This window comes from Staurois parvus, unplaced genomic scaffold (genome assembly GCF_062004578.1).
Source record: "Staurois parvus isolate SC_StPar_1 unplaced genomic scaffold, SC_StPar_1.0 ptg000300l, whole genome shotgun sequence".
Lineage (NCBI taxonomy): Eukaryota > Metazoa > Chordata > Amphibia > Anura > Ranidae > Staurois > Staurois parvus.
The window spans coordinates 1707830-1970009 of NW_028318096.1; the positions used below are offsets into that span (position 1 = coordinate 1707830).

General features: G+C 41.4%; 2 protein-coding genes across 3 annotated transcripts; both read right to left on the minus strand.

Annotated features, from left to right (window-relative positions):
* Positions 1-5602: 5602 nt before the first annotated feature.
* Positions 5603-115813, minus strand: LOC149457861 (L-selectin-like). Its single transcript, XM_089683080.1, has 10 exons — positions 115512-115813; positions 93474-93555; positions 83424-83810; positions 76553-76660; positions 70713-70898; positions 65176-65361; positions 62987-63172; positions 28947-29075; positions 21395-21410; positions 5603-5863 (listed from the first exon to the last, which is right to left on the minus strand). The coding sequence occupies exons 1-10, from the start codon at positions 115515-115517 to the stop codon at positions 5848-5850; spliced, it is 1302 nt and encodes a 433-aa protein (XP_089539206.1). The 5' UTR covers positions 115518-115813; the 3' UTR covers positions 5603-5847.
* Positions 115814-116374: 561 nt separating this feature from the next.
* On the minus strand, positions 116375-130195 carry LOC149457862 (E-selectin-like). 2 transcript variants are annotated; one of them, XM_089683082.1, is made up of 15 exons: positions 130122-130195; positions 128155-128223; positions 127333-127731; positions 126394-126501; positions 126095-126280; positions 125767-125952; positions 124927-125112; positions 124383-124568; positions 123778-123954; positions 122693-122869; positions 120992-121177; positions 120758-120874; positions 120439-120460; positions 120270-120342; positions 116375-118731 (listed from the first exon to the last, which is right to left on the minus strand). In XM_089683082.1, exons 2-14 carry the CDS (start codon positions 128189-128191, stop codon positions 120276-120278), a joined length of 2034 nt encoding a protein of 677 aa, XP_089539208.1. In that variant the 5' UTR covers positions 128192-128223; positions 130122-130195; the 3' UTR covers positions 116375-118731; positions 120270-120275. The 2 variants fall into 2 exon arrangements, with proteins under 2 accessions (XP_089539208.1, XP_089539207.1); XM_089683081.1 differs by having other exon boundaries at positions 120758-120877.
* Positions 130196-262180: the final 131985 nt, after the last annotated feature.

The following is a 262180-nucleotide window of genomic DNA, read 5'->3' on the forward strand; positions in this document are numbered from 1 at the left end:
ATCCAATGTTTGCACAAAGTAAATCCTGTGTTGTGCCTTAATGTTCATGGTCTATTCTGGTGTTCTACCACTGTAAGCATGTCATAGAATATTTCTGGAGTTTTTCCTTAGCTGTAGCATTTCTTTAATTCCTGCATTTTGTCACAAAGTTTGTTGCATATTCCATTGCTCCGGTACCCTAACTATGCTACTTATTTACCATCCAGTCACTATACACTATTTGTGGCCATTGTCTCTAAGACAATAATATAATTATATAATTATAATATAGTATAATACTTTCTTTTATTGCAAAATAAATCCTCCCTTATCTATTTCTATTTGCAGCCTATTCAAGTACTCAAGTACTTTCCTGACATGTACATTTCTAACAAACAAACCTTAAGTCTTTTCTATGAATATTTTGAGAATAATTGGGAATACAGGGATGGGAGGGGATTTGGGAAAAGTGGGGCTGTAATTCTGAAGTTTTTGGATACTTTGTTTTGACATTTTATCAAACTTTTAAGGAAATGCACTGTGAAATGGTACTGTGAAAAAAAAAGCTCATAAACCAGACTATTAAACTCTTTTGACACTGGCCAAGTTGTACAATTTTTTTAAGGGAACCTTCCTATAGCTTTTAGCTCTGCTGTGGTTGCTACTTCCACTGGTCAATTTAGGCCTAAATTTAAAAAAAATCAGGATTTGCAGCCAAAAACATCTAAAACCTTTATTTTCAGGATGATATGAATTAGGGGTGCTGCTGCTGTATTTAAAGGAGAAGTACAGGCAAAGCTCTTTTAGCTGTTCTCCTGTGGATCACAGGAGTGCAGTTCGTCCTGCACTCCTGTAACCTGTTTTCAGCTGACAGTGGGCTGAAGCCTGCTGTCAGCTGACTTCACTCAGCTGGTCCAGGCTGGGGAAAGATCCTGACTTTAAAGTAAGGATCCAACCCAGAGTTAGTGTAGCACCCGACTCGGGCTCTCAGCAAGCCAATGAGAGCCTGAGCCAGCTGCTCCCTCCCCATCAACAGCCCAGCGCTCCAGTAAGCAGGGGGGCAAAGCAGACAGCGGTGACTGATAGTCACCGCTCTCTGTTCAGAGTGGCGATGAGAACTCAGTGGTCAGCTGTCATGTGATCACTGAGTTGACATACTTAATGCCGGTGGGGGACAGATGCAGCACTGGACTGATGCTGCATCCACCTAGGTAAGAATAATTAGGGGAAAAAAGCCAATACTTGTCTTTTAAGTCAATCTCAATGTAGAAGTTTAAAAATCAATTATAAATTACACATCCAAAATACTGTATCTGATGCCAGAATATCGTGTTGCTGACGCAGTCTGTGAAAATGGTACTGTCCTATAACACCATATATAACTTAAAGATATCTCTCAAGCATGTCATTTAAGGTGGAACTGAAGTCCTGCTGTAACAAACAGCAATCAGGAAGGCTTTTATTGCAGAAGAGACATGCCAGGGGAGAGGGACCATTGCAAGGTGAGTATTAATCCATTTAGTTTTATTTTAAAGAATTAGTGTTTATTTTATGTTGCCTTTAAAACCATTTGAAAAGGACTCAATTCCCCCTGTATGGTATTAAAAAAAAACGTTTTTTGCTTTGTCAACTGTCCCCCTATGGCAGTGCCCATTCTCTTATGCCCTTATTTGGCAATAGTTTGCCTGATAGCCTAAATAATAACCTTAATTTACCAGCAGGATTCACCACCTATAGACTTCCATTTTATTTACCATAAAGTTCAGGTTCCCACAACTTTGAACCAGGTTTACCAGAGTGCCTTTGAAATCACACCCAGACAGTTTCACCTATCACTACAGGAAGGTATGAAGGTTGGTTACATTTTTCACAACAGAGGATCAGGGATGTTTTACAAAAAACATCAGGGGTGAACTTGGCTTCATTCTTCACATGACTGGACCATTAATATTCCTGGCTATGTTCTCTGGCTATGTTCTCTCCTTCCCTATCGCCTTCCCTCCCCACATTCAGGCGCTCCCTCAAAACCCATCTCTTCAGGGAAGCCTACCCCACCCTCACCTAACGGCCATCCTCCCTCATTCCTCCCACCACTTCATCCCCCTCAGCCACTTCATTCCCCTCAGCCACTTCCTATTGTTCCACTACCCCCTCCCTCCTAGATTGTAAGCTTGAAAGAGTAGGGCCCTCTTACCCCTCGTACGCTGTCTGTTTTTGTTGTACTGTGCCATGTATTGTCCCCCCTATTGTACAGCGCTGAGCAAACCCTTTGGCGCTATATAAACTCGATGTAATAATAATAATAATAATAATGTTCTCTTTCAGAGAGACAGGGTAAATAGGAAAGGTGGTGGTGTCTGTCCCTATGTGAGAAGTGATCTCAAAACGAGTGTGAAAGAGGATCTAGTTGATAGAGAGTGTGATAAGGCTGAAGAATTATGGGTGGAACTGCACATGGGGGTGTGTACTACGAAGGTAATCATTGGAGTTTGTTATAGGCCTCCCATGAGGAGTTGGAGACTCAGCTCCTTGCACAGATCGAAAGAGCTACAAGGGCTGGGAGTGATAATAATGGGGGATTTTAATTATCCGGAAATTGACTGGAGTAATGGTACTGCAGGAACAGTTAAAGGGCTAACATTTTTAAACCTACTACAGGACAATTTTATGGTACAGTTCATAGAGGCCCCTGCTAGGAATGATGCTCTTGGCGATCTGGTAATCTCAAACCATGCAGAGCTTATTACGAATGTCCATATAAAAGAACATCTGGGTAGCAGTGACCATATCATGATTTAATTTATTGTTAGCTGTAAAAAGCAAGCACATATGGGAAAAATAAAATGCTCAATTTTAAGACATCGAATTTTCCAAGGCTGAGAGATGCTCTCCAAGACTTAGACTGGGAGGGAATATTGGTATCAATGAACACAGCACAGAAATGGGAGTTCTTCAAAAAGACTGTTTGTGAACACACTGCAAAATATATTCCCATGGGCAACAAGTTTAAAAGGCTAAAAATCAAGCCTATGTGGTTTACTGTCAAAGTTAAAAAAGCTATAGATAATAAGAAAAGAGCTTTTATTAGATATAAAAATGAAGGAACGCTATCATCATTTAAACATTACAAAGAATATAACAGAATATACAAAAAGGAAATAAAGGCCGCAAAAATTGAAAATGAACGACAGATTGCAAAAGAGAGCAGGAGAAACCCCAAAAAATTCTTCAGATATATTAATAGTAAAAAGGTCCTGTCCGAGCATGTAGGCCCTTTACTAAATAATCTAGAGTGGGTGACTGGGGACAAAGAGAAGGCACATTTTTAAATACCTTCTTCCGCTCTGTGTACACAAAGGGGCATGGGGGAGCTCTTGTCCATAATGGGCATGGAATTGACACAGCTCCAGATGATCCACATTGGCTCACAATTGATATGATCCAAAAATATTTAGACTGAATAAAGGTGAATAAAGCATCTGGACCGGATGGCATATACCCACGGGTCCCTAAAGAATTGAGCTCTGTCATTTCAAAGCCATTGTTTCTAAATTTTAGGGACTCTTTAATGACTGGCACAGTACCACTAGATTGGCGTAAGGCCAATGTAGTGCCAATATTTAAAAAGAGGGCACAATCTTTACCAAGTAATTATAGACTTGATAGTTTAAGTTCTATAGTTGGGAAGATACTGGAGAGTTTAATAAAAGACCACATAGATGAGTTCTTGCTGAAAAAAAATATTTTAAGCAACAGACAGCATGGATTCATGAAAGACAGAAGTTGTCAAAGAAATCTGATTTCTTTTTATGAGGAGGTGAGCAAAATCTTGGACAGAGGGGAAGCAGTAGACGTGGTATACTTGGATTTTGCAAAAGCGTTTGACACAGTTCCCCACACATGGCTACTGTGTAAGGTAAAGCTTGGAAAAATCTGTATGTAAATGGATAGAAAACTGGCTAAAAGATCGTATTCAAAGAGTAGTGGTTAATGATTCATACTCTGAATGGTCTAGGGTTGTCAGTGGTGTACCCCAAAGTTCAATGTTGGGACCCTTACTTTTTAATATATTTATAAACAATATAGGGTCTGGGTTTAAAAATCCCATTTCAGTCTTTGCAGATGACACCAAGCTGTGCAGTGGAATAATGTCCTTACAGGATGTCTTCAATTTACAAGCTGACCTCAATGCACTGTTTAATTGGGCAACTATGTGGCAAATGAGGTTTAATGTTGATAAATGTAAGGTGATGCACTTGGGGGCTAAGAATATGCATCCATCATACATACTAGGGGGGGTACAATTGGGGAATAAATGGTGGAGAAGGATCTGGGGGTTCTGGTAGATCACAAGCTTAATAATGGCATGCAATGCCAAGCTGCGGTTTCTAAAGCGAGCAAAATCCTCTCTTGTATTAAGAGGTATAGACTCCAGAGAGAGAGAGAGATATCATATTACCCCTGTACAAATCATTAGTAATAACACATCTGGAATATGCTGTTCAGTTTTGGGCACCAATTCACAAAAAGAACATTGGGGAACTTGAGAAAGTACAGAGAAAGGCAACAAAACTGATAAGAGGCATGGAGCAGCTTAGCTATCAGGAAAGATTAGAGGAACTGAATTTATTCTCTCTTGAGAAGAGGAGATTAAGGGGTGATAGTATCAACATGTATAAACACATCTGTGGTTCATATAGTGAACTCGATGTAGAGCTATTAACCCTGAGGTCATGACAGAGGACAACGGGGCACTCTTTACATCTGGTAGAAAAGAAATTTAATCTCCAAACATGGAAAGGTTTCTTCACAGTGAAAGCTGTGAAAATGTGGAATAGACTACCTCAAGAGTTGGTTCTGGCCAGCTCAGTGGATTGCTTTATAAAAAGCTTGGATTCTTTCTTGGATACACAGAATGTAACTGGATACTAACACTTATAAGTAAAGTTGATCCAGGGAATATCCGATTTGCTCTCAGGGGATCGGGAAGGAATTTTTGTCTCCTGCAGGAGCAAATTGGATCATGCTTTGCTGGTTTTTTTTGCCTTCCTCTGGATCAACTGTGGGTATAGGATTATAACTTTTCTTAATGGTAGAACTGGATGGACTTTTGTCTTTTTTCAGCCAGACTAACTATGTATGTAACTATGAACTAGAAGCAAAGTATATATGTGAGATACAGTATTTAGGAGTGTACTATAATGTTACTATAGCTATCACACTAAATACAAAAATGTGCCAAAGGGGAGCCAAATAGGATTGGACAGCCCCCAGCCTAGCTCAATTTTCAGTAAGTAATTACAGTATACCCTAACCATTTAAGACTGTTACTAATTTAAGCAACTTCCCAAGAAATTTTTGCCAAAAAACACAGGAAGTCTTTTGCTTCATCCAAGTTTCTGAGTTGTAAAAATGTTTATTTTATTTTCGAGCATTTTAGTTCACTTTGTATAAATGAGAAACTCACTTAATTTGATTCAGTTAATAATAATTGCCAATTCACAATGGATAAAATGCCCATTTTCATTAAATGGCTAATTTTAACAATCCCATACACTATAAAGATTAATCTAGTTCCCACTGTTACTCAAAAAATAATAGTAGTACAACTGTTGTACACACGTTTCACTTTTGTAATAGTTTATTAAGGAAACAGTTCAATAAATGTTGATATTAATATTGAGGAGATGCAGAATGTTCAAAACAAAATAGAACTGAACTAAGATTTTATCCAACCAGCATGACTGCAGATGTAAATGTTCAATTTTTATATATATCCAATACATGTTTTGGGTAAAAGCTCTTGCAAATAATGTGTGAATTAGACAAAAGGTTTTTGACTGCTGAGGGTGTTTCACCATCATGATATCAATAGGCATTTTTCCTGTAAGAAAACAGTGAATAAAATAAATTATAATAAAATAAATTAATAACAATTAAAATATAGTTTTGTAATCATCAGAAATTAGTTGTAGACAATAGTTCAAGTAGAACATTGTAGATTTGGCATCTATCAAAACCTAATGTGCTTTTGTATTTTAAAAAAATCATGTATAATCTGATCAACAACTCTGTATCTTATCTGAGTTTTCAATGTAATGAAATCCATATCCCATGCTACACATTCATATGGTTCACTATTTGATAAGTTAGCATTCTTATGCTTTAGCTCTTTCTTGAAGATATTGCTCCTAATGATGCTCCTTTTAATCATGACTAACTTTTCTCATTACACTATATCTACCTAGATATTACACCTCTCTTCAAACATCTCCACTTGAGGGGATTTGGGGGTTGGCAGGGGGGGTGAAGAGGGGAGGGGGATACAGTAAAAAAGACAGAAAGGCCTGCTAATCCCACACCCAGTGGCCTGGATAAATGTAGACAATGCTATCTTTAAGAAGAATACCCCCTTATACTCATAGTAGGACTTTAGAACTGGTCTACCCTACTAACTCTTTTTCTCTGCTGCTCCTGCTTCCCCCATATTCCCCTTCTCTCCTGTCCCAACTCACCTCCTTCCCTCCTACCTCACCTCCCCCCCCCAAACCCTTGTCCCCCTCACCCTACCTTCCTAAAGGCCACAACTATTAAAACCTCATTGTGTACAATTCTCTTACACCTTCTCCACACCTAATGCCTGCTTTCCTTTTCTACTACACCATTTCCTAACCACTTTTTCTCAATTACTAAGAGGAAGAAATAAGAAACAAGAATGTTATCTTTATCTCTCATACTTTTCCTTCATTATACTCCCTAGTATACTGTGTCTATTTAATGATGAAAGATCAGATTATATCACCTTTAAGATATTCTTCTTATATCTACATGCACATGTTCTGAACTGTTTGTGTATTACCTGCTTTGGATCTGACCAATTAAGCCCGAAGTACTACTCGTCTGCCATACCCTGTACGGAGAGGATTCTTCCCCTTGGGGGCAATATAGCGGAGTATATCTCCCCCCACCCCTGAACTAGGACTAACGTCTACCTGTGATGTGGACTTACTTGGCCAGTGCCTCATCTCCATCCTACACTTTACACCATTTTTTATAATGAATAATAACTTCCTATTGTTGAAATGTTCCGTGGTTAGAGGAGGGTTTTTATACAATATTCTATTGCTTAGTATTTTGAAGAATACTACCCATGAGCTAAAGTTTGCTTAATACAATTTATTTTAGATTATACTCTAGAAACATACATGCAAAAAGGCCTCTAACAGGTAGGTAACACAATATTCCTAAACATTTCTGTTTGAAAAAATTGTTGGAATACCTTCCCTATTGTCAGGAATGGACTTGCCAATAATGGTGGGACTCACCTGCCTTGTGGGCTGCAGTACCAGGGCTGGCCAGCGGGTGCTCTCAGCAATCAGAGACTCACCCCTGCAGTCAGCCAAACACCTGAAGCTGATTGCAGGGGTTGTATTTAAGGAATGGCTAGACTCACAGTCAGGGCCTTGATGTGTGTTTTTCCATGGGCCCCTGTATCTTGTATCCTGTGTTCCTGTTCCTGTTTCTGCCTGACTTGTTGCCGACCCTGCCTGATCCTGATCTCTGCTGACTTCTCCTGTTTGATCCCTGGCTTGTGACCCTGACCATTCTCTGCCTGTCCCTCTGCACCGCGCTGCCCGTGAGTTACTGAACCCAGCTTGTGACCCCGACCACTCTCCCGCCTGTTCCTGGTACTCCGTTTGCCCGTTTGCTACTGACCCGGCCTGCCTGACGACTCTTGCATTGTATGTATTGTTATCTGTAGGTGGTTTGGTTTGGTTTGTTTGCACTGTGTTTATGTTTAGTTTAGCACTGCGTTTTGTATTGTTAGTCTTAATAAATCATATTGTTTATACCATATCTGAAGCCTGCGTTTCCCTGCGTCAGTCCACACACCTCTGGCCCTGACACCTATACCTCCTATTAAGCATACCCCAAGGGCAATACTATCTCTACTCCACCCTTATTATTATTATTATTATGGGCGGAACACACTATGAGACTAGCTCTATGACTATTACATTAATACTACCATTTACAAGAGACATGAGTGAGACAAGGGAAGAAATTGTCATGACTTTAAACGCTCAAATCCTCAGCCAGAACCAAGCCCACTGCATTTGCTCTACCAAATTTCCCACGCTCATTCACAATTAACATATACCCCTCTTCTTATGTGTTAACCACCTGCACCCTAGCCAACCTTAGGACCAGAAATATGTTGACATGACTTGACATTTACAAAACCCTTTGGTTTTTTTCTTTACAGTTGTAGCACCATCTTTGGATGACCACCTCCCACCACAGCAGAGTTTACAAATTCAAGTTAACCTCTCCAACATGCACCTATTCTAATTCAAAGAGTGGGCTAGCTGGCCTAACCCAGCTGTTTGATAATCTAGCCTCATATGTACATTAAAAAGTTAAAAAGAGACATACTCTTTCTACAGGAAACTCACTTTAGAACAGACAGCATCCTTAAATTATCTAACAGAGACTTCCCCACAGTATATCATGCCACCAACACACTGGCGAAAATAAAAGGAGTTGCCATTGTCATATCCAAACGTATACCACTAGAAATCACAGAATTAGTATCAGAAAAAGAAAGTCAATATGTATTCGTCAAAGGCACTATCTGAGGGAGATGAATTATCTTAGTTAATATATACAGCCCTAATTTGGCTCAAGTAAGCTTTTTTCGTAACGTTGCTACACTCTTAGCATCATTTCAATCCGGTATCTTTATCCTCGGCGAAAACTTCAATATAGCACTGCACCCACTTAAGGATACCTCCTCCGGTACCTCATCTTTGCCATATCGTGCTCTCTGGCAGATCAAACTTCAATTACAGGAGTTGCTACTGCATGATTCCTGGTGCATTCTCCATCCCAGAGATAGTTACACTTTCTTCTTCCCTTCACACAACGGCTACTCAAGAATTGACTATATGTATATGAATCACACAAAAAGACCTCCAGCTCCTAGAAACAGCTACCATTGAGCCAATATTCATATCGGATCATCACCCTATTACTATGATCCTAAAATTCCCATAACAACTCTCTATACTAAAACATGGAGACTGGACATTACTTTACTGACTGAACCCGTGAATGCGAACACCATCTGCACACATATACAGACTTACTTTGAGAGCAACAATACACCTGATACTAGCCCTCTTGTTCAATGGGAGGCCCACAAATGCATTTTATGGGGTCTCTTCTAGCTATGGCAGCAACACATAAATGAACCTCACAAAAATCCATCAAGGCCCTTTTACACAAAATACAGACTTCAGCAAAAAACCCACAAACTGACATGGGCACAACAAACTATACCAGACCTGATACACACTTGCTTTCTTCTGGCTGAAGAACTAGAATGCAAAATTTCACGTAAATACACATTATATCAGAAGCTCTTCTACCAGCTTAGCAATAAAAGCGAGAACATTTTAGCAGGAGCACTACAAACCAGAAAAGCGAAAGCCACGATCTCCACTACACTTATCTCCCTATTCATATCTCCTCAAAAAGAGATGCATATTCTAATCACAAGGGCTTTTTTTTCAGCGGGAATGTGGGGAAACACGGTTCCGGCACCTCCAGCACTGAATATTTGTAATGAAAAGGGATGCTGAGGTGTGCTGGAGGGTATATTTTCACTGGTGAGAGTCTCTTTTTGCATGATGGTCTATTGTTGCTGGGAGGGGGGTCCGTTGTTGTTGGGAGGGATCTCCTTTTGAGGGAGGAGTCTATTGTTGCTGGCTGTTGGGAGATCTGTTTTTGCTGCTGGGGGTATATGATTGCTGGGTTGGAATTTTGTTCTGGGGGGTCCATTGTTGCAGGGGAGGGTCTATTGTTGTGTGGGGGATCTATTGTTGCTGGCTGCTGGAAGTCTACTGCAGTTTACTGTTTTTCTTGTTATCATTAACACATTACATACAAATTACTTAGCACCAGAATATTATACTTGGCTCTGTATTCTCTAAAAGGGGCGGTATTGGGAGGTGGCTGGGGTGGAACCAAGGGACGGTGCTTGGGTGGGTAGGGTGCGGAGACAAGGGGTGACTAAAAAGGTGGCGAGTTCATTCACCTATTCTCTGAGGAAAAAGACCTGCTAATCACCACAACTTAACCACATAAACCATAAGCCCCTACAAAACAAGACAAAAAGATTGTATCAGCACTCTTACCCTGTTACCATTTATCCCCCCCCCAATAAAAATCTAGATCCTCCTATACCTAGAAATATCAGCCCTACCCTTTTGTGAATTGATACTGCAGGCCACGTACAAGTCTTACAAGACAAACCTTTACGACACTTATATCAACCCTGTCACATAGGGAAACAATACATAGTTAAAATCTGACGCAACTTTATGCTCGAAATTGCAACTTACCACTATGTACACACGTTTACATTTCCACCATCAATTACATCTTACTATATATGATGTTATGTTACCATATAGACAGTTGCTCTGGAAATATTTAGTGATTTCTCCACTCCACTAATATGTTTGGCACTTAAGAGCCCGCAGATGTATTTTGTTATGCAACAAAATACCAGTGGATATCTGGTGGTAGATAATGCACTCTTCCTAAATTTGGTATACCCCGCCCCTGAGATTTGTATCTCCCATTTATTTCCTTTGTTCAATAAACTTTGGATTGCCTTTCCTCCAGCAAATAATGAGGACGCCCTTTACTGCAATCAGCAGGCCTTAACACTGTTGCAATTCATAGTTTGGGGACAGCTAGGTTAGTGTATGGACAAATAGGGGTAGACAAATAAACTTAGTTTTATTTAGGGTCTGTGTAAAAGGAAAGTGGAAAACATGATAGAACAAGGAAAAGAAAGCCAGAGAATTGGGTAAGGTTTTGAGTAAAAAGGATATAAAGCCAAAAAATGGCCAATGTTCCAATAAATTTATAACAAACATTGCACAGACATACCATCAAGGAACATAAAGAAGATTAATTTTGCACACCTGTGGGACACCATTTCGCACAACCAGACCACACTATGGAAAACCTCAATATTTTAGTTCTTAAAGGAAATTTCAAATCTATTCAGGAAAGGAAAACGTTTGAACTAAGAATGATAATTCTATTTGACACAAGAGATAACGGCCTTTATTTGGGCATGGGATTCCTCACTCATTATTCAACAATTTTATGACCCCCTCTGTGAGTGTTGTTCCCCCCTCCCCCCAGTCTTTGCTTTTGCTGTATCTTATCTCTAGTCTAATCCTAGTCTTTTAACTATTGCTGTGTACATCTGTTTGTGTGTGTTTCTTTCGGGGTATTTTTTTTTGTTTTTTCCTCCCCCTTTTAACATCTCTCTTAACATTCTGCTAAAACTTTGTCGTAGTACTGCCTGGACCTTGAAGAAGGGGACATACCCCGAAAGCTTGTCCTCAAAATTGTATGTTAGTGCAATTAAAAAAAGTATCATGTCAGTACTCAATTGTTTCTGTAACTAACAAAGAAAATGTGTAAATGGATGAAACAATATATTTAATACAAAAGATTCCCAGAAGTCAATTCAGTTAGTCAGCAAGAAAAACATACAGTAATTAAACTGCTTCTACTATTTAGATTAAATAAAGGAAGACATAAAGTGGTCAGTGGAATTGGAGAGAAGGCAGCTTGGTGTGTACTTGTGTATGAGATCAGAAATATATGTGGAAGATGCCTAAGGTTGAAAGCATCTGAAGAGATTTTCAGACAGAGGTAGCAAATAAGGAGTGTAAAGGTAAGATTCTTGCACATGGAGTGCCAGATAGGTGGATGTTGTACATAGGTACATAGGTGAAAAAGACACAAGTCCATCTAGTTCAACCAAAAGAAAAATAATAAAATTGAAAACCTTCATATTTACAATCCCATACCTACAGTTGATCCAGAGGAAGGCAAAACAACCTTAATAAAGCATAGTTCAATTTGCTCCAGTGAGGGAAAAATATTTCCTAGAACAACAGTCTCTGTCGTCATTATCTATAAATGTTAATATTTCGGGGCAGGAGCCCCCCCCTGAAACAAATTATCCCCCCATGTTGAGGGCATGTGGCCTGGTGTGGTTCAGGAGGGGGATGCTCACTCATCCCCCCCACTTTCCTGACTTGCCAGGCTGCATGTTCAGATAAGGGTCTGGTATGGATTTTTTTTAAAAATGGTGTGGAGATTTCCCTCAAAATCCATACCAGACCCAAAGGGCTTGGTATGGATGGGGGGACCCCACGCCTTTTTTTGCTAAATTTGTAATTGCCGGTAATTCTTTTTACATTCCACTGTTAGTGGGGAAACCCACTGACAGCTGAAACATTACCGCATGTTTTCCCTACTAAAATACCACATGATTTAATAAAATAACTCATGCAATATTTTAGTGAATGCCAACTTTTTTCAGAAAAATGCTGTGCGGTATCTTACCGCATACTTGGATGCGGTAAGATACCACTTAGTGAATTGTCCCCTGGGTTCGAAGTTCGCGGTCGAACTTTTGGCAGGTTAGAATGTCTGACCACAAACTGAACAGGGGGGTGTTCGACCCATCACTACTTACCAGAGCGCACCGTAAATTTGTCATACAGTCAAATAACTAGATGCTGCATAGACCACATATTGCAGACAGTGTTTAAACTGAATCATCTGTTCAGGGAGGCCTAGGTTTCCATTGATCACTACCCTACAGTGCACATTCTTTCACAAATCAAATACTCAAATATCCTAGCAATAGTGAATGCGATCAATTACAATAAATAAGAAAAACATATCTGTAGCAAACTTGGTCATCAGAGATGGATGCAGAGTCCCCCTTTTTATTAAAAGTAATCCTTTATCCTCCTTCCCCCTCCCTTGGTGAGAGGCACAGTGACAGATGTGTATGTGTTAAAAGTCACTGGCAGGTAGAGCAGAAGGGGGCCCAGAGCTACAAAGCCCCCCCCCCCCACAGAAACAGAGCCTCTCAGAGACTCTCTGTCCAAAGAACCTGTGCAACTTCACACCTCGGGGAAAGATAGCAGAGCCTTCTCAAGAGTTCAAGGCATTCCCCAGAAGCACAAACCAGATAACATTTTTAAAAGATCCAGTTTTCCCCTATGTTTCATATCTTGGAATATGAGAGACATACATAAAAACCAGACTTATCATCGGATGGGCGGTGAGCCGGCGAATCATTTAGTAGGTCACTCCACTAGTTTCGCACGCTCAGGGAAGCCAAAACATAGAACTCGTACACTGTGTAACGTACAATTTCATAATTCATCTCTAAATGATCCTTAGAATTATGTGCCGAATAAAATACCCGCAGAAAGTTTGTCGCTTGTGCAGCTGGAAAGTTATAGGCCAGAATATGAATTATGAAAGATGCTGGTTCTGATTTTGGGTTCCGCCTGCCAATTCCTCCCTAAACAGAGATTGGCCAGTTACTCAGAGCCACCCCCCTGCTGGGGGACTTTAAAACACAGACTAGCAGGCCTAGAAGGGTAAGTTGAAGACATCTCCTATCTTTCCATCGTAACATAGGGAGATCAAAGACCCTTTCGCTCTGCAACTTGGATCTGCTTACATCAAAGGCTTAAATGGCAAGCAACTTAACCCTTTAACTTCTCCCTGTTATCTCTTTGCTGTGCTGTGCTGTTTTCTATGCATATATATATATATATATATATATATCTTAGTTACATCTTTTTATGTAAATATTTTATTGCACCTGTTTGACTCTTTTAGTAATAAATCTTTCTTTCTGAAGTGTTAAACTGTTTCTAAAGCGCTTAATTGCAATTTACGAATTCCTGCCTTTTGAAGAGACGCTACTGTGTTTGTTTAATCCTCTGCCCAATCGGCCTGCGGTGACTGTATTGGACAGGCGAAGTTTCAACCATTACAGTGTATATTGGATAAAGATAGTTTCCCGTTTCTCTGTACAAAAGGGGTGGTGGCAGTGAAGGGTTAGTTGCGTAATTAACCCGACCCAGTAACAAGCGCATTCAGGCTGCCGGTGGGTCGATTGCATTCCATTAGCTGGACAATCGTTGTGCAGGGCGCAGTTGAGTGTGGCATTGTTACGCACGACACATCTCGGTCTGGATCGGCCAGTCCTTCGGTCACGAGTTTGGTGAGAAGGTCTGGGGTCTGACGCCACGATCGTGACGTATTGGTGGTTGCGGTAGTGAGATTGTCGCATGTTGGTGGCGGTGATCTTGCGATCGTGACATATTGGCTGGCAGCGTACGTGGAATAATTGCATTAAGAGCTTCAGTGCAGTGTTAAAAATTGGCTCTGCACTGAAGGATTGTAACCTTTGTGGAAACAGTCCTTAGAAACAAGCGGTGCATATTTTTTATATAGATATATATGTATATATATATATATAGAGAGAGAGAGAGAGAGAGACATATAGCAACAGCTCCTTCCTTTTCCTACTTTCCTATTCTATCTTTGCTTGCAATTATGCCTGGTGTAGCAGAATACGAGAAAATGAGCAAAGGTGACTTGAAGGCAGAATGTACCTCACGAGGATTGGACGTCGGACGCAAAAATCGTGAAGATTTGATTAGTGATCTAGTGCAGTATGATATCCGAGCAGATCAGAACTCGGGGGAACTTGAACCTGAAGGGGTTCCCGCTACCCACATTTCCAGTGACTCAGAGACGGCCTCACAGGATGGGCATACAGAGACTGACACTGGAAGATCACCAAATGTTATCGTCACACCCCCGCCTGAGTGGGCCAGCACCGGAGTGCCTGTAACCAGCAGAGACTCTTCTCAGATGCAGGAAGCCCTGAAACACCTCATGGAGACAGATCTTGAGGCATACCTGCGGTTCCTTGAACGCCAGGCTGACCGAGAAACTGCGGAACGCCAAGCAGCGGCTGACAGAGAAACTGCGGAACGCCAAGCAGCAGCTGACAGAGAAAATGCGGAACGCCAGGCTGAGAGAGAGGCGGTGCAGAGGGAAGCTGATCGTCGGCACGAGCTGGAGATGGCAAGGCTCCAGCAGCGACCGATTCAGAACCTCGGGATCCTAGATCACAGGGATGCCACTCTTTCCGTGGGCGCAGCCAAGTTTCCAGTGATGGAAAAGGAGAGTGACATTGACATGTACTTATTGTCATTTGAAAAAACGTGCCGTCAGTACCATGTGCCCCAAACACAATGGGCTCGTTACCTGACCCCAGGGCTATGAGGCAAGGCCCTGGATGCGTTTGTTGAATTGCCAGAGGGGCAAGACGATGATTACGAAGTTTTAAAAGATGCCATCATCCGGAAGTATCAGATGACCCCAGAAGTGTACCGCAAGCGGTTCAGGTCCATGCAGAAGGGACCTGGGGACTCTTACACGGATGTGGCAAGTTGCTTACGCACCACATTCCGACAGTGGACTAAGGGACTGAAAGCTGATTCCTATGAATCTTTGGAGGATCTCATGATACGAGATCAACTCTTACACATTTGCCCGGCAGACATCAGACAGTTTGTCTTGGAGAGGGAGCCAGCATCTACTAAAGCTGCAGCAGACCTGGCAGATACCTTTGTCCATACACGGGTGTCTGACCCTCGCAAGGCTCCTCCGAACGTCTGGAAAGGTGGAAAATCGCCCCTAGCAACCTCTCCTACTTTGGTGAGTCAAGCTTCTCCTCTGTCCACACCTGCAGCGCTTGGAGCCAAGCCATCCCTGCCTGACACCCGCAGATGTTTCACCTGTGGGAACGCCGGACATCTCAGGACGCAGTTTCCTGAGCAGAAGCAGACGACATCATCTGGCCAGCAACTCTTCTTCTATGCTGTTGGTTCGCAGGAAGATGCGGGTAACCCCCGCCAACTTGCAGCAAGTTACCGTGGACAACCGGTCCGTAACTGGTTTCCAGGACACCGGGGCAGAAGTCACCTTGATCCGGCCAGAGCCGATTGAGCCAAGGAACCTCATCCCAGGAAAGTTCCTTACCCTCACAGGAGTTGGGGGGCCCCCTTCACGCATACCCTGTGCAAAGGTATTCCTAGACTAGGGTGCGGGAAGGGGGATGAGGAAGGTGGGGGTCTTGGATGAAATTCCCACACCTGTTTTGTTGGGTGCTGACCTAGGCACTCTTGTCTCTTATTATGCCCCTGCCGAGAATACCCTGAAGGGCCCCCTGGAACTCTCTGGACATGCCAAGGTACTGTGGGCAGATATTGGGGTAATGTCTGGGCCACCTGTGGATGGACAGAGGGAGGGGGCTAGGAATGGAGTGGGGCTACAGGGTTCTCCATTAGCTGGAGAACGAGAAGAAATCCCCTTGCCTGGGGAGGTATCGAACTCATGTGTCATTGATATTATGAACGTGAATGTTGATAATGGCTGTAATGACAATGGGGATGATATTAATAATGTCAGCAACATTGATGGTAATGTCAGTAATGTCATTGATAATGTCAGTATTGTTGATGGTATGGTTGGTAATGCTAACAATGATTATGATATTCATGATGAGACAAATTATGTATTTTCATTGTTGGGGGTCACCCACAGTGCTGTGACGGGGCAGAGGTACAGTCTCTGGGGGCTGAGCAAGGGGATGGTCTGGATACTCCTGTTCCTTGCCCAGGCCCAAAAGATTGTGCCTTGATAAGTGCCCAACCGTTGGCCTTGCATTGGACTAGGCAGCCGACTGGGACTTGTAGCACTGAAAAGGGGTTCCCAACAGAGCTTCAGAGGTCAGCTAGCTGCGAGTTGCCCTGCTAAGAAAGGCACACCACAGCCGGCTGGGACTTTTAGTTCCACACTTCAGGCAGCCCTGAAAAGTGATTCCCAAAGGAGCTTCAGAGGTAAGCTAGCTGTGACTTGTAGTCCCATGAGTAAGGCAGCTCTGGAAAGCCATTCATATGGGGATTTCAGCCTGGGGCTAGGTGTGAACTCCCCTACTGGAAAGAGTCAACACAGGCCTGACAGGACTAATGGCCTATTCACTGGGGGCTGGGTGCCTGGAAGCCTGTTATTTGATCTCATGTGTCATGGTGTGTTAACAGGCAGACACACAGATGTCATAGGCAGAGACAGCACGCTTGGATTGGGGGTGCAAGGGGCCTTCTTGGGGTGGATTCTTGGATTACAGAGAGAGGGCTGCAGTCCTCAGATCCAATCACCCTTCCCTGCCCCTCAGGTTCCGAAGCTGCTGGCAATGCCTCAGATAGATGATGTCCGGATTCAGGAGGTGCAGGCTGAATGGGGCACAGAGACCAAGGGAATGGCACAGTCAGGAATCCAGGGGTCAGCTAGAGTCTGGGCATTCCCGGTAGTCGTGGTCCTCAAGCAGGATACGATGACCAGGCTTTCTGAGGACCTTGGAAAACTGAACGTCAGCCCTGTGGTTGTGGCCTACCCCCTGCCCAGGAGCCATGAGGTCATGGAGCATCCGGAGGGTGCCCGCTGTTTTACCATCATGGACCTGAGCAAGGGGTATGGGCCACCTTCTCTAACCCAGCAGGCTCAGGACGAGCCAGCCTTCGCTACCCCATGTGGCTTGCCTGAATCCACGGGAAAGCTATTTGGGGTTGAGAATGCACCGACAGCCTCTCCAGCGGTCAGGAATGGCCCGCAATGCGGAGTGAAACTGGGTGCAGTTGCCCACTTTAGGGGCCTTGCGGTGTTCAGCCCCATCTGGGAAGAGCAACTTGGGCCCCTGTCACTAGTCAGGAACCAACTGCCCGCGCATAGCTTGACAGTCAAGCAAGGTAACTGTCAGAGGGGCAGGTCAGTGGTTCAGTTTTAGAACACACCGGTAGGAAGAGACCCCCAGAGGTCTGGGCATGGGGAGACTGAGGCAGTTGTGGCCTGGTCCGCTCCCCAGGCCAAAAAACAGGTTACGTCAGTCATGGGTGCCGCTGGCCATGGTAGGACACCTGGGTGCAACTATCATGGCTCAGCTGGACCTGTGACTGACCTAGCAGACAGGACCCTGAAGGACCTGGTGTTCTGGATGCCAGCAGGTAATGAGGACTGTCCATTTTGGATGAAGGTACCTGTGGACCCCACTGCGAGGCGAGTTCCAGAATTCGCCTGTCCGGTTCCGGTGCACACAGGTGCTACTACCTTCAGGCCAGATGTAGTCCTAGGCCCGAGGAAGAAGGTGGGAGAGGGAAATTGCCTTCTTTACCTCGACAAGAAGCTACATATTAATATGTTAGCAGGTGACACCCCTCAGCCGAAGTGCTCTGTGAACAGGTGGGCAGCCCGGCAGTGGCCCACCCGTGACCCCCCACTTGGTCGGCATAGCAGTGTTCCTGGGGGGAACAGATTCCTGTTCAGACGGACCTTGGTTCTCCCGTAGTGCAGCGGTACCAGGTCGATCCACGGTGAACCTCGGTCAGAGGTCGGTTGCGTCAGGAGGGAAATTGTAGTTCCCTCCCTTGCAACTGCATGAGGGGGAGGTGTAGCAAGCTTGGTCATCAGAGATGGACGCAGAGTCCGCCTTTTTATTAAAAGTAATCCTTTATCCTTTATCCTCCTTCCCCCTCCCTTGGTGAGGCACAGTGACAGATGTGTATGTGTTAAAAGTCACTGGCAGGTAGAGCAACAGGGGGCCCAGAGCTACAATGCACCCCCCACAGAGACAGAGCCTCTCAGAGACTCTCTGTCCAAAGAACCTGTGTAACTTCACACCTTGGGGAAAGATAACAGAGCCTTCTCAAGAGTTCAAGGCATTCCCCAGAAACACAAACCAGATAACATTTTTAAAAGATCCAGTTTTCCCCTATGTTTCATATCTTGGAATATGAGAGACATACATAAAACCAGACTTATCATCGGATGGGCGGTGAGCCGGCGAATCATTTAGTAGGTCACGCCACTAGTTTTGCACGTTCAGGGAAGCCAAAACATAGAACTCGTACACCGTGTAACGTACAATTTCATAATTAATCTCTAAATGAATATAACTTCTTCAGGACCTGGCATCATCTAGCAAAAAGAGTCCAATATACCAAGAGTACCTTCCACAAATACAGGGAACTACTTCTAGCACACTTCTAGCCCATCAGAAGTACCTCACACTTCATGAGGACAGCATCTGCCTTCCCCAGCTCCAGAATGCAATCAAGATTTACTAAAATATCCAAATATTTAATTCAATAACATTTAAACAGAAATAAGGGCAGGTGGTGGAGGAAATTACAAAGGGGGTGGGAGAAAGATATAAAAAAGAAGAGTATTTGGTAAAATATATAAAAGGGAATCAAAGAAAAAGCAAATTCCTGTAAATTACAGTTAAGCATATAGGGAATTTTAAAGTATGTGGTCCATCAACATTTGTGCTCAAATCATTCTTTTACAGGTTTCTACCAAAGGTCATCAATAGAAGATGAAAACGCCTAGGAAAACCAGTAGAGAAGCTGGATCATTAAGAGGCATGGGGATAAGTCAGCAGGCAGGAGGCTCAACATTTTGTTTCTAAATATTATTGTGAAGTGTGCTTTGGTTTTTATGCAAATGAATGCCTCACCATTATCACCTTAAACATGTAGATGTAAAAAGAGAATAATATTGATACTCAATATAGAGTCCACATCAGCTATTTATTGCTGTCTGTGTCTTTGTTTTAGATTTCTCCTAACTTCCTCTCCTAGTAACATAATTTCCCCAAGACAAGATCTAAGGAGCACTCCCTCCACTGAGATTGCAGGCAGTAGTTAAAGTGTTACTAAACCCACAACAGTGAAATCAGTCTGTATATGCAGTAACGCATGCTTGATATACTTGCTGTGGAACCTAAGGAGTTAATCATCTGCATTGTGTAAAAAGGCTGTTTGATCCTGACTTCTCTGATCCTCCCCTTCTTCCAGTGTCCCCCTCTTATCTCCTGATAAGGCATATCATGTGGAGACACTCTGCACATGCTCAATTAGGTGTCTTTTGCTAGAGAGGTTTTTTTTTTCTTGGGAGAGTGCATGTGATCAGCAGAGGGACAATCAGCACTGTCCAGACAGAGGTCAGGGGTTCTGCATCCTCCTAGAGCAGAACGAAAACTCCTGTAAGCTTTAACCAGTGCTCTGCAGGACACCGATAGAAGTCACAAGACTGCTCTAACTGCTGTTTATATTTACTAAATTAATTACATTTCCAGATAGAGTGAAAGCAGGGTCCTGGGTTTAGCAACACTTTAAAACCAAAAAGCGGTTTAACCTTTCACCATTCTATCTACATTATAAAGCTAACTTATCTGTGATGAAGTATGTTCCACGTAATGCAAGCTGCAGAATCCTGTAGAAATCTTCTGTGCAGTGATGACAGAGCCTCTACTATACATTGAATTTCTGGCAGGTGTTAATGCATTCGGGTCCCTGGACCGAACTCAATACTAGAAGCTTCCACCCCCTCCTCCCCTCTCACTCATCAAGAAAAGACAATCTGCATGTAAGACAATCTGTGAATGGGAGACTGAATCTTTCCATTCAGCAGACTCTCCCACATTCAGAGATCATGTTACATGCAGTTCAATTCATGCTCAGGCTTTTGCTAACAGACAGAAAGGGAGGAGGGGGCGGGTCCTCATCAGGAACTTCTTCTATTAAGTTCAGTCCAGAGACCCAAAGCTATTGAGTCCCTCAGCATCAGAAGTTCAGCACCAGGAAGAGGACCTGCCATCACTGCACAGAAGATTTCTAGAGGATCTAGCAGCCTGCACAATGTGAGACATCCATCATTACAGGTAAGTTAGGTCACTAAAGCTGTAGGGAAAGTTGTTTTTAATTAAACATAAGCTTTAAAATATATACAGTAACTATAATAAAACATGTGTGTGCATAACTGGGTTCATTTTACTATTTGCTTGGGGTTTTTTTCCCCATTGTTAGCGGGTAGCCTTAAAGTGTAAACCCACACCACTAAAATCAGTCTGTATATGCAGAAAATCATGCTTGCTATGCTCACTGTGGAACCTAAGGGATTAATCCGCCGCATTACATCTGCTGATAGAACAAAGCCTTGGTTGCAAGCTGCATATGCTCAGTTTGGTGTGTATTGCTAGAGAGGTTTTTTTTTTTCTTAGGAGAGTGCATGTGATCAGCACAGGGTCAATCAGCGCTGTCCAGTCAGGGGATATGCAGCTTCATAGGACAATCAGGGGAGAAAGAAAACTCCTCCTACAAGCTTTATCAGTGCTCTGTTGGACACTGATAGAAGTCACAGCACTGCTCTAACTGCTGATAAAAGGTATTTAGCAGTTTATATTTACTGAAATATTTGCATTTCCATGTTCTGTGTACTGTGGGAGACCAGATATAGTGAATGCAGGGTCCTGGGTTTAGTAACACTTTAATACAATTTTAGATGTGTAGTAGACAATTGGTAAACAAGCAAACACATAAACAATAAATAAACATTTCATCAAACTACTCAAACATCAAATATAAAGTACTTAACTTACTTCATTTCCTTTTGTGCTGGCAAAAAGAGAAAATAGAAATTTTAAAATGAAATACTATCAAAAATACAACGTTTTTATTATTGAATATTATGACACTAGAGGTATCTAAAACGTGTGCTTTAAATTTTCTTTTTAAATCACAACATCATAGACTCGACATGTAAAGGGAAAAATTAACTTTTGAGACAGCTAGATATTTTTAACAGCCTTTTCTTTTGCTCCTTAATGACATGAAAGTTCAGCATGGATGTCATACAGTATGCCTGTAATGGCTCGGTGTGGTCATCTCCTTGACATTACTGAATCGGTTAGGGCATAACTTAGTAGCACATAATACTTCTGTACCCTGAAGTCCATCAAAATACCACATATTTCTAAACCAGTGTACCACTATTTCCATACTGAATGTATAAAGCCTAAATTCTACTAGAAAACAGAATAAACGTGCAAACTACAAGAATCTAAAAGATTCTCTGCAGAAGTCATATTTGTCCAAGAAGCAAATTTTACTACAACAGGTCATATTAGGCTTGCAGGATGACATTAACAGGCAATTAGTGAGAAAGTAATCCATAATAAATCAAACAATATATACTGTAAATAGAACTAACTGAAAGGCATTTTACATTGCTTTCTTGCTGCAAGAGTAGTTATAACTAGACATTCGCCAACACCTCAGATCCCTTCCCTGGCGGAACAGGTTACAGAATTGGATTCTATTATGCACCTTAAACACCAAGTTGCTGCAGAATTAGTTACCATTGACAGAAACACAGCACATTTACTTGGGTTGCATGGATGATGTTTCTATGAGTTTTGAACTCTTTTGGATACTTAACATTACTGTTTTGACAGTGTGACTGTGTTGGGGAGCACTCAAGAACTTCTTTCCTTCTTTTCTTCCATTCTTTTCTTTTTTTTTCCTTTCTAAAACTGTCCCATCTTCCTTCTCTGCCCTTCCCTTTCCCCCTCTTTATTCTTTGTATTACGTATTTGGACATTCTTCATATGTGTTTTCATGTTATTATATTTATCTACAAAAGGTTTTCTCCTATAGTATTGGAAAAATGCCATATTTTGCTATATTCTTATACCATAGTCTGGATTTTCACTATTTGTCAGTTAATTTGTACCATATTTCTCTTTGTGTGTATGGCAGAGATATTGCGGAGCATTTGCCATTTGTTTTTCACTATGTATCATCCATCGTATGATGATTATGTTCTAAACTATTTTTCATGAGACCTGTATTTTGTTTTACTTCACACATATGGTTTCTTCTTGTTTATTGAAAAATTCAATAAATTAAGACTGAACTTAATAAGAGTAATTGGATATATTGAGTAATACATAGAGAATAATTTCTAAGAAAAGTGTTATACTGTTATGAAACTCTCATACAGTGAAAGTTAACTTGTCCCATAATTTTACACAGTGGTATTTAACTTTGGACCAAGTTGCCATGGTGATGTAACAACAGAAGCGATGACAAGTACTGTCACTGGGCTCTGATCCCCTTAAGTAGTCACGTATTAATGACGCAACATGTAGGGCGGAGCCAGTGACCTTACTGCTCCGACCAGGAAGTGCAGCAGACATTGGGACTAGTAGTGCTACTGATAAACTGAGATCTTAGGGAAGCAATGTTTAGGCCGTGATTCTGCCGGTCAAACAAGTGCACAGAAAAATGTGAGTTATTTTAATAAAGTGAGTTTTTGATTTATGGAAAGCGCGACGAGCGTCTGAGTCTGTTTTTGAGTGGCACCTTTGATGGAAGTGGTGGAAGCAGAAACTGCTAATCTGGAATATAAAGCTACAAGTAATATTGAGGAGGCTTGTTAAATTTGGAGTAAAGTGGAGATTGGCCTTTCCTGGGTGGAGGAAAGCAGAGTGACCCAAGTTTATTACTCCATAAAGGGGAAGGCTGGACGTGACCTAGTGCTTTTTTCACTGGTCGACAATTGGAGATGAGAGCATAGCATGAACATTGGGAGAACATGTGTGAAACATGGTGTGGAAAAATACCACAAATTGAGCGCAGTTTTTTTATGTTGATGTGGACCTTTATTGGGACTCCGTATCACTGAAGAATGGGGTTTGCATATTTGTTTATATTAAATCACATTATTACTATTATTATTATACATTATTATTATTATTACACTTAGGACCAGGGGCGGACTGACAACTCATGGAGCCCTCGGGCAATAGGGGATCATGGGGCCCCTGTGTCCTTGCCCACACCCAAAAAAGCCTATGAAAAAGCCAATGAAAGGTACCAGGGGCATCTCATGGGGCCCCCTACTGACCCCGGGCCCTCGGGCAGTGCCCTAGTGCTTGAATGGTCAGTCCGCCCCTGCTTAGGACAATATTGTATATAATTTCCAGCAGGAAGGATTTTCTTTAAATTATTTGTAATTTTATTGGGAGTATTTCTTAGCATGTAGGATCTTTCACTATATGAGAGTTTAATAACAGTGCAACACTTTTCTTAAAGATTAACTTTGAGGGGTGTAGGAATACATACTGTATCAGTGTCAGCAGCAGTTTTGATTATATTTTATTTGCTTAATTAAAGGGAAGTGCAGGAGTACAACAATAGAAATTTGCAAAATACCTAGTTTATAAAAAGGGAATAGACTGTGACGTTTGCAAGTGCAGTTGCACTCATTTTCTCTAAAGTTTAGATAATTTGATGAAGTTCTGCTGCTTTTCATTATTCAATAATGACTGAGAAAAAGTGCTATTTTTTTCTTAATTTTCCTTGCACCTTATTGTGTATTCTTTACAAAGCGAAGCTGCACTGCATTCACTAAGCTTTGTGTAAAATTAGTGCAATTACACTTGCAAAGTGCACAGTCTATTTGCCTTTAATAGTTACCGAGTGTTTTTAATTTTTGAGGTAAACACCACATAAAGGGATAGTGAATTGACATTTTCAGTATCGCATGCAATATTTGGAAAAAATGTGTCAAGTCATCCAAATACTGCATGTGATCTGGTTTAGTGAATGGAGCCCTATATTTCTTATTAGGTCAATGTTATCTACAGGTGAAACTCTAAAAATTAGAATATCGTGCAAAAGTTCATTTAGTTCAGTAATTCAACTTAAAAAGTGAAACTAATATATTAGATAGACTCATTACATGCAAAGCAAGATAGTTCAAGCTGTGATTTGTCATAATTGTGATGATTATGGCTTACAGCTTACAACATGTATTTGATCACCTCCTTCCTTGGAATGCACACATCCTGGTTTGCAGGTCTGCTGTGCAGTTATCATTTACAAGATCACTGAGAAAGTCCGCAAAACGTTTAAATCACCCAAACTTATGTGCCCATCAAGACATAAACAGTATAGAACAGAAAACAATTGGAAAGATAAATGAGCAGCACCCACTGGTTTCTCCCTTCAACCAACATAATATTATTATATCCTGTCCATGGAAGTTATCAGGAGGAATCAGTGAGCGCTGAGGAGAGCACAAGAGATTAATACTCTCAGAGGTTTCCCAGCAGACTTCAGGAAATCCCAGCACTGATCACCTCACTTAATACAAAAATTATTAGCTTAAAATAATGATGTCTGTGATAGAATTAATTTTATATAAAAGTCCATCCACCATAACAAAGTAATTAAACAGTTCTGAAATCTTGTATAAATCAAACATCATGCAAAAAAAATCCACCACCGAATGAAATGGGTACACTCACCAGAGCCCCATGCTGACCAGATTATAAATCAGCAAAGATATCGTGGTGAGCGAGGCTCGTCCCTGTTTTCTTGAGGCTGTCATTGCTGGTGTCGGCTAAACACCCTGTTTGTGAGTGCATTTCTGATGTTTTAATAAAACATTTTGGTTTTAAATGTCCTGCACCATGATTTCCTTTTTTGATTCCCCGAACATGATCTATGGTATGGAGACGTGATGACTACCTGCTGTTAAGGCTATTCCATATTGTGCTGACTGGCTGCTTGCAGTATATTGCTCCCAGTTTGGATTACTTCTGCTGATCATCGCTCCCAGAGCAAACGCTATCTTTGCTGACTTAAAATCTGGTCTGCATGGAGCTCTGGTAAGTGTACCCATTTCATTCGGTGGTGGATTTTTTTTGCACGGTGTTTGATTTATACAAGATTTCAGAACTGTTTAATTACTTTGTTATGGTGGATGGACTTTTATATAAAATTTTTTCTATCACGGACATCATTATTTTTAACTACTAATTTTTGTAGCTACTTATATTTAGCGCACTCTTTGAGTTATTCACATTTTTACCTTTTTTTGGTTAGGAGTGCAGCTTTTGTTCTATTTAGTTTGTGCCGCTTTTTTTTTTCTCTATTTCTCATATTATCTGATCACCTCATTGACTTGTAATAGATGGACTGATATACTATAGAACTAATAGGATCCATACAGACCACAAAAATTCTCAATGCTGTTAACTTTTTTTTGTATTTTCTTTCTATGTTATGTATGTGAACAAAGTTATGTGTAAATATATTTAGGAAGGGGTGATGCAGTATCTGGGGGTAGTGTGACATCAATGAGGATATATTGTATTTCTATAGGCTCCGGTATCTGACCTAATATCCCTCTTATTAATTATGATGGATGTATGCTTAGTCCGTCCCTGCCGATATACTATCTATTCGGCAGATAGGACTCTGGAAATATGGCTGTAGGAGGCGTGTTTTTCCCATATTTAGTTGACGCCCCAGCCGCCTATTTAAAGCAGAGCTGTCAAAAGGGGCGTTTACCCTGAGGAAGTCAAGTGGATCGTGACGCAACGTGTCGGTACGCATTGACAGCACTTCCGGGGCGAGGTGACCTAGTTTCCGGAGTGGACGCCATTTTGGAGATATCGTGGAGCCAGTGGAGCTGTATACCAGCATCCACCAGCATCTTACCATGAGTATACAGTCATGGCCGAAATTGTTGGCACCCTTGATATTTCTCCAGGAAATCATGTATTTCTCACGAAACGTATTGCATTAACACATGTTTTGCTATACACATGTTTATTCCCTTTGTGTGTATTGGGACAAAACAAAAAAAGGGAGGAAAGAAAGCAAATTCGACATAATGTCACACAAACCTCCAAAAATGGGCTGGACAAAAGTATTGGCACCCTTTCACAACTGCGGATAAATAAGAATGTTACAAGCATGTGATGCTCCTGTAAACTCACCTGGGGCAAGTAACAGGTGTGGGCAATATAGAAATCACACCTGAAAGCAGATAAAAAGGAGAGACGTTCACTTAACCTTTGCATTGTGTGTCTGTCTGTGCCACACTAAGCATGGACAACAGAAAGAGGAGACGAGAACTGTCTGAGGACCTGAGAACCAAAATTGTGGCAAAATATCAACAATCTCAAGGTTACAAGTCCATCTCCAGAGAACTAGATTTGCCTTTGTCCACAGTGCGCAACATTATCAAGAAGTTTGCAACCCATGGCACTGTAGCTAATCTCCCTGGTCGTGGACGGATGAGGAAAATTGATGAAAGATTGCAACGCAGAATAGTCCGGATGGTGGATAAGCAGCCCCAAACATGTTCCAAAGACATTCAAGCTGTCCTGCAGGCTCAGGGAGCATCAGTGTCAGCGCGAACTATCCGTCGACATTTAAATGAAATGAAACGCTATGGCAGGAGACCCAGGAGGACCCCACTGCTGACACAGAGACATAAAAAAGCAAGACTACAGTTTGCCAAAATGTACTTGAGTAAGCCAAAAGCCTTCTGGGAAAACGTCTTGTGGACAGATGAGACCAAGATAGAGCTTTTCGGTAAAGCACATCATTCTACTGTTTACCGAAAACGGAATGAGGCCTACAAAGAACAAAACACAGTACCTACGGTAAAATATGGTGGAGGTTCAATGATGTTTTGGGGTTGTTTTGCTGCCTCTGGCACTGGGTGCCTTGACTGTGTGCAAGGCATCATGAAATCTGAGGATTACCAAAGGATTTTGGGTCGCACTGTAGGGCCCAGTGTCAGAAAGCTGGGTTTGCGTCCAAGATCCTGGGTCTTCCAGCAGGACAATGACCCCAAACATACGTCAAAAAGCACTCAGAAATGGATGGCAAAGAAGCGCTGGAGAGTTCTGAAGTGGCCAGCAATGAGCCCAGATCTAAATCCCATTGAACACCTGTGGAGAGATCTTAAAATTGCTGTTGGGAAAAGGTGTCCTTCCAATAAGAGAGACCTGGAGCTGTTTGCAAAGGAAGAGTGGTCCAAAATTCCGGGTGAGAGGTGTCAGAAGCTTATTGATGGTTATAGGAAGCGACTGATTTCAGTTATGTTTTCCAAAGGGTGTGCAACCAAATATTAAGTTAAGGGTGCCAATACTTTTGTCCAGCCCATTTTTGGGGTTTTGTGTGACATTATGTCATATTTGCTTTTCTGCCTCTGTTTTATATTTGTTCCAATACATACAAAGGGAATAAACATGTGTATAGCAAAACATGTGTTAATGCAATACCTTTTTTGTGTGAAATACTTGATTTTCAGGAAAAATATCAAGGGTGCCAACAATTTCGGCCATGACTGTATGCCCATGATATGGGAACAAGGCATTTTATGTATTTCTAAATGTGAGTGGGCATTTTTAGCTTTGTATTGGATTAATAAAGGCAGGATAGCACTATGGAGATTTTTTCTTATTATCATTTATATTCGGTTATGGCATCCCTGAGCCAGGAGAGGGTCCAGAAGTGGTACAGTTGGGGTCTGGAGTGTTTCAATCTTGAGGAGAGTCATCTGGAATACACGTGGGTCACCCACACAGTGTTTTGGCCCTTGGGGGACTAAGGAAGGAGGTGAGGAGCCATTTTGGCCGTTTATGGATGTTTTGCACACCGTTTGGCACCGTGATCACCTCACATGGTTTGCTGTGTTTTATATATTAACCACCGTGTCTGGAATCGACATATTATGGACTCTCACATAGTATATACTTTATGAGCACTTGCACTTTTTTATATGTCATTCCCCATATAGGGGATTGAATATGCACATTTGTTATAATCATCCTGATGTCTGTTTTTACTGAGTAGCACTGTGTTATATATGTCCGTCAATCAATACTAGCGCTCCACTATATTTATATTTATATTTGTATGTGTAAATATAGATTTCAGAATTCCCTCTAGATTATAGAAAATTGCAATTTTTGTGTTTTTTTTTAACTTCCTCCAGAATGTACATACAATCTTCTTTCCTCTAGGTTTGCCTATGCGTGTAACAACTGGTTAGGAAGGAACTCTCTTGACCTAGTAGAGATTTTGTTTCACTTTGAACCTCTGGGACAGGAAGTGAAGGAAATCTTCAGGACACAAACTGCACAAAATAACTGACAGAGGTTTTAACTCCTCCCTACCCTATTCAATAGAAAAAGGTGGCTTGACGTTTCCTTTCATTACATGTCCATCACAGGTCTTCTCAAAATGACAGTGTTATTCTGAATTGAATTATTCTAGCATTTGTCAACACTTGCAGTGTTTGTGCCTGGCATTTTATAGTCATGTACATTTTGGAAAACTTACCTTTTTTAAATCGTCGATTAATTAGCCACAAAGCTAATGCTAGGGTTAAAGCACTGGCTGCAGTTACCAAACCCAGTATAAACACTGGTCTCTGATGGTCGACCTGAGAATTCAGGAGGTTCAAATTTTCTATAGGAATAAACCAAAAGAAAAATTGATGCAAAAGCTGTTGATCTCATAACTATTAAATCAAGCCAAATGCATGAATTAGCATATGGGGGTTTTCAGAATTTATCATGCTGAAATTGGTTCTAAAACCTAAACATTTTTTGAATTCCTTGCATCAAGGTAAAACATTTTTAGGCATCCGTTTTAACTCCTCCCCCCCCCCTTTTACTTACCAGTACGTCTGCAGCTCTTCTCTCCCCTCACTTCCGGATCTCACTGGCTTTGCTGGGTCACTGGGAGCCATTGGCTCCCGCTGTTGTCAATCAAAATCAATGAGAAGGGAGCGGGGGTGGGGCTAAGTTCCGCTGTCTGTGTCAATGGATGCAGCAGCAGGGCTCGGGAATGAGCATGCACAAGTTCCCCCATGGGAATTGGTCCAATGAGGCCCAAACATTTCACAGGTAAAGTGTGTGTAAGGGTAAAATAAAAAAATATATGCAGTACATTTCTGCAATACATGCACAGTTCACATTTTTTACCCATTTAAAGATCCTGCAAGTACAGAAAATCCCTGTTAATCTGCCAGAAATGCACTTAGCCCCTAAAACCATTTGCCAGCTGAGAACACACAGCATTTTCATGGACTGACTGGTGTTAGGCCTGCCAGTTTTCTTATGCTACACTACTCAGACCCGCCTACTCTACCATCTCCACAACACTAAGTCTAATCATTTTGTATTCCCAAACTAAGGACTAAGCTTTCTAATTACTCTGATTGAGGTGGCAAGTGTGCATAAGACACTGAATTTCTGGAATGATCTAACAAATCTTTTCTATGTTATATTTAACAGATCAAAAAAGACGAAAATTAGAGTACTGTACTTTCCAGCACAAAATGATCTATAGTGTCTAACGCCAGCTTTAGATTTTAGCACAAATAGTTCTGGTACATAATACAAGTGCACACTGTTAGGGGTCAACTTATGGTTAGAGTTATAGACAAGTAAATGTATCTATGTTAAGTCAAACATTGCAAATATAAAAATAATACCCTAATTAAGTCTATATGAGGAAAATCATGAAAATCAATTCTGGCCATTTTCAAGGCTACTAAGCATGGAGAAATGGGAACACCAATGGGAGGCATGAACCAATGCAAAAAAAAAAAAAAAATACAGTACAGTGGGTAGAATCTCCTCTTTTTCATGCAACTTTGAGGGCAACATTAGAAAAACAGCAATCCTTTCAATTAAATGCTTGGCAGAAGATGCCTTTAAGTTGTATGTAGTGTTACAAAATAGTATGATTTTCATACTCAGCATTAACAATGAATTCTGGCATCACATATTGTGCACGTGAAATCGTTTTTTTTACCTTTATATTATTGCTTAGCATATATACAGCAGCATCACCACAACTTGATGTAATTCAACTTGGGTTTTTTTAGGTATAGTAGTTGTGGGTGTAACATCTGATTTTTTTTTTGTCAGAGGCAAATGGCCTGGATTGACCAGTGGAAATCAAAACTCCAACAGATCTAAAAGCCTTTAGGAAAGTGTATTCTTAAAAAACAAAGCAAAGCTGTAGTAGTTTTTTCTTTCAAAACAATGAAAGCATATTATTTTAGAGACTAGAGAATAGCCACACATTTTGTATGGCCACTGTACAGTATGTAAACAGTTTGATTAGGTTGCAAAGTAAGATGTATAGATGAGGCAAGTTTTATCATGAAATAAAAATAAGTGTGCATTATTTAAGAGACAATAGCCAGAAATATTGCACAGTCACTGAAAAGTAAAAAAGCAACTTAATTTGACCACACTGTAAGAGAGAGAGACAAAGCAGGTTTAAAAAAAAAAAAAAAAATTAGAGTTTTTATTTTTTCGTATTTCAGAGGCGATAGCCACAAATATTGAACAGTCCATGGACAGTCAAGTAAGCCACTTGACTAAGCTGCAATATAAGAAAAAGAAATGTAAGTTTTATCATGAAAAAAGTGGTTATTATGTCAGAACTAATGGCCATATTATAAATTTGCTGAAGATTATGTGAGCATGTCAGACTCACCTGTTCCATGTTCCAGCAGAAGATCTTTGTTCCAGTGTATGGTCACCAGCTTCTGCCAGTGCCACACCAGTTAGAGTCTGGCCACTTCTTTAAAGGACTAATGCATGTGTTCCTTGGTGTTCAAGCAACAAGCTAGAACACTAGTTGCCAAGTGTCTCCACAGATTGTCTCTAGTTCCTGAGAATCCTCACATATCCCTGTAGCATCAGTGTTCCTGCATCTGTGTGCCCCAAATACGTACCTCTGCAAAGCTTCCAGCCTTTCTGCAACCTTATGTTCTGTGTGCTCCCAATAAGCTCTCTAGGACTCTCCTGTGTTTATGTAATGTCAGCACCACAGTGTTCCCAGAGAATTTCCTATGTTGCTGTGATCCCGGCATCACAGTGCACTCAGAGACTCATGTGTTCCTGTGATTACAGCACTTATGTACTCCCATAGACTCTTTTGTGTTCCCAGCAACCCAGTGTTCCTAAAGATCACCTGTGTTCCTCTGATACCAGCACCCCCAAGATCAAAGAGACTCCTGTGGTTTAGCACCTTGTGCTCCCAGATGCTTTTTCCTGTATAGTCATGGTTACAGCTCTGTAGTTGCCTGTTTGGTTGGGTCAGAGAGCTGAAACTTGGGAGTTGTCTTGCAGCAAGCTCATCACCCCTTGAGGGGTGCTCTGGTGAAAACCAGGGGGCTCCTTATATTCTATACCTCAGACCTTTTTAGGGCTCCCACATTTGTTGAAAGTGCAAGCACTTCTGTAGCTACCAACTCTGTGAGTATCCTGTTACCATTACATGCGGTGTCATCACATTAGCCTCTGCTAGATAATCTCCACTGTCTTCTGCCACTTTATGACTCTAGCCTCCAATATCCTTTTAGCAACCTTTGAGGAACCAGTACCTCTTGCTATCTCCTCTAAGGCCTTTGCCTCCTCACAGCCTCAGCTGCAACCACCTTTTTGGTCTGACCTGTGGGTAGCAGATATGGACTCCTGTCCATGACAAAAACACAATAGCCACAAATATTTTGGAGAGAGCACTGGAATAGGCCACAAACCAGAAGACAATTTAACCTGCAACAAACAGGCATTTTGCAGCTGAGGCCTAACTGCAGAAGCAATATATGTGGCACCTTTACAGTACCAGCGCAAAAATAGAGCAGGAGAGGTGGCAGGAAATGGTAATTGTGGTAATTTGAGAGAGTTCACAGAATGTAGTAATGGACACAGGACTACAAAAGTGACAGGAGCTGGAAATGAAAGCAGACCAGGGGAGGTGGCATGTGTTAGCAATGATGGCAGTAGCAGGCCGGATGTGGTGGTAGAATCCGGTAGCAAAAGCAGGCCAGAAGAGGTGGTAAAAGCTAGTAATGGTGGCAGGTCAGCAATGGTAGCAAGTGCAGTTAATGGTGTAAGGTACTATTTTTTGGGACAGATTACAAGGAATGTAGTCAGTAGCATGAGCTTCAGGGGATTTGTAATCATTGCTGATCCAGGACTATCTCATTTTTATGAAAGTGACTTGGTCAACAGTGTCAGGGGTAGGCAGATTTGTCTATATATCACAAAAATGCATGCCATGCTGAAGGCCTTTTTAGAGAGTGCACTGGCAAGAGGGCAAGCCAGAAGCTCCAGCAGATATTGTGCAAGCTCTAGCTAGAGATCTGGACACCCAATAGTCTTGGGTAGAGATGAGCGAATCGAACCAGGCGAAGTGGAATTCGTTTCGAATATCTGGAAAAATTCGATTTGCATCGAATCCGAATTTTAGCAAACTTCGGGTGCACGAATCAAATTTTTCCCGATCAGCCGGCAAAAGTGTCACTGCAGAGAGCTCCGCTATTTCTGACAGTTCTGACAGTTCATTTACAGCGGTTGAAACATTGTATCTATTTGTTTCCATTTAGGATACAGATGTTTTTATTCGGAAATAAATAGATACAATGTTTCAACCGCTGTAAATGTGAAGGAACTGTCAGAGAACTGTCAGAAATAGCGGAGCTCTCTGCAGATACACTTTTTGCTGTACTGGAATACTTCTTCTTTTCATTCTTCTTCTTCTTTTCATTCTTCTTCTTCTTCTTCTTTTCATTCTTCTTCTTCTTCTTCTTCTTTTCATTCTTCTTTTCATTCTTCTTCTTCTTCTTCTTTTCATTCTTCTTCTTTTCATTCTTCTTTTCATTCTTCTTCTTCTTTTCATTCTTCTTCTTCTTCTTTTCATTCTTCTTTTCATTCTTCTTCCTCTTCTTTTCATTCTTCTTCTTCTTTTCATTCTTCTTCTTCTTCTTCTTCTTTTCATTCTTTTTTTCATTCTTCTTCTTCTTCTTTTCATTCTTCTTCTTCTTCTTTTCATTCTTCTTCTTCTTCTTTTCATCTTTTCATTCTTCTTCTTCTTCTTTTCATCTTTTCATTCTTCTTCTTCTTCTTTTCATTCTTCTTTTCATTCTTCTTCTTTTCATTCTTCTTCTTCTTCTTTTCATTCTTCTTTTCATTCTTCTTCTTCTTCTTCTTTTCATTCTTCTTCTTCTTCTTTTCATTCTTCTTCTTCTTCTTTTCATTCTTCTTTTCATTCTTCTCATTCTTCTTTTCATTCTTCTTTTCATTCTTCTTCTCATTCTTCTTTTCATTCTTCTCATTCTTCTTTTCATTCTTCTTTTCATTCTTCTTCTCATTCTTCTTTTCATTCTTCTTCTTCTTTTCATTCTTCTTCTTCTTCTTCTTCTTTTCATTCTTCTTTTCATTCTTCTTCTTCTTCTTTTCATTCTTCTTCTTTTCATTCTTCTTCTTTTCATTCTTCTTCTTCTTCTTTTCATTCTTCTTTTCATTCTTCTTCTTCTTCTTCTTTTCATTCTTCTTCTTCTTCTTCTTTTCATTCTTCTTCTTCTTCTTTTCATTCTTCTTCTTCTTCTTTTCATTCTTCTTCTTCTTCTTTTCATTCTTCTTTTCATTCTTCTTCTTCTTCTTCTTTTCATTCTTCTTCTTCTTCTTTTCATTCTTCTTTTCATTCTTCTTCTTTTCATTCTTCTTTTCATTCTTCTTCTTCTTTTCATTCTTCTTTTCATTCTTCTTCTTCTTTTCATTCTTCTTCTTCTTCTTTTCATTCTTCTTCTTCTTCTTTTCATTCTTCTTTTCATTCTTCTTCTTCTTCTTTTCATTCTTCTTCACTTCTTTTCATTCTTCTTTTCATTCTTCTTCTTCTTTTCATTCTTCTTCTTCTTTTCATTCTTCTTATTCTTCTTTTCATTCTTCTTCTTCTTCTTTTCATTCTTCTTCCTCTTCTTTTCATTATTCTTCTTCTTCTTTTCATTCTTCTTTTCATTCTTCTTCTTCTTCTTTTCATTCTTCTTCTTTTCATTCTTCTTCTTCTTCTTTTCATTCTTCTTCTTCTTCTTTTCATTCTTCTTTTCATTCTTCTTCTTCTTCTTTTCATTCTTCTTCTTCTTTTCATTCTTCTTCTTCTTCTTCTTCTTCTTTTCATTCTTCTTTTCATTCTTCTTCTTCTTCTTCTTCTTTTCATTCTTCTTTTCATTCTTCTTTTCATTCTTCTCATTCTTCTTTTCATTCTTCTTTTCATTCTTCTTCTCATTCTTCTTTTCATTCTTCTTCTTCTTTTCATTCTTCTTTTCATTCTTTTCATTCTTCTTTTCATTCTTCTTTTCATTCTTCTTCTCATTCTTCTTTTCATTCTTCTTCTTCTTTTCATTCTTCTTCTTCTTCTTTTCATTCTTCTTCTTCTTTTCATTCTTCTTTTCATTCTTCTTCTTCTTCTTCTTCTTTTCATTCTTCTTCTCATTCTTCTTCTTCTTCTTTTCATTCTTCTTCTTCTTCTTTTCATTCTTCTTTTCATTCTTCTTCTTCTTTTCATTCTTCTTCTTCTTCTTTTCATTCTTCTTTTCATTCTTCTTCTTCTTCGTCGTGCCCCGTGACTGCCCAAATGAGTGAAGTGTGCGGTGATTCTAAGATCGACGGCACTCATCTGCATGTCATACTGACTGACAGTATTATTTCTCTTCCCCAGCAGACTCCAAGGGCATTTAAATTAAAGGTACAGTGTTCTGCACTAATATAAAGGCTCTCTGAAGCCTAGAAACCCTTTTAATAAGTTAAATTCGCGGCGAATAAATTCGCATCGAATTGAATTTCTCCCGCAAATTCGGCGAATCAGCCGAATCGAATTTTTGAATAATTCGCTCATCTCTAGTCTTGGGGGTGGGCTCTCACTTCAAAAAGTGTCCATATCTGCCCCAACTTGGACCCAAAGTAGTCTGCAACTATTTGGTTTAGGCACTGGAACCAGGTCTGTCTGCTGTGGTTGGGAAAATGACTTAAAAACGTTTACTGGACTACACATCTGTGGTCATGTGGACCCTGCTGCTGACTGCATGGTCCAGCAACACCATAATAAATGTAGCTCATTACACTGCAATTCAGTATAGTGCAGCACAATATAGCACCGTGAATATCACTCTATAAAGTACTGAATAGTACAACTTTTTTTCACTAAAACACTCAGATTTTCCTGTCTACTCCATTTCTCCAACACACACTGGCAAAAGGCTACTAGAAACCCTGACTTTTATATTGTGGTGACTGGCACAGAAGATAACCCCATTAATGGCCCTTCTAAGTCACCTGACCATAGCTCAAAGGTCAGGAAGTGCATTATTGATAAATGGTTGCTCTGGCCACATTCGTTTATCATGTCTTGGATTCACTTTAAACTCATATTTGACATGAGCCTGAGGATCATTCCTAAATATAATGTTAATTGTTAGGTTTTGTGTTTAGAGTTCAATACTATGTGAAATGTTGGCCCTTTCAAACAGTGCTGCTCCGATCTGTTTAGCTTGGGATCCATGAGCGGATCATCTGCTGAATCAGAGCTAAATGGGATGGATGTCAGTTTTTTTTTGTACTACTGTACAGAGTCACAGTAGTCTTCTTCTTTTTCAACATGGGCCCTAGCAAATTCTAGGGAGGCTTTTTTGTGCATGGGCTTTAGGAGAGGCTTCCTTCGTGGACGACACCCATGCATTCCATTCCTCTGCAGTGTACGCTGTATTATATCATGGGAAGCAATCACCCCAATTTGGCTTTCTACTTCTTTAGCTAACTACAGTGAACTTGCAGGGCGGTTTTCTTCAACCCTTCTCATCAGAAGACACTTCTGTTGAGGTGTCTCTGTGAGAGGGTTGTAGTTCAATCTTTGTTAAATTTTTTAAATTGTTAGCAGCCTCACTTCCTCATCCACAGTACGTCATCTTCCTGCAGCCAGGATTAACCCTGTGTTCAACGTACTTTTGTTTTGGCATCTAGCAATCCAAGCAGTCCAGCATTAAAGAATATGTTACCCCAACAGTTCATATTCTTGATGCCTGTGGTACCATGCACTTGTTTTAAGAAAAAGTATCCTGTTCTCTTTGCATGCTTCCTTTGTGTGATATTACCTGGTGATCCTGCCAGTCCCCCTGCTTTCTTATTTCAAACTGACCATACTAAGCATGAAAGTACATCCATCCCAGTGTGGTCATTTTTCTAGTTTACAAGCTGTCTGTCCTCCAATGGGCAAGACTTGTGATGACCTCCTCCCCTCCCTCGCACAGCCATTCACTGACAAGATCGGTGTACTGCTGTTTCTCCACCCCCAGCTCTCTGTGCCCCTTAAGCAGCTGAGAACAGAGATTATGTGATCACTTAAAAATAGGGGGAAAAAGGTATTTATAATGTTTTTTTTTATATCTGTAAACACATGTTTTGCCTTGTATTTCTATTTTAAACTGAATGGGTTGTTTTACAAGGTAAGGTTCACATGTACTCTAACTCCCCACTTACAATCATTGTTCCACTGTGAAAAACCACCTCTCTCACTCCATAAGTAAACATAGGTCCTCTTCTCCACAAGTGTCCCCTCTACTGCCTTGGTCCCCCACCAACTGAACACTGCATTCCACCCTGACATTCCCACTCTGCCCCACGTTTGTTACCCTTACTGTCTTTGCCCCCCACCAGTGTACTCATTTCCACTCTGGCAATCATCTCCATTTCTGTTGCTTTTATAAGGTGAATCATTTCACTTGCCTTATATTTTTTTTTTATTGTTTTATTTCTTATTTATTTATTTATTTCAGTATTTAAAAAGGCTCATTTTTCTTACATTCTTTTTCTCACACATAGTATGAATTTTAAAGTGCATATCTAGGCAAAACAAAGGGTGTAATGTCTCTTCGCAGCACTGATACTCACAAGCACTCTAATGCTATTAAGGATAATGGAGGACCAGCAATCCTGTTTTTTAAATGAGGACAGTGAGGACCTGCTCACAACCCAGAATGTCTAAGACAGAAGAAAAACACCGACTGCCCAAGGAGTGAGGGATAAGGTTAATATAGTTACTTTTCTCTGCCCCCCCCCCCTTTTCTGCAGGCCAATCTAACACTTGCAGTGCTATGAAAGAAGTACAGCGTTTCTATTTTCAACCTGCAAGGGTGACTTTCTCATCTGGTATACATATATTATAAAGGACCCACCATCATATTTATAAAATATTTTTCTCTAATAAAATAAAAAGTCCAAACACAATAAAGTTAGTTATGCAGAGAAAGCAGAACATCATTTTATATAACCCCTCGTTAACTCATAGTTAATCTTAAACAGCAATATTAAATTCCATCATCTGTTTCTCCCCTTAGCTATTTTTTTTTCTGCTGATTTTCTTTTTCTTCTATGATTTTTTTTTTAATTTTCAATTGTTTTGTTTGCTTGTTAGTTAGTTAGTTAGTTAGTTAGTTAGTTTTGCATAACAAGAAAACATTCAAAATTGAAAAAAAAACTATTTTTAATTTGCAAATAACTTTGCCATGCTTTTTACCAGACTGTAATTTTAAGGGACACAAATTGTAGAATAAAATGTATACTTTTTTAAAGTAGTACAACTACTTTAAATGTAAAATTTTAAAACTAAAAAAACTAACACTGGTTAAAATAGAGGCTTTTTTTGCCAAATTGTCTACAGATTACATAGGAAATACATTTTGCAAAAAAATATTTAAAGAAAGCCTAGTTTGTCCCCCAAAAAATATGTATTTTCAGTTATTGACAAATAAAAATTCTCGTAAAATTACTTTGATCCATATGACATATAAAAGTATGAGAGCAGAAGGGTTTAATAATTTCCATATATGCTAAATATGCTTCACAAAGAATTCTGTTCATTGAAAAGCCCATGGACATTATTTTTTTTGATGCTAATAATATTCATTTTGAACCAGGGAATATATCCACAGAGGATAATTAAAGTTCAAAACATTTTTCTGTGGAAGTAATCAGAAAAATGCTTTGTTATCACAGATTCTTTAGAAAGGAAAATGAAAATGTTATGTTTACTTGGGAAGTTTAGGAAATTTCAGTATCAGTAATTAGCTATAGTAATATGCTTAATATCAGGAAACAGGATACAGATGTTCCTATAAGATGTTTAGTAACTGAAGTTCATAGAAACGGTTGGTTCCATAAATGACCTTTTAAGGTTTGTGTTCTTAATTTACAGTTATTCTGAATGTACTGGCAAATACTACTTATTGTATTGTAAACTGCATTACAATCAACACAATTATGAAGTCAAGATTTATATCAGCTTTCCTTTAACAGAGTTTACAGGATGCTGCAGTACTCTTCCTTTTATTAGATGGGAATGCAGTGACTGCTGGACTTTTATTTTTTCGTTCTACTTCATTCATAACTAGCATAGCAAATATATGTAAAAGTTTGTATAAAACAACATAAGACTAATATAAAGCAGGCACTAGTATTACAGAACTGGGCAACTATCAACACTTAAAGCATATTTCCACTTTTGCAAATTTGATAAAACCCCACTATATGTTTGTTATGTGTTCCCATTCACACAGCATACCTAAAAAATGTTTTTTAAAAATAATTTGTTACCTATTAGAGGAGGTGTCATGGCTGACTGCAATATTTTTTGAACAATGTTAGAACGAGCCTGTCCCAAGTCTGTTCTCATTAACCTACAATGCAAGAAGGCCAGCCTCTACACCTCTATAGCTGGACAGAGATCTGACTTAGCAGGAACCTGACAAATTTTGTTACAATTGATCATGAAGATCTGCCTGCACAGTACAGACAGGGTTAATTATGGCAAACACAGCCATACCAATGCCTAGGATTTTCTTGCCGAAGGGTCCAGAATAGAGCATCTAAAAAAGGTAAGCTGCAGTTTTCACATTTATGTTTAGGTTATGCTGTGTGAATGGGGATATGTAACAAATATAAATTAGATGTTATCCCCAATTGGCTTCAAAATTGGAAGTATGCTTTACATCTAAAGTTTACCTCTTCATCCCCCTTTACTATCTCATTATTGCCTCAACTATGCTACCACTTTCTTATCTGCTTTCAGACAATCTCAGATCCATGTCTGAATCCCCTTAGACCAGGTTCACACTAATGCGGTGCAGGAAACGCAGCGGATCCTGTGTGTTTCCTGCACTAAATTGCAGTCACATAGCGTCTGTGTGGTCTAGTGCGAGAGTCAATGTTAAATTAAAACCACACTGAAACAGATTGCAAAATGCAGTGTGATTGCCAGAAATCGGATTGCATGGGTGTGAACACCCATGCGATGTGAATCAGGTGCGGGAAAAAGGGGTCCTGCACTTTTTTGGTGCTGATACGATGCAATTTGAGCCATACAAAATGTTTGGCTCAAGTCGAACCGCACAAACATCGCATGTGATTTGCACAGAAATGCAGTGCGATTCCTGAGCAAATTACATACGTTGTCCCACACCGCACAAGTGTGAACCTAGACTGACTGGTAGGTTTCAACTGTCCGTGTGTTATGGTTAATATTGGATTACATTGGAAAAGGAAATAGGAACAACATTAAACAAACAAGAAAAAAACACAATATTTAATTTAACACACGGTGCGGTGGATATGAATACAGTAGAAATGAATTATGAACATTTAGTAAGGTGGTATGTTAGAGTGGCACATAATCAATGACCAGAGAATTCACCTTTATGTTGGAGGGGGTGTGGGACAAAAGGAACAATGGCACACATATGGTGGATTTGTCCCAAAATACAGCAATTTTGGCAAGGAATAATACAACAAATACAGGAGATAACAGGGATTAGTGTACTGAAGGATCCCTGGGTTTGTTTATTTCATAATACTGATCTCGCGGTTAAACAATATAAGAACACAATGATATTTTACTTAATAAATGCGGCAAAAGGATTGAGCTCTAAATTCTGGCAGGTTCAGGAAACCCCGAAAATAAAGATTGGATAATTAGAATGGAGTTTATATACAGGATGGAGGAACTATATCATGTTGTAGAGAATAAGAATTAAATATTTAAGAAAACTTGGGACAGATGGATGGATTTTAAAACATCCAGGAGATTTTTATAATTGATCGGGAGTGTAAACGAAGGGTTAAGACAAGATAGCAAGGATGGTTTTCTAGTCTTTGATAGGTAGGGAAGGAGAGTGAAGTGAGATAAAAAGATATTAGGAATAAAATAGAGGAACAGGTTTAAAGTAGGAGGTGACCAATTGGGGGGGAAGAGGTGGGAGGGAGGGGAAGGGATTATGTAAAATGTGTTATGGAGATTGTAGGATTCTAATGTGTGAAAAATTGTTGTATTTATAATATAAAATTAATAGAAAAAATATAATAATAAAAAAAATATTAGATTACTTTTTTTTTTCTAACAAAAGGAACATAGTGCATTGGAAGTGCAGAAAAGACAACGTTAAACTGATGAAAAGTAAAAATTGGCATTACAAATCCCAAACCTGAATTATCAACAGAAGCACCTCTTCATATGGAGTATTGGGTTGTCTGAATGGAGCTCCATCCACTTTGACTGGGTGGCTGCCATGGGAAGAATGAGGAGGACCAGGTGGAAAAGCAACCAGAAAGAACACTACACAAACCTTGGGAAGAGGAACCACAAAATGTCCATCGTATTGTAAAGAATGTAGGGACTGACACTGCAATATTGACACATTATGGGGCCATGCTCCTTTCTTTAGAGTGAGAGTGATAAAGTGCCAGGCAGCTATAAATAACGATTTGCAATTGAGAATGCTCACAGCGTCAGGAAAATTGGAGCGAGTTGCTGTTGATGGTGGGGCTGGTAAACAGAACTGGAGCTCTCAGTGAGCCTATACAATGTCAAACAGACACGTACAGCAGACAGCTCAAAAAGCAGCTTGTGCTACTAGAGCTAAAAGCAGACTAAGGGAGCACATACATGCTCCTCATGTCAAAACTCGTGAGACCAGAAGAAAGGAGAAATAAGTAGTATAATGCAAATATTATAAAGCAGATTTTGACTGAATAAAAATCCAGTCAGCAGAAAAAAAAAAAAAAAAGAACGGGAGACAGGAGTTAAAAAATCAACCAATAATACAGAAGCGCCATCACTCCTATATTTCCTATATTCAGCCTAAATCCAAATAGCCATGTGCGTCATATAGGAAATGCTACTCTGAAGGGCTGTGTGTACAGCAAGCTTTTCCAAAGTATCTGCAAAGCTTTGTTCAGCTTCAGCTAAAGTAAAGTTCCAGCCGTTTTTGTGTTTATTAAAAGTCAGCAGCTTAAAAAACTGTAGCTGCTGTCTTTTAATAAACACAAACTTACCTGTCCCAGGGTTCAGCGATGTTCTCACCTGAGCTGTCACTTCTCCCGTTCTTTCCACCACAGCACCAGCATCTAAACTGTGGGCACCAGGCTGTGACAGCTTGCGGCTTCACAGCCGGGTGCCCACTGTGCACGTGCGAGTCACGCTGCCCTTCCTAATTGGCCCGGCAGTCTCCTGGGACCTGTCAAAGTTGCCAGGAGATTGCGGGAGGAAGGAGGGGGCCAAACATCCGACTCACTGCGCCGCGGCGAACTGAGCCAAAGTGGGAGTGGGTACCTGTCAAAACTAGGTACCCACTCCCCCCTCCCCCCCAAAAGGTGCCAAATATGGCAGTGGAGGAGGGGGAGGAGGCAAATAAGTGGAGCTTCCACTTTTGAGAAGAACAGAAATGGTCCCAGGACAGAGCTCTGGACCTGGGTCTCCCTGTGGTGATTGTGACTACTAAGATAATAGAACTCTGAACTCTGTACCTGCCACTTTTGCTGGACAGCTTGGTATGTAAAAGGAAGTTGACATATAACAGACCTACTGGCCAGATCACCAGGTGAAAGGAAAAGAAGCCTTAAAAAACAGAAAACTAATGCATCCGCCACATCTAAGAATTGGTATACATGCCATTTATCACCAGTGAAGTACCATTTCACCAGTTGGAGAGGAGGTGACAACGGAGAGAGGTGTCAAATAAAGTTCTGGGGTGACCACAAAGCGCCATTCAAAAATATTCGCAATTGTACATTCCATCTCTTGCAATCTACCTTTCAAAAACAAAAATCTCCCCTCAGGATCTATTTCTCTCTCCTCTATCTCTAACCTTATGTTTTTTTCAAACCCTATTGCTACTCCCTTAGCTCTCTTAATTGGGGAATCTGCATAAAACCATGTTGGGTAATTTCTAGAATTCAATTTAATATTTGACTTCATCTCAAGATGCAAAAAAAACTTCTCTATGTTGCAACTCTTTGAATAGCTTAAATCTCTTCCCAGGACAATTCAACACATTTACATTATATGTTATAAACTGTAAATCTTCCATACTTCTTGTACCTCTACTTTTATACCTCCTTCTATCCTGCAGAGTGTTGTCCCTAAAACCCCACCCACACCACCTGCCTTCCAGCTCCCCATCCCACCCCCCCTCCCATCCATCACCCCCCCCACCCACCCATCCCCCTCCCATTTTTTCCCCTCCCACTTTTAGGCCTGTAAAATGCCTACTAATCATTTGTGGGCCTATTCCCACCTTTGATTTGAAACTTTGGGGTTGACCTCCGACCATGAACGGCTCTCCCTTCCTTCAACCTCCCCAATTACCCTCTCTCTATCAAATTGACTCAGTAAATTTCCACCGACCCCTTAGAACGGAAATTTTGAGGGGGTATCGTAAGGAGGGGGAAGGGGAGGAAGAGAAACACAAAAAAAAAATCAATTCTCTCTCCTCTCTCTCCCCTCTCCTAAACCCCTCCCCCCCTTTCCCCCTCTAACCAGTTGCGAGTCCTCTTTTCTTATAGCTGCTATTTTTCCATCCTCCTCTTCCCACCCAGCTATCTCCATTCTTTGCAAGTCCAGTCTATCACAGAAGTCTCCCAAGTCCTCCGGAAATCTCAAATAAGCCGTAACTCCATTTCTCCATCCAATTAGGCACGCTGGGGTCCCCCATCTATAATACACATTCTGCTTTCTCATCTGCTCCAACAGGGGTTTCAGGGGTCTCCTTCTCCACAAGGTCTCTAGTGTTAAGTCTGCATAAATCTGGATATCCATTTCTCCGTACTTAACCGTTGTTCTTCCTTTGATCTTCCTCCAAATCTCATCTTTATCACCATACTTTTGCAATTGGGCAACTGTATCTCTCGGTCTTTCCTTCCCAATACCCTGTTGGAGCTTTCCTATTCTGAAAACTCCATCCAGTTTGATCAAGTCTAGTTCAGGTCTGTCAATTATGGAGTTAAAAATTCTGCATACTACTTCTTGCAATGTTTCCCTTTTACAGTCTCTGGAATTCCTCGTATCCTAAGATTACTCCTCCTGTCTCTATTCTCTTGTACCTCTATCCTATAAAGCAATTTTTTCTGGACTTTCCCCATATTTGTTATCTTCTTTTCTATTGGCTATGGTTTGGGCCTGATTTTTAACTTTCTCCTCCGTTTCTTCCACTCTCAATAACAGCTGCCCCAAATCATTCCAAATCATTGCCATTTCTTGCTTTATTGTTTTCTCCAAGCTTTTAAACATTTCTGTCATCTCTTTTTTATTCGGTACATGTAGTTCACTTTCAGATTCTTTCTTCTCCATAATACCTGCTATTTGTTGACTACAGCTACTATTCATGCCCAATGATAATCTAGGGCTATTTCCCAGGCTAGTTTCCATTTCACCCTTTTCGCTGCCGCCTTGGGACCTTTCTGGGGTAACATTTCCCTGGGATGTGTATTTTTTGATCGTACCAGTTTGGGACCCTTTGAGCCCTCTTCCTTTAGCTCCTTTATTCTTCATATCCTCTATAGGTCTTATTCTCTTCTATATACTCAGGCTAATGTCTGTATTAGTGTCCCAGCCTTGCCTTACTATTTGTCCATTTACTTTTCCTTTTCTGAGTCCTCTTAATCCTCTTCTCTTTTCCACTTCTTCATGACCCTTGGGAATCCACCCCTCCTCTCCTTCACCCTTTACTCCTCTGTACAATACAGTATGACAGTTAACACACAGCAAGCCCCGGCCGCTCTCACTCACCCTCCTCTTTCTTCCTTTTCTGCGAGGCGGCTCCAGGCTTCAGGTGTAGGGCTTTCCTCAGTAAATCAGTACTTAGGGGGATTCCTCTGGGTCTCTTCCTCTTCTCTTTTAAATCCCTGTTTTATTAGGGGTCCTTTCATGGAGAGCAAGCTGGGTCTCATGGGTCCACTTCAAACCGGACCACAAGCCGGGGAAAGAAGCCAGGAGTAGACCGGCACCTCCTTCTCTTCTCGGGAAGCCGGCTGGCTTCTTTTCCTCCCAGTGCTCCTCGTCTCCCAGCAACCCACTCGGCGTCCCGTGCAGCCCCGGGGGAATCGATCTCTGTCTCCACCTCGCAGCCTCTCACGTCCCCAGTTCTCTGCTCACTCTGCCGAGTCCTTCCGCACTCCAGTGAGTCTCGCCCCACAATTACAACATCAGGAGGGCCCTTAGGGAGGTCGGGATGCGGAGCCTGGCGGAGAGCTACTACCTCACGCTCTCCTCAGCTGCCATGTTCAGGCTCCTCCCCAGATCGGGCACCATCGTGTCACAAAAAGGCAGCACACACATTATTGATCCCTGGTGTTTTATGATGTATCCTTCATACAAGCTTATGCTCTTACCGAAAGAGTAGACCCAACATATATTAGGTCATATGCTCCTTCCCCTTTAACTGAGGTTCTTATATGTCACAGCATCAATCACCACTCCAACCTCCAGGTGATTTACAATCCAGATCCTCCATGATGCTTTAGATCAGGGCTTCGTAAAGCTCAGAAAAAGGATAGAGGAAGGAAAGGAAAGCATATATAGTGCTCTCAGCTTTCAATATACTTAGCTTAAAAAGTGCACTTCACGTCAGTGCACTTATGATAACCAGCAAACAGATATGTAAACCTCCAATAAAATTTCAGTTTGCACACCTCCTGGTAGCGTTGTGACATCACCAGCTCCACCCCATGCGTTACATCACTTGTCTTCCTCTGGGAGCCATCATAAAACACTGGGGATGAGAATTCTTGAGCCTTTCTTTCTCTCCTGTGCAATATTGTTACTTGTGTGATACATATTAATATCCCTCTCTATAGTGTGTACTTGTCTCAGTTAAGATCACTAAGTGTCATTTCTGTCTGCTTCTTCTTTCCTCTGCTATCAGCAGGAATCACTTCTGACAAGTTTTCCTGACACCAAGAGAAAAATGGTGACACAAGAGGGACCTCCAGCAGATTGACAGCCTCAGCTCTGTTCCTTTGAGCTGTGTGGAGGGGGGTGTGTCTCTTCCCTCCAATCAATTCACAGAGCTCTCCTCACAGAGCTCTGCAGAGTGTAACCTCAACTCCCCGCCCCCTTTATACTGAATTCTAGAAAAGCTTTATAAATTCAGCACTCTGAATGAATGTAGGAAAGAGAAGACTGCAGATAGACAGGTACAACGTATGTAGGAGGATTTGTTTCATCTCTGTTTTTCACCTGAGGCTAGTCCCTTCACCGGGTACAGTATACTGTATATAAGGGTTTACAACCACTTTAATGAATAAAAAAAAAACATAAAAAATGAGAATCATTAATAAAGAAAAATTGCTCATGTAACACGCAACAAGAATTCTCAATATTATGAAAGAAAAGATATAGACCAAGGTATATACAATTATTAATAAAATATTCCCAGTTTTTATTGAAATAAAAATAGAAATAAAAACTGTCTATGTATACACCTTCATAGAGTAAATGTAATGGGCTGTAGTGGAGCAAAAAAAGCCCCAAGATGTAATGCAAATACAATACAAAATGTAGTCACTGGATAGAGGAACTTCCTATGATACGTAGCCTCATTTATTGGCAGTATTGGCAGTAATTCCTATTTTAAATCAATGACTTACATTTGATGAGCACAGGATATAGCCATTTTCACTGGGAAAATGACTATGAAAATACATTATAAATCAACCCCAATTTTCGAAAAGAAACATTGACAGAGAAAGGAAAAGTAACCATAAGCACCAGGAGCTTTGCCAGCACCCAAGGCACATGCCCCACATCTCTCTCAGCAATGCCATTTTCCTGTACCCCACAGCTCACAGCACAGACCTCAGACCTCGGCTGCAGTTCAGAACCAACTCCTCCTCAGCTTTGGCATGTCATGTGACAAAGTCAAGTTGAAGCCAGTGAAGAAGGACTTCCCCTGCTGGATGGGGAATTCTGGGGAGAATATTTTTGCAAGGGGGTGTCTTGTGGGGAGGAGCGTTTTACTGGGGAAGGGGTGATTTCTGCTGGTGAAGGGGGATCTGTTGGGGAGGAGATCATTGCTGGGGGTAAGGTTATGCTTTGTGTGGGGGGGGGAGTAGGCCTTGATTGGGTAGCCAAGTGGATTATCGATATCCTTGTGCATTTTAGAGATATGATGTGAGTATGAAATATATGGGTGTAATATGTGGAGAAATTGATCCTCTTGTTTACTGAGAATCACTGAAGCTAGGGCTCTGTCCATGTTCATAAGGTGTCACTAAGGAGGAGATAGCTTTCTGCTATATAGTCTGTTCCAATTTGTACCACGATTCCTCCTCCCTTATTGGTCTGCTGAGTTATGAGTAAGAGCTTCCTTATCGCACACTGTGGTGAAATCATAAATCGCTATTCCATATGAAGCAGTGATGAATGGTCCCTTGTTGTAAGTCAGACAGAAGGCTAACAAAGGTTTAAAATTGGAATGTTCTATATCAGACTCAAAGTAAAAGTCAGAAATTGAGATATTCATTTGTATCAGAGGATGAGTATATCCATATTAAAAGCGATCTGGGAATGAAGAATCTATGAGAGTTATGAGTAAGAGCTTCCTTATCGCACATTTTGATGAAATCATAAAGTGCCATTTCAAAAGAAGTAGTGATGAATGGTCCTTTGTCATGAGTCAGATTGTCAGGGAAGAAATCAGAGAAACCCTGGCAAATGCACCAATGTACAATATGGCTGCGTCAATTTACGCAAAAATGTGCGCATTCGCGCATAGGCACACAGCACGTAGTGGGTCATCTGCATGCGTGATGGCTGGCACCCAATGGCCTTTATAAGGACTGCAGCTCCTCTCAGTAATTGCTGGATTATCGTCAGCCTCCTGTTCCTGTGTTCCTGTGCGAGTTACTCTGCCTGATTATCCGTTACAGACCCAGCTTGACCCCGACCTGCTCTTGCTTCTCTCTGGGCTCTGAACCTAGTTTGCTACTCAGATCTGTTCCTGTCTATTCCTGATTGATGTCTTGTGTATGACCCTGTATTGCTCCTGACTATGCCTCTGACTCCTTTCCTGATTTATATTCTGTGTTTGACCCTCAGCTGTGCTTCCTGCTCTGCCCATCTGTGAAGATCCACCACTCTTCCAGAGAGTCACCTGCTGTATCCTCTCTTCCCACGGGTGTCGTCTCATCTGGAACCACCAGGCAAACACATCATTGGCAACCCGTGCTTCTTTGGGCACTGCACCTTCTGTTACAATCTTCAGGGGTGCTTTGCACTAAGCCGTAAGGGGAACCCTCTCGTCACCTCAGCCTGTGCTCAGGTAATTGACACAGACAGAAGGATAACAAAGGTTTACAATTGGAATTTTCTTTATCATACTCAAAGTAAAAGTCAGAAATTGAGTTATTCACCTCCATTAGAGGATGAGTATATCCATATTAAAAGCGACTCCATCCGACAGACCCCTTGACATCCTTCCCCAACATCATGGCTAAATTAAGGGGATTTCATCAACTCTCCAACTTCAAGATAAACTATAGCAAATCTGATATACTGCCGCTTTCCATCCCTGACGGCATGTCAACACAGTTGCAAGGTTCATTCTTATTTACTTGGTGCCAGAACTCCTTAAAATACTTGGGTATCCACAAAGTGGAATGTGAGAGAGACCTGCAGTATCACTTTTCAGACACTCAACTTGACCACCTATACCACTTAACCCATACCAGCTCAGTTGATGCAAAAATGCTGGAAAATAGCTTCAAACTGCTCACTCACTGGTATCAAGTGTACACCCTTTTACACTAGCTAAGATTTATCCCTTTGTGTCTGGACTATGTAGGAGAGATTGCGGCCATCGTGGTACCTTCCTACACATTTAGTGCGAGTGCATCAAGCTACATCCCTTTTGGCAAGACATTAGAGCTCAAATTAAAACGATCCTTGATATTGATGTTCCTGATTCAGCTCTTCAGTTATTGCTTTATGTGCCCTCCATTCCTCCCAGCCAATGCAGCAAAAGTGTCCTCCTATATCTTTTAAACACAACACACCGCTTGATCCCAATGCATTGGAAGGAGTCTCAGATTCCAGTTCAAGCCAAGTGGCTCAAGCTGCTGAACAATGTGATGGAGGAGGAGGAATGGATGGCCACATGCAGGGACCGATACAGCAAGCTTTATTCCATCTGGGATACATTGATTCCCTACAGTTCAGGGATTCCAGGGCCCTTAGGGACCTTGCACCCCTCCCACCAGGGCCTACCTGATACCGTAGAGCAGGGATGCTGCAACCTCACAAGGCTACTCACTCCCAGAGTACTTTCTCATATGCTCCCATGTATTTGAATCCATATGATACTCGAACCTAAACTTTTGTATGTTTATATCTGAGTCAGCTTTTATTGTAGATTTTCCTACATAACAGAACAGTTGAACGTGTCTTGTGTTTTCCCCTTTTTTTTGTTGCTTGCCCTTTTTGTTCTGTTCCTATTTTATTGCTCTTGGCTCCTAGGCACCTATTGCAGCATATGCCAAATGATGGCTGAGTGACCTCAAAGACTTTCACCCGGATACCTATGTTAAACTCAGCGTCAGCTATGACACATGATAACACTGTTACCCAAGCTTCTACGTATGCTACTGTTATTTTTTTTTCTGTTTCTGTATATGAAAATCTTTGCATGAAAAATAAAGAATACCTAAAAAAAAAAATGCAACCTCCACCTGTGTGTACTGTGTACAGGTAGGAGTACAGTTAGGTCCATATATATTTGGACACAGGCACAATTTTAGTTTTAATGCAGGTATTTACCAAAACATATACAAGCTATAGTTATATAATGGATATGGTCTGAAAGTGCACACTCTCAGGTTTAATTTGAGGGTATGTACATCCAAATTGGAATGGTCTAGTAATTACAGCTCTTAAGAGTAGCCACCCCCCCCCCTTTTTCAAGGGACCAAAAGTAATTGGACAAATGAATATAATCATAAATAAAATGTTCATTTTTAATATTTGGTTCTGTATCATTTACTGGCAGTGACTGCCTGAAGTCTGGAACCCATGGACATTACCAAAGACTGGGTTTCCTCCTTTCTGATGCTTTGCCAGGCTCTAACTGCAGCTGTTTTCAGTTGTTCTTTGTTTGTGGGTCCTTCTGCCGTTAGTTTTGCCTTCAACAAGTGAAATTGAGTTGAGATCAGGTGATTGATTCGGCCATTGCAGAATATTCCACTTCTTTTCCTTCAAAAGCTCCTGGATTGTTTTTGCAGTGTGTTTTGGATCATTGTCCATCTGTACTATGAAGCACCGTCCAATAAACGTTGCTGCATTTGTCTGAATCTGGGCTGACAGTATATCTCTAATCATTGCAGAATTCATCCGGCTGCTTCTGTCTTCTGTCACATCATCAACACATGCCCATGCCATCACACTGCCTCCACCATGTTTTACAGATGACGTTGTCTGCTTTGGATCATGAGCTGTTCCAAGCCTTCTCCAAACTTTTTCTTCCCATCATTCTGGTACAGATTAATCTTAGTTTCATCCATCCAAAGAATGCTTTTCCAGAACTGGTCTGGCTTTTTTAGATGTTTTTTTGCAAAGTCTAATCTGGTTTTTCTATTCTTCAGGCTAACGAATGGTTTGCACCTTGTGGTGAACCCTCTGTATTTGCTCTTGTCAAGTCTTCTCTTGATTGTAGACTTTGACAATGATACACCCATCTCCTGGAGAGTGTCCTTCACTTGTCTGGATATTGTGAATGGGTTTCTCTTTACCATAGAGAGGATCCTGCAATCATCCACCACTGATGTCTTCCGTGGATGTCCATGCTTTTTTAAGTTGCTGAGCTCACCAGTGCATTCTTCTTTCCTCAGAATGTACCAAATTGTTGATTTGGCTACTCCTAATGTTGCTGCTATCTCTCTTATGGATTTGTTTCATTTTTGAAGCCTTACAATGGCCTGTTTCACTTGCATGGACAGCTCCTTTGAATGCATGATGTAGGTTCACAGCAATAGAGTCCAAATGCAAATACCACACTTAGAATCAACTCCAGACCTTTTACCTTACTTAATTGATGAAGAAATAACAAAGGAGTAGCCCACACCTGGCCATGAAACAGCTTTTGATTCAATTGTCCAATTACTTTTGGTCCCTTGAAAAAGGGGGGATGATTGCTCCAAAGAGCTGTAATTCCTAAACCCTTCCTCCAATGTGGATGTACATACCCTCAAATTAAACCTGACAGTGTGCACTTTAAGCCTATATTCATTATATAGCAATAGCTTGAATACGTTTTGGCAAATACCTGAAAAACTAATATTATGCCTGTGTCCAAATATATATGGACCTAACTGTAGATAATGAAGAAGCTAATACTGCTTTTTGTTTTGCAAAGTGCCATTGTTAACCTCCCTGGTGGTATTCCCGAGTGTAGCTCGGGGTAAAGTTTCAGTACCACAAGCGGTAACACCGAGCTACACTCGGGCTTACCATGCGGTGCTGCTCCGCGATCCCTCTATCACTTACCTTGTCCTGCTCTCCCGCGATGTCCCTCCTGCAGTGTCCCCGGCGGATGCCGGCATCTGTCATCTGGGTTCTGTCCCCTGCGAGTGTCGGGACGTACGGGGGACGGAACGGCGGGAAATGTGAAAATGACAAAAAGTGACATTCACTAAAATCACATAGTAAAACATTACTGTGTCAAACCATTTCACATACATTTTGTCCCTAGTGCTTTGTCCTGTGCCCTGCCTGAATTTTTACTGTTCTTTCTGCCTAAAAACTGAGAAATGTCCATCACGTCCAAAAAGCATCCCTTTAGGTCAAAAGCGGTTTTAGACCAGCTAGAAAACAGCGATAGTAAATTAGAACCAACCAGAATTGAGTGATAATGATTCGTGGGGAAATTCGTCATCAGACACTGAAAATTATTTTGCTCAGTGATGTGCGAACTTGGCGCTATATTTCATATTTCAGTGTTTTTGGTTTGATTATATTATTGAATTAAATTTTTTATTATTATTATAATATTATTTTTTATGATTATGTATTAAATTATAATTTATGATTTCGTGTTTCAAGTTTTATCCTACCCGGGATGTTTACTAGACTCTTTTTCAGACAGATTTCAGTGAGTTATTCCTAAAAATTACAGGCCTACAATAAAAAAAATACATATTTCCATGCAAAAAATGTACCGCTTTGAGCACAGAAATATGGACATTATCAGACCGCTAGGGAGGTTAAGCAAAGGCCCTAAATAAAATTTGTAAACCTTTGAATAGATTAAAAATCACTTCTGGTGCTGATAAAGTCTTGGTGCAATTATACATTTTTATAGTAGATGCTACTTTATTTCTGGATGCTTTGGTCTCTTGTTTGCCCCCCTACCAGTCCCATCTGACAGGGACTTTTTTTGTACACTGAAGAGTGTGGGGGATCGATGAAAAAAGCTCAGAAGCTGAATGAAACGTTAGAAACACACCATTTTATAATATATATATTATATATATATATAATATATATATTATATTAATATTAATGTTATTCTTGGTCTCTATTTTATTTCTCATTTTATGTACCCCCGTGTATGTACAGTTGCAAGAAAAAGTATGTGAACCCCTTGGGATTACGTGGAGGTTTGCATGAATTGGGCATAAAATGTGCTCTGAACGTCATCTAAGTCACAACAATAGAAGAACACAGTCTGCTGAACATAATACTACACAAACATTAGATGTTGCCATGGTTTAATTGCACATAACATGTAAACATTCACAGTGCAGGGAGGAAAAAGTATGTGAGGCCCTAGCTTAATGACTTCTCCCAGAGCTAATTGGAGCCAGGAGTGAGCCAACTTTGACTCCAATTAGTGTGATGATATTGGATGTGTTGCTGACAGCTGTCCTGCCATTAAAAAACACACACCTGTTTTGGGTTTACTGGTTTCAAGAAGCACTGTCTGATGTGAACCATGCCTCGCAGAAAAGAGCTCTCAGAAGACCTACGATCAAGAATTGTTGACTTGCATGAAGCTGGAAAGGGTTACAAAAGTATCTCCAAAAGCCTTGATGTTCATGTGTCCACGGTAAGACAGACTGTCTACAAATGGAGAAAGTTTAGCACTGTTGCTACTCTCCCTAGGCGTGGTCATCCTGTAAAAATGACTGCAAGAGCACAGCGCAGAATGCTGCATGAGGTAAAGAAGAATCCCAGAGTGTCAGCTAAAGACCTACAGAAATCTCTGGCACATGCTAACATTTTTGTTGACACATCTACAATAAGGAAAACATTAAACAAGAATGGAGTACATGGGAGGACACCACGGAGGAAGCCATTACTGTCCAAAAAGAATATTGCAGCACGTTTGAAGTTTTGCAAAAGAGCACCTGGATGTTCCACAGCACTACTGGCAAAATATACTGTGGACAGATGAAACCAAGATTGAGTTGTTTGGGAAGAACACACAACACTATGTGTGGAGAAAAAAAGGCACAGCACACCAACATCAAAACCTCATCCCCACTGTAAAACATGGCGGAGGGAGCATCATGGTTTGGGGCTGCTTTGCTGCCTCAGGGCCTGGACGGATTGTTGTCATTGATGGGAAAATGAATTCCAGAGTTTATCAAGACATTTTGCAGGAAAACGTACGACCATCTGTCCGCCAACTGAAGCTCCGCAGAGGATGGGTGATGCAACAGGACAATGACCCAAAGCATACAAGTAATTCAACATAACAATGGCTGCAACAGCACAGAATACGCCTTCTGGAGTGGCCCAATCAGAGTCCTGACCTCAACTCGATTGAAATGCTGTGGCATGACCTTAAGAGAGCGATTCACACCAGACATCCCAAGAATATTGCTACACTGAAAAAGTTTTGTGAAGAGGAGTGGTCCAAAATTACTCCAGATTGTTGTGCAGGTCTGATCTGCAACTACAGGAAATGTTTGGTTGAGGTTATTGCTGCCAAAGTTATTAAGTCCAAAGGTTCACATACTTTTTCCTCCCTGCACTGTGAATGTTTACATGTTATGTGCAATTAAACCATGGCAACATCCAATGTTTGTGTAGTATTATGTTCCACAGACTGTGTTCTTCTATTGTTGTGACTTAGATGACGTTCAGAGCACATTTTATTCCCAATTCATGCAAACCTCCACGTAATCCCAAGGGGTTCACATACTTGTTCTTGCAACTGTATCTGTCATCTTACATTACTGCTATTGTTGTTTTTTATTATATTTTTTCCTTTGTTTTGGATGTAGTTAGGGTTACTTTTTATTTCTCGTTGAATATTTCTTTTGGAAAATTACAGGGTAGCTTTTCATTTTGCTTGTCTTTTTCATGGATGGCTTTTGTATTTGCATGACATCTAGTGGTGTTTTTTCCCCGCTACATCCTATTACATTTACTCAATGAGGGTGAGCACAGACAGAGTTTTAGTTTCTATTTTTATATATATTTAATACAAATTGCATACATTTTATTATAAATATAATATATTATGATATCATAAGCATATACCTTGGTATATTTGTTTTGATTTCATAATATTAGTAATTTTTGCTTTTTGTTACATTAGCAAATTGTATTTTTATTGTTAATTATGATCATTTGTATGTTTGGTGTATATCCACTACTACCTTACTAATTGTTTGTGTGTTGTTACTGTAATCATCTGGGAAGTCAGCATTGATTTTTACTTGATATCTCTGATAACTATTCTTGTTTTACTATTAGCTGCTGAACCGCGTTTTATCCAGTTAAATTCTGCTTTGTAATATATGCTTTATACTAGTTATTTCTTCTCTCTGATGGTCTCAGGGACATTGATATGATGAGAGTTTGTGTGCTCCCTCAATCTGTTTTCAGCTCTAAGTCCAAAAGCTGCTATCTAGTATTCTCTCCAGTTCCTTTTCCGCCTAGCCATCATTCCTATCACAATGCTCCTTCAGCGTTACCTATAACGCTACCACCTCCCCCTCATTCCCCCTCTCTGTCGGGGTCCCTCAGGGCTCTGTCCTCAGGCCCCTTCTCTTGTCCATCTAGACCTCCTCCCTTGGCCAACTCATACACTCTCACGGCTTCAACTACCACCTCTATGCCAACGACATGCAAATCTATCTCTCGACCCCTCGCCTCACCCCCTCAGTCTCCGCCCAAATCACTAGCCTGCTGAAGGACATATCAGATTGGATGTCACTCCACTTCCTTAAACTGAACCTCTCCAAAACTGAGCTCCTAGTTTTCCCCCAGCCTGTGCACCACCCCCACTGACTTCTCCATCATGTTCAACAATGCCACCATCAGGCCCACCCTGCAAGCCAGAGTACTTGGTGTCATTCTTGACTCCAATCTATCCTAAGTCCAATCGCTAACAAACTCATGCAGACTCCACCTCCGCAACATCGCCAAAATATGCCCATTCCTAACCCAGAAGCCACTAAACAACTCATCCACTCCCTCATCATATCACGACTTGATTACTGCAACTCCCTTCTCACTGGCCTCCCTCACCGCAGACTATCCCCGCTTCAGTCGATCCTGAATACGGCAGCCAGACTCATCCACCTTACCAACCGCTCCATTTCCGCCACCCCCCTCTGCCAATCCCTCCACTGGCTTCCGATTGCGCAACGGATCAAATTCAAAATCCTAACACTGACGTACAAAGCTGTCCATAATACTGTCCAAAATTCCATCACCGGCCTGATATCCAAATACCACCCAACACGTACTCTTTGCTCCTCACAAGACCTCCTACTCTCCAGTTCCCTGGTCTCCTCCTCCCATGCCCACCTGCAGGACTTCTCCAGGGCATCGCCCATCCTCTGGAACTCCCTACCCCATTCCATCAGACTATCACCTACTCTCCTCTCCTTTAGGCGCACTCTGAAAACCCACCTCTTCAGGGAAGCCTACCCCGCCCCCTGCTAATTGCAGATCTCCTCCACTCTTCCTACCACTCCATCCCCCACAGCTTTTCCTTCTGTACCACTATCCCCTCCCTCCTAGATTGTAAAGCTCCAAGGAGCAGGGCCCTCGAACCCCTCGTGTATTGCACTGTATTGTTATTGTACTGTCTCATGTATTGTCTCCCATTGTAATGTACAGCGCTGAGCAAACTATTGGCACTTTATAAATACTGTATAATATTAATTCCTCATGCCAGCCATATAGTGAAAGCGGACGGAGCTCTGTTTAGACCATCTGGCACTCCATATGACGAGGTGCTCCCATTTTTATGTCCTGATTAAAATTTTCTGTCTGTAAGAGCAATTTGTTCTTTTCAATCAATTCAATACTCTGTGCTATGGGTCTGTTACCAAATGAAGCTGCCCCCTCTGTGCTTATATCCTATAAATAGGATACAAACAAGGTAAGTAAAGATAATATGGTGTGGCGCTTGCAATACTACTCCCCTATACAATAATGTAAATAAATTCCCTTCAGTGACATCATACACATGGAACTGTACTGCAATGCACCTCCCTCAGTAGCATGCTTAACTAAGTAAATGCATGTATCAATACTAATCACTGTATATAAATTTTGTAAAAACAATATGGTGTAGCACTTGCAATACTACAACACAACAACTCCCATATACAATAATATAAATAAATTCCTTTCAATGTGCTACTTGTAATACTACACAGTTCCATGTGTATGGTGTCATTGAAGGGAATTTACATTATTGTAAAGGGAAGTTATTGTGCTGTAGTATTGCAAGCGCCACACCATATTGTGTTTACTACTGTCATTTTTATTTTTTGCCAATTAAAGATAGTCTTATCTACGCTATTCAGTGCGCTTTACTCCTTTATTTTGTTTATATCTGGTTTTCTTCGCCAAACACACGAATGGTAAGGGCGTTCTGCAGGCTGTTTGCCCTCCGTGCCCCACAATCCACTGCACTCTAACAGTGCATTGTGAGAGACATGATTGGCCAAAGCAATGTACCCTACCACAGGTCAGATACAATGCTTTGGCCAATAATAGCACAATTGGGCGGAGCTTGCAGTGCCATCACCATGAGTTCCGCCCAATTGTTTACATCTGACCAGCAAATGTCAGATTGTTGTGAGTGTTCGGCGAGTGCGGACGGGTAAGAGAGCTTATGTTTTTGTTTTATTTCAGTGAGTTGGCGTCGTCATGAAAACACTGGATGCCGTGACTGACAATGGATTACATCGGTGGAACCATTTTGGGATTTTTTTTAAATAAAAGGACTTGTCAAAACTGTTGTTTTTTTTTTATTAAAGGAATTTTTCAAAAGTCTGGCATCTTTATTTATTCTACAAATATGCTAATGAGACCCCTTGCCCACAGAACCCCACAACAACCAAGCCAGGGTTATGGGGAAGAGGTCCTTGTCCCCATCGCTATTGGGGGCGGAGTCATGGGTAATGTGCTATGGTAAGCCACGGAGGGGCACTCGTTCGTCCCCCCCCTTTCCTGCCCTGCCAACCCTACACACTCCCCTCCCCCCATTTTTGGGAGGTGGGGTTTCACTTAAAGGTCCTACCAGGCCTAAAGGGCCTAGTATGGCTTTAAGGGGGAGCCCCATGCACTTTTTTTAAACAAAAATACTGTTGGGTCCCTCCTAACCTTCCTACCAGACCTAAAGGGCCACCCTGTTTTGTTTTGTTTTTTTATAAAAAGTCAAAAATGTCAAAATCATCCCTGGGAAATCCACCAACCTTAAATTATTTCACTTAAATCTATTTCCCAGACCATATACAGTACAGAAAGTAATTATTTGATCCCCTGTGGATTTTGCAAGTTTGCCCACTTACAAAGAATTGAAGGGTCTATAATTTTTATCATTGGTGTATTTTAAATGATAGAGACAGAATATCAACCAAAAATCCAGAGAAAATACATGATACAAATGTTATAAATTGCAGTTCAGTGAGTAAAATAAGTATTTTATCCCCTACCAACCAACAATAATTCTCGCTCCCACAGACGTGCTCATGTGGTACACAGATTAGTGCTCCAAATGACAACTTCTTATGTGTATAAAAGACACCTGTCCACAGAATCTCTTTCTTCCTTTCAAACCTCATGGGCAAGACCAAAGAGCTGTCAAAGGTTGTCAGGGACATGATTATAGACCCTTCATTTCTTTGTAAGTTGGCAAACTTACAAAATCTGCAGAGGATCAAATAATTATTTTCTCCACTATACTTTGAGTCTCAGTTCACAGTAGTGTGGGTGAAAGTCACTGCGGGACCTGCACTTTATCCCGCACATGCAACCACTCACACACACAAAATGCAGGACGTGTGGGCGGTTGCCATTCACTTTAATTCAATTTATTAAGTAAAAAAATGACAATAAAGAGGTACACTGACCAATAAATCCAGGCGGCCACCGAACCAGTGCGATCGCACATCTTCAGAGGAATGTCAACACCTCTGAAGACGTGCGATCGCACGAAAGGCCTAAGGAGTCAACACACTGTAGCATTTAGCCGCCGGAGCCTTTTACTGGTTCAGTGGCCGCCTGGATTTATTGGTCAGTGTACCTCTTTATTGTAATTTTTTTACTTAATAAATTGAATATGTTATTGGCAATATTACGCTATGGGCACTTTATTTATGGCTCCTTCATGGAGCTTTTAAGTATGCAGACCCTGGGAAGTACCTCACCACCCAGAGAAGGGGAATTCCTGCAACCAGGTGGCTGACCCTGCTGATCCTTAAAGGAGGCCTCTGGAACGCACACCATCCAGTTACTGCTGAGCTGTCCACTTGGAGACGGATCCCCGGATGCATATCTTATTACCTTGATGCCCCTGGCTTTGGATATCATAATGCGCATGATCCATGCGCTTCTGGTAAGCGCATAATTTGCTCATTTATTCTTCCATTTTTGGAATATCGCAAGAAAGATACGTTTACTGGCACTATGAACTGTTTTAACTACATAGTGCATCTGACTGTATTCTTAATTTGATTTTACCTATTTAGCGCTGCACTTTACTACTGTTTACTTGGTATCAATAAAGCTTGTTGTGGTTTAGTAAAAAAATATAGTGGAGTACTGCGTATGTGCTGCAAATGTGCTTGTATGCCTGAAGAGGAGAAGGGCAAATCTCGGAGAGGCTGTGCACCTGCTTTCCTGGAGCCATGTTATTTACACAAGTGAAATCACTTATTTTCACTTTGTTGAATGTGTGTTTCTTTGCACATGTCTAAAATGGAAACATGTTGCACTGCAACCAGCTTTGGGATGCCAACTGTCATTTTCCAGAGGGGATTTCAAAATGTCAAATACTTTTTCTTACTTTTAAGATAAACAACATACTTTACAACTTAGTTGGTCAGGTTAGAGCAGTTATTGAAGGGTGAATGCCAAGTACTTCTGAGTTTTTGAGATGTCCACAGCTAAAAAGAAAACAAAACTGGCAACCAAAGGCCAAGACTGTTTACTGAATCACGCACATTTTGCTTCCTATTACTACTACCTTTACCAATTATGTTTCAACTACAGTGCTACAATTCAGCTATTGAAATTAAGCTGAAAGTGTTACTCTCCATCAGATGTAAATAAACAAGTGTTATTCATATGTTCAGTAATGATTCTGTTTTAGTGAAATCATTTAACAGAAGTTTTATACCATTAGCTTTAATGCATAAAAAAGCTCTCAATTGGTAAAGCACATTTGCAGCACATACGCAGTACTCCACTATATTTTTTTTACTAAACCACAACAATGGGAAGCAAAGCTGCTTGGTTTAGTTAGGAGTAAATATTTTTGTGAACATCAGAATCCTTTTTATAACGCGTTGTGACTTACTTTCAGTACCTGAACATTTCGAAAGTGCTTCATTCCATTTCCCAGAAGAAAGACATTGCATCTTATCAGTTCCATTAAGGATAAATCCATCAAGACATTGAAAGTGGCAGAGGGATTCAAAACGGAAATTTCCCCAAGGATGGGAACAGTTCATATGCATTGGTGGTTCAATTAGTAAATGTGGACACGGTATAGCTGCAAGAGTGCATATGAACAAATGTATGGGAAATTAATCAGATCATTGGCTACTGTGTTTTAATTGAACTTCAGTAGAATGTTCTTCAATTTTAAATACCGTAAGATACATATGAAATATATATTCATTCTTTGGTTCAAAAATAAGCCTAACAAATTGTTTCTTGATGCAGTTACTTATTACTAATGTCATATTATTTTGCAAAAGATATATTAACCCTTTGACGCCGAGCGCATGCAAATATATAGTAAATCTCAAGACAAGTGAGCGCTTAAAACAACTTATAAAATCAATTAGTGAACAAAATAAAACGAGAAAATAGCAGCTGAACACCAAAAAGGTACCATATAAACCTTCACAATAATCGGAATGCATAAAAGGGAGAGGTGCAGCGCTAACTTGATAAATATACACTTATATAAACCAATGTTAAGGTGCTGTTAAAGTGCAAAATGGTGACTAAAATAAGTATAGTCCATAACGTGATCAAAACCCAAGAGAGTCTTCAAAGAGCTCCAATGCCTGGATTCGTGGATGAGGTGATAAAAGTATAAAGATTGCGCACTCACCAGATACGCAATCCAAATGCGCATTCAAAGCAGATAATCCTAGGGTCCTCATATGGATCTGGTCAGATCTGGTCACAAAAGCCCCTCGCCACTTGATAGTGTTTGCCACGCATAGAAGAAAAAAGGCCGCTCTGCAGATGTAAAGGGCTCCCACCGGAGCCCAAAGAACAAAGGAGGCCAAATAGTGTGATACCTTATAGGTTAGCTAACCCCCTATGACTACGTGCCTTCGCACGAAACGCGTCAGAGAGCGGCTACAGCGGTGTGACGTCACGCCGACCGGCGCCACGAGGGCCCCGGCGGCCATTTGTTATCTTTGTATGGTCAGTATCTCTCCTGCCTCTGCTTGTATATTGTGTGTCTTTGGGAATAAATACCCCTTGCCTATAAGGTATCACACTATTTGGCCTCCTTTGTTCTTTGGGCTCCGGTGGGAGCCCTTTACATCTGCAGAGCGGCCTTTTTTCTTCACCTCTCCCTTTTATGCATGCAAATATATGGCCTCTCGGCATCTGGGCCTTGACGCCGAGTGACCGCATATTTGCGTGCAATTAGAAAATACATATGTGCGCTCCCAGCACATATGTCCGTGACTCACGGAAAGGTCCCAATCTCCCCTTTTGATCGGGACCCTTTCCGATCATGTGACCGCCGTGACGGCAAATTATGGCAGTCACATGACCCTAAAACCAGCCCGCCTCCCGGCTTCTGAAACTCTTAAAAGGCCAGTTGGCACTGGTGCTAAGAGGTTAAGCTCAATCCATTTAATGCCATGATCTTATATACAGGGCTGTGTACACGCATTCACCCACTTTTGGTGAGTTGAATTCCTTTCACAATGCACTGTAACTTACAGGAAATACATAGTCTTTTCAATGATTTATAAGACATACTTCTGATCAAGATCAGCTTGGTATATAAATAATCTTATCAACAAGTGTTCATCTTGAAACTAAAATAAAGTTTGTAATTATACATGTGACCCACACATTTGCTCATTACAAATGCAGCTCTGACTTCTGTTCACACAAGGGTAATGCTTTCTGTTGCTTCCCTTCAATCGGCTGATCGCCTGAAAACAATGCTGTCCCTGTGCATCTAATATCTTATGTTAACTGCTGTTAAAGCGGTAGTAAAATCTGCTTTTGAACTTGTACCTACAGGCAAGCCTACTTTAGGTACATTGAATATCTCCTGAACTTGCGGTGCTTAGGAGATATTCACACTGGATACAGACGGTGGCATCACCGACACGCACACTCTGAAGGAATGGCATACCATTTCGTCCCTTCAGAGTTCTGTGCTGTAAACCATGACTACTGTGTGCATGCTGTGGAGTGACGTCATTGCTGCTCAGATATTCAAAGGGTTAGCTAGTGAACCCGGAAGGAAGACTGAGGGAAGATGGAAGCCCCGTCAGCAGTTATAGTGCACTTTTGGAGGGCTTTGTTCTAAGGTAAGTATGCATACTAGCATATTATGCCATTGCCTTGCAGGGGATTTTTTTTTTTAATGCTACACTTTACTACCATTTTAAGAGACGCAGTCAATGTAATGGATAATTTACCCTGCCTATTGTAGCTAAACAACAAATCTTTACAAATAATATAATAGCAAAAGGGAAATATGAAGACTTGCTAAATCACTAATAATTACTAATTTACCCTGCCTATTGTAGCTAAACAACAAATCTTTACAAATAATATAATAGCAAAAGGGAAATATGAAGACTTGCTAAATCACTAATAATTACTTTAACAGCTTTCCGACCGCCCTATAGCAGAACTACTGCTACAGGGTGGCAGCGCTGCGCAAAATCACGTATATGTACATAATTTTGTATCTCCAGGTAAGGGACACGAGCGTGCCGCCCTATTCGTATTGCCATTGGCGGCTACAGCTGTCAATCACCAGAGATTTCCTGTCGGCACCCAACGATTACCGAGGAACACTGACAGGGGAGAGGTCTGTATGTAAACAATACAGATCTACCCCTCTCATCACCAGCATGCTGCTTTGTATTGCTCTGCATAGCAGAACAATGCAAAGCAGCATGTTTACATAATAAAACACACAGAGGCCACATAGTAAAACAGCACACAGTTAACCCTTTGATCGCCCCATATGTTAACCCCTTCCTGTCCAGTGTCATTAGTACAGTGTCAGTGCTTTTTATTAGCACTGATCACTATATTTGTAGACGCTATAACTTTCACGTAAACTAATTCATTTACACGTATTGGGATTTTTTTTTTTAACAAAGACATGTAGCAGAATACATTTTGGCATAAATTTATGATGAAATTAGATTTTACATTTTTATTTGCTGGATATGTTTTATAGCAAAAAGTAAAAAATATTGCTTTTTTAATTGTCTGTCTTTTTTTGTTTATATTGCAAAAAATAAAAAATGCAGAGGCGATCAAATACCACCAAAAGAAAGCTCCACTTGTGAGGGAAAAAAGGGACATAAATTAAATTTGGGTGCAGTGTTGCATGACCGTGCAATTGTCAGTTAAAGTAATGCAGCACCATATCGTAAAAAATGGTCCGGTCAGGAAGGGGGGTAATACCTCTGGAGGGCAAGTGTTTAAAGTAAACACACAATGATGGCTCAAATATATGCACTCATTGAAAATAAATTATACTTTCCTTTTAATTTTAGTACCTAAACAATGTGGGGTTGCTCCATTCCAATTTCCAGAAGAAAGACACTGGATCTGTTTAGTTCCATTAAGGAAAAATCCATCAAGACATTCAAAGTGGCAGAGGGATTCAAAACTGAAATTTCCCCAAAGATGGGAACACTCCATATACATTGGCGATTCACTTATTAAATGGGGACATTGAACAGCTGTAAAAGAATTCAGATGTATTAGAGTTTTATTACCAGTATCATTAAATATCAATAGATTGGCTCTTTTACTTTTAAATAAGTTTACAGAATTAAAGATAAATTCAAACTTGCATTACAAGAAATAAAATGCTTATTGACACATTTATTGATTACTAATATATCATCTTATTGTGCCATAAACCTTTTAAGCGCAGTCAATTTGTTGCCATGTTTTTATATACAGTGCATTGCTTAGGACTTCACCATTTGGACTTTTGCACATTTTTGTGATGTTATCCAGTTTTTTATTACAAATATAGTTACAAAGTTAGTCTGGCTGAAAAAAGACAACAGTCCATCCAGTTCAACCATTAAAAAAAAGGATAAAGTTATAATCCTATACCCACAGTTGAACTCTTACTCCTGGTTTACAGTACTGCACAATGATTATGCTCAAAACCGGGACAAGGGGTGGGAGGAAGGAGCGGTTGCTCTGGGCTCAGTGGTTTATTACAGTGACATCACTACTCTTGTCAACCCAACTTGAGAGCAGCCAGGAGAGGAGAAGAGAGCTGGAAGGAGGTGTAGGCTGTGTTCTCTCTCCTGTCAGTGCAGCATTCCTGTATTACCAAGCTGACAGTGGTGTTCACAGACACACAGGAGCACTGCACAGGAAGGAAGAGGAGAGAGAACACATTCTGCACAGCTGAGTACTGAAGAGTCCAGGAGAGGAGGAGAGAAGAGTGTTGGAAGAGATGGGGCAGAATTGTCTTTTCCTCCTGCTCCTCCTTTCTCTTTTTTGTATCCTGTATGCACAGCTGCCAGCTTCTGAATAATGGAGCGCTGTCAGATTGGGGCTTTGCAGGCTTTGTTTAATCCCCCCACACACACGCATCTGTCTTCTGTCATCTTACACCCCCTGCCCACCTCCTCCCACACTGGCAGCAGAAATTGCAAGGAGGGGCAGGTGGTGGACTGTGCTGTAATAGCCAACCAACACAGTCCTGTCACACCTGGTGTGAATTTATCCTCAGAAATGGTTGCTTATTTTATTATTTGACAAGCATGTGCAGAGTGTTATAACTGTAATAGTTGCTATTTGCCACCCTTTTTTTATCTAACGTATTAGCTACTAAAAAGCTAGGCGATTTGACATAATAAACCCATTTTTCTCCCTAACCTGTGTAACAACATACTCCACTGTGACTGGCATGTGCAATCTGCCTTTTTGTTTTTTCTCTGGCACAATAGGACTAGCAAAGGCAGAGAACATAGCAGGAAGGTCCCATGACATCACTGCTCAATTCCAGGTCCACATAAAACCTGATTGAGAGATCAGGAGCTGCGCAGTGATTGAGTGACTGCTGGGTGTACGATCCCCTAAGCAAGTGCACAATTCAAACGCACACGTTCCTGCATTAGAAGTGTGTATAAATGTGTGCTTCAGTGACCTTCGAATGGAACCCAACAGAATCAGCAAGGGAGAATGTCACCAGCACACCAAGGATCACAAATATGGGTCCAAATGTTTTAATGAACGATCACATAGTTACAGCAAGGCTTCAGTAACAAGGGCTATGGAGTGACCAGATGTGCCAACTTTGCTATCTGTGGAAGGATTCTCGGTTAGACGCTCACTCTCAGACAAAATCTGGAGGCTTCCTTTTGTTGGCTTCTGGGGTAGAGGTCAAGTACGTAATCTCCTCCTGGGCCTAGAGCCTTGCTGTAATGATGTGATCGTTCATTAAAACGTTTGGATCCGTATTGGTGATCCTCGGTGTGCTGGTGACATTCTCCCTTACGATCCCCTAAGCTCGCACATCATGAATGGGGGAGGGCATAGCTTGGTATCTTTGGCCTGGGCACTGGAAGACCTTGTTACTGATTATGCTTTCCATTTTTGTTTATACAGCAAGTCTTTGAATCGGCACACAAAAGTGATGGCAAACATAACTTAAATTAGTAATTAGAAAAGATGTGCTCAGTAAAAATAAATAGTACTTTACTATTCATTTCTGTACCTGAACAATGTGGAGGTGCTTCACTCCAGTTCCCAGAAGAAAGGCACTGGATGTTATCAGTTCCATTAATGAAAAATCCATCATGACATTCAAAGTTGCATTGGGATTCAAAACTGAAATTTCCCCAAGGATGGAAGCAGTTCATGTACTTTGGAGGTTCACTTACCAAACATGGACATTGTACAGCTGCAAGAGAATACAGGAGAATCTATTAAAGTGAATTATCAGTTGTTAATTTAAGGTGTTTCACCTGTAGTTCCGTATTCTGTAACTTGTTAATTTTTTAAATTAAAATTTGAGTACCAAAGATTTACTGAAAGGTGAAATAACAAACCAACTACTTGCTTCTTCCCTCTCACATTAGAAATAATAGTATATTGACACTGGACTTTGAAGGGATCCTTTAAACTGGCAGTTCATTCTTAACAGCATGTCTTATTGAGTGGCAAATATACTAACCATAATCCATTTAGCAAATCCATAACATAAAACAAACAAAAAACATTTGCTCATCCTAGCCACTAACTAATGTTCTGTAACTCCCTGACCTACAGGGTGTCCTTAATAGACTCCCCCCAAAAACCAGCTCATGTGCCCTTTTTTATATTCTGGCAGTTGTGCAGCAGACTATCACATAACAATAAAACAAAACATTGGGTTGATTTGCTAAAGACAAATAGACTGTACACTTTGCAAGTATAGTTGCACTCTGCAATTGCTCCAGAGCTTAGTAAATGAGGTGAAGTTTCACTTTGCAAAGAATACCCAATCACATGCAAGGAAAATAAAAAAAAGTTGTTTGCTTGCACATAATGGGATGTTGAAAAGCAGCAGAGCTTCTCATTTGCTAAGCTCTGGAACAACTGCACTTGCAAAGTGCACTGTCTATTTTCCTTTAGTAAATCAACTCTATTGAGCCTCAGTAAGCTCACATAAAAAGGCTTGGGCAGAGCTGAGTAATTGGTGAGACATGGCTAACGAGTAAAACATGGACCTAGAACTGGAGGCTTTATCCCATCCAAAACTCTACAATCCAGGCTTCAGGATGTAAATCAAAACTTAATAAGGTAATAAAAATAATAACGTGCTAATTAATTATCCATAAGCATTAAAATGTGTCCTTTAAACAAAAGTGCTATAAATAAAAGTGTCTGTGCCTCTAAAGTTTCTTAAAATATCATATCTGTACACATATAATAATGTACAAATAAGCAATCCTGTGCAAAATACAAGAAATCCTTGCTGTAAAACTGTACTGGAAGCTGAGCGTACACCAACCCCTTAACATATGTGCAAATACAAACAATATTGTGGAAAAAATACAAAAAAATACAAAACATCTCTTTGTGCAAAAGTCCTTAGAGCAAATCTCTGCTGGAAGCTGTTTATACACCAACACAGTCAATGCAATAAGACATGCAATTCTCCTGTGCAATCTTCAATCATATCAAAGGTGCAATCTTCAACAACTTCACAGTGTGGCACCTTGAATCAATCCTATGTGAATCCTTATCCAATTTTCAGAGAACTCAACAACAAAACCCAAACTCTTAAGATTTCTGGGTCATACTCGCTTTTAAATATCCAGATATCAAAAGCCATCATTTTCCCATATGGATTATACATGAAATCAATAGAGGATAAGAGGCAAATATTGCATAATTCCATTTAAGAAAACACATTAAAAGCAAACAAACCAATCCACTCACATTCCTCTGTGCTATCGCAGCACAAATTTTACAGCTTTGCTTTAAATGTGTTTTAACAAAAGGAATTAAGCAATGTTTTCCTATTATTTGCACAAAGAGATTTTTTGTATTTTGCACACTATTGTTTGTATTTGCACAATATTATATATTAACTGCTTTCCCGCTGCCCTATAGCACAAATACTGCTACAGGGTGGAAGGGCTGCGCAAAATCACATATATATATACGTGATTTCGCATTTCCGGGTAGGGCGGCCATTGGCACCGGCACCCAGTGAGCACCGAGTATCACTGACGGGGGGGAGAGACCTGTATGTAAACAATACAGATCTCTCCCCTGTCAGCTCCTGCACATTGCTTTATACAAAGCAATGTGCTGATACAGTGAAAGACACACAGCACACAGTAAAACAGCACACAGTTAACTCTTTGATTGCCCCAGATGTTAACCCCTTCCTGCCCAGTGCCATTAATACAGTGTCAGTGCTCTTTATTAGCACTGATCACTGTAATAGTGTCACTGGGGATGTCAATGGCAGTTAGTCAGTTCCCACCCAGTGTCAGAATGCCTGCCACAGTCCCGCAATCCTGCCATAAGTCGCTGATCGCCGCCATTACTAGTATAAATGAAAAAAAAATCCAGTTGTAGAAGCTATAACTTTCACGGAAACCAATTAATTTACAGGTATTGGGATTTTATTTTAGCAAAGACATGTAGCAGAATACATTTTGGCCTAAATGTATGACGAAATTTGATTTTTTTTTAATTTTTTTACTGAATATGTCTAATTTTTCTCAAAATTGTCAGTCTTTTTTTTGTTTATAGCACAAAAAATAAAAACGCACAGGCGATCAAATACCACTGAAGGACGCTCCATTTGTGGGGAAAAGGGACATAAATTTCATTTATGTACAGTGTTACATGACCACACAATTGTCAGTTACAGTAACAGCATCGTATTGCAAAAAATGGCCTGGTCAGGAAGGGGGGTAAATCCTCTGCAGGGTAAGTGGTTAAAATGATTGTAAAGGCTGAGGATTTTTTACCTTAATGCATTCTCTGTATTAGGGTGAAAAATCTTTAAGGTGCAGTGCTGCTCTCTCTCTCCCTCCTCACTGGACTCAAATCAAGTAACAAGGGAGTGGGGGACAGGCCGAGCCCAGCTGTGTGTGTCAGTAGACTCACAGCACTGCCACATGTTTACCATTATAAGAAGTGGTTTTCTATGGTGGAACATGGAGAAGTGTAGTATCCGAGAACACTGGCATTGGACCTGAGAAGAGGAAGATCGGGGCTGATCTGTGCATACACATTACACAGAGCAGGTAAGTATGACATGTTTGTTATATATAAAAATAAAATGAACTTTATACTCACTTTAAGCAATTAGTGCATGCACAGCTGCTGACAGAGTTTTACACCAAGGATTTTTGAACAAAAAGATTTCTTGTATCACAGGATTGGTTGTATATGCACACTATTATAAGTATGTATATAAGATGTGTTAAAACGCTTTACTAAATAGTATTTAGTGTACGTTATTCCAAAAGTAACTGAAAGCAAGGTTTAGGTTTTGGATACGGTGGGGAATGATTAAACCTCCTGTCAAGTTTTTATTGCAGTCTGTGTGCCCACGGGGTAGAATAAACCCTCTGGTTGTACTGATGATAACTGTCGTCTCAAAATAAAGTGATAGAAATAAACAAAAAATAGGGTTGTCCTCAAAAAAAGAGAAAAGGGAAAAACTTTCAACTGGGTCACCTGTTATGGGTACAACTGTCTAAGAGGGGACTTCCTCTCACGTTGGATGACTCCCTCTCTGGCTTTCTGTTGCGTTTCTGGGACAGAAAGTGAAGGGAATTCAACCCAACAGTGCACTGAAAGCAAAAAGTAACTTGGCAAGGGTTTTTTCCGTCCTTCCTCTAGCCAAAAGAGAAAAAAAAAGATTTTGCCTATAGATGCACTTAAATTCAATAAATAATTAAAAAGCTTTCTGTTTGAAGGAGGGACAGAATGTTAGACCTGGCTTTACTAGTCTGTTTTTTAACTGATATTAGAGTATAAATAGATAGGTTACACCATTTTGCTTTTTTACTTTTCTTATTGTTTTTTTTTCTAGATCCTCTTCTTCTGATACTTTTTTAAATTATTAGGGTTCTGTTCTGGCTAATTTCTTGATGGGTATTGTTGATACATGGTGTGCGGGCTTGGGTAATTCTAAGAAAGATCATTAAAACCTGAAGCTACTAGGAGGAGGTTCCAATATTTCTAATCTCTTCTTAAGCTTTTAATATTGAAATGTAGACAATTACTAACCAGCTGTGGATCTGGAGGTGGCAAAACACAGTAACCAAATCAAATTTCACTAAAAAAATATTATGAATATACAGTATTTCATAAGAGATTATATTATATATATTTTTATTTAAACATTCTTTATAAATTATGTTTTTGCAGAATATTTTTTTTCGAGTTCTTTTTCATCATATAGAACATTTAAGTTTTTTCATGCCCAGATAAATAATTTTTTTAAACGATACTTTCCTAAGGCTCCATGCACACTGGGCATTTTAATAACGCTGGTAACGTTAGCTGTGTGAAGTTTTTCAGCTTTTTTGTAGTGTTTTTTTATTAGCATTTAGTGGCATTTTTTTGCATTTTAGTTTTTTTGTACCCCCCCCCAAAAAAAATTGTTGCCAAACAAAGTCCCAAAAACGTCCCTGCCAGTCTATGTGTGCATAGGATAACATGCTTGGGAGTTTACTGGCTGTAGAGAAAAACATCAAAAGCCAAAAACAGCAGCTGTAAAAACGTCCAGTGTGCATGAGGACTAAACATACATGTTCTGCTATTACCAAGTAACCAGTTATACATTTAGTTTTTCTAAATAGCTGATACACACCATACCGGTCACCATATAAGCCATTAAATACGTTGAAGGGATATATGAATCTTAGGAAAAAAATTAAACTTGACTACAAGCATTCAGTGGTTTCATTTTTATCCCTCTTGTTTTTTATAAAAGTTATTTTACTGCAGTCACCTCTTCATATACTTTTTTGTTTGGGGGGGCCATCCTACTCACCTATTACATTGATCGCTGGGAATCTATCACACAGAATCATAAATGATACTTGACATTGATAACATATATCTAGTGCAACATCTTCCTTGTATGGAGATCAATATATTCTCCACAATTTTTTAACTTAGGTTGCTGATTAATTTTTAATTTCCAAAATCACTTAAATGTCTGTAATTAAATACACAATTACTTCTTAAATATGTACCTTACTCAATCACAGTTAGTACACCATATGACATCTCTTCTGTGTGAGGTCTTCCTTCTGTTTTTGTTTTTTTGGGGTTTTTTTGCAATCTCAGTTATTTGAAGTCTTCAGAGACCTTTTATCATAGTATTACTTTGGTCAATTCTGGCACTGCCAACATGGTATAGGTTGCTCAGCATCCCTTTAGTAGAATGGCACCACTCTGGCTGCAGTAACATTACATCAATTTGATTTTGGTAACGTGGTTATTATCTGGTGACTTTGCTTTTTATATATAATTTATAAAGAACCAGAAATATTTCATGCCCCCCCTTCCTCCATGGTTGCTGATGTTTACTTATAACATGGCATTGTGTCTCTGGTGCAGTTTTCCAGTATACAAGATCTCTTTTTAAATTTTGGCCATGATCCCATTTGTGTAAATCAGTCCAGAGTAGGGAGAATTGCAACTTACAATTTTTAGATCTATTCCTCATTATTTTAGTATGTAAATATGTGCATAAGTAAAGTATATTGTACTTTGCCCTAATTTCTGTACCTGAACAATGTGGAGTTGCTTCACTCCAGTTCCCAGAAGAAAGACACTGGATATTATCCTTTCCATCCAGGAAAAATCCATTCAGACATTCAAAGTGGCAGAGGGATTCAAAACTGAAATTTCCCCATGGATGGGAACAATTCATATATGTCAATGATTCATTTAGCAAATGTGAACATTGTACAACTGCAAGAGAATACAGAAGTATATTTATTAGAGTTTGATCAGGTTAGGATTATGTATTTTAAGTTAAACTACATTACCACTTTCTTTTATAGTCTTTAAATAACATTTGTTCACTATACTGTACTAAAACGAATAAAATCTGATTAACGTAGCTGAATGGATTGTCCATTAAAGAAGAGGGTACTTTAAACTATTTTTATATAGTCCTCTGTTATCTATCAGGGATAGTGTCCCCCATTATTTTCATCACAAAAAAGAATGACATAAGAAGGTCAAAGAGAATCATAAAATCATAGAAGACCTTTCAGAAAACATATCAAGCTCATGAAGCCTTCTTTCTTTATGGAACAGCAAAATTCAAACATCACAATCTTCATTCTTCAGGACCCACTGTTAATGTTCCTGAGTACAATCTGAGTGTCACCACAAATTTCAGTGGCAGAGTGAGCTCTAAAGGTCTTTGGATGACATTCTGAACTTGAAGTTTCTGGACTTAACGTGTACATCCAAGGTCTTTAACTGGTTAAACTTGCTTTACTCTTTTTATTCAATGTATTTATAGTCTTTAATAAGAAACAGAATATTTCTGTTCTTGCCATTTTTTTTTTAATGTCTTGATTGTAATTTTCAACTGATTGTTAACCCACACTTTTGCAGGTCTGCATCTTGGTCCTTGGAAGAATATTAAATTCCAAATCCAGGTAAAAATACTTAATTCTATATCGTGTTAACATTGTTTAGTGGCTACAGCATATTGGGTTGACTTAATTTGAAGTCAAAGCACTAGAATAACAATCTATTCAGTAGATAATGGTTGGTCTGTTCACTAAAATCATTTACTCTAAATAAAATTTTGAAGGTACCATAAATTGATCTCCTAAAACCCTATCACCTACTCTCACCATCTCATTATCTATATAAAACTTTGCAATCTAGCAAGATGAAGCTCAAGTTGGTTGCAGGTTGCATATGATATTATGACTCAACAGTATCTACATACTTAGGAAAAATGCTCTCAATAAGCTTCTATGGATATGGGGACAAGGTGATAGAGGCACTGGTGTTGCCAGTGTCAGCATAATATTGCAAAAAGAAAGGCACATCGTTTATGAAAAGGAATTGTTGCAGATGAAATAAAACTTGATTAAAAGAGACTATCTTCAGTCTTCACTTTAATAAACATTTTAGAAGTTGGAGTTAATAAATGCTAACAGGCCCCATTTTGTTTACTTTTTATTTCTGATCTCCTGAGAAAAGTAAAATTTGCAGGAGTGTAGCACTGAGAGTGTCAGATACCTGTTGGTGCCTAGCTCTCCTGTGTGTATGCTCCCGCTATCAGCTTCAGCTGGCAGCCTGAGGCTCTCTTGAGAACTGCAGACCAGAAAAGTTATAGAGCAGCAGTTCAGTCTCTTGTCTCTGTGCACAGGTCCCAGTACAGGTGTGAGATGGGGAAACAGCTTTGAACACTGCTTGAAGTAAATTAAAAACGTTCTGACTGACATTCTGCAGTTTAGCCTCAATATGTCACTGTTTTTTTCTAACACAGCCTCAGACTGCATAGAGATTTCTATATTCATGAAGGGGTGGGGTTTTAGACTTGGGAAGTGAACAGGAAAAGGAAAGGAGAGCAGCCATGCTTGAGAGAGAGAAGGGGGACTGTGTGATCTGAGAATCCGATGCCATCCAGATGTGAGGACAGTCCTCCGTAATCAGAAATTCAGTTGAGTGAAGCTGATGGTGTTCAAGACGCTAACCGTGTTCAAAGAAAGGAAGATTGCGGCCAGGAAGCTGATGGGAAGCTAAGGAACTAAGCAATATATATACTGTATAAAACATAAGGAATGCTGCGCTACATTCAAATCATAGAGAAATGTGAATGTGGGATCCCAAAATATCAAATAAAATGTGACAATGTTATCAATACAGATCAATACGTGCTCATTGATAATATCATAAATCAAATAAATAACTCAAAACATGTGGAAACACAAAAAACATTATCTATATATATGTGCATCAACCAAAAATACACATATATATGATGTAATCACACGTGCCTATTGTGAAGTGAAAATAACCATAATAATGGTACACACAAATTAATATCTCAAAGTCCAAAAAAATATATTGTTGGTGACAAAAACAGTAAACGGTGCTTCGAAATTATACTGTTAGTGACCACAGGTGAAAAAACTCGTGCAGGTTTCTGGGTGTATACAGATCTGAGAATCCAACCACCATCTGGATTAGCCTCTCACCTCATCCCTTCGACCCTTGCGGATCAAAGAGCAGTAGTGGATCCCTCTCACAGATCCTCCAAGCACCAAAACACTCCAAAGGCAGTTTTCTCAGAGTATAATATTCCCACTATGGCTCTTCTCCAGGAAAAGTTGTAATATCAATCTCTCAAAATGAGACAAAGGAATCCTCCCATAGTGTAGTATATTTAATTATACCATAGGAACATGTAGCATATTTACATTGTAACTTACGTAGCAGCTAGTCCAAGAAAAAACCTCATGCTTTCAGATGAGGATATATCTGTCCGACAGATATATCCTCATTGAGGATATATCTGTCGGACAGATATATCCTCATCTGAAAGCATGAGGTTTTTTCTTGGACTAGCTGCTACGTAAGTTACAATGTAAATATGCTACATGTTCCTATGGTATAATTAAATATACTACACTATGGGAGGATTCCTTTGTCTCATTTTGAGAGATTGATATTACAACTTTTCCTGGAGAAGAGCCATAGTGGGAATATTATACTCTGAGAAAACTGCCTTTGGAGTGTTTTGGTGCTTGGAGGATCTGTGAGAGGGATCCACTACTGCTCTTTGATCCGCAAGGGTCGAAGGGATGAGGTGAGAGGCTAATCCAGATGGTGGTTGGATTCTCAGATCTGTATACACCCAGAAACCTGCACGAGTTTTTTCACCTGTGGTCACTAACAGTATAATTTCGAAGCACCGTTTACTGTTTTTGTCACCAACAATATATTTTTTTGGACTTTGAGATATTAATTTGTGTGTACCATTATTATGGTTATTTTCACTTCACAATAGGCACGTGTGATTACATCATATATATGTGTATTTTTGGTTGATGGACATATATATATAGATAATGTTTTTTGTGTTTCCACATGTTTTGAGTTATTTATTTGATTTATGATATTATCAATGAGCACGTATTGATCTGTATTGATAACATTGTCACATTTTATTTGATATTTTGGGATCCCACATTCACATTTCTCTATGATTTGAATGTAGCGCAGCATTCCTTATGTTTTATATTTTACTGAATCACTGGTATATGATTTAATGCTAGCAGCTTCCTTTGGGATTTATACACATATTTATTTGATTTACTATTTTTAGTTTTAAATTAACACTTGGGAGCGCAGGAGGTTTACACCATCACTAATATATATACTGTGATATCGCATGCTTCATGGAGAGACATTTGTTCTGTTCAGAGTCACCAGCGGATGAAGCAGACCTGGGTCGTTAAGGTCGTGCACGCACCTCATTTTAGTGTTGGCGCCTATAGGACTGAGACAGGCCTATAGTTAGTTAGTTAGGGTCTCTGTTTGTGTCAGGCCACAAGTGTTGTTACTGATCATTGGAAGGACTCCACAACTTAAAGTGACATTTCACATTGGAGCGCTGATAAAATCCTACAAACTCAAGCCAGACTGGCGTTTTGCTCAGAAGGAATACTCAGGCACGTGCTACAGGACCAGTTATGGGAGGGGGAATACTGTAGATTTGTGTAAGATTGTAAGCTGTTGTGCTGCACCACAGGCTAGCCCACCCCGGTACACAGCTTACACAGGTGCAGTGTGCTTGTCTAAAGGGAATACAAAAGGTGCGCTTATTACATATAGTTCTCATGCACACTGGACATTTTTATAGCTATTTTTGGCTTTTGGCATCTTTTTTCTACGGCCAGTAAAATTCCCAGCATGTTATCCTAGGTGTCCATACACACACAGGCTTTAATCAGAGTTTTTTGGCAGGGGCGTTTCTTGACTGAAAAAAAAACAGAACTAGTGGGTTTTTAGAGGACTTTTTAGCTGTAAAAACACTCTATCGCTGAAAAAACGCAGGGAAAAGCGGTAAGATGCGGCAAACTGGCATTTTGTGTGTGGAAAAAACACAAAAAATGCAAACGTGGAAAAACACAGTTAAACACTAATGCAAAAATAATAAAAAACACCAAAAAACTTGCATTTTTAATGCGACTTTACACAGCTAATGCTACCAGTATTATTAAAACGCTCAGTGTGCATGGAGCCAAACACAGGTGACAAATTCTGCCTTCCATATTACTCCTTAATCAGAAGGGGCCTGATAGCAGGGTTGCTACTTTCACCTATAAGACAACTCAACATAACTGTGTAATTGATGACCAGCAGAGCTAGATATAAAGCTGCACTTCTCAGTACTGCAAATCCCAGAGTTATCCTTAGATATCCTATACCTGAGAGCAGGAGCCCCTATCTCACTCAGTTGGCTTTTTGCCAATTAGACAGTAGGGGAGAGCAAAAATCTCCCTTTTTTGTTTGCCTAAATATTGCCAACATATCTAATATTTTAAAGTAGGCAATATTTGTGCTTGCTTGACCTGTTAATCACATGACTTTTTTTTATAATCAAATGGGGTTTGAAATTTCTTTGTTATGAAAACAATTGCACACTATTCTGTTTATAAAATACACATGGCCAGCAGGTCAAGCAATTAAATGTTGATCATATGTTTGTTGTGTTTTTTGCTTATTTTTGGTGTAATTTGATATCATGGGAGGTTTATTAGACAACAAGAAAAAAACAGCAACTTCTGTGTATTTTACTGTCATTTGATTTTTTTTTTAATAGATAGAAAATATACCAACATGTATTTTAACTTTTTTCCTGTTGTCTATAAAAACCCCAAATAACATCAAAATATACCAAAAACAAAAAGAAAAAAACCCCACAAGGACAGGGCCAAGAATCTGTAAAAAATATTTTAATTTTGGAGGCTTTTTTTACTTCATTATAACATCCACAGATGATTGAAAAGTAAGTAAAACCTTTTTTGTTGTTTTTTTAAATTGTGCTTTTTGGTGAGTTTTTTTTTTTGTTACGTGAAGTATTTTACTGCAACTTAATTGCAACTTTTGCACTTATCAGTGGGGAATGTTTGTGCTAATTATGATTAACCTCTTAGGTTCCACAGTGAGTATAACAAGCATACTTTACTGCATATACAGACTGATTTTACTGTTGTGGGTTTAGTAACACTTTAAGCACCTCTAATGCTCTGATCATATTTCACTAGTGGAAATATGTGTTGATTGTTATCTCTAAATATCTCACACTTATTATAACAGTTAAAACCATATAACTACTATAACTAACAACTATTTATAGCTGATTGGAAAAGACTCCCAATGGAGGTAGTGTGTCAGTCAACAGAAAGTGGATTCAATCATGCTTGAGACAAACATAGATCTATACTAAGACAAAAAAAGTCAACAACAAAATAAACAAACATGTATACATTTAAAAAAAATAAAAACTTTGAAAATGGGACAGACTTGATGGACCACTTGGTCTTTTTTCTGTGTCACTCTTTTATGTTTCAATAAAAGATCCTCACCATTCTGACACAGATCTCCATAAAATCCTGCATTACAAGCACAGGTGAAGTTGTTGATTGTCTCAATGCATTCTCCATGGCCACTGCATGATGTACTATTGCATGATGCTGGTAAGATAAAAATATAAATCAAAATATAATTTAGTCTCAGACCTGCATGTTTAATAAGACCCTTAACATTTTATATCTAGCCTCTTCCTCGTGGAGCTGCTAGGACCTACTTAACCCCTTGACGCCGACGTAACACAAATATGCGGCCTCACGGACCTGGGCTTTTTTCCGTGGGGCCGCATATTTGCGTACCTGTCTTTGTGTTGGGAGCGCGCCGCTCGGCGCGCTCCCAGCACCAAGACCGCGGTGTCACTGAGAGCCCCGGGTCCCGTTCTAACGATCGGGACCCGGGACTCCAGATTCCGGGTCACGTGATCGCTGTGATAGCCTCTGATTGGCTATCACAGTGATCAATCACTGTGCAGCCCGGCCCCCTTGTTTTCTCTCTCTCTATGAATGGAGAAGAGAGATACATTGTATCTCTCGAACTCCTGACACAGAGAGAGAAAAAAAAGTTTGTAAAAAAAAAAAAAAAAAAAAAAAAAAGATAAATAAATATTAAAAAATAAAAGAAAAAATAAAGAAAAATACCTAGATCAAGGTTTGATCTAGTTCAGTACCAGGGTTAGTGTTTGGGTCAAGGTCAGGGTCAAATGTCAGGGTCAAAGGTCAGGGTCAAGGGCAAAGGTCAGGGTCAAAGGTCAGGATTTTAAAAAAGAATTGGTGTCAGTTAGTGTTAATGTCAATGTCAGTGACAGTGTGTTTTATATTAAAAAAAAAAGACAAAAACAAAATGCGCACTGTTGTTTCTGGACTGTACTACGGGTACAAACAACAAATAACATACACATATATGGTATCGCTGCGATCGTCAAGAACTGGAGAATGTATTTTGAGTTGTTCTTTGGTGGTAGGTTATGGTCGTAACAAGAAACACACAGTTAAATTTAAAAAAATGATTTTTTTTTACTATTTTGGCCCAGTTTTCCTTTAATAATAAAAAAAAATTAGGAGCTATCCATGACCATTTACCACCAAATGAAAGCCCAATTTGTCCTGAAAAAAACAAGGTATAATCCACCTGGATGTACAAAGTAGTTGTGACGATATGTACGGTTTTACTAACACGTCAACGTTGCAGAATTGTGCTTAGGCATTTAGATTTGTTTTACCCTTAGGCGTGAAGGGGTTAAATAACTTGACTTCTGAGGTCTAGGGAAGCAGAGTACTTCCAAAATGGGGAGAGAGTGACCCTAAGCTAGTTAGAAGGGCTCCAGCAGTGCAAATATAAGAGGAAGAGATCATGTAACGTTTATTATGAAATAAGATTTTGACTGTATTATTTCAGAGAAAACAGCCAGAAATATTGTACAGACTTGATGAACACCATGTAAGCATCTTATTAGGCTACAAAGTAAGAGTGCATTACTGGACAGGTTTTATCAACAAATAAAAACAATACCCAGAAATATTGTTCAGTTGATGTACAGTATACAAGCAGATTTAGGTCAAGCAGGTTTTACCATGAAATAAAAATGTGATTATTATTCAGAGACAATTGTCAGTAATATTGTACTGACTGCATGCACTCTATGTAAGCATTATATAGGAGAGAAACTCTGTGCTTTAGATGCAATAGAAAATAAGCTGCCAGCACTAAGGATTGCGATACTAAAGCCAAAAGTAATGTGTACAGAAAGTGCAGCACCAGATTATGAAAATCACAATAAGTACATATTGGAACCAAAATTACATATCAAATAAATATCAAAAACACAATAAATAAATATAACAGGTGTCTGTGAAAAAAGGTGGATTACAAAATGCCCCCAGCGCAAATAGTGACAATATTATTAGTTCAAAGTGTCCATCCTTTCAATAATTCAAGTGCAGATATGCTACAAAACATTCAAATAGCAGTATATAATATCACTGCAGCAACAGGGCAGAAAAGGCCCGAGCCCATGTCCATCCACCAGTTGAGGAAGAAAGGAAGCTCTTCCAGAATCACCTCAGTGCATATAGAAGTACCTTACCAAACATATATGACCCCATTGTAAGGTATAATCATAAAGAGCTCATTGTACAAGCGGCCTCCAGGTCCCCATAAATCTTCATATATGCCTTATCACAAAACACTCCAATAATGCCCAATGGTGGTAACATATAGAGGGCAGGGAGAGGGAGAAACTTCCACAGTGTAGTAAAAGCCATTCATAAAATGTATTAATAGTTAAAAATACAAACTCACAAAGTAAGATGCCCAACAGGCAAAATCGCATGTAGTATAAGCATCCAATCCCCCGCTAGTTAGTGGCAAAGCTCACTTTCGGTATCAGTGTATGTGGTGGAGTCACTTCCACTGTCCCTGCCGAACGTGTTTAGCTGTAGTAGACGTCATTAATAATGTAAGTGTTTATCAAGCAGAAACTGTTTTAGTAAGCCCATTTTCAGGGGGACAGGCAGCTGTTAATTGAAATGAAGATGAAAGCATAATGTGCAAGCTCCAGCCAGTGATCAAGTCTGAACATCCAATTGTTCCTGGGATCCTCACAAGAATGAATCACATTTTCATTTGTAGATGCAAAACCTGCATGCCCCTGCTAGCAATGTCTGCAGAACTTCTGCCTCTACCTTTAGGCTCACCTGACGTTATGAATACAAGGGACTGACTAACATTATTAGCAGCTGTGGCAGTAGAGGGATTGCAGATGTGTTGCTATGATGCACTTAACAATGTGGATATTGTCATGGTATGCCTGCCAGGGAAGCTTCCCCCCACCCCCCTCCTAGTGCCTGTGTCCTGTGTCCCTTCACCCCCCCTTCTCATCCTGTCGCGGCCCTTTGAAGCTGAGTCGCACAGGATGACAGGATGAGAAGTGTTACTTCCCACACCTGCCGTGGTCCTCTTCCTCCTATCCGACACAGCCGGGCGGAAGATGACCCCCTGAGGAGAGATTCAAGCCATACGGCCCGTGCACCCCTGCCCGCACCTGCACCCACTCTCGAGAGCGTGGCCCGTTTCAAGGGGGCATGCCTCGAGGCACGCTGCCCGACGTTGCCAGGGCAACCGGGAGCATCCTGCAAAGCCTTAAGAAGGCTGATGCAGGGCTCTCCTGGTTGTTCTGTTTCACTGCCAGCTGCTGGGAGGTCTACGCTGAGGCGAGACCCCTGCAGCCACTCTGCTAAGACCCTAGGGATCACCGGAGTATTACCAGCTGAGCACTCTGCAATACACCAGGGAGACAGTGGATTATTACCTGCTGAGCACTCTGCAGTACACCAGGGAGATAGAGGATTATTACCCGCTGAGTACTCTGCGTTACCCCAGGGACACCAGGACTATTACCCGCTGAACATTCTGCTAATACTCAGGGCTCAGAAGGAGTACCTGCTGCTATACTGCCAAATACTGCGGGGCCAGGATTGCTTGTGTTGCTGTGTGCTGGAGTATCAGGACTAGTACCTGCAGTGCGGACCCTCTGCTGTGTGCTGAGAAGGGTCTACCCCCCTGCTGTCATTCGCTGTGAGCCAGGACATCCCTGCCAGAACTGTGAGTGTCTGCACCCCTGTTTTTCCCCCTTTGGACTGTCCATGAACTTTCCCCCCTTACTCTTCCCTGTCTGGATTTCAATTTACCAGAGACTCCAACTTTGCCCTCCTGGGGCTGGATTACAATTGTTTTGGGCCCCCATCCCTGCTCTTCCCCAGCTCTGGGTACTGGGACGCTGCCTTCAGACCCCAATTGAGTGACTGTCATCTTTCAATAAAGCTTTGTGTGTTTATCATCTGCTCTGTGTGTTCTGTCCTGCCTACGCTCGGTCACAGATATTATTGCAACATCAGAAAGAAAAATAGTACAAAAGGGAATCGAACAAGACAGCTACTGGAAGAATCTTTGGCCAAACAGACAACTCACACCAAGTTTGGGACAAAAAAAACGAAAACCCTGCAGTAATAGACCTGTAAGCTCAACTTTACCACAACAGTCCAACTACGCAGGAGGTGGAGCATTAGTGGAGACAAGCATGGCAGCAGATGGTGAAATAGTGGAGTAATTCTGGGCAGTAGATGGAGAGCTAGTTGAGGCATGCTGGGTGACAGATGCAGAATCAGCAGGTTCATGTTGGGCAGCAGATAGATCAGCGAGATCAGGCTTTTCAGCACATGTGAGATCAGCAGAGTCGGGTTGGGCAGCAGTTGGAAAGTGTAAAGAGTCTGGTTGGGTCACAGGCAGAGAGTCTACAGAGTCATGCAGGACAGCAGTAGGAGAGTCTACAGAGTCAGGCTGGAGGACAATGTCAGGGAAGAGGCCTTCTAAAGCATGCAAAAAGGGGAATGACCTCTGGAGTACGATCAGGGGGCACAGTCTTCATAGAAAAGATGGTCAGAAAAGTCTTTGGAACCATGTTATTGTGTAAGGCCACTGACTTAGAGTCAGCAGCTTGGAAAAATTGTTGAGGGCCCCACTTACCAGAAAAACAGGTCTGGATGGCATTGCTTATGAAGATGGGGAAAGTACTAATGCAGCAGAGGAAGACTGGTGTTCAGGAGATGGTAGCAGCCTTGCCAGAAACTGACAAAGGAGAGATTGGCAGAAGTCTTGCACAGTGGTGGGCTGAACTAGAACTGCTTATGTGGAGTCACACAAGACTGGAGCCAATGTCACAGAAATCTTGGCAAGGACTGTTGACACAGAGACATGCTGGACTGGAGAGGCTGGCACAGAGTCTGGACTGGATTGGCTGGCACAGAGACAAACTGGTTTGGAGAAGCTGGCGCAGAGACAGTCTGGAATGAATCAGCTGACACAGAGACAGTCTGGAATGATTCAGCTGGCACAGGGACAGACTGAACTGGAGTGGCAAGCACAGGGACATGCTGGATGAGAGCATCAGGCGTGGAGACAGGCTGGAATGGAGCAACAGACATGGAGATAGGCTGGACCATGAATGCTGGCATAGAAGCAGGCTTACAACGAACACCCCTAGCAGTTCACATGGACTCCCAAAGATGTGGAAAGCAATGACTATACTTCTCCAAAAGTGATGGGCTGGAGGACCTTATGTCCTACCCCGAGTTGCTTTGCTGCAAGTGGGCTCAAAATCACAGCCCCCCAGGATTTTCCTCACCCAAGGGTCACAGGAGGCGGGATGGACTGAGATGACTGGAACAAGGGCAGACTGGACAGAAACAAGTTTGCCAGAGGCTGGGGTTAGAGGGCTAGCATGCTGGTTTGTGGCTGAAAGGCAGACAAGAAGGTTTTTTTTTTCTGCCGTCACTCTTATATGGCTGTCAATGACTTCTGCTTCTTTTTGGGTTTGGACATTGGTTTTGTTCTGTAGTTTGGGGGGAACTGATCAGATTGTTCTGTTGGTATGAGAGCTGTCCTTAGGAAGCTGAGGGTGCACAATAGTTGTTGCTAGATAAGGTGTCTGAAGGGTTGCCAAAGGTAACAGAGCTGTAGAAAGAGACTTCTGGTGTTGGCTACAGGGATAGTACAACTAGTGGGAACAGTAACAGGAGGTAGAGGAGTAGGGTATAGATATATCGTTGGAAGTGAAGTATAATGTGTTGCGGTTGTGGTTGCTGTGGGTAACAGAGATGAAGAAGAGGTCAGATAACTACAAAAGGAATGAGGTAGTGGAAATGAGCTGCGCTTGTGGATGAAATATCTGATCTGGACTTAACTTGCAACTCCTTTGTCCAATTAGAGGGTGTACTGCATTAATCCATTCCAGCAGATCGTATAAGAATATAATGCTAAAAAAACAGGGTTTACCATCCTTTAGAAGCAGATGCACTAAATGGAGGTCAAAAATCATCACTGCCAGAGTTGTCAGATAAAGCCTGGTTGTCGGCAGGGCCAGGAGTTATGGTGGAGCACCCACACAGAGACCAGTCACAGGAATACTTCAAGGAAGGAGCTGCCAGCTGAAGGAAGCAGCAGCAGCCATTCCACAAGTTGTGCAGGAGAGGATCTGAGTGAGTACACCTACACCTAGACTAGGGGAAGGAGCACTCTGGTGGGAAACCAGATTAGCCCCCTTCTAGTTACTGTGCACATTCGCTGAAGGAACAGAAGCCAGATCCCCTGCTCAGGAAAGGGAAAGATACCTGACTGCTGGGTGAAGAGGAATTCATCTGGGGTCTGGGGTACTACACCTGGAGTAGTTGGCTAGCACTTCAACAGAGATTGTGTGTCTTAAAAGAGAACAATGGCTTTGCAAAAATAAGGGCTCCTTTTTTTTTTTTTTGTGGCTCAGACTACCAGAAGAGTTTTGTAGAGGAGGAATGACAGGCAAAAAGTCTGGATTTTAAAAATTATTCCACATCTTGATGATTGCAGAAACCACATGGACCACATAAAGTATTTTCAGAGAAGATTGTTGTTTCTGTGAAGTTGCAGTTGTATTTTCTTAAGTGGACTTTCTTGCAATAGCATGTCCATGAGTTTTTCTTTAATGTCCAAATGTCAGAGAGCATATGTTACCATTTGTTTGCACAGCTGAGCTGTCTGTGACTACCAGCTACAGAAAAAGCACAATTTATTTTTATGGTAGCAAGGGCACATACAGCAAAAAAAACTCTGACATGGGTTCTAACTATTCTCTGCTTTGTCAAAAAAAGTATGGGCTTTAGCTATAGCAGGGTAGACATGTTAACCTGAAAAGCTCATTAAGGAGAGCAACAATATTGGTGTGCAGTAACTTATACCTAAGGACAGAGAAAAAACATCAGGAAATCAGGAACAGTTTGGAGAGTTGTCTCTGGAGCTGGAATCACAGGATAATTTGCAAAAAATGATAATATTTCTTACCTGTATAGCACAGTGCACGTTTCCTCTTTTTGCAGGAATCATCATTCCACTTTCCTGAGTCCTTTTCTCTTCCAATATATATCTCAATACAATCTTCATTGTTCTTTTTATTATTTGGTTCATTCTCACCCCAGTTTTCTGCCTCTGTTGTAAGTGTCTTATTGGTTCCCACCCAAGTCCATAAACCATTGATCTTCCTTATTCCTATCCAATAGTAATATTTATGTCTTGGAATATTTTCTTGGAGGTGTTCAATCTCTTTTTTATTCTGTATGGCCACAAGATCAGTATATCTACTCTGACAGAATTTCTGAGCATCATCATAGGTCATGTCATTTGTGGAGTAATGGTAAGTCCAGCAATGGGTCACAGAAATGATAAATGAAACTGAAAAAACAAGACAATTGTCACATTTACAGGAACACAATGACAACATTTATTTTAATGTGTATAACTCATTCATATATTTTTATTGATGTGTAATAAGATAGAGATAGAAGGTCACTAAACTCAAAGCCATTACTACAGTCACCAGTGGATGCCCATGGCCACCTATCAGAGCTCCAAAAGAATAAAAATCTCTGATGGATTTTCATGTTCTGCCCCCACTCTTGTAATCCCAGTCAGGCCTGGACTGGCGATAGGGCACACTGGGCATTTGCCCTGTGGGCTGAGGCCGCCTGGATAGGAGGGGCAGCCTGCTTCTCCTCCTCTCCCTCCTGCAGGCATTCAGTAGTGGCAGGAGAGAAATGCATGGTTCAGTTCCTCTATGTGCCACCCAGCTGCCCCTCCTATTCATTTCCTGCTGCTGTGGGCTTCTGTATGCCCCCCCTCCCCCATCTCCAGGTTCTGTCAGATTAGACTGTCTGCAGTGCTAACAATTCCTCTCCCACCATAGACGGGAGAGGATAAAAAAAGCTGGTTCTACACCTCCTCTTCCTACCCTCTTCTCCTGTGTCTGCCCCACCCACACTCCCCAGCAATCTTGTTTTCTCTCCCTCTCTCTCCCTCCCTCCCTCTCCCTCCCTCTCTCTCCCTCACCAAAGCACCCCAACAGGCTCCTACAAACAAAATGTAAAAAAAGATTAAAATTGTAAAAAATAAAAACCTACTGACACTAGTAGCTTTTGCGACCAGGCCCTGGCCTTCCACCACTGGACTCTGAGGAAAGGGTCCCCAGGCTTGCGGCTGCTCACTCCAAAATGCCTGGGATTATTTTTTGTCCCAGTCCGGGCCTGATCCCAGTTCACCTGCTGACACAGGATAACCTTCTAAATCACCTACCATGTTGTCCCCCATATAAATTAAATACAATTACAATAGAGACCAATAGACCTTCTAGGTAGGTGGGCTTCAGAATACAAGTGCAGAGTTAACAAGGTGACTTGGTCCATAAAAAGCAAAATCTAAAAGAATGTGGCGCTACCAATAAATCCCCAAAACACTAAAGTGAAAAAAGTGCCGCTCTATAACAACCTTAATAAAAAATATATAATATTTGCAAAAGGCCACGTGAATCAACAATAAATATAATAATCAAGTGGTCATGGTGATCAAAATAAAGATAATACATATATACCATAACAAGACATAGTATATGAACTCGGTGTATTGATAATATGGTGAATAATTCTTACTGATAAAACCCACACATGAATATAATTTTAAATAAATAATTATAATGATGAAAAACTGTGGTAACACGTGCAAGTACAGTGCAAATACCACACTAAAGAACAACTAAATAAATATAATGTGTAAAAAATGTCCGATAAGTGGGTGACACCACTACTGCAATTCCAAACACACGTGACCATATAGGGAAGTGACTCCAGGTGCAGAAACTCCAACACACGGCTAGATTAGCCTCTCACCTCCAGGCTTCGACCCGTAAGGGTCAAAGCGTACAGTGGGATCAAACCCTCAGATCCTTTCAGCATATAAAAATGCCAAGAAGAATAATTTTCAAATGCTTTATTATTAAAACTTTTTTACAGTGATAACAATTTGACAGAGCTTCTCATATAGACTGCAAAAAATTGCAGTGCTCTATTCCATGATATTCTCCTTCCAACTGTGTCTCTTAACTATCAAACAATGGGCTATACCTCTAGTGTTTCCACCATTAATGAAAATGGTTATTAGTGTGAAGTAGTTAGAAGTAATGACAGATTGTAGACAATCTCTGCCCTCAGTGAGCTCTAAAGTGCTAAAACTCAACCCACAACCACATGGAAATTTCTAGCCTATCTATAATTTCCAGTAAGGTCAATCATGCAGTTCTATTACACATATAGTGCATTATAGAATTTGTTTAATCAACTGTAGCCGCTTAAATCATGATTAATGGCCATGGTTTATTATTTTTGTTAGAAAAAGTTTGCATAAAAAGATCCATAAGTAACATCCCGCCTAGTTTAAACTAGCTAGGGAATTCCTTTAGCTGTAATGGTTATGAAGAGGTGCTCAGACTGAAGCACTTTGCCCAGCTACCTTTTGAAATGGCGAAAGAGCAAATAACATAATAATGAAGGTTCCTATTGAATAAAATAAATAGCCAACTATAGCAGCAAGGGGTGTAGGCAGTGAGAACTTCAAAGAATCTTGCAGCCATTTTAATATAACACTGAATATATTGTATATGAGAATAAATCATACTGGAGATGGCATCAATTGTCTACCTTACCCTCTCAGGGGAAGAGGCAATTAATTTGTGTATATATTGTATATATATATATATATTGTTTGCCCCTCCTACTGGACACTTCAGGAATGAGAGTTTAAGAGAAGGATATTGCTTTAGATGTGCTACCAACACACTTTAATTATCTCTGAAGAACTTCATTGATTCATAAACCAACAACTTAATGCAATTATTCAGGATCTTGCTCAATCCCCTTATCTAATTATTTTCATTTGTGACTAAACTTAGGGTTTACCAGACTGAGCTATCCAGCAAAAGTGGCAGTTAGATGGGTGCTTACAATAGTCAGTGTTTATTTTATGTAAAACTTTTATCCCAAAAAAAAAAAAAGACTGTTGCTGTAACTGCTTCAAAAGTATTAGCAGGAGCTTGTCTTTAATTTGTTAGTCAAGTCCATCCAAATCTGATTGCTCCTCCATAGACTGAATCCACCCTAAGAAAGAAAGTGTGTTACTGGCCAAATGACCAGATAAAAAGTTAAAAGAGCATCAAAAAGAAAATGATTGCAGCCACTGTATTTAAGGATTGCGAAGCAGCGTTATATATCATTTTTGGTTTTGGGTTTAGTAAAGGTCACCTGCTTGGAAGCACTCGTCACAAAAAAATACTTCAAGGCAGGTCTTTATGGGGAGAAGGAAAGCCTGTTGCTTTGATGTACAACATAATTCACCTGCTTCTACTTCCATAGTAGACTGCAGTGACGGTTGCATTGGGAAGCCCCGCTGAGAATCTAAAATTGAAGATTACAGTTTTACCCAAGTCTCTATCATCTGAAGAAGCTTGGCTGCAGTGGGCACAGAATAACGGACTGCCAGTTAAAAGATTATTTACTCTATCGTACATACCTGTTTCTTTAAGCTCCTCTAGACTACACTAAATGTCACAGGCGATTGAAACTCTACAGTATGCTTACCATGGACTAAAGAGAAGATGAGGGAGCTTGTGAACTATTACCCAATATCAATCAAAACTCTATAATTTCCCACATGAAAAGTCAAACTTTCACCCTTGAAAGTGCAAAATACAAAATACCTTTTCCATATTCTACAAACATATACACCCTATCCCGCAGTCTCATACTGCTAATATAATGTCCATCATAAAGTCCCACATACAAAATTAAAAGTCCAAAAATTAAAATAATAGATAGAAAAATAAAAATAAAAAATATACAAATAATAGTCCTCGCTCTGGGATCCCTTTTGAAAAAGTCGGAAGTGACGAAACGCGTCAGAACATTACGTCAAACGCTAGGCCGAAAGGAGCAGAGCGGCCATTTTGAGAAGGTCTCAGCACAGAACGGATATCAGCGAGGATGGACGGTATTTTTACTATGTAAGCTGTTAAATAAATTTTGTATACCACTATATACTATTCCACTGAGTCTGCTCCTATTTGTCCTGTGAGGAACGGGGATCCCGATGCCCATCATTGTATGAGGAAGGGATTCCATTATCTACTCATATAAAGGAAAGCATACTCCCCGTGAAGGCAACTGTATTTGATATAAAGGAATCCCAGTATGCTTTGAAAGTAAAAGAGGGTAATTGTATATTATCCTATATGCAGAGTGGCACCTATTTTGGCACAATTTTGTCACTGATCACAAATTGTGTATTTGTAGATTTTCACGCATTGCAGTGGTTGTTTCACAGGACCACTAGTTAAGTGGTGTGTTGATTTTCACTTCACATGTGTGATGTTTATTTATTAGTTTATTTATGTCACCAGTGTGGTTGCATGATATCACGTATAATAATTTTTATAAAAAGATAATGCACTATATCTAGTATATTTTTTTTGAGGTGCTTTTGGATTGAAGGGAAGATTTGGACATTTTCACAGTTGGAAGATTGGAGAGCGAGGACTATTATTTGTATATTTTTTATTTTTATATCTATTATTTTAATTTTTGGACTTTTAATTTTGTATGTGGGACTTTATGATGGACATTATATTAGCAGTATGAGACTGCGGGATAGGGTGTATATGTTTGTAGAATATGGAAAAGGTATTTTGTATTACCCAATATCTGTGTATTGTGCCAGGAGAAAATACAGACTACAACATGACTGCTGATGGGGAATACAGCAAAGTATCCATTCTTTAGCATGAGCACGACAGTTCCACGGCCTTGACTGGCCTGATATACAATTCAACTTAAAAGAAAATGGCCATACAGGCACATTCCAAACTCAAGTGGCTCACTGCTGACTTATTAAGTAGTAATGAATAGCTAATAAGGAAACTCTTATTGCCATTCAATTACGCAGCAGCTCTTGTCCTATTATGTGTTAACATTTTAAATAACAATAGTTACTAGGAATGTAGAAAGTATAACTTTTTCAGAAAACATCCAATAAACCTACATAATTGAACACCAGATACAATATAACACATCATAAAAACCTTAACTAACAAAACAAAATATACACAATATGTGTTTGAAAGTATCCACAGCTTTGTCCTTATCTGTAGACACACATGACACCCAGTGGACAAAACCATGTGCTGCTTCTTTCATTATTTAGTTGTTCAAAACAGATACTCAGTAGAGTAAAGGAGCCCATGCCTACATATGACCTAGAAATTTATGGAAAAAAAAAAGTATGTCCCATGCAAAATGTAACCCCCAATGTAGGCAGTGTGTGATAACTGCTTATGCCTTGTGCCTTGTGCCTTGTGCCTTGTGCCTTGAGCCTTGTGATATATATTAAACCTGATCTATGGTATGTGTTTGATTGCCAGTTGATCTTGTACCTGAATTATAGAGTGGTTAGGGTAGTATTCTTTCTTTTTCACATTATTTCCAGAATTGCTTCTCTGTAAAGTTTTATTTATTAAGATGGTGAAGTTTGATTTAGATACAAGATTCTTAGGATGACAAGTGATGGATGCGTGGTCATATTAGTGGAGATGAGATCTGGGAGCATTACATCAGAGTCAGAATCCTCAAGTGAGGGGGATTTCAAGGATGGGGATACCTGGTACAGGGAAACCTACAACTGTCATCATTATCCTCCTTAGAACAGTCAGACCAGTGATCAGGGTCAATTTCTTCTGCTAGTTACTTGGAATACAAAGAAAAATCATGGTCAGGTTCATCCTCAGAGCAAACAGTCCACTCCTCATTCTCAGAACAATTAATCCACGCTTTGAAGTTCATACCTACTGCCTGACACTCAGCAATGTAAACAGAAGGCATGGGCTGCATTTACATAGGAATAGTTGGATGAAAAGATCAGCCATGGGCTGTTGCTATCGGAAATTGGATATGTAAACTCACTTTAGAATCAAGTTTAGCAGTAAATGTGTAAGAGATTTCTGGCTGAGATTTCTGAAGGGAAATTGGTGTTACAAACAAACATTTCCTATAGCCAGTCAAACAAATCCAGGAAGGAAAAAAATACAATCTGACATAGCCAGGTTGAGGTGATGACTGCAAGAGGAAAGGCTAATGTAGCAATTTGGAGACAACTGTCAGAAACAAATGGGTGTTCTGCAGATGTAATTCTTGTAAACTATCAGGGATGAAGATGTGATGCCTTGTGCTGGTTGCAGCTGTCCCACATCAGGTCTAAGACTGAAAGCTGAGCAATTGCATTACTGCTTATTACAGTTCTCAGTTTGCTCAGAGTGGAGAGCTTTGACTGTCAGTCACTGCTCTCCACTCTGCTCTGCTTTGTCTTCAGTGTTCTTTGGAGGCAGCACAGCCACATGCAGAAAGGTGCAGCCAGCTGTCACTCAGGCAGCTGGGTGGATCCCAAAAATATTGTCGAGAACCTTCCAGAGCCTGGAGCGGGAGCTGATTTTGAGTCACAGGAGAACAAAATTAAGTTTATCTGTGACCCAAAAAAATCTTTGGCCATACTTTTCTTTTCTCTGGGTAGACATGTCAGCAAGGTACATGGCCTAAAAATACTGACACCTATGGCCACATAATTGTGGACCCACTGTGCAAACTGCAAGAAGGGGGTGGTGACCAGGTGACTTGTGATTCATTGTGGCATAGAGGAAACCCTGCCGGTGTTCACCAGAGCTACTGAGACAACCTGATTTATGCCTTTCCTCCTCTAAAGCTCAATTCTTGTCTGCTCTGCAAGATCAAGATGGAGTGCGTTAAAGTGAGAGTAATGGCTCTGGACTGTTTTACGCAGATGTGGTATTCTGGTGGACACTGGATTTTCTATCCAAATCGCCAGTTTACCATCCTGTTTCTCAATTTCTGGCTTTAATGGCATAGCTGTTAAAACCCAGGTCTTAATGGACAGGGGTCTCTCCAAATCAGTGTTTCTTGTGATTAAGTACAAATCTGGTACAATTACATATCAAATCTCAGAAACCGCTTGTCTCCCATTCTTTTATTAAGACTTTTGTACAGGTTGTCTCCCACATGGCTCTTCCTGTACACCACTACTCCCCTTCATTCAATAGGATTTAAATATGTTGCTTTTGGCACTTCAAAAAAAGCCATTTGAATTGCTCTTTGAATCCCCTTTCCACTCATAAGAAGGTTTTCCTTATTGACATACTTTAGGCGCATATCTGAACTAGTGACCTTGTCTTATAAAGAATTCTTTCTGGTCTTACATTGGAACAAAGAAATGTTGAGGCCTAGGACCTCTTTCCTTCCCAAGGTGATTTCAGATAGTACTTCCATTCTTCTGCCCAACCCCAGTACATCAAAAGAAGATATACCTTCACTGTTTGGAGTTCATGTTGTTAGTTCATGCTGTTTTTCTGTCTACCTCAGAGCTAAAACTTCCTTTAGAAAGACTAACTTGCTTGTTTTCATTCTGATGAAATGAAGATCCAGCTTCTTCCTCCAACATTTGTTGGTGGCTCAGGCAGATCATCATTCAATGGTCAAAGCAGATTCTGCTAAATCTATGAATGCTTCTTTGCTTTTCAACAGCAGTCAACTGTTTCCCAGATTTACAAGGCTACCACCTGGTATTCTGTTCATGTGCAAATTTTCCTAGGCTTTACCTGATGCCAGCTTTACATGTTAAATTTCATCAAGTTGCTCTTTGAGCTGTAGCAGCCCACAGTCTTCAGTTATTTATAGTGGGCCTGCTTTAGGACATCCCAAATGTCCCTGAATCCTTTGTCCCTCAAGAAATGAGAATGAAAACTGGATTTTTTCATTCATGGACCCAGGGGCGGACTGACAACTCATAGGGCCCCCGGGCAATAGGGGATCATGGGGTCCCTGTGTCCTTGCCCAAACTCAAAAAAGCCTATGAAAAAGGTACCAGGGACATCTCATGGGGACCCCTACTGACCCCGGGCCCTCGAGCAGTGCCCGAGTTTCCAAATGGTCAGTCCGCCCCTGCATGGACCCCATCATTCTGTGCTTCTGGTCTTGCTATCTGTACAGCTTTGTTACAAAACTGATGTATGCTGAGACTGGGATGATTTATACCAGGATTTTGTTGGCCAGTGTTCAAATCTTCCTGTAAGTGGCAATGCAATTCAATTATCTCTGAATCCTGCGTTCCTCAATTGACTCCAAAACAAGGCTTTTTCAGTGATTACAAAAATCTTATTATCCCTGTTGAGAAGATATAATTCTGTCAGATTTTAAATGATGAATTTTTCACAGAGGTTCTAAACCCTTTTTTGCTGTATTAGAACATTTAATTTATTGTTGTCCATTCTCCTACTGAAAATATTTCCCCTTACTTCCAGTTCTGTCTGACACGTGAAAAATAAACAGGAAGTGGGAGAAATTGTGCTTTATTTCCTCTTTTGCAAATAGATACCAAATAAGAAACAATCTCCCAAATGAAAACACAGAAAGCAATACAAAGTTGATGGAAGTTTTCTTACACTATACAAAACTAGGAGAAAGTTTTCAATGGAGTTGGGCATTATACAAAAATAAAGATCTGTAATATGTTAATAATGTTGACTCAGATGATGTTCCATGCAATCAACAGCTCCGATAAGATACTATCTATTAGTATCTACCAGACTGTTTTGTTTTAGATAGAGTGGTAGGAATTTCATTGCTATCTGTATAGGGAAGTTCACTTTGTTTGAATCACAGGAACTTTTTTTGGGTGGCACACTTCATGCAATGCAGTTTGCCCGATTGCAGTGTGATTTATCACTCAACAATCGCGGCAGAACCACGTCATGTTTTCATGTTCAGTTGAAATGAATGGCACCTGCACATGTGATTCTGCAATTTGTCATTTTAGCAGAGCGTTTTGAAATTACAATTTCAATTCAAAACCATGTGTGAATGCAGCCTAAAAGGGACACAGATAACAACAAAATTGTTACCATTCTACCTAAAACAAAAAAAAACCTTTTGGCTATAGATATTGTAAGAAGTGTTTTCTGCTTTGTCTTTTTATCTATTTCAGGTACTTATATAACGCCGTCAATTTACGCAGTGCTTTACATATATATTGTACATTCACATCGGTCCCTAACCCTCAAGGGGTGTACAATCTAAGGTCCCTAACTTACGTTCATACACATACTAGGGCCAATTTAGACAGGAGCCAATTAACCTACCAGCATGTCTTCGGAGTGTGGGAGGAAACTGGAGTACCCAGAGGAAACCCACACAGGCACAGGGAGAACATGCAAACTCCAGGCAGGTGGTGCCGTGGATTTGAAACAACGACCCTAGTACTGCCAGGCGGAAGTGCTAACCATTTAGCCACTGTGTTTTTGTCAATACAAAGAAAGGCAGTAAGATTCTTTAGAACTTGAGTTATGCTTTTTCACCATATTTGAGGGAGCTGTCTCTTTCACCGACTCAGTGTCATCTCTGACTCCCTGCACATGGGCACAACCAAAACAAGTTAAGAGAAATCTTTAAAGTGCACAGATTGTTCTCCCTCTCTTAAAAAAGAGGTGCATGTGCAGATAGGCTGACAGTCTCCTACAGGTATTTGGGAGCGCATCTGCACACATGTAGTGGGGGGTCCTGCACATGCACACAAGTGCCGCCAGCTTCTGCTAGATGAGCACTGTAGTGTTTGTGCACATGTGCAGAAAGCAGCCATGCATGTGCAGATGCACCGCACACTGCCTCCTGTGATAGCTGTGACATAGCAATCCTAAAAGGGAACAGAGCCTAGCCTAGGCTGGGAACCAGGAGCACAAACATTAATTCAAAAGTTAAAAATTTTAATTTTTTCTGTAATTTGTTCCACTTTAAGCTCTGTAAGTCCTTTACAACATTGGTGCTTTAACTGTATTTTCATTTTCTATTACATTTTTTTTTATGCATAAGTATTTTAGGTGAAAAAAAGGGAGCCTTTATTATCACTTTAAGATAATACATTACAATTAAAACTAAGGAAAAGTATATACTGTTTACATACCAATGTAAAGCATGGTGAAAGTGACTGCTCTGTGGTTCACCGGGGACAGTGCAAATGACTGACATTTTGGTTTATGGCAAAGCTGAAAAAGAAAATATGCTGTTACTGAATGAAAAAATGGTTAATGATTCACATTCAATGTTCTTAATTCTGGTTTTGAAGTTAGGTAGCCACAGAGAGCGAGGTTTGACTGCAAACAATTCGGGTTGCTAGGACAACGCATTTCGCATGCATGTGATTTTTCAAGTCCTACGAGAGTACAGCAACCCTCCTATAAATACAGGATTAAGGGGATGGGAAGAAAAAAAAAGAGGGGAAGGCAGGCCTAATGATTGACGAAAATACAGCTGGATATTCCACCATTGGCATTACAAGAGACAATTCAATCAAATATAATTATAAAATGTAATACTAAAATAAAAAAATTACTAAAAAAGGAAAAGTAAAATTTAAATAAAAGTAAAAATAATAATAATAATAATAATAATAATAATAAAAAAAATAATTCATATGATGGTACTAATTAATAATATCTGTATGAAGAAAAAGGGCAAAACCCAAAAAGAAATGAGGGAGAAGAGGAGGAAATTAGATGATGTTAGATAATACTGAGATTCACACTTTTAATTTTAATTTTCCTTTTTTATAATCATTGGTTTTTGGGTTCCAATCCCGATATATTGAATGTTTGAAAAAAAAAAAGTTGTGTTTTCTTTTGTTTTGAATCATGATATATATATATATATATATATATATATATATATAATAAATCATTATTGTAGCTACTATATTTAAATTATCATTAATTATCGTTACTAATTTGATTGATTTTAAATAAACACATGCATATATATTTTCAATCATATATTTTTTAGCCATAGAAAAATACACAGGTCCATTTGTCTCCATAAGTGTAGATAGATGTTGCAAAGGAACAAAAATAGATATGTGTGTATATACATATACACAGTATCTCACAGAAGTGAGTACACCCCTCACATTTTTGTAAATATTGTTTATATCTGTTCATGTGACAACACTGAAGAAATGACACTTTGCTACAATGTAAAGTAGTGAGTGTACAGCTTGTATAACAGTGTAAATTTGTTGTCCCCTCAAAATAACTCAACACACAGCCATTAATGTCTAAACCTAAATTGTAGCAAAGTGTCATTTCTTCAATGTTGTCACATGAAAAGATATAGTAAAATATTTACAAAAATGTGAGGGGTGTACTCACTTCTATGAGATACTGTAGATACCATATGTAAACTGATCTTACAGCAGTTAGTGTATTTAATGAAGTACACACTGAAATTCTTAATAATGGATCTTGATGACTTGTTTAAAGCTACAATATTTTACTTTCATTTTGAGTAGACTTCTAAGTGACAATGTCCAGATTGGGCCCAATTAGCCATTTTCCCTCCCCGGTGTCATGTGACTCCTTAGTGTTACAAGGTGTCAGGTGTGAATGGGGAGCAGGTGTGGTAAATTTGGTGTTATCGCTCTCACTCTCTCATACTGGTCATTGGAAGTTCAACATGGCACCTCTTGGCAAAGAACTCTCTGAGGATCTGAAAAAAAGAATTGTTGCTGTATATAAAGATGGCCTAGGCTGTAAGAAGATTGCCAAGACCCTGAAACTGAGCTGCAGCATGGTGGCCAAGACCATACAGCAGTTTAACAGGACAGGTTCCACTCAGAACAGGCTTCGCTATGGTCGACCAAAGAAGTTGAGTGCACATGCTCAGGGTCATATCCAGAGGTTGTCTTTGGGAAATAGATGTATGAGTGCTGCCAGCATTGCTGCAGAGGTTGAAGGGGTGGGGGGTCAGCCTGTCAGTGGCCAGACCATACGCCGCACACTGCATCAAATTGGTCTGCATGGCTGCCATCCCAGAAGGAAGCCTCTTCTAAAGATGATGCACAAGAAAGCCTGCAAAAACTTTGCTGAAGACAAGCAGACTAAGGACATGGATTACTGTAACCATGTCCTGTAGTCTGATGAAACCAAGATCACCCGGGCAAATCCAAAAGAGCACTGGCACCGACAGCAGTGAACTCCTGAGGCTCCCTACAGTGTCCCCTGCATCCAGTAAGCCACCTCCATCTCCATCCACCTCCACATTCCACCCCTGCATCCGGACAAGACATCCCCATCTCCGTCCATCCTCATCCCCCCATTTCCATCCATCCTCACCACGGTGGTCTTTCCAGTGGACACCCACAGCCGTTGTCACCAGGGGTCACCCGTGGCCTGGTGCATTGGCTTCTCCCCATCGGCTCTAAGGGACATCTACTCTGAAATTCCCACCCATCCCTCTCCTCCTCAAGCCAACCCTCCTCCTTCAACCTGGAACCTCCACCTGGACCCTGAACCCTGCCAAGCAAGTCTCCGCAAGAGCACGAAAAACCCCACTGCACGCTAGACAATCTCCAATCAAGTGCCCCTGGAAACCATCTCTCCACACCCGATCCCCACTCCCTATACCCTTGATCTCTAGCTACCGGAAGACACAGCGACGAGATAAGCCATTGCACACTAGACTATCTGCAGCAAGCCTCCCACCACACCTATCCGCCACCCCATGTTCCTCCCCAAAATGCCTCTTCCACTCCTCCTCCTCATATTCCTCTCCTCCGTTCCCAAAATCTCTTCTCTATATCCCTCTGCTCCTCCCAAACAACTGTATATTATGCCCTCACTGCTTCCTTCCCCCTATACGGCACCCACCACCTCCTCCTAATACTCCACTCTCCCACTGACCCGAACACCTCCACTGGTAGACTTACACGCTCCTGCACATCCGACTCCCATGCCACCTTTCTCACCCTTCTTCTCCTCCTAACCGCGGGGGACATCTCCCCGAACCCTGGCCCTCCACCACCTCGCTCACCCACACGGCACCCTCCCACTTCCACATCCTGCAGCAACCCCCTCAACCTAGTATCTGTCCCCCTGCTCCCTAAAACCACCCCCCTGTTTTCGTGTGCACTCCTGAACGACCGATTGGTGTGCAACAAGCTCACCGCCATCCACGACCTCTTTGTTTCCCGCTCCCTCAACATCCTAGCAATCACGGAAAGCTGGATCCAAACCGCTGACTCCACCTCCCCTGCAGCACTCTCCTATGGAGGTCTCATCTGGACCCACTCACCCAGACCCAATGGTTGTAAAGGTGGTGGGGTTGGTCTGCTTCTATCACCACAGGGCACCTTCCGAGTCCTCCCAAACCCCCCCTCTCTATCCTTCTCCTCCTTCGAGGCCCACTGCATCCGACTATTCTCCCCAACCCCCCTAAGGATTGCTGTAATCTACTGGCCTCCTGGACCTGTATCCCTCTTCCTTGATGACTTTTCCGCCTGGCTACCCTTCTTTCTCTCCTCCGAGCTACCCACCATCATCCTTGGGGATTTCAACATCCCTGTCAACATCAACAACCCGGCTACATCCCAACTCCTCCACTTAACCTCCTCCTTTGCACTCGCACAGTGCATACAATCCACCACCCACTCCGATGGAAATATCCTGGACCTTGACTTCTCCCATCTCTGCGCTCCCCACAACCTCACAAACACCCCCTTCCCTCTTTCTGACCACAACCTTATTACTTTCTCTGTCTCCTCGTCCTCTAACGCCTACCCCTCCAAATGTCATACTACTACCGGCCGTAACCTCCGCAACCTGAACCCTGCCCCCCTCCATTCTACAGCTGATCAACTCTACGACAGCATCCTGCCCCTGTCCTGCCCCAACCTGGCCATGACCGCCTATAGCAACTCGCTGTCAACCGCCCTTGACTCGCTAGTGCCTTTAACCACACGAAACATCAGACCCTGACCACTCCAGCCCTGGTAGACTGATTACACCAAAATTCTCAAACAACACAGCCGTGCGCTGGAGCGACTATGCCGCAAAACCAGATCCCAAATAGCATTCACCCGCTATAAATCTGCCTTCCACACCTACACCTCCTCTCTCCATGCTGCCAAACAAGCCTACTTCCTGACCCTCATCAAGACCCTCTCCTCCAATCCTTCTCCAGCTCTTCTCCACCTTCAACTCTCTACTCTCTCTGCCCCCACCTCCACCCAGTATTATTATTATTATTATTATACAGTATTTATAAAGCGCCAATAGTTCGCTCAGCGCTGTACATTACAAAGGGAGACAGAACATGTGACAGAACAATACCAATACAATGCAAAACATGAGGGGATCAAGGGCCCTGCTCTTTCGAGCTTACAATCTAGGAGGGAGGGGGTGGTGGCACAGGAGGAGATAGCTGTGGGGGATGGAGTGGTAGGAAGAGTGGAGGAGGGAGGCAAGTTAGCAGGGGGTGGGGTAGGCTTCCCTGAAGAGATGGGTTTTCAGGGTGCGCCTAAAGGAGAGGAGAGTAGGTGATAATCTGATGGGTTGGGGCAGGGAGTTCCAGAGGATGGGTGACACCCTGGAGAAGTCCTGGAGGCGGGCATGGGAGGAGGAGACCAGGGAACTAGAGAGAAGGAGGTCTTGTGAGGAGCGGAGTGTGCGTGCTGGGCGGTACTTGGATATTAGGTCAGTGATGTAGTTCGGGGCAGTATGGTGGACAGCTTTGTACGTCAGCGTTAGGATTTTGAATTTGATCCGTTGCGCAATCGGAAGCCAGTGGAGGGATTGGCAGAGGGGGGTGGCGGAGACAGAGCGGTTGGAAAGGTGAATGAGTCTGGCAGCCGTGTTCAGGATGGACTGAAGAGGGGATAGCCAGCGGCGAGGCAGGCCAGTGAGGAGGGAGTTGCAGTAGTCGAGTCGTGATATGATGAGGGAGTGGATGAGCTGTTTAGTGGTTTCTGGGGTTAGGAACGTGCGGATTTTGGCGATGTTGCGGAGGTGGAGTCTGCACGAGTTTGTTAAAGATTGGACTTGGGGCTGGAAGGATAGGTTGGAGTCCAGAATGACACCCAGTACTCTGGCCTGCAGGGCGGGTTTGATGGTAGCGTTGTTGGATGTGACGGAGAAATCAATGGGGGGTGGTGTCCGGGCTGGGGGGAAGACAAGAAACTCGGTTTTGGAGAGGTTCAATTTAAGGAAGTGGAGCGACATCCAGTCTGATATGTCGCTCAGTAGGTGTGTGATTCGGGCTGAGACCAAGGGGGTGAGGTGGGGGGTTGAGAGATAGATTTGTGTGTCGTCGGCATAGAGGTGGTAGTTGAAGCCGTGAGAGTGTATGAGTTGGCCAAGGGAGGAGGTATAGATGGAAAAGAGAAGGGGCCCGAGGACAGAGCCTTGAGGGACCCCAACAGAGAGGGGGAGTGAGGGGGAGGTGGTAGCATTATAGGTAACGCTGAAAGAGCGTTGTGACAGGTAGGATGAGATCCAGGAGAGAGCAGAATCTCTGAGGCCGAGGGAGTGTAGTTTTTTGAGGAGGAGGGGGTGGTCGACTGTGTCGAAGGCCGCAGAGAGGTCAAGGAGTAGGAGCACTGAATAGTGTCCATTAGCTTTGGCGGTTAGCAGGTCGTTGGAGAGTTTGAGTAAGGCAGTTTCGGTGGAGTGTAGGGGACGGAAGCCGGACTGTAGGGGATCGAGGAGGTTGTTGTCGTTGAGGTGAGAGCATAGGCGGGTGTAGACTAGGCGCTCGAGGAGTTTAGATGTAAATGGGAGCAGGGAGATGGGTCTGAGGTTGTTCGGGTCATTGGGGTCCAGGGAGGGCTTTTTAAGTATGGGGGTGATGTGTGCATGTTTCAGAGGGGAGGGGAAAGTGCCTGAGGAGAGGGAGAGATTGAAGATGTGGGTGAGGGAGCGTAGGATGGAGGAGGAGGAAGGTCGTAGGAGTTGTGAGGGGATAGGGTCGAGGGGGCAGGTGGTGAGGCGGGCATCAGAGAGGGTCTTGGAGACTTCCTCGATGGTAGTAAGGTCAAAGGTGTGGAGTGTTGGGGGAGCTTCAGTATGAGGAATGTAGGGTGGGGTGGAAGAGGAGGTCAGAGCAGTGGTGGGGCCGTGGGAGAGGGGTGATGAGGGGGTAGCTGAGTGAGGGTGAAGGGGGTTGGAGAGAGTTTGAGCAGCGACGAAGTCCCTGCGGGTTATGTCGAGGGGGAGGGGGGATAAGGGGGTAGCTGTGTGAGAGGGGACAGGTTGAGAGGGCGTGTGAGTTGCGGCAATGTCCTTGCGAATTGTGTCAATTTTGTTTTTGAAGTGATTGGCAATCTCAAGGGCAGTGAGTGAGGTGCTGGGTGGAGGTGGGGGTGGAGAGAGTAGAGAGTTGAAGGCAGAGAAGAGTCGGCGAGGATTGGAGGAGAGGGCCTTGATGAGGGTCAAGAAGTAGGCCTGTTTGGCAGCATGGAGGGAGGAGGTGTAGGTGCGGAAGGCAGATTTGTAGCGGGTGAAGGCTTGTTTGGATTTGGTTTTGCGCCATAGTCGCTCCAGGGCACGACTTTGTCGTTTGAGGGTTTTGGTGTGATCAGTCTGCCAGGGCTGGAGCGGTCGGGGTCTGGTGTTGCGTGTGGTTAAAGGCGCAAGTGAGTCAAGGGCTGTTGAGAGCGCATTGTTGTAGGCGGTCAAAGCCAAGTCGGGGCAGGACAGGGGGAGGATGCGGTCGTGGAGTTGATCAGCTGCAGAGTGGAGGGAGGCAGGGTTAAGGTTGCGGAGGTTACGGCTGGTAGTAGTGTGACATTTGGAGGGGTAGGCGTTGGAGGACGAGGAGATAGAGAAGGTGATCAGGTTGTGGTCAGAGAGAGGGAAGGGGGTGTTAGTGAGGTTGTGGGGAGCACATCGGTTGGAGAAGACAAGATCAAGGATATTTCCGTCGGAGTGGGTGGTGGATTGTATGCACTGTGCAAGTGCAAAGGAGGAGGTTAGGTGGAGGAGACGGGCTGTGTCCGGGTTGTCGAGGTTGACAGGGATGTTAAAATCCCCAAGAATTATGGTGGGTAGCTCAGAGGAGAGGAAGAAGGGTAGCCAGGAGGAGAAGTCATCCAGGAAGCGGGGTATGGATCCAGGAGGCCGGTATATCACAGCAATCTTCAGGGGGGTTGGGGAGAATAGTCGGACGCAGTGGGCCTCGAAGGAGGAGAAGGATAGGGAGGGGGGGTTTGGGAGGACTCGGAAGGTGCTCTGCGGTGACAGGAGCAGACCAACCCCACCACCTTTACGACCGTTAGGCCTGGGTGAGTGGGTCCAGGTGAGACCTCCATAGGAGAGTGCAGCAGGGGAGGTAGAGTCAGTGGGCTGGATCCAGGTTTCCGTGATCGCCAGGAGGTTGAGGGAGCGGGAAACAAAGAGGTCGTGGATGGCGGTAAGCTTGTTGCACACCGAACGGGCGTTCAGGAGTGCACATGAAAACGGGGGAGAGATTTTAGGGAGCAGGGAGACAGATACTAAGTTGCGGGGGTTGCAGTAGGACATGGAAGTGGGAGGGTGTTGAGCGGGTGAGGGAGGTGGAGGGCCAGGATTTGGGGAGATGTCCCCCGCGGCTAGGAGGAGGAGAAGGGTGAGAAAGGTGGCATGGGAGCGGGATGTGCAGGAGCGTGAGAAACTCCTAGTGGAGGTGTTGGGGTCAGTGGGAGAGCGGAGTAATAGGAGGAGGTGGTGGGTGCCATAGAGGGGTGAGGGAAGCAGTGAGGACACGATATACAAATGTTTGGGAGGGGCAGAGGGATATAGTGAATGGAATTTGGGAACGGAGGAGAGGAAAATGAGAAGGAGGAGTGGAAGAGACATTTTGGGGAGGTGAAGAGAGCAGTAGTAGGGAGATGATAGCAGTGAGGGGGAGATGTACAGGTTGTGGGGTGGAGCAGAGGGGTAGAGAAATGAGATTTGGGAACAGAGGGTAGTAATATGATGAGAAGAGGGGCGTATTATATAAAGGCACACAGAGTGGGTCTCAGGCATGTAAGAGGATTCCCAGGGTGTTTGCTTGCAGTCTTCCAGCATGCAGTAGAGCTTCTAACTGTTGTTGTGTCTTCCTGCTGCTTGGGTTCTCCTGCTTTAGTTCAACTGCTGCGTTTAACTGCTTCTTCTATGCACTCGTTCGTACCTCACTCACCGCCCTTGAGATTGCCAATCACTTCAAAAACAAGATTGACGCAATTTGCAAGGACATCGCCGCTGCTCAAAATTCCTCCACACCCATCCCCTCTCACACAGCAACCCCCTCATCACCCCTCTCCCTCGGCCTCACCACTGGTCAGACTTCCACCTCACCTAACATTCCTCACACTGAAGCCCCCTCAACACTCCACTCCTTCGACCTTACTACCATGGAGGAGTTCACCAAGGTCTTCTCTGAAGCCCGTCCCACCACTTGCCCCCTCGACCCTGTCCCCTCACAACTCCTACGACCTCCCTCCTCCTCCATCTTATGCTCCCTCACCCACATCTTTAATCTCTCCCTCTCTTCCGGCGCATTCCCCTCCCCTCTGAAGCACGTGCACATCACCCCCATACTTAAAAAGCCCTCCCTGGACCCCACTGACCCGAACAACCTTAGACCCATCTCCCTGCTGCCATTCACATCCAAACTCCTCAAGCGCTTAGTCTACAATCGCCTAAGCTCCCACCTCAACGATCCCCTACAGTCCGGCTTCCGTCCCCTACACTCCACCGAAACCGCACTACTCAAACTCTCCAACGACCTGCTAACCACCAAAGCTAATGGCCACTATTCAGTGCTCATACTCCTCGACCTCTCTGCGGCTTTCAACACAGTCGACCACCCCCTCCTTCTCAAAAAACTAAACTCCCTTGGCCTGAGAGATTCCGCTCTCTCCTGGCTCTCGTCCTACCTATCACAACGCTCCTTCAGCGTTACCTATAACGCTACTACCTCCCCCTCACTCCCCCTCTCTGTTGGGGTACCTCAAGGCTCTGTCCTTGGGCCCCTTCTCTTCTCCATCTACACCTCCTCCCTTGGCCAACTCATACACTCCCACAGCTTCAACTACCACCTCTATGCTGACGACACGCAAATCTATCTCTCGACCCCTCGCCTCACCCCCTCAGTCACAAGCCTACTGAACGACATATCAGATTGGATGTCGCTCCACTTCCTTAAATTGAACCTCTCCAAAACCGAGCTCCTAGTCTTCCCCCCAGCCCGCACACCCCCCCCCCCCCACTGACTTCTCCATCACGTCCAACAATGCCACCATCAGGCCCGCTCCGCAGGCCAGAGTACTTGGTGTCATTCTTGACTCCAATTTATCCTTCCAGCCCCAAGTCCAATCACTAGCAAACTCATGCAGACTCCACCTCTGCAACATCACCAAAATACACACGTTCCTAACCCCAGAAACCACTAAGCAGCTCATCCACTCCCTCATCGTATTACGACTCGATTACTGCAACTCCCTCCTCACTGGCCTGCCTCGCCACAGGCTATCCCCACTTCAGTCGATCCTGAATACGGCAGCTAGACTCATCCACCTTACCAACCGCTCCATTTCCGCCACCCCCCTCTGCCAATCCCTCCACTGGCTTCCGATTGCCCAACGGATTAAATTCAAAATCCTAACACTGATGTACTAAGCTGTCCATCATACTGCCCCAAACTACATCACCGACCTAATATCCAAGAACCACCCTACACGCACTCTACGCTCCTCACAAGACCTCCTTCTCTCTAGTTCCCTGGTCTCCTCCTCCCATGCCCGCCTCCAGGACTTCTCCAGGGCGTCACCCATACTCTGTAACTCCCTACCCCAATCCATCAGACTATCACCTACTGTCCTCTCCTTTAGGCGAACCCTGAAATCCCACCTCTTCAGGGAAGCCTACCCCACCCCCTGCTAATTCCCGACCTCCTCCACTCTTCCTACCACTCCATCCCCCACAGCTATTTCCTCCTGTACCACTATCCCCTCCCTCCTAGATTGTAAGCTCCAAGGAACAGGGCCTTTGAAACCCTCGTGTATCGCATTGTATTGTTATTGTACTGTCGCATGTTCTGTCTCGCATTGTAATGTACTGCGCTGAGCAAACTGTTGGCGCTTTATAAATACTGTATAATAATAATATTTGGTTCAGATGGTGTCAAGCGTGTGTGGTGGCAACCAGGTGAGGAGTACAAAGACAAGTTTGTCTTGCCTACAGTCAAGCATGGTGGTGCAAGTGTCATGGTCTGGGGCAGCATGAGTGCTGCCGACACTGGGGAGCTGCAGTTCATTGAGGGAACCATGAATCCCAACATGTACTGTGACATACTGAAGCAGAGCATGATCCCCTCCCTTCAGACACTGGGCTGCAGGGCACTATTCCAACATGATAACGACCCCAAACACACCTCCAAGATGACCACTGCCTTGCTAAAGAAGCTGAGGGTAAAGGTGATGGACTGGCCAAGCATGTCTCCAGACCTAAACCCTATGGAGCATCTGTGAAGCATCCTCAAACAGAAAGTGGAGGAGCGCAAGGTCTCTAACATCCACCAGCTCTGTGAAGTTGTCATGGAGGAGTGGAAGAGGACTACAGTGGTAACCTGTGAAGCTCTGGTGAACTCCATGCCCAAGAGATTTAAGGCAGTGCTAGAAAATAATGGTGGCCACACAAAATATTGCCACTTTGGGCCCAATTTGGACATTTTCACTTAGGGGTATACTCACTTTTGTTGCCAGCAGTTTAGAAATGAATGGCTGTGTGTTGAGTTATTTTGAGGGGACAGCAAATTTACACTGTTATGCAAGCTGTACACTCAGCACTTTACATTGTAGCAAAGTGTCATTTCTTCAGTATTATCACATGAAAAGATAAAATAAAATATTTACAAAAATTTGCATGTGATTTGCACAGGAATGCGGTACAGTTCCTGTGCGAATCACATGCGATATGCCGCACCACATCAGTGTGAACCCAGGCTGTATCTAAGGAGAGAGCCAGAGTTGTTACAAAGACTAGACGTCAAACAAATCCCTTTTCCTCTCCATTACCTGGAGGGTGGGGAGATTAGTTGTTTATAGAAGGAAGATAGCATTGTTTGTGCTTTCAATTCACTCTAGAAACATCTAAATACGTTCTGGATGCATTTCTGCATGCACATTTTGTACGCATTTTTGACACGTTCCAGTGCATTTTGAATGCGTTTTTGACGTGTTCCATTGCATTTTTTTATGCATTCCAGTTTATTTTTCCCCATCTCTTTTTCTTCAATTTAAATAGGGGCATGTGCATTCCAGTGCCTTTTTGATGCTATTTTGGTGTGTTCCAGTGTGTTCTGGTGCGTTTTTTATGCATTTTACCACATTCCAGTACAGTTCTGTGCAGAAAAAATGTAGCATGTTCTAATTTTTTTTTCTGCAACCGGAACGCACTGGAACTGCAAGCACTGATGTGAAGTATGACATTGACAACCATTTAACCTACTTTTTGGGTGTTTCGGATGCAGAAAAAAGCAACTGAAACACATGTAGTGTGAACTGGCCCGGTTCACACTATAGAAACGCAGTCCAGATGCGTTCCACATGCACGTTTTTTATGCATTCCAGTGCATTTCTTATGCATTCCAGTGTGTTTTTGATGTATTCCAGTGCGTTCCGGTGCATTTTTGATGCATTTTACCGCATTCCAGTACAGTTCTCTGCAGAAAAAATGCAGCACGTTCTACCTTTTCTCTGCAACTGGAACGCGCTAGAGCTGCAAGTACTGATGTGAACTATGACATTGACACCCATATAACCTACTTTCTGGCATTTTGGATGCAGAAAAAAAGCAACTGAAATGCATGTAGTGTGAACTGGTCCTAAACAATTAAAGTGGATGCAGCCACCAACACCAAGGAATGGTAAGCTGCAATATTTTACATTGTTGTACTTGGGTAAGATATCTTTTAAGAGAAATGAAAGGTCTCCCATTTATTGAAAGACTACAAAGTGTGGGTTTATGAAGTTGGAAAATTATGACTTGAAGTTACCCTAATTTGAGTGATTGTTAACTAATTTTTTTAAAAAATAAACATGTCTATACTTATCTGCTCTGTTCACTGGAATTGCACAGCGCGGCCCAAAACTTCCTCTTGTCGGGTCCCCCGCCGGCGCTCCTCCTCTTCTTGGTGTGCCATCATGGAAGCAGCTTCCTATTGCAGCACGCCTGCAAGCTTTATCCCGAGCCGCGCTGCCTGTGTCCATAGATTTGGTCTATAGTAGCATATATTTTGTTCATTTAATTTCCACAATAGAGAGGGTTACACCATTATTGTCATCCTGTACAGTATTATGAGGCAACACATACAATGTATAGCAGCAAGCCTTAGATATTGTTATCTTTCACACTCTTTATTTATTGAGTAGGATTCATATCAAATAGCACTTAGCAGCGTGGTGGAACACACGCAGACAGCTCAGCTTGCCCTCTGCTCACAAGATTTGACTGACAGCAGCGGGAGCCATTGGGAAGTGATAGGAGAGAACTGCTGCAGACTTGCAAATACATCTAAGATCAGCATAAGTGCTTGGCAAGGACTATACAAATATCAAGTGGATATCAGTTGCTTACAGATAAAAAAACTATTTTCCCATTAGTAAAGGGTTTTTTATGGATCAGACAGATTATGACAGACACAGTCAGATCAGCTATGGAATTATTATTATTATTATTATACAGTATTTATATAGCGCCAAAAGGTTTGCTCAGCGCTGTACATTATAGTGGGGGACAGAACGTGAGACAATACAGTAACAAAACACGAGGGGGTCAAGGGCCCTGCTCTAATAATTTCTGATTCCTCACTTTAGGGAACGTGCACATCACCACTGTACTTTTTACTTCTCTAATGAATAGGTTTGTAGAATAATAGGCCTGTGTGTATTCATTAGTCATTCCTTACTTCACCTCAAATAACAGAGAGAGACAAGTTACATAGCAGAACAGTATAACAAGCCTTTCAATAACATTTATTAGTTTCTGATTGTGCACCAATTAATTTAGACAGAATAAATGCTATAGACAAAAATAGTTAGTAATAACTAGTCTATACATGTACCCCTTAGTTCTCAAAGGGAATGTATAGTGGTTTTTGTATAGATTAACTTTATTTTGGTTGGGATCTGTAATTAAAACCATAAAATATATTTTCTTTATATATATTCATGTAAATATATGTTGCATATGAATGTCTTTTTTTCTATTTTTTTAGCCAACAGATGAGTCTTTAAGATTTCTTCATGTGTTCTCCTACTTCTCTGTGTAAGCCTTACTTAAAAAAACTGCTTTAGCAGAGCTTACATGCTCAGGTTCAAATATGTACAAGTGAGAGGGTCAAAATAGTGTTTCCAGTTGGCTTGCTCTGAAGTTTCAGTTTGGGAGAGGAAGCCGGACAGCTTGTAGCTTCTTCTGTACCTTTTCTTTATAAAACCCATAACCCTCTGTGGTCTTTTCTCATAGGCACACCCTTAAGAAAATATTTATATGTAAGACATATTTTTCTAAAAAGTTAAAAGAAAACTGCTTCAAAACTTCTACCATAAAAGAATAAAAAATAACATTTACTCAAAGCCATTATATTTTTTCTTTAAACTATTTTTGTGGACTAAATAGTGTCAAAGGTAGTGATACTGCAGAAGTGTATCTTCCATCTTTGAATCAGTAAATCAACTAAATCAATTAGTACCCTAGCTAGGACTCACTTTAGTTTTTCTGACATTCCATAACATTTTGTACTTGGAAACAGGCCTAGCAAATATGAAGATGCCAAATTACCTCTCCCATTAGGAGAGTGCTAAAAAAAATGTTTGGGGGGGTAATTAAGACTGCATTTATGCATGCGGGTTGTGATAACACACAGTAAAATAGACTTCCAGCACAGGTAGTGAATCAGTCAACAGTAAGTGGTTTCAAACATGTTTGGGACAAACATAGATCTATACTCAGACAAAAAAGGTGATAAACCCCCCCCCCAAAAAAAAAGTATAAATCCACTACTATATTCATGTACTCATACTTCACTGGACTTTGAGTGGTTATAAAGGGATGATGCCTGCAGCTGCGTACATCATCCCAGTAATGGTTTTTTATTCACTTCTGGTTTCACCAGTTGTAAACAAACCCTTAGGGCAGTGGTCTCCAAACTGTGGCCAAGTGGCCAGATTCGGCCCATTGCTTGCTTTCATCCAGCCCTTGGGGCATTGTTTCATCCACTGACACCAACGTTGAGGCATAATTCCCACACACTGACACAAATGAAGGGGCACAATTTCTCCCATTGACACCAATGATTATGTATTTATTATTTATTTTATGTACTTATATAGTGGCGTCAATTTACGCAGCGCTTTACATATATATTGTACAGTCACATCAGTCCCTAACCCTCAAGGGGCGTACAATCTAAGGTCCCTAACTTACATTCATACATACACATACTAGGGCCAATTTAGACAGTATCTAATTAACATACCAGCATGTTTTTAGAGTGTGGGAGGAAACCGGAGTACCCAGAGGAAACCAACGCAGGCACAGGGAGAACATGCAAACTCCAGGCAGGTGGTGCTGTGGCCCTCCTAAAGTCTGAAGGACAGTAAACTGTGCTTTGTTTAGAACGCTTGGAGATCCCTGCCTTAGAGTTTTGAATAAAGCATCAGATCATACCAATATTGGTATGACCCTAAACATTTAAGGGCAGAGGAGACATCTAGAGTTTTATAGAACCCAGATTTTCCAGTAAAGAGTACCTGCCACTGCCTATTGCAATCACAGGGGATATTTATAATCCCAGGGATTACAAAAAAGCAATAAAAAAAAAAATTAAAGGGACAGTGTAAAAATGAAAAAATGTAAAAAAGAATTCTATAAAACGTTAAAGAGCCCCCGTCCTCCCGTACGTGCACGCGAAGGCAAGCACATGCATCAGTCCAAAAAGCTTACTTAACCTCTTTCTACCAAATATTAATGCTTATGTACAATTTTGCAACTTTGACGTGTTACCAAAACTGAACATATCATCACAGCTACTTGTGTATCCAGGTGAATTATACCTTGTTTTTTTTTAGGACAAATCGTGCTTTCAGTTGGTGGTTAATGTTGATGGTTATCGCCTGATTTTTTTTTATTATCAAAGGAAACTGGCCCAAAATGGTAAAAATAATCTTTTTTTTTTTATTTAGCTGTATATTTCTTGCTACTAACAAAACCTACCACCAAAGAACAACCCAAAATAAATTCTTCTGCTGATGATCACACTGAACTAGATCAAAGTTTGATCTAGGGTTTTTTTTTGTTTTTTGTTTTTTAATTGAGAGCCAAAAATAAAATATCGGACTTTACTGGTACCCAAGAACACACCAATTACATCAATAAAATCTTTGTTTGTATTATATTTTTTTAACAAAAGTCATTAAAAACCATTTAAGGTCATCACTCAAATATATAGATCAGCTCTTCAATTCAAACATTCTCCAATTCCAGTAATTTTAATATAATATTAATATTATTTAGTTTTTTTTTGGGGGGGGGGGTTTACACACTGTTTTTTTTTTTCTCTCTGCAAGGGGAGAGAGAATGATAGAATGTTTCTCTCGCTTCCATTCAGAGAGAAAAAACAAGGCAGGCTTCACAACAACGACTGATCACTGTGATAGCCAGTCAGAGGAGCTCTGGGTCCCAATCCTGAATGTGCTGTGTGGTGCGCCCCAGCACAAGGACACATATGCATTTATGTGGCCCCATGGAAAAAAGCCCAATCCAGTGGGCCGCATATATGCATACCACATATGTGAGGTATCACCATGAACATTAGATTAAGGGCAGTAATTCTAGCACCAGACCTCCTGTCTGAATCTAAAGTGGTAACCTGTAAAGGCTTTTAAAGTGTTGCCTATGGATAATAAAATGTATGTAGTTTATCGCTGTTGCGCGGGTGTTCACAATTTTATAACTGCAGAAAAAATGAAACAAGAGTGCACTAACCTAGCGCACTATCCCAGATACCAATTTATTGAAATGTAAATAAAATATACTCACAAACAAAATTGCATAACATATGACAGCCAGTAGATGCATGCTTCATATAGCACCAAGGGCCCCAACGTAAAAGAAGTGCCATCTAAGGGCCAAAGATAGGCTGACGTGTTTTGAGGGAAACCCTCTTCCTCAGAGCCTCGAAACGCATCAGTATCTTTGGCCCTTGGATGGCACTTCTTTTACGTCGGGGCCTTGGTGCTTTATGGAGCATGCATCTACTGACTGTCATATGTTATGCAATTTGTTTCCTCTTGTTTGTGAATATATTTTATTTACGTTTCAATAAATTGGTATCTGGGATAATGCGCTAGGCCAGGGAGCTCTTTCATTTTTTCTGCAGTTATATCTTATTTTTCCCCTGTTGTATATGGGAGCAGCAAGGTTTGGTCTATCCACCAGATTTTTTGCATACATCTTGGTTCTACTATACATCTGTCTCCAGCCCTCCACACCCATGCGCAGGAGCTTTTGACATAGTTCACAATTTTATAACGTGCCGTTTGGTGTCTATTTACTCTGTGTAACATCATATTTTATACTTTACTAAACAATTGGGTATTATATTGTGTTTTTGTTCATTAACACTCAAAAAAAAAAAACATAGCATTTGAAAAACTGCTAAATAATGTGTGACATAAAAAATTGCAACACCCACCATATATAATATTTGGAGGTTATAAGTCATTTAAAATAAGTGTTAGAAAAGGCTTAGTCTTAAAGTGGGAAAAAAAGTACATATCTACAATTTTTATTTTACTTGATGTGGCCTCTGTTGACAATTTCTATCTGTATAATCTGATTACAGCTAATAAAACTTTTGTTAAAGAAAAAAAAAACATTCAGACTCGATGGGCCACTAAAATGGGCATCTTATCACAACAAATGTTAACAAATGCAATCATAAAGCAAGTGGTGAGAGACCTTATCTGTGGGAAATTCTATATTCTTTCTGTTAAGCCTGGGTTCACATATGTGGTGCGGTATATCACATGTGATCGCATCGCATCACATATGATTTGTGTGCGGTGCGATTGGAACCATACATTTTGTATGGCTCTAATCGCACCCTCACCAAAAATGTGCAGGACCCTCTTTTTGGTCCGCACTAGAATCGGATCGCATGGGTATTCCCACCTATGTGATCCAATTCTGTACATCGTACCGCATTTTGCAGACCACTTTTGGGGTGTTGTTCACTTAACATATACACCCACAGCAGTTCGCATGAACGGGGTGCGAATCTGATGCGGTGCGGAATTTGCACTGAAAACACTGTGAATTCTGCACCGCATCAGTGTGAACCAGGGCTTAATTTGCTTGTCTGTAGGAGGCACCATGGTTGTGTGGTTTGTACGTGGTAAAGTATGTTCCCGCATACAAGCCTGTATTGAACAATTACATACCAGCCTGTGTTCAATACAGATTTGAATCTATGTACAGTGGGGCAAAAAAGTATTTAGTCAGCCACCAGTTGTGCAAGTTCTCCCACTTAAAAAGATGAGAGAGGCCTGTAATTGGCATCATAGGTAGACCTCAACTATGAGAGACAAAATGAGAAAAAAAATCCAGACAATCACATTGGCTGATTTGGAAAGAATTTATTGCAAATTATGGTGGAAAATAAGTATTTGGTCACCTACAAACAAGAAAGATTTCTGGCTCTCACAGACCTGTACCTTATTCTTTAAGTGGCTCATCTGTCCTGCACTCATTACCTGTATCAATGGCACCTGTTTGAACTTGTTATCAGTATAAAAGACACCTGTCCACAACCTCAAACAGTCACACTCCAAACTCCACTATGGTGAAGACCAAAGAGCTGTCGAAGGACACCAGAAACAAAATTGTGGACCTGCACCAGGCTGGGAAGACTGAATCTGCAATAGGCAAGCAGCTTGGTGTGAACAAATCAACTGTGGGAGCAATAATTAGAAAATGGAAGACATACAAGACCACTGATAATCTCCCTCGATCTGGGGCTCCACGCAAGATCTCACCCCGTGGGGTCAAAATGATCACAAGAACGGTGAGAAAAAATCCCAGGACCACACGGGGGGACCTAGTGAATGACCTGCAGAGATCTGGGACCAATGTAACAAAGGCTACCATCAGTAACACACTACGCCGCCAGGGACTCAGATCCTGCAGTGCCAGACGTGTCCCCCTGCTTAAGCTAGTACATGTCCGGGCCCGTCTGAAGTTTGCTAGAGAGCATTTGGATGATCCAGAAGAGGATTGGGATAATGTCATATGGTCAGATGGAACCAAAATAGAACTGTTTGGTAGAAACACAACTCGTTGTGTTTGGAGGAGATAGAATGCTGAGTTGCATCCAAAGAACACCATACCTACTGTGAAGCATGGGGGTGGCAACATCATGCTCTGGGGCTGTTTCTCCGCAAAGGGACCAGGACGACTGATCCATGTACAGGACAGATCCCAAACATACCGCCCGGGCAACGAAGGAGTGGCTTCGTAAGAAGCATTTCAAGGTCCTGGAGTGGCCTAGCCAGTCTCCAGATCTCAACCCCATAGAAAACCTTTGGAGGGAGTTGACAGTCCGTGTTGCCCAGCGACAGCCCCAAAACATCACTGCTCTAGAGGAGATCTGCATGGAGGAATGGGCCAACATACCAGCAACAGTGTGTGCCAACCTTGTGAAGACTTACAGGAAACGTTTGACCTCTGTCATTGCCAACAAAGGATATATAACAAAGTATTGAGATGAACTTTTGATATTCACCAAATACTTATTTTTCCACCATAATTTGCAAATAAATTCTTTCCAAATCAGCCAATGTGATTGTCTGGATTTTTTTTTCTCATTTTGTCTCTCATAGTTGAGGTCTACCTATGATGCCAATTACAGGCTCTCATCTTTTTAAGTGGGAGAACTTGCACAATTGGTGGCTGACTAAATACTTTTTTGCCCCACTGTAGATACTGTATACCAATACATACTGGATTTGAATATTAACTGAATGGATGTTTGGCCACATCAGGTTAACTGCAGGTACTTCTCTGTTTCCATGACACATAAATATGGCCAAAGGAATAGTTAAATGACTCAATATCAAAGGGTGATAAGATAGTAAACCGGAAAACAGGCTGTTTCACACATGCAATTGCTTTTTGGGTGTGAGAGTTCAGGAAACCATTTAATCTTTTTTATCTAAGGTCACAGTTTCACATCCTTCTTTACTTTCTCTGCAGCCACAGTTCTGTTTGAACCTTGAAGAAAGGAGGTTAATAAGTGAATATGTACATAGGTATTTAAAGTTATTTTAGGATGCTTTTTCTAAATGCAGTGCCTGCCTCTTTTAATTAGCTTTCGAATTTATTGCATTTAACAATATGTATATGTAATTTTTTGCTATCTCTGCTACTGTAAAACTTGTTGTGACCCAGTTCAGCAAATGACTTAATTCATTAACAATACTACATGGGTATTATTTAATATGCATTTGCTTTATGCATAATCCATGTATACCAGCCTTTACAAATTTATTTGGCTGTAATTGTTGACCAGAGCCTTGAAGCTGAACTCCAGAATTGTCTTCTATAGTTGTACAGGTTCCCTTCATCCACTACAATTTCTTACTCTGGTTTTAATGCACACTGTGAGCATTTCACAGTGAGACCAGGGAAGGCAAAATATAAATAGATTAAACTTTAAGCTTCAAAAGTAATGGTCACTGTTGCGATTTGGAGATGGACTCTATAAGGACATCCTGAAAACTGCTCCTGTAGTGTAACTGCAGCATGGGTGGAAGGAGAGAGGTTCCCATGCTCTCCTATTTTTACAACTACCAAATATTTCACAGTGTTCCAGATTGCAAACAGGATAGCAGGGCAATGATGGGTACGTAAGTTCTACAATGAAGTGTGTTGGCTATCAGGTTTACCTGTATTTCTGTATGGATAAAGTGACAGGTTTACTTTAAATAAAACTTCAAATATGCATGTGGAAAGCCTGAAAATAAAGCCATTAGCTACAATATCTAACAGAAGTGAGTACACCCCTCACATTTCTGTAAATATTTTATTATATCTTTTCATGTGACAACACTGAAGAAATGACACTTTGCTACAATGTAAAGTAGTGAGTGTACAGCTTGTATAACAGTGTAAATTTGCTGTCCCCTCAAAATAACTCAACACACATCCATTAATGTCTAAACCGCTGGCAACAAAAGTGAGTATACCCCTAAGTGAAAATGTCCAAAGTGTCAATATTTTGTGTGGCCACCATTATTTTCCAGCACTTTCCAGAGTTTCACAGGTTGCCACTGAAGTTCTCTTTCACTCCTCCATGATGACATCACAGAGCTGGTGGATATTAGAGACCTTGCGCTCCTCCACCTTCTGTTTGAGGATGCCCCACAGATGCTCAATAGGGTTTAGGTCTGGAGACATGCTTGGCCAGTCCATCACCTTTACCCTCAGCTTCTTTAGCAAGGCAGTGGTCATCTTGGAGGTGTGTTTGGGGTCGTTATCACGTTGGGATAGTGCCCTGTGGCCCAGTCTCCAAAGGAAGGGGATCATGCTCTGCTTCAGTATGTCACAATACATGTTGGCATTCATGGTTCCCTCAATGAACTGTAGCTCCCCAGTGCTGGCAGCATTCATGTAGCCCCAGACCATGACACTCCCATGCTTGATTGTAGGCAATACCATGACACTCCCATGCTTGACTCTAGGCAATACACACTTGTCTTTGTACTCCTCAACTGGTTGTTGCCACACACGCTTGACACCATCTGCATCAATTACATTTATTTTGGTCTCATCAGACCACAGGACATGGTTACAGTAATCCATGTCCTTAGTCTGCTTGTCTTCAGCAAACTGTTTGCAGGCTTTCTTGTGCATCATCTTTAGAAGAGGCTTCCTTCTGGGACGACAGCCATTCAGACCAATTTGATGCAGTGTGCGGCGTATGGTCTGAGCACTGACAGGCTGACCCCCCCCAACCCCCTCAACCCCTGCAGCAATGCTGGTAGCAGTCATACGTCTATTTCCCAAAGACAACTTCTGGATATGACGCTGAGCACGTGCACTCAACCTCTTTGCTTGACCATGGCGAGGTCTGTTCTGAGTGGAACCTGTCCTGTTAAACCGCTATATGGTCTTGGCCACCGCACTACAGCTCAGTTTCAGGGTCTTGGCAATCTTCTTATAGTCTAGGCCATTTTTATGTAGAGCAACAATTCTTTTTTTCACATCCTCAGAGAGTTCTTTGCCATGAGATGCCATGTTGAACTTCCAGTGACCAGTATGAGAGAGTGATAACAGGAAATTTACCACACCTGCTCCCCATTCAAACCTGAGACCTTGTAACACTAACGAGTCACATGACACCGGGGAGGGAAAATGGCTAATTGGGCCCAATTTGGATATTTTCACTTATGGGTGTACTCACTTTTGTTGCCAGCGGTTTAGACATTAATGGCTGTGTGTTGAGTTATTTTGAGGGGACAGCAAATTTACACTGTTATACAAGCTGTACACTCACTACTTTACATTGTAACAAAGTGTGATTTCTCCAGTGTTGTCACATGAAAAGATATAATAAAATATTTACAAAAATGTGATTGGTGTACTCACTTCTGTAAGATACTGTATACCTTTCCTTACCTTCATAAAATAGAAGGCATATTTCTGGTAGCTTACAGAGGAGAAATGAGAAGGCTGATAACAATTTTTTTAGGTTTCAGTTTGATGTGCAGGAAGTACCAAGGACACACACGTTTTCTGGCAGGATTAACAGGTATTTTCAGTAAACATTTAAAATTAACTTTGCCTGAAAAAAGAAATCAATGTAGACATCTAAGGACTATTAGCAGCGGTGCATTACATTTTTATTCTTTGGATATACTTTAAGCAAATCTCTAAAATATATATGCACATTTCTGTGCAAGAAACTTCCTGTATCAACAAGTTTTGGTTTCAAATAAAAATAGTATTTTCTATAAAATTGCTTTTTAAGTAATTTTCTTTTATTTCCTATCATTTTTCTAGAGATGTTTATCTTTGAATTTCAATTGTGAGATGTAGATTGTTTAAAAAAGTCAAGAAATGTAAAATTATTTTTATGGAAAGAATGTACTTACCATCATGGTTTTGCAGCTAGCACAGCCCTTTCTGAAACCTATAGAACAAGTGATTTATTTTTTCACTTCTGCTCTATGTAATGTTACAGTTCACTGGTATAATAGGTTTGATTGTGCTTCCTGTAGTCACAGAGTTGTGCAATTTCAAACCGTCTTCTTTTGATATTTTTTTTATACTATAGGAAGTGTGATGACAATTCTTTAATCTATTGCTAACTCCAGTCTAGTGACAGAAATGGCTTTTTAAATATTATAATCTGCAACAGAGTATTCATAGTTACAGAGAAATGCAAAAACGCTGACAAAAAAAAACAATTCAAGCGTTTGTGACAATACTTCATAATTGTGGATATGAAAAATGAGGAATTATGCAATAATCTATCAGCTTTTGCAGGTTGCACTGAGATGGATTTACTAAAGTAGCAGAGACTGTTGACTTACATATGGGAATGTTTATTTTGCAAAGTGAATGTTAATGCATAAGTTGAAGTTGTGCTCACTAGCATATGAATGAGTATTCAAATGAGCTCAGCTTTGATGTGTTCACTAACATTCCAATTACGAAAAGAATATTAATTTTCTTAAGAGAAAAGCTTATGTTTCTTTTGAAAATCACTCCTATTGAGTATGAAGTAATGGTGCAGATCACAGACATAAATGCAAGTGGAAAAAGCCAAAAAAGATTGGTGGCCTATTATCCCCAGTACATGCAAAGTTTGCAGTATACAGAACATATGCTGCGAATCTGTACACTGCAAAAGTTAACTTGGATTTTCATTTGGAATTTTCCCATTTTCACATTTCTAGACAGAAATATTCAGATTCAAAGCAAATATCATTCTGAAAAATGAGATTCAAAGCAATTATTATTCTAAAAAAGTTTATTACTAGGAATTGGCATTATACTACATGAACAAAACTTTTCAATAATAATTAAATACAAATAAATAAAATAAAACTACACAATTTCAGACGCTGGAAATTCAAGAGTTCCATTACAGTGACGCAGCAGAAGTTTAAATTGTACAAAGGGGTTAGGGGAAAAATCCAGCAGTGAGTGGAGTATATAGGCTTCTGCCTTATGTCGCTGACATAAGAGTTTTTATTAAAATTCCCAAACCTCCGGGATTCAGTGTTCTTTATCTCTGGATGCTGATATTGTGGCACTGGATGGAAGCAGGCTGGGCTTCCTGAGTGTCAAATATTTCTTAAAGGCACATGTAGATGGAGGTACGGGACAATTCCCATAAATGCTCAGTTTCTTGCAGCTTTAAAAAACAGGCAGCTCACAGAGTTATGTCAGTTTAAAGTGGTAATAAAGTCTGGTTTTTTTTTATTTTTTACAGTGAATATCTCCTAAACATGCACCGTTTAGGAGATATTCACATTTGTAGTGACCCTTGACTTCATCGGCACACGTGCACCGCACTGTCAATGGACAGCACACTCAAGTGTGCTGTCAATTCAGAGCATTGTGCTGAGATTGTGACTCCCATGTGCATGTGCAGGAGTAATACCATCGTGGCCCACCCATTCAAACGGCCAGAGCGCGCAAACCTGGATTGAAGATAGGGTGAAGATGGGAGCCTTGTCAGCAGTGAGAGCACACCGGTGGACGGATCTGCTTTACAAGTATGTGGTGCATTAATACCACATTATGAGGTTAAACTGCAGGGGGGAGGGTTCAAAAAAGAGACTTTACCACTGCTTTGATATACACATTATACCTGCCGCACCACACTGTGTTGGGCCTCACTTCAAAGATTATCAACAAAAAATCATAAAAAACAAACTGGATTCTATTTCTTTTGGATTGCATCTCAGCTTCTCTCTCATGATATTCCGTAATATGTGAGTTAAATTTATTTCTATTCCAATGTTAGTGTGCTACTGTTACATGTAAGTTTTTATGACTTCTATTTTTAAAATATATATCCAAAGTAAATTTTAAATTCATCTTTTACATAGAAAATATTTTTCATCTTTATATAAATATCTATTATAAATATATATGTTTAAACCCGTTTTCTTTTTAAATACTGGTTGTTTGTTTGTTATGCTGGCTCTTGCTTAAAAAAATTTGAGTCACAAACCTGACACAATTATGCAGATAAGGATAGCTGACTTCTCTCTGACCTTCCTGATCTGAATAGTTGCTCAAGGTTGGTGATTTCGAAAGTACTGAATCCAGCAGATTAGCATAACAGCCACACAACTAGAATTTTTAGACCCAGCTTTACATGAAATGTATTTCTTCAGTCTTGTCCAATAAATAAATTATACACAATATCACAATATAAATGCATATTATCCCACAGGGATGACAAAAACGTCCTTACTGTTATAAACAGGTACACAATTGTTCTGCTTTTAGGCATTTCTTCACTAATACTTCATCTAAAATGATGTATTCATAAATATTTTTTACTAAACTGCTGGATGTAAAAAACACTGAACACATTCCTTTACATGACATAGCTTATTATAGAAGGAAAATGAATGCATGATGATGAAAGCAGAACAGTTACGGGAATGAGTAAAGGAGTAGAGAATTTTCATTTGCAAAGTAAAAGTTCATGTAGGTCAGTGAATGAGTGTGCTCATTTATTTTAATCATCCAACCATGTGCAAGCAAAAACCCAGTATTTTTTTTAAAGAGGGCAGAGCATGAGTTTTTTCATTATGATTTTAAGTGCATGTGTGCTGTGTAATGTGTAAGAATACAATGTATAGATATTTATCATAGTTCTCCCCTTAAGAATACCCCCGTATGTTTTTCTCATTGGAGAGATGGTTGCATCTTTGTTTAGGCACTATCAAGGGTTGTGCAGAAAAAATTACTGGAAGGTTTACTCTAACTTCTTTGGCACAGGACCAAGTATTCAAAATGAACATAGCATCACTCTATTTACCATACTAAATGAGCGATCACTTTATGAACTAAATATTCACTGTGCAAAATGTACATGCTCTACTCCTTTGTAACTCAACCCACTGCATATTCATTTAAGTGCAAAATAACTTCTCTGGTTTAGAAATGTTACACCAGTAACATTGTGTCGGAAAATGTACATTTGTCTGATCAAAATTCTACATTTGCAGTATGTGGATGACAGCAGACTTATAAAATCCAGTAGTACCGTTCATCTGTATTTTTATCATCAGTGATATATTGGGTCCATAAATTCAAACATTGCTATGTTTCAGAAATTTTGTAAACCTATAAAAAAATAACAAAAATAATTTACCATTAATATTCACACAATCACGTTATATTATTATTATTTATTATTAAGATTACGATTATTTACTTGTATTTTCAGAAAGGAACAGGGGCGGACTGACAACTCATGGGGCCCCCGGGCAATAGGGGATCATGGGGCCCCTGTGTCCTTGCCCAAACTCAAAAAGCCTATGAAAAAGGTACCAGGGGCATCTCATGGGGCCCCCTACTGACCCCAGGCCCTCGGGCAGTGCCCGAGTTTCAAAATGGTCAGTCCTCCCCTGGAAAGGAAGGTAGTATTACATGAACCAAATGAGCAAAGCCTAGCGCTACCAATAAAGTGGAACTGCACTGCATCTGAGTACCACAAACCAAAAAGGCTATATAATTAATTTTCAATATTCAAAACAAACTCCTCCATCCATTTATGTCTCTATGCTTTATTTTGATGAGAAATCATTTTGAAAAACACCTCCTGGCATTTCTGGCATTGGTCATCTGGAGTAAGGGCAGATGATCCTTGTAGCAGTTACTTCCTAGAATCTATCTGTCCTTAGTTCAGGCATTGGCTGAGCTGAGAACCCTCCCTCCCTTCCTGAAGACTCCTGAGATGTATGGCATAATTTGCCTAGGCGTGGAAACCAGGAAGTAAATGAAAGAATGCAAAATAAAAGTTAAAACAACTTTAAGTAGAAATTTTGTAGGGTACAGTAATATATATATATATATATATATATATATATATATATATTTCTGCTGCTCTGCAATGAAGGGTATGATAGAGTAATCATTTAAGCTAAAGCACTAAAGAAGCGATAGAAGTGAGTTTGTCAGGATCTCAACACAGCAGGTGTGTAAAGCAGAGCTACAAATTTAAATACATTTAATGCAGAGTACATATTACACAAAAATTCATGCCCTAAACTAGACAAAATAGATGCTAAAATAATTAATTTTTGTAATAAAGAAACCTAGCAAACTATACTCCAGTTCATTTGAATTGTCATGGTTGTTTTTGGCAAGGGAAATTTGGAATTTAGTTTTTCTTCCCTAATAACAAGTACATTGTCATGACCCATAGGTTTGGTTACTGACGCTCTGAATGTGATATGTGGGCATCCATTTTTTATACCCTGAAAAAAAGATTTAACATGCCTGAAAAATGAATACTGTACACAGTGTAACAGTGGGCTTGTCAAAAATTGTAGTTCCCCATGCACTACCATGGCACTGTTGAGTGCTGTGGTAGTTCATTGAGTATTCTTGTCAGACTGTATCTGCTGTATGGGATGTATGGGCACACAGATACACTGACTGTTGACAGGAGTCCTGTATGACACCAGTGATCTGCTGATCCCTGCTGCAATGCTTTCCATCCTATCATCAAAGCTGTTTTCCTATCCCCCCAAAATCTATGCTGTAACATATCACAAAACATCTGGTGTTTAAAAAATTGCACATCTTTGCTAAATACAGCTGTTTTGGAAAAACAGTAATTACATTTCTATGTCTATTTTAAGTTGAATTCTCCTTACCGTATTCTATACAATGCCACTGCTGTCATTAGTATTTTGATAAACACCCGTTGCTTCAAGATGTTGATAACTGCTGTAAAAAGATGAGTATATAATTTAAAAACCTTAATATTACACAATGATACATTCAAACTAAATTCAGCATAGATGATAGATGATATTAACTTACCTCGAGGGTGTAAATGTCTTTGCTGTGGAGAAAAAGAAAACAAAACATTACTAATTAAAAATTAGAATCACTAAATAAAACTCCTATACTTCCTCCATTATTTTTTAATTCTACAAAACTATGGGCAATGAAGACTTAGAAAGAACAAACAATCATAATCAACCAATCAACCAATCAAATTTTAACTCTGTGAAATCACAACAGTGAAATGTAAGTTACTATACTTTTTATATTTTTTCCTATTAAATACAAAGATTTTACAATTTTATTTGTTTTTCAGATACATACTTAAGTTTACAAAAAAATTATATTGTCTTACCTGTTTTACGGACACGTTTTGCAAGCCATAAAAGGAGGCCGGCAACTGACATGAGAGAAGTGCTTGCTGATACAGCTCCAACTGTGATGTATGTTGGGGAGATTTTCGGCCCTTTTACTACTGGAACATTAGAAAAATGAAAAAATTCTAAGATTTACATATTTCAAAGAAAAAAAATGGTACTGAAAGAACAAATTGAGTAATTAATGTTTGTGTTTCTTAGATATATTTTACCTTCGCATGTTGGAGGTCCTGTACTCCATCTTCCACTACTGTCACATTCAACAGTGCTAGTCCCATTTAGTGACAGACCAAATCCACAGTCAAATGTACACACTGATCCATACTCAAATTCTCCTGAGAGGTGAGTGCAATTCATTTTCCCCATTGATGGAGCTGTAAGAGCTTCACATTTTAAAGCTGTTAAAATAAACAGAAAGGACATAATTTATAAACCAAGTGTAAGGGCAAGTACAGTTTAGATGTTATGGATTTTGTAAGTTTGATTTGATTCAGGAAATTTTTCATTTCTTGGTAGTTCATGAGATGCTCAGCTATGCAATTTTGAATGAACGGTTTATAAAACTTATACGTATAGCAAATAGTGGTGATATTTTAATAAAGCAGTAAAAGGGTGCTTACTTAGCAAAGTGATTGTTTACTCTGGAAAACATATGTTTGTAGAGCTTGGTGAAAAAGATAAAACTGTGTTCTCTTCAATAAACCAATCATGTGCTAGCAAAAAAAAAAATGTTTTTAATTACCTTGCACATGATTGAATATTCAAGATGACAGAGGTTTACCTTATTTACCAACATTCAATTAAGTGAATAGCCCTTTACCCCTTTAGTAAATCAGCTCCTTTTTCTAGCTCAAGGACATCCTTCTTGTCATTATACTACATACGGTGTTAGTACAACTTCAACATAGGCCATACAATTACTTTGTAATGTGGCAAAAATTTGCTTACTTCCTGCTACTATTATTATTTTGTAAAAGTGAGTATGCTGCTGGGTATATTAGCTGCAGATAGCATATTACTAAAGACTACATGTTTTTTTTCTTCTTCTATGCATTTATCCAATATACGTAATCCCTTCTGTTGCAATTGAAATAAGTTCATATTTACTGAAACTACATTATGTGTTGTCTTGCTCTCTGTTGCTTAAAAAAACAAGTCCATCCAAAACCGATTTACCAGTTTTGTGCGAAATGTGGCAGGGCACAATCACTCAGTGTGGTTGCTTTACTAAAACTGGAGCTTGTGAACTCTGGTACAGTTGTGCATGGTCGCCAATCAGCTTCTAACTTCAGCTTGTTCAATAAGCTTTGTTCAATTCAAACCTGAAAGCTGATTGGTTTTTATGTACAACTGCACCAGATTTTGTACTCTCCAGTTTTAGTAAATCAACCCCAGTAGGTTGTTGTTGCTACCTGAAAGCTCTACAGGGAGAACTCTCTAACCTGAGAACAGCCAGAACATGTTGTGACCCCCAGCTAAGAGGATATGTTACTGGATGTCACCATCCTCAGCTTTCTTCATATATAGTTATCATTCATGCAATAGGGCACGATACCCTCTAGTGCTTGCTCCATGCACAATATGTAGAGGAATGCAGGGCAGGGAAAATAATGGGGTTGATTTACAAGGGACAAACAGCCTGTTCACTTTGCAAGCGAAGTTATACTTTGCAAGGGATTTTGCCCCAGAGCTCAGTGAATGAGATGATGTCTATTATTTAATCATCTGCAAGCCAAAAATGCTGTTATGTTCTTTGTATGTGATTGTATCCTTTGTAAAGTGAAACATCACCACCTTCACTAAGATCTGACGAAAATTCTCTTGCAAAGTGCACAGCGTGAACAGTCTATTTGCTTAATGTAGATCAACCACAATGATTTATATCATAATTTATATCATAATTTGGCAATTACCTTTACATCTTGGAGCAGTCGATGTCCATTTTCCAGATAATAAACAATTGAGATCAGATGGTCCAATCAATCTGAAACCTTGCTGGCAGGTAAAAACACATTGGGATTTGTATCTGGAACCTTCTTGGCATTTTATCTCTCCATTATCAGGAGCAACAAGAGGAGCACATTGCACAGCTGCAAATTACAAATGCACAAGTCAACCCAAAAAGTATTCGAATCTCAATCCATTTAAATTAAATTATGAAAGTAGCATTGCAGTAATTTTCCTGCTGCTATGAAAGGGTTTGTACATGCTTGGTAATTCCATACTGTGATAAAAATAAAAAGCACTAACACTATAAATAAACATGTTTACAACTTCTGCTTCCGGTCACCTAGGCGATCGCAGCAGAAGTGGGAGTGGGTACCCCGCTCCCCAAAAGTGCCAATACTTAATGGGGAGTGGGGGACCAGTCCTTAAAGTGGAACTTCCCCTTTTGGGTGGAGTCCTGCTTTTCTTAAAAAAGCAGTAGTAAGAAAACACTGAACTATCTGAACCATTCCCTTGCCCAAAAGACCTCACAAACTAAAGGTTGTAATAAAAGTCAGTGGACACCTGCCAACTTTAACAGCATCTTAAATAAAATAGAAAAACTGCTATCGGTCACCTAACTCTTACTACATTTTTGCTTCTCTAACTTATTGATAGTCTTAATCACATGTGATTTCCAAATTAATAAAATAGTAATAACTGTATTAGATGCAAGTATCAATTCACAGATACAGATATCATATTAGATATCATATTAGAGCACAAATCCACTTGAAACTTTTTTAGTAGTTTTAATTTTAGAGTTACATTCTAACATTTTTACGGCTTTTGCTGTTGGGGAGATTTACCATCTCGTTCTGTCTCAAAGACCACACAGAAAGTGGAGATATTCAACTCAGCCATAAAACCCAACAGTATTCAAAAGCTGTATTCAAAATCAAAAGATAAGGTTTGGGCTGGACTTGGCCTCTAAACAAAAACTCTATATTGTAGTAATCAATATTAATATTTATTTTAATGTTACTATTTACAATTCTAGTAATAATTTTACCTTGACATATAGGTACTGAAGATGTCCATTTTCCAGAAATCAAACATTGGAGCTCTGATGATCCAATCATCTGAAATCCTTCTGCACAGGAAAATGTGCATTTCGAGTTATAGTTTGATTCATTATGGCATTCTACCTGACCATTCGTTGGGGCCACCACAGAAGAACACTGCACAACTAAAATATAAACATAATTAGAAAATATGTACTTTTTTTATATGATAAACCTCACATTTCATTTTTTTATACTGATGTAATGCAGTTTAGCAAAATGGCATTAACTGTCAAATTTTCAGTTTTTAGCCAAATGAGGGAAATGATCTTCACTTTTTGTCCCTAAGTAACAATAGGAAGTAAAAGGGAATCTCTTCAAAATAAGGAATGCCATTTTTGATAGCTGTCACTGAAACAAGTGGCCCCTTTTGAAAATTTCCCCTTTATTCCTGTTCTTTTTAGAACCCAAAAGATTTCATTTCCCATCGATATTTACTTTGCTGTCCACATTGACCAGTGAATTAAAGTTCTTTTTTACAAGACACAGAATGTTACATACCCTGGCTTTATATGGATGGATGTAAAAATATTACAATAGGAGACATTCCTACCTTCACATGTTGGAGGTTCTTTTGTCCACTGATCAGGAGCTATACACATTGTTTTAGGAGATCCCACCAAGGTATAGCCTTCATTGCAGGTAAAAATACATGAAGACTTATAATGTAGAATTTCTTCATTGCTGGAGCATTGCATTGTTCCATTCTTTGGTACCTCTGGATGGTGGCACTGAATAGCTAAACAATGAGGAATTGTACATGTAATTATAGTGTATATCTGGGATATATATATATATATATATATATATATATATATGCATTATCTGCAGGATATTTGCAAAATCATACATTAGTTACCCCACCCTTTACATACTAGTTAATATCCAACTTCCTATATAAACTAAAGTGGTTTGAGAAATTTATCTCAGTACTTCACCATGCAATACATTTTTTTCCATAAAGCCCTTAAAGGCTGTTTGACACAAAAAACTAGCCTTAGATTCCAGCACTGTTACTGATAAAACACCACCATTTTAAAGTAATTTAAAAACTATGTGAATTAAGTAAAGAAAGCTCCGAATTGTGGAATATTTACCTTCACATTTTGGAGGCTCTTCTGTCCATTGATAAGGAGACATACATGTTGTTGATGGAGACCCAACCAAATTAAACCCTTCCTTGCATCTGAAAGTACACCTAGTCTTATATGGTAGCATTTCTTCTTTGTCTGAACAATCCATTACTCCATTTTCTGGTTCTTCGGGACGTTTGCACTGAATAGCTACACAAGGAGAATAATTACTTAAGTGCATGCACTGGACTTTTGTTTACTACAATATTCATAACCAATGTAATTGCATTTGCAGTATTGTAAAAATACTTCTTAGAAATTCATACAACCTATACTGATACAGTTTGCAAATAACCTGTGTGAACATTTAATTTAGGTATGTAAATATAGGATACAATGTTTTTTCAATGTAACTGCATACATATATAGTCAAGACTAATATTTGTAACACATAAAAAAAAATAAAAGGAAAGGTTTGTCTTTATCTTTGTAATATATATGGAGCTTACAAACTAAAAGCTGAGATTGAAGCTCTCTATAATATATTTGAGACAATGTGGGTTTTATTTGACCTCTATTTGATAAGGTGTTTTGGTAAAAACGTGGATGATTTTAATAGTTTTTTTTATATATCCCAAATGCACCTCAAGTATCCCAATACCCATAGGTATGTTCTTCTTAGTTTGTTGAATTCTATTGTTCTATTTTTTCTAGATCATCCCTATTTATATTAATATGTATTTGCAAAACAAAAGCATTTGTAGAAACAAGCATACGTTGCAGTTTATTCTAGAGTCAGCATTATTAGTAATTTTAAATGCCCAGACTATAGACTAAAATCCACAAAATAATGGAGGAACCTACCGTTGCATTTGGGAGGTTCTTCTGTCCACTGACCAGGTGTCATACAAAGTAGTGAAGTTGAACCAACTAGACTGAAACCATCATTGCAGCTGAAATTGCACACAGATTTATCTAGCAGAATTTCACTATCACCGGAACATCTGATCACTCCATTCATTGGTACCTCTGGACGTTTACACTGAATTTCTAAACAATAAATAAGGAAAGCTTTGTTTAATGTATTTTTAAAAATTCTACAGTCTTATAAAGTAAAGCTTGATAATTAATTTTTCTTACATTTTATTTGCTGTTTTTGGTAATTTGATTATATCATAAATTATGTGTATACCTTTACATTGTGGAATGTGAGCTCCCCAATCTCCTTCTTTAGTGCAGCTCAAATTTTCTGAGCCAACCAACACATATCCATCAGAGCAGTTAAAATGACAATTTGACAGATATGTGAATTTTCCATTAACATGAGAGCAAGCCATTGATCCATGGTCTGTGCCATTTATTTCTGGACAAGTGACAACTGGAAACAAAGAAACAGATATATTAAATTATGTTTTAATTGATATTCAAAAAGATAATAATGCATAAGCATTACATTTTTAACATTGCTAAACCTATGAAAAAAATAATTACCATGTTCACATTCTTCTCCATAAAAGCCATCATAGCAGTTGCAAGTGTAGTTGTTAATAGTTTCAACACATTCCCCATGGTTGTTGCAAGAAGAAGGATGACAAGAAGCTGAGCATAAAAAAACAATGCATACTAGTTAGGAAAATTACACATTTATCATAAATTAAAAAAAAAACATTCCTGGCATATTTGACGCAAGTTTTCTGCATTCTGTAAGCTCTGTGAATTGCAAAAAAAGAGCCTGTAGGATGAGTGAATGTATGAATGGAGCAGTATTTAAAGTAGAATCATAGACAAATCTATTTTTTATTTCATTGTGGATAAAGCAAGGGAGGGTTATCACCCGTCAGATTTTTTTCCACCATCTGTGTCCCATTTCAGAGATTTCACTTCCTGACCCATGTCCAAACAGGAAGAAAGTGAGAAGCAATATCAGCCAATTAAGGGACTGCCTTGGGGATCCCCAAGACACCAGAACTAGGGTTCCCATTTGAAGATTTCCCCTCTATTATTTTTCTTGGGATATACTTTACTTTTGCTTTCAATGAAAATGGTAAACAGGACAAAAAGAGAGGGTGAATCTCCCTAACAAGATCATAGACCACAATACAAGCTCACAGGAATTCTAATACCTCTCCAAAACTAAAAAAAAGCCTTTAGTTATCCTTTAATATATCATGTTTTCTTTGGTTATTTTCATGACATATGATAACACTTATTACTACTTTATTAAATAATACATTATTTTAGATTCTAGATATTTTAACCTTTATTTTATATTTATTTTTATGTTACAATGTCTATAAAAAAATTTTCAAGGTACAATATATGTAATCTACACACAATTTGCTTTTTGTAACTTCAAATGGAAGATGGAACAAGTGTCTCATCTAATTTAAACATTTTGTGAATGTTGTGTTTCTGGGAATAGTTTCATACCTGTGTAGCATAAAGCAGCCTTTTCTTTATTGCAGGGTTCATCATTCCATTTTCCTGAATCAATTGCCCGCTTAACATACATCTCAACACAGTCTTCATTTTTATTGTCACTCAGGTTGTTAGGTTCATTTGTGGCCCAATTTTCAGCTTCTTTTGTGAGAACCTTGTTTGTACCAACCCAGGTCCAATTGCCAGTTATATTATTTTTTCTTATACCAATCCAGTAATATGCTTTATTAAGTGGCAGTATGTTGTTGAGATGTTCATTTTCCATTTGGTTTTGAATCGCCACCATAGAAGTGTATTTTTCCGCACAATATTTATACGCATCATCATATTTCATATTGTTTGGTGAGTAGTGGTAGGTCCAACCATGTACACAGGATATCAATGCAAGGCCTGCAATGAATAACAGTTTATGTGTTAATTTTAGTACACCAAGGTTTTCTTATTCCCTTAGTTTTTGTGCTTCATTTTTTATACAGGCAATTATGCAAATGTTTGCTTTAATAGTATTAAGGGATATATTATATTCTACTTATAAAAAAACTTTAAAACTAAGTTCATTATAAAGAATTTGCATTGATGCCTTGAGGGTATCTTACGAATTAGGATAATATAAAAAAATTTGGATTTTTTTCAGACAGGGCCAGTCAACTGTAAGACATTTTCAGTATCACCCTTACAAAATAAATATTGTCTTTCTTCTATTTTTTTATTTACGCTAGAAAAAAAGATAAAGATAGATAGAAACATAAAACGAAAGATAAAGAAAGATAGTATTTTGCTATTTTTTTTAATAAATGTTATGTGTTCACTTACCATAAACAGTAAGGCAAAGAGAAAATAAATATTCCATCTTATAAAATCAGTAGTAAAATTGACAATTTTCTGAAACAAGAAAAAAAAAAAGAAATATTATGTAAGGTTCTCAAGGTATCAGCTTTGTAATATTGACTGGGAATCATTGTAAATACTTTCACCAAAATAAGTTAGTTTGACAGAATGCAACAAAAGAATAGTAGGCCTTTCATGACCAGAGGTCAATGACTTGTAGATACCCAGACCAAATATAGCAACGTCAATGTGCATTAGTTGACTTGGCAATAACTTTATGACTAATTTGCCTTCCTAAATAATGTTTACTTTGTTTTTAAAGACATGTAAGGATGTTATTTTATACAATGTTTTAATATACACCCTGCTCAGATTTTTTAAATTATAGGCTGACAAAAGAGGTAAACATAAAAAAATACACTACGGTCTTTTAAAATATTGTATTACAATTATTTTCGTACAGCAAGTGCACAGATATAAAGATACAATGATAGCTGGACTAATTAGAGGTTTTGTTTTTTTTAACCAAAAAAACCTTATGTGATCACTATGCCACAGCTGTCATAATAATCACATGCTCTATTACTATGATTATTGGTTCTCAATCATTGTTTGAGCCTGGGAGCAATGCATAAGCACTCCCCATGACAGAGTTAGACCCAACTGTCTGCCTAGTTCTCCTTTTTTAACATCAATCTAATCTTGAATAGATTTGTGTCAAAAGCATCCAAATATGATGCACATGATGCCTATCTTCCTTCTTTAATCCTTTTTTTACTGTATAATATAGCGATTATCATACCAGCCATGAAGTGAATAGCAGAAATGGTCAAAAGAATCTAATACAGCAATGTTAAACAAGCATAGTCTAACCAGCACTACAAAAGGTTCTCCCAACTTCCACTGCTGGTCTTTTAGAAAATGATGTACTTATCCCACACAGGGTCTCGTGTCTCATGTATAAAGTGCCTGACTACAGGAATGTCTGTATTCCACCTTAGTTTTCACAATTCTCTTCTAATCTGTCTGTGCAACAGCATTTTGATTGTACAGGCACACAGATTATTGAACAGTCAAGCACTTCATACATAAAGCAGATTAATAGCCTTACACATGAGAGGAAGGTGGGAAATGGGAATATGAGGAATCTCTATCAATAGCCAAGGACGACAAGGACCAAGGCATAGGGGCTATCTGCTGACACTATAAGGAGGGGAACAGCTGCTGCCTTACAATGCAATTTGTATATATCATATATAGAGGGATTCTGTAATTTATTATACAGACATATGTAGTATAAAATATATGATTTATACACTATATACTGCATCTTGAATATATATCATAAGCATACTGTAACTATTAAGCAGGTTGTTTTATTTAGAGCGTCCAGGTCTCTTTATATATAGCTTATTTAGAATGACACAGCAGCATTGCTTAAAACATTCACAGAAATCTCCTTTGTTGCAAGGAGTCAATGACATTATAGGATATAGTACAATTTGAAGTTCATTAGTAACTTTTCCACTAAACAGCACATCTAAGAACAAAATACATAAAGAGAAAAGTAGTGATTCCTATGAATATTGCAGAATTTTGTGTTTTAGTTCTCATTTTACACTAAATTTGCCATATTTAATCATTTACAAATATTAATATACAACAGCAATCATCCGTCAAAAGTCAATAAAACCATTACACATCAACTATAATAATAATAATGGAAGATAGTCTGCTACTAGTTGCTCTTGTGTCATCTGTTCACAATATCAAGCCCATTATGTCAACACACACAGCTAATATGTACCTAATAAAAGTGCTAACATCTGTATTTTACTAAAGTAGCACATTTTGCTATCCTTTTTTTCAGACATCTATAAACTAAAAAGTATTTATCTTGAATACCTAAGCAAAGAAAATAAGGTATTATGCTTTCAGAATGATATACTCACTACTTTATATGTATAATCCTCTGAATGGGAAGTGAATACTTCAGAGTCTGGGGCCTTTCTCCTCTCTTCTGTTTCCTGTAGGAGTAACTTTCAGTGCTGAGCCACTTGTCTTTTATACACACTGCAGACTAGGAATGACCAAATGGCATGCTCCTATTTACATACAATACAAGGATATTTCTCTTGGCCAGAAGAAATTCCCAGAAACTTCCCAGAAATATTCCGTACGATAAAATAGTCTGTTAATGAGTCTGTTTCCCAAACTGTACTTTGCAATTTGGATGTATACCAGTAAATCAATTAAGTATTGACATATATTTTCACTTCATGAAATTGCAATTATGTATAATTTTTAACATAATACTTTTATGTTGGTAATGTGGTGTGATGACAGATATGTAAGGTAACATTCAGTTATATTTTAGGCTGGATTTACACCTTTGTGTTGTGGTAATCAACATTCGGAAAGGCAACCCAATACCCAATATACTGTACTACACCACAACAAACAAATATGAATGCTGTGTCTATTGTGGTCCACTGTATTTTCAAAATGTGCAAGTGCATTCAGGCATTAAGATGCTGGAAAGGCTCCTAAAGTAAACTTTCAAGTCACATTTACTACATTAAGTATTAACTCATTCCTGCTGGCTGCACACATAAATGCAGCCTCTCGGCAGGTGGCCTTTTTTCCTTCCTGCCAGCCACATATATGAGTACCCAAACAAAAACAACTGTGCCGAGAGTGCGCACGGTGAGCACTCCCAACACAGTTACTGGTGGCTAGTAATGATCGGGAGCTTTACGATCATATGACCGCTGTGACATCCAATAACGGTGGTCACATGATCACAAACCCTGCCCCAGCCCCCGACATCTAAAACCCCTTAAAAAGCCAAGAGGCACTAGCGCCAAGGGGTTAAACTGAAACTATAGGCAAAACGTTTCTTGAATTTTGGATAGAGTAAGGGAGGGTTATAATCCCTGTCAGTTTCATTTATTTATTTTTGCCATTTGTGTCCCATTTGGGGAGATTTACCTTCACTTCCTGTCCCATAGCCAAAACAGAACGTTAGAGGAAATCCCTGCAAATTAAGGGAATTTCTTGGGGGCCCCCAGGTCATGAGAACTAGTTACCCCATTAGAAGATCTCCTCTCTATTCTTTATTTGTGGACAACCCAAAATTTGGGATTTTTCTTTTACTATTAGACCCTGGATCTCTCCTCTGCCCTTCAAGATTGTTTTGATCAAATGCTTTCACAAGCCAGTAATGGCTTGTTTACATCCTAGCCAAACCGGAAGTGAGAAAATTCTCATTGCTTTCAGTTTCATATACCATAGTCATGTTCTGGGGCATTCTGGTATTTGGTCATCTCTGTGGTAAGCCAGTGGAACTAATGACTTCCCAGGTTCCCCAGTGGTAAAGGAGAGCTCTGAAAAGGCACAGGAAGGCAGAGGGGGGACCACCTCCTGGTGCATATAAAGCAATCTAGAAGCTATTTAGCCACTTGGATTGTTTTTACATAATTCAGCAATACCAGCTGAAAATTTTGATTCTGACATGATACCTGCATAACCACTAAAAGTCCAGGACATTATATGGCATCCTACGGGTAGGAAGTGATTTATATAATAACACCCTATCAGATCATCTGATGGACCTTCCTCCTATAACGTACAAACAAACAATGTGCAGTGACCTAAATCATATCTCTAATAACAATGCATCAATAAATTATAGTCCATAATTAAAGTCCAATAGTTCATAGTGCTCATGTGCTATAGTGAACATGATTTATAAGAACACAAGTGATGAAAAAAGGTTGCTGCTTACAAACGTGCGCCACCTATTCCACTGCACTCACCGCAATATTTGCACATTGTTTGTACGGTATAGGAGAAAGGAGCCTTGTAGAATTGAATCTTCCCATATTAATGAAAACACTAGTCATATTGGTATAAGTGGACGAGATATTGGAGAATTACGTGGGGGGAGGTGCCACTTGCACATATCCATTTATGCACTAGTTTTGGTTCCACATATACTGTATGGTTTACATATAGTTTTAAGGATTATTGCCCATTTGCACATTTTTCACTTGATTGCAATAAGGGGCAGCTCTTTACCATTGATTTTAGCATGGGCTGAAATAGTGGCAATTGTTTTGGTACACTGCAGCAATTTGAAACATTTAAGAGCAGTGCTCATACTGTTCCATGGTAAAAATATGGGGATAACTGTGGTGACAATAAAAATGTCCCAGCTTTGGTGTGAGGAAAAAAGGCCCCACGTTGGTGGTGTCACTGGAAGGAAAAATTGCCCCTGCATCAGTGGTATCACTAGAAAGAAAAAATGCTGCTGTGTTGGTGTCAGTAGGAGTGTTAGTTGGAGGGAAAAATACTGCTGGGTCAATGGCATCAGTCTGAGAACTTTGGCACTCGTGTCAGTGGGCTGGAAGTTTGGTTGGGGGAGGCTCTGTGAGGTGTAATTAACTAAGAAGCCCTATGTGATTCAAGTGGAGGGAATGGAACTGAAGGGCTCTGAAGAAGGTGGAGTGACGATGGGACTCTTTGGGGCTTTGCACAAGTTGCTTCCTCCACCCTCCTTGTGTTTATAGACTGTTCAGACCTCCTTCTCAGGGTGGTGCCCACCTGGAATGAATGAAGCTCCACCTTCATCCTGTCTCTGGTTATGTAATCTGTGACAATTTGAGGGGAGACAAGAAGGACAGTTCCCCTTCACCCTCCAGTAGGCATCTGTACTGAGAGGGATGTCAGGGAGGTCTGTTCTCCATCTACAGTAGGATGCTATTGGTGGGAGGAGAGAGCAAAATCTTCCCTCCAGCAGCTATTGCGGCCCTTGCTTTGACATACAGGAGGTACACTGCTGTTACTTCTGTCAAACAACAGGCAGCCAATAAACAGAGCTAACATTTTTGTCAGGTTTTTGCTCACTTTTTGTTCCTTTAGCACACATCCAGGAAATGGTGGGTGCAGTTAACACTGGCGCAGGGGGCATTGAAAGAAAAAACATTGCCAGAATTTCTAAACCTACACAGTCAACTAAAAATGTGTTTTTGGTTTATGCAGGCCATAGACAGTTTGAAAATTGGTCGATTTTTCGTCCTAAAGAATAATCGGCCAATTTTCGCACTGTTAGTGGGGAATGGCATCGGCCGAATTTCATGGTTCCTCCTCATTCCGTTTATCAGTCATGCTGGAAAATTCGTGATAAACTACCGATTTTCAAAATGATTGGTGGCAACATCGGATTACAGAACGAACAATGTTTTGTTTTTAGGACAAAAAATCGGCCGATAAATGAACTGTCTATGGCCTGCATTAGTCTCTGTCCCTGCTTGAGAGATTTCACATAATTTCTTGTTCTCAATGGACGAGAGGGGAAATCTCCCCAGTAAGGGAAATGGATGGCAATAAAAACCCATCAAGGTTTCTAACCCTATCCTGCTCTATCTAAGGGCCTATTCACACCTGTGTTGACATATTGCACAGTATATGATAATGCACATACAGTGGGGCCAAAAAGGATTTAGTCAGCCACCAATTGTGCAAGTTCTCCCACTTAAAAAGATGAGAGGCCTGTAATTGGCATCATAGGTAGACCTCAAATATGATAGACAAAATGAGAAAACAAATCCAGACAATCACATTGGCTGATTTGGAAAGAATTTATTTGCAAATTATGGTGGAAAATAAGTATTTGGTCAAAATCAAAAGTTCATCTCAATACTTTGTTATATATCCTTTGTTGGCAATGACAGAGGTCAAACGTTTCCTGTAAGTCTTCACAAGGTTGGCACACACTGTTGCTGGTATGTTGGCCCATTCCTCCATGCAGATCTCCTCTAGAGCAGTGATGTTTTGGGGCTGTCGCTGGGCAACACGGACTTTCAACTCCCTCCAAAGGTTTTCTATGGGGTTGAGATCTGGAGACTGGCTAGGCCACTCCAGGACCTTGAAATGCTTCTTACGAAGCCACTCCTTCATTGCCCAGGCGGTATGTTTGGGATTATTGTCATGTTGGAAGACCCAGCCACGTTTCATCTTCAATGCCCTTGCTGATGGAAGGAGGTTTGCACTCAAAATCTCACGATACATGGCCCCATTCATTCTGTCCTGTACATGGATCAGTCGTCCTGGTCCCTTTGCGGAGAAACAGCCCCAAAGCATGATGTTGCCACCCCCGTGCTTCTCAGTAGGTATGGTGTTCTTTGGAGGAGAGAGAATGCTGAGTTGCATCCAAGCACAACGAGTTGTGTTTCTACCAAACAGTTCTATTTTGGTTTCATCTGACCATATGACATTATCCCAATCCTCTTCTGGATCATCCAAATGCTCTCTAGCAAACTTCAGACGGGCCCGGACATTTACTGGCTTAAGCAGAGGGACACGTCTGGCACTGCAGGATCTGAGTCCCTGGCGGCGTAGTGTGTTACTGATGGTAGCCTTTGTTACGTTGGTCCCAGCTCTCTGCAGGTCATTCACTAGGTCCCCCCCCCCCCCGTGTGGTCCTGGGATTTTTGCTCACCGTTCTTGTGATCATTTTGACCCCAAGGGGTGAGATCTTGCGTGGAGCCCCAGATCGAGGGAGATTATCAGTGGTCTTGTATGTCTTCCATTTTCTAATTATTGCTCCCACAGTTGATATGTTCACACCAAGCTGCTTTCCTATTGCAGATTCAGTCTTCCCAGCCTGGTGCAGGTATACAATTTTGTTTCTGGTGTCCTTTGACAGCTCTTTGGTCTTCACCATAGTGGAGTTTGGAGTGTGACTGTTTGAGGTTGTGGACAGGTGTCTTTTATACTGATAACAAGTTCAAACAGGTGCCATTGATACAGGTAATGAGTGCAGGATAGAGGAGCCTCTTAAAGAAGAAGGTACAGGTCTGTGAGAGCCAGAAATCTTGCTTGTTTGTAGGTGACCAAATACTTATTTTCCACCATAATTTGCAAATACATTCTCTCCAAATCAGCCAATGTGATTGTCTGGAATTGTTTTATCATTTTGTCTCTCATAGTTGAGGTCTACCTATGATGCCAATTACAGGCCTCTCTCATCTTTGTAAGTGGGAGAACTTGCACACTTGGTGGCTGACTAAATACTTTTTTGCCCCACTGTATGTAGGTGTGAATTGGCTCTTAAAGTATACTGAAGTGCAGCACATAGATATAAACCAGCCACAGAGGAAAGAATTCCTTGAAATGCATTTAATGTTCTAGAATTCATGTGTTTTACTGTAAAATAAAAGGCACACGTATGAATTAATGAGAAAAAAAGGTTTTGGTTGGAATCAGGCTTGAAAAAAAAAAAGTATAAAGAAAAATATATGTTAATAATACTTGTATTCATATTATTCAATTCATTAATCCTTTTTTCAAGTTATGTCTTTTTTTACATTTTTCTTCACTCCTGCTAAACATAGTTTTCCAAATTAAAGAAGCTTTGATACTCATTCGTGGCACTGAAAGTGTTCATGAAGCATGTTTTCTGTGAAGTTGATTACTTTCTTCTCCTGCCACCAGCACCGTCAAACACCATTTTGTTGTTGAGATTTTGCTAACTGAAGCCTTCTTTAAAAAATAAATCTTTCAGAAGTTTCAATCTCTTAGTCTACCATAGCATTCAGTGGTTCCCCTGCCGACTCCTACATCACTAAAGAACACAATGCACTTTGAGGGTTATTTACTAAAACTGCAAAATCTGGTGCAGCTGTGCATAGAAACCAGCTTCAAGGTTTTATTGTCAAAGTTTTACTTGAATAACCTGAAGTTAGAAACTGATTGGCTACCATGCATAGCAGCACCATATTCTGAGTGCACCAGTTTTAGTAAATCTACCCCTATGTTGGGTTGCCATTCATTGTGAATGGCAACCCAATGTAGTATGTCTAAGTGGCCAAAACACATGCACAACTGCACATCACAATGCACATGCAATGCATTCGGGTGCCCGGCATTCCATATAAATGGTCCTGTGCGTATTTTGGTCCACTGCCTTGAGTTAGCAGCTTATTCATAATGAATGGGCTATCTTGCTGCAACACACATTGATGCAAAACATAACAAGCATTAGTATACGCCACAGACTGTTCAAGTGAGAATCCAGCTTTAAGGCCTGGCCAGAAATACAGCAGTATGTAATAACCGAAGACCTGTCAAATGATAAAACAGAAGAGCTCAACTCAAACAAGATATGTTGATTTCTACTTCTCCCATCCACTTACAGATTGATGGGAAACAAGCCTACAGGGTTATAGGACTCATGACCCAAGTTCAAGAGGGTATCTTGGAGCTCATATTTCTGTGGAATTCTGATCACTGACCTCCAGGCGGCATACAAGAGCTGTGTCAGAAGGTGAATATTTTTTTTTTACTGTACAAAAATTAAAAAGAGCTTGTATGGAGCATTTTTTCATGTAATGATGCAGGTAAGCTTTAACCTTTTCACTGCCAGGCCCTGCGCTCCACTTTTAAATTTAGGTGGCCAGACCATTTTTGAAATTTTTCCATTACAGCTTTCAGAGTTTATAAAAGACCCACCAAACCATATATTTTCTGAAAGCACATGAACAGTAGAATAAAAAGAAGGTGCTAATGAACTTTACGGCCCCACAATATTTGCGCAATTGTTTACCAAAACAATATTTTTGCTAAAAATACACTAAAATCATTATTACCAGATACAAACACAGCAAATTGTACACAATACCTGCTAAATTCCTAATGAATTGAAAAGCCTAACCTGTAGTGAGCTAATAAATAAGAACTATTTGTTAATTTTAAATTGCTTCTTTTTGCAAAATGGTGAAAATCAAAATTGGTGCTGGGGGACACAGATAAGGGGGAGGAAGGGGCCAGTAAAGCGGGGGGGGGTTGCAGTTTTGGGGCTAGGTAGAAGTGGAGGGGAAAAGGCAGTGGGTGAAGAGGCACAGCAGCAGCTGCAGGTTGGGGGGGGGGTCACAAGTTAAGTTAATAGCTCTGATCAGCGTCTTTATAGCCACTTCTTTTAAAACCTCCCACTGTGGGCTGCATTATCTGGGAGAAGGAATGTGTGAGGCATAAATGATCCTTCATTTGGGTCTTTTGGCTTAGATTGTAATACAGAAGCCTTTGGTTTACTACATGAAAAACATTGAGGTAAAACAAAATCAGATTTCAGAAAGAAAATTAGGCTATGGAGAATACAACCCATATTTCAGTCTCCTCTTAGATTTGTTTAAATTTGATTAATATCAGTTAAAAAAAACAGATCTACAAGCCATACGATGGTGTCTTCTTGATATAGCGCCCTGCCAAATGTTAGGATGGTTACTCCTGCCTGTTTCTGGAGAAAGCTTCCAGAAAATAGAATAGCAGGGTTAACCCTGAATTTATTATTATTATACAAGATTTATAGAGTGCCAACAGTTTGCGCAACGCTTTACAAAATAATTTATGAATATTTATCAGACTCCAGCAAAATTCATGGGATGGAGGTGCACAGAAGGTGGCTGGAGGCGTGAAAAAATGTTAGAAGAGGTTTGGGCAGAGTGTTCTTCCTCAGCTAGGAGGGTTCCTCTTCTCAGTCTACCACCACTTGGAGGCAGCTAGTGACAAGAGTTGCAGTTGGGGCTACAGCTGGTGTTGGGCTAAAGGCCTGGAGAAGACTGCAAAGATGACCTGCTGGAGGTCATTAATGTGGGAGCCCTGTTCCAGAGAAGGATCTTTTTTTTGGTCTCCCTAATAAAGTGTATTATGTGGAAAATGGATGGCAAACAGCTTCTGGGACATTGTGACATGAAAGTAGTTTGGGACTTTCAGGTGTGCCCACTGTTATAGGATTCGCTAAGAAGTTTGTTCTTCTATTGATATTTAATACTATTTTTGAGTATCCTGAACACCTTTAATCCCCTCCTGTTCATGTTTCTGTCTAGACTTAGGCTGCGTTGTCGGTGTTTGTGTGTAACTTTGTCTGTGGCAGGTAGCCTCTATACCAGTGGTCTCCAAACTGCAGCCCGGGGGCCAGATGCGGCCCTTTGCTTGCCTTTCTCTGGCCCTTGGGCACTATTACATCCATCCACTGACACCATGGGGCATAATTGCTGTCACTGACACCAATAATGGGGCACAATTTCTTCCATGACAACGATTGGGCAGAATTCTTTCCAGTGATACCAACGACGGGCCACTATTCCTTTCACTGACACCAGCAATGGGGAACTATTCTTCTCACTGATAACAATGAAAGGGCACAATTCCTTCTACTGACACCAAAGATGGGGCACTATTCCTCCCACTGATACCAATGATGGGGCATGATTTCTTCCACTGATATCATTAATGGAGCACTATACCTCCCACTGACACCAAGGATGGGGCACCATTCTTCCCACTGACACCAAAGATGGGGCACTATTCCTCCCACTGATATCAATGATGAGGCACTATTCCTCCCACTGATACCAATGATGGGGCACAATTTCTTCCACTGATATCATTAATAGAGCACTATACCTCCAACTGACACCAAGGATAGGGCACTATTCCTCCCACTGACACCAATGATGAGGCACTATTCCTTCCATTAATACCAATGATGGGGCACTAATCCTTCCACTGACACCAATGATGGAGCATTATACCTTCCACTGACACCAAGGATGGGGCACTATTCCTCCCACTGACACCAAGGATGGGGCACTATTCCTCCCACTGACACCAAGGTTGGGGCACTAATCCTCCCACTGACACCAAGGATGGGGCACTATTCCTCCCACTGACACCAAGGATGGGGTACTATTCCTCCCACTGACACCAAGGATGAGACACTATTTCTCCCACTGACACCAATGATGGGGCACTATTCCTCCCACTGACACCAATGATGGGGCACTATTCCTCTCACTGACACCAAAGATAGGGCAATGTACACTCTCACTAGACATCAGGCCAATTTCTACCCCCCACTGACCTCAGTCCAGCCCCCATAAAGTCTCAAGTACAATAAACTGGCCCTTTGTTTAAAAACTTTGGAGACCCCAGCTCTATACTAACAAGGGAGACCTGGACATATTCTCAGTATCCCCCCATAGGTAGAGAGCTACATTACACAAAATGACAGCTAAGGTAGGTATTAGTAAAACTGGCCAGTGGAATAACAGTTTGATGACATAGTTTTCTATCCCCTTTTTATTGTAGCACCACAATGCATCATCTTAAAATGTAAAAAATAAATTGTCAACACATAAAACAACTTCATACTACTACCCCACATTCCCCACACTCCCCAACCCATCTGCCCATCATCACATCCCCAATTCTCCCAAAAAGGTTTGTGCTATATATCAGAGATAATGAACCTGGCCAGTGGCAGATGGCAAAGGCTCAAATTGGGAGAGAAGAGGTAAGTGTGTTCCAGCAATAAAAATTAGAGTGTGGTAGGACAGTATATGAACAGTTAGAACAGGCCTAAACTTGGAGAGGCAAGGTGGATTAAATCTAGCAATGAAATGTATCCATTATTATTGAGTCATGTGCTTGCACAAAGCACCCAAACCCAAGCAATCTTTATTCTGGACATTTGTATCTGGGCACATACTGTCCTAAATGCATATACCGCTAGGTGCATCATCCAGCCCCATCCAGTCGCAGCAGCTGTCAGCCTCTCATAAAGCTTGACAGGCTGCAGGGCCGGGTGGTGCATATGTGTGCAGCTAAACTCTAGAGCCTCATGCAATGGGTTTGAATGCCCAGTGTGAATGAGGCCTTACCATACTTTCATACATAGTTATTAGTCTCTGCTGTGAACAGGTTTTCTCTGTTGTGAGCTGACTGATGCTCAGGACTCTGTCCTTCTATTGTTCACACTGCTGTGGAAGCCTGCTACTAGGTTAAATGTTGGAAGGAACACTAAAAAGGTACATGTGCTGCCTGTTTGTTTTGGGGAACCCATTAGGAGGCTCCTTGTAGTCAAGAACTGACGTGAGTTTAGTTAGTGGCTCTGTTTATGCTATGGACCAGTGTTTCTCAACCTTTTTTCAGTCAAGGCACCCTTTACAATCATAGATAATCTCAAGACACCGTTTAAAATTCTGCACAATCTCAAGGCACCCCATTCTAAAACGTAAAAAAAATATTCGACACACATCCAGTACACCCAATGTAAGTCCACTCGTAGAGCAGTGTGAAGGTTCGGGTGAGACGCTGTCATTATGAGATACCGGTACCTTCTGAGGATATTGTGGATGCTGGGCATGATTGTACATTTACTATGTGAGTCTATTACTGTGTTTGTAATAAATGGTTTTAGCAGTATCACGCTATGAGCTGTCCTTTATTCCTTTCCTTGTGACTGAGTTAATAATTTAAAGGATGTCCTACCAGTCCACAAGCCTTTAATTGCCGAGGGGCTGAGTGATTGAGAAGTCTTATTATGTTTAACCATTTGCCGCCCGGCCTATAGCCGTTTGGCGGCCGCAAAAATGCATTAGCTTTCCGGGGTGTACGCCATTTGGCGTCCTCCCGCACATGCACAGTTCGCGCGGTTGCAGAGCCACGCAGCGGCGCGATCTATCACCGGCCGTGTACCTTGGACACGGCCGATGACAGATCTGAGTACCGGCCCCTGTTGCCGATACCATGTGACCTGCTGTGACCAATCAATTCCTCTTATGAAGTACGTCGGACTGTCTACTTTACAAAAAGGGGTAATTTGGGGGATATCTGTACTGTTCTGACATTTGTGGACCTCAAGAAATTAGATTGGCTGTCAGTACTTCAGGAATGATCAATTTTCAGATCTAAACCATAGTTTGTGAACTCTATAACTTTCCTACAAACTAAATAATACATCCTAATTTGGGTTATTTTCACCAAAGACATGTAACAGAATACATCTTGGCCTAAATTTTTGAAGAACAATTATTTATTTGTAAACTTTTATAACAGAAACAAAGAAAAACGTGTTTTTTTTCAAAATTTTTGGTCTTTTTTTGTTAATTTAGCAAAAAATAAAAACCCCGGCGGTGATTAAATACCACCAAAAGAAAAGCTCTAGTTGTGTGAAGAAAATGATAAAATTTTAGTTTGGGTACAATGTTGTATGACCGCGCAATTGTCATTCAAAGTGTGAGAGCTCTGAAACCTGAAAAATGGCCTGGGCAGGAAGGTGTAAAATTGCCTGGTATTGAATTGGTTAACACCCACAAGTGCGACTGCCTATCAAGTTAAGATGGGCCACGACATCTGGTGAATGCCTCTGAATTGGGGGAGGTTTTTCTCTGGAGCACGTGCTGACACTGGAGTGAAGTTTTTTTGGGGGGGGCACATGTGGAAGTAATCCTATTTAATCACATGGTGATTCAGTGGATCAGAAGGACTTTTTATTTAATTACATATTTTATATATTTTTTTGGGTGGACTTATATGAAGCATTTTATTTGTTTGAGGAATTGGACTTTCACTGATGAAACTTATTGATTTTTTATTTATTTATCTGTTTTAGCACATGTATTTCATTGCATAGTATTTTATGCCAGTTTAGCATTTTTTTCTATTGCACTGCTTCCACTAGTTATGTTACCCTAACTAGTGGTCTGATTATGTCCAAATTTCTGTGCTCAAAGCGGTACATTTTTTGCATGGAAATATGTATTTTTTTTATTGTAGGCCTGTAATTTTTAGGAATAACTCACTGAAATCTGTCCAAACAAGAGTCTAGTAAACATCCCGGGTATGATAAGACTTGAAACACGAAATCATAAATTATAATATAATAAATAATCATAAAAAAAATAATAAATTTAATTCAATAATGCAATCAAACCAAAAACACTGAAATTTGAAAGAGAGCACCAAGTTCACACATCACTGAGCTAAGTCGCAAAATCGTTTTCAGTGTCTGATGATGAATATCCCCACAAATCATTATCACTCAATTCGGCAAGTGGTTCTGATTTACTATCACTGTTCTCTAGCTGGTCTAAAACCGCTTTTGACCTAAAGGGACGCTTTTTGGACGTCATGGATGTTTCTCAGTTTCCAGGCAGAAAGAAAGATAAAAATGCAGGCAGGGCACAGGACAAAGCACTCGGGACAACATGTATGTGAAATGGTTTGATACAGTAATGTTTTACTATGTGATTTTAGTGTATTTAGTGAATGTTACTTTTTGTCATTTTCAAATTTCCCACCAGTTCCGGCCCCTATACGTCCCGATGCTCGCAGGAGACGGAACGCAGATGACAGATGCTGGCATCCGCCGGAGGACATTACAGGGGACACTGCAGGGGGGACATCGCGGGAGCGCAGGACAAGGTAAGTGAAGAACAGATCCCGGAGCAGTGCCACATGTTAAGCCCGAGTGTAGCTCGGGGTTACCACTTTTGGTACTGAAACTTTACCCCGAGCTACACTCGGGAATACCGCCAGGGAGGCTACAGATTTATGAGATGATTATTGGTTTATTCACTATTTAAAGCAGCAGCAATATATACGTTTTATTCACATATATATTTGATCTATCAAGTATTTGCTATTCACATATCAAGTTGATAGGCACATTAAGTCACTATTTGGAGTGTGGTTTGCGTGGTGATTATAATATTAATATAGTATTCCAGCGTGTCTCTCTGTTTCTCTCTCTCACTCTGCTAATGTGACTCCAGTGCTGATGGAGAGGGGCAAACAAGGATGATGTGTATGCTCCACACATCCTCCTTATCAACTGATGATGACATTGTTTGTTAGGATGCAAGCAGCTAGAAGGTCATAAAAGTGCAAAATGAAAACCTATGGCTTTGTGTACTAAAAGGCAGGATTGATCCACCTGCTGGCATGTATACAATTTTGGGCATTTTGCCAAGGCACCCCTGAAGAAGGCTGAAGGCACACCAGGGTGTCTGGGCACCCTGGTTGAGAAAGGCTGTTATGGACTTACTGTACAAAACCCCTTGCATTGAAACTGTGTTTGTTTGCCACCATGATGAATAAAAGTGCAGAACAAACCTACTTGGATTGTTCCTGTTCCACGCATGGCAGTACCAGTTGAGCCTACCCCTTTACTATATATTATAATGCAGAAGAAAAAGAGACCCAAATAAATCACAAAATAAAGGCTACAAGGGGTGGCCCAGTGTCTAACAAGCAATTACACTGGCAAAAAGTAGTCGTTCACAAGTACTGTTGGGTCTTTGGATAGCAGTGTGAACACTTGCAAAGGGGGGGGGGGGTCTGGGTACAAAATAATATGTAGCCCACCATTGTAATCCACCACTGCATAGCACATTATAGCATTGTAGCTCTCCCAACACAGATTGTTAGTTCTTCTTACATAAGTCCCAACGCACTGCTGTGGATCCATTGGTACTGTATATATTGAGGGGCCTGGGTTATTCATTCCATCAGATTATTGGCTCCTGTGACTCAGGAACAAAGGCAAAGCAGTAAATTATGCAAAGGTCAGGCACATAGATTCAGACAAAATTTGAAAATGATCCAAAACGTGAACACTAGGGAAACCAAGGTTGAGGTGAACTCAAATTTCCTCCCTATCTATCCATTACTAGTAAATGAAAATGCTGAAAATTCAGCTAGTGTATTGATATGCATAGTTAATTTCGAAAGCTGAACACAGCCTGTTACTGCTGTAATAAAAGATCTACCCATTAAGGGAGCAGAGCCTGCCCACACCCTCAACTCTGAAAGCATATTTTGGCTGGGATTACTATTTAAGGTCTAAAAAAGGAAAAGTATTGACCGTAATAAGCAATGGCAATAAAACATTTCAAATGTGGACTTTGAGGTGGATTTCAGTTTGCCAAGCATATCTGTCAATGAAGAAAGCAGCTGCATTGGCTATTCAGAAGGCATGCCCAAATACAGTCTGGGGATTTTTCAACAGTTCAGATGTATTGCGTTTGTGTCATACTTTAGCAGTCTCTCTTCCTAAAATATCCTTATGGAAACTACTCAAATGATCTGATATTTCCTAAAGAGTTTTGAACTGTTCTGCTAATCATGAACAAGTCTGCTGAGAGAGTACTAAAGAAAACCTATTAACACTTCCGAGAAGCAAGGAAATGTAACATCAATGACAGCAGACGACTTTTCCTGCTTCCTGGCAGACCTGATGTCTGCAGCTATCAACAGGCTTATACGTTTGGGCGTATTTCCAGTAATCTAGGGAAATTCAATAGGAAAGTTGTTTTTGGACAAGCCACAGTAATTGTGCATAATAATACTTACAAATTTTAAAATAACTATTGTCGAATCAACTAATTTATTTACAGAGATGAAAAAGTCAATATCACACAGGTCACTTTTTAAAATATATAACCAAACACCTTAATTTTTATGTATACCCCAATAATACATTTCTTTATTAGTTCGCTCTTGGTTTGCTAAGTATATCATTAAGACCATTTAGCTATATATGTTTAATAAGTGTAAAAAATACACGTTGGTCCTGCCAGAAAGTTTGTGAGTTAAACAATATGTAAACCCAACATTTCATATTTCTGATATGTGCCTGCTGTACCAAGTACTTGTATGAAAAAGTACCCTGTTTTTTTTGTATTGCTTCTTTTGTGTGAAATCCCTGGCATTCCTGCCAGTCTCTCTGCTTTTCTATTAAAAACTGACCACACTAGGCAAGAGGCCACACAGTGGTCAGTTCTCTAGCTGTGCTGGGAACTCAGTGTGCTTTCCTCCAATGATCAGACTTGTCCTGACACACACCCCTGTACAGACTTTCACTCAGATTTTCAGTGTCCTGCTGTTTTTCCTCCCTCACCTCTTATGCAGCTGAGAACAGAGGGAATGGGATTACTTAAAAAAAGGGTAAAAAGGGTATTTATTATGTTTTATATGTATACTTAAATGTTTTGCCTTTCATCAAGATGAGGGTTTATAATCACTTTAATAACCTGCTGTGCTTTCTGCCTCTGCTGGCTGTTATCAGTTAGCATTGTTTCTAGTTCTCTCTGTGGACTACAGAATACCTCCCACTATGTTTTGGAGATAATGAGAAGGGAAGTTGTTCTATGGCCCAAACACACGGTATATCCTAGAGTGACAACACTGCTCCTCTATCGATACAGTACAGTGAGCCAGTGTAGTCAGTTTAGGACAGAAAGTGTGTTACTTTAAAGATTACTAGCTTAAAATAAAGAAAAAAGCAGTGAAGACTGAGCTTGAGCTCTCACTCACTTTTGCAGCAGATGTTTTCTTATTCCAGGTCACAATCCTGCACAATGTCCTTTCGTCTCTTTCGGACGGTTTACCAACAATTTGCCCTCTTTGAAGCTCAGTAAGCTCTGACATGACTCCGTATTACATGCAGTGAATGATGAAAGTGAGGCTTCCCACCTGTTAGCTAGGTGTCTCATCACACAGCGTAAGTAAAACAATGGTACATCCCTTCCACTTTCAAAGTGAAACATGTTGTCGCTTTCACAGCAGCAAATCATGCAGTGTTTCCATTTTTTGTCTAACCCCTGTAAGTGCAGAATGTGTCGCTTACTTGCATTCACCCCTTTAGTAACTTCAGACCAGGCAAGGACAAAGTATCAAAAGCTTTACTGAAAACTCTCAGGATAACCATTTCAAAAAACAAAGTGCACAGTCTTTCCCTAACATCCCTAAACCCTAACTCAGGCTATATACAGTTTCACCATGCCAACCTGTTGCATTATACGTATCTTTGCATATACAGTATTGTGGCACAGCACGACATGTTGGCATCAAAAACTATTTTTCCAATGTGCACAGGTACAAATCATTTCCAATGTGGAAATCTAGGGGTTTATTTACTAAAGCTGGTTCACTCAGAATCTTGTGCTCTTCTGCATGGAAACCAATCAGCTTCCAGGTTTTATTGCTAAAGCTTAACTGAACAAGCTAAGGTTAGAAGCTGATTGGCTACCATGCACAGATACATGATGTTCTGAGTGAACCAGCTTTAGTAAACCCCCCCCCCCTCCCATAACAGTGCTAGGTGTCCTGCACTCAGACATGCTGCTACTAAATCCCCCATTTTCTGTGCCATTCTTTTAATCAGTGCAATCACCTGCTGTCCCAGGTGTAGAGGGGACATTGATGCCTCCCAACAGTCCAAAACCCAACTTCTTAGATATCATGAGTACTCACCCCTAGCACCAGGGTTCACCCCTGCATTATATACATCACTCTTACAGCACTGTTCACATCTGCAGCCTTTACCATCCTCTTCCAACATTGCTCACCTCTAGATCCCTTCCCCCCTCCCTTCCAACACTTCTCACCTCTGCATCCCAGGCCACCCTCATCCAAGAAAGCTCACCTCTGCATCCCTTGAAACCCTCTTCCCTATATGTTTGTAATAAATCAAAATAATCAAAATGAAGTTTTGAATGAAAAATATTTATATGTAGCAGTACCCCTGTAGGAGCCTGCAGTATTACACATCCCTTAGGTCTTTCCCTATAGTTGCCCCACAGCCAGGTACACAGTCTCAGTTACTCCTTTGGCTCAATGAACAGTCCAGTGGTTTGTTTTTAGGATGCTTTATAACATGAACCTGTATGGGAGTAGGGTAACTGTGGGATACGCCAGTAATCTTTAGCAGCAATTTGAGGACACTAAACTTGCTTCTTAGAACCGAGCCCTTGCACAAGTAAATGGTTGACTGAGCTTCATGGTAGCAACTCGAGGATATGCGACTTCCCCTTAGAGATGTGAGCAGAGACCTTTCACTAGGAATTAAATAGACTGAGCTCTTCAGGACACCAGACACAATGTCCCCTTTAAATACAGCTGACTCTATAGCACCAGAGGGTTGGTAACAGCACACACTCTCTAGGATCTCTCACTCCTGTCTACACTCACTAATGTCCTTAGATAATTGGTTTCCTCCTTCCAAAATTTTCCAGACACCTTCTCCCAGTGATACCAGACTAGATCCTCAAACGAAAAGCCCCTCAATCAACTCCAGCAGCTTTCAGCAATATAAGCCTCCAGCTAGCCCAGCTGAAGCTCCGATGGACCACAGACACATAGCAAAATTGCCTAGGGGGCAAACATCCCCTCCCCTGAGGCTGTGATCTCCTCTCCAAAAACAAGACACTTCTGTTCCAGGTCTCAGGGTATTTATACATACTCCCAACCACCATTTGGGCAACTCTTCTCAGAGATTGGCCAGGGCTGCATAAACATTTCCAGCCATCAGGGAGACGCAGTCAACCCTGCAGCCAGTGAAACACAGAACAGACCTAACTAATCACATGCAGCCACCCTTATTACAATCAGCCAGACCTAAATTTTTCTAACCTAGCACCTATCTAGCAGGGTGCTACATCTAGTATATATTTTAATGACAGGACCCCCCCAGACCTGGTCAGTTGGCTGTCACTACAGGGCAAAATAGCAGCCTGCTTAGCTCTTCTGTTGGGAAGTCGGTATCTCAGCCTGCCCTGGAAAGATGCCCCTTCTGGGGGGGTAAATTGTGCCAGGAAGGGGGATTTTTGGGAGTTTCACAAGCATTGAGCAGCCTATTAAAAAATGCAACATGCTGAAACACATACCTTCTAGTGTGAATGAGCCTCAGACTGGTGTGCCCCGGGGATTGTGTGCAATTATCAAGGGTGCCTTGACTAAACAAGGGGAAAAACACTGGTATAGAGCAATGTGTGTACACAAAGAGGGGTGCCGTGGCAAGAGGACAAAAATCTGCTTATATTGTCTGATCTGAGTGTGTTTTTAACTCCTGTACACAGATGGGAGGGAGGGAGAGAGCACAGCCCACACCCTCTCCCAGCTCTCTCTCCTCTCTGTATTTTGTTGGAAACCTAGAAAGCTGTGCAGGCCCCCATCTGGTCCATCCAATGAAATTATCAGTTGCCAAAGGAATGTCGGGTGCCCGCACAGCTTTCGGAGTCACCAACAGGAATAAAGATAGGAGCAGAAAGGAGGAGAGAGAAGGGGGGAGGTGCAGACCGTGTTCTCTCCCTCCTGTCCGTATACAGGAGTTAAAGTGGTTGTAAAGGCTGAAGATTTTTTACCTTCATGCATTCTTTTCATAAAGATAAAAAATTTTTGCTAGCAGGGAGGATTGTGGAAGGAGGATTTGTGCTTGGAGGGGGGATTTGTACTAGGAGCATGGATTTTGGAGGGATATTTGTGCTAGCAGGGGAGATTTGGGGGGAGGGGGGAATTTATAACCTACAGACCATTGAACTCTGCCTTACAAACTACATTTTAGGATTCACACCAAATGCAGTGCAGTAACACGTGCAAAAACACGTTTTCCTACACCACACAAGAATGTTTGCCTTTTGCAGATATGTGGGTGCCATTCATCTAGCAAATGTGCGTGCATTTGCATCCATTAAAAGCATAGTACCGCAGTACCATATTTTTTGGTGAGGCTCGATCTTAAAAATCACACCAGTGCCTTTTTTTGCATGTTTCACAGACATAGATCAGCCCAATAAAAAAACACAAAGCGCAAGAACGCGCAAAAAAGTGAATGCTCGGATGCACCTTCTGTTATGGCTGTGTCAGACTGGTGTGCCATAAGACTGTGCACAATTCTAAAGGGTGCCTTGACTGAAAAAGGTTGATAAAAATTGGTATAGAGCAGTGGTCTCCAAACTGCGGCCCGAGGGCCAGATGTGGCCCTTTGCTTGCCTTTATAAGGCCCTTGGGGCACTGTTCCTCTCACTAATAGGAGACATTATTCCTCCCACTAAGATCAATAATGGGGCACAATTTCTCCCACTGAGACCAATAATGGGGCACAATTCCTCCCACTGAGACCAATAATGGGGCACTATTCCTCCCACTGAGACCGATAATGGGACATTATTTCTCCCACTGAGACCGATAAAGGGGCACTATTCCTCCCGATGGCACTGGTGACTGGGCATTATTCCTCCTACTGATGCCAATCATGGGGTGCATTTTCTCCCACTACCAATGATGGCCCCCCTAAAGTTTGAAGGATAGTAAACTGGCCTTTGTTTAAACGCCTGGTATAGAGGGACGTCCCAATTAACAAGAGGGACTGCAAATGACAGGCACATACTAAGCTGGCTTATGTGCAGCAGTGAGTAAACATAGAGGTCCTGGGACAATCAACTCAACAGCAGGACGGTCCCGGCAAGTGCTTCAATCACATGTAGTTAAAAACAACAAGTGTTCAATTGTTGGGTGTTCAACATGCAAATTAGGAAACACACAAGGCAAATTAACAAGAAAAACCATTTCAAATACACCTATACTGTGTGTCTCTACCCAAAAATGGACTACGCCATATTATCCAATGTGTAAAAATTGTAAATATACATGACCCAGACTTACCACAAAAATATTACTATATCTATACATTGCACTGCATGTGGTTATTGATACCCCAGCAATGAGTTTGTGACTTCCATTGTGTACTGCACAGCAATGCACTTACATCTGAATGCATGACCGCCATGTAACAACCTGTGCAGCCAAAAACCAAAGTGCAATATAATGCAATTGCATATACTGTATATGGACAGTCGCTGCAATAGGCAAGGAAACCAAAGTCCATTTTACCCTAGGTTCACACCTAAGTGTTTTATGCAGTGTTTTGCGTTTTTCAGAAACACAGTACAGTCCATTTAACAAGATTTCCTATGGTACATGTTCACACCTGTGCGTTTTCACCTGGTGCGTTTTTTGGACAGGGTCAGGGACTTTTTTGAACGCAAAAAGTTGCATTTTTGTTTCTATAGACATAGAATGGAAACGCTGCAAAAAAGTATGTATTGCCTAGCAACAAGAAAAATGCAGAACTTGTCAAAAACGCAAGTGCAAAACCACAAAGCGCAACGCAAAACGCAATCCAGAAATGGATCAAACGCAACCTGCCTAGGTGTGAACCTAGTCTTAGTGTCAACCATGGACAATTAATGACAACATTCTCACGTAACCTGGAATCTTCAGCTGAATAAAAAATCTGCTGGCTGGAGGAATACATTGATGGTAAGACTGGCTGTTGATGCTAGAGCTGCAGAATTCCAAAATTGGAAAGGCTCATCCGGGGATCAGCTTCCTGTGATTAAAAAACTGCGCACATATGATGTAAATGAATGTTATCTATTCAAGCTGTTATACCACAGCAACAAATGATCCACAGTATATGTCACTCAATAATATATGCAAACAGTCACCAGCATGCTGAGAGCAAAGGGTTGCACACTGTTATGACTACGATAGTGTACCAAAGGGAGTTCCAAAGAGTGTATAAACCATGACATATTTGAATTACATTGTGGTGGTGTTACCATTTCCTATAGCAACCAGAAGCCAAAATGTAGTACAGCAGTACACAGACTGCAAAATGTCCACATTCTTATATAAAGTTATTTTGAGGTATTCTATAGCAACAAAGCTGCAGCCTCATGCAGATACTGTATACACAGTTCAGCACCACTAATGTCTGTTTAGCATGGTGAATAGACATGTGCAGTTTGTTTCGTTCTGAATTTAAATTTGGACAAATCTTCTGTTGTTCAGAGGTTCGGATGCATCTGAATTGCAAATTACAATAGTAATGAATTTAAATGAATCTGAAACAACTAAACAAAATTCGGCCAAAATTTGAATCGATTCGAATTCGAAAACAAATTCGAATTTGAAAACCAATTCAAATTTTAAAACAAGAATAGAATAAAATAGAACATAAAATACAGGAAAAGAAAAGAATAGAATATAAAACAAAAGAATAGAATATAATAGAAACAAATAGAGGAAAAAAAAACTGAATAAAAAATAAAAGCATAGAACAGAATACAGTAGAAAATAATAGCGTAAAACAGAACAAAATAGAAAGGAAAATAAAGGAATAGAAAAGAATAGCATCCATTACAATAGAATCGAAAAGATTAGTATAGAAAATCAAAGAATATAATAGAAAAGAATCAAAAAGATTGGAATAGAAAATCAAAGAAAAGAATAGAAAAGAATAGCATCAATTAGAATCGAATAGAAAAGATTAGAATACAAAATCAAGGAATAGAATAGAAAATAATAGAGTAAAACAGAGCAAAATAGAACAGAAACTAAAGGAACAGAATAGAATTAATTAGAATAGAACAGATTAGAATAGAAAATCAAAGAATAGAATAGAAAAGATTAGAACAAAGAATCAAAGAATAGAATCAAATAGGATAGAATAGAAAAACAATAGAATATAATAAAATAGAAATAATATAACTGCCTTCTGAAATTCAAATTTTGAAAAGCATATAAAATAATAGAAAAGAATAGAATAGATAAGAAAAGATCAAAATACTTTACAAAAATTGTGAGCTGCGCTATGGTAAAGTGAGTAGTGATCAACAAAGGCACTGTAAGAATTTTGCTGAAATTTCCAATATGGTCACACAACTTTTTAAATAGCCTATATACCATCAAAAACACATGTGGATTGTGGATTATACCATTAGAATTGTTTTTGAATCCATTAGAATTATTTTTGAATCCGTTCAAAATTTAAAGTTTGGTCGAATTCGAATAAATGAAACGAATTCCAAAAAATGAATTAAACGAATTTAACTAATCGAACGAAGCAAAATTAGTCAAATAACGAATCGAAATGAAACAAAACAAATTTCTTAATTTTGCACATCTCCTGGTGAATAAATAATGATGATCCAGCCCCTGTGAATGTCCTAGTTGTGCAGTGCATATGAGTTAGCTCTGGTTCACACTAATGCGGTGCGGAATTCACAGTGGTTTCTCTGCGAATTCTGCACCACATCAGAATCACCCCCTGTTCATGCGAACCGCTGCGAGTGTGTATGTTAACAACACCCCGAATGCGGGCCGCAAAATGCAGTGCGCTGTGCAGAATCTGATCACATAGGTGTGAATACCCATGCAATCCGATTCTAGTGCAAACCAAAAAAAGGGTCCTTCACCTTTTTTTGGTGCAGATGTGGTACGATTTGAGCCATACAGAATGTATGGCTCCAATCGCAACGCACACAAATCGCATGTGACATGCGGTGCGGTTCCCGGGGCAAATCACATGCGATATACCGCATATATGTGAACCTGGGCTTACTGTGCATCAGTGTGTATGTTAATGTATGAGGATATCACATGTCCTCTGAAGATGGTACAGTTAACAAAACTGATCAGGAGTGGATCCTGGGGACATGTTTGCCTACTATGACATAGTAAAGATATATTATGGATGTGATAACTGATGTTTTCATCTGATTGAGAAGTGCCTTAACAAGGTGAATCTTTTGGCCTGCGCATGGCATATTTTATATGTAGTACTACCCCCATAAGAGCTGCTGCATTGCTTTGGTCATCGTGCACTGCATTTGTGATGGCCCACCCTGTACTGGACCCAAGTGATACTTGGAAACAGTTTAAATGGCCTTTACTTAAAATCAAAGTCCTGTGGAAGAACGTAGGTTAGGGAAATATATTGCAGAACCACACTTGCAAACACCATTGTATTTGCGGTAAACATCTATCGTCGTTCCTCACAGCCACCTTACCTTAACAATTCTAAGCACATTAGGCCAAGGTGAGGAATGATGCTGACACATACACAGAGGCAGGGCTGTTGTTAGAAATCAAGGGGTCCCATACAGCCTACCTGACAGGGCCCCCATCCCAAAAATATCAGACAATATTTTTACTAAAAATACACTAAAATAATTATTAGTGAACACAAACACGAGATAACTTACACAATTTCTGCTAAATCTAAAAGATAAAACTGTACTGGGTTAGAAATAAAGCTCTGTGTATGAATGATGTTTTGGGGCTCATTCACATGGGTGCCGTGGCCTGTACAGTTTTCTCATGTGGCATAGGGCTGTGGATAGGCAGGCTTTGTTATGCAATGGGGACGCAGCAGCTGTACAAACACAGCTGTAGTTTCTAATTTACCAGGTATATAGAATGCAGGTGTATGGCCCCGAAAACAGACAGTGTACATTCAGATCCACTCACTCACACCTGTCAAATTAGGATCTGCGGCTGTGTTTTTACAGCCCTGCATCCCCATAGAGCTTCAGGAGGCTTCAGCCACACAAATTAACCACTCATTCAAACTGTATGGGCCAGAGTGTGAATGATCTCTTTTAAAAATAATTAAAAAAAAAATTTTAAATAATTTTTTCACAACATTGTTGGGGGGAGGGGCTTTGTTGAAATATCAGGGGTCTAAACAGATCCCTGATGTCTCACTTTTAAGACAGAGAAAGGATATACAGTATATAAATTCCTCATTCCCTTTTTCTGCAGCCTCAGCTGCACTGCAGATGAACAAACAGAAAGTGCTCTATACAGAAGCTCCTGTTCATTCACAAACTGAAGCATAGTAAACACAATTTACTATGCTTCAGTTATGAACACACTGAGTGATCAGAAAAAGAAGGGGAAGGTTAATATGACATATTTACTGGCCCCTTACCCCGCTCTTCATCCTGAAACATCACCCTGTGTGACCGCAGCGGGAAAGGAGAGGAGGAAAGACGGCAGAACTGTGGGGGTTAGGGGCCACACTGGGGGACCCAGGCAGCTGGGGGAAGAAGATGATGCACAGGGAGGGTGATCGGTGTGTGGGGGGCAAATACTGGAACTGATCTACCTGTATAGCTCTCCCTGCAGCAGCTAAAAGCTGGTAGGAGGAAGAGGAGGAGAAGCCAGCTTTCAGCTGCAGAGAGAGCCATACAGGGGATTGGTTCCTGTCCCCCCTTCCCTGGATGCAAGGATCACCCTGCCTGCCCACATCCAATTATTCCCCCTGCAGGCCATAAATATGACAGAGCCTGGCCAGCAAGGGGAGTCATTTGGCAGATGGAGGAGTGAAGTTCTTCTATGTAGCCTGGGAGGAGGCCCCAGAGAAAGGGATTTCTGCCTCCAGGCTAAAGGTTTGAGGAAGGAGGAAAGCTGAAAGTAGGAGCTCCACTGTCCTACAGTTCACCAGGGGAGGACAGCCTGCAAATTCTGGAAAAGAACCAGCCCAGCAGAAGGCCTGAAAGCAGTTCTATCCATAGCTGAAGGACAAGGACAGTGTGAGTCCCTCTATACCCCCAGAGTCTATAGGGAGAAGTCTGTTAGATGCAAATTCTTGGCAAGTCTTCAGGGCACAGTTTATTGCCTACCCAATCCAAAGTCCTAGAATCAAATACTGTACTCAGGTGGGTGGTATTTTGTTGGCAAAGGGGACCCAGAGCTCCTATAAGTTGTCACTCTGCCAAAAATCTACTATGGGCATCCTATATCCCCTTTTCCCTATCCAAGTGGAAATCCCTAATAAATACAAAACACCAAGCCCATGGACTGTTTTTTGTTTCTTGGATACAAGTCAGAAAATGCCTGTGTGGCTGTGCAGGAAGTTTTGGGGGACCCAAAACCAGCAGCTCTCAAGGGGGTAGCGTTACATAGGTATGAAAGTGTCAACATGTTTCATGTTGAGTTCTGCAGTCACCTTTGCAGCAGTTGTTGTATTATTATGGGTCACAATTCTGTACAATGCTCTTTTGTCTCTTTCGGTCAGTTGACCATGTCACCGCGCTTATGCTTATCAGACGTTTTCCTGGAAACTTTATGTGCCATCATAAATCTTTGATTCTGTACCTTGGGACATGGCAAATAAATTGGTAACTTCAGTCACAGAGGCACCAGCTAAGCAGGCACCTAAAATTTGCCCTCTTTGAAGCTCAGTAAGGTTTGACATGACTCCATATTACTAACAGCGCACACAGTGAATGATGAAAGTAAGGTTTCCCACCTGATAGCTAGGTGTCTCATCACATAGCAGAAGCAAAAGAATGGTACATCACTTCCACTTACAACACAAAACATGTCGTCAGTATCACACCTGCAAATCATGTAGTGTTTCCATTTTTTCTAACCCCTGTATGTACATCATCATTCATTAACATACAAATTATATTTACTGCACAACTTGGACTTCCAGATGTTGGCTCACGGCTATATATTGTATCATGCTGAAGACATTAGTGGTGCCAGATTGATGCATATCTGTATGAGGCTGCAGCACTGCTGCTACGAGAGCCTGCAGTATAATCATATATAAGGTTGTGGATATTTTGAAATGTATTTATACACCATACTGAATTGACATTGGTGGAGCTGGACTAAAGTAGATCTGTCTGAAACTGCAATCTGTTTACTGACACAATACTTGTGGCTGCCATCTGGATGCAGCACAAAACAGTGGCACCACGTGACCCATACAGGGATTGGTTTTGTACACTCTGGCACTTTTTCATATTCATGTTCAATGCGCACCCTTTTCTCTCAGTGTGCTATTACTGTGGTGACTGCTTACGTACATTAGTGATGCATCTGCTGACATATATTGTGGATTATTTGTTACTGTGATATAACAGCTTAAAATGATATTCAGTTGCATCATTTGTGCTCAAATTTTTATCATCAGTGGACACACGTTTAGTCGCAGGACGCTGGTCCCCGGTTGAGCCTTTCCAATTTTGAGATTGTGCAGTTGTAGCATCAACAGTCATTCTTACCATCAATGTATTCCCCCAGCCAAGAGATCACTTCTTTTATGTAACTGAGGATTCCATATTGTTATTAACCATCTATCTCCCTGTCTGACACTGAAATGGACATTTTCCTCTTTGCCTATTGCGATGGTTGTACAAATATGTGCAATTGCATTATATTGCATTTCGGTTTACAACTGCATGCCTTGAAGTTGTGCATTCACATGCAAACATGTTATTTTGCATTGCATAGAGGTGGTTGTGCAGTATCAATAACCACATGCAACACAATGTATAGATCTTGTGTTTAAAAGACAAATCTTGAATATAAGAGGTGCTAGCTTCTATTATCTATTATCCATTATTATTGTTGGCACAGCATATATATCTCATGCATCTTTTAGAATTTATATGATATACATTTATCAATACTGTATTATATGATATTGAATACATATGAGATCTCCTTCCATGTACAGGGTTCAGAGGATAATCCAGGTCATTAGGGCTCCACATTTAAAGCTGATCTTTTTATGAAGTTTAGCCCAAGCTGGTCTACGCAAACTATTACCTTCACAGTTAGATGTGCTCACTGTGTGCGGCGCATAAACTGTATATAGCTTTAGCCTGGCTGATTCAGAGATTGTGATATCATGCCCCTGCCTCTGCCTCAGCCAATCACAGAAAGTTTTGTATTCATTCATAGAATATAAAGCTTCCTGTGAATAGCTGTGCAGTGCTCCGCCCAGCTTGATTTTTTTCCGTCAGAGGGACAGGAAGTTCCAGTCCCACAGTCGGAACACAGAGCTGTATACCATATGTAGCTGAGGCTACATAAAGTTTATACAATGCACACAGCAAGCACATCTAGTAGTGAAGAAAATAGTTAATTTGGACAAGCTTGGTGCAAACAAACTATATAAACTTCACTAAAACATGAAGCTCAGCTTTAATGTTTTTAGTGGAGTCCTATTAGCTAATAAAGTGATGTTTTGCGTATTTGTATTTATACATTATTAATGCAATGGATATTACTATTTAGTTTTTTTTTGGGTTGAGACACACAATATACTGTAGGTGTATTGGATGTGATCTATATGCAGGGTATAGGGGTCATGGGAGGTACTCACACTGCCCTTGTCCTGCAGCTATGGTTAGCTTTCAGGCCTCTATAGCTGGCCTGGTTCCTCTCTAAGCTATGCAAGTTGTCCTTCCCCGATGAACTGCAGGGCAGTGGAGCTCCCTCTTCCAGCTTCTTCCAGATTTCCAGCCAGTTTGGGGATGGCCCCTTCCTGTTCTAACATGACAGCGCACCAGTACACAATGCAAGGTCCATAAAGACATGGATGAGCAAGTTTGGGGTGGAGGAACTTGACTGGCCTGCACAGAGTCCTGACCTCAACCCCATAGAACACCTTTGGGATGAATTAGAGCAGAGACTGCAAGCCAGGCCTTCTCGTCCGACATCAGTGCTTGACTTCACAAACGCGCTTCTGGATGAATGGTCAAACATTCCCATAGACACACTCCTAAACATTGTGGACAGCCTTCTCAGAAGAGTTGAAGCTGTTATAGCTGCAAAGAGTGGGCCAACTCAATATTGAACCCTACGGACTAAGACTAGGATGCCATTAAAGTTCATGTACAGTTGCAAGAAAGTATGTGAACCCCTTGGGATTACGTGGAGTTTTGCATGAATTGGGCATAAAATGTGCTCTGAACGTCATCTAAGTCACAACAATAGAAGAACACAGTCTGCTGAACATAATACTACACAAACATTAGATGTTGCCATGGTTTAATTGCACATAACATGTAAACATTCACAGTGCAGGAAGGAAAAAGTATGTGAGGCCCTAGCTTAATGACTTCTCCCAGAGCTAATTGGAGCCAGGAGTGAGCCAACCTTGACTCCAATCAGTGTGATGATATTGGATGTGTTGCTGACAGCTGTCCTGCCCTTAAAAAACACACACCTGTTTTGGGTTTACTGGTTTCAAGAAGCACTGTCTGATGTGAACCATGCCTCGCAGAAAAGAGCTCTCAGAAGACCTACGATCAAGAATTGTTGACTTGCATGAAGCTGGAAAGGGTTACAAAAGTATCTCCAAAAGCCTTGATGTTCATGTGTCCATGGTAAGACAGACTGTCTACAAATGGAGGAAGTTTAGCACTGCTGCTACTCTCCCTAGGTGCGGTCGTCCTGTAAAAATGACTGCAAGAGCACAGCGCAAAATGCTGCATGAGGTAAAGAAGAATCCCAGAGTGTCAGCTAAAGACCTACAGAAATCTCTGGCACATGCTAACATTTTTTTTGACACATCTACAATAAAGAAAACATTAAAACAAGAATGGAGTACATGGGAGGACACCACGGAGGAAGCCATTGCTGTCCAAAAAGAATATTGCAGCACGTTTGAAGTTCACAAAAGAGCACCTGGATGTTCCACAGCACTACTGGCAAAATATACTGTGGACAGATGAAACCAAGATTGAGTTGTTTGGGAAGAACACACAACACTATGTGTGGAGAAAAAAAGGCACAGCACACCAACATCAAAACCTCATCCCCACTGTAAAACATGGCGGAGAGAGCATCATAGTTTGGGGCTGCTTTTCTGCCTCAGGGCCTGGACGGATTGTTGTCATTGATGGGAAAATTAATTCCAGAGTTTATCAAGACATTTTGCAGGAAAACGTACGACCATCTGTTTGCCAACTGAAGCTCCGCAGAGGATGGGTGATGCAACAGGACAATGACCCAAAGCATACAAGTAATTCAACAAAACAATGGCTGCAACAGCACAGAATACGCCTTCTGGAGTGGCCCAGTCAGAGTCCTGACCTCAACTGATTGAAATGCTGTGGCATGACCTTAAGAGAGCGATTCACACTAGACATCCCAAGAATATTGCTACACTGAAACAGTTTTGTGAAGAGGTGTGGTCCAAAATTACTCCAGATTGTTGTGCAGGTCTGATCTGCAACTACAGGAAACGTTTGGTTGAGTTTATTGCTGCCAAAGGAGGGTCAACCAGTTATTAAGTCCAAAGGTTCACATACTTTTTCCTCCCTGCACTGTGAATGTTTACATGTTATGTGCAATTAAACCATAGCAACATCTAATGTTTGTGTAGTGTTATGTTCAGCAGACCGTGTTCTTCTATTGTTGTGACTTAGATGATGTTCAGAGCACATTTTATGCCCAATTCATTCAAAACTCCAAGTAATCCCAAGGGGTTCACATACTGTTTCTTGCAACTGTACGTGTAAAGAGAGGCGTCCCAATACTGTTGGCAATATAGTGTATGTGTCTATATTTTGTGCTGGGGACATGTTCAATCTTGTGCCCCCAGTGCTGTGACAGCACTGGCATCTACAGCTCCTGTCACAAAATGATGATCAGGATATGATGGGGTCACTGTGACAGCCAATCACAGGAATCACATCATCAGAAGGCCAGTGTAATGCCTCCAGTATTACGAGCTCTCAAAAGGGTCGGTGGATGCCAGCAGTGAGGGGTTAATAATGGTAGTAATGGCAACAATTATTTAGTTGTGTTTATTTCTACAATAATGTATTGATAAAATTGTTCTTTTGTTCTTCACTTATAAATTATACACCTTTCATTATTAGCAAATAATAGTTAATCTAAGCATGTTTGCCATGTCTTTTAGGCGTTCATATTGGCAAGCAAATGAATATTCTTAAATAGAACTAATTGTAGGCAGAATCTTGTTTGGAGCCATCAGTATCCTGAACAGAAGGCATGATTCAACCTCTGTGCAGTCTTAACATGGGACATTCCTTTATTATTAAAGAAAGTGTTACAGCTGAACATTATTGGACTGTTAGTCATGTGATTAGGAAACACATTATCCTAGAATAGTCTTTTCCGGACATGTAGAAAGGAGATTCTGATCTGTAGAGTAGACAGCTGTTTTAAACTGGTAAGATTTCAGGAAGTGAGAAGCTAATTACCAAAACGTACATAAGTATTCAAGGGAAATAAAAGCTACATATTAAAGCTATAGAGACAGCTCAGTTCTTTCCGTTAGTTGGCCTGTATTTTAAAAAGTGAGATTCTATTAATTTTATACACATGAGAACAAATATTAGACTTATATGTGAAAAACAAATTCCCACACAGGAATTGATCAACCTCCCAAAATTTACATTCATCTTCCAAAGATTCAGAAAAATATTCCATTAACATTTTGTTTTTATGTGACAATTATCTCAAAACAGTGCATTTACCAGAACAGTTCAAAAAACAGTACTGCAGGATGTGTGGCTGTCTGTATCTTCTACCACGTTCACCAAGTTGTGGGTATTTGATATTGCAGTTGGAATAATGACTTTACCTGAGTACTTTTGGAAATCTGAATTCCTGACATTGTGGGTGAAGTGAGGCAGAGTTAGCGAGCCACACTGAATTTTAGGAAAAATTGCACTCAAAAGTAGTGGGAGCTTAAAGGATAGGGTCCTACTCCCTTAATACCAACTGTCTGCCAAAGCCTCTTAAAAAAAGGTGCAGTGCTCCAATAATTGTAGAGGCAGCACAGTGGCTAAGTGGTTAATACTTACACTTGGCAGCACAAGGGTTGTCAGTTTGAATCCCAACCACAGCACTACCTGCAGTTTGCATGTTCTCCCTGTGCCTGCATGGGTTTCCTCCCACCCTTCAAAAACATGCTGGTAGGTTAATTGGCCCCTGTCTAAATTGGTCCTAGTATGGTTATGGATGTGAGTTAGGCTAATTTCACAGTGAGGACTTTTTGAAGCATTTTTGCTTTAAAAAAGCGCATGCAAAGCTCAAGAAAATTGCTTCCCTATGTATGTAAATGTATACCTATGTATGTTTTCACACTCAGGCATTGCGCTTGCGGTGTGGTGTAAAAACTTGCTGCATCTTTGGGGTATATTTGGTGAGTTAAAAAAAACACCCCAGAAATGCCTCTTCCCATTGAAATAAATGGAAAATGACTGAAAAACGGCTCAAAAACAAAGTGTGTCCTTTAAAAATGCTCAGAAAGCACGGTAAAAACACCTATGCATTTTTGCTGTGTTTTTGTGGCAGATCAGTGTGAAAGTAGCCTTAGGGACTTTAGATTGTATGCTCCTTGAGGGCAAGGGACTGATGTGAATGTACAATATTTATGTAAAGCGCTGCATCAATTGACAGTGCTATATAAGTACCTGTAATAAATAATAAAGTTACAGTGTTGAGTAAGATAATTCACATAGCACCTTTTTTTGCATATACAGTCAGGTCCATAAATATTGGGACATCGACACAATTCTAACATTTGTGGCTCTATACACCACCACAATTAATTTGAAATGAAACGAACAAGATATGCTTTAACTAAAGACTGTCAGCTTTAATTTGAGGGTATTTACATCCAAATCAGGTGAACGGTGCAGGAATTACAACAGTTTGCATATGTGCCTCCCAGTTGTTAAGGGACCAAAAGTAATGGGACAGAATAATAATCATAAATCAAACTTTCACTTTTTAATACTTGGTTGCAAATCGTTTGCAGTCAATTACAGCCTGAAATCTGGAATGCATAGACATCACCAGACGCTGGGTTTCATCCCTGGTGATGCTCTGACAGGCCTCTACTGCAACTGTCTTCAGTTCCTGCTTGTTCTTGGGGCATTTTCCCCTCAGTTTTGTCTTCAGCGAGTGAAATGCATTCTCAATCGGATTCAGGTCAGGTGATTGACTTGGCCATTACATAACATTCCACTTCTGTCCCTTAAAAAACTCTTTGGTTGCTTTTGCAGTATGCTTTGGGTCATTGTCCATCTGCACTGTGAAGCGGCGTCCAATGAATTCTGAAGCATTTGGCTGAATATGAGCAGATAATATTGCCCGAAACACTTCAGAATTCATCCTGCTGCTTTTGTCAGCAGTCACATCATCAATAAATACAAGAGAACCAGTTCCATTGGCAGCCATACATGCCCACGCCATGACACTACCACCACCATGCTTCACTGATGAGGTGGTATGCTTAGGATCATGAGCATTTCCTTTCCTTCTCCATACTCTTCTCTTCCCATCACTCGGGTACAAGTTGATCTTGGTCTCATCTGTCCATAGGATGTTGTTCCAGAACTGTGAAGGCTTTTTTAGATGTCGTTTGGCAAACTCTAATCTGGCCTTCCTGTTTTTGAGGCTCACCAATGGTTTACTGTACATCTTGTGTTGAACCCTCTGTATTCACTCTGGTGAAGTCTTCTCTTGATTGTTGACTTTGACACACATACACCTACCTCCTGGAGAGTGTTCTTGATCTGGCCAACTGTTGTGAAGGGTGTTTTCTTCACCAGGGAAAGAATTCTTCGGTCATCCACCACAGTTGTTTTCCGTGGTCTTCCGGGTCTTTTGGTGTTGCTGAGCTCACCGGTGCGTTCCTTCTTTTTAAGAATGTTCCAAACAGTTGTTTGCCCACGCCTAATGTTTTTGCTATCTCTCTGATGGGTTTATTTTGTTTTTTCAGCCTAATGACGGCTTGCTTCACTGATAGTGACAGCTCTTTGGATCTCATCTTGAGAGTTGACAGCAACAGATTCCAAATGCAAATAGCACACTTGAAATGAACTCTGGACCTTTTATCTGCTCATTGTAATTGGGATAATGAGGGAATAACACACACCTGGCCATGGAACAGCTGAGAAGCCAATTGTCCCATTACTTTTGGTCCCTTAACAAGTGGGAGGCACATATGCAAACTGTTGTAATTCCTACACCGTTCACCTTATTTGGATGTGAATACCCTCAAATTAAAGCTGACAGTCTTTAGTTAAAGCACATCTTGTTCGTTTCATTTCAAATCCATTGTGGTGGTGTATAGAGACAAAAATGTTAGAATTGAGTCGATGTCCCAATATTTATGGACCTGACTGTAACAAGCTAAAGCTCAAGCTAATACAAAATGTACATATATACATATTTTAGGAATGTGTCCCCTCTATTCCTTTTGTCCATTAGCAAACTTTACTAATTGCTGCTTTGTAAAACTGTCCTACTGGTCTGCTTGTGCTCCTCCTATGCTGTGCTACATGTAATGGTTTTTTGATCCTCCAGGCACTGACTGCCCAGGCCTGTTCCAAGAACTACAACCATCTGTTCCCTTGAGCTTCAAAGTCACCGTGATCTCTCTGGGCCCACGGTAGCCAGCACAGCCATTATGGATTTGATTTACAATACCCTGAGAAACCAATGCCACCCACCAGCATACCACAAGCAAGGAAAGTCACTCAACTACTCGAAAGAAAAATATATTTCCAATTTGACACCAGCCCACCTCTGAGCCGTTCTTTGAGTACACTCAAACATCTCATCATTTGAATATTCTGTTTAATGAAGGATAATCATAGGTAGAAAAACAATAATGTTGTAAGCCTCATGGAAAGATGCATACAGGTAGACAGGATACTGTGGAATGATTACAGAGAGAGGCAGGCGGGAGGGGTATACACAAGTACAGTAAGAGAAAGAGCTCAGCTTAGGCAGGAGAAGACAGCGTAAAGACACAGAGCAATGATAAACAAGTGATGGTCACAGAGAAATAATAATAAATCAAATAGTGTAACACAACACTCCCTGTCTGGAATCTTTAGATTTCATAACTTCAAAATATATATTGAATAAGTCCAATTCTGATGAATGTCTTGGAACCTGTAACAAGAAACATGCAACAAACAAACATAAACATGGAGTTTAACTGGATGGCAGTTCCAAGTAAAAAACCTGTGGTTAGCAGGAATGTACTCCGCAATAGTATGGCAGAGTGGTTGCATAAGTCAGTCACCTGGCAAAGGGAGTACTAACTCTGTAATTTGTTGAGCAAAAGTTTGTGTTGATCCTCCCTTGGTTACCTTGACCTCTACCTTCCAGACCTTGTAATCATCACTGGGCATAACTTTAATAATAAGACCTATAGGCCATTAATTCCGACAAACTTCCTTGTCCTTTAGGAGAATGAGATCTCCAACCTTGAGATTAGGCTTAGATTTCCCTATATGACCACCAACTCTCAGTAGCTGATTGGCGTCAACTATAGGGTTTAGATTGATGTAGAGTTCTTCGCAAAGTAACGAGCAATGTGAAATAGATCAGCAATAGCTCTTACAGCAGATGACCAGGTAGGAAAACACTCAAAACAGTGTGACCACAGTTTCCGTTTTGTACTTGCAGAAGTGTGGAGTGAGATGTTCACAGTTCTTATTTCCTTATCATCTTTATGACTTAGTAGTTCATAGGTGTCATCAGTAGGGAGTGAGTAGGAGTTCTCAAACAAAAACCTTGGAGGTGAAAGCCATAAGCTGTTCAGAAGAGCTACTGATGGCACGGTTTGGTCCTACAGTCAGCTGGGTTGAGTTCAGTTGGAACATAAAGCCACTGACTTGGTAGAGAGAACCTCTTTACTTGTTCTACCCTGTTGCTGACATATAGGTAAAACTGTTTTATTTGGTTGTATATATAACCAAGTGCTACCTTACTGTCTGTATAAAAGGTGAAAGAATCAATTCTAGTGTCCATATCACTTTGTATGACTTTGGCAATTTCTACCGCTAGCACAGCAGAACAGAGTTCAAGTCTTGGTATGGTATGTGAAGGTTTGGGAGTGAGTTTTGCCTTGCCTAGAACTAAACTACAGTGTGATGCTCCACTAATTCCAGAGGTCTTTAAATAGGCTACTGCAGCAATAGCTTAAACTGATGCATTGGAGAAAATATGAATCTCTCTATGGTCAGCAGTTGAAATGCAAATTGGAACATAACAACGCGAAATCTGGAGTTTTTCTAATGACCTCCACCTTTCCCACTTGTGTTGTTTCCCATTGGGTAAAGGAGTATCTCAGTCTATGTTCACAGTAGATAACTGTCTTAGCAGGATCTTACCTCGAATGGTAACTGGAGCAATGAAACCCAGTGGATCATAGATGCTGTTCACCACCGACAAGTCTTCTCTCTTAGTGAAGGGTTTGTTACAAGTTGACACTTGGAAGGTGAATGTGTCTTGTTTGATGCTCCACAGCAAACCCAAACTTTGTTGTATGGGAAGCACATCTGTACCTAAATTAAGGTTTTTTTAAACTAGTGGCATAGTCCTCAGAGGGAAAGGCATTCGTAAGTTCCTGGCTGTTAGATATAATCATGTGAAGTCTATGGTTTGCTACAGACAGCATTTCCTTTGTTCTGATGAGAAGATTGATTGCTTCTTTAGCAGATGGAAAGGATTTGAGTGCACCATCAATGTAGAAGTTTCTTTCAACAAATTGGCGGTCATAAGATCCATATTCCTTTTCTCCAGCCTGAGCCGTTCTCCTTAGCCTGTAAGTTGCCACTGCATGGGAAGGACTGTTACGGAAGACATGTACCTTCATTTGATAATCTATCACTTCCTTGTTGATGTCATTGTCTTTGTGCCATAGAAACCTGAGCAAGTCTATGTTGTCTTCTTTGACAATGAAGCAGTGAAACATTTGTTGAATGTCGGCCATTACTGGTATGGGCTCTTGTCTGAAGTGGATCAGGACTCCTATTAGACTGCTGAGCGCTGGAATCAAAGACAACTCTGATTTGGTCTGGTTTGCGTGGGTGATACATGCCAAAGGATGAAAGGTACCAGCATTCTTCTCCCTCCTTCAGTGGGGGTGCAGGCTCTGCATGATCTCTGTCAAGTATATTTTGCACAAAGTCCACAAAGTGCCTTTGCATTACTGGTTTCCTGCTTAAGTTGCGATTTAAGGAGGAGAATCTACTGATGGCCTGCTGAAGTTGTTGGGCAATCTCTCTCTTGGGAGATGAAAAGGTAGGGGTGCTAACCAGTTATTGGAGTCGTCTTGAAAGAACCCATTCTCCATTACCCTTTTAAATTCTTTGTCTTCCATTGAAGGAGCCAGTGTATCATCTTCACTGGTTGTATTAAACACTGTAGAGCTGAGGTCGTCGTCATGGGGAGAGAAAGGGCTTGTGTTACCTGAGACACTATGTTGCCATTTGCAGCTGGCTATCTTCTCTTTCACCCAGTAGTGATGTGGGCATGGCTCAAAGTAAGTGTTTCAGCCATTTGGCAGAATATTTGTCTTTAATGCTGAAACGTTGGTAGGTCTATACATTTTGCATATACAGATGTTGCCTATGATGACCCAACCTAGATCTGTGTGCTGGGCAAATAGGGCATCTGGGGCTCCACTGACTTGTCTGTGTACTTTGTGAACCCTTAGAATGTCTCCTCCTAACAGAAGAAGGGTCTGAGCATCTTTGTCAAGCAGTGGTTTCTCACTTGCTATTACTTTAAGATGAGGGTGATGGAAGGCAGCAGCTGGTGTAGGAATTTCTTCCCTGTTAGCAGGTATCTGGTTGCACTCAACAAGTGTAGGTAAGAGTAATTGCAGGTTACATTTGAGAGGAGATACTATAAGTCCACGAGCCCTTCTTCCAAAAGTCTCTGTAGTTCCACTACAAAAACCCAAGGTTTAAGAATGAGCTTCACCCTTTATTTCAAATAGATCAAACAGTTCGGATCTTGCAAGTGATATATTGCTCGGACCATCTAAGATCGCATACACCTTTACAGTCTTTTCTGGTTGATGTGCGTGGTATATGTTCACCAGGCATATCTTAGCACATGACTTATCACAGCAGTCTTCCCCACGAACTTCAGTGCAGGATGAATAAATTATGATGGAATCAGGCTCTTGATCTGTATTCTTCCTGCCTTGCCTTGACCTGAGAGGAGAGTTAACAGGTTGTGCAGAGCTGGGCTGAGGTGACTGGAGGGCTTGCGCATGTTCTTCTGAGCACGCTCTATGCACTTGATGAACATATTACAGTCCTTAGCAAAACGTTTGGTAGAAGAACAACGCTTGAAACATACCCCGAATGTCTTTAAAAGCTCCTTACAATCTTCAAGAGGCCTTTTCCTAAAGCTAATGCATTTTTTGAGGAGGTGTGGCTTCTTGTGAATGGGACACTCTTGGTTAGGGTTTTCAATCTTCCTACTCTGTTTATTTGCAGCCACAACTGTGGTGGAACTGGGGAGGATGTCAGTCTTTTTCATGGATACTGGGCCTCTACGGTTCCTATGGTTGGCCTGAAGACTGGTACTCTTAGGAAAGGATGAAAAGAGACTGTACTGACCGTAGGAAAAACTTGGGTCTCTGTAATGTTCCTGATGAATTCACAGAAGAAAGAGAATGGAGGGAAGGAAACATTGTTCTGTTTTTTGTATGATGTCCCTAGTGTGGACCATTTTGCTTGCAAACCATATGGCATCTTGGAGACGATTGGGTTTACCCCTCTGGCAGTGTCCAGGTAACTGAGTCCAACTAGTTTTGGGTCTGCCTTGGCTAGCTGAAACTCAAAAAGAAGGTCACTGAGTCTCTTGAATTCCTTGTTGTCCTTACCAGATATCTTTGGGAAAGTTTCCAGATGCATGAACAGAGCATTTTCTATAGCTTCTGGACTGCAATAAACTTTGCTCTAATCGATCCCATGCATCTGTGAGGCCTGCTGTAGGATTGTCCATGAAAACTGATCTTAATGGCTTAACACGTGCAGCAGATAGAGGACCAAGCTATCTGATCAGCAGATCCAACACTTCAACAGCTGTAATACCAAGATCATTGATTGCAGTTCTGAAAGCACATTTTTCAACTTGGTTCAGGTTGGTCATCAAAACTTGTAAGACCAGTTTTTGTGAGCTCTCCCAGTGAAGTATGTACCTCACAAAATCTGCTGTCTCAGTTGTCTCTGACTTTATGGAAGATGTTGTTGGCTGAACGGTGCTGATTGCGCTAACTTTGATATTGTGGTTATAAGACACAGGGAAATATGGTGCAGCAGATGCATTCAGGCGAGTTTCTTGCTTGAAGTCAGTTGCTCTAATGATACGTTTATTTGAGGCTGTACTGATGACAGGATATTGATGACTTGCTTGCAGCTTGCTCTGATGCTCTGTGACGTATGAAGGAAGGTTAGGTAGATAGGCAGGAAAGGTGTTGGAGTGATTTTGCATGCAGGAAGTTGCTGGAACTTTTTTAACTTGATGCTGTAAAGAAGTCTTTATGTTTTCAGGAACCTTGGAGACTATAGAGTGTACACTGCAGTGGCTTATAACATAGTCTGTAATGCGTTTGAGGGGATCTTCCATATCCGCTATGTTTAGGTTAATGCTGACTTCCTCACTTGCATCACCGTCTGCACTGATAGCTTGTTCTAGGACCCTTAGTTTTGCCAACTCTGCTCTTCGGTGTGCTGAGTTTCCAACTCTGCTCTTTGGCATGCTGACTGAATTTCCAACTCTGCCATCTGAGTTATCAACTCTGCTCTTTGGCGTGGTGACTGAATTTCCAACTCTGCTATCTGAGTTACTAACTCTGCTGTCTTGAGTTACTAATTCTGCTCTCTTTTTTGCATTTGCGGCCTGCACCTTGCTGGCTTCCACTTCAGCGCGGGCACTAATAAGTCGTTCACTGAGTGTAGAGCATCTTGAACTGTGGGATTTAGAGGACTTTTTAGAATGTCTTGTAGAAATGGATCTGTGAGATGCAGTGTCTTATCGCAGCTTTAACTTTGCTTCTGTCTTTAATTTGGTTTGCTGGATAAAACTGTCTCTTTCTAGATTAAGAACCTGGAAGCTGTTTAATTCCTTTAAAGTATCTTCCATGTTCATACTTTGTAAAACATTATTGAACTTGCTGCTGGTAAACTGATAAAGCTCATATGAGGCAGAACATTGTTGGATGGCGCCCTCTAGTGGCCGTACCTCATGTTCAACACACAGTGTGTTAGATTGAGTAACAACATTTTCCCATAATAACTTCAGGCTGGTTGTTAGCTCAGTTCTTAAAGTTTCATAATTTTCCATCACTTTCCAAGTTGGTTTAACCACTTGCCGACCAACCACAGTAGATATACTGCGGCAGGGCGGCACCGCTGCGCAAAATCACATATATGTACATGCTTTTGCATTTGAAAAGAAGCATAGTGAGTATTTTGCAGATCTCCTTTGTTACCACAAGTTTTTGGAAAATAAAGAAAAAAAACAAAAACATATTTGTTGAGAAAAAATTAGATCTGCAAAATACTCACCATGCCTCTTTATTAATTCCTTGGGGTGTCTACTTTCCAAAAAGGGGTCATTTGGGTGGGTTTGGTGCTATCCTGGCATTTCAGGGCCTCCAAAACTGTGATAGGTAGTGAGGAAGTGAAATGACAAAGTTACGCACCTTCAGACTTTCAAAGTGGTCATTGGATTTCAGGCTCCTGTATGTGGCTAGGCTCCCAAAATGTCTCACACATGTGGTATCCCCATACTCGGTAGAAGTAGCAGAATGTATTTTGGGGTGTAATTCCACATATACCCATGTCTTGTGCGAGAAATATTTAATTTAAATGACAACTTTGTGGTAAAAAAAAAAGATATATATATATTTTTGTCATTTTCCAGAAACTTGTGGAAAAAATGAATCTTCCATGGACTCAATATGCCTCTTAGCAGATAGCTTAGGGTGTCTACTTTCTGAAAAGGGGTCATTTTGGGGTGTTTGTACTATCCTGGTATTTTAGCACCTCAAGAAATGTGATGGGCAGTCAGAAAGTAAAAGCTGTGTAAATTCCATTTTCTATACCATAGTTTGTAGACGCTATAACTTTCACACAAAGCAATCTATATACACTTATTGGATTTTTTAACAAAAACATGTAGAAGAATACATTTTGGCTAATTTATGACAAAATTTTATTTTTTTGGATATTTTTTATGACAGAAATGAGAAAATATAGTTTATTGCAAAAACACTTTTATTTCAAAACTTTTTTTGTTTATAGCACCAAAAATAAAAAGTGCACAGGTGATCAAATATCACCAAAAGAAAGCTCTATTGTATAGCAAAAAATGGTGTAAATTGCAGTATTTATACCATAGTTTGTAGACGTTATAACTTTCACACAAAGCAATCAATATACACTTATTTGGATTTTTTTTACCAAAAACATGTAGCAGAATATATTTTGGCCTATATTTATAACTAACTTTGAGTTTACTATATATTTTTTATAGCCGAAAGTAAAAAATATAGTTTTTCTTCAATATTTTCGGTCTTTTTTTGTTTATAGCGAGAAAAATAAAAAGCGCACAGGTGATCAAATACCACTGAAAGAAAGCTCTATTTGTGTGAAAAAAATGACGTACAGTACATTTCATTTGGGTACAGCATTGCATGACCACGCAATTATCAGTTGATTGTAAGCTCGAAAGAGCAGGGCCCTTGACCCCCTCATGTTTTGTTTTGTTACTGTATTGTTTCATGTTCTGTCCCCCACTATAATGTACAGCGCTGAGCAAACCTTTTAGCGCTGTATAATAATAATTAGTGCTGAGCTGAGTAGCAAAAAGAGGCTTGGTCATTAAGGGGGGTAAATCCTCTGGAGGGCAAGTGGTTAATCTGCTGTATGACATCTCTTCACAGAGGGGGCCCTTGTAACTCATGTTGACACAAGCAGATGAGTGAGAGGTAAGCAAGCAGGGAAGTTATGTAATGCTCCTGTGTGCTGTAATATGAAACCAGATGGCCTGGGCTTAGTTATGGAGGCTTACATGTGCTCCTGCCATCTTCTTGCTTTGCAATGAGAGCAATAAATCTTGTCTGTATCAGTACTGTCACCCAGGAATCTTGTAATTAGGCTGTAACTCCATTTTCCTACTGACTCAAGTATAAGACCATAAACTTTATCTCCAGAGATGTATAGAGCTATATGACATGGTGTTGAATCTATCTATTGCATCGGGTCAGAAAGTTTAACTCAATGAATAAACTAACATGTTGAGGAAGTCAGATGAGGAAACCCATTTGAATGTTTTGTTTAATGGAGGATAATCATAGGTAGAAAAACGATAATGTTGTAAGCCTCATGGAAAGATGCATACAGGTAGACATGATACTGTGAAATGACTACAGAGAGAGGCAGGGGGGAGGGGTATACACAAGTACGGTAAGAGAAAGAGCTCAGCTTAGGCAGGAGAAGACAGCTTAAAGACACAGAGCAATGGTAAACAAGTCATGGTCATAGAGAAATAATAATAAATCAAATGGTGTAACACAACAGTTTGAAATTCCAGCAGGTTGAAAGCACTCTGCCTGAAGCCTGTCTGGAGAGCACTGTATGGGATATGAACATCTGGGCCACGAGAGGGAAACCACATGGATTCAACTCATTTGTTTTTAGCCTTTTGGATCCAACAACCATTTATCTTACTTACACTAGGGGCATATACCATCTGTATCCCTTTAAATGTATATATCATTTAAGGTGTTCCCTGGTTCCTTCATCATGTACTGGCTGTGGCTTTCACCCTCTGACCCAGACTGCTTCATGGCTATGCATTCATGACAGAACCCTTTAGCAGTTCTCCCTGAAGAAGTGGGCATTGTCCCCAGGAAACGCGCTGGAGATACCTGGGTTTATATCATCTGGGTTTATAGCCATTTGAAAAACATTAACTACATCTATTGCAGTTTCATGTAATACCTAAGCTGTTGGAATGTGACTCTTTTAATGTACAATCTTTGAAAAGTTTTGTACAATAAACATAATTTTTTATGCAATCTAGTGTGCTGCCTTTAAGGTCCTAGTAGTATTAATTCCCCTTGTATTCTGAAAATATCTGGAGGTTTCAAGAACATAGTGGGTGGGAGGGCAGAGGCTGCAGTCTGAATATTAATGAGACTTCCACCAATACCTGGGGAGGTGTGCACAGAAGGCAGGGAAAGTGCTCATAAATAGTTTGAGCCTGAGAAGTAAGGGGATTTGCAGCATACTGGTGTAGTGCAGCACTCCAGGGTCTAGCCTGGTGGAAACCCCGGTTGAGGGGCCGTGCCCTCCTGGGCAGAAGCCAGTTGAAGACATCAAGGTCCCAGCTAGGATTAGCTGGGGGGCCTAAATGAAGAATATCCCAGGAATCCAAAGGGGTCAGGAGGAAGCTCATGGGAGGACAGCCGAGAAAGGAAGCTGTGGGAGAGAGTCTACTTTGTCTTCATCTCACTCACAGGTAGATATTAGCAAGAGCCAACCGATGATCCTGTGACTGAGTGAGTACAAGACCCAGTGCTGCAAGAGTGACTGTGTGGTGGTTTAGTCTCTGGGAAGAGGATAGGTCATAGGCACCATAGCAATTTCTGTGGAACGTTTGCTGGGACAGTACAGCCAGAAGTGTGCTAGTGCAGCCAAGCAGGGCTGCAGCTGAAGGTGTACAACTCTTTTGTTAAGAGCTGGATAAGCACAGCCAGAAAGTTAGAAAGTTAGCAGTTCATTCAGGTTCTAGTTCTACAGTTCCAGGGTATCCCCTGCTCCCTATCCCCATCCAAGTTCTGCTTCCCCCCCAAAAAAGAGCACCCCTAGACTGATTCTTGAGCCAGATAAAGACTGCTGAAAATGCTGTGCTGTGTGCCTGGCTGTGTGTGCTATGTGGGGAGGAAATAGGCCCAAACCATTTGGCACATTTACCCTCATCTTCCCGCTTGTGGTCCAGCCCTAGTGCAAATTGCTTGTGTTTTTGTTTTGCAGCATGCTTGTATGATCCAGAGAAATGACACCACACACACTGGGCTGCATTGTTTATATCTCCTTAATTCCAGAGATGTAATCGACTCCAGTAATGAGCCTGCAAGCAGTGCAAAAATTAATCCTTGCAAGGTCAATTTCGTCAAATCGCCAGGTATGGTGATGATTAAAAAAAAGCATATTAGACCACGTCATTGCTGCCTCTTTCTGCCCACAGTAGGCAGTTCACACTACATGCATTACAATGTGATTTTTTCTGCATCCAAAAATGCACAGAAAGTAAGTTATATGGTTGTCACTGTCATAGTTCACATCAGTGCTTGCACTTCCAGTGCATTTCGGTTGCAGAAAAAAAATAGGACAGGCTACATTTTTCCTGCACAGAACTGTACTAGAACACGGTAAAACACATAAAAAATGCACTGGAACGCAGAAAAACACGCTGGAATGCACATGTCCCATTTTTGAAGAAAAAAGAGGGGAAAAAATTAGCCAGAAAGCATAAAAAATGCACCAGTACGCTTCAGAAACGTGCATGCAGAAATGCATGTGCAACACATCTGGACTGTGTTTCTATGGTGTGAACCGGCCCTAATGATCCTTTAAAATAGAAGAGCAGGGTATTAGTGATGTGGAGGTTAGCAGGAAAAACCACTGAGCACAGTAGGGGACACAGTAGGTACTGGAAGTGCCAATTTCTCAGTAGACTTCACAGAAGGATGTCTCTTCAATGAATCAGTGTTCAGCATCACCAAAAGTGGGAGAGGTAAGTATTTATTCTCTTCTTTTACAGATGAATATTTTACATTTCAAGATATTAAAGCTGAGCTCTGAGCACAAACATTTGTATTTAAATATATTTCTTAATACCCCAAAAGGATTTAAATACACTTTGTGTGCACCAAATCCCTTTGCAAGCCCAGGTTTTACCTTGTAAATGTATCAGTGACCTCATCACTGTGCTGCACATAGCCTGTGCAGAGATCAGGGCTGTGAAAGGGCCCCAGCAGGTCTTTGTACAACAGTCTACTTACATAAAACTACAGTGGGGCAGATACAAGACCACTCACCCTTCACAAGGTGAGAGATCAGCAGTAGCTGGTCTTTATTACAGGAAAATCCTGCACATAGCCAAAGTTTCACAACGGATAACTGCACAGATCTGAAAGAAATACCCATAGACAGAATTACCTGATAAAAAGAAAAACATTAAAAAGGTTCTTCAAGAATGGTTGTTGTGTTTCTGTATTTTCTGTTTTTATATTATATTGTGACTTTATTGAATGTTGCACTGTTTTGGCTAATGTTGCACTGCTGAGCTGGTGCCTCATGGAAGTCAAGGGTTAACACTGCTGGTTTGGTTATCCCAGGTTTTTTGGTAGTACCGCCCTTTGCGGGGAAAACAGTTAAATATGTTAACCCAACATTTCATATTCCTGATATGTGCCTGCTGTACCATGTACATGTATGAAAAAGTATGCCCTTTGTATTGCTTCCTTTTTGTGAAATATCTGGTGTTCCTGCCAGTCCCTTTGACTTCCTAATAAAAACTGACCACACAAGGCATGAGAGCAGAGCATGGTCAGTTTTCTAACTGTGTTGGGAACTCAGCATGCTCTCCTCCGGTATTCAAACTTCTGCTGATAACCTCCCCTGCACAGCCATTGTTACGGATCCACCAGGTGGTACCTCTGGCAGCCCACTAGGCGGAATCACCCGGAGCGTGGAGTCTAAGTCCCGGTCTGCGTTTTCACCAGGGCCCCTGATGGTGGGGATGGACTTGGAGCAGAACCAGGACCAGGTCACGACCTCCGAGCAATACCACCAGTGGCAGAGGGAGCCTCCGGGGATGAGAGTAAGACAGAATAGAGCCAGATGTGAGGAGGCCGGCAGGACCAGGCAGGATAAACCGGCGGTTGTCACCGTGGGGAATGGCGAGGTACAGAGACGGCAGGCAGAGAGTGGTCAGGTCACATGCTGGGTCAGTACTGGAGTCAGTCCGCAGAATGGTCAAACAAGCCGGGGGTCGGGATAGGAGAAGGCAGCGTAGTCAGGGGCAATCTGGGTCAAACACAGGAGAAGGCAGCGTAGTCAGATAATCTGGGTCAGGGCTGGAGCAGGCAGAAGGTCAAACAATCCGGGTCTTTAATCACAGGGCACAGGTAACTTCAGGTAACAGATCAGACCTTGCGGCGATTTGTGACAGTGCAGGGCATCTTTAAATATCGCGCCCTGCACTGTCATTGGCTGCCCAGGACGCACCCCCGGGCTGTCATTGGCCGCCCGAGGCGCGCCCGCGGCTCCTACTGCGCATGCGTGGCCTCCTGTCAGCTGCGGCCCGCCGGGACCTGGTGCTTGTGTCCCGGCGTGAGCCGCCGCTAGTGCGCATGCGCTGGGGACGGAGCCGCGGCGGTCCCTGACATTGCCCCCCCCCCACAGGCACCCTCCGGGAGCCCCACTGATCTCTCCACCGCGGGTGGCTACGAAAGAACTCCCGGATGAGCCTGGGAGCGTGAACATTCTGGATGGGTTCCCATGATTTCTCCTCAGGACCATATCCTTCCATTTTATGAAAAACTGCGTCTGGCCTCCCCTCCTTCGGCAACTGAGAATCGTTTCTACCTCGTACTCTTCTTGCTCACCTATGGTGACTGCCTCAGGGGGTCTGGATTCTCGATCCGGGAAGGGGTCCGGTGCGGCCGGTTTCAGAGGAGACACATGAAACACCGGGTGAATCCTGAAAGTCTCCGGCAGCTCGAGTTCGTAAGCCACCTCGTTGATGACTCGCTTGATTTGGAACAGGCCAACAAATTTCGGTCCCAATTTCCTTGATGGACACTGCATCTTCAAGTTGGCAGTAGCCAACCAAACCCGATCTCCAGGTTGAAGCGTCAGTTCCCCCCTTCTCCTCCTGTCAAATGCCTTTTTGCTGTCCTCCTGGGCTTTCGTGATGGCCTCTTGAACTGTTTTGTTATTGGTCGAAAGGAAATTTAGGATGTCTTGAGATGCAGGTACTGAGCTTTCTGGCATGAGATCAGGAAGAAATGTTGGATGGTAACCATAATTGGTGAAGAACGGGGATTGCCCCGTAGCGGAGTGGTTCGAGTTGTTGTAGGCAAACTCCGCTGACGGTAACAGCGACAGCCAGTCGTCCTGTAGGTAGGACGTGTAGCATCTGAGGTATTGCTCCAATACTTGGTTGGTCCTCTCTGTTTGACCATTTGTCTGGGGATGGTAAGCGGACGAGTGTGACAACTTGATTCCCAATGCTTCACACAAGGCCTTCCAAAACCTTGAAGTGAACTGAGCTCCCCGATCTGATACTATATGCTCGGGAACTCCATGTAGTCTTACTATTTCCTTGATAAATATTCGTGCAGTTTCCAGCGCTGATGGTGTCCTTTCCAGGGGTACAAAATGGGCCATCTTAGAGAAGTGATCGACAATCACAAATATGGCAGTGTGGCCTTGAGATGGTGGGAGTTCGACAATGAAGTCCATGGCTATCATTTGCCAGGCCCTCTTTGGAATTGGCAACGGGCGCAACAATCCCCAGGCCTTGCTTCTGGAGGGTTTATTCCTCTGGCAGGTAGCACAAGTCTGAACGTAGCGCTCGCAGTCCTTGACCATGTTTGGCCACCAGAACGAGCGCTGCAGAAGTTCCAGGGTCTTCGTAATTCCGAAATGGCCCGCCATCGGATGGTCGTGGCAGTGGCCCAGGACCATGGTTTGGACTCCTTCGGGTACTACGATCCGACCCTCCTTCCACAATAACCCTTCGCGGTTCAAGAGAGGCGTCCCAGGCGGCGCTGGTAGTCCCACGGAAGCGTCAAGAAGTTTGGAGCGTAGTTCCATCTGTAGGATGAGGAAGTTTCCGGATGGTAAGATCGTGTCAGGTCTTGGTGTATCGCCGGGGTCCTCAAACATGCGGGACAGCGCGTCCGGCTTTGTGTTCTTAGAGCCAGGTCGATACGTGATGTGGAAGGTAAACCGGGAAAAGAAAAGAGCCCATCTCGCCTGGCGTGGCTTCAGTCGTCTGGCCGTCCTCAAATACTCCAAGTTTTTGTGATCGGTATATATCAAGATGGGGTGTGTAGCTCCTTCCAGCAGGTACCGCCATTCTTCCAGGGCGGTCTTTATGGCCAGGAGCTCCCGATCTCCGATGTCGTAGTTTCGCTCGGCAGGTGTCAATTTCCTGGAGAAGAACGCTACAGGATGTAGTAGCTCCTTGGTGCCGTTCCTTTGGGACAGGACCGCTCCCACCACGTTTTCTGAGGCGTCTACTTCCAACACGTATGGGAGAGAAGAATCGGGGTGACTGAGAATCGGAGGTAAAAAGCTTCTTGAGTATTTCAAAAGCGGTTTGTGCTTCGGTAGACCACTTAAAGCGGATCCCATGTTTAGTCAGTTGCGGGATTGGGGAGACCAGACCGGAGAAGTTCTTGATAAACTTTCTATAAAAGGTAGTCTCTGCGGAAGCAGCTCGCTGAGGGTCGTCATATAGAATAGCCATGGCTCTAAAAAATTCAGTCACGGAATTAAGATGGGGGTCGCGATTCTCCATCAGACGATGAGCCCAATCCTGGGGCTCATCCTGAAGGAGAGAGACTATAAACCCCACCTTGATGGTCTCGGTGGTGAACGTGCGGGGCTGCAAGTCAAAGAACAAGATGCACGCATTCCCGAAGGCCCTGAAGTGGCTTTGGTCTCCACGGAAGCATTCTGGTAAGGGAACGCGGGGTTCGGGAGTAGGGGGTGCGGCCCCTGCTCCATGAGCTGGGGTAGCAGGTGATTCCCCAGGAGAAGCTGTGGGACTCGGGCTCTGTGCCGGGGATGTAAGGGTGACTAACGTCTCCATGCGGTCCTCAAGGTGGGTGCAATGAGTATGAAACGTCTGGACTGCTTGGGTTAGGGTTGCCAGATGCTGGCAGATATCCTCCAGGGAGGCCGGGCCTCTTCCTGACTCTGTCATGGCCGCAAGGTACTGTTACGGATCCGCCAGGTGGTACCTCTGGCAGCCCACTAGGTGAAATCACCCGGAGCGTGGAGTCTAAGTCCCGGTCTGTGTTTTCACCAGGGCCCCTGATGGTGGGGATGGACTTGGAGCAGAACCAGGACCAGGTCACAACCTCCGAGCAATACCACCAGTGGCAGAGGGAGCCTCCGGGGATGAGAGTAAGACAGAATAGAGCCAGATGTGAGGAGGCCGACAGGACCAGGCAGGATAAACCGGCGGTTGAGACGGGGGGAATGGCGAGGTACAGAGACGGCAGGCAGAGAGTGGTCAGGTCACACGCAGGGTCAGTACCGGAGTCAGTCCGCAGAATGGTCAAACAAGCCGGGGTTGGGATAGGAGAAGGCAGCGTAGTCAGGGGCAATCTGGGTCAAACACAGGAGAAGGCAGCGTAGTCAGATAATCCGGGTCAGGGCTGGAGCAGGCAGAAGGTCAAACAATCCGGGTCTTTAATCACAGGGCACAGGTAACTTCAGGTAACAGATCAGACCTTGCGGCGATTTGTGACAGTGCAGGGCATCTTTAAATATCGCGCCCTGCACTGTCATTGGCTGCCCAGGACACGCCCCCGGGCTGTCATTGGCCGCCCGAGGCGCGCCCGCGGCTCCTACTGTGCATGCGTGGCCTCCTGTCAGCCGCGGCCCGCCGGGACCTGATTCTTGTGTCCCAGTGTGAGCCGCTGCTAGTGCGCATGCGCCGGGGACGGAGCCGCGGCGGTCTCTGACAGCCATTAACTAGTAAGATCAGTGTCCTGCTGTTTCTCCTCTCCCAGCTCTTATACAGCTGGGAATAGAGAGTATGTGATCACTTATAAAGGAAAAGATACAAAAAAAGGTATTTATAATTTTTTTATATGTATATACAAATGTTTTACCTTTCATTTCTATTTTAAACTGAATGGGTTGGTTTACCAAGTGAAGGTTCACATATGCTTTAATCCGAATGAACCGCTCCTAGTTACAGTTACAAGAAAAAGTATGTGAACCCCTTGGGATTACGTGGAGTTTTGAATGAATTGGGCATAAAATGTGCTCTGAACGTCATCTAAGTCACAACAATAGAAGAACACAGTCTGCTGAACATAATACTACACAAACATTAGATGTTGCCATGGTTTAATTGCACATAACATGTAAACATTCACAGTGCAGGGAGGAAAAAGTACGTGAACCTTTGGACTTAATAACTGGTTGATCCTCCTTTGGCAGCAATAAACTCAACCAAACGTTTCCTGTAGTTGCAGATCAGACCTGCACAACGATCTGGAGTAATTTTGGACCACTCCTCTTCACAAAACTGTTTCAGTGTAGCAATATTCTTGGGATGTCTGGTGTGAATCCCTCTCTTAAGGTTATGCCACAGCATTTCAATCGGGTTGAGGTCAGGACTCTGACTGGGCCACTCCAGAAGGCGTAGTACAGCCAAAAGAGCTTTGGCTGTACTTCTCCTTTAAGGACTCTTTTTGCTATTTACATAGTATGACTACCTCAAAGAACAGGGAACACCACAAGCAAGTAATGGGAATGGATGTCTGTGAACAAACAAGCTGTAGTAATATAAGAATACCAGGTACCTGGGAATCAAGGGCACCACATTCCCATGAAAAATAACAACATAATTAAAAAAGATCAAGGGATTTTCAAGGTACCAAAGTCATACAAGAAACATGTATTAAAAAGTGTAAAAAAAATCATTACAGCATAAATCTTATTACAAACAATACTTTCACAATATTAGTAGTAACAAAACCATCACAGAAAATCCATAAGGCTTTGAGTACATGTGCAGTCACTTCAACTCAACATGTTTTGCCAACCATTGGCTTCTTCAGGAGATTTAGAGTACTGCATATTAATGCCACTGAAAACAAAAGACAGTGATTGTATACAGAACATGTATTGGAGATATACAAAACAAAAAAAGAAACAAAGAAGAAAAAATTGTGTACAAAAGTATACAAAATGGATCATCTGGAAAACATATTACTGGGAGTGCTCAAGATCAGTTAACGGACCTCAGTCAAAAATTGTTTTCCTTTTTTGCACCACAAGCATAACCCACAGGGATATTAGCAAGCCCCTCCGATGGTAGTGAAGGAGTTTGTTTGCTTAGAGTTCCTTCTCTAGTGATTGGTAATCCAGTTTGCATCTGATTTGCGGTACAGGGCATAGCCAGATCTAGGGGGGTGCTGGGTTTGTACTGGGGGAGGATTTGTGCTGGAAGAGGGGATTTAGAAGGGACAATTTGTACTAGGAGGGGAGATTTGAGGAGATGATTTACGCTAGGAGTGGGGATTTGGGGGTTGGTTTGTGCTAGTAGTTGGAGGAATTTGTACTAGGAGAGGTGATTTGGGGAGAGGATTAACGCTACGAGTGTGGATTTGTATTGGGGAGAAGGTTTGTACTAGGAGGGAGATTTGGAAGGAAAGAGGATGTGTGCTAGGAGGGGTGATTTATGGGGCATGGAAGATTTGTTAGGGATTGGGGGATTTGGTGGGATTATGGAGCAAAGATGGGGCATTTTTGCATTTTGGTTTGGGTAGAATTTGGGCTTGCAGAAGGAATTTATGTTTAGTGGGTGAGCATGTTGATGAGTACTGTTTTTTTTTTTTTGGCGGGGGGGGGTGCAGTTTGTCACCTTTACCTTGAGTGCTAGGTGACCTTGTCCTGGCACTACCCGCACTGCAAACAAGGCACTCAATAACAGATCTCCTCCCCACACATAACACATAGCTGAGTTCAGATTCCCCACAGCATCAATCAACACAATGTGTAGCTAGCTGCAGTTCTGACCTGTGAAATTCCCTGATTGGATTGGCAGCTGCAGTAGCCAGCTACACACTGTGTGGAGGGATACTGATCTCAGCTATGTGCTGTGTGGGAAGGAGAAGTTTTCTTAAGTGCCCTGCCAGCAGCGACCCTGTTCTCAACTCTGCTGACCACTGTCTTCCGCCATGCTGACTCCTGTACCCAGCCCTGCTAACCCATCCTCTGCATTGCTGACCCCATCTTCTGTCTTGTTGACCCCTGTCCTCTGCCATGCTAACCCCTGTACACTGCCCCATAAACTGTCCCCTGCCCCCCTGACATTTTTTACTGCACCCCCAAATCAAAGAGGCTAGATCCGGCCCTGGTACAGGGTGACCTAGAGACCAAGCCTGTATGTCATGGAAGATGAGTGAGGTCTCAAGGGAAAGTAAACATGGGTTATGTATAGAGTCGAGCTTCCTGGTATTCAGTTTAATTACAAGCAATGTCAAGAGCTAAACATACGGATCAGTGTCACTGGGACGGGGTGACAAGTAACTGGGTTGGTGGAGTCCAATGCACGTCACATGACAGCAGCTCAGAAATGCTTCCTGGAAGGGAAAGAAATGTAAAGAAGAATATTACCCAGCGTATGCAGAGTATAGAACTAAAGAATTGAAGAAGATGCAAATCAATCACTGGTGCTCTTCAAATACCTCAAAAAACAAAATCTCAACATAGTATATTACCTTTTAAACCCCAGAACTAAAGTGCCACACGTGTATCATGCAAAAAAAACACTCCAGTGTCACAGCACTCATGTGAAAAGAAAATGAATAAATATCACTGCAAACTATATATAAAGTGCATAATTACTCTAAAACAAACAGATTCCAGCTTGTAATCAACCACATATGCACAGAGTGTCCTTAGATTGGTATCCTCTTGTTCCTCAGGACCTCACAAACAGACCAGGGATCAGTATGTGAATTATAATCATATATAAAATTTATTGTAGCCACTTACATATAAAAACGCTAAGATCAGCAAAACAGCATGCAACTCCTCATGCCCAGTATGCCCTTTCCGTGTGTAGAGGGTCTCCCGATCACCAGGTAATTCCCCCTTGCTACTCCTATCCAGCACTATCACTTTGTAGCTCTGGGGGACACCTGAAGTGCACCGTTACTCTCTAGACCTCCGACACACAGGGATTCCAGAATCCAAAATGGCTGCCGCAGCACTTCCGGGAACGTCAATACGTCACGTGCCCTGGACGCGTTTTGTCACTTCCGGACTTTGTCAACAAGGATACGGACATAAGGTTCCAGTTCTTTAAGTACCCACTCCTAACCTGGCGGAAATACCTCAGCGGCCATCTTACAAAGTAGAAAATTAAGATGAATGACTACCAAAGCTAATATACCATGCTAGATAGTCCATAGAGGAAGCAATATTACATCCCCACACCATAGCTCTCATCCCTAAGTTATCCTCAAGCCATACTTCAGTCCCAAGGATAATTATACCACCTGCAGCCATTTTGGAAACTGAAAGAACAATTTTAAATAACCATAAGGTCGGGGGTAACACCACCCCTTCGCCATTGATTACAAAAATCTACAAATAATAAAATCATTCACAAAAATTATAAAATATTAAAAAATATTAGAAGTACATACTAAAAATTTAAATCAAAATATAAAAAAAAAAAAAAATTAAAAATTAAAATTACAAATCAGAAATAAAACAATTTAAATCCAAATCAATATTAAGACCCCTAGGTTTCAAGGTGTTAAGTTTAAAGATCCAGAAAGTTTCATTACGGGATATTTCCTGTACTTTATTACATCCCCTCCAATGAGTATCAAGAACATCAATACCACAAAAACTCAGAACACTAGGATCCAAATTGTGAAAATCACGGAAATGCTTTGAAACACTATGTTCCTTCCTTCCTTTTTTTATGTTCCCCACATGTTCTTTAAGTCGAATTTTAAGATCTCTTTTCGTTCTACCCACGTATTGGATTTTACAGGGACATTCCAACAAGTAGGTAACATACTTCATATTGCATGTTATAAACTTCTTGATCATAAACTCCTCCCCCGTAACTGTAGATTTAAACGTGGAGATCTTTTTCACTTTAATACCAGTCGTTTTACATATCCTACACTTCCTACATGGGAAGAAACCTGTTAATCCAAACATCCATGATTTTCTAGGGGGGGGAGATAATCCCTTTTACTAGTAAGCCCCTCAAGTTATCACTTATTCTATATATAAAGGAAGGTTTCTCAGGTAACGTCTTGGTTAGAATATCATCTTTGTGTAACATCGGCCAATATTTTCTAATGACATTCTCCACTTCCCTATACTGGCAACTAAATTTGGAGATAAAAGCATATTCCATTGAACTTTTCCCCTCCCTCCTTTTTTTCTTAATATTTTTCTTGAAATTGATCTTTGTTTGGACACATTATTTGGACACTTTGCATATTGGGACTTTATTTTATTTTTGTTTTTTTATATATCATATATTTTTTATTTTTGGGTAATCTCTTTGGGTCTTTATTTTTTCACTATAATTGTGGGTTTTTGGGTTTAAGTCAATGAATATATGTATTATTAGTACTTCAGGGGAAGGATATTGATATGACTTTAAGGGATTTCTGAGGATTTTATATATATATGTGTGCTGATTTATACTTATTCAGAACTAAAGAATTGTGCCAAGGAACTTAAAGAGTTAAACCACTGTCTGTATGGAGAAGTGCCACTCGTTCACAGAGAGCACCGACTTAATGCTGTAACTACATTTTGGCACATGCCTCTGGCACCCTCAAGGATATGAGCATGCATTCCCCCTAGTCCCCACAAGTGAATTGATGAACCCATGTAATTGTAAATACTGCAGCCATTGTCCTGGACGGTCTTTTGATTCAAAATGAGAGCCGTAAACAACTTTAACTGGTTGTTGTGGAAGACACACAGGACAGGTGGCATGGAGCTCCTTGTCCATATGAGGAATTGTGAACATTTCATACCTGCAGAAAATATTGGATTCCCAAGTACATGGGTTGAAGGGCTATGTGTGTAGAGAGTTTGAGACATGCAACAGAGGAGCTCCATACTTTCAGAAGAGCAGAAATGCAGTATGGTAAAGTGGAAAAATGGGGCCTGCTTGTTGGTAGCATTTAGGGAAGCAAGGTAAGTGTTGTGGGGAGAGGAATCTTGCAGGGATACCCGCAGTCTGTCATTACTAGGAAATATGCAGCCCAGCACATTGACAAAGAGGGCTGATGTGATATAGCTCCACATGAGAGCTCTTAGGCCACTTGCTTGTTTCTGACAGAATACAACACTGTAATGCAGTAGAGGCTTGTGTAGCGGCCCATGTATGTCATAGCAGTGCAGTTTATAGCTTGAAGCCTAATGCCACTGGAAGCTATTTGAACAGCCTGAAATAAATAGGGTAAGGTAATGAGGTAAGATGTCCATTTTGAACAGTACAGCATGGCCAAACCAAGAGTGGTGGATTGAAGACCAGGTTTTAAGCCTGGTAAAGGTGTCCTGTAGGAAGGGAGGAGAGTTAAACTGGTTGGAAAGGGGGGCGTGGCCAAGCACATGGAGTGGTAAGATGCTGCACACCTCATCTCCCGCTCAGCATTGGGCTTTGTGAGGCTCCCAGCACATCAATTTCCATCACCATGACTTACTGACCTACATGGGAAGGAGAAGCTGTATTGAGGGTCGGCGGCTCTCGCAAAGAAGGGGAAATCGGCCGTTTTTTCACCCGTTCTTGTACGGAGAGCAGCAGCTCCCAGGATCCAAGATGGCGCCGGTTCACTTCGACAGACAGCGCAGCCTTCCACAGGTGAGAGACAGACACCACAAGATTCTGATCGTGGATCGATTAGATTTAGGAGCCCTTCCCCAACATCACAAGCCTCTAGAGAGGGATTGGATATGGAGGCCTACATCAAAGCTCTCCCTCTCGCACGGATTTTGAGGCCTATGTTAACCGCCTTGAGCATTCCTATAGACAGGAAATTGCTGAATTACGCTGTGATCTTGGTGGGCGCATAGAAGATATAGAACACACTGTTGAAAATACTATCACTAAAACACATGAACATGATCTTATACTTCAAGAACATACCACCCAAATACAACAATTATTCTATCATGTAGATGATCAAGAAAATAGGAATCGCAGAAATAATATACGTATACGAGGCCTTCCGGAAACAGTGGAAGCTAAAGATTTAGCCCCTGCGGTTATAGCAATTTTTAATGAGCTACTGCAAAAACCTAAAGACACCCATCTTGAACTAGATCAGGTTCACAGGGCTTTAGGCCCCCATACCACTAATGCGGAATACCCCAGAACTTCATATGTCGGGTACGCTTCTACAAAATGAAGGCAGACATCATGCGGGTGGCTCAGATACAAGATACTATATTATTTAATGGTGATCCAGTCATGCTTTTACCAGACCTATCCAAGCTCACCCGAGACATGCGAAGAGCTTTGAAGCCACTTACAGTTGCCTTACAGGCCAAAAACAGTAAATATCGATGGGGATTTCCCCTTCAGCTTTTTGCATCCCATGAGGGCAGATCTGCAATCTATCGCTCATTAGGCAACTTGGCTAATTTTTTAGGAACTTTCGAACTTCCTCAGATCACCATCCCGGACTGGCCAATAAAGAGTGCTACACCAGGCCTGCCTTTCTCTACTGAGTGGCAGACTCGTGCCAAGAAGATGCGTCCAAGATCTACTGCCCCTAAATCACCTGCTGGATGACTCCAACGGTCTTTTTCAAGGTCAAGAATGGGATTATTCCCTCTGTGTTTACACCACTTTTGGCTTGGGCCTACACTGGCCGTGCTGATTTCCTCTAATTATCGTTACACATACTTGCTTCAATACCTGTTTTGTTTATCCGCTGATTGTCGGTTGCTGTTACTGTGGGGGGTTTTTTATAATTTTTTTCACTCCTTTTGTTCTAATTATAAAATTCTGATTAGAGCTATAATTAATGTACGTGGCGGGGGGCGTCCTTGGTTTAGTCCTTCTGGGGAGGATAGACTATGCCTCCGCTCCCCTTCTCATCTGGGGAGGCTACCCTGGGATGCTCCTGCTACATAATGTTATTTTTGCCCCTGGGCTGGGCAGGACACTTTATGTGTTGCCCATGACTCCCACTGTAGGGTTTACAGCATCCAATTTGGCTCTGCCGATTGTTTTTTTTGGCTAGCCTCCCATTTTCAGGGCCCTATGGACGGACGTATCACTGCTATTTTTTTATAACCTCAGTGATGACACGCCTAGAGTCATTTGGTACCATTAATCTGATTGTAGGTGGTGACCTTAATGTTCCCATGGTCCCGAGACTGGATTCCTCCATGGGTAAGTCTTCGTTATCCCCTTCAGTCTTGTTCAAACTTTTTATTGGGTTATCCCCTTCAGTCTTAACTAAGATCCGCGTTGTATTTTCCAGACTTTCCTTAGTGGATGTTTAGCGCACCCTGCACCCGTCTGAGAAAGACTATTCTTTCTATTCGGCGGCTCATACTTCCTATAGTAGGATTGACTACCTTTTCATTTCGCAGTCACTTATGGACTTTGATATCTCCTTTTATATAGGCCTTCAGCTATGGTTGGACCATGCTCCTATACATTTAGCTATCGGTCATTTACCTCATGCCATTTCCTGGAGATTAAATGACAATCTTCTGAAAGACTTGGTGTATAACAGTGCCATCTCTCAAGCCATTGCCGACTTCATTAGAGACCACACTTCAGATCACACATCCTTTGACTAAATGGGAGGCACTCAAATATGTTCTACGAGGTATCTTTATTCAACATGGCTCTAGACTCAAACGGGAACGTTCGTCGAAGATTCGCCACCTGTTGCAGCTAATCTCCGAGTTGGAGTCAAACCATAAACGCACCATGAATTATGATATCCTGGTGGCCATATTGAATGCTCGTAGAGACCTTATAAGCCATCTTGTTGCCAATTCCTTGTTGGCCCGTGATAAAATGCATCACTTATATTATACTGAAGCGAATAAATGTGGCAGACACCTGGCCCAAGTTCTCCACCCTAGACAACCAAGACATGTCGTCTCCTACCTAATATCCTCTTTCAATCACAAAATAACAGCCAATTCGGAGATAGGCTCTGAATTTCGACAATATTACTCGGCACTTTATAACCTCCCGCCACCGCATCAGTCTGTGTCTTCCTCCCCAGACAATACTGATTTATCCTCCTATATACAGGAAGCAGCGTTGCCCACTATTTCACTGAAGGCCTCTCAGGACCTTGAAGCTCCTTTTACGGTAACGGAGATCCTGGGTGCTATGACGGGCCTTAAAATTGGTAAGAACCCAGGCTCAGACAGCTTTACCCCCCGTTTCTATAAGTCCTTCACCTCGCACTTGTCGCCACTCTTGGCTGCCGCCTTTGATGCTATTGACACATCTCATCCATTCTCCTCTCATCTTGTCCAAGCTCAGATAGCGGTTATATCAAAACCAGGGAAAGAACTATAGACCAATCTCGTTGTTAAATATAGACCTAAAACTTTTCGCTAAGGTATTGGCGACCCACCTTTGGCCTCTATTACCGGATATAATTCATACACACAAAGGTTGGCTTTGTCTCTGGACAGGAAGCCAGGGACAACACCACAAAAACAATCCACCTTATTTCTATGGTTCAGAGAACCCAGGTCCCGGCATGCCTTCTGTCATGTGACGTAGAGAAGGCCTTTGATAGAGTCAGCTGGTCTTTCCTTCGCCAGGCACTGCTACAAATTGGGATAGGTCCCATAATGGTAAGTCGTATCATGGCTCTATATTCTATGCCTCTGTACGGGTTAATGGCGTACAATCCAAACGGTTTAACATCTCAAATGGTACGCGACAGGACTGTCCACTTTCCCCCCTATTATTTGTCATAGTCATTTAACATTTAGCTCAAGCTTTACATAACAATGTCTCTATACAAGGAATACATACCCTCTCCACACACTGTAAACTTTCCCTATACGCAGCCGACCTTTTGTTATACGTTACCCAACCTTATATCAGCATCCCTTGTATTTTAACTGAAATCCAGCGGTTTGGCGACTTTAGAATTTCAAACTGAATCTTACCAAGACAGAGGGCCTTAATCTTTCTCTGGCCCCACATACTCTCTCCATGCTTAGGCAGAATTACCATTTTAAATGGCAATCCAAGGCCATCTCCTATCTGAGTACAGCGATTCCTGCCCATCTGCAGAACCTCTATACTTTCAATTTTATCCCACGTCTTACTAAAATATCCCGATCGCTGGAGAGTTGGTGAGATCTCCCAGTGCCTTGGTTGGGACATATGAATATATTGAAAATGGACATTCTGCCAAAGCTGTTATACCTGTTTCAAACCATTCCGATTAGATTACCTCCGGCTTTCTTTCATACCCTTCGTACCCTCACTATTCAATTTATTTGGCACCGGCGTTGCTCCAGATTGAAATATAAGCTACTGCACCATCCCAAATTAGAGGGGGGTGCTGGTCTCCCTAGTTTTGAACTTTTTCACGATTCTGCTTTACTGATCCGTTTATTAGAATGGTTTCCTCACCCATTCACCAAGGCCTCTGTCATTATAGAACAAGATATTTCTCCAGTAGACTTGAGAGCTCTACCTTTGGGTTACTTCAGTTCATTTCGTACTTTCTCTATGCTCTCCCCCTGACGGAAGCCGTGCTTGGGGGTCTGGTATCTTTGTTGTGATCGTTTCGTGCTATCCTCTGATCCGAGCCCTCTTACCCCTGTTCGATAACTCCTGACTCCCGAATATACACAAACCTCTAAATATGGCTCCTATGACAGGTCCTCCTGGCCAACGGTGTGCTCTTTTGTCAATCCTACTATGGGTATTTTTATACACACCTCGGCTCATCTACCGTCTTCCATTAATTGGTTGATGAGGATCCATCTACCCACATATTGTAAAACCCTTCATATGTCTGGAAATGTACATAGACCCCTGATGGATTTTGAGGGTATGTGCCTTCTTGCGGAATTACCTGGTCATGTCCTCTATAAGTTATATAAATTGATAATTGCCACCATGCACACTTCTCTGCCCACTTATTCTAGAGTGTGGGCAGATGAGCTGGGTGTAGAGATCTCCCCAGCAGAGTGGCAGAAGGCATTTATTTTCACTCACAAATCCTCTATTTCAAATTACGTACAAGAATAAAAAAATTATAAAGTACTATCCAGATGGTACAGAGACCCCATTTCCGTAAGGCGCATTTTACCTTCTGTTCCGGATGTCTGCTGGCGTTGTCATAGAGAGAGGGGAACATATTTGCATGTGTGGTGGGACTGTGCTCTCATTAGCCCACTTTGGTCCAAAAATTTTCAAATATACTCTGACATTTATGATGACTCCATCACTCCGTCCCTCAAAATTGCATTATTATCTATATTACCAGGTTCTATTAAATCCAAAAATCGAATCTTTTAAGATTCTTCCTCTCCTCAGCACGCCAACTCATCTGTAGTTGTTTTATCGCAGACATTCTTTCCATCCAATGTGCTACTGGAAGGAACCACTAACCTCATTTGTGTATATGTATATGTTTTTTCGAGTTGTATGAGTTTACTCATCCTTATTGGTGACATCTTCATATGCTGATATCTCTGATATGATTATACCAGACCTTTTGACATTGTTATCCCTTAATTGTCTTGTTTTACATTACAATTGTTCCCTCCCTTTCTTTTTTTCTGTACCCCCTATATATGACAGAGGAAAATATTTCTAAAAAAATATGTTCAATCTAAAGGGGTTGGAAAGGCTCAAGGTTTTCTCATGCAGGTAAAAAACCTTCAGTGTGCAGCATCTAATATGGGATCAAATACTTATTTCCCTCATGAACATGCAAATCAGTGCATAATTTGTTAGACATGCATTTCTTTTGATTTTTTTTTGCTATTTTTTCTCTCCATGTTACAATACAGCTAACATTCAATTTTTAGACTGATCATTCCTTTGTGAGTGGGCAAACATTCAAAATCGGCAAGGGATCAAATACTTATTTCCTTCACTGTATGCAATATGCTTTATTTATGCTCCATTAAGCTATAATGGCTCAGTCACTGCAATAATAAACCCCACCACTGGTTTCTGTAGCCACATTAATAACTCCCAGTATCAGTGTCCATAATTTTAACCCCCACCCCCCAACTATGGTGTCAATGGCCGCAAAATTAACTTCATTCTATGCTTTCAGTGGCTGCAATAACCCTCAGCATTGGTGTCAGTTGCTGCCATAATAACCCTCAGCATTGGTGTTAGTGGCCACCATAATAACTCCCAGCATCTGTGTCAGTGGCTGCAATAATAAACTCCAGCATTGGTGTCAGTGCCACAATAATAAACCCCAGCATTGATATCTGTGGCTGCAATGATAGCCCCTACTGTGCTGTCAGTGGCTGCGATATTAACCCTCAGCATTGGTGTCAGTGGCTGCAATAATAATCCCCAACTATGCTGTCAGTGGCTGTAATAACAAACCCCAGCATTGGTGTCAGAGGCTGCAATAATAAACTTCAGCATTGGTGTCAGTGGCTGCAATAACAACCCCAAACATTGGTGGTAGTGGCCGCCATAATAACCCTCTGCATTGGGGTGAATGGCAGCAATAATAACCCCAAAATATGGTTCCAGTGGCTGCAATAATAACCCCCAGCATTGGTGCCAGTGGCCACAATAATAACCCCTACCATTGGTTTCAGTGGCTGCCATAATAAACTCCAGCACTGGTGTCAGTAGTCGCCATAATAACCCCCAGCATTGGTGTCAGTGGCTGCCATAATAAACTCCAGCATTGGTGTCAGTGGCCACCATAATACATTCCAGCATTGGTGTCAGTGGCCACCATAATACATTCCAGCATTGGTGTCAGTGGCCACCATAAAACATTCCAGCATTGGTGTCAACCCCCCCTACATTGGTGGTCAGTGGCAGTGCTATTCTACCCACCCCACCATATACACATTTGCGGTCAGTAGACATAGTATTTAGCATCTCCACATTCCCTTTCCTGCTCCTTACCTGATCACACTCCCAAGCTGCTCTCCCTCAAGGGCAAACTTTGATTGGCGGGTGCTGAAAGATACAGGAGGACCCTGGATCTAGGCGCAGAATGCTGGGACTTATACTGGGTTGCCCCCACCACCCCTCCAGCCCCCATACACAGGTCAGTGCTCACCATTCTGTCCCCGCAGGCTTGATTCTCAGACAACCAGTGCAGAAAAGGGTGAACTGCCTGCTCACCATCCTCCACCATGATTAACATCTCAGCCACAAAGTGAATGTATACTGGGGGCGAGCCCCGCCACCTCCACTCATGGCCAGGCTCAACAGCCCCCACATTTACAGTGCAGCGAGGCATTCAGGCTGAAACCGAAAATTTTACACCCATTTTTTAATTTGTTTTTGCAGAAGATGTTCTCAATTCAGTTGTGTACCAATGTAATCTGTAAGCCCAGCAGTACATAACCAATAATCCCTGTTCTGTTTATGCATGGCCATTTGACTGGATGCCCGTCAAAGTTGACGAATTTCATATTTTATTGATGAAAGAGAATTAAGGATACAAAAACATGTCATTCAAGACAAAGAACTTTATATGATGGAATACAACCAATCAAAAAAGAAATGGCATTGGGAGCAACCGTATCAAAAGTTTAATAGGGCGTCTAGGTCAAAGACAGTGTTACTTCAGCAGGTTACAGTAGAAGCCAATGCCACAGAGTGAACATCTGTAATAATGATAAGCAAGACTATCAAACGAGACAAAGATACCAAAGTTTGTCTGTAGGATAGGGGAAAGGATTCTCATGTGAATTCCTAGACCAATAACAACTGAAGGGTTGGATAACTATGGCCTACACAGAGGAAGTTTAAGTAGGTGATGTGCAGAGGATTCGGTATACAAAGAGACATGAAAAGACATGTGGTGGATTGTAGGAAACATGGGAGGAGAGTATAGATAGAGGAAGGAGAAGAAACAAAGAGAGGGTAGGAGAGAAGGGACCCTCTGAAGAGGGTGGGAAGAGGAAAAGGAGTGTTCCCAGGGGAAAGCTGGATCTTCTAGGAGGTGCTACTGAGTTCACACGGTCTGTAAGCATGTTGCAAACTATGAAAGTAACAGTGTGTTATCAAAGTTAGGGGGTAAGAATTTTGCCAGCCATGGATCCCAGAGTTGCTCATATTTAGCCACTCTGTCTAGTAGCACGGTATCTATCTTAGCATGAATCATTGCAAATTGAAATCTTTCACAAAAAAATGAACTGCACTTCTATTGGTCCACATACCCCATTCACCATATACCACTGTATTTCTTCATTATGACCAGGACATGCTGTAAATTAAACATGAGATTTGCATTTTATCGGCAATTGTGTCTATCCTCCTCAAAGTTATCCGGATTGTGAAAAAGTAGCAGAATGTGTTTTGTGGTGTAATTCTAAGTATGTGCATGCTGTGTTAGAAATATCTTATTAATTGACAACTTTGTATTACAAAAAAGACATTTTCATTTTCTTTCCACATTTTTTGAAAACTTATGGAAAAAAATTACATTTCCAAAAGACTCACTATGCCTTTCAGAAAATACTTTGGGGTAATTGCTTTCCAAAATGTGGTCATTTTGTGGGTGTTTCCACTGTCCTGGTGCTTCAGGGCCTCCAAAAGTATGAAAGGTAGCCAGGAAATTAGATACGCAATTTATGCCCCTAGAAAGCCTTAAGATGCTCCTTGGATTTTGGGCCTCTTGATAAGCCTGGGCTGTTGGAAAGTCTCGCATGTGTGGTATTGCCATACTCAGTAAGAGTAGCAAAATGTATTTTGGGATGTAATTGTTAGTATGCCTACATTTTTATTAGAAATATTTTACTAATTGACAAAATGTCAATGTCATTGTCATAAATATCAATTATTTTCTTTCCACATTTTCCCAAAAACTTGTGGCAAAAAAAAAATTACATTTTTAAAAGACTCACTCGCACTCTTACCTCTTAGAAAATACGTTGGGTGTTTGCTTTGCAAACCGTAGCCATTTTGTGACTGTGTCTACTGTTCTGGCATCCCAGGGTCTCCAAAGTGTGATAGGTAGTCTGGAAATTACCTTTCTGTGGGGGTACCCAAGCAGGTTCACTCCTGAGTTGCTGTTTAGTGTGTACATTCATACACAGAAACATGGCTTGGACCTGCCCTTTTCTCTCCTCAATGGCTCACTGTGTCTCAGCCAATGAGGAAAGAGAGTCCCCGGAGAGCCGAGGCTCTTGTGCACATTGCTAGATCACTATGAGGCTAAGGTAAGTATTAGGGGGGCTGGGGGGGCTTCTGCACATAGAAGGTTTATAAAACTTCATGCATAGAGTGCATGAAGGTAAAAAACCTTGAGCCTTTACAACCACTTTAAGGTGCTCCTGGGATTGTGGGCATCTCTATGTGATGTGTGAAACACACGTGGTATCACACGTGGTAAACACACGTCTCACACGTGGTATCACAATATTTAGGAGGTGTAGCAGAACATGTTTTGGAGTGTAAGTATGCCTATGCTGTGTGTGTTAGAAATATCTTATTAATTGACAGCTTTGTGTAAAAAATAAATTTTGATTTTTACAATTTCATAAGACTCACTCTGCATCTTAGAATATACCTTGGCCCTTCTACGCATCTAGACTGTGAAAATATCTCACATGTGTGCTACCACTATAATCAGGAGGTGTAGTAGAATGTGCTTTGGGGGATTTGTAAGTATGCCTAAGCTGTGTGTGAAATTTAACTTAAAAATTACAACTTTGTAAAAAAAAAATATGTGTTTACTTTCATAATTTTCTGAAGAATTTGACAAAAGGTTACAACTTCAAAAAAAAAAAACATCAAGGCTCTTACTAAATACTTCGGGCTATCTACTTTCCAAAAAGGGGTCATTTGGGGGGGTATTTGTACTGAACTTACATTTTTTCTTCCAGTCTTCTTCCAGCCACGTTTCCTAGCAGAAAGGAAACAAAAGGGGGAGAGGAAATAAAAGGGGAGGGGGTAGGTAAAAGGAAAGGAGGGGTAGGGGGAGGATAAAAACAAGGACAAAAGGGCCAAAAGAAGTACAGTGGGGTGAAAAAAGTATTTAGTCAGCCACCAATTGTGCAAGTTCTCCCACTTAAAAAGATGAGAAAGGCCTGTAATTGGCATCATAGGTAGACCTCAACTATGAGACACAAAATGAGAAAAAAAAATCCAGACAATCACATTGGCTGATTTGGAAAGAATTTATTTGCAAATTATGGTGGAAAATAAGTATTTGATCAATATCAAAAGTTCATCTCAATACTTTGTTATATATCCTTTGTTGGCAATGACAGAGGTCAAACGTTTCCTGTAAGTCTTCACAAGGTTGGCACACACTGTTGCTGGTATGTTGGCCCATTCCTCCATGCAGATCTCCTCTAGAGCAGTGATGTTTTGGGGCTGTTGCTGGGCAACACGGACTTTCAACTCCCTCCAAAGGTTTTCTATGGGGTTGAGATCTAGAGACTGGCTAGGCCAATCCAGGACCTTGAAATGCTTCTTACGAAACCACTCCTTCGTTGCCCGGGCGGTATGTTTGCGATCATTGTCATGTTGGAAGACCCAGCCACGTTTCATCTTCAATGCCCTTGCTGATGGAAGGAGGTTTGCACTCAAAATCTCACGATACATGGCCCCATTCATTCTGTCCTGTACATGGATCAGTCGTCCTGGTCCCTTTGTGGAGAAACAGCCCCAAAGCATGATTTTGCCACCCCCATGCTTCACAGTAGGTATGGTGTTCTTTGGATGCAACTCTGTGGGGATAATGTCCTTACTCAAGCCCTGAAACCCTTCATCCCAATCACCCTCTGCTAGTGTAGGAATATTATACCGCCAAGATTGAAAAAGATGTGACCCTCTACCTGTGGCTTTACTAGTAACACGGACGTAAACTGAAGAGAGAAGTCTATCTGCATTGCGAGTAGTAAGGAATCTTTCAACCTTATAAGGGACTACTCTCGCTGCCTCTGGGAATTGCGCCTGAACTGCGTGTCGCAGTTACAAACATCTAAAAAACATCCACAAAGGAAACTGATAGGTCTTCCTGAGACAAGAAAAGGAAAGTAGCTGACCAGTAGGCATGATCTGTTGCATTTTTACAATATCATATCTAGCCCATACGCTAGAGCCTGGGATAGTGCAAAAGTGCGGCAGCTTGGGATTGCCCCAAAACGGGGTATGTGGGGAAATAGTATTAATCTCACATACAGCTGGAGTCACTTGTTCCCACACCCGAACAGTTGTGCGCATTGGTAGTGTCATATTTGTCGAGGCTCTGGAGCTACTGTATACCAGATTGCTCAGTGCTCAGTACGAACCCAGGATAACAGCTTCTAAATTGACAGCAGGGTTGGAACGCATATGCAAAACCACCATCGCACCATAACCAGCATGGAAACAGTACCTATTTGTCCCAGTTAATTTTTACCCCAAAGAAGCTACCATATGGATCAACAGTCTCTAAAGCTGTGGTGAGGGACTCTAAAGCATCCTGCTGGTACAATAGGGTGTCATCGGCATACAGTGAGATACGATCCATCAGAGGTACCACCAGCAAAGCAACCCACTGATCCCAGTCGAGAAATGGATAGGAAACGCAATAGGTTCAATAACCAGGGTAAACATCCCCGGGACAGGGAGCATTCTTGCCTTGCCCCCCTACAGAGAGGGAAAGAGGGGACAAAATCCCATTCCTCCGCACCCTAGCTACATGGGCAGTATATAGCAGCTGTACCCAGTAAATTAAGTTGGGGCCAAATATAAACCTACAGAGCACCTGCCACAAAAATTCCCACTCCACTGAGTCAAAAGTCTTCTCTGTGTCGAGAGAGGCCATCACTCCAGCAGAATCACCATCATGGAGATGGTCAATGTTAGTATATAAACATTGAAGGTTAATGTCAGTGTCCTTACCCGGCATGAACCCAGTCTGGTCACTGTGCACTAAAGATAAGATTGTATTCCTGTATTACCTTCTGATATTTTTTCTTTTTCCTATTTTTAATTTCTGTGTCTTTATTTTTAACATATTTGCTTAGTTCAGCCATCTGTTTAGAAAAATTCTGGGTGTTCTTTAAACAATTCTACTTTCTCTTAATGAAGAAAGTAGAAAGTAGAATGAAATGAGAAAGTAGAATTATTTAAAGAACATTAAAAATGTACAAAATTGAGCTAACAAAGCTAGTTAATTATGGGAAAAAGAAACAGATATTGAATGATAAGGAAGCAACATTCTTAGTACCACCAACATGTAAATTACCTATAATATATGCAGTACCTAAAATTCACAAAGATCCGCTCAACCCCCCATCAAGACCAATTATTAACGGTATAGACTCACTTACATCTAGAATGGGAGAGTATATTGACAGATATTTACAGCCCCTAGTTATTCAAACTAAGGCTTATTTGAAGGACACCCGACATATCATTCAACTGATGCAGAATTTACAGCTTAATGATAATTTCTTATTAAGCACAGCAGATGTATCTACATTATATACCAATATAGACCATGAAGGGGCAGTAAGGGCAGTGAAATGGGCCCTTAACAAGTATTCCAAATTACATAAAAAACAACAGAAATTTTTAATTAAGTGCATAATATTCTGCTTAAACCATAACTATTTCTGGTACTCCAACACATACTATTTACAGGTAAAAGGGGTTGCCATGGGGGCACGCTTTGCCCCCAGCATTGCCAACCTCTATATGGCAAAATGGGAGGAGGAAACAATACTCTATAATCGGAAACAAGAACTAATATCATACTATAGATTTATTGATGATCTGATACTGATATGGGATGGTGATGAATGTTCACTGACCAACTTTTATCAAAATCTCAATATTAATGATCAAAATATCACATTAAGCTGGGATATAAGTAAGGAAACAATAACTTTTTTGGATATCTGTTTATTTAAAGTAGGATCAAACATACATACAAAAAATTATTTCAAATCTACGGACAGAAATGCTTACATACTCACCCATAGTTGCCACCATAAACCATGGATCACCAACATTCCGAGGGGACAGTTTATGAGGTTGAGACGTAATTGTACTAACATAAATGATTATCAAGAACAAAGCAAGGTTCTGCTTAAAAGGTTCATTGAACAAGGGTATAAGAAAGAACTAATAGAAGGGGAAAGAAAAAAAGTTGAAAGAAAAAAACATTAGATAGAAATCAATTGTTGAATGGTACTAAATCTAAGGAAAAGTTGGAAGACAATACTATATCCATGATATTACCTTATAAAAAACAATATAGAGACATACAGAAAATAGTTAATAAACACTGGGATATATTAAGACTTGATAAGGATTTGAAAAGCATATTAGCAGAAAAACCTAGATATATATATAAAAAGGCCCCAAACATTCGGGATAAGGTGGTTAAAAATATTTTGGACCCACCCCTTATAAATAAGAATATCACTTTTTTTCAGGAACTTGATTTTATAAATGTGGTAGGTGTTACAGTTGTCTTAGAACAAACAACAACCCAAGACATAGAAAAGAATTCAAAAATCCGACTAATGGACACATATATAAGATCAAACAATTCATCTCATGTGACACAAAGGGAGTTGTATATGCTTTAAAGTGCCCATGCAATAAAAATCTATATTGGGAGAACCAAAAGATCATTAAAAGACAGAATAAAATAACATGTTCGTAATATTATAAAAGGATTTAAATACCATAATGTACCGATACAATACCACAAACAACAAGTGGAAGGTCTAGAATTTTGGGGCATTGAAAAACATAACACGCACTGGAGGGGTGATAACATGGTTAGGGAAATCAGTAAAAAAAAGAATCGTACTGGATATACGAAATGAATAGTTTAGCCCCTAATGGTCTAAATAAAGAATTTGATTTGTCATGCTTTTTAACTGATTATTAATAATAAGGACTAATTTTGAGGGAAGTAGATCCGATCAGTTATAGAATATACTGAAATTAATACTATACTATGATTACGTTAATTAATTAAATTGGATAAAGTTAATATACAATTTTGATATATATATATATATATATATATATATATGTGTGTGTATTTATATATTTTTTTTTTTCTTCTCTGGTTTTCTCTTTGGTTTTTTTGGCTTTTTAGTATTAATTATTATATTTTTAAATTTTAAATTTTTTTTATATATATTAAAGTTTTTATATATTTCATACAAACAATAAGAAAATTCTATAAGTAATACGGAATAGATAACATTATTATTATTTTTGAATTAGCATGGAGCAAGAAAACATGTATTTTAATTTGTTATATTGTATAAAAGGGGATTACACACGTCTTCAGAGAAGCCGCAGATGTCTGTGACAAACATTGTATCTATTTGATTACATCTAAGTAAACACAAAGCGTACATGAACTCTATGCAAAATTAAACCCCAAAAAAATGGCCGCGCCCAGCATACCTTCAACAAAATGGCGCCCATGCACACTATATAAGGGAAGCAGACCAGGTGACAGTTACACATCATCCCCCAGACGAAGCTACGCAGTCCTTGCGGCGCAACGCGTTGGGGAGGGGCAGTGATGTCACCGCACATCTGATACGACGAGTACTGATGGCGTGGGGTACACACCCTCTGGCGAGATCTTCACCGCAGGCAGCGGTTGTTTGCTATACAAACAAAAAGCGCTATTGATGTTTTTAATATGTGAGTGCAATGTGGAAGTAAATTAAAATCTAAATTTGTCTCTGGGATAAGGCACCATATATTCTTTTCTCTTTGCATGCATTTTGCTGTTACAACAAGGAGTGGATCAAAGGAGGGATCATCCCTCACAGGCATACAAGCTACTTGCAAGGCTGCAGGATTGAAACATATATTGGAAGGAGAGAGTGGTTCAAAGGAGGGATCATCCCTCACAGACACACAGGCTAATTATAAAGCTACAGGATTGAAGCAAAACATATATTGGAAGGGGAGTATGACTTGATTTGATTTGACTTGAACACTATAGCACTTTTTTTCTGCACTTGGGACTTTTAGTTATCATATACATTTTTTGGACTTTATTTACTTTATATATTATTTTATCATGAATTATTATTTGATTTATTAACTAAATATCGGCAAATACATACTGTAGGAGTATTTATAATTTTTTAAAGGTATCATCAATTGTTGATTTATTTATATTATATTTAAGTTTCAAGCACTGAGCACTTTTTTAGTTAATATTAGAGCGTGGTAATTATTTAATTAACTGTTATCTCATATATTAAACATCTTCATTCCCCTCAGCCACTTCTTATTGTTCCACTACCCCCTCCCTCCTAGATTGTAAGCTTGAAAGAGTAGGGCCCTCTTACCCCTCGTACGCTGTCTGTTTTTGTTGTACTGTGCCATGTATTGTCCCCCTATTGTACAGCGCTGAGCAAACCCTTTGGCGCTATATAAACTCGATGTAATAAATAAATAAATATTAGTTTCACCTTTTAAGTTGCATTTTAAGGCATCACTGGATTTGAATGGTTATACCAGGATGATGCCTACAGCTGCAGGTATCATCCTGGCATCGTTTTTTTTCAGCCGGTGATCGGCTTTCATGTAAAAGCAATCCTAGTGGCTAATTAGCTGCAAGATTGCTTTAACAAGCAGTGGGAGATGATGTCCCCCCTCCCCCGCTGCCTTCCACGGCCTTCTCGGGCAGTCCCGTGCCATCAGGGGAACCTGAGAATGCAGCCGGTGTTTCTGCCAGCTGACCATAGAGCTGATTGGAGACCAGAATGGTGCCAAACATCTCTATAGTCTAAGAATTCGGAAGCTACAAGCATTTCATCACTTCAGTTTTGCAGGATATAAACATCACCATTTGTAAATTGGGAAAGAATCTGATCACACCGATTTTTGTTTGATTAGGTAATGTAAGGGCAGAGGAGATATCTAGAGTCTGATAGACCCCAGATTTCTCAAAAAAGAATATGACAATGCCCATTGAAGTTATAGGGGTTATTTGCATTCCCTGTTATAGCATTAAAAGTGATTAAAAAAAAAATGAAAGGTACAATGTAAAAATAATAAAAAAAAAATAAAAATAAAAAAAAATTGCCCCTCCCATGCGCGCACACCTGTGTGCACAAGCCTTGACCCTGTGCCGTTATGTAAACAGCGGTTGCACCACGCATGTGAGGTATTGCCGTGAACGTCAGATCAAGAGCAGTAATTCTAACACTAGACCTCCTCTGTAATTCTAAAATGGTGGCTTTTAAAGGCTTTTAAAGCGCTGTCTATGGATATTAAAAATGTTTGAAGTTTGTCGCCATTGCACGGGGCATGCGCAGTTTTAAAGCATGTCATGTTTGGTATCTATTTACTCGGCATACCATTATCTTTTATATTTTACCAAACATTTGGCCAATATATTGTGTTTTTGTGCATTAAAAATAAAAAAAGTTGTTTTTTTTTAAAAAATTGCTTTTGAAAAATCGCTGCGCGAGTACTATGTGCCATAAAAAATTGTAGTACCCACCATTTTATTCACTAGGGTGTCTGCTTTTAAAAAATATATAGTGTTTGGGGGTTGAAATTAATTTCCTAGCAAAAAATACTGATTTTTTTCATGTGAACAAAAAGGCTTGGTCTTCAGGTGGTTAGAAGAGTGAATGATGTGTGGCATAAACTTCTAATGCTGGGCATAAAACGCCCCCACCTCCCAAAATGACCCCTTTTTGGAAAGTAGTCCCCCCAAACTATTTCCTGAGAGGAATGTTGAATCAATAGAAGAATTAATTTTTTGACAAGTTTTTGGAAAATGACAAAAATTATTTAAATTTTTTTTTTTTTTACACAAAATTTTCAATTAAATGATTTACTGCTCACACATGCCATGGTTATATGTGGAATTACTCCCCAAAATACATTTTGCTACTTCTCCCGAGTATGGTGGTACCACATGTGAGAGACTTTTTGGCAGTCTAGCCAAGTACAGGACCCCAAAATCCAATAAGCACCTTCAGGCTTTTAAAGGGCTTTATTTCCTCATTACACTTCCAGACTACCTATCACAGTTTCGGAGGCCCTGAAATGCCAGGATAGCACCTAACCCCCCCACATTACCCCTTTTTGGAAAGTAGACACCCCAAGGAATTTGATAAAAAGCACAGTAAGTATTTTGCAGATCTCATTTGTTGCCACAAGTTTTTGGAAAATGAAGAAAAAAAACAAAAACATATTTTTTCTATTTTTTTTATATTTCAAAACCTTGTGAGAAAAAATGAGATCTGCAAAATACTCACCATGCCTCTTTTTAAATTCCTTGGGGTGTCTACTTTCCAGAAAGGGGTCATTTGGGGGGTGTTTGGGGCTATCCTGGCATGTCTGTGCCTTCGAAACTGTGATAGGTAGTGAGGAAGTGTAATGAGGAAGTTACGCACCTTCAGGCTTTCAAAGTGGTCATTGGATTTCAGGCTCCTGTATGTGACTAGGCTCCCAAAAAGTCTCACACGTGTAAAAAAAAAAAAAAAAGTTTTTGTCATTTTCCAGAAACTTGTGGAAAAAAAATAAATCTTCCATGGACTCAATATGCCTCTCAGCAGATAGCTTAGGGTGTCTAATTTCCGAAAAGGGGTCATTTGAGGGTGTTTGTACTATCCTGGTATTTTAGCACCTCAAGAAATGTGATGGGCAGTCAGAAAGTAAAAGCTGTGTAAATTCCATTATCTATACCATAGTTTGTAGATGCTATAACTTTCACAAAAAGCAATCAATATACACTTATTGGGATTTTTTTAACCAAAAACATGTAGGAGAATACATTTTGGCCTAAATTTATGACGAAATTTTAGTTTTTTTAGATATTTTTTATGACCAAAATGAGAAAATATTGTATTTTAAAAAAAAATGTTTTTTCTTCAAAACTTTTTCCGGTTATAGCGCCAAAAATAAAAAGTGCACAGGTGATCAAATACCACCAAAAGAATGCTCTATTTGTGTTAAAAAAAGGACATAAGTTTTATTTATGTACCGTATTGCATGACCGCGCAATTGTCCGTTAAACTAGCGCAGCGCTGTATAGCAAAAAAAATGTCCTAAATTGCAGTATCTATACCATAGTTTTTAGACGCTATAACTTTCACACAAAGCAATCAATATACACTTATTGGGATTTTGTTACCAAAAACATGGAGCAGAATACATTTTGGCCTAAATTTATAACTAACTTTGAGTTTACTATATTTTTTTATAGCTGAAATTAAAAAATATTGTTTTTCTTCAAAATATTTGGTCTTTTTTTGTTTATAGCGTGAAAAATGAAAAGCGCACAGGTGATCAAATACCACCAAAAGAAAGCTCTATTTGTGTGAAAAAAGGATGTAGTTTAGGTGCAGCATTGCATGACTGCGCAATTATCAGTTGAATTAGTGCAGCGCCGAGTAGCAAAAAGAGGCCTGGTCATTAAGGGGGGTAAATCCTCAGGAGCTCAAGTGGTTAATCATGCCTTCAGTTCTACGCCCCTGCAGCCTGGTTTGCCTGTACAGCTGATCTCAGTATAGACGTGTCACCGCCTCCTTGTAGCCAGCCCTTGCGCAGCAGGCATGAATGGGTGTTTTAACTGTTGATCTTCCTCGCTTGCCTGGGCACTTTATAGGGTTTTAACTCTTTCTTTTCTATCCTATTGGTGTTCCTTGTCAGTGCTTCCAGGTCTGATCAACATTATACAGCATGTGAAGATGGAAATTCTTCTAGGTCACAACACTGTCACTCCTCTTCTAGATGCAGACGCCACAGGTCACTATCTAGATCCGGACGGCACTGGAGAACTTCTGAATCCTACTCCAGGCACCACACTCCCTGCCATTCAAGGGGAAAGCGTGCTGGACTCACTCCGTCAACCATGCTATGCCCAGGCAGTTGGTGAAAGAGAAAGTGGAAATCAACAGGTGGAGTCTCTGGTTAGATAGGTGGTACAAGAGTTCCTGAAGGAGCTGGGTACTAGTCGCACCCATAGCTGATCAGCCAGTCTGGTGTGCTCCCTTCCTAAGGATGATCACAATGCGCTGGAACCCTCCTAGCCAAGTCACCCATTGATTAGGACCACAGACAGTGAGGCAGAGGGTGTGGATCCCTGTGTGCGCTTGACTTTGCCTGGTACCACCTTTGGTGAAGGCAATCAGAGAGGTCTTGAAGTGGGAAGAGCCAGTAGTGTCTTCCTCCAAGCAGAGAAATGAAGCAAGGTCAAAATGAAGACCTTACTCTATCTTTTTCAAGGATGAGAATGAAAAAGCATTTAGAGTCAGCCCCTCTAGTGAATGCAGCCTTAATGAGGCTAGTAAAACATGCCACTCTTCCTCTGAGGATGCAGTGTTCTTTACAGATGGACTGATGTTTATGAGGATCTGAAGAGCACCTCGGAAGAAGAGGCCTGGAATTGGGCCATTCAGAAGCTGAAGCTGGCATCAGCCTTCCTGGGTGAAGCCTCAATTGACATCCTATTAGTGGCACAGATTATGCTCTCAAGTGGGCACTATGGCTTTAGCCATGGCAGGCCAATCCTGCTTCTAAGCAGGCATGGTGTAGGATCCCCTGGACAGTGCTATAACGCAAGCCATGAGTGGGAAGTCTGGCTTCTTGCCCCAGGATCAGCATCTGCTAGGTCAGAAGAGGGAACAACCCAGAAGACAGGGCTTGGAACGTGCAAGAGGCATGTATCTTTACAGACCAGGTTTGGAATTTAAGAGGAGCTGACCGCACACTTAACCAAAGGCGTGTCCACATCATGGGTAGCTTTGTGGCATGTTGCCCCGAGATGATTTGAAGAGCAGTCTCGTGATCCTTGATCAAAACTTTATGGCTCATTATTGTGTAGAACCTGCTTCTTTATCCTCTGTCAGTTTTGGTTTGCAAGTCCTGTCTGTTGACAGTACAAGTTAAAACTTTTTGCTCAGCATCTGACTGCCCATTTGTGTATGGCTTTCCCATGTGTATGCTGCCATGGAGTCTGTCAGGAAAACAGAAAATTTCCTATCAAATACTTACCGTAATTTTCCTTTCCTAATGGACTCCATGGCAGCAGCAGTACCATCCCAATGTCATGAGTAGGTTAGTTATGGAATGCGGCCTGTGGCACTAAGTCAACATTTATTGGAGTGGGGTCCTATAGGGTAAGAGAAGAGGCAGTACTAAACCCATATGTATGCTGCCATGGAGTCCATCAGGAAAAGAAAATTACGGTAAGCATTTGATAGGAAATTTTCCGTTATTTGTCTCAAAAAATTATACAAAATCCATTTGTATACAGTGTTGCATGGCTGAGCAATTGTCAATTAAAAAGTGTAACAACATTGAAAACTAAAAAAATGACCTGAACTGGAAGGAAGTGAAACAGTCCAGTCTTGAAGTGATTTTTAATAATGCTTTACAGCCTTCAAACTCCCTGTAGAAGAAAAACAAAGAAAAGCTGGACTGAAAATGAAAACAAGCTTCCACCCACTTATGTGGTTGTTAATTTTAGTATTTGATTGGAGCTGCACAGAAAAAAGAAAATAAAAAAATATCCTGTAAAGGCTCAAGGTTTTTTACCTTAATGCATTCTAAGTATTAAAGTGGTAGTAAACTAGAAAAAAAATGCATTGCATGCTAGCACATTATGTGAAACTTACCTTAAAATGAAGCCCTCCAGTGGTCGTAAGTCAGAATGACGAAACATGTCAGGAAGTGATGTCAGACGACGTAGCCGGAAGTTATGAATCGGCCATCTTGGAAGTGGTTTATCCATCTGGGAGATAGTGAGCTTTAAACTTTTGCTGCTGGTTGTTTTTAGCTGTGCTAACTCAGCAATTTTAAATGTAAGCAATTCTATTAAAGTGCCTTTAAGTTCTTTGCAGGTCTTGCACTATTGCTTCATTTTTATCTTTGTGGTACCATCATTATTGTGCAGAGCATATGAAGACAGGATCCGGGATAACAGGTGGTCTATTCTAAGCCCTGTTTACCTGTCCTCTGGTAAGGTGCACTGGATGACAGGTTTTGGATCACAGAAGACATCTTTTTCACTATTATTTGAGTTTATGAGTTCACATCATCCATTTTGTTTGCAACTGAAGGGAGGATTTGCAGCATGTTTTGTACGTGGTTTCTTTATGTGGCTCATTAGCACTGTTTTTAAAATTTTTACAAAACTAACTACATTAAGAAAATGTAACACAAATATAACCAGGTTGTATAACCAATCTTAACCCATATAATACACTGTAGTTTAAACAGTTCCAGCATTGCAGACAGTTTTTGTATGGAAGAGAAGAGAAAACAAAGCACACTGACATAATTTAGAGCTTCTTTTTAATATGAAGGTAAAAACAATAATGGTCCACTCATAAAGTAAGTCAAATTGTAAAGCATAGCTGTCTCCTGATTACGAAACCTGTGGCTACTGTCATGCAAACCAAGCAAGGTAATAGGTATCCAGCCAGACACTTAGAATACAGGTGTCCTCTCCTCATGGTGTATGTCAGCACCTTGGCCTACCGCCCAGACACAAACTATGTGTTCCAGTTGCTAGGGATGCTTTTTAACCTCTTGCCGTCCGCCTGCTGTTTATAAACGGCAGGGCGGTGGCAGTCCAGGGGCGGGTTGCCATTCATAAACGGCACCTGCCTTTTCTAGCTGTCCGCGCTCCCTGGGAGCGCGCACCACCGCGATCCGGTGCCCGCTGTGTCCTCCGGACACAGCGAAACACCGATCGTCGGACGGGACCTCTATACGAGGTCCCGATCATGTGATCACTGATTGGCGAATCAGTGATCACATGCAAAGTAGTAAGCAAGATGTCACTTGTGACATCATTGCTTACTACGTGTGAAATCTGTGAATGATCACGTGACAAGCTGTGACCAATCACAGCTCACTCAGTACTTCTCAATGACTGCAAGAATGCAGACAGAGAGAAAGAGAAATGATTGCTTTTACATCCTATATGGGTGTAAAAGCAATCAGTGTAAAAAAAAAATCTTCATCACCCCCCACAAGTAGTACAGTGTCACCATGGTGACACTGTACTGCTAGGGTGACAGTATGTAAAAAAAAAAATAAAATAAAATAAAATAATAATATAAAAAAAAATAAATAAAAATGTAAAAAAAAATGTTTAAAAGTTATAATTTTTGGTTATAAACTAATTTGGATTTTTTTTTTTTTTACTAAAAAAATAACGGAATACATTTTGGGCAAGATTTATGATGGAATATTATTTATTTGCAAAATTTTATTTAAAAAAACACTTTTTTTCCAAATTTTTGGACTTTTTCATTTACATAGTAAAAAAATAAAAATCCCAGCGGTGAATAAATACCACCAAAATAAAGCTTTATCTTTAAACATGTACAGTAGGTTGACTATGATTGATGGTTTTCATAAACCTGTTAGGTTGGGCACAATAATTTAAAGTGACACTAAACTCTAGTTAAAAAAAAAAATCCTACTGAAGTATGTATTCAGAAGTGATAAACTTTTTTTTTTGCTGCGGTTATCCAGCTTCCTGAAAGACTGGGGCTACATTCGTCCTTCATGGTTCCACTGTAGATAGGAACATGGTCATCCTGTTTTGCTTGCTCCCAAGATGGTCTAGGGACTATGAACTGTGGGATTTGTTGTGAGCAGCGAACGTGACTGCAACTAATGTTTACTGCTTGTTCCAAACAAATGAAAGTGGAGGGGGAAAGGCTCAGGAGCTTATGGAGAACATTACAAGGAGGGAGAAAAACACAGGAAGAAAAAACCTGATAAAAAATAAATTCCAGGGCCAGTAAGTAGTGGATGTGTGCAGATTATTTTTCGGAGAATAAGAATATAGTTTAGTGTGACTGTAACAGACCTAAAGTGATTCTAATTTTATTAATAAACATGTCATACTTACCTGCCCTGTGCAATGCCCCAAACCTTCTCTTCTGGGGACCCCGCCAGCACTCCTGGCTTCTCCTCACTTCTGAGTGCCCCCATTGCAAGCTGCTTGCTATGAGAGCACTCATGTGAGCTTGATCCCAAGCCAGGATGTGTCCGTCTGTTGAAAACGTGCAGCACGGCTCAGCCCTGCCACTCCTCACAGGATTTGATTGACAACAGCAGGAGCCAGTGGCACCTGTGCTGCCTCCATGTCCAGTGAGGTGAGAGTGACAGTAGAACTGCTGCTCTCCAGCACAGCGCTGGATGGAGATTGGGCTCAGGTAAGTATTTAGGGGGCGCTGGAGGGGGGGGGGAATCTGATCTCAGAAGGTTTGTTTTTTTACCTTAATGTTGAGAATGAATTAAGGTACCTTCTATCTTTACGAGGGGCAACTGAAAAGTTCTCGGCCTACCCATGAAGCATTTGTCTTAGCCCAATTTTTATTTTTGCTACCCATAGTACATATCTTTGCAAGGTTCCATACCAAATTTCTCACAAATAGCTTTTTCTTTGTTTCAGTTATTGAAGACTGAAACGTAGAAGGTCATCATCGTCTGAAAGATGGAGAAAGTGAGCAAGGGTAGGCTGAGAACTTTTCAGTCGCCCTCGTATGTTTGTAGATACACAACATGAAACATATTTTATCAATAATCATAATCAATAATAATGATTAAGTCATATTTAGATACATACACTGCTCGCATTTAAAAAATACATTTAAAAGATGTAAATTCAGTTTTCAAACTAAATATATCTGCATATTTAAAGCCTAGTGTGCTAAAAAAATCTTCTAAGTTTACTGTACCAGTTTAAATTTTAAACACAATTGGCTGTTTTGATAAATGTCAATGGTGTTTGCTTCCTTTAAACAGCTCCTTGATATCTGGCTCACACATCAAAGGCTTGGCAGAGGAAAGTACTTGCTTTGTGTTTAGTTATTTTGGACAGATTTACTGGAATAATTTTTCAAGGTATAAATAAAAATTCCCTAATCACTAGCCGTAAGCCATAATGATCACAATTAAACGAAAGAAATGCTTGAAATATATCACTCTGTGTGTAATGAATCTATACAATATATAGGTTTCACATATTGAATTGAATTACTGAAATAAATAAACTTTTTGATGATATTCTAATTTATCAAGATGCACCTGTATGTTAGCAAGGTGCGTTAGGGTGCCATTAACAATGAATAGGAGCATGAACACTCCCTTACTGAGTCACCCCTTGTCTGCGCCTCTACCCACCTCTGAGCACCGTTCCTTGGTTCCACCCCCACCAACCTCTCAATACCATCCCTTTGAAAGAATACAGAACCAAGTAACACTGCACAGTACAGGAGGGCACTCTTTAAGCTCACACTCCAGGACACTGCTAGGGACAGGGGATTGGCCAGTATCTGAGACCCTATGCAAGCAGTCTCAGTCCAAGCAACCTCTGGCACTTATATCCCAAAAGCACACAGCCACCAGGAATCAATTCACGGCCATTACTCCCAAGTCCCCAGGGCAGGTGCCACCGCTGGACACATCTCATTACGGAAACCTTCTCTACATTGATCCCTTTGGTGAAGTCCTGCAGTCAGTTCCAGATCACTTCCTGGTTCCAGCTCTACCACCACTGAGACCTCACAAAACAGTAACAGTCCCATAGGCTCGATTTCCCCATCAGTGTACATGGGGGAGTCCCTTCCGCAGTGCAACTTTGTACTGCCAGAGGGGAGCCTTGAACACAATTATATAGCTGCCGGCCCATAATCACACGCAAAAATTTTGGTTGTACTGAAGTTGTTTAATGTATCGACTTTAGTACAACCAGCTGCCCATAGAAGGATTGATTCTTGGCTGGCCCCTGCTGAACTGACCCAGATGCAATCCATCTATCTACCCATACGTCACTGTATTTTTCCAGGTTTGGAGCCTGCATGCCTGCACCCTCCTGCTGACCCCTGCTGTCATTCACTGCAAGACATGTATGTCAGCAGGTTCTGACCAATGATTTTTGACTGGGACTCAGTTGATCTCCTGCAACGAATCGAGAAGCAGAGCTGTGCCTGTATTTGTAAATACAGGCACAGGATCTAGCTGGATCTTTTCTCCCTGGAATCGTTTTGTACATGTGAATAAAAGCAGTACATTTGCACCGAAACACATTTTAACCTCTTGATTTGCCATATTTAACCCTTTGATCGGCCCCTGTCACCCTGCCAGTGCCATTAATACAGTGTCATTGTATTTTATTTTTCACTGATCAATGCATTAGTGCCACTAGTGATGTCAGATAGTGTCAAGGTCAGCGCCCCTCCCAGCCAGGGTCAGCTAGCGTTACATTGCCCGCACACTATCGCACTCACTCTATAGTTCGCTGATCACCCCCATTACTAGTATAGTGTTTGTGCAGATTAATATATTGATCATGAACAGAACTATACCAGTGCCCCCTTTGCTTTAGTGTCCCCAAAAATGCAGTGTTATGATGAGCCACGTTCGCTGACAGCACTTGCGTTTACCCCCCCCCCCCCACACCCTTAACAAAAAGTGCAGTGTCAGTGTAATTTCTGATCACTGTCACCTGTGATACATTGCACACAAAACCAGAGCGTTAGCAGAATCAGGCCTGATCTCTGCTAGCACTAGCAGGTGAATTTTATTGGTATCAGTTTAAACAGTCCCTGACAGCCAAGTACTTGTTTTCCCATGAGTCGCACTAGGTATCTGTAAATTTAGAGCCCAAAATGTCCCAAATGAGGTACACTAGTGAAGAGGCCTACAGCATTCTGAGCATGTCAGATGAGAGTGAACGGAAATCCTCACTGACAGAGTCTGCCTCAGAATATGAACCTGTGTAAAGCAGTGGCACTTTGTCAGGTAGCTCGGATGATGGAGAGGAGGTCCCTGTTAAAATCAGGCGTATTCGACCCCATGAAGCTGAAGTGCTAGGAATGCATGACTTGTCTGATATGCAGCTGGTAGCCAGTACTAGTGCCGCACTACCTTTTGGTGAACTGGCAAAAACCAGCAGCCTAGCGACCATCCTGGTCTTTTTCATACCAGCACTGCAGTATCATTTGGAAATGTGGTGAGTCCCATAAGTGCAGTATAAGCTGGTGAGGTGGCGAGCAAAAATAGTGTCCCGCGGTCACCAAGAAGGTCCATAGAGCCCATAGTGTCCCTCCGGACAACTTTGCAAATTCTGATTGGCAGCTCACAGATTCTGCAGCACCCATACTTCCCCCATTCACTGCCCAACCTGGAATTCAGGTGGAAACAGCAAATTTAACTACTCCCCTTGATTTTTTTGGAGCTGTTTTTCACAGAAGATTTGTATGATTTGATCGTGGGCCAAAGAAATTTATACGCACAACTATGTATCGCTGCCAACCCAAATTCAGCTCTTGCCAGACCATTTGCATGGAATCCTATCTTGGTTTCCTGAATTAAAACATTTTTGGGCCTAACCCTCAATATGGGCATTACAAAAAAGAATGAGTTGTGGTCATATTGGTCCACAGACCCAATTCATCATAAGCCCATGTTCTCTGCTGCCATGGCCAGGTGTAAATATGAGACGATGTGCTTCATGCATTTCAGTGATGACACACTCTGTCGTCCTCGTGGTGATCCTGAATATGACCGGCTCTACAAAATTTGGCCCCTCATAAACCACCTCCCTGAGAAATTTTCAGAGGTGTATATGCCCCAGCAAAACATCTGCGTTGATAAGTCCATAATCCACTTTACTTGCCGCCTTGCATTCAAACAGTACCTCCCCAGCAAGCGTGCCAGATCTGGGGTCAAACTGTACAGGCTCTGTGAGAGGGCCACAGGCTATACATGTAATTTTAGGGTTGCCCAGACTACATGAGGAGCAGTGGCAATACAGTATGGGACTTGGTGTCATCTTTGTTCTGCAAGGGGTACCACTTACATGTAGACAACTTCTTTTTATAAACATGTTATTAATTTTCAGTATATCGCGTTACACCATTAAAATTTCAAAATACTCAACATTACACAATTCCCTTATACCTCTTCATTCTAAAAAAATCCCCACCCACCCATTCCCACCCCTTATCCCCCTTCTGCTCCCTAACATTTTTCCCTCTTATTTCATCGCTCCTCCTCCTTTCTCTTCCCTCTCAAGGCACCCTTCTCTTTCTTCCTTTCTCATCTCCTATCTTCCTTTAAATTGTTCTTTGAACTTATCCCATTTGTCTCACCTTTCTCTGAATCTCTCCATCCTATCTTCTCCCTGATGGTAGAGTTCCTCCATCTTCTGTACATAGTCAACCCTACTTATCCAGTATTTTTTTTTTTTCCTGCTCTTGCCAAAATGTAGGTAGCAACCCCTTTGCTGCATTTATCAGATGAAATGCCAGCAAGTTTTTATATTTTTCTACTTTAGTCTCAGTTTTATGGAATAAGCATGTGCCTGGGTCTTTCGGGACCTCAACCCCCATTATCTTCTGAATTAAATATATTATTTCTTCCCAATATTACTAAATTTTAGGGCACTCCCACCATAAACGTGATTTATCTATTTGCTGTTTATGTGCCACACTTGGTGTAATATACCACCTAGCCAAACACTTGTAATTAATTTCCACCACCCTCATATCTACCACTCTGTGTACAAATCTAAATATATTCTTTTTCTGTTGCTCGTCGAATGTTATTCCAAGTTCTCTTCCCATTTCTCCATGTACAAAGGAGGGCAGCCCCCTACATTTCGGTAAGAATTTTATCAATCCAGGAAGTACCATGTTTCCATGTTTTATTTGTATTAAAAAGTTGTTCTAGTAAATTTAAATCTGTCATTGGTCTTAAGGGCTTAGGGAGCGAACTAACTAAATGTTTTAGCTGGAGATATCTCCACTCGTTTAACGAGGAAAACAACTCCTCCTTTTTTTTAACTCCTGAAAGGAGCGAATTTTAATTCTGTCCATTATATCCTTTAACTGTACGTTCCATTTTCTTATCCATTTACCTGAAATATCTTCCCTTTCTGGAGGGAGGAAATCTGTGTCTACCAACAGCATAAACATAGAATTGAACTCCCACCCCATTTGGTTATAAATCATATACCATACCCTAATTGCACTTTGTGTATAAGTGCTTGCACTTTCTCCAAATATGCAATATTGATGTGGAATCTATACTATGTTATCCAATTGTGTCCCACTTAATGTGTTTTCTTTATTCACCCAACTTTTTCTTAGTGCATTATATAACCAAAAATACATGAAAGTAACACTGCATAATAATATCTCTTAAAATCAGGCACACTTAGACCCCCTTCATCCTTGTCCCTACATAACACTTCATAGCTTATTCTCAGTTTTTTATTTCCCAAAATATATCTCAATATCATTTTTTAAATTATTTTCAAATAGGCTCCCAGGAGTTGTATAGGCAACATGTGGAGTTTATATACGATTTTTGGGACTATTATCATTTTTATCAAGTTTATTCGTCCTATCCAAGTGGATTGTCCTACCAATAATCTTCTCAGTTCCTCCTTTATCTCATTTATTAGTAGGATATAATTTATTTTATATAAGTTCTTTAAGGACGAGGTCAATTTAATCCCCAGGTATTTTAATTCTCTTTCCCTCCATAAGAAGGGAAATTCTTTGCAAAATGTTGTTTTCCATTATCGGGACATTAATATTTAATATCTCTCCATAGTATTTCATTAAATTAGGTAATGTCAGCCTAGGGTTAGCCACATAGAACAGCATATCATCTGCAACTTTGTGTTCTATCTTCCCTATCTGGACCCCTTTTATGTCTATACTGTCTCTTACTGTTGCTAGGAGGGGTTCTAGGTATAGAACAAACAGAGGTGAGAGCGGACACCCTTGTCTTGTCCCATTATACATCCTAAGAAACTCTGATAGCGAACCATTGACCTTTACTGCAGCTAAAGGTTGACTATATTCTTGGGCCCAATTCCCAGGATTTCCAACGTGTCTAACATAAAGCCCTGTTCTACCCTATCAAAAGCCTTCTCTGAATCAAATGACAAGACCAGTACAGGGTTTTTTTCTCTTACTTTTCTGTATAAGTAGTAATGACCTTAACCCAACTGTCTCTTCCCTCCCTCCCGGGGACAAATCCCACTTAGTCCAATGAATCCACTCTGGCATTAGATCTTTCAATCTAGTTGTTAGTACCTTTGCAAACAATTTAGTATCTGTATTTAACAGTGAGATAGGACAATAACTAGCACATTGGGTCCCATCTTTCCTCTCTTTTAGTATGAGCGTAACATATGCTTGTAGTGACTCCTCCCTCATCTCCATCCCTTCTATTAATGCATTCATATATACTCTCAGTTTGGGGACTAGTTCTTGAAATTTTTTGTAGTATCTCACTGTGTACCCATCTGGCCAAAGGCTTTTCCTAGCAATTGTCTCTTTCAATGCCCTTTGGATTTCCTCCTGCGTTATCGGATTTTCTAAATGTTTAATCGTTCTCCTAAAATCGGTAAATTCACCTCCTTTAATTACCTTTACCTCTGTCTTGTTCTCTCCTGTTTCCCCCCTTTTAACTGTTTCTGATTTATGTCGTATAGTTTGCTATAGTATTCTTTAAATACCCTAGCAATATCAGTGGTCAAATACGCCAGATCTCCATTATCGTCCTTAATTTTCTCGATGTAATTACTCGATTTCTTCTTTCTTTGTACTCTCATTAGGTATTTACCTGGTTTATTCCCCCACCGATATCTCTCTTGCCATCATATTGAAAGTTTTTCTCACATCTTCCTCCACTAAATTTATTAACTCCTCTCTCCTATTTATTATTTGCTGCTGTATGTCTATTGCTATTCTCTTTTTATGAGACTGTTCCAGTTTGTGTAATTCCCTTAATAGGATATATATATTCTTTTGCCGTTCCTTTTTTTTTTCCCCAATCGCTATCAAAATTCCCCTGATATATGCCTTATGGGCTTCCCAGACCGTGGCCACCGACATTCCTTCAGTCTCATTTCTTTCAAAGTACTGCTCTATTTCTTTTTTTATTCTCTCTTGCATGTCCTGATCCTGAAGGAGTGTCTCATTTAACCTCCACATGTTTATCTTATCCTGCTCCCTACCCCATAATAATTTTGTTGTAACTGGTACATCCGATATTGTTGTGACTTCTATGTTGACCTTAACCAATGACTCCAATAGTCTATGTTACATCAAAATATAATCTGGTCTTGAATATGTCGCATGGGCCGGAGAGTAGAACATATAGTCTTTATCTCTGGGATGTTTAATCCTCCAGATATCTACTAGTTGACACTAATATAGCATTCTTAGTATTTGTCAGGCTCCGCCCAACGGGATCTCTAGTGGTCCACAGCACGGGGTTTCCCAGGGCGCGGAGTCTAAGTCCCAGTCTGCCTTTTCACCAGAGCCCCTGATGGTGGGGATGGACTTGGTGCAAGACTGGAACCAGGTCGAGTCCCTGGGCACCCCTGGCGGTGGCAGAGGGGTCCCGCTGAGGGTATGTGCCCGGGATGAGTCTGCTGTGAAGGGGATGACAGACCCCGATCCGAGCGGGATGGATGGGATGACAGATCCCGATCCGAGCGGGATGGATGGACGACTGCTAGGAGTGAGCGAGGTCAGACTAGCCGGGTCGGTATCGTGCGGGCAGCGTGGTACAGGGGGAGCAAGCGGAGAATGGTCGGGGTCACAAGCCAGGTTCAGCAGGTAGCGGGCAGCGTGGTACCGAGGGTCAAGCAGAGGGATGGTCAGGAACGAGCCGGGGTCAGAGCAGGAGAGGGTCAGCGTAATCAGAACAGGGAGAGTTTGGCAACAAGGAAACGTACTAGCAGGAACACAGGAACAGGAACAAGACCTTGCGGCACTTTGGAAATGCACAGGGCAGATTTAAATAGGGCGCCCTGTGTTTCCATTGGTGCGGCCGTGATTGCTACTGCGCATGCGCGGCCGCCGCCGCGATCTCTGTGTTCGCCGGCAAGGAAGAATCGGCGATCTGCGCATGCGCGCAATGCCGAGCGGCCGGGATCCCTGACATTGCCCCCCTCCTACGGGCAGCCTCCGGATGCCCAACCGACCCCTTCCTAATGCCTGGTTCCGAAAAAATTTCTGCACCAGTCTTGGGGCGTGCACATTTTGGGCCGGCTCCCACAAATTTTCTTCCGCCCCATATCCCTTCCATTTCACCAGAAACTGAGTCTGGCCTCCCCTTTTCCTACAATCCAGGATAGCCTCAACTTCAAATTCCTCCTCCCCATCCACGTTTACTGCCTCTGGTGGTTTAGACCTTCGATCCGGGAAGGGGTCTGGAGTTGCTGGCTTCAGTAGAGATACATGGAAGACCGGATGAATCTTCATAGATTCAGGCAGTGTGAGCTCGCATGCTACCTCATTGATCCTGCGTTTGACCCGAAACGGGCCCAGGAATTTGGGAGCCAATTTCTTCGATGGGCAGGACATCTTTAAATTTGTGGTGGACAACCAAACCTGGTCCTCCGGCCGCAAACTCAACTCCCCTCTTCTTTTTTTTATCAAAAGCCCTCTTATTGCTCTCCTGGGCCTTTGCCATCGCCTCTTGGAGCAATTTGCTATTAGAGGATAAAAAGCCCAGCATGTCCTGCGTGGCCGGGACCGTGACTTCCGGAATCAAATCCGGTAAAAAAGTGGGGTGGAACCCATAATTTGCGAAAAAAGGAGCCTGGCCTGTAGCAGAATGACTCGCGTTATTATAGGCGAACTCCGCTAGCGGCAGGAGGGTCAACCAGTCGTCTTGGAGGAAGGTAGTGTAGCATCTGAGGTACTGCTCAAGTGTCTGATTTGTTCGTTCTGTCTGGCCGTTTGTTTGTGGGTGATATGCAGAGGACAATGACAGTTTAATTCCAAGCGTCTCACATAGAGCTTTCCAAAATCTAGACGTAAACTGAACCCCCCTATCTGACACAATATCCTTGGGGATTCCGTGGAGTCTCACCACCTCCCTGATAAAAACCTGTGCGGTCTCATGGGCTGTCGGTGTGTCCTTTAAGGGTACAAAATGAGCCATCTTGGATAACCGGTCTACAATCACAAAGATTGCTGTGTGTTCCTGGGAGGGTGGAAGCTCCTCTACAATAAAGTCAACGGAGATCATGCTCCAAGGTCTGTCAGGTATTGGTAGTGGGCGTAATAGGCCCAGGCCTTGTTTCTGGTAGTTTTATTCCTCTGGCACACGGTGCAAGTCTTAACATATTTCTCGCAATCCCTGGCCATAGTGGGCCACCAAAAGGTGCATTGCAATAGTTCCAGGGTCTTGCGTATTCCAAAATGTCCCGCTAACGGGTGGTCGTGGCAGTATCCAAGTACCAAAGTACGGGTCTCCTCGGGAACTACAATCTGGCCTTCTTTCCAAAGAAGCCCCTCCCGATTCACTAAGGAAATACCGGGTGTGCCTGGCATGCCTATGAATGCGGTCTGCAGTTTGGAGCGGAGCTCAGATTGTAGGATCAAAAAGTTCCCTGAGGACAAGATTGTGTCAGGTTGGGGCGTCTCTTCAGGGTCCCCGAACATACGGGAAAGCACGTCGGGCTTAGTATTCTTTGATCCTGGTCTATAGGTAATGTGAAAGGCAAATCGTGAAAAAAAAAGTGCCCACCTAGCCTGATGTGGTCTCAAGCGCTTTGCTGTCCTCAAATATTCCAGGTTTTTGTGATCTGTGAATATCAATATTGGGTGTACCGCCCCTTCTAATAAATACCTCCATTCCTCTAGTGCCACCTTGATTGCTAGAAGCTCCCGGTCCCCAATATCGTAATTCCTTTCTGCGGAAGTCAGTTTTCTAGAGAAAAAGGCCACCGGGTGCATGAGCTCTTTAACCTCTTGCCGACCGCGCATAGCCGAAAGACGGCTTCACCACGGCCGGCCAGTTCTGAGTGGACGTCATATGACGTCCTACCAGAACGCGCTCTCCTGCGCGCCCCAGGGGGCGCGCACCCGGCGATCTCCGTGATCGCTGTGTCCTACGGACACAGCTGATCACGTGATGTGGTGAAAGGCCGATCCCACCGGCCTTTTACCACGTGATCAGCGGTGTCCAATGACACGCTGATCACAGGGAAATGCAAGTGCCGGTTCTCGGCTGCACTTTCCTCACGCTGTCAGATCGTGAGGAAAGTACTGCCGAGAACCGGCAGTTGTCAGAGCGGGGATCGGCACCGATCATCAGGGCACTGATGATCAGTGCCCTGATGATCGGTGCCCAGCAGTGACCCCCGCAAGTTCCGATCAGCAGTGTGCCCACTAGCCCCGCCCACCCATTCCCAGCAGTGCCCCCACCTGTGCCCAGCAGTGCCCCCACCTGTGCCCAGCAGTGCACCCACCTGTGCCACTCTGCAGTGCCACCTACCTGTGCCCAGAAGTGCCACCTACATGTGCCCAGCAGTGCCACCCACCTGTGCCCACCCACCTGTGCCCACCAGTGCCACCCACCTGTGCCCACCAGTGCCACCCACCTGTGCCCACCCACCAGTGCTGTCCACCAGTGCCACCCACCAGTGCAGCCCAGCAGTGCTGCCAGTCAGTGCCACCAGTCAGAGCCCAGGGGTTGTGCCAGTCAGTGCCGCCAGTCAGTGCCCAGAAGTGATGCCAGTCAGTGCCGTCTATCAGTACCCATCATCAGTGTCACCTATCAGTGCCGCCTATCAGTGCTGCATATCAGTGCCGCCTATCCGTGACCCCTAATTAGTGCTGTCTATCAGTGCCGCCTATCCGTGCCACCTCATTAGTACTGCCTATCAGTGCCCTTTAGTGCTGCCTATCAGTGCCCATCAGTGCCGCCTATCAGTGCCGCCTCATCAACGCAAATCAGTGAAGGAGAAAAAATACCTGTTTGAAAAATTTTATAAAAGAAACAAATAAACTTTTTTTTTTTTTCAAATTTTTTGCACTTTTTTTAATTTATAGCGCAAAAAGTAAAGCGCCCAGTGGCGATTAAATACCACCAAAAGAAAGCTCTATTTGTGAGAAAAAAATGATCAAAATTTCATATGGGTACAATGTTGCATGACCGCGCAATTGTCAATCAAAGTGCGGCAGCGCTGAAAGCTGAAAATTGGCCTGGTAAGGAAGGGGGTATAAGTGCCCGGTAGGCAAGTGGTTAATGCCCTTCCTCTGCGACAAAATCGCCCCCACTGCGTTCTCAGACGCATCCACCTCCAGGATATAGGGCATAGATGAGTCAGGATGGCTCAGGATAGGGGCCTCAGTGAATAACCTCTTTAAGGTCGTAAACGCTTCCTGCGCTTCTGGTGTCCACTGGAAACGGACCCCCTGTCTGGTTAACTGAGTAATCAGGGAAACTAAGCCTGAAAAGTTCTTAATGAACTTCCTATAGAAGTTCGCGAAGCCTATGAACCGTTGGACCGCCTTCTTGTCAGTGGGTATGGGCCAATCTAAGATAGCTGACACCTTTTGGGGATCCATGGCTATTCCTGTAGTGGAAATGGTCAGACCCAAAAAGGAAATGCTATGCTGCTCAAAGCAGCACTTGTCTGCCTTAGCATATAGACCGTGTTGGCGGAGCCGTTCCAAAACGTACTTCACATGCCCCCTATGGACCTCTAAGGATGGGGAAAAGATCAGGATGTCGTCTAGGTATACGACAACAAAGATGTCCAGATAGTCCCTAAATACGTCATTAATGAAGTGTTGGAAAGTGGCAGGCGCGTTACATAGGCCGAAGGGCATGACCAAGTATTCAAAATGCCCGAATCTAGTACGGAATGCTGTTTTCCATTCATCCCCCTCTCTGATGCGGACTAGATTGTATGCTCCCCTCAGGTCCAGTTTAGTGAAGATAGAAGCTGACTTTAATCTCTGAAAGAGCTCAGGGACTAGAGGTAGCGGGTAACGATTCTTGACAGTTACTTTGTTCAGGTCTCGGTAGTCTACACAGGGCCCCAGCTGGTGAAGTGGAGGGCCGAATGAACCCCTTGCAGAGACTTTCGTCAATATACTCCTTTAGAACCCCTAATTCCCGTTCAGTCAACGGAAATATTCGCCCAAAAGGTATCTCCGAGCCTGGGAGCAAATCAATCGGGCAGTCATATGTTCGGTGCGGGGGCAGGACCTCTGCCCCCCGCTTACTGAATACATCTAAAGAACCATGGTAGGCTAAAGGAATGGCTTGAGCCAATTCTGCCTCCATATCCAGACAGAGCAAAGCCTGCGGTGCCGGAGACACACTAGGGAGGCAATGCTGCTGGCAATAGGATGATGTGAAGTGAACTGATCCAGACTTCCAATTAATCTGCGGGTTATGGGCTTGTAACCAAGGGAGGCCCAAGATCACCGGGAACAGAGGGGATGCAATGGCATCCAGGCGGAGAAGCTCCTGGTGATGGTTGGCCACTGTAGTGAAAATAGGTGGAGTTTCACGGTCCACTACCCCTGACCTAATTTGGGACCCGTCAGCTAAGAATATATTTAACTCCGTCTCCTTTGACTGTAAAGGAATCTGCTGCTGAGCTGCGAAATCCAGATCTATGAAGCAACTACATGCTCCAGAGTCTATAATTGCGGTAGTCACCACAGTTCTCCATGGCAGCTGCAGGGAGATAGATACTGCTAGATAACTGGTGTTGTTCCTAACCTTAGGAGTAACTGTGGAAAATATTGCAGGAAACCTCCTCCTTTTGGCAGGGCAGGTATGTACTATATGGCCCACTTCCCCACAATAAAAACAAAGCCGGTTTACCTGACGCCTCTGGCGCTCCTCAGACGTTAGTGGAGACCGAACCCCTCCTGCTGACCTGAGATTTGACGTATCCGTGAATTCCTGGTTCCGGTTGACCCGTGGGGACTTGGTCTGGACTGGAAGTCGCCTGGCTGATCTCTGCTCTTGGTTGGACCCTTCCCTCCTACGTTCCCGCAACCGGCGGTCAATCTGGATAGATAAGGTTATTAGGCCCTCAAGAGTATCGGGCATGTCAACTCGGGCCAGCTCGTCCTTCAGTGGTTCGGTTAACCCCATGCGAAATTGGTGAGACAGGGCCGCCTCATTCCATTTGGTGTCACCACCCCAACGCCTGAATTCGGCGGCGTATTCCTCCACTGCCCGATTACCTTGCCTTAGGGTATGTAGGGACATTTAGGCCGTCGCGGCCGTATCTGGGTCGTCATATAAGAGCGCCATTGCTTTAAAAAATGCTGTTACTGTACCTAACTGAGGGTCTCGGTTCTCTAGTAGTCGGTGGGCCCAGGCTTGGGGTTCCTCTTGTAATAAAGAAATAATGAACCCGACCCTTATGGTTTCTGATGAGAACGTTCGAGGCTGGAGGTCGAAGTATAACTGGCAGGAAATACGAAACCTCCTGAATCTACCTCGATCCCCGAAAAAATGTTCCGGTAAGGGAACTCGGGGCTCTGGTGCGGATGTCAAAACTAGTGTTTCCCCAGGGCGCTCTTTAGCCTGCCCGGTAGGGGTGGCTAAGGTCTGCATACGGTCACTTAATTCTGTATAGCCCTCCTGGAGGAGCCTAACCCCCTCTGTGAGGGTGGCAATGTGTCGGCACAGATCATCCAGGGGGGAAGTTCCCCTTCCAGACTCAGTCATGGCCGCAAGGTACTGTCAGGCTCCGCCCAACGGGATCTCTAGTGGTCCACAGCATGGGGTTTCCCAGGACGCAGAGTCTAAGTCCCAGTCTGCCTTTTCACCAGAGCCCCTGATGGTGGGGATGGACTTGGTGCAAGACTGGAACCAGGTCGCGTCCCTGGGCACCCCTGGCGGTGGCAGAGGGGTCCCGCTGAGGGTATGTGCCCGGGATGAGTCTGCTGTGAAGGGGATGACAGACCCCGATCCGAGCAGGATGGATGGGATGACAGATCCCGATCCGAGCGGGATGGATGGACGACTGCTAGGAGTGAGCGAGGTCAGACTAGCCGGGTCGGTATCGTGCGGGCAGCGTGGTACAGGGGGAGCAAGCGGAGAATGGTCGGGGTCACAAGCCAGGTTCAGCAGGTAGCGGGCAGCGTGGTACCGAGGGTCAAGCAGAGGGATGGTCAGGAAAGAGCCGGGGTCAGAGCAGGAGAGGGTCAGCGTAATCAGAACAGGCAGAGTTTGGCAACAAGGAAACGTACTAGCAGGAACACAGGAACAGGAACAAGACCTTGCAGCACTTTGGAAATGCACAGGGCAGATTTAAATAGGGCGCCCTGTGTTTCCATTGGTGCGGCCGCGATTGCTACTGCGCATGCGCGGCTGCCGCCGCGATCTCTGTGTTCGCCGGCCAGGAAGAATCGGCGATCTGCGCATGCGCGCGATGCCGAGCGGCCGGGATCCCTGACAGTATTGCTTTCTGACTTCTACTTTCCTCTCTCTGCACATTCGATGTTGTGTCAACCGGAGGATCGATGCAGGAGTTAAAATCCCATGCCACAATAAATTTGCCATTTTGAAATCCATAAGTCTTCCCAGTATATTCTTAAGGGAGGCCTCCGGATTTCTGTTGGGGCAGTAAATATTTGCCAGTGTACATTCAATCTCTTGTAATCTACCCTTCAGAAACAAGAACCGCCCCTCAGGATCCTCCAGCCTCTCCTCCAACTTAAATCCTAAATTCTTAGCTATACCAATTGCCACTCCTTTAGCCCGCTTGGAAGGTGAATCAGCATAAAACCAGGTTGGGTAATATCTAGAATATAATTTTACATTTGTTTCCTGTAATAAATGTGTTTCTTGTAAGAATGCTATTCCAATAGATCATTGCTGTAATTATCTGAGGATCCTATGCCTTTTTCCCAATATATACAGCCCCTTAACATTATAAGTCATAAAGTTGACCTTCTCCATCTCTCTTGTATGTATATTTTTTTTCCTTCTCTTCCTCTCTCTCTCATCCTCTTACCCAGGGTACAATCGACCTTTGAAAGGAGCAAGGAGCAATCTCCTGTATAATTCTCCCTCCCTCCCCCTATTTACAGCAAGAGGATATTTGCTAGCAAATCTACTCCCCCCCCCCCCTCTCCCCCTCCCCCACAGTACCCTTGGGCCTAAGTTTTGCCCTTGAATCTGTCGTGGGACACTCCCACTGGCAATTCCTATATTGGAGTGGGGCTCTAAACACGCATGCCTACTCCGCCCCCCATCTTGCAACACCTAGAGTTTGGCAGCATATTCAGCCTCCAGACAACCCACCGTTACCTTCTAATCATCTGCCTGATTCCTACTAACCATTTAGCCCTCCTAATTTCTCAATAAATGAAAACTACAACCCCGGTGTGGAAAGAGAGAGCAGGGAGCGGAGAAGAAAAAAACAAAACAAAAAAAAGGGGGTTCACCCCCCCATCCCACACAGGTTTACCTTCTCCTTTTATTTACCGTCTGCCACGTTTCTTTCCTGACCACCCCACAATGTCTATTTCCTGTAAATATAATTTTCCACAAAAGTCACTTAATTCTGTTGGAATCTCAGTCTTACAGATTTCCCGTCTTTCCACCCAGACAGCTCGAGAAACCCCAGTTATATCAGATTTTTTTCTCCCTCATCTGTTCCAGCAACGGTTTCAGGTATCTTCTCCTGTATAACATCTCAGATGCAATTTCAGCAAATATTTGCAGCTTTATCTCTCTATATTTTATTTCAGTGATCTCCTCGGAGCTTTCACACTCTGTTCACACTCCTTGCAGTCGCCTTATCCTGTGTCCTCTCTCCATTTTTAAATGCTCTGTTCTGGGTCTATCCATCAATGAATTAAGCACTTTCTTTATTATGTCCCGCAAGTCTTCCTCTTGGGACTCTTCTGGTAAACCGAATCCTTAAATAATTTCTTCTCTGTTCTCTTGATTTTCTAATTTGAATGCAAGCTTTCTCTATTCTCTTTGCATCTCTTCGACCTGCGTATCTAGTTTAGTAATCAAAAGCACCTGTGTCTCCATTTTTCCCTCTACTTCTTCCACTTGTGTCATCATTCGACCCAGATCATTACGTATTGCCACCATTTCATTTTTCATAGACATTTCCAGTTTTGCGAACATTTCCACCATATCAGCTTTTGTGGGTATTTGTAACATAGCACCCTGTTGCTCCGTAACTCTTTGGTCTGTTATACTATCCTCATTTATCAGATCATTGGTCTGGTTCGCTTCTTGTGTCCCTAGTGACACTCTTGAGTGATCTCCCACCTCTTTTCTATTTCTCTCTTGTTGTTTATCAGGGGTTAAATTCTCCGGGTTTTTCTCCTGCAGAGGTAGATATTTTCTTATTGTGCTAGTATTCGCACTTGCTTCAGGGGTTTTTACTCCCCCCCCCCCCCCACTCCCCCTTTCGCTGATCTGCTCTTCATCTCTTTAAACTTTACTGCTGAGTTTTCTATTAATGCACAACTGCTGTATTATCCGTCCCCAATGAAGATGTTTTCCTCTGATGACTTTAAACCTCTCATATGTATTTTTTTGGGAGCAGGAGTGATCTGACCAGTTCCACCAACTGCTGAGAACCCCAGCAAATATAGTCCTCTGTCCCCCCCTAATACTCAGGAGTGCGTTTAGACTGCAGCAGTAACATCAGGTGTATCACAAGAAAACATGTCCTGCCGTTTCTCACAGCAACACAGCACCACCTTTCATGCCGACAGATCAGGATCTCTCCGTCCCAGAGTGCACTCAGTCCCAGCCGTTGCCTCCGAACCCGACTCAAAGCAAGAACAGGTGAATTAGTGAGGGGTCTCTAAAAATTAGACAACTTAGGGTGTCTCAGGGTCTCCCAAGGCTGCTGTCTCAGTCCAGAGTAAATCACCTTTAAAACATTGCCTCTTCTTCAGCGATGAAGTCACACCATTTTCCTGGACCCTTAGGACAGCTTGTCACTTTCAAAATTACCACCAACCGTCACATGGGCTGACACATGGGAAATCACGTGGGCAGTCACATGAGTGCCCATAGGGATGCTCTCACTGTCCCCTTCTCCTCCGGTGCCACTGCCTCCTGCTCCCAGGGATCCGCCCCCCCCCCCCCCCCCCCCGGGGCACAGGTCTGGGCTCCACCGGCACCGCCCCCGGCCGTCACCAGGACCACCACCAGGACGCCCTGACCTGGAGCCGCCGTGGTGCCCAGCTCCACTCCCATCCAGGCCCCAGGTAGGACAGGGCTCCGGGCAGTCAGCAGGGAAGATCAGAACAGGGCTGCACACATGGCTAGCAGGCTCCTGGAGCTCAGGCTGCTCACAGCACCATGTTCAGGCCCCTCCCCCACGTGGACAACTTCTATACAATTGTGCCACTACTTAGACATTTGAACAATCTTGGAATTGGCTAATGTGGCATCTAAACACCGGGGCTTTCCCCCAACGGTTTATAGATACCTGACTTAGAAAGGGGAGAAAGCCTGCGTGAGAAGTGATGAATTGCTTGCAGTGAAGTGGAAGGACAAACAGGATGCTTTCGTCCTGTCTTCCATTCACGCAGACATGATGACCCAAATTAACATGGCATCTGGCGTTGTTGAGAAACCCCTCTGTGTCCACGACTGGACTTCAACAACCAAAAGATGAAAGTATACCTAGTTTCCCACAAAGTTCGACACTGGTACAAAAAGGTGTCTATTTATTTCAATTGGCTATATATAACGCTTTTGTAATTCACAAAGCAACTGGACAAAGTGGATCCTTCCTAAAATTTCAGGAAGAGATCATCACGGCCCTTTTCTATCCAGAAGGTGCTGTGGCCCAATTCTCGAATACAGATGCAGTGAGCCGGCTGCATTAGAGGCGTTTTTCAGATGTCCTCTCTGGTACCCCAACCCAAAGGTCACCCCAAAGAAGAATGTTGTGTCTGTAGCAGACACGTAATAAGAGAAAACTTTTTTTTTTTTTTAGATTTTATGGTCCTCTGTAATGTTTAGTGGTTCCTACAAGCTGACCCCTGCAATCCTTTCTCATTAGGGATATAGGAATACTATATAAGTCCTCAGAATTTATTCCTACCAGTATCTTCAAGTACTTCTATGTACTACAACTTGGAAATAGGGCTAGGGTAGTCTTTTATTTAACCTTACTACCAACTAACGCATATGTGCAACAGCAAAAGGCTGGGCTTTAAAGACCACACACTGCACATATATGTTGCTGGGTGGACAATGTTTATATGAGCACTCCCAGCACAAGACTCCAGCTGGACAAAAGCTTGGTAGGCGGCGGAACCAGTTTTCAATCATGTGACCATTGTGACAGTGGTTATGTGATCCTTAAACCTTCACACCCCTTAGCATTGCTGTTTAAAGGCAAGCCGCGGCAGGTGGGGCTAAGATGGTAATGGTTGTACACAGTTTTAAAAATGAAATTTGGACACTTACATTCTCTGCAATAGACTTCCCTGAGTCCTTTGTACACTTTCTGGATTTCTGGAATAGCAAAAAAAAAAAGGATCATAGGATGTTAAATATTAAAAAAAAAAGTAATGACATCCTTTGAAATTACCTTATCAGTAAGATCAAACAACTTTTTTTCCCCTGAAAATCACTAACCAATGACAAAGGGACTTTTTAATATAATTTAGGGTTAGAAAGAATCTGCATTTTAATAGTTTTATACTGGGTATTGATTACTGTCCATTGTCCACCTTTTTCAGCCAGCTTAAAGTGGAACTGCACTGAAAATGAGTGCAGTGAAAGCAGTACAGTTACACTTTATTAACAATATACAGTATATATAACTATGCAATCTATTCAAAGCATCTTGCTGTTCACTGGCAGGATATCCTTAGGAAACGTGAAAAGATGAACTAACACCATACATCCCCCCCATCCCCTGGTCCCCATTGTACTTACCTCCATGGGTGGTGAGCTGTCAGTGCCTATGCAGCTGGTGCAGCGGCCCTGGGATTTGAAATCTCAACTCTTCTCCTCCTTCTTTCTGCAAACTGATTCTGATTGGTCAGCACAGAAAATCGCTCTGATCTGTTCCAGAAGTCCTGCAGAAAGGGTTGTGAAAAGCAGTGTTGGAATACAATGTTCATTTATTTTTGTACAACTACATCAGTATTCAGTAGAGATATATTATTCAACCACTAGATGGCAGTGTATGTCTTTTCTCTATAATAAAGTTTCCTATTTCGTGTATGCAGAGAAGCAACAGATGAACACATGTGGATTGCGCACTGATGACATGTGGTCTGCTCACTGATACAGAATCTTTAACAGGTTATGGGCCCAGACACCCAGTCATAGCCTGCTACAGGAAACGAGTGCAATATACAGCAACAGAAAGAAGACTGCAACAGAATAAAAGAAAATGGACAGTAATACAACTGCAACAAAGCTTTCATTTGCAAACCTGACAAATGGAAATTGAAATGAAAATGCTGCTAATAAGAGAAGGTACACCGTATTGCCAAGAGTATTGGGACGCCTGCCTTTACACGCACATTAACTTTAATGGCATCCCAGTCTTAGTCCATAAGGTTCAATAATGAGTTGGCCCACCCTTTGCAGCTATAACAGCTTCAACTCTTCTGGGAAGACTGTCCATAAGGTTTAGGAGTGTGTCTATGGGAATGTTTGACCATTCTTCCGGAAGCGCATTTGTGAGGTCAGGCACTGCTGTCAGACAAGAAGGCCTGGCTCGCAGTCTTCACACTAATTCATCCCAAAGGTGCTCTATCGTGTTGAGGTCAGGACTCTGTGCAGGCCAGTCAAGTTCCTCCACCCCAAACTCACTCATCCATGTCTTTATGGACCTTGCTTTGTGCACTGGCACGCTGTCATGTTGGAACAGGAAGGGGCCATCCCCAAACTGTTCTCACAAAATTGGGAGCATGAAATTGTTCAAAATGTATATACAGTATGCAAAAGTTTGCATACCCTGGCAGAAATTGCAACATTTTAACATTTATATTGAAATTATGATTGATCATGCCAAAAAACTGTCTTTTATTTAAGGATAGTGGTCATATGAAGCCATTTATTATCACATAGCTATTTGCTCCTTTTTAAATCATAATGATAACAGAAATCACCCAAATGGCCCTGATCAAAAGGTTACATACCCTGGAATGTTTCGCCTTGGTACAGACACACATAGGTTAAAATGGCAATTAAAGGTTACTTTCCACATCTGTGGCTTTTTAAATTGCAATTGGTATCTGTGTATAAATAGTCAATAAGTTTGTTAGATTTCACGTGGCTGCACTGAGCAGGTGTCACGTACCTGATGGGAGACTGAAATCACGACATCAGCCTCACTTGTGTCACTAGCCCTGACCCCACTGGAGTTGGAACAGAGGGAGTCTAAGACCCAGTTGAACAAGAGCGCCAGTAGTTGTTGTTTGCAGCTCTTGCAGATGATGACTCTGGAAGACTGATGATCTTCTGATTCAGGCACAGTAGTAACAAGCAGAGCAGGTCTTGTAGATTACCAGACGTGCACCAGAGCAAGGCAGGTAGTGAGGGTAAGAGACAGGAGCAGTGTCATGGGAATAGCCAGGGTCATCAACAGTCGGGCCGCACAGTACAGAATCAAGATGAAAGCCAAGGTCAGCAGCAGAGCCGAAGTCAGGAAACAGTATCAATCAGGAGAGCAATCAGTGTCAGGTGAGGAACAAGCCGGGTCAGCAACAAAGGAATCACACAGGAACAAGCAGGGCATGGGGGAGCTGAAGACCAGTCAGCACTCAACATGGGCAGAGACCCTCTTTAAATAGGCTGTCTGGCACCAATCTTCGCCGTGCGTGTGCACGTGCGTGTGCGCGATTGCGCATTTCTGCGCGCATGCGCACAATCGGTAATTCTTCTCCGGGAATTCCTATGCGCATTTCTGATTGCGATTCGTCTTGCCGGAAATCCCTTACAGCAGGCTAGATACTGAGCCATGGGGAGCAGAAAAGAACTGTCAAAAGACCTGTGTAACAAGGTAATATAATGATGGAAAAGGATATAAAAATATATCAAAGGCCTTGAATATGCCAGTCAGTACTGTTATTTATTAAAAGTGGAAAGTTTGAAGATCTCTTGATACCAAGCCAAGGTCAAGTTGACCAAGAAAGATTGCAGCCACAACTGCCAGAAAAATAATTCAGGATACAAAGAAAAACCCACAGGTAACCTCAGGAGAAATGCAAGCTGCTATGGCAAAAGACAGTGTGGTTGTTTCAAAGAGCACAAAATGATGATACTTGAACAAAAATGAGCTGTATGGTTTAGTTGCCAGAAAGAATCCTTTGCTATGCCAATGCCACAATGTTACAATATTAGCGACAACACCTTGACATGTATCACTGGGCTTTTTTGTGGCATTGGCTGATGTCTCCCAAGCCTCAACCTCCTTAACCACTTCCAGTCCGGACACTTTTACCCCCTTCCTGACCAGGGCAATTTTCAGCTTTCAGCGCTATCACACTTTGAATGACAATTGCGCGGTCATGCAACACTGTACCCAAATGAATTTTTTACCATTTTTTTGAGACAGATAAAGCTTTATTTTGGTGGTATTTATTCACCGCTGGGATTTTTATTTTTTTTGCTATGTAAATTAAAAAGTCCAAAAATTTGGAAAAAAAGTGTTTTTGTTATAAAATTTTGCAAATAAATAATATTTCATCATAAATCTTTGCCATGGTGACACTGTACTACTTGTGGGGGGTGATGAAGATTTTTTTTTTTTACACTGATTGCTTTTACACCCATATAGGATATAAAAGCAATCATTTCTCTTTCTCTCTGTGTGCATTCTTGCACTCATTGAGAAGTACTGAGTGAGCTGTGATTGGTCACAGCTTGTCACATGGTACAACGCTGTTGTGAATAGCCTTATACCATGTGACCTCTGTGATCATTCACAGATTTCACACGTAGTAAGCAATGATGTCACAAGTGACATCTTGCTTACTACTTTGCATGTGATCACTGATTGGCCAATCAGAGATCACATGATCGGGACCTCGTACAGAGGTCCCGTCCGACGATTGGTGTTTCACTGTGTCCGGAGGACACAGCGGGCACTGGATCACGGTGCTGCGCGCTCCCAGGGAGAGCGCACAAGCAGGGTGTGGGGAGGCCGTTTATAAACGGCCACCCGACCCTGCACTGCCACCGTCCGGCCGTTTATATGCAACGGCCGGTCGGGAAGTGGTTAAATAAATTACATCAATTGATTTGACAACCCACCTTCCATCAGGGGGTGAAGGAAAAGGGGAGGGTATTTCTTGGAGGAGACACTTCATTCTGACTAAAAGCTTATACATACGTTTATGTATAAAATCAGCAGCATGATAACAGCAAATTATACAGAGTCCACCACAGGTAATCAAAATATACAAAGAATAAATGAATAAAAATCATATTGATAGTCATAATGATAATGATGATGTTGACAATGCATTCTAAAAAGAGGAGATATAAAAATGACCATTATGAGCCCTACACACTTAAAGCGGTTGTAAAGGCTCAAGGTTTTTTACCTTCATGCATTCTATGCATGAAGGTAAAAAACCTTCTGTATGCAGCATCCCCCCCAGATCCCTCAATACTTACCTGAGCCCCATCGAGATCCAGCGATGTGCTGGACAGCCTAGGCCAGTGATGGCGAACCTTTTTGAGCCCGAGTGCCCAAAACTGCAACACAAAACCAACTTTTTTATTTCAAAGTGCCAACAATGCAATTAACCACTTGCCTACCGGGCACTTCTACCCCCTTCCTGCCCAGACCAATTTTCAGCTTTCAGTGCTATTGCACTTGACAATGACAATTGTGCAGTCATGCAACACTCATTTTTTCACACAAATAGAGCTTTTTTGGTGGTATTTAATCACCACTGGGTGTTTTATTTTTTGCACTATAAATGAAAAAAGAGCAAAAAATGTAAAACATAAAAGGTTTTCTTTGCTTCTATTATAAAATTTTGCAAACAGGTAATATTTCTTCTTTGATTGGTGCGTTGGTGAGGCTGCACTAATAGGCAGCACTGATGGGCATTGATGAGGCAGCACAGATAGGTAGCACTGATGAGGCGGCACTGGTGGGCATTGACGAGGAGGCACCGATGATGCACTGATATGCAGCAATGATGGGCACTGATAAGTGGCACTGACTGATAGCACCAACTGGAGGCACTGACAGATGGCACTGCTGGGCATCATTGATGGGTGGCACTGATGGGCAGCACTGATGGACGACACTGCTGGGCACTGACAGGTGGCACTGCTGGGCAGCACTGACAGGTGACACTGCTGGGCACTGATGGGTGACACTGCTGGGCACTGATGGGTGACACTGCAAGCAGTTAATCTCACCTCTGGCAGTGTCGGTGTGGCTTCCAACCCAGCAGCTCATTCCCATCCATGCTGAACACGTTGCCCCTGGCCCCAGAGCAGTGTGGGAGCCTTTTCCTCTCTTCCACGCCCATCCCCGGCTACATCACCCCTGGTGCCAGATCCGCATAGGAGCAGTTTCCTCTTGTCCACACCCACCCTGGCCCCAGAGACATGTGGGATATGTAGTTTGATGGGGGTCCAGTGTGGACGAGATCTGGATGGCCGGTCAGTGTGCGTGGTCCGTGTGCGCTCATCTTCCTCTTCTTCCTGGCGTGCCCACTGAGATGGCTCTGCGTGCCAGCTCTGGCACGCGTGCCATAGGTTCGCCATCACTGGCCTAGGCTGTCACAGGTCTCTGCCTTCTAATTGGCTGAGACAGCAAGCGGGAGCCATTGGTTCCTGCTGCTGTCAATCACAACCAGTCAGACAATGAGGAGAGGGGGTGGGGCCAATGCAGGGGACCTGAGAAGAGGAGGATCCGGGCTACTTTGTGCAAAACCACTGCACACAGCAGGTAAAAAAAAAACCCTTCAGAATCACTTTAAATTGTTTCTATAGTCAAAGGTTTTTCACCTTCATGCATTCTATGCATGAAGGTAAAAAACCTGCTGTGTGTAGCAGCCCACCCAAGCCCCCTTTACACTTACCTGAGCTTTCTCTTGATTCAGCGATGTTCATGAGAGCCTTGGTTCTCCGGGGACTCTCACTCCTAATTGGCAGCAATGGGAGCCAATGGCAGTAAATCACAGCCAGTGAGCAAATCAGGAAGGGAGGGGGCGGGCCGAGCCGAGCCGTGGCTCTGTGTGTGAATGGACATGCAGAGCCGTGGCATGGGAGCGCACCTGCTTGGGTACCCCCATAGCAAGCTGTTTGCTTGTGCCGGTTGGGGACCTGAGAAAAGGAGGATCCATGCTGCTCAGTGCAAAACCTCTGCCAGAGTAGGTAAGTATGTTTGCTATTTTTAAGAAAATAAAATTATCACTTTAAGTAACTCATCAATTCGCTCACCCATGCAACATAAATATATCCAATAATCTTTGCTTACCCTCTATACGGAGTACGTAATTGAGCCAGTAACGGAATGTTCCCCCCCAAGGCGGCATCCAGTATAAAAATATTTATGAAATTGTCACTGACATTTGTGGATATAGATTGTTATGCTGGATGCTGCCTTAGGGGGAAAATATTCAGCTGTTTTTCTGTTTTGTAAAGTGTTGGATTTCAGCAATCTGAGGAGGGCCGCACCGCCACTTCTTTTCAGTCCAGGTTATGAAAAGACTATGTGATATATCGTTTATGTGATGAGTGCCTCTACCTTTTTCTGAAGTGTTAAGTTTAAATTCTTTTTCCTATACTTTACACCTTGGAAATGGTTATATGCCTAAGAAGTGTAGGAGAAGAAATAAAAGATTTTCATGTTACATCACTATTACTTAGTGGTTTACCAGAAAGTTATGAAAACACTTGTCACAACACTTGATGCATGTCCAAATGATACACTGAAATTGGAATATGATAAGGGTAAGCTTATGGATGAATAGAAGTGTAAAAAAAAAAGCATTAAAAATGACAGTGCCTCTGTTGCAGAATCTGCTGTAACCCCTTGGCGCCGAGCATATGCAAACATGCGGCCCCACTGAAAGCTTTTTTTCTGTGGGGCTTCACATTTGCTTATCCGTCTGTATGCTAGACGTGTGCTGCACAGTGTGCTCCGAGCACAGAGAACGGGGTCTCACTGAGAGTCCTGTACTAACGATTGGGACCCAGAACGCCCGATTCTGGGTCACCTGATCACTGTAATAGCCTTTGATTGGCTATCAAAGTGATCAGTCACTTTGAAGACTGCCCCATGTTTTCTCTCTCTGAATAGAGGAAAGAGATACATTGTAAAAAGTGCGTGGGGTTCCCCCTAAAAACCTCATGCACTTTTTAGGGTCTCTCCTGACCTTCCTACCAGACCGAAAGGATCTGGTATGGATTAGGGGGGAAACCCACGCGGTTTCTTTTTTTTTAAATGATTATTATTTATTTTTTCTGAATGTAGGAGAGAGATACATTGTAAAAAGTGCATGGGGTTCCCCCTAAAAGCCATACCAGGCCCTTTAGGGGCCCTCACCTACACATCCACGGCTGCCAATTATTTGGTTTCTGATTTTTCTGGCCTTTCAGCCTTATTCTCTTCTCCTTGTCAATTATCTTCCAAACAGTCTAGAGGTATGTGTCGTTTCAATTGTCGATGCCATGGAAATGGATCTTTTAATAATTCCTCTAAAAAACGAACGGTTGACACTGCATCTCTGGTATCAGGAGGTAATACAGACACTTCTATCTACAATCTTGAACGTGGGGATATGACCATAAATCAGGCCGCTGGTCCTGGTGAGGCTGCTTCAGTTATATATACCAATGTCACAAACACAAGATTATAACACTAATCACCGTCCCTCACAGGGATCAGCTTTATTTAGGTTGTGTTCAAGGAAACACAAATATAAAAAATCCACTCAAAGTATACCCTCTCAAAACACCGAAAATGAAACACCTAAATATCATTAATTTGTCCTCCTATGTTCTGACTAATGAAGAGAGTATGGTGTAAGGGCCTTTGAGGTAATCAAGGACCGTACTATCTTTGCGCGCAATATCCTTTTGAAAAGCCTAAATTCTAAAAACACCCATCCCTCTGGGGTAGCTCATTGCAATAGTGAACTTCAGGATATTGATCATCTAGTTTCTCTTTTGGAGGAAAATGAATTTACTGATTTGATTGATACAGTAGATATTGAGGCGCTATTAGATAGTGCTTCAGTCCTACTCCTCCCACTACTTCCAGTGCTATAGCTACCAATCTCAAAAGAAAATTTGATAAATACCCTTCCTCCAGTTCCAATCACAATGTGGCAGCTTTTCTTAAACTACTATGTAGTGAGGTGAATGCCCTTAGAATACACAAAAATTCTACTGGCAATTGAGTATAGGTGAAAAATCAGCTTTGGAGTCCCTTATGACCAATGACAGCATAACTATAAGACATTCAGACAAGGGAGGTAATGTCGTCCTCATGGACAATGACAATTATGTTCAGATGTGCAATAACATTCTTACTACTGATGACTGGTATCGCCCTATTTGTACATCATTAATCAATAAATTTAACAAAGAATTCTACCTCTTGGTGGACCAGGCTTATCATAACAGCTTTATTTCTAAACACATATGAGAATTTATCCGAACGGATTTCCCTAAGGTTGCTACCTTCTACGCCCTTCCCAAGGTCCAAAAATGTGTCTCTAAACCTCCTGGCAGACCAATAGTCTTAGGTAGGGGAGCACTTATGGAGAATCTCAGTCGCTTCATTAACTCCCACCTGAGACCTTTTGTTACCAGTCTACTTTCATACATACAAGACACAACTCACTTGCTGACTATTTTAGATGGCGTTCAGATTTCGGATGACACACTTCTTGTTACGGTTGATGTAGAGGCCCTCTACAGTTCTATACCTCATGAAAGAGGGCTCTCTGTGATTCAACATTTTCAATCAATGGCTCCCATTTCCTCCAGGTGCACCATTGTTCACCAATGCCAGAAGTCTGCCAAGCAAAAAAGGTGAGTTGGAAGCTTTGGTGCATGAAGAAAACTATGATTTAATTGGTATTGCTGAAATTTGGCTTCATTCTTCACATGACTGGGTCATTAATATTCCTGGCTATGTTCTCTTTCAGAGAGACAGAGTAAATAGGAAAGGTGGTGGTGCCTATCTCTATGTGAGAAGTGATCTCAGAGCGAGTGTGAAAGAGGACCTAGTTGATGGAGAGTGTGATGAGGCTGAAGTATTATGGGTGGAGCTGCACATGGGGGTACATACTACAAAGGTAACCATTGGAGTTTGTTATAGGCCTCCCAGTGTAAATGAGGAGGTGGAAACTCAGCTCCTTGCACAGATCAAAAGGGCTGCAAGGGCTGGGACAGTGATAATAATGGGGGATTTTAACTACCCAGAAATTTACTGGAGTAATGGTACTGCAGGTACAGTTAAAGGGAAACATTTTTTAAACCTACCACAGGGCAATTTTATGGTACAGTTCATAGAAGCCCCTAGTAGGAATGATGCTCTGTTGGACCTGGTAATCTCAAACCATGCAGAGCTTATTACGAATATCCATATAAAAGAACATCTGGATAGCAGTGGCCATAACATGATTTCATTTATTGTTAGCTGTAAACAGCAAGCACAAACGGGAAAAATAAAAAACGCTCAATTTCAAGAGAGCTAATTTTCCAAGGCTGAGAGCTGCTCTCCCAGACTTAGACTGGGAGGGAATATTGGCATCGATAAACACAACACAGAAAGGGGAGTTTTTCAAAAAGACTGTATGTGAACACACTACAAAATATAATACAATGGGCAACAAGTTTAAAAGGCTAAAAATCAAATCAAAATCAAAGTTAAAAAAGCTATAAATAATAAGAAAAGAGTTTTTATTAAATATAAAAATGAAGGAACGCTATCATTGTTTAAACATTACAAAGAATATAACAGAATATGCAAAAAAGAAATAAAGGCCGCAAAAATTGAAAACAAACGACAGATTTCAAAAGATAGCAGGACCAACCCCAAAAAATTCTTCAATATATTAATAGTAAAAAGGTCCAGACTGAGCATGTAGGCCCTTCACAAAATAATCTAGAGTGGGTGACTAGGGACAAAGAGAAGGTACATTTTTTTAATACCTTCTTCAGCTCTGTGTATACAAAGGAGCATGGGGGAACTCTTGCTCATAATGGGCATGGTATAGACACAGCTCCAGATGATCCACATTGGCTCACAATTGATATGATCCAAAAATATTTAGACAATGTAAAGGAGAATAAAGCACCAGGACCGGATGGCATACACCCATGGGTCCTTGAAGAATTGAGCTCTGTCATTTCAAAGCCATTGTTTATCATTTTTAGGGACTATTTAATGACTGGCATAGTACCACTGGATTGGTGTAAGGCCAATGCGGTGCCAATATTTAAAAAGGGGTCAAAATCTTTACCAAGTAATTATAGACCTGTTAGTTTAACTTATATAGTTGGGAAGATACTGGAGAATTTAATAAAAGACCACATAGTTACATAGTTAGTCTGGCTGAAAAAAAGACAAAATCCATCCAGTTCAACCATAAAAAAAAAAAAAAAGCTATAATCCTATACCCACAGTTGATCCAGAGGAAGGCAAAAAAACCCCAGCAAAGCATGATCCAATTTGCTCCTGCTGGGGAAAAAAAATCCTTCCTGACCCCCGAGAGGCAATCAGATATTCCCTGGATCAACTTTACCTATAAATGTTAGTATCCAGTTATATTCTGTGTATCTAAGAAAGAATCCAGGCCTTTTTTGAAGCAATCCACTGAGCTGGCCAGAACCAACTCTTGAGGGAGTCTATTCCACATTTTCACAGCTCTCACAGTGAAGACACCTTTCCGTGTTTAGAGACTAAATTTCTTTTCCTCCAGACGTAAAGAGTGCCCCCTTGTCCCCTGTGATGACCTCAGGGTGAATAGCTCTACACCGAGTTCACTATATGAACCACTGATGTATTTGTACATGTTGATCAAAAACCTACATTTAAATAGGTAGTAGCAATGGCCATGATGAACTGAAAATAATTGGTCATATAAGATATAGCAAAATATTTCCACTTGATATCTGAAAAGTAATGAAAATATACACCATTGCAAAAAAAAAAAAAATCAAACATCATAATAATTGCAAAAAAAATAAAAAGGAATTTTCTCTTATACTATATGACCAAGCTAATATACAGTTGCAAGAAAAAGTATGTGAACCCCTTGGGATTACATGGAGTTTTGCATGAATTGGGCATAAAATGTGCTCTGAACGTCATCTAAGTCACAACAATAGAAGAACACAGTCTGCTGAACATAATACTACACAAACATTAGATGTTGCCATGGTTTAATTGCACATAACATGTAAACATTCACAGTGCAGGGAGGAAAAAGTATGTGAACCTTTGGACTTAATAACTGGTTGACCCTCCTTTGGCAGCAATAACCTCAACCAAACGTTTCCTGTAGTTGCAGATCAGACCTGCACAACGATCTGGAGTCATTTTGGACCACTCCTCTTCACAAAACTGTTTCAGTGTAGCAATATTCTTGGGATGTCTGGTGTGAATCCCTCTCTTAAGGTTATGCCACAGCATTTCAATCGGGTTGAGGTCAGGACTCTGACTGGGCCACTCCAGAAGGCGTAGTACAGCCAAAAGAGCTTTGGCTGTACTTCTCCTTTAAGGACTCTTTTTGCTATTTACATAGTATGACTACCTCAAAGAACAGGGAACACCACAAGCAAGTAATGGGAATGGATGTCTGTGAACAAACAAGCTGTAGTAATATAAGAATACCAGGTACCTGGGAATCAAGGGCACCACATTCCCATGAAAAATAACAACATAATTAAAAAAGATCAAGGGATTTTCAAGGTACCAAAGTCATACAAGAAACATGTATTAAAAAGTGTAAAAAAAATCATTACAGCATAAATCTTATTACAAACAATACTTTCACAATATTAGTAGTAACAAAACCATCACAGAAAATCCATAAGGCTTTGAGTACATGTGCAGTCACTTCAACTCAACATGTTTTGCCAACCATTGGCTTCTTCAGGAGATTTAGAGTACTGCATATTAATGCCACTGAAAACAAAAGACAGTGATTGTATACAGAACATGTATTGGAGATATACAAAACAAAAAAAGAAACAAAGAAGAAAAAATTGTGTACAAAAGTATACAAAATGGATCATCTGGAAAACATATTACTGGGAGTGCTCAAGATCAGTTAACGGACCTCAGTCAAAAATTGTTTTCCTTTTTTGCACCACAAGCATAACCCACAGGGATATTAGCAAGCCCCTCCGATGGTAGTGAAGGAGTTTGTTTGCTTAGAGTTCCTTCTCTAGTGATTGGTAATCCAGTTTGCATCTGATTTGCGGTACAGGGCATAGCCAGATCTAGGGGGGTGCTGGGTTTGTACTGGGGGAGGATTTGTGCTGGAAGAGGGGATTTAGAAGGGACAATTTGTACTAGGAGGGGAGATTTGAGGAGATGATTTACGCTAGGAGTGGGGATTTGGGGGTTGGTTTGTGCTAGTAGTTGGAGGAATTTGTACTAGGAGAGGTGATTTGGGGAGAGGATTAACGCTACGAGTGTGGATTTGTATTGGGGAGAAGGTTTGTACTAGGAGGGAGATTTGGAAGGAAAGAGGATGTGTGCTAGGAGGGGTGATTTATGGGGCATGGAAGATTTGTTAGGGATTGGGGGATTTGGTGGGATTATGGAGCAAAGATGGGGCATTTTTGCATTTTGGTTTGGGTAGAATTTGGGCTTGCAGAAGGAATTTATGTTTAGTGGGTGAGCATGTTGATGAGTACTGTTTTTTTTTTTTTGGCGGGGGGGGGGTGCAGTTTGTCACCTTTACCTTGAGTGCTAGGTGACCTTGTCCTGGCACTACCCGCACTGCAAACAAGGCACTCAATAACAGATCTCCTCCCCACACATAACACATAGCTGAGTTCAGATTCCCCACAGCATCAATCAACACAATGTGTAGCTAGCTGCAGTTCTGACCTGTGAAATTCCCTGATTGGATTGGCAGCTGCAGTAGCCAGCTACACACTGTGTGGAGGGATACTGATCTCAGCTATGTGCTGTGTGGGAAGGAGAAGTTTTCTTAAGTGCCCTGCCAGCAGCGACCCTGTTCTCAACTCTGCTGACCACTGTCTTCCGCCATGCTGACTCCTGTACCCAGCCCTGCTAACCCATCCTCTGCATTGCTGACCCCATCTTCTGTCTTGTTGACCCCTGTCCTCTGCCATGCTAACCCCTGTACACTGCCCCATAAACTGTCCCCTGCCCCCCTGACATTTTTTACTGCACCCCCAAATCAAAGAGGCTAGATCCGGCCCTGGTACAGGGTGACCTAGAGACCAAGCCTGTATGTCATGGAAGATGACATACTGGGCCACTCCAGAAGGCGTATTCTGTGCTGTTGCAGCTATTGTTTTGTTGAATTACTTGTATGCTTTGGGTCATTGTCCTGTTGCATCACCCATCCTCTGCGGAGCTTCAGTTGGCAGATAGATGGTCGTACGTTTTCCTGCAAAATGTCTTGATAAACTCTGGAATTCATTTTCCCATCAATGACAACAATCCGTCCAGGCCCTGAGGCAGCAAAGCAGCCCCAAACCATGATGCTCCCTCCGCCATGTTTTACAGTGGGGATGAGGTTTTGATGTTGGTGTGCTGTGCCTTTTTTTCTCCACACATAGTGTTGTGTGTTCTTCCCAAACAACTCCATCTTGGTTTCATCTGTCCACAGTATATTTTGCCAGTAGTGCTGTGGAACATCCAGGTGCTCTTTTTGCAAACTTCAAACATGCTGCAATATTCTTTTTGGACAGCAATGGCTTCCTCCGTGGTGTCCTCCCTTGTACTCCATTCTTGTTTAATGTTTTCCTTATTGTAGATGTGTCAACAAAAATGTTAGCATGTGCCAGAGATTTCTCTAGGTCTTTAGCTGACACTCTGGGATTCTTCTTTCCCTCATGCAGCATTCTGCGCTGTGCTCTTGCAGTCATTTTTACAGGATGACCACGCCTAGGGAGAGTAGCAACAGTGCTAAACTTTCTCCATTTGTAGACAGTCTGTCTTACCGTGGACACATGAACATCAAGGCTTTTGGAGATACTTTTGTAACCCTTTCCAGCTTCATGCAAGTCAACAATTCTTGATCGTAGGTCTTCTGAGAGCTCTTTTCTGCGAGGCATGGTTCACATCAGACAGTGCTTCTTGAAACCAGTAAACCCAAAACAGGTGTGTGTTTTTTAAGGGCAGGAGAGCTGTCAGCAACACATCCAATATCACCACACTGATTGGAGTCAAGGTTGGCTCACTCCTGGCTCCAATTAGCTCTGGGAGAAGTCATTAAGCTAGGGCCTCACATACTTTTTCCTCCCTGCACTGTGAATGTTTACATGTTATGTGCAATTAAACCATGGCAACATCTAATGTTTGTGTAGTATTATATTCAGCAGACTGTGTTCTTCTATTGTTGTGACTTAGATGACATTCAGAGCACATTTTATGCCCAATTCATGCAAAACTCCATGTAATCCCAAGGGGTTCACATACTTTTTCTTGCAACTGTATATATAGCATTGGCTGCTCCAAAGCCTCCCCCATGGGTATAAGCCACTATTATATAAGTAAAACATAAACCTCAAAAAATGCTAAGAAAAAAACAAAACGCAAATATAAATATATATTTATATTTGCATTTGGTTATATATTAATGATCTCTGATATATATACCTCCAACTAAACTTCCAACACACCAGATAATTACTAATAAATACATTGAGTGTGTCAAAATGTCAGATGGGGAAACCTTTGAATATACCTACATTAGCTGCAGAGCACCAACATGTCAGTTCACCATGGCCAGATCATCCAAATGAGAGACCAAAATGAGCAGCCCCCCTCTATATATATGAGTTAACCACTAACCACATCTTGATCAAACTGACTTTCCCATTAATGTGGGTATTTTTTCATTAGTCCAGTGCCTGACAAAGGGAGGGAAACTCCCACCTCATCAAAGATGTCCTCCGTTGAACTCCCGGGCCAATGTGACTTCACTTCTGGTGCATTGCGCCGTATCGCTGTGTCACTTCTGGTCAGGCGCAGTCAGCGCCAACACATGTATATGTCCCATTGTTGCCTGGCAACAGAGTCACCATCCAGAAAGCAGGCCAAAGAATGGAAAATAATGGCCCAATGTCTGAATAAAAGATGATAGAAACTCAGATCATCTCGAAGGGACAGAGGGACCGCAAAAGACCCCCAATCCACGGTGAATCACAGCGACACTTAGAGGACAAGTGGAAAAATGTATCAGCAATATACAAAACAATTTCAGAATAACAATTTTTTTCTTAGAATTTACATAAGGGTGGTTTGGACTGTTTGAAAACAAGGGTAGGCACAGGGAATCAGCCTGACTTCCCGAGCCTTGCCAATCAAAAAAATCCCAACAAAGTTATGGAAGAACCATTACAAAAACAATCCATATTGCAACAAATTACAATTATGTATAATTCACACAAAATACCCTTCAATACATTGTATCAACAGTATGTCCATCATAAATCTTGTACCGATTTGCCAGAACAGTAAATCAGAAAAGGGTACCTTTCCTTGTGGGGCATGTAATTACTGCCAGTTTATCTGCCTGGAAAGGCATTCAATGCCACCAAATGGAAAGTTATTTTTCTGAGATATTATATGGACTGTTACTAAAGGGGTAGTTTATATACTATCTTGCCCATGTGGAGCCTTCTATCTAGGCAAAACAATGTGTGAATTTTGGCATAGAATTTATGAACATACTCATGCTGCTGCTAGTTGCTCTATATTCACCGATTGGCAGACATATTGCTAAAACACATGGATATAGAATGTTAACATAGAAGAGTCAAAATTTTGGGCTTTATAGAAAATGTATTTAAATTTACAGAGGAGAGTTAAATAAAATCCTGTTACAAAAAGAGATGAAATGGCTTCATTTCCTGAAAGCGAATATATATCCGGGTTTAAATGGAAAAAAAATCAGTTTTAAACTGTTTTTGGAGGGTTTCATCTCGGAACAATATTTATGATGGACATGCTGTTGATACAGTATAATGTCTTGAAGGGTATTTTGTGTGATTTATACATAATTGTAATTTGCAGCAATATGGATTGTGTTTGTAATGGTTCTTGGCGAGGCTTGGGAAGTCAGGTTGAATCCCTGTGCCTCCCCGTTTTCAAATAGTCCCAACCACTGTTCTTTACATTCTAAGTAAAAAAACTTGTTGTGGAATTGTTTTGTATATTGCTGATACATGTTTTTCTGCATGTCCTCTAGGTGTCGCTGTGATGTCATGACATCTCGGAAGTTCAGTGGAGGACATCTTTGATGGGGTGGGATTTTCCCTCCCTCTCAGGTGCTGGGCTAATGAAAAACTACCCACATTAATGGGAACTCAATTTGATCAAGGTGTGGTTAGTGTTTAAACTCAGATATATAGAGGAGAAGCTGCTCATTTGGATGATCTGGCCATGGTGAACTGACATGGTACTCTGCAGCTAATGTAGGTATATGTAAAGAAAAAGGGGTCCTCGGCTGACATTGCCTTATAATTATGGATTTGCATGTTTTGACACACTGAATGTACTTATTTGTAATTATCTGGTGTGTTAGAAATTTAGTTAGAAGTCATTTTAACTGATCTCAGATGTATATATACATGCGTTGATTTTGTTATTTTTGAGGTTTATTTTTTACTTGTATATTAGTGGCTTATACCCTTGGGGGGGGGGGGGGAATGCTATGGAGCAGCTAATACTATACATGTATAATGGCTTTTGGAGTAGTTGGTGCTATATATACACAATTTTTTTTGGAGTAGCTAGTGCTACATATGCCTAATGGTTCTTGTTATTTGAATAGGTGTTTTGGGATATCATCTAGCATATCTTTGGATGTGTAAGTCCCAAGTCTTAGATTAGCTGCCTGTCTTTCAGACAGCATTGTACTTTTATTCTATACCATTTTTGTATTTGCTTGGTCATATACAGTGGGTATAAAAAGTCTACACACTCGTTTAAATGTCAGGTTTCTCTGATGTAAAAAAAGAGACAAAGATAAATCATTTCAGAACTTTTTCCACCTTTTTAATGTGACCTATAAACTGTACAACTCAGCTGAACAACAAACTGAAATCTTTTGGGAGGGGGGAGTAAAAATAAGAAACTAAAATATGGTTGCATAAGTGTGCACACCCTTAAACTAATACTTTGTTGAATCACCTTTTGATTTGATTCCAGCACTCAGTATTTTTGGGTATGAGTCTGAGTCTATCAGCATAGCACACTGTGACTTGGCAATATTTACCCACTCTTCCTTGCAAAAACACTCCATCTTTCGAATTGCGAGGTTATCTCCTGTGTACAGCCCTCTTCAGATCACCCCACAGATTTTCCATCGGATTCAGGTCTGAGCTATTCCAAAACGTCATCTTCTGGAGAAGCCGTTCCTTTGTTGATTTGGATGTATGCTTTGGGTTGTTGTCATGGTGAAAGATGAAGTTCCTTTCCATGTTCAGCTTTCTAGCAGAAGCCTGAAGGTTTTGTGCCAATATTGACTGGTATTTGGAACTATTCATAATTCCCTCTGTTGACTAAAGCCCCAGTTTCAGCTGAAGAAAAACAGCCCCAAAGCATGATGCTGCCACCACCATGCTTCACTGTGGGTATGGTGTTCTTTTGGTGATTGCAGTGTTTTTGCACCAGACATATCTTTTGGAATTATATCAACAAAGTTCAACCTTGGTTTCTTCAGACCATAACACATTTTTCCCACATGCTTTTGGGAGACTCAAGATGTGTTTTTGCAAAATGTAGCTGGGCTTGGATGTTTTTCTTAAGAAAGGGTTTCCATCTTGCCATAGCCCAGACATATGAAGAATACGGGAGATTGTTGTCACATGTACCACACAGCCAGTACTTGCCAGATATTCCTGCAGCTCATTTAATGTTGCTGTATGCCTCTTGGCAGCCTCCCAGAGTTTTCTTCTCATCTTTTCATAAATTTTGGAGGGACATCCAGTTCTTGGTAATGTCACTGTTGTGCCATAGTTTCTCCACTTTTTAAAGACTGTCTTCACTGTGTTCCATGGTATTGTCACTGTTGTGCCATAGTTTCTCCACTTGATAAAGACTGTCTTCACTGTGTTCCATGGTATATATAATGTCTTTGAAATTATTTTGTACCCTTCTCCTGACTGATATCTTTTTAACAACAAAACCCCTCTGATGCTTTGGAAGCTCTCTACGGACCATGGCTTTTGCTGTAGGATATGACTAAGAAAATGTCAGGAAAGACCTACTAGAACAGCTGAACTTTATTTGGGGTTAATCAGAGGCACTTTAAATGATGGCAAGTGTGTACAGGAGTCCTGTTTAACATGATTTTGAATGTGATTGCTTAATTCTGAACACAACTACATCCCCCAGTTATAAGAGGGTGTGCACACCTATGCAACCACAATTTTAGTTTTTTTGTTTACTTCCCCTCCTAAAAGATTTCAGTTTGCTTTTCAATTGAGTTATACAGTTTACAGGTCACACTAAAGGTGGAAAAAGTTCTGAAATGATTTGTCTCATATTTTTGTTTTTTTTACATCACAGAAACCTGACATTTTAACAGGGGTGTGTAGACTTTTTATATCCACTGTAGTATTAACAAAATTCTATATTTTTTTTGGCAATTATGTTTGTTTTTTTTTCTTTTTTTGTGATGGTGTATATTTTCATTATTTTTCAGATATCAGGAGGAAATATATTGCTGTATCTTATGTCCAATTATTTTCAGTTCATCATGGTCCATGATTGCTACTACCTTTTTTAAATGTATGTGTTTGATATATATGGATAAATGTATTTAAATCTCAGTCTATAAACACACTGAAAATAACTAGTGTTTTTATAAATGTATTAATTAGCCTTCACCTGCTCAGAGGAATCACCATGGGCTCCTTTAGCTCACATGACACCAAAGGATTACCAGTAAAGCCTTTGTTTTTAACCGACATATGGTTAAGTAAAGTATGGATTTGAAAAGTAAATGAAAAACAAGTGTAATAAAGAATGTAGCGCTACACCCAAACTATATATGCACATTTAAATGAAAATTAAATATATATAAAAAATGTGAAATCACAAAATCTCATATAGAATATATATAAATGTGACAGTGATGTCAATTGACATTAATTAGTGCTCATAAATGATAAAATCAACACAATAAATAAATAGCTCAAAAAAATTGTGAAAAAAACATTTCCATATATATGTGTATAAACCACACATACACATATATGATTATGATCACACGTGCCTCTTGTGAAGTGAAATAACCATTAAAATGGTACAAACAACAGTGTTCTCAAAGTCCAATAAATATTGCTGGTGACCAAACAGTAAACAGTGCTTCCAAATACTACTGTTAGTGACCATAGGTGAAACTCGTGCAGATCTCTGAGTGTAAATAAATCTACGAATCCGACCACCATCTGGATAAGCCTCTCACCTCATCCCTTCGACCCTTGCGGATCAAAGAGCAGTAGTGGATCCCCCTCACGGATCCTCCAAGCAAAAAATATCACTCCAAAGGTTGTTCTCTCAGAAATAAGTATTCCCACTCTGGCTCTTCTCCAGGAAGTCACATGATACTGTGACACAACGCGTCAGCTTGACGTGGTGACGCATTTCTGGCGTGGCGGCCATTTTGGTACACCTGTGTATTCAGCTGTACACCCACACAGACATATCCTCATCTGAAAGCACGAGGTTTTTGGACTGGCTGCTACATAAGTGCAAATGCTCGATGTTATCTGTCCCTATGGTATAAATAAAATTTACTGCACTATGGGATGATTCATTTTGTCTCATTTGAGAGATTGATGCTGCAATACTTTCCTGGAGAAGAGCCAGAGTGGGAATACTTATTTCTGAGAGAACAACCTTTGGAGTGATATTTTTTGCTTGGAGGATCCGTGAGGGGGATCCACTACTGCTCTTTGATCCGCAAGGGTCGAAGGGATGAGGTGAGAGGCTTATCCAGATGGTGGTCGGATTCTCAGATTTATATACACTCAGAGATCTGCACGAGTTTCACCTATGGTCACTAACAGTAGTATTTGGAAGCACTGTTTACTGTTTGGTCACCAGCAATATTTATTGGACTTTGAGAACACTGTTGTTTGTACCATTTTAATGGTTATTTCACTTCACAAGAGGCACGTGTGATCATAATCATATACGTGTATGTGTGGTTTATACACATATATGGAAATGTTTTTTTCACAATTTTTTTGAGCTATTTATTTATTGTGTTGATTTTATCATTTATGAGCACTAATTAATATCAATTGACATCACTGTCACATTTATATATATTCTATATGAGATTTTGTGATTTCACATTTTTTATATATATTTAATTTTCATTTAAATGTGCATATATAGTTTGGGTGTAGCGCTACATTCTTTATTACATTTATTTATCACAATCACTGGTATATGATTTAATGTTAGCAGCTTCCCCTAGGATATATTTTTTTTTTTTTAGTTTAAAACACTTGGGAGCGCAGGAGGTTCACACCACTACTGTTAAAATGAAAAACAAGATTTAAAGTATGAATTACAGGAATTGAAATGTGTCGGTTACAATACTTTCTTGAATACAGCTCAGGCTTTCCTGTCTGTCAATTTTACTTACTGGTACCATATTGTCAAATTATGTAGAAAGAACCTTTTTTATTTTTTTAAGATCAAATTCAATAAAATTTTATTGCTCAATTGTGGTGCTTGGAAAGTCCCTATTTCCAAAAAAGTGTGCTTTTCAATGCTCTGACTATATGGATATAAGGACCATAATTCTTCTATTATGACTGTCCAGTGACAAATATATTTCTATCTTTAATATTGATTGGAACCTGAGCAAAAATTTTCTTGGGCCCTCACCCCCCTGCTCGCATGCAATTTCACTCTCCACCTGCTCTGAAACCTACAGTAAATAGCAGCTAGACTCAAAACCAGTTTACTGCAGCAGATCAGGCAGCAATTGCTTGCCAAAGATTACCGCACACCATGACCACTGATTGACTGTTTGCTAGAGGTTACAGCACACTGATTAGTTGCTAGAGGATACAGCACATTGTTTTTGGTTACTGCATATCATTGCCTCTCACCCATTGGTTGCTGAGGCTGGGGGAGGGGTGTGATCAGTGGCAGCGGGTGGGGGTGGAATCTGTGGCAGTGTTGGGGGATAGGGGAATCAGTGGCAGTGCTGGCAAATGGGGGAGGGTGTAATAAATGGCAGTGCCATTTATTGATGGGATCAGTGGCAGAAGGGTGGGTAGGATCAGTGGCAATGCTGGGGGGGAGAATCAGTAACACGTGCTGTCACCTGTCAGGCAGTATGCACTCAATTACCCCCTACCTGCATGCAAGAAGGAGTGAGAGAAAGAGGTGAGGTGAGAGGGGAGATGAGAAGACAGGGGAGAGAGGGGATAAGAGAGGGGGTGGGGGAGAGAGACCCCAGTCCCTCCCACCCATCTGTCTTTTGGGCCCCCGGTCAGCCTGTCCTGTTGATGAAGGTAAAAGCAGGGGACATACTAAAAGAAATGACAGAATGGAATGCCCATAGACAATAATGTAACAGAAGGGAATGTCCATAGAGAATAATGGAGTCAAAACCATTAGACATATAACATAAATCCTTAGCAGACATACTCTCCAAATTCAGTGGCGATGTTAAAAATTGAGATTAAGTGGGATTATTATTGCTTTCTATGGAATGACAAGGGTGAATGATAGAAGGGAATGCCCATAGAATATAATGTGAGGCAAAATATTAACTCATTTGAGAAACATAGCAATTTAACCTTTCACACAGGTGTTCCCCAAGATGAGTAGCAGATTGTAAGAATACAATTATTTGGGATTATAGCTGTTTTCTAGGTAATGACAGATGAATATAGATGCCCATAGAGTAAAATCGGAAGCAAATTTTGACCTGGAGTCAGAACCATTAAACATTCCAAATCCTTACACATACTCTCCACGTTCAGTGGTGGTTTAAAATTGAGATTAACCACTAGGAGACCGACCACAGTAAATATACTGCGATATAAACTTGATCCTGTATTTCTGGGTAGGGTGCGCCCGCCCTACCGATTGTGGCCGCAGGTGTCAATCACCAGGTCCCGGGCCGATGATTACCTGCCGGAGCCCGCCGACTACCGGCAAACACTGACAGGGTGGATGGCTGCATTGCTTTCAATGCAGCCCTCTTCCCTATCAGTTTGGGCACACTGATCCGGATGGATGAGCTCAACTTTCTGCCCCCTAGTAAAACACTCCCCTCACAAAGTTAACCCTTTGATTGCCTTCTGTTAACTCCTTCTTCCCCAGTGCCATTAGTACAGTGTCAGAGGTTTTTTTTTGCATTTTTAAATGCACTGATCACTGTATTGGTGTCACTGGACATGTCAGTGACCCCAAGTCAGTTCACCCCTAGTGTCAGAATATCCGCCGCAGTGTCACCATAAGTTGCTGATCGCCACTATTAGTATTAAAAAAAAAAAAAAAAATTCCAGTGTATATATACCGCCATTTGTAGGCCCTATAACTTTCATGTAGACCAATTAATCTACACATATTGGGATTTTTTTAGGAAAGCCATGTAGCAGAATACATTTTGGCCTAAATTGATGACGAATTTTGATTTTTAAATTTTTTTTTTTAATGGACATGTTTTATAGCAAAAAATCCAAAATTCTCTTTTTTTTTTTTTTTTTTTTTTTTTAAAGAGCAAAAAAAATGCACAGGCGATCAAATACCACCGAAAGGCAGCTCAATTTGCAGGGAAAAAAGGACGTAAATTTAATTTATGTACAGCGTTGCATGACTGCTCATTTGTCAGTAAAAGTAATGCAGCGCCGTAACACAAACCACTTCCTGACTGCCATATAGTAGAAATACTGCTACAAGGAGGCACAGGTGCGCAAAAGCACGCATATACGTGATTCGCACTCCCATGTTTTTCACGCCCCTCCCAGATAGCGCCAGATTGCCCGTCAGTACACCAGTAATCACATTTGACCACTTGATTGCCAGGAGCACGCTCATACACAATAAACCTCCATTGCTAGTATAGTATCTGAACGGATCAATATCTTTTGATCATATCAGCACTATGCCAGCACTCACATTAGTATAGCGTCCTCCAAAAACGCAGCGTTAGCGGGATCAGCCCCGGCACCTGCATTTAGCCCCTACGCTTACTACCCCCCCTTCTCTCCCAGCAAATGCAGTGTCAGTAGGTCACTGTCACTTGATACATTAATACTACATATAGTATCACTTGGTGACCTGGCTATCAGTGCAGTACAAGCTGGTGTGGTGGCGAGTACAAGTATTGTCCCGCAACCACCAAGAATTCACACACAGGCCCGTAGAGCCCCTAGTATTCTTCCGGATGTACTTGCAAATCCCGATTGGCAGCCCACAAATTCTGCAGCACCCGTACTTCCCCCATTCACTGCCCAACCCGGAATTCAGGTGGAAACAGCAAATTAAACTACTCCCCTTGATTTTTTTGGAGCTGTTGTTCATGGAAGATCTGTATGCATTGATTGTGGATCAAAGCAATTTATATGCACAATTTATAGCCGCCAACCAAAATTCAAACCTTGCCAGACCATTCGCATGGAAGCCCATTACGGTTTCCAAATTTACATTTTTGTATTGGTCCACAGACCTGATTCATCATATCTCCGTGTTCTCTGCTGCCATTGCCAGGCATCGATATGGTATAAAGTGTTTTATGCATTTCAACGACAATACACTCTGTCGTCCTCGAGGTGACCCCGAATTTGACCGGCTCCGCAAAATTCAGCCCCTCATAAATCACCGTAGCCTCCCTAGCGGTCAGTATTTCTGTGCTCAAAGCGGTACTTTTTTGCATGGAAATATGTCGTTTTTTTTATTGTAGGCCTATAATTTTTAGGAATAACTCACTGAAATCTGTCCGAACAAGAGTTTAGTAAACATCCTGGGTATGTTAAAATTTGAAACATGAAATCATAATTAAATCATAAAAAATATTATAATTTTAATTCAATATTATAATCAAACCAAGAACACTGAAATTTGAAATATAGCGCCAAGTTCGCACATCACCGAACAAAGTCGCAAAATCCTTTTCAGTGTCTGACTAATTTCCTCAAGAATCATTATCACTCAATTCTGCAAGTAGTTCTAATTTACTATCGCTGTTCTCTAGCTGGTCTAAAACTGCTTTTGACCTAAAGGGACGCTTTTTGGACGCAATGGACAATTCTCAGTTTCAAGGCAGCAAGAACAGTAAAAATGCAGGCAGGGCACAGGACAAAGCACTCGGGACAAAATGTATGTGAAATGGTTTGATACAGTAATAATTTACTATGAGATTTTAGTGAATGTCACTTTATGACATTTTTAAATTTCCTGCCAGTTCTGTCCCCGTACGTCCTGACGTAGCAGGGAACGGAACTCGGAAGACAGATGCTGGCATCGGCCGGAGGACATTGCCAGGGACATCGCAGGAGCGCAGGACAAGGTAAGTGCAAGAAGAGATCCCAGAGCAATGCTGCAGGGTACTCCCGAGTGTAACTCAGGGTTACTGCTTGTGGTGCAGAAACTTTACCCCGAGCAACACTCGGGAATACCTCCAGGGAGGTTAACCAAAAATTTGCAGATGTCTATACTCCCTCATTAATTTTTCTGGTCGCCTTGCATTCAAACAATTTCTCCCCAGCAAGCGTGCCGGATATGGGGTCAAGATGTATAAGACCTGTGAGAGGGCAACAGGCTATACATATAAGTTTCAGCTTTACGAGGGAAAAGAGAAACACGTGGAGCCCCCCCAGATGCCCAGACTACATGGGGAGTAGTGGCAAGATAGTTTGGGACTTGGTGTCATCCTTTTTCCATATGAGGTACCACTTATACGTGGACAATTTTTATTCAAGCGTGCCACTATTTAGACATTTGTACAATCTTGGAACTGGTGCATGTGGCACTGTGCGATCTAATGTGTGCCCACCATTAGAAGTGGGTGGATGCAGGGCGGTATATTCTAATGGTGGGCATACCACACACTTTTTCTGGCAGAGATTTTTTTTTTTTTTTTTCATTCAGCCCACAGGCTGCATACAAAAAAAAAACAGAATATATACCCAACAAGGACCAGCAACATACTGGTACATCACTGGACTTTGGTTATACCAGGATGATGCCTACAGCTGCAGGTATCATCCTGGTATCGTTTTTTTCAGCCGGCGATCAGCTTTCATGTAAAAGCAAACCTAGTGGCTAATTAGCTGCAGGATTGCTTTTACAAGAAGCGGGAGATGATTCCCCCCTCCCCCACTGCCTTCTCGGTAGTCCCTTGCCATCGGGGGATCCTGAGAATGCAGCCGGTGTTTCTGCCAGCTGACCATAGAGTTGATTGGAGACAGGAATGGTGCCAATCATCTCTATACCCTAAGAAATCAGAAGCTACGAGCATTTTTGCAGGATATAAACAGCACCACTTGTAAATTGGGAAAGCATCTGATTACACCGATCTTGGTTTGATTAAATAATGTAAGGGCAGAAGAGATATCTAGAGTCTGAGACCCCAGATTTCTCAAAAAAGAATATATGACAATGCCCATTGAAGTTATAGGGGATATTTGCTTTCCCTGTGATAGCATTAAAAGTGATCCAAAAAAAAAAGAACGGGAAAGTGTAAAAATTTAAAGCGTTGACCCTGTGCCAGTATGTAAACAGCGGTTGCACCATGCATGTGAAGTTTTGCCGTGAACGTCTGATCAAGGGCAGTAATTCTAACACTAGACCTCCTCTGTAAATCTAAAATGGTAGCTTGTAAAGGCTTTTAAAACGCTGCCTATGGATATTAAAAATGTATGCAGTTTGTTGCCATTGCACGGGGCATGAGCAGTTTTAAAGCATGTCATGTTTGGTATCTATTAACTCAACATACCATCATTTATATTTTACTAAATCCTTTCCTAATGTTTTGTTGTGCATTAAAAGTAACAAAAGTGTGTTTTTTGTTTTCGTTTTTTTTTGTTTGTTTTTTAATTAAATTGCATTTGAAAAATCGCTGTGCAAGTGCTATGTGACATACAAAATTGCAGCTCCCACCATTTTATTCACTAGGGTGTTTGCTTTAAAAAAAAAAAGTTTGGGGGGGTCTAAATTTCCTAGCAAAAAAAATAGTTTTTTTTTTTTTTTTTTTCATGTGCACAAAAAGTGGCAGAAAAGGCTTGATCTTCAGGTGGTTAGAGCGATATGTGGCATAAACTTCTAATGCTGGGCATAGAATGCCCCCACCCCCCCAAAACGACCCCTTTTTGGAAAGTAGACATCCCAAACTATTTGTTTAGAGGCATGTTGAATCAATAGAAAAATTTGTTTTTTTTTCTCATTTTCCAAAAACTTGTGGTAAAAATATATATTTTTTTTACACAATTGTCACTTAAACGATTTATTGCTCACACATGCCATGGGTATATGTGGAATTACTCCCCAAAATACATTCTGCTACTTATCCCGAGTATGGGGGTACCACATGTGAGACTTTTTGGCAGTCTAGTCACGCACAGGACTCCAAAATCCAATAAGCACCATCAGGCTTTTAAAGGGCTTTATTTCCTCATTACACTTCCTGACTACCTATCAGTTTTGGAGGCCCTAAAATGCCAGGATAGCACCTAACCCCAACCCCCCCATGACCCCTTTTTTGGAAAGTAGACACCCCAAGGAATTTAATAAGAAGCATGGTGAGTATTTTGCAGATCTTGTGCGTTGCCACAAGTTTTTGGAAAATGAGAAAAACAAAAACCTATTTTTTCTTTTCTTCTATATATTTCAAAACTTAGTGAGAAAAAATAAGATCTGCAAAATACTCACCATGTCTCTTTTTGGAGGGTTGGTGCTATCCTGGCATTTCAGGGCATCCGAAACTGTGATAGGTAGTGAGGAAGTTGCGCACCTTCAGAGTTTCAAAGTGGTCATTGGATTTCAGGCTCCTGTATGTGGCTAGGCTCTGAAAACGTCTCACATGTGGTATCCCCATACTCAGTAGAAGTAGCAGAATGTATTTTGGGGTGTAATTCCACATATACCCATGGCATGTGCAAACTTTCACACAAAGCAATCGATACACGCTTTGATAGGATTTTTAACAAAAAACATGTAGCAGAATACATTTTGGCTGAAATTAAGACTAAATTTTAGGGGTTTTTTTTCTCAGAAATTAGAAAATAGTTTGTTTTTTTTTTTCTTTTTCAGCACCAAATATAAAAAGTGTAGATTATCAAATACCACCAAAAGAAAGCTCTATTTGTGTGAAAAAAAGGACATACATTTCATTTATGTACCGTATTGCATGACCACACAATTGTCAGTTAACCACATGCCGCCCAGCCACTGTAGATATACTGCGGCAGGGCGGCATGGCTGGGCAAAACTACGTTTTAAAACGCATTTGCAAAACAGGTAGGGGGCGCACACGAGGCGCGCCACCGCCCTACCTGTCCCGCCGATCACGGCCGCGGATGTCAGTCGCCGGGTCACAGCCAGTCGTTACCAGCTGTGTCCCGCCGATTAGCGGCAATCACTGAAAGAGAGCAGGGCTGCAGTAGCTCTGCTTTCTGTCAGTTCCCTGTCAGCTCCTGACATGCTGAGCTGGAGAGAAGTTTCTCTCTCCATCCCAGCGTGTCTCCCAGTGCAGTACCCACCAATTTTCCAACTGTCATTTTCCAACTGTCATTTTCCAACTGTCATTTTCCAACTGTCATTTTCCAACTGTCATTTTCCAACTGTCATTTTCCAACTGTCATTTTCCAACTGTCATTTTCCAACTGTCATTTTCCAACTGTCATTTTCCAACTGTCATTTTCCAACTGTCATTTTCCAACTGTCATTTTCCAACTGTCATTTTCCAACTGTCATTTTCCAACTGTCATTTTCCAACTGTCATTTTCCAACTGTCATTTTCCAACTGTCATTTTCCAACTGTCATTTTCCAACTGTCATTTTCCAACTGTCATTTTCCAACTGTCATTTTCCAACTGTCATTTTCCAACTGTCATTTTCCAACTGTCATTTTCCAACTGTCATTTTCCAACTGTCATTTTCCAACTGTCATTTTCCAACTGTCATTTTCCAACTGTCATTTTCCAACTGTCATTTTCCAACTGTCATTTTCCAACTGTCATTTTCCAACTGTCATTTTCCAACTGTCATTTTCCAACTGTCATTTTCCAACTGTCATTTTCCAACTGTCATTTTCCAACTGTCATTTTCCAACTGTCATTTTCCAACTGTCATTTTCCAACTGTCATTTTCCAACTGTCATTTTCCAACTGTCATTTTCCAACTGTCATTTTCCAACTGTCATTTTCCAACTGTCATTTTCCAACTGTCATTTTCCAACTGTCATTTTCCAACTGTCATTTTCCAACTGTCATTTTCCAACTGTCATTTTCCAACTGTCATTTTCCAACTGTCATTTTCCAACTGTCATTTTCCAACTGTCATTTTCCAACTGTCATTTTCCAACTGTCATTTTCCAACTGTCATTTTCCAACTGTCATTTTCCAACTGTCATTTTCCAACTGTCATTTTCCAACTGTCATTTTCCAACTGTCATTTTCCAACTGTCATTTTCCAACTGTCATTTTCCAACTGTCATTTTCCAACTGTCATTTTCCAACTGTCATTTTCCAACTGTCATTTTCCAACTGTCATTTTCCAACTGTCATTTTCCAACTGTCATTTTCCAACTGTCATTTTCCAACTGTCATTTTCCAACTGTCATTTTCCAACTGTCATTTTCCAACTGTCATTTTCCAACTGTCATTTTCCAACTGTCATTTTCCAACTGTCATTTTCCAACTGTCATTTTCCAACTGTCATTTTCCAACTGTCATTTTCCAACTGTCATTTTCCAACTGTCATTTTCCAACTGTCATTTTCCAACTGTCATTTTCCAACTGTCATTTTCCAACTGTCATTTTCCAACTGTCATTTTCCAACTGTCATTTTCCAACTGTCATTTTCCAACTGTCATTTTCCAACTGTCATTTTCCAACTGTCATTTTCCAACTGTCATTTTCCAACTGTCATTTTCCAACTGTCATTTTCCAACTGTCATTTTCCAACTGTCATTTTCCAACTGTCATTTTCCAACTGTCATTTTCCAACTGTCATTTTCCAACTGTCATTTTCCAACTGTCATTTTCCAACTGTCATTTTCCAACTGTCATTTTCCAACTGTCATTTTCCAACTGTCATTTTCCAACTGTCATTTTCCAACTGTCATTTTCCAACTGTCATTTTCCAACTGTCATTTTCCAACTGTCATTTTCCAACTGTCATTTTCCAACTGTCATTTTCCAACTGTCATTTTCCAACTGTCATTTTCCAACTGTCATTTTCCAACTGTCATTTTCCAACTGTCATTTTCCAACTGTCATTTTCCAACTGTCATTTTCCAACTGTCATTTTCCAACTGTCATTTTCCAACTGTCATTTTCCAACTGTCATTTTCCAACTGTCATTTTCCAACTGTCATTTTCCAACTGTCATTTTCCAACTGTCATTTTCCAACTGTCATTTTCCAACTGTCATTTTCCAACTGTCATTTTCCAACTGTCATTTTCCAACTGTCATTTTCCAACTGTCATTTTCCAACTGTCATTTTCCAACTGTCATTTTCCAACTGTCATTTTCCAACTGTCATTTTCCAACTGTCATTTTCCAACTGTCATTTTCCAACTGTCATTTTCCAACTGTCATTTTCCAACTGTCATTTTCCAACTGTCATTTTCCAACTGTCATTTTCCAACTGTCATTTTCCAACTGTCATTTTCCAACTGTCATTTTCCAACTGTCATTTTCCAACTGTCATTTTCCAACTGTCATTTTCCAACTGTCATTTTCCAACTGTCATTTTCCAACTGTCATTTTCCAACTGTCATTTTCCAACTGTCATTTTCCAACTGTCATTTTCCAACTGTCATTTTCCAACTGTCATTTTCCAACTGTCATTTTCCAACTGTCATTTTCCAACTGTCATTTTCCAACTGTCATTTTCCAACTGTCATTTTCCAACTGTCATTTTCCAACTGTCATTTTCCAACTGTCATTTTCCAACTGTCATTTTCCAACTGTCATTTTCCAACTGTCATTTTCCAACTGTCATTTTCCAACTGTCATTTTCCAACTGTCATTTTCCAACTGTCATTTTCCAACTGTCATTTTCCAACTGTCATTTTCCAACTGTCATTTTCCAACTGTCATTTTCCAACTGTCATTTTCCAACTGTCATTTTCCAACTGTCATTTTCCAACTGTCATTTTCCAACTGTCATTTTCCAACTGTCATTTTCCAACTGTCATTTTCCAACTGTCATTTTCCAACTGTCATTTTCCAACTGTCATTTTCCAACTGTCATTTTCCAACTGTCATTTTCCAACTGTCATTTTCCAACTGTCATTTTCCAACTGTCATTTTCCAACTGTCATTTTCCAACTGTCATTTTCCAACTGTCATTTTCCAACTGTCATTTTCCAACTGTCATTTTCCAACTGTCATTTTCCAACTGTCATTTTCCAACTGTCATTTTCCAACTGTCATTTTCCAACTGTCATTTTCCAACTGTCATTTTCCAACTGTCATTTTCCAACTGTCATTTTCCAACTGTCATTTTCCAACTGTCATTTTCCAACTGTCATTTTCCAACTGTCATTTTCCAACTGTCATTTTCCAACTGTCATTTTCCAACTGTCATTTTCCAACTGTCATTTTCCAACTGTCATTTTCCAACTGTCATTTTCCAACTGTCATTTTCCAACTGTCATTTTCCAACTGTCATTTTCCAACTGTCATTTTCCAACTGTCATTTTCCAACTGTCATTTTCCAACTGTCATTTTCCAACTGTCATTTTCCAACTGTCATTTTCCAACTGTCATTTTCCAACTGTCATTTTCCAACTGTCATTTTCCAACTGTCATTTTCCAACTGTCATTTTCCAACTGTCATTTTCCAACTGTCATTTTCCAACTGTCATTTTCCAACTGTCATTTTCCAACTGTCATTTTCCAACTGTCATTTTCCAACTGTCATTTTCCAACTGTCATTTTCCAACTGTCATTTTCCAACTGTCATTTTCCAACTGTCATTTTCCAACTGTCATTTTCCAACTGTCATTTTCCAACTGTCATTTTCCAACTGTCATTTTCCAACTGTCATTTTCCAACTGTCATTTTCCAACTGTCATTTTCCAACTGTCATTTTCCAACTGTCATTTTCCAACTGTCATTTTCCAACTGTCATTTTCCAACTGTCATTTTCCAACTGTCATTTTCCAACTGTCGAATGACAGAAGAGAATGCCCATAGAATATAAAAAGAAGCAAGATGTGTCCTGGAGTCAACCCATTGTTCCATTTTGTTGTTCATAATATCCCTAAAGCAGACAATGAGCACATCAGAGGTGGGGTGACATGGTAAACCTCCGTCCAGCACCTGACCGCCTGCTGGTGCTCACAGATTGATGAGGAAGATCCATGTACACAAGTCTCCCACATTCTATCAGACAGCGGCTGCCGTATAACCTCCATAGGCAGTGCTAGGACACTGCAGTGACTACACGAGCCTTCTTCCTCCTGACTTGCTTTCACATACGTCACATGCTGTGTAAAGGATTAGGCGGGGCGACTTCGTGTTCCCGCCATCAGACTCTGGAGCTTTTATCTCATGGTGACCGTCCGGAGTCCATGCTAGTGCGAGCTGCAGGACTCCCCGTGCTGAGGTGACGGCTGGGATTTGGCGCCATTCGTTCATACAGAGAAGTTTGCAGTGCGGGGACTCGCCTCACCGGCACTATGTCACAGACAGAAGCTTTGGAGGAGATGAGGAACTGGAGCCAGGAGACGTGCCGGAGGGAGTTACACAGCGCTCTCCCCAAACTTCTCATATCCTCCTCTGTACAACACGTTCTGTTCACATGCCGCTTGTTCCGTCCAGGACCCTGTTCTGTAGAAGAAGCGTAGTACTCCCCCCATACCTGCACTACTCACCCCCTCCCCGTACCTGCACTACTCACCCCCCACTGTTACCTCGGAATGAAGGGAAATGTGGGCAGCCCAGGGGCCCATTCATTATGTACAGGGCAGCCCAGGGGCCCATTCATTATGTACAGGGCAGCCCAGGGGCCCATTCATTATGTACAGGGCAGCCCAGGGGCCCACTCAGTATGGACAGGGTCGGGCAGCCCGGGGGCCCACTCAGTATGGACAGGGTCGGGCAGCCCGGGGGCCCACTCAGTATGGACAGGGTCGGGCTGCCCGGGGGCCCACTCAGTATGGACAGGGTCGGGCTGCCCGGGGGCCCACTCAGTATGGACAGGGTCGGGCTGCCCGGGGGCCCACTCAGTATGGACAGGGTCGGGCAGCCCGGGGGCCCACTCACTATGTACGGGACCGGGCAGCCCGGGGGCCCACTCACAATGGACAGGGTCGGGCAGCCCGGGGGCCCACTCACTATGTGCAGGACAGGGCAGCCCGGGGGCCCACTCACTATGTGCAGGACAGGGCAGCCCGGGGGCCCACTCACTATGTGCAGGACAGGGCAGCCCGGGGGCCCACTCACTATGTGCAGGGCAGCCTGGGGGCCCACTCACTATGTAAAGAACTGGGCAGCCCCTGGCATAGATGTGACACGGGGGGAGATTTACTAAAACTAGAGCACTCAGAATCTGGTAGCCAATCAGCTTCTAGCTTCAGCGTGTTCAATCAAGCTTTGACAATAAAACCTGGAAGCTGATTGGTTCCAACGTAGAGCTGCAGCAGATTCTGCACTGTCCCATTTAAGTAAATAATCCCGTTTGTGTCCTCAGTGTTCCGTTCACAAGGCTGTCCTGTGGTGTGTGCTGAGTGAAGTAGGACATGCTGCATATTGTGTTTCAAAGCACTTCACTGCATCACAATGTGCGGCAATCCCTAAAGATGAATGAAATGTCAGTTTGTGATCTTTCTATAAAGTAACAAAAGAAAGAACAGTAAGGTGGCATCCACTCTTCGTGATTTTTTTTTTTTTTTCTTTATTGCTGGCAGAATTGCAATTCTGTCCAGAATTCAATATTGTACTGAAATTATGGCAAATAGCACAGTGTGTTTGGGTGCTATTCATTCGTAAAGGCACCACAATTGCTGTGATTTTGCGGAGTGATGGAATCATGGTGCAATCCTGCTTCTTTCTGGGTGGTAAGCTGTGCGTGATGCGTTTTGCTGCGCAATTCTTTCTCATGATCATGGAAAAATCAGAATGAATGGCCCCCAAACGTGTGGTGCATTTTGCCATGATTGCAGTGCGATGCAGAATTGCAGTGTTTCTGCCCACAAATCAAAATTGCGAAGGGTGAATGCAGCCTGTGCGGTGTTGTAATCAGTTCCGGCGCACCGTTTCCTTCACGGCACACCCTAGCGGGTATACTCAGAGTGAACGGGCCCTAATGCTTCTCTGGTTGTTGGGATGGTAAAGCCGAACTCCAAGAAAAGTTTCAAATGATCCCTTGCAGTGGGGCTGTTCTTGCTCTGCATAGGTTAATTGCGTGTTTTGTCTATTACATTTCTGTCTATTTGTAGTTGTGGCATTTTTATATGGCGTGTCTTCTAGAACTGATATTTTGTGCATTTATATTTGTATACACTATTTGCTGTCTGTGGCTTCCCCTTGGTGTTGCAGTTGGGGGCCCTTGGGTAGGGGCAGCATGCACCACTCTGCAATGGGGACCCCTGCCCTCTGAACTGCCGGTTGGTGTATTGGAGGGTGGGCGACCTATGGCAGACATACATGGGGGTTGTGCCCTAGCTGATCGCCCTCAGTGGATGGGTTCACATCCCCGCCACTCCTCTGGGGGGCGGGGGTCTTCATTTTGAGCAGCCTCATTGTGCTCGTCTGCTTCTGGCCATCTGCAGCTCATTTGTACATTCCAGTATGGCTGAACTGTGCCGCCGCCACATCCATTTTGGCCATATTGGGCATTATGTGCATGCACGACGGGGAATCCATTAGTGGGCGCTGGCCCTATTTTTTGGGCTTTTATTTTATTTATTTTTTGTTATACCAACAGACCACCACTTCATGGTTGGGCGGTTTCCTCCAACAGCTCTGGGGCCTCTTCAGCGGCATGGCTGTCACCGATGCCAGCCTTTGATTCTTTTCTCTGCAGCTGTAGGCAGTTCCACTTTCCTCGTGGATCTAATGGGAACACCCAGAGTGGCATGTTTTTAACCAGTTTTCATAAGTTGTCTTTTCATCAATTGTATGTGTTATCTCTTCAATTCTGCAAGTAGTATTGCAATTATGGCAATCTTTAGTGTTAATGGGCGTGCACAGACAAAAGTTATATTCTTGTGCACAGACGTCGTACTGTCAATTTTTAAATTGAATTTTATCTTTCTATGAAGGTCCAGTATGTTGCCTGTGAGGAAGAGAGTGTCGCAATGCGTTGGGCTTCATATATCATACAGTATACTCTACGTGGAATGAATATGTTGGGATATATTATTTCATATGTAGACATACAGTTCCAGTAATGTGAGCATTACATGTCGTATAACATGTCTACAGCCTCTTTATGATTTTTCTATCATGTTTTTAATGTAATAGTAATAACGCTTTAACTACTTGCCCTCCAGAAGATTTACCCCCCCCCCCTTCCTGACCAGGCCATTTTTTGAGATATGGAGCGGCTTTACTTTAACTGACAATTGCGTGGTCATGCAACGTTGCACCCAAATTATATTTGTTCGTTTTTTTCCCCACAAACAGCTTTCTTTCGGTGGTATTTGATCGCCTCTGCGTTTTTTGTTTTTTTTTTTGTTTTTTTGCGCTATAAACAAAAAGACTAACAATTTTGAAAAAAACAATTTTTTTTTTACTTTTTGCTATAAAACATATCCATACTTGTAATGGTGGTGATCAGTGACTTATAGTGGGACTGCCGCAGGCATACTGACACTGGGGGAACTGACTAACTGCCACTAACATCTCAATTACATTAATACAGTGATCAATGCTAATAAAAAGCACCGATACTGTACAAATGACACTGGGCACGAAGGGGTTAACATCTGGGGGGATCAAAGAGTTAACTGTGCTGTGTTTTACTGTGTGTGCTTTACTAGGGAAACATGCTACTGTGTATTTCTGCTGTGCAGAGACCTGCACAGAAGCCTGTTACTGCTGGCAGGAGAGAAACCTGTGTTGTTTACACACAGGTCTCTCCCCTGTCACTGTTCCTCGGAGATCGCCAGCTGCCGTCGGGGAATCTTGGCTGGGACCCGGTGATTGACCTCTGTAGCCGCCAGTTGCGGCATGAGTAGGGCGCCACGCACCCCCTACCTGGAAATGCAAAAATATGTGTGTGTATGTATATGTGTATATATATATATATATATATATATATATATATATATATATATGTGTGTGTGATTTTTGCGCAGCCCTGTAGCAGTAGGTCTGCTACAGGGCGGTTGAGAAGTGTTTCATTTTATATATTGGTTTTATTAATGTTACCTTAAAAGTCCCTTCCAGTGGTTTTTCTGTATGTTTACATATCTTGGGATGTTGTTACCTTGTATGGCATGGGTGCTTAACCAGTGGCCCACCAGCTGTTGCGGAACTAAAAGTCCCATCATGGCTCTGGGAGTCATGTAACTGTCTGCCTTGCAGTGCATCATGGGACTTGTAGTTCTGCAACAGCTGGAGGGCCACAGGTTAAGCACCCATGATGTATGGTCTTAAGTCAAGCTATTGCAAAATCTTTAATCCAAATTTTCAGGTAAAATACATTTAAATGAGTTTCAGTGCATGCAAACACAATATATTACCCAACTTTTTGGTAAAATGTAAAAGGTTATGTTGCGTTGAGTAAACAAATGCCAAAAATGTCGTCATGTCCATAGACAACACAATAAAACTCTTTACAGGTTACCAGTTTAGAGTTTAATAGTGAGCTCTGGTGCTAGAATTATTGCTCTTATTCTGACATTTGTGGCAATACGTCACAGATAATAAGAAAAGAGCTTTTATTAAATATAAAAATGAATGAACGCTATGGTCATTTCAACATTACAAAGAATATAACAGAATATGCAAAAAGGAAATAAAGGCCGCACAAATTGAAAATGAACGACAGATTGCAAAAGATAGCAGGACAACCCCAAAAAATTCTTAAAATATATTAATAGTAAAAAGGTCCGGTCCGAGCATCTAGGCCCTTTACAGAATAATCTAGAGTGGGAGACTGGGGACAAAGAAGGCAAATTTATTTAATACCTTCTTCAGCTCTGTGTACACAAAGGAGCATGGGGGAGCTCTTGTCCATAATGGGCATGGTATTGACACAGCTCCAGATGATCCACATTGTCTCACAGTTGATATGATCCAAAAATATTTAGACAGAATAAAGGTGAATAAAGCACCTGGACCGGATGGCATTCACCCACAGGTACTTAACCTCTTGGCGTCGGTGCCTCCCGGCCCTTTAATGGTTTCAGAAGGCAGGAGGCGGGGCGGATTTGTAGGGTCATGTGACCGCTGTGATTCGCTATCACGGCGGTCACATGATCGGAAAAGGTCCCGATTAAAATGGGAGATCGGGACCTTTCCAGGAGTTGTGGACATATGTGCTGGGAGCACCGAGGGTGCGCGCTCTCAGCACATGTGTAATTTCTAATTGCATGAAAATATGCAGCCGCATATTTGCGTGTGATCGGCGTCAAGGGGTTAAAGAATTGAGCTCTGTCATTTCAAAGCCATTGTTTCTAAATTCTTAGCGACTCTTTAATGACTGGCATAATACCACTGGATTGGCGTAAGGCCAATGTGCTGCCAACATTTAAAAAGGGTTCAAAATCTTTACTAAGTAATTATAGACCTGTTGGTTTAACTTCTATAGTTGGGAAGATACTGGAGAGTTTAATAAAAGATCACATAGATGAGTTCTTGCTGGAAAAAAATATTTTAAGCAACAGACATCATGGATTCAGGAAAGACAGAAGTTGTCAAACAAATCTGATTTCTTTTTATGAGGAGGTGAGCAAAACCTTGGACAGAGAGGTGGCGGTGGACATGGTGGAAATCTGTATGTCAATGAATAGAAAACTAGCTAAAAGATCGTATTCAGAGAGTAGTGGTTAATGATTCATACTCTGAATGGTCTGGGGTCATCACTGGTGTACCCCAAGGTTCAGTGTTGGGACCCTTACTTTTTAATATATTTATAAACGATATAGGGTCTGGGATTAAAAATGCCATTTCAGTCTTTGCAGATGACACCAAGCTGTGCAGTGGAATAACGTCCTTACAGGATGTCTGCAACTTACAAGCCGTTTAATTGGGCAACTATGTGGCAAATGAGGTTTAATGTTGATAAATGTAAGGTTATGCACTTGGGGGGCTAAGAATATGCATGCATCATACATACTAGGGGGACTACAACTGGGGGAATCAATGGTGGAGAAGGATCTAGGAGTTCTGGTAGATCACAAGCTTAATAATGGCATGCAATGCCAAGCTGCGGTTTCTAAAGCAAACAAAATCCTCTCTTGTATTAAAAGAGGTATAGACTCCAGAGAGAGAGATATCACATTACCCTGTACAAATCATTAGTAATACCTCATCTGGAATATGCAGTTCAGTTTTGGGCACCAATTCACAAAAAGAATATTGGGGAACTGGAGAAAGTACAGAAAAGGGAAACCAAACTGATAAGAGGCATGGAGGAGATCAGCTATGAGGAAAGATTAGAGGAACTGAATTTATTTTCTCTTGAGAAGAGGAGATTAAGGGGGGATATGATGAACATGTATAAGTACATCAGTGGTTCATATAGTGAACTCGGTGTAGAGCTATTCACCCTGAGGTCATCACAGAGGACAAGGGAGCACTCTTTACGTCTGGAGGAAAAGAAATTGAATCTCCAAACACAGAAAGGTTTCTTCACAGTGAAAGCTGTGAAAATGTGGAATAGACTCCCTCAAGAGTTGGTTCTGGCCAGCTCAGTGGATTGTTGAAAAAAAGGTCTGG

Excerpts from the sequence above, each read along its gene's own strand:
- LOC149457861 (XM_089683080.1), bottom strand. Across the intron at positions 65,362-70,712 it reads AGCAACTCCACATTGTTCAG|CTGTACAATGTCCATGTTTG; the intron begins GTACAGAAATTA and ends ATTCTCTTGCAG. Across the intron at positions 29,076-62,986 it reads AGCAACCCCACATTGTTTAG|AAAATTTGAACCTCCTGAAT; the intron begins GTACTAAAATTA and ends TTATTCCTATAG.
- LOC149457862 (XM_089683081.1), bottom strand. The coding sequence starts at position 128,191 with ATGGAATATTTATTTTCTCTTTGCCTTACTGTTTATG. Across the intron at positions 126,281-126,393 it reads TGGAGAAGAATGTGAACATG|TTGTCACTTGTCCAGAAATA; the intron begins GTAATTATTTTT and ends CTTTGTTTCCAG. Across the intron at positions 120,461-120,757 it reads AAAACGTGTCCGTAAAACAG|CAAAGACATTTACACCCTCG; the intron begins GTAAGACAATAT and ends TTTTCTCCACAG.